This window comes from Adiantum capillus-veneris, chromosome 7 (genome assembly GCF_014529385.1).
Source record: "Adiantum capillus-veneris isolate H3 chromosome 7, ASM1452938v2, whole genome shotgun sequence".
Taxonomy (NCBI): domain Eukaryota; kingdom Viridiplantae; phylum Streptophyta; class Polypodiopsida; order Polypodiales; family Pteridaceae; genus Adiantum; species Adiantum capillus-veneris.
This window is the reverse complement of record NC_140937.1, coordinates 132818103-133106460: the sequence shown is the minus strand read 5'-3', so window position 1 is coordinate 133106460 and position 288358 is coordinate 132818103. Positions and strand designations below refer to the sequence as shown.

Sequence of the window (288358 nt, the reverse complement as noted above, 5' to 3'; positions counted from 1 at the left end):
GTTTGTGAGTTTAAGTCCTCTCTCTCTCTCTCTCTCTCTCTCTCTCTCTCTCTCTCTCTCTCTCTCTCTCTCTCTCTCTCTCTCTCTCTCTCTCTCTCTCTTCGACCGATGGAAACCAGAAAACAGGAAACCAACAATCAAGAAACCAACAACCACAAAACAAACAATTAGGAAATTAACCTTTATACTAGACAAACAAAACAAACCTTTATGCTAGACCGTTGTACTAGTTTCCCTCTTTTATGTTGTATTTTCCCTTATGGTTTGTAGGCCTCATATCTTGAGAATGTGCAGCCAAATTTTCATTTCGGGCATGTTTCGACCCCCGTTTTGGAATTAGAGTGCGTTCGCATGCAAAATCACTAAGGTTCAAAATTTTACAGATCTACATATAGATGGTGCAGAAAGCTTTGGTTTCGCTGCAGTGTGCATAGACATTGTTTAGTACAGTGAAATAGGTGTATGTACGCATGTTGTTGTTACAAGTGGTAACCGATTATTTTTAGCACGCTGCTCGAAGACTGTGTGAAAGGTTGGAAACATCTCATCCAACAATGATGGGCTTAACCAGGTTGTCAGTGAGAGGCTGCACAAGAACACCTTCCATGCTTGGAAGTTCAAAATGATCAATTTCCTTATGGGCAAAGGTTATTGGGACTACATTGGTGGAGACAATGAGGTAGCACAACTAGTGCCAGAGGAAGGTGCAAATGCTGCATAAATTAAGACATTTAAAGATTGGAACTAGGGAGCTCAAAAGGTCATGTATTGGCTTTTTGTAAGTGTCCAGGACACTATGATTGGGCATATACAATATTTTCAATCTCCTAAGGAGGCTTGGGACACTTTGCTATGATTGGATGTGTACCAACACAAAGGCAAGGAAGGTGCAATTGAAGACTGAGTTGAATACTGTTCAGAAGAAAAGTTTGTCTATCAATGACTATTCGTTGAAGATAAAGAACATATGTGAGTCACTTGCATCTATTGGTGTTATAGTCAACGATGATGATAAAGAAGAAGTCTGTCTATAAGGTTTGGTGCCTAAGTACAAACAGTTTCAAACTGACATCCAGCTCCGAGAGAATATTCCCTCGTTTATAGATTTATTGTCCTTATTGATTGTGGAAGAGAATAAACTTGAGGAAGACTCCTCTCGAAGGTTTGAAACAATTATCAACAGGTCCTTTTCAACAATAGAGGAAGAGAACGTGGTACAAGTCCTGGATGAGACCGAGGAAGAGGCAATCGCCATGCACAACTACATAACAACAATCATAGTCAGAACATAGGTGGTGGTCAACAAAACTTTAGAGGTAGGGGGAGCCCAAGAGTTTGTGGAAATACGCAGCGCAATAATGCAAGTATACATGGAAATATAGTATGTTGGGGTTGTGGAAGACATGGTCCCTTTGAACATGACTTTCCAGACATGAGGCAACAAAACGATTATGCAACTACTAGCAAGAATGCAAATGAGCCTGAGAGGCTATTTGTGGTGCAACACATGCTGCATACTATGCCTACAAATGTGGCAAAATCCAATGATAATGTCTAGTATGTGGATTATGGTGCATCAAATCACATGACCAGCCATGGTGAAGGGTTTGAGGAAATGCAAACTTTATAAATTCCTAGCTATGTAGAAATTGGTGATGATACTACACATTGTATTATGCATACACAAAATGTGTCATTGTCTATGACAAATGGTAAAGTGAAGTACCTAGTTGATGTACTACATTTACCCAATATTACAAAGAACTTGGTTTCTATTGGGAAAATGGTTGAGCAGGGTTTACAGGTCAGGTTTAACTCCAATGGTCTCTTTGTCGAAGAGCATAAGAAGGATGGAAGGCTGGTTGAATAACAAAATAAAGTGGGTAGAATATCCCCATGACTGGGTCTATGAGGTTGTCCTCCTCATCCTCTCAGTAGTGTTCCAAGGTGAGCCCTTTGATCACCCTACCCAATCTGAAGAGAAAACTATTGTCTTCTTTGAGGGTGTGTTTGAGGAGATCAACTGGCACCCACAAACCTTATTCATCTTCAAAATTGATGGAGTGCTATATGTGTCTCCATGTAGGATGTAAGCGCTTCAAATGAATTAGCATGCAATTCGATGGTAGCCTCCATGTCGATAGATACCTAGAACACGACGGTAAGCTTCTCCATCATGTGTCCTAGGTCATGCGCAAGGAGGGCTTGATTAGCAGTAGCCATTCTTACTGGCGGAGTGCAAGGGGCAATGGAACGTGCTTGGGGATGGATAGATCAAGGAAGCAGTGAAGAAAATGAGAGATGCTCAAACATAAGAAAGTGACTTTAAAATGGGCCTTGCAAGTCACTTATAAAGAAGACAATTAAAAATAGGAAACTTTTATAAAACTTAAAAATTCAAAGATGATTAGATTTTAAACGTTCTCTTCCGCAAAAAGCTCGGGCTATAATGCATAAAATTGCCATCCAACACCAAAGTTTGAAACACCATAACTTCACCACCCACCACGACTCTAAAGTCACTTAATACCTCTAAAACTAAAATTTAGACATTCTCAAATCACAAACTTATACAAAAATGTATCGTGTTAATAGGTGGTGCCAACGTCTAAATTAACGCGAATCAAAGAAGATACTTTGTTGCAAATTAGTAAGAAAAAGAAGAAGGGGGGGGGGGGGGGGAAGGTAGGTACAGCTGGCGAGCACGTGGGCATAAAGGGAGGAGATTTCTTTTTCTTTGTCTGACTGCATCGCAGATGGCGAAGAGCCGATGTTGAGTCGCTAGTGAGAGGGGGATTTTTGGGGAGCGATACGAGGCTCAGTCGATGAGAGAGAAGCAGGAGGGGCGGTTGTAGTCCAGTGCAGAGGGTTGCAACCCTTATCTTGTAGCTGGATGTAGCCTGGTGAGCGCACTGAGACGGTCCTCTTGAGGTTGAGGCTGGACACGAGAAGAGGTACAGACGGGGTGGACCGTGAATGCAGATCAGGACGACCAGCGAAACATGAGTAGCTAGAAGGCATGGATGGCGAGGAACGGCTATGCGCGAGGACCAACACTGCAAGCACTACGTGGGAACAAAAGATAGAAGTAGTTTTGCTTTAGGATCCAAGGTTGCTGGAGTATCTTGTGCGGATTCCATATAAAGAATTGAAAGTTTAGCAAATAGCAGGAGAGAATCTATAGAGTTTCACCATAATATGAGAGTGTTACATTGTAATGGCAGTTTCTTGCTTGATATGGATACATCTAGGAAAGGGGATGCTCTTACAAAGAAAGATCCTCTCCTTTCTCTTACGCAGAGGGTTGCCACCGATTCCAATCAGCATTGATGAACACATCCCACACTTCCGCCTGCTTGCACACATGCACTTCAACTTGGTCCATATCAGTGATGTCTAAATTGAGTGCTTCCCATTCACCTCGCGTCTGATTCCATCGCCGGTAAGGGAATATAATGAAGATTTGTTGCTTTGAATGTGGTATCGAATGATCATTTTTTTCTGTTACAACCCTGCACTTTAGGGTATCTCCATTGTGCTGACAAAACTTTGAGTCCCAAGCCGATGGAAGCGAGACATTCATTGTTGGTCCACCCTTAGAAATCACATGGTAGGCGTGTGATGAACATCGTCTACCTTGAACGAAAAAACAGAAAGATGCAGATGCATAAAAGATGTAAGTGTTGCTTGATGTGACCCATACATGCACTTCATTGCATTGAAGATTTCATTTTCAATCAGCCGTCTAGATTATACAATAGAGGTACTGTCAGGAGTTGGCCAATCACTGTCCATCAGAGTTGGTGGACTAAGTGTTTTCAAGGTCCCATAGTTGTTCCTCGTTGTTGGGACTACATACTCTGCATCAAAGAAGAAGATGGTCCGTTCTACAAGCTCCGACGCAATGCATCCAGAATATAGCAATGAGACAAACTCAAAGTTTTGAGCCGCAAAAGTTTTGGAGAGCGTCTCTAGAGGCTTCCATTCCATAAATTTTGATGGAAAAATATATGCACAAGCCAAGCACCATGCCCACAGAGTTTCCTCATTAGAGACTTTATGCGAAAGTATAGCGTTTGCTACAAACAACACTAGAAATACTTACAATTAGCAGGAAAGTGCTTGTGATCAACGTCATTAATTTGTAGTTGAGTGTATCTTCACTTGATTGCTTCCATCGGCTACCTGCTTCATCTTCAATACATGACCCTTCCAATGAATTGACGAGAGACTTTGTGTGCTACCTTTGTGCTTGGCCGTTATCCAATGGTCATTGTTGTCTTGCTCGCTGTTGCAACAGAATGGGCTACCCTTGAATGAGGTCTAGGACTCATGCTATCCAAGCTTCTTGCACTGTGCAAGCTGAAGCTCCTGTATCCCTAAATCTTTTCAAGTTGAAGGTTCCTAAAACCTAAAGCCTAAATCCTTTTAGCGGAAGCTCTGTAACCCTAAAGTTTTGCAAATTAAAGGTCCCTGAAACCTAATCTTGGGGCAACCGAAGCTACCAAGCTCTAAAAGATGTATGTGAGCCCCTAAGATGAGAGTGCAGAGAATGGGTGAAAGCATGAGAGGAAGACCTCCAGGAAGGGGAAAATGCATTGTATTACAAGCTCTCCATAGCAAAAAAGAAGCAAAACTCAAAACTAGGCTTGGGATAGAAGGGGAAGGTAGATTGGAGAGAGAGGAGGCCATAAAGGTACTCTTTCAATAGGAGAGAGAGAGTGAAAACCAAAATTTTTGGTTCTAGAGAGATGAGGAGTCAGATTTGGTACGTAGAGAGAGATAGAGTGAGTGAAGGGATGGAAGACTAGACTTGAATGGCAAATTAATGATGAGGAGACTTTTTTGGGGCTAGCCCACTTTTTGAGGGTGGCCCATTTACTCCAGCCAGCAGTATTTAGAGAGAGAAGGAGTGAGTGGAGGGAGGGAAGACTAGACTTGAGTGTCAAATTTATGATGAGGGGGCGTTTTTGGGGCTAGCCCACTTTTTGAGGGTGGCCCATTTACTCCAACCAGCATTATTTAGAATAAAAAGTAGCCCCCCTACACTCCAAGTTTGACCCCTAGAAATTAGGGGTTGACAAATCCAACATTTTTCTCCATATGGCTTCCTCCTATTGCTCCACTACTTAAACACTGTCATTAAGCTTAGGGTAGATTAAAGGGCCCAAGAAGACCCCAAACAAGTCCTAGATTTGAGTGCCCTTTGTCCCTCTTGACTCCCACATTCAAGCAAAGAGAGAGCTACACCAAGGAGCTCAAGTTGAAATGATGAAAGTTTTTTTATTGATTTTAAGCATTTGTTTCTCTAGCATGATTTGTTTAAATAAGGCTAATGAAGAAAAACTAGACTGGCAACTAGGTGAGCTATTGGATAGGGGGTTTTTATGTCCCAATGTAAGTCTCACATGTGACCTTCCCTAGCTCTCCTTTTTGCCAACCATTGTCTTACACAATAAGTTTACCACACTCTTGAAAATATGCTTGTCTTACACAATAAGTTTACCACACTCTTGAAAATATGCATAGGGTCAAGCAAATGATTAATGAAAATATTACCCAGTATGGCAGGTCATGGAATTGGATAGCCACTTCATGCCTAGTGTTGTTGTACCTCCATTTTTTGTTAGCATCTTCTTCTAGTCTCTTGTGTGCAGTTGTTGTTGCACATCTTTACATAATTGTCCTCTACAAAGGTCATACCCATATTGGAGGTATCTGTGATGTCCTTGGTAGAAAGCCTTTCAAAGCGCACTTAAGTAAGGTGCATCCATAGGGGATTCACTAATAGTAATAGGGGGACGCTCCAAATTTTTTTCTTCTTATGACACACGTCCAGCACATGTGAATTTTTTCAAAGAGGGTCCATAGATTCTGTACGACTGGTGCCTTCTTAACAAGGGAAATCTACACGACAAGTGAGAGCTAGTCATCATTCTCAATGCTCGATTGTGGCTAGCCCGCGGTGTTGTGTTGTTTGCGGTTTGATTCTGCAATGCAATCATACCATTAGTTACACTCATGAGCATCTGTGAGTTGACTAGAACATTGAATTGCTCTTGCAAAGTAATCATGGCACACTAGTTGAACACATTGGAAGTATGCATAGCATGGACAGGTTTGCGAGGTTTTGGAAAAATGTTTTTTTCAAGCACTGCTGCAAAGCGCTGTAGATGGCATGGCAGGGACGGGCTATGAGATTAGGGGCCAAGTCTGGAACCACCCTGACCAGTCACTCCAAATCGGAAATAATATTGTGGCGATGTTGTGAAGGTAGGGGACCTCCTCGCGCGCTCAAAGGCTTAATTTGTAGCTCAAACGTGCCCTGTGTCTGCTGTTGTGGCTCATGCGGGTAAGCTTGCCCCTCTCTTTTAATGTGTGTGTGTGTGTGTGTCCGGGCGTGGGGAGAGAGAGAGAGAGAGAGAGAGAGAGAGAGAAGGGTAACGGCAACCATTAGTATTATAAGCAGCGTGCTGAATTCATGGCTTTGTGTCTGCTGGCAAACGTGCTCTGTGCCTGCTCTTTGGGCTCTTGGCGCAGATAATGATAAGCTCCCCCATGATCTTTAATTGTGTGTCCAAGTGGGCGTGTGTGTGTGGTGAATATCTTGCACTCATGCAACGCATGCAACTAGTCAATTACGAAGCCTAATTTGCTGCAGACGCACATGTAATATTGCACCTGTGTCGAGGCAGGGGAGCAGGGAAGGGCTATTTCCCATTTCTCAAACAAGATGGAGTTGGCTAGTTCGTGCACATGTTGATCTCACAGGGGTTGCCAGCCATGCTTGTCTGCCAAAAGAGCCACCATGGCCAGCTGCACGTTGGTGATTTTACAATGGAATCCCACGTTTCCAAGTGCTCTATAACTGTCCCACCTATCCCATGAGCTCCCATAGCCAGATCTGTAACTCATTCTCCCTCTTGCAGTACTCTGCTCATGCCGCTGCCTGTCGACAACATGGTTTCCATGAGCTCCTGCAAGGTTTCCTCTCGCTTACTCTCTTATCTTTGTTGGCGTCGGCTGGGGCACCGCCATGCCCGTGTGTTTGATGCAGATATAGACTCTTTTACAACAGGGCCCTCGCCAGCTTTGCACCAGTTTCAAACAGATCTCACAGAGATGCTGGAAAAACTCACCAACACTTCTGCTGATGATTGTCGTAGCTCTTCATCAAATTCATCAGCGGATCGCCTACTGAGCCTTTCTTGGATGTGTCGGGCTTTGGATGTTGTCATTGCCACTCAAGAATCCACGAAGCAAACTCTGCACACCCACACTGCACATGCATCATGCTTGGATCGGAAGATACTTCAGTATTGCATGCACGACAGCGTGAAAATGCTAGATGTTTGCTGCCTGCTCAGAGAGACCCTAGCTGGGGCGCATGCTCATGTGAAGGCTTCTCACCAAGCTCTCAAACGCCTCCAGCGCCTCCAACTCACGAGTGAGGGGGACATTAAAAGAGCACGGTATGCTTTGCTCATGGCGACGACATGGATGCACAAAGGAGATGAGCAATCCAAAGCCGCCACCCTACAGTGTTCGACAAAGAGGCTTAAAGCTTGCAGTTCCATGCTTAGAAGGATGGGGCAGAGGCTTCCTACCCGTCCCCTGCCGGTGAATTTTGAGGATTTGAAGGCAGGTGCTTCCGTGGCTGCTCTCTACGGAGGCGAGATCTGTACCCTCTTCTTTCTCAGACTTCTCTCAACTGCCCTTTCCTCTCCAGCAGGCAGGTCATCCTCTAATTCCATGGCAACCCCTTTGCACTTATCAGGACGGCCGGTCTGGGGGTCTGCCCTTCTTGCCGTGCATGCTCGACTTCAGAAAGAGCTGAATGCATCCCAACAAGAGACATGTGGTGCTACTAGTCTCCCTGAGATGGGCACATTGGATGCCTCTTTGCATCACATCTATGAGTCTTTGCTACATGTTCCCCCCACAGAGCAAGCAAGAAAGGATGTGCAAGACCTAGTGGGCTCCACAAGCGTGCTGGTAGACCATCTGCAAAGCTCCATGGCAAGGCTTCACCATCAGCTTGACCGCATTTCGGCTTCCCTGGTGGACATACAGATGGCCCTTCTTGAGCCACCTGTGACCCGCATGTAGCTAATTGTTACGTGTATATAACTCTTGTAGTCTACTTTCAAACAATTTTGGTAGTGTAGATAATGTAGATCATTTTGATTGTCATATGAATGGATATATGCTCTTCTCTCAATCCACACAATGGTGTTTGAATTGTTGTTTGGACTGCAACCCTTCCTACATGCATTCATAATTATCACATTCCACTAATCAAACTTTCGTCATGTACTCAACGTAAAGATATCAAGAGAAGTAATCCAAATAAATACATAACATCACGTAGATCTAATTGCTTTGTAGTTTCATAACATATACAACTTTGTCGGATACAAGAGATCAAAACAATGTCCTCTTGTTAGCTGCCATTCTTGCAGTATATCCACCATGACATTAAACTAAGAAGCATCCTCTTTCACGGTATCCACGATGGCGACATCGTTGAGGAAGCAATCCTCACAGACCTTGGCTTTGCTGAAATGATTGCCCCAAGAGACAAGCTTTCCAATCCCATAGGAAACTCACTACACTAGTACCTTGAAGTTATCAGGGGCTACTACAACCAACACACCAACATTTGGACATTCGGTGTTGTTCTTCACCTCCTCCTCACATCTACTTTTCCTTTTAACATTGGACAGATGTCTTGTCATGCTCCCACCTACATCTTGTCATGCTCCCACCTCTACCATTCACCAAGGCCTCCTTTTTACATCCTTACTGAGCCCCCATGGAAGCGGTAGTCAGATAGAAAAATGTGACGAGTGAGAGAGAGAAATGAAGAGAGAGAGAGAGAGAAAGAACTTTCATTCACATTGATGATGATTGATACAAAGCATAGGTTCTCTTTATAACTTTTTCGTTACTCTTGGAATCTCTTGTAATTAGGTGACTCCTCATTCCTCCCTAGCCCTTAGCTCAAAAGCCTACTGGATAGTGCACTTAAATCATAGTTTAGCACTTGGCACACCCGATGGTGGTCCTCAAAATTTGGACTCGAAATCCAAAAATCACTTGCTCTCAAAAATTGAGTGCTCATGGAACACCATGATGCAAAGTGCAATGCCTAGAGTCTACTCCAAGGTACACAAATACACCATGATAGACCATGAGACGCCACCTTTTAACTCCCCAAGCATCCCAACAAGAGACATGTGGTTCTACTAGTCTCCCTGAGATGGGCACATTGGCTTCCTCTTTGCATCACATCTATGCGTCTTTGCTACATGTTCCCCCCACAGAGCAAGCAAGAAAGGATGTGCAACACCTGGTGGGCTCCACAAGCGTGCTGGTAGACCATCTGCAAAGCTCCATGGCAAGGCTTCGCCATCAGCTTGACCGCAATTCGGCTTCCTTGGTGTTCATATAGATGCCCCTTCTTGAGCCACGTGTGACCCGCGTGTAGCTAATTATTACGTGGACACCTTGTACCCAAAGGCATATACCAAATTTTGGCTTGTTCACTTTGAAGGCTCATTGAAGCGATAGGCCTTCAAATTTTGTGAAGGGGTCCCAATTCAGTGCTCACATATCCCTATTTTTTTGTGTAAATTTCCTTGTTTTTTTTTAAAAAACCGGTTGTAAATTGCTGGGAGCTTGAATTTCAAGGTTAAAAATTGCATATTTCTGTTGTACATCTTGGCGAGTATCCTAGATTTTGGCATAAATCCCAAATGTATGCCAAATCTCGAATGTCATACATGACCAAGAAAATGGTTTTCTTCTCTCTCTCTCTCTCTCTCTCTCTCTCTCTCTCTCTCTCTCTCTCTCTCTCTCTCTCTCTCTCTCTCTCTCTCTCTCTCTCTCTCTCTCTCTGTCTCTCTCTCTAATGCTTGCGGACGAGGCCTTGATCGCAAAACCTCAAAGCTTGTAGAAGCATTAGATCTAGTCACTTGCTTGTTTGGTGTCACATTAGCGACACCAAATGTGTCTAGTGCGGTGTGAACTGAAGAACCGGGACCTTGCGTCTGCTCATGTTATGGGTGCGTATAGTGTGAACCCGTCCTAAGGACACCCCCTCTTTATTGTGCAAGTTGTGTGTAGTCTGAACTTGCTGTCGTGCCGCTTTGCCGCGCCGGCACAAAATGAAAGACAAGCATATATATGTATTTTCAGGTTTTGCCAATCTTATGATCATGCCAGAATCTGTTTTGACATCAAGTTGGCTGAAATGTATGCTAATTGCAGGTTTTGAGGTCATCAAATGAGGTTACTGCCTATAGGCGGACATGTAGTGATTCTGTCAAAATATGATTCTATAGTCCAAAAGTGTAGTGCTTGACACGCTCTTTATGCATGTCTTTACAACTTGTCAATTAGAGTCAGGATGTCAAGGAAGACATGTCCATTGCAATCATTTTCAGGGGTCAGTTCTATTGATGTCTGGACCTGCCTCAAAATATATGCCAAGGAAGTTGAATCAAGCTTAGCAGGGTTTTGATTGCTAGTGCTTGGAAAGGGCTACAATATGTGTTTTACAGTGCTCAAAATCGGGCTTCTAGTGCTCAACTTATGGCCAGATTAGTCTTCAATGTAGTCTTAGACATCCATGAGCAGGGAAGATTAATGTTGATGCAGTTAAAGCTATGCTTGATACTACTCTAATTAGAATCTATGAATACTTGCAATGATTAATGGATATGTACGCAAAAAATTATGCTTGGCAGTGTTCAGGTTGGTATGTATGTTATACGTGATGTTTTACGAAAGCACGTAAAGTTCTTGATGGGTTTTCAACGTGGAAGGTCATTACTTGGATTGCAATGAACAAGAATATGGTCGGTGAATGCCAGAGACTGATAGGGTGCTTGGTATTGCCTTGGTTGATGGGCAGGGATTTTAAATTCACGTGATCACGTGTTTTTTTTTGTGATCACATTGTTAATCAACAAAATTTTCAATTCACAAGTCTTCACATTCACCAAAATTGACATGGTGACTTGAAGAAGACCGGGAGGCTCGATGAGATTTTGAGATAGTTTTGTATGTAGAAATACAATCCTTAACACAATAAAAAACATTGGTTATTTGAGTATTTTCAGATTCCACGGTTTGAATGCTCGTTCGAGCCCGTAGATTGAGAAAAAAGTAAGAAATGTCTATTTTACATCATTTTTTAAGAAATTGTCAACTTGCACGTTGATTTTTAAAGAATCCGAGCAAGATATGATTTTTTCGCATCACACAATGGTCGAAGAGCACGATGAGATGAACAAATTTATGTGAGACAAGCCCAGACAGATTCGGAGCCGATTGGAAGCTAGAAGCTCTTGAAAACAAGGCCATGAGGTAGAACTAGGCAGTTTAATGTGTTCATAGCAAACTCCCCCCCCCCCCCCCTTCCCTTCCCAATGGCAAATACCTAAACCTTGTATCATGCTTATCAACCATTTTTGACTTCCTTGTGTCCATCCTCTATTCTTGAAAATATCTTGATCCCTATTCATCCCTGGATGGCCATTTTACGCACCCTTGTGGCCCCTCTTGTTGAGGGTCCTTGGGGATTTAAAATGACAAATAGGGGCTTTGTTTTAATGCATGGCCATGAGATAGGAGTGTAGTGTTTGATGTTCGGAGTATTCACTATGTAAAATTTTCCTATATCATGTGTGTTCACCACAATGGATTAAAAGTACCCCTTATAGGCCTTACCTACACATGTTTCTGTAACTTTACAAGAATATATATTCCCTTATGTTGAACACATGTGCTATGTTACATATACTTTAGTGAACTCCCCAGGTCAAAGGCCTCACAAATTATGTGGTACTAAACATTTAGCACTAGAAATCAACCAAACAAGGAGCCAATTTTTACTTCCTTGTGTTCATCTCGTGTTCTTGGGAATGTTTTGGTTAAGCCATTTCTTTGGTATTTGAAACTACATGTGACCCCTACTGTTATAGTATCCAACCAAAGGTTTCTTGATTAACAGTTTACATAGGCTCGAGTGATACATATCTTTTATGTTAACAATGCATGTATCTATAATGTATGTTTACACTTTCTCTATCCAAATGAGCTACATAGTAAAAATCGAATTCGCAATTTAACAATTAATTTCACAAGGTGATAGCCATTGGTATCATCTTTAGCAATACCCAAGAAATAGCTACCAATAGCGAATGAATAGGGATATTTAAGAAGATTTGATACCAAAAACTTGTCAACACAACTCAAAAAGGTAGAAAGTCAAAGGCTTTACAATATATGTATGATGAAACATGAATCAATAATAAGTCACCCCTATACATCGACACCTCCATCTCAAGTTGTCATTTCTCTAAGTCAAGCTTGGCATAAGCATAGTATGGAAACAATAACATGTTGGAAAGCAAGAATTTAGCTTTCTCAACTTGTAAAATGTTGCTAATGATATATATTCAACATCCCCAAATGAGGACATCTTGACAAAGGTTATGATCCACTTTAATAAGAATAACCATTAATGATTAAAGTAAAATCAAAATATTGCATGAATTTCTTCATAGTGGAATGATTAAGACTTGAGACTTGATACATCTTACAGGAAAATCAAAATATCCATAAAGATCAACAATATTTCTCAAATCTGTATGAAACTCCAGTAATCTAAATTAAATACTCTCACTCAATGCGACACCATTTAACAAAACGACATATTCATATTGCATTTATAGAGAAATCCAGCCTCATAAAAATAATTACAAACGTAGACAATGTTGTTGCTGTTAAGATTCTCTTACAATTATTTGTCTTTCTCATCTAGAGATTCATATACACTTGAGTATTGGTGTGTTTATGACACTAGGGAAGACAATAGTACTATATGGATGGCTTTTCTAAGAGCTCCTCGAGAGTACCTATTGGTTCAAGATTCTACAAAAATCCTACTATTCTTATCAATACCTTTTAACATGGTAGTGAAAGGTTCCTCTCACCGAACAAAAATAGGGTGATTTCCATCTCTGCACAATGTTGCTTGGTCATTTCCTTTCAAAACAAGTTTACTCTGTAAGTAAACAACAGATTCTGTGAGCACAAAGTTATAAAGTACAAAATGATATCATTCTAATAATCTAATGACAACTATACAAAGAATAAATTATAAGAGAAATCTTTGATGACTCTCCATAGATAACACAAAAACTTACTTGCATTGTGAGACTCAATCACATGCTACACAACTATAGATGGCGTACCAAAGTCATCAACTAAATAGCACCACCCAATGTTATGAGGTGTGAAGCCTAAACATTGAAAGCCATAAAGAGGTTAATTCTCTCCAGCATGATAAACTTAAAGATGGAGATGATGTTAAGCTTTGAATGTAAGCTACAAGGGTAGTTTTCTCACTATTCTATCTTTATGTTGGAGATGAACCCTCAATGCCCACACACTATTCACACCTCCTGTTGTTGTGGTATGCAAGTCATGTGAGCTCATGCTTTTTCCACCTTCGGGAGTAGAGTTTTCCATGTGGTGCGAGTGAATGAAAGTAGGAGTAGAATCTTGTTTCATGCTGTAATAGAGGTGAGAGAAGAGAGAGGAGCTAGCTTGGTGTGAAACTATGTGGTGGGCAAGGGGAAGAGATGGGGGAGAAGCTTGCTTGGTGCTACAATGGAGATGGGAGGAAGATAGCAGAGAGATAATGCCGGACTATAGGGGGTGCATGTGGTTGTTGTAGCCATGGAGAGCTTGGAAAAGGGTTTGTAGAGAGAAAAACACTTTTTAGCTAGAATAGGTTTGGAAAGACTTTGGAAGGTGGAAAATGATGTTTTGAATTTTTTTGGAAAAAAATATTTTTCAAAAATTTTTTACTGCACGTTTTTTTACTTTTGGAGGTCAAAAATACTTTTTTACCATAAAATAGATTAGGGAACCTTTTAAGGAGGGAAAATTTGAAATTTGAAATTTTCAGTGTATATTTAAATCAAGGCCAAAAAGTGGGGGAAAATAGGTCAAAGCGCCCCCCCCCCCCCCCCCCCCCCTCCCTTTCCCCTAGCCACCTCCCTTACCTTGTCACTAGGTAAGATGTCATTAAGAGGTGTAAGGCTACCTTGTCTCCCTAGTTTTTTGAGGGTATAGAGTGTGTCCACCACGCTCTTCGTATTGGATGGCCTCTAATTAACCTTAATCCCAAAGGTCCCCTAGAGGGTTCATATTTTTCCTAATGGCTTGAGAGAGAAACTATTGCTTGGGTGCTATAGTCTTTTTTTGTGTTTACCTCAAGTCTTTATTTCACTCAGATTCACAAGGAAACATGAGAGGTGTATCATAATCATTTTGTGAAGTGATTCCACATGTTCTTGCTGGCAACTTATTGAATGAAAGAATATTTAGGGTTGTTAGGCAGAAATGCATCAATGGATTTTTGCAAAGTTCTAATTTGGACAAAGATGAAGTTCAAGGCACTTTGGACAAAGTTGGAATCAGTAGGGCAAGTTACAGAATGTTATTCAAGCTCATCAACAGAAACATGAAGCAATCAAGAGTGAAAGGGTCCTTGCTTCCAAAGCCATCAGCTGCTCAACAAGCCAAGGTCAAAATTAATTCCAAGGTTGGAGATGTTTATAGAGCCTTTCCACATCAATGATATATACCCTCGTAATAAAAAAGACCTCAACTCTCAGTAATGATTAGAGGTTCTTTACCTTCTCCTTGCTTTCTTGAAGCTGGTGTTTAAGAGAATCCTTCAAGTATAGTAGCAAATGGTTTTTCAGCTTAAGAATGTCCCTTTGTGCTCCAAGGTTTTGTGTATAGTCTAATAGCCCTATCATACCACCTCTTACAAATCTCATCAACAAAGAACCATTGAAAAATGGTGAGGTGCATTTGGTGATAGGGTCTATGAGATACAATATACCATTTGCCCATAGATCAATGTGCTTCTTTTGTTCTAATCTCAATGCTTCTATGGCAGAAGGAAGACTTTAACAAAGCCTATTTGTTTTTTGAAGAGGAGAATATTCATCTTCCAACTCGACATGGAGATGATAGATACCTCTTTTAGCAGGATATGGAGATGATGTGGGAAGATGATGAGTTGGATATGGTGCACATAAAGGTGTAGAGAAAGGGCAAAATGAGCAAAAGGAAATTTGAAATTTGGACCAAAGAGAAAAATGATGCGGCATTGGGAGTGAGAATTTTTGAGAAAGAGACACGGTCCCAAGAGATTTGAAAACAACACTATATATGGGGCCCCAAAAGTGACATCCCGTGCACCCAATAAAAATATGAAGTTTTTTCTCCAATTTTGGGTTTTAAAATTCCTTGTTCATTTTTTCAAAAATGAAAAGTATTTTCTCTCTCTACCATTTCTTACGAGGCAAATTCGAGATCTCAAACTTCCCCTAATGAATATATTATGCTCAGACGTGCTTTGGTTGATATGTATACAAAATGTGTTTCACACGAGAAGCTTTGGTTGAGCTTCTTGCCCAGAATGTGGTCTCTTAGAGTGCATTGATTGCACATATGACCAACATGGCTGTTACAAGGAAGGTCTGGGCTATTTTCACAAGATGCAAAACCGAAAGGGCCCCTCTCAATGCAATACTTTTGCATGAATCTTGAATGCATGTAGCATTGTGTGAGACATTGTCATGGTGGACGACAAAATTCATGATGGGGTTGCTAGTCAAGGGCTCATAGAGAAATACATTGTTCTTGGAGATGCTTTGGTCAATATGTATGCTAAATGTGGTGCCCTCACAAAAGCTCTAAAAGTTCTACATGACCTCCCTACGTGGATATTGTCTCTTGGAGTGTGTTGATTGTAGGATATGCCCAACATGGTTGTGGTAAGGAAGCACTTGATTGTTTTCACCAGATGCAAAGCGAAAAGGTCCCCTCTTCAAGTAAAATCACCTATGCATGCACCTTATTGGTGTGTAGCATTTTGTGTCTATTCTTATCATGTGATAATAAGAAAGGGTGTCTCTATATATACAATCACCTATGCATTTCAAGACATCACCTCGAGAAAGTTTATTCATGATGAGGTTGCTAATCTAGGGCTCTTAGTTAAACATGTTGTGCTCAAAGGTGATTTGATTGATATGCATTTTGAATCTAGCATCCTCATAAAAGCTCAAAAAAGTTTCAAATCAGATTCTTGCATTGAAAGTGGTCTCTTGGAGTGCCTCCTTTGCTCATGAATTAAAACACCACGGCACCCATCAATCAAAGCAGTAGGAGGTAAAGAATCACATGTGCTTCTTTATGGGCTCTTGGAGAAAGATGTCATGCTTGGCCGTGCTTTGATCGATATGTATATCAGATGGGGTTCCTCAAAGCATGTGAGTTTTGATATGTGTGTGTGTGTTAGCATATGGACGAACAATACGACATATTTAGCTTAAGAACATACAAGTAGTGTAGGTAATGGTAGGCATGATTGCAAAAGTGAATGCGGTACTCGATATGTTGGCAGAAATCAAAGAAGGGATGATGATGAAAAAACAAATACTAGCGACAAGATGGTAGAACAATGTGAGAACATCTACGAGCCCATCCATTCAAGATTGTGCTTTGATGCAGACGACCAATATCAAAGGTACACTTTTATTTTGTATTTTGATTTCCTCTTTGTGATCTCAAAAGTAATGAATTTACATCATTTTTATTGAAAATCTTGTAGATGAAGGTGACAAAGATTGAAGAATTTTTGTGATTGCAAACTAAGGGACACATGGACAATACACCACGGCATGGCAGCCTGAATGTTACATGTCTTTATAAAACATCGCTAATGAGTTATTCCTTGTACAATTGGAGTATTTTTATAGTAAGAAAGTTCTTCTAACACTAGAGGAGAAGCCTAAGTCCCTTTCCAACATTGGAGGGGATAAAATTGGCGGAGGAAGGGCACATTTCCTATGGTATTATTATAAATGTGGAGAACGGTGCCAACTCCACACTATACGCATGGTTTTTTCTTTTTTTTTGATGGACACAAGCATTACAATGCACAAAACAAAATGCATCCGTCTTCATCTTTATATATTATAATGTGCAAATTTCACCTCCATACACTTTTAAATGCAAACTCTCATTTGTGACGCGAGGTCGAAAGCTTCTAGGAGAGATGCTATGTAGCCATCATCACAAGCTATACAATGAATTAAAATCCACACCACTGTCACTTTTTTACTTCATACCATCTGCAGAGTGAAGTACTCAAGGCAAAACTAGTTAGCTCCAAAAATGGGAGAAATGTACACTATAAAGTTTTCTTAAAATTGGTATGTGAGTGCTAGTCATCACTTGATTGTGGCTCGCGTGTGATGTTGTGAGAGATAGATGAATCATCTGAATGAATTCAACACCATCTACAGTCATTTGTCAGCTCAAGGTGTCAAGTTTGATGAACATGCTAGAGCTATGTTCCTGTTGATCACATTGCCGGAAAGTTGGGACACTTTTCGCACAGCTTTGAGTAATTATGCACCTCCAGATGGTTTGACCATAGCAGGTGTAGAAGGCAGTCTGCTTTTTACTAAAGAAACCAACAGAAAGACAATGGACAAAGGCAAAGGAACAGCCTTAATTGTCAGGGGAAGGACCAAAGAAAAGTACAAAGGTGGAAAGAGGGATCAGTCTCGTAGCAAGTCCGGCAGTGCTAAAGGCAAGAGTGACATAGAATGCTACCATTGTGTCAAGAAGGGTCACATGAAAAGAGACTGCAAAGAATGGAAAGCAGAAAAAGGCAAAGAGAAAGCTAAAGACCATGGTGAGAAGAACAAGTCCTCAGTGAAGATTCAAGAAATAAATGTGACAAACATTGTTGCAGAGGATGACAGTCTAGTGTCAGGAGACATCTACTTCTTGAAGCATACAATGGACTCACCTCTTCTTACAGCATCTGATGGAAATGCACTAAGTGACTGGATTATAGACTCAGGGGCATCACTTCATGTGTCTCCAAACAAGGAGTGGTTTACCTCTTATGTGACCACTAAGGATCATGTTCGGCTAGGCAATGGGCAGACATGTGAAATCTTAGGTGTTGGAGATGTTCAATTGAAGTTTCGGAATGGCTCTTCTTTCACGCTGAAAAATGTGAGACATGTTCCCACAATTACAAAGAGCTTGATCAGCACAGGTTTACTTGATGATGCTGGCTACATCACCACTTTTGGACAGAACATGTGGAAGATATCCAAGGGTTCTATGACAGTAGCACATGGAGTAAAGTCTGGAGGACTTTACATGATTTATGTATCAAATGTCTCTAAAAATGTAATCAATGTAACCGAGAAGCTGAACGATTCTTTGTGGCATAGCCGGTTAGGACATATGTCCAAGAAAGGAATGGAAATCTTGTCTCGTTCTGGTTATTTGCTTGGCTTGTCATTTAATGATTTTGAATTCTGTGAACATTGTCTGTATGGTAAGCAAACACAGCCGCCACATAAGCATAGAAGCAGTAGAAGAGATACAGAGTTGGCACTTGTTCATAGTGATTTGTGTGGACCTATGCCTAACCTATCTCTAGGGGGAGCTTCTTACTTTATGACATTTATAGATGATTACTCGAGGAAAGTGTGGGTTTACTTTCTCAAGCACAAGGATGAAGCGTTTAGTGTTTTCATTACGCACTGACAATGGTGGAGAGTATGTTTCAAAGGCCTTTCAGGACTTTTGTGAGTCAAAAGGTATAAAACGTGAACTTACTGCTCCTTACAATCCTCCTCAAAATGGTGTTGCTAAGAGGATGAATAGGACCATACAAGAGAAGGTCAGAAGTATGTTGTCTAATGCACAGCTGCCAAATGGGTTTTGGGCTGAAGCTGTATCAAACAAGTGTTCATCTTATAAATAGATCTCCTAGCAAGGTTTTGCAGAAGGATTCAGTGGAAGAGATGGTATGGTCAGGCAAGGTGCCCTCATACAAGCATCTCAGAGTCTTTGGCTGTGAGGCATATACTCGCGTTCCAAAGGAATTTAGGAACAAACTTGAGCCAAAGAGTAGAAAGTGCATCTTTCTAGGCTATGGTAATTCTGGTGAGATGGGGTACAGACTTTGGGATCCCGAATCCAGAAAGGTTGTCCGCAGCAATGATGTTCACTTTAATGAAGCCAAATATCATTCTAAACCAGAGAGGGTTGAGGAGATTAGAAGAGTTGTCTTCCAAGAACATGGACCTGCACGTGCAAGACAAAATGTCAGGGCTCAAGAGGAGCAAGGACACGATAGAGTGGAACCACAGCTTGTGGTTGAGCCTGAGCCACCTATTTTGCATAGATCTGGACGTATCACGCGACCTCCTGATAGGTTTGTTCCAGCTATGAACTATGTCATGTTGACTGATTGCAATGAGCCTTCATGTTACAAGGAAGCAGTGCAAATGAAGGACTCCGGGAAATTGCAATTGGCCATGCAGTCAAAGATGACAGCTCTGCATAAAAACCAGACATGGAAGCTAGTTAAATTACCACAGGGCAAAAAGGCTCTACCTTGTAAATGGGTTTACAGGTATAAGATCACCGTTCATGATAGTCAGCCAAAGTACAAAGCAGGGCTTGTTGCCAACAAGGCATTGACTTTGATGAAGACTTCTCTCCGGTGGTCAAGATAACTACATTGAGATGCTTTCTTGCATTGGTTGCCATATTAGATTTGGTGTTGCACCAAATGGATGTCAAGACAGTGTTCTTGAATGGTGATTTAGATGTGGAAATTTACATGCAGTAGCCAGAAGGGTTTGTTGAGAAAGGCAAGGAAGATTTGGTATGCCAGTTGTTAAAGAGTCTTTATGGCTTAAAACAATCACCGAGGGCATGGTACCATAAGTTCCACAAGTTTATGCTTTCTCAAGGCTACAAACGTAGTGAGTTCGATCACTGTCTGTATACAAAGAAGGCTAAGGATGGCAGTTGGTTGATCCTTATTTTGTATGTGGATGACATGTTGATTGCTGGCAAGCACTTGGAAGAAATTTCAGCTTTGAAGTCAAAGATGGCAAAATCGTTTGACATGAAAGACATGGGTGAGGCAAGTCATATACTTGGTATGCGCATTGAGAGAGACAGATCAAAGAAGTTGATTTGGTTATCTCAAACAGAGTATATTGGCAAGGTTTTGCAACGTTTCAATATGGAGAAGGGAAAGGCATTGAGTGTTCCATTGCCACCATATGTGAAACTTAGCAAACAAGATTGTCTTGTGTCTGAGGAAGAACATGCTGAAATGGATAAGATTCCATATGCGTCTGCAGTGGGTAGTTTGATGTATGCAATGATTGCTACTCGCCCAGACATTGCATTTGCAGTGGGAGTAGTAAGTCGATACATGTCAAACCCAGGCAAGAAACATTGGGAGGCAGTGAAAGGAATATTGAGATACCTGAAAGCTACAAAGAGTATGCGTATATGCTATGGGAGCCAGGAGCTAAGTGTAAAGGGTTTTACAGACTCAGATTATGCAAGTGACTTAGATAACTGAAGGTCTACGTCAGGGTATGTCTTTACATTGGCTGGTGGAGCAGTATGATGGCGTTCTAGATTACAAGATTGTGTTACTCGGTCTACTACAGAGGCTAAATATGTTGCAGCATCAGAGGCATGCAAAGAATCAATTTTGCTTAATCGACTAGTAACAGATTTGGGAATCAAAGAAGAGATGCCTGTGTTATATTGTGATAGTCAAAGTGCTATACAATTGGCTCGCAATCCAGTTTATCACTCAAAGACAAAGCATGTGGATGTGAAGTATCATTTCATCAGGGAAATTCTCGAGGATAAGAAACTTCAGCTTGTCAAAGTTCACACCACAGAAACTCCTGTTGATCTACTTACAAAAGGACTTCCCTCAGAGAGCTTTGCACATTTTTGCAAGCAGTTAGGTGTAGGGTAGTACATCACTTCTCTACATCTCTTGTATATTAGCTTGTATAGTAGCTTCTCTCACACTTAAAGTACCACATTGGACTTTAAGTGGGAGGTTGTTGGGGTATAAAGCCCAATGTGGTCGCCCAGGTAAGTTGGCGGGCCGCCAGGTATGTACACATATTCTTTTGTTAAAACCTAATAAGAACTCACTATGCTCTACACATTACAGTAGAGCGAGTTCACCATATCGTCGTGCTCTTCTTCTCGAACTCTCTCTCGCGTCGCACTTCCGCTCGTACTCCTTCAGCCACCACTAGAGCGATGGTGCCTAGACGAGTGTGAAGATCGTCTCTTCGACATCGAAGCTTCGGAGCGTGTTGAATTCTCTAAAACAGAGGGAGACGCTAAAGGAGTAGGAACGCGCAATGGTGCGCCAAAGCGATGACGCTCCATGTACCACTGTCTCTGCTCGGGTGACAAAGAAGAAAGAAACTGCTCATCATCCATACCTGCATTAAACACACGAACAGTTAAACTTATATAAATTGAATGAATGGAGAAGAAAACATGGACAAGTAGAGAGAGAGAGAGAGAGAGGGGACTCATAAAGGGGGAGGGATTCTTGTGTAGAGAAATTTCGTTGAATTTCTGTGAATTTGTAAAAGCATTGCGCTCCGGGTGCGATGTAGACTAAAGCTGCATCACGAAGGTCTGCTCATAGAAGCTGCTTGCCCCACCACTAAATCTAATTGATCGGGTGAAAGAGATGCTGAGAATCAGTAGTAGTGCTTCTTAGTGTCTCTTTCACCAGATCAACTAGATCTAGCAGTGGGACGAGCAGCATCTATATTGAGCAGACCAGCTTCGCGATTGCAGCTTCAGTCTCCATCCCACTCGAAGCGCAGTGCTCGTCTCCCTGCTTGTGAGAACATACCTAGAGCATACGTACCTAGAGTGGACGCAAAGACCATTGAATACAATGACGCATATAGGCATAAATGGACAAAAGCCACGTGAATACAATATACATTATAAAACGGAGCTAAATTGTTCAAATACAATATTTATGTCTTTAAGAGGTCTCTCTCTCATCCTCGCAAAGCTCAGCATAACTTCCTATATCTATATAGAGCTCTCCATTTAAACAAATGTCCTCCATTTCATTTTGTAGATCCTCTGCATGCACCCCATAGAGAGTAGAAGCTTGATGCTTGTCTGGCACCACCGCACCACCTCAGCAGCTTTTGACTGAGCATCTTCTCCAATCTTCTCCATTGATGCCGCTATGATTGGCACATGGTAGCCTTCATACGTCCGTGCACTACGAGGGGCTACCTCTATGACGTACCACCAGTTTGATGCAGACTTTGTAGGATGAAATATCACGTGCCAGAGCTACATAACTTACATGAGAGCTTCCAAGCACATAACTTCTAAAATTGGATGTTAACTATTTACATACTTACTTGTTCACAATGCTCGGGTAGTACGAAAGTGTCTCTTAGGTCAGTCCATTTCTTAGTTGAATCCACCTCAAGAAAACCAGACTCTCGTCTACGCACAGTAGCATTGCATTCCTCCATGATTATCTTGAACCATTGCACGTCGAACAAGTCGACAAAAAATCCTCTATAATCGATCCTCAAAATCTCTTGTAGCGTGCCGAAGTAAATCAGTTTTGCCACCACAGGATCTTCATCAAAGGACCGTCGTCGACTAGACTATTCAAATTTTGCCATGATTCCACAATCTTGAGTAAAACGCTTTTTGTCGATTCGTTCCACCCTAAAATGTTGACCTTTACACCACGCTGCTGTGTATGACTTATACTACAACCAACAAAGATTATGAGTGGCTGTTCAAATATCTAGAAAATCACTAGTCGTAAATTGCAAACTTACCTTGGTCGCGCAACCCCGAGAGTACTCCCACTCCTCCTCAGTCACTTCTTCACCACACTATTGTGCGCTTTTCAATTGGTTGTGCAACTATCTTAAGCTCATGAATGTTGATAGGCTCTCCAGACCCGTCGGATAGTGCATCGGTGGTCGTCTTCCCCGCCTCAACTCGATTCGTGCCCTTTGTCGCTCTTGCTTTTCATCCTCGTATTGTGAAATCCACTTTTGCATCACTGGATTGTGAAGCATGAAAATTCGGTTGATTTTAGCCTCTAGATCTTCCATCATCTTCTTCTCAACACCGAGATTGCACATGACAATCCCAGATATGCGCTCATCATCTATGGTTCGCCATAGCCTGTCTCGGGATTTATCAAATCCGTCTAGCCACTCTCCAATGTACACTAGGGACTCTGATACCAGCCAACCTTCTGCCAAGCTACCCTCCGGACGTGCCTTCTGACGCACATATCCCTTGAGCGTTTTCATTAAACGTTCTAAAAAGAACATCCATCTGGATGTATTGTGCCAGCTATTTCCACCTCATCAACTATGTGAACAAGAAGATGCACCTGAATGGTTAGCATGGTAGTAGGAAAGTGTTTCTCAAACATGCACACAACCTCCGCAACGTTTAGTTTGGCGAATGGTATGGAGTCTACATTGATCTCCTTTTGTGAGATCCATTGCACCAACTTTGCAAGTTTGTAGATTGTGTTACGGACGTCAAGAGACAAACATCCCTCAATGGCCACCAGTAAAATAAACTGCAAAACACATGCAGCAATGATATTAAAGTCCACATACAAATTTGTTACACAATTCCCACTATGATATATTCCACTATGAACATACCTGACACATTTTATGCCAGTCGTGTGACTTCAACCGATAAGCTTTCCTTCTTTAGTAAAACACGTTCAGAGCGAGTACACCAGTGGGGGTGCGCAAAGATCGAATGGTCTCTTTTACTTTGCGTTCTTGGGCTCCTTTGAAAATCCATGGACGAGTGCATTACACCAGTGGGGGTCCGCAAAGATCGAATGATCTCTTTTACTTTGCGTTCTTGGGATCCTTTGAAAATCCATGGCACTTTAGGCGTTTTATCGATCCATCGGATGCTGCCTGTGGACAATATTGCTCCATACGATCCACATTTCTAAGGTCAACCCTGGCTCCTAAAGTATCTTTCTTGCCGGTAAGATGGTCCCATAGCAGATTACCCACATTCTTGAATATGTGCATTGGATCGAGCAAGTGATTAATCATGAGTTGGGTCCAATATGGTAACTCGTACCATAGAGAGAGTCTCTTCATCCCTGGGGGCCAACCATCATCACACATCTCCTTCTGCTCTAACCATGCTTGTGCAGACATCCTCGGTGGCTCTCTTCCCAAAAAGCCGTCCCGTAACACATGATTCTCTGGAAGATACGCTTGCTGACCTTTGTAGATTTGCTTCTTCAATGAGGGCGCCCAACATGCATTCAGTTTAGGTCCACATGTGACGCATGCTCTGTATCCGCTTGTTTGAAGCCCTGCATGTATACACATGATAATAGATAAGCTTGAGAAAAACCAAGATTTACAGTGTTTCAGTTTAAGTGTAAATCACCTGAGCATTCTGTTAGTCCGGGATAGTCATGCATGGTCTGCATTAGAATGCCTCTGATCAAAGCATTCCGTCGACCTGTGTGTCGGCTCATATCCACCACTTCTATGCCAATCCACAATTGTTGTAGCTCTTCCACTAGTGGACGAAGATACAAATACATATTCTTCACTTTATACCGCCCCGGCACAATCAAGCTTAGCCATAGGTGCCCCTTCTCGTAGTCAACCACGGGGGAATGTTGTAGTTGACGATGACAATGGGCAATACACTGTAAGATGTTGATCTTTGACCAAATGGATTTACGCCATCCATAGCCAGGCCTAGGTGCAAATTTTGAGCTTCCTTGGCAAAATTAGACCATGTTTCATCTATATGTTTCCAGGCTGCGCAATCTGCAGGAATCCATAGCACACCATCCGAAGATTTATTCTCCTCATGCCATGATGATAGGGCGGCCATGGACTTACATTCGAAGAAATGCTTGATGCGAGGAAGCAGAGGAAAATGTCACAAAACCTTTTGTGGAATTTTTGTTCCGTGGAGATCTACTCGATATCTCTCGGAATCACATTTCGGACACTTCTCCATGTCTATGTATTCCCCTCTAAAAAGAATGTAGTCGTTAGGACAAGCGTGGATCTAATTGTAATCCATCCCCAAGTTTCGCAAGATCTTTCTTGCTTCCTCTCTAGAATCTGGCATCGCATTATCAGCTGGTAGTATGCTCTTTGAGCAATCTACACAACGAAAAAAATACGTTACAATTGTGTAAAAATCTATCAGATCATTATACATCTAGAGTTTTTTATTAAAGTAAACACATTGTAATAGATCACCTGAAAAGTGTTGTGACACTAGTGTCACTCCATCCAAACTTTGTCTGCATGTTGAGAAGAACCAGGAGCGCCTTCAATCTAAACACACCTGCTCCATCATACAATGGTGTATCGGCTTCACTTTTCATATCATCATAGATAAGCCTTTCTGAATCCGTGATCGTCTCGATCATTTCATCGATCTCGGGCTCAAACATTGCCTTGTTGGGAATGTGGTCTGCATGATCATCCCCCAAGCTGTCAGAGGCTACATCTTGTGGCCTCACATATGCTGCTTGACCAAAGCGCCTACGAACACGTCTATTGGGTTGCAAGATTGCTGCCTGTTGGCCAACGTCAAAGTCCGACGAGTTATAATTGGCAACAACTCAATCTATAATAGATGGATCAAACTCGCCAAATTCGCGAACGTGTTGCAAAGAAACACGTCTTGTCCATCACACAGCATGCTTGCACTGATTACAAGGACATAAGATCCTCATTGAGAGATAGGTGTTTCGGTTGGACGGCCCCACATACATCCTCCTCACTACTCATAATGAGGGTAAAAACCTTATAACCCCAACAAAAAATTTAATCTTCTATTGGCATTCTCCGTCTTTTATCTCTCTCTCTCTCTCTCTCTCTCTCTCTCTCTCTCTCTCTCTCTCTCTCTCTCTCTCTCTCTCTCTTTGTTCACACTGTAAACTACCTTGCATTCTCTAGTCATATCCAATCCCCACACACCTCCGTCTAGAGGTGCACGGAGATGAGAACCACCGGGTTATAATCTCGTCTTTATTGTTCAATGCCTATATTTCTGGGTACAAAAAATCTACACGCCCACGTCTACATGATAGTGCATGTAGTGAAAAAAACTCCTTTGCCTCTTCTCTAGCTGTAGCATTTCACAGCATCTTAACATCTTTCACAGTAGATCTTTGTTCGAGGGATTACTTAACACATTACATGTTGGCCTCCAATCTGAGTATCATGCCGTTGAAAGCTTTCCAGCTTAAGGTCGCATCCGTAGAGAGGAAGAGAGGGATCACCGTTCGTCTAACTCTATTTTTTTTACCGTAATCTCGAAGGTAGACTCTAATATAAAAACTCAATCCAAAATCTAATCTTAAATCTAAGCTAATTGAACGTGTGGTGATTCGCTCCATTGAAGGGTAAAAGACATACCAATGGGGCTACTAGCTGCGTAGATGTGAACGGGCCTCACTTCATAACACGATTTTAAATTTCAAATTTGTCGTTTGCTCTCGCGCGCGTACACTCTCGCTCTCGCGCTCTCTCTCTCTCTCGGCAGCAACAATCGAACATGCAGGTGGAATTGCTGGTCCCCATGGTCCATCGAACATAAATCTAGATCTAATTTAATCTTAAACTCAAAATAAACCTAAATTTAATCTAGTCTAACGTAAATATAAATCTAACGTAAATAAACATAAATCTAACTCAAAACAAACCTAAATCTAATCTAATCTAACCTAAATAAACCTAAATCTAGTCTAACGTAAATCTAAATCTAACCTAATCTTAAACTCAACATGAACATAAATTTAAATGTAATCTAACCTAAATGTAGATCTTTAAGATCTCTTGGGATATTTTTCTACGACGTTAAAACTTTCTTCTTCTCGGGTGTGTGTGTGTGGGTGTGTGTGTGTGCCAATAAAAAGAGGAAAATGGTATAACCTTTCTATCACCCAAGTGTGGTAGATTGGTTATGCCATTTCCCTCTTGAATATCAGGTCTTGATTTCAACTCCTCGTCAGCTAGATCTTAGTCTCTTGGGATAGTTTCCTATGACGTTAAAACTCTCTTCTTCTCGTGTGTGTGTGTGTGTGTGTGTGTGTGTGTGTGTGTGTGTGTGTGTGTGTGTGGGTGTGCCAATAAAAAGAAGAAAATGGTATAATCTTTCTATCACCCAAGTGTGGTAGATTGGTTATGCCATTTCCCTCTTGAATAACAGGTCTTGAGTTCAACTCCTCGTCAGCTAGATCTTGAAGGTCTCTTGGGATAGTTTTCTACGACGTTAAAACTCTCTTCTTCTCGGGTGTGTGTGTGTGTGTGGGTGTGTGTGTGTGCCAATAAAAAGAGAAATGTATAACCTTTCTATCACCCAAGTGTGGTAGATTGGTTATGCCATTTCCCTCTTGAATAACAGGTCTTGAGTTCAACTCCTCGTCGGCTAGATCTTTAAGATCTCTTGAGATAGTTTCCTACGACGTTAAAACTCTCTTCTTCTTGGGTGTGTGTGTGTGGACTGTGTGTGTGTGCCCATAAAAAGAGGAAAATGGTATAACCTTTCTATCACCCAAGTGTGATAGGTTGGTTATGTCATTTCCCTCTTGAATACCAGGTCTTGAGTTCAACTCCTTGTCGGCTAGATCTTTAAGGTCTCTTGGGATAGTTTCCTACGACGTTAAAACTCTCTTCTTCTTCTTCTTATTCTCTCTCTCTCTCTCTCTCTCTCTCTCTCTCTCTCTCTCTCTCTCTTTTCCTCTCTCTCTCTCTCTCTCTCTCTCTCTCTCTCTCTCTCTCTTTTCCTCTCTCAATGTGTGTGTATGCATTCTTTGTTTATGCATGTGTGTGTGTGTGTGTGTGTGTGTGTGTGTGTGTGTGTGTGTGTGTGTGTGTGTGTGTGTGTGTGTGTGTGTGTGTGTTTTTGTTTATGCATGCTCTCTCTATCTCTCTCTCTCTCAAAAACACAATGTGTGTGTGTGTGTGTGTGTGTGTGTGAGAGAGAGAGAGAGGGAGAGAGAGAGAGAAAGAGGGGAAAGGAACATGAGAGAGAGGAAAGGGAAGGAGCATACCTGGCTCTCCTTCCTCTCCTTGTGTGTGTGTGTGTGTGTGGAGAAGAAAGAGAGAGAGAGAGAGAGGGAGAGCGTGGGTTACCTTTGCTTGCTTAAGAGCCAAAAACTCAGATATGAGATCTGAGTTTTCGGGCGCTCTCGGTTATTTTTTTACCCCTGTCGGCATCGCTATAGGCGTCGCTATGAGCGTCGCTAAGTTACAAGTAAACTAGCGACGCCATGGGTTTTCACTTTTGAGCGTCACATTGCGAGCGTCGCTAATGTGAAGTACCTCTTGTAGTGGAATTGCTTTCTTTGCCTATCAGCCTTCAATTTAACCATCAAAAGAGTATTCATATCTATTGTTGCAAATAAAAAATGTGCATTGAGGCTAACATCCTTTGTTCCATATTTCTTGCAATATTCCTCTGGTTCGAGATCCTTTTTCCATCTCCTTGTACTGTTTGTCTTAATTTGGATTCTCCTGCTAGACACTTGGATTATTAGTGTTTGGTTGGCATAATCATGCACCGCACCAGTATTTTTGAGCCATGGTCTACCTAAAAGCATTCCATATACTCCATGCACATCCAGAACTAAGAAGTTGGTTTTAAATTTCTCTTTCTCCACCCTGATTTGCATATTCTCAATGAGTATTGTAGCCTGGACTACCATGTGGTCATCCATTCTTACCCTAGATGGGGCTGGTTTTAAATCTTGAATCCCCAATTTTGCCTCAAATGCTCTCCAAGGATGTTAACTCCAGCTCCCCCATCTAGTATTACTCCAGATAATGGTTCCCACTGCTTCCTTAGCTTGTAATCAACTTGAATAATTGGAATCTCATCATCCCTTATGGCTGCCAGGTCCACTGGTCTTGCTTCAGCTTCAGCCTTCCTCTTTTGTCTAATGAATTTTGTATCTTTTGGTAATGTGCGTCTGCCTCTATCCTGGCTAGTACCCCCTCGGTATCTACCTCTATCGCCACCAGTACTGGTAATGGTCTCATTTTCCTAGGACCCACTTGCCCCATTTGCTTTCACTACTTTAGGATTCATCATTGCAATCATGGATACTTTCCCATTCTTAAAATGATGAATCCTTATCCCGCAATTGTTCCATACATGCTCATAAGCTTTGCAGTACGTGCATTGGGAACATCCATCTGATCTATGGTCTCTTGACCTGCACTTGGAACACCAAGTTTTGGCCTTCCCTACTGAAGTTGTGATTTTGACCATCTCATATATCTATCTCGACATTTCTTCCAACTTCCTAATCCATAATCCTTTCTTCTTGTTTTTACACTTTTCATTTGAGTCAGTATCAGATGAGCTGGAAGTTGTGCCAGAACTAACCGGTTTTGCTATCACTGGAGTCTCTTGTCTTGTGGCTCTTTTCCTTTGTGACCTATTGTTCCAGTTTAAGAGCTCATTATACAAGATCATTGAATTTTTTTGTAGGAGTTGGAACTTTTGTTCCCTTACTTTCATTGCTAGCCTTCTACCTCGTAAAACTCGTCTAGAAGGCATGGTGAATTTCAGCTAGCTCTAAAACCGAGTGGTAGATAGTTTGTCTGTTAAAGAGAAACTTAGCTCAAGCCATCATGATCGCCAAAATGTAATAAAATGATCACTTATGACAACTATTCCAAGTTGGTCAATTAGAGTTAGTTCAGATATCAGATCAGATAAAGACTAAAATGAAATACAAAGACTAGAACTGAAATGGAGACTAGAACTAGAAACAGGAATATGTACTCAGATTAGTGTAAACATAGTACAACAGTATGAGCCAAGTCTGCTCTGGGATTAATGGTTAGAGTTACTAGAGAACAAGAGCAAGAAGAGCTCCAAGACACTAGACTTTGTGATAGTGGAATAAGGTAACCCGTAAAATGAGTAGTGGGTCCTATTTATAGCCGCCAGACTAGACCTTTGACTCACTGTCCCCTACACAGTTACTACGATAGATGGTCCTGATAATTACCAGCTCAGTTGTCCATTTGAATCCTTGTCTGGAGGCTACTCCCATCGTCTCCACACCTCTCAAGGGCCAAAAGGCATCTCTCCAAAGGGTAAAGGTCAACCTCCCAATGTAGCCTCCTTGGCCCTATGATTCTTGGACATATGCTATAAAGAACGCATTAGAAAAGACTAGGCTAGGGGAAGAAATCTTCATTATTTTTCATGAGTCTTGGGCATATGCTACAAAGAATGCATTAAAAAAGACAAGGCCAGGAAAAGAAATCTTCATTACTTTTCATGATTCATGTGATATTGGTTTATAAGCATGTTGCTCCATTTCATTATTGTAACTATATTGCATTGTGAATGCTCAAAGTCAAGCCTTGCAAGCAACATCTTTCCCCATTTTGATGTCAAGCTTCACATTTTGCATGTTAAAAGGATTTACAGAAGGCTTGCATTTTCACATTTTAAAAGGACTTACAAAGGGCATTTTCACATTCTACCCCCACCCAACGTTGGACAAGGGGTATCGATTGTCCAAAATCTTGGGCACCCCTGATCTAGCGCATCCAACCTCCTTTTGCCAGTAGGCTGCCGCACAAGGTTGCATGTTCTTACTTTCTCACGGCCAAGGGTTTCAAGCATCGTCATGAAGCTTTAGAGAGCCAGAGCAGTAGGGCTGCTAAAAATTTCAACCAGTATCGAAGCTGGGATTTCGAGACTGGCTGCCCGGCTTCCATACTGCCTGACGTTTATAGCCTCTCTTAAAAGAATTGACCAATGTAAAACATGTAAAGGGTTATCGATCAAATCATCACAAAAATCTCGAGAGAGATTTTGATGTCAGTAGCATTTCAGATCTGGTAGATCTGCAACAGTATCGGAGGACAAACTTGCCATATTGCTGCCCACTCGATTGCCCAAATGCAGGTAGTCTCTTGTTTTTCATGTATGCCCACAAAGTTATTACCCGTGGCACCCCTTGCCCGGAGGTGCTTTGAAATTTTCATTGATCTGTTACTGGGGTTATATGGAGCTACCGATCAGGGAGAGTTGTTTTTCTTTCCCACGGAAGGTAACAGTTTTGGTAGTGATGAATCATGATATATCTATCATTAAAAGAAATACACTGGTAATAGTAGATAATAGCATCACGATGATCACTTTCATAGCTTTGCCAAATGGAGTGTCTGTAGCAAGTTTGCGCAGATGGAATCTTGTATTCTTCTATCTTAATGGCTTGTGTCATTACACAAGATGTTGACACGTGCAACAGCTTTTCCAACCCAGTGAATGTACTGAGGCTTTCTTTTGTGACTCACTGAAAGCCTCGTTCAAGAAGGAAGGGTTTTTATCAAGATAGTTCACGCTTATCTTTGATAGTCACGCTTATGGATTATGTTTGATATCCGCATGTATGGTGATTGATGCCAAGGAATCAGGCAGCCGAGCAAAATGAGGCTCCCTTTGTAATAGAAGTACCAAGCGTGGCAATTGCAATGGAATGTTGCAAGTTTGTCGTGTGCAGCTTGTAGACGGCCATGATTGAGCGCCGTATCTTATGATTGAGGGAATGTTGCAGTGAATCTACGGTGTGCTGTGAGCAGTCAGATTCGGGCTGCTGAGGGTCTTTACGTATTCAGTTGCTATGGAATGCACTTGGAGGATACTATCATAAATGGCATGTGATGTGAGTATGCATGACAGGTTTTTTCATCCACTTGGCTTCCAAGAAGACAGTTTAAGCTGGTGATTTGTCATTAGGCTGTTCAAGGGGAGTTTGACACCTGTCACCATTACGTCATAATGCCAGCAACAATGATCGTTTGTGAGAGACTATGAATTGGCATACATATTCACGAGAAAATTATTAGCAGAACATGATGGTCCCACAATCCCTCAGTCAAAATCTTGCAGGTCAGGACTCGATTGGAAAGATGTCTTCACATTTATCTGTTTAAAACAATGAACAGATTTTCGGCCTTGTTCCAAGAAGCACTGCATTGAAACCCAACCATGGATTTGCTCCCCCTTATCAAATACCACACATTATAAGCGACCTCCCATGCCAGCTAGACTTGTACTTGAATCTCGTTTGCAATCAACGCACTTCAAGGGATGACGATTTGACAATGGAGTTTCTCAAGTCCAGTTCAATGATGATGAAGAGCCTCACACTTCGCCTACATACCCACGAAAGTGTTACCTATATTACAAATCGACATTTCAAACGACAAGTGCATTGATTAGCAGACGTGTTATCCCTGAAACCGGTCAATCAATTTGGATGTGCTCTCTCCTATGATGGATCCAATCAGTGCAGGCGTTTAGGAACTTAGCAGTACATTGTTACAGGGGACGGCGTGGACGGGCCCTACGGTCGGGGGACGGCCGTAACTGGGTTGGGGACGGAAGAAGACGCCTTGGGACGGTCGGATTTCTGGCCGGATGGGTGGGTCGCAGGGGGACAAACCGAGTCGAACGGGGACGGTAGTTTTTTGGCGGGGTTAAATAGTCGTTTATGACCGTTTTAAACGGTTGTTTGCAACCCAACTACCATATTTTGGGGGGGCTTGGCCCTTGGGAGGCTATAAAAGCTCCCTTGGACGTCTTAATATTTATTCCAATTTCCCTCAAGGCTCAAGCTCTCGTCTCTACTCATAGCCTCATTGCCCAAGGCTCAAGCATGACTATGCGTCATGGCTCGTACGCTCTACACTCTACCCTTGAAAGTTGAGTCTCCACTCTCTCCCTCTTCTACCCACTTTGAAGCGTTCCTCTACTCTCTCTCCACACAAGCTCTCCTCTTAACTCCTCTAACTTCTAAGCTCTACTCTTTCGAGTCTCTCCACCATCATGTCATCTCAAGCCAACTCCACTTCTCAAGCTGGTTCTTCTCGAAGGAGGTCTGCCGTGCAAACCTGGTCGTGGTGGGATGAAGTCCACTTTAGCACGCGTGGCAAAGGTGGCGGTGCAAGACCATGGACATGCAAACTATGTCCATACAGAGAACGTGTGGTTCAAACAAAGTGCGAGCCTATCTTCTTCATGAACCGAGTCATGAGGTGAAGTTTTGCCCTCATGTAGCTTCCGAGAAGAGGTTGGATCTTCTTGAGAAGCTCATGGTGTATGAGATTGCGGAAGCGGTCAAGAGGGGTCATTTTGTTGTCGTTGATCCCTCCGCCACGGCGACACAAACCTTGACAATATCTCTCGAAGCTTCAAGAGCCATGTATCTACACCATCCTCTTCCGTTCCGCATCGCCAAAGCACTCTCAACGAAAAATTGGAATCCTAAATTGAAAGAAGAGGTGGATAGGGCGGTTGCCCGATTCTTCTTCCACAACCACATTGCCTTCCATACTTCGCGGTGAGTTTCCCTTGGCATATGCACCTTGCAATCTTCCATTTTGTATTCATAATGGGTTATAACTTCTCGACTCTCGACTCTTCATACTAACACAACATGCTCTATTTTGTGTGGATAGGTCTCCATACTTTTGAACCATGGTTATGAAAATAGGGGAATATGGCTCCTCTTATGTGCCACCTTCATTGGAGAGGCTTCGCATCACCCTCTTTGACAAAGAGAAGCTTGCCGTGGAGCAAGCGGCCCAAGCAACAAAGGATTTGTGGGAGATCAATGGCGTCTCTCTCCTTATAGATGGATGGAGCGACATCCGCAAGCGGTCCATCCACGGGTGGTGGCCTACTCTCGGGGGGAGATGTACTTTGTGGAGTTACATGATGCATTCGATAGTGGCATGGCCGCCGAGATTCTTGCTGCGGAGTGGACAAGCACCATAGAGATCACCGGCCCGGAGAATGTCCTTTGTATAGTTGCAGATGGAGAGGTGTCAAATAGGACAGTCGGAGCTATCATTGAAGGCATGTATCCTAGCATCCATGTCACATTTTGCATGGCGCATTGCCTCAATAACCTCCTCAAGGACATAGGAAACTTGTCATGGATTTCATCCACCATTGGTGACGCCTCTCGAATTGTCTCCTTTGTGCTCAACCATCAAAAAGTGTACCATGAATTCTCAAAGAGGAGCCACTTGTCCTTGCTCAAATATTCAAAGACAAGATTTGCATTCAATTGGCTTATGCTAGGCCGCTTGTCTACATGTGGCGAAGCCTTAAGGGGCCTCTTTCTCAGTGATGAGTTACAGGCCATGCTGGAGTCTACATCAGGATTGAAATGCCAAGAATGGGCCGACGACGTCGCTTGGTGGGAGGAGGTGAAGACTCTTGACGCCATGGTCAAGCCTATTCTACATCTACTTCGAGTGGTGGATGGCTTGCAGCCATGCATTGGCAAAGTCTACGAAGCCATGGATCGGATGATAGAGGCACTTGAGAAGCTTGTGCCTGACCTTGTTCAGTATGCGGAGAGTGTGAGCCGAGGTGGAATGGATACTACTCTCCACTTCATGCGGCAGCTTATGTGCTTGACCCTGAGTTTCAGGGAAGGCGTCAAGAGACCGACAAGGAGGTGAGCAAAGGATGGCGGCTTGCATTGGAGCGCCTTGAGCCTAGCAGTGACATTAGGCGCAAGATTAGAGACGAGCTACTCAACTACAGGCAAAAGAAGGGCTCCTATGGATGTGTAGATACACAGCTTGATTGCAACAAGATTGGCTCGGTTTTGTGGTGGGAGGACTATAGAGGAGATGGCCCACATTTGCAGCGCTTGGCTGTTCGTGTCCTTAGCCAAGCATGTACCACTAGTTTCTTGGAGCAACTATGGAGTGTGTACAACCACATTGCCTCTAAGAAGAGGAATCGCCTTGGGGTTCAGAGGGCCAATGATTTGGTGTTTGTGAGCGCTAACTTGCGCATGCTTGCCAAGAGCGTCACACATAAAGCAGATCCCTTCCCTGAATGGGAGATGGCACAAGAGAATCCATCTATGGTCGATACTCTTTTGGAGGAGCTAGAGGAGGACTTCGAACCTCAATGCGAGCCTCCCAAGCCCTCATACGTCGCTGACGACCTCGACTACGACGACGATATGGAGATTTAGCAGGCGAGCACTTCTTGAGTTTGATGATCATTGATCACTTGACTCTCGAGTCTAGACTCTTGAGTCTACGACTCTACCTACTACATAGCCCTTTGTACTTTTTGTTATCCTTGAAGCCTCAGGCTTGTCCTAAGTCCTTTAGGCTTTTTGACTCTTGAGCCCTTGTGGCATGCACTTCTCATTTTGTATCCATCGATCATCGATGTTTTATTAGCACATTTCCGCCTATATGATTTGTGTTCTTTGGTCTATTTAGTGTAAATTTATGGTCAAAGTGATGCTCTATGTGTGTGGCATGTGTGTAGGTCAAAAAATGCCAAAAAACCCCTCTTTTTTTTGCCGTTCCGACCCCTCCCCGTTTCTTGACTTTTGTTGTCCCGTCCCCGTTCCCGACCTCGTTCTCGATCCCGACCCGCCGTCCCATGTAACTATGCTATAGACAATAAAATCTTTTGATTAACTTTCATTCCCTTGCCTACAAATACCAATTGCAACACACACACATATGGTCCTGTCCTTAAGGACCTGGTTGAATAATCTTAGAACTAGCTGGCCTTGCCCATGTTGTGGCTCGGAGCCCTGTTGAGGTGATTTTTGTTGAGCGCTTGCAAGATAAAAGGTCCTTTGGAGTGGCTCGTAGCGCTTGGTATTGTCAAAGAATTTTGATTTGGGCTCAATTTGGCCTCCATTCCAGTCTTCTATGGGCTGTGCTATATATGACAAGTTAGTTTTATGTAGTTTCATCTCTACAAAGGAAACTTTTGCATCAAGTGCAGCTACGAATCATGGGTGACAACAATGATATCTTCTGTTTGTTGTCTCTTGAGGATCAAGTGGATGGAGTCAACTACCTACTTTGGGCAAATATACTGTAACATCTCCTTATTGCAAAGTGCATTTGGTGACCACGTTATGTGGATACATGTTCTGTGGTTGATGGTGTATCCTTAGAACATGTATCCACGTTCTATGGATACATGTTCTATAGTTGATGGTGTAGGTTACAACAATTTTTCAGCTAGAGTTTTTTTTGTCTACTGTTAACTAGGCCCATTGGGATGCTAAGGATATATAGGCTCATATATTGAGTGTGTTTCTATTGAGCATTTGATTGCTTCATGCATTGTTTTAGCCTAAATAACAAAAGAGCCATGGGATAGCCTAGCTTCTTTGTATGTAGGTCCTAACTTGGCAAAAATTGCTCACTTATGTAAAGAGCTATAGCCCAAGGTTATTGGAGAGGAGGATGATATGGATTTGAGTTTTTGTAAAGATTAAAGATTTTCATGAGCATTTTATTTTCATTATAGAGGTCATTCCTGACAATACTCATGTGCAAATAGTTCTTGATGCTTTTCCAAATCCTGATGAAACTGTTGCCTCCACCCTTAGGCTTGTGACAAAGAGTAGACCTGATGGTGTGAAGATTGATGGTCTTATCTCTTTATTGTTGCAAGAGTCCCAGTTCAGAAAAAACAAGACTTAAGTAGCATGATGTTGAATAGGCATTTGTGGCTACATAGCAAAATAATACTTATCCATCTAATCATGCAACAATGGTGAAATAGTCTATCTCACGCTTCCATGTTCATATTGAATGAAGACAAGCATGCACATCTGATGGAGAGATCTAAAGTGGTATGAGAAAGTGGTTCTAATGGCCATGCATGAAGTACTTGTTGGTACAAGCAGATACATTTTCTCTCATTAGCAAAAAGTATTGAAGCAAATAAACACTTTGGGGTTTTCATCAAGTGTTTACAACCATGCATGCATGGATTAATCATCGACGAAAGTCATAAAGTACAAATGGTTTCCAAAGTATACATTGTGCCATGAACACCACTATGGACAAGCTACAATGTGCAAGTAGCCCACAAAGAACCATCCTTATAAGAGCACTGGATTTTGCCCAAAGTATAGCCTTCACATACATTTTTCAATGGTGCCCCAAGAGCGGCAACAAAGCAACAATATCAATTTTTTATAAACAAAGTAAATTGGCAAAATTCAGATAACCAAAATGTGCATGCTGAAGTTTTTCATATGAAACAAGCTTTGAAAAAAAAAACTACACATGCTTCTATACATTTCTTGTAAGCATTGATTTTTACATCCCACAAAATAAAGTGTTAGACGCCACAATAATATCAACAAAACTAAGATCTTGCATAGTACATATGTCATCCACTGCAATACTTGGTCTTGTAATTGCAAATACAACCAAAATCTTTTTCTTAATCCCATGTTTATAAAAAACATGAAATAGTGTGAAAAAACTTCTATACATAGCAGTAAGTACAAATTTTCCCTTACCCTAACTAGATAAGACACGTTGTTTGCACACATGACATTATTCTTGTTATAAACAATTTTAAGAAAAGTGAACAAGTCATGATGCGATGTAATGTACTTAGTTGCAAGACTATAAAATTCACACATGATCCATAGATTTTTCAATCCATGCATCAAGAATACATAGGTCATACTAATAGTGTGCACTAAAAGCCCATTCTATATTGTGCACATCATTGTCAAACCTACATTTAACAAAGCATCTGCAATGGATGCATTTGCCACTTTCTTACGATCCTCTTTAACTTTAAGCTTAGTACATTTCTTGATGAGATGACCATTTTCCTTAGTGTAATGATATTTCATATTCTTCTTGCCTTTATTGCAAGACTTCTCAGACCTATTGCTAATCGAAGAAGCAGTAGTTGTAGGGCAGGCGTGCTACTTCCAAAAACATTGAAGTGGAAACATTGATAGGTCTTCTTTTGCTATGTAGCCACAAATGCCTATTCAACATCATGCTACTTAAGTCTTGTTTTTGCTAGACGAGGACTCTTGCAACAATAAAGAGATAAGACCATCAATCTTCAAACCATCAGGTCTACTCTTTGTCACAAGCCCAAGGGTGGAGGCAATAGTTTCATCAGGATTTGGAAAAGCATCAAGAACTATTTGCACATGAGTACTGTCAAGAATGACCTCTATAATGAAAATAAAATGCTCATGAAAATATTTAATCTTTACAAAAACTCAATCCATATCATCCTCCTCTCCATAACCTTGGGCTATAGCTCTTTACATAGGTGAGCAATTTTTGCCAAGTTAGGACCTACATACAATGAAGCTAGGCTATCCCATGCCTCTATTGTTATTTATGCTAAAATAATGCATGGATCAATGAAATGCTCAATAGAAACACAATCAATATATGAGCCTATATATCCTAAGCAACCCAATGGGCCGAGTGAACATGTAGACAAAACAACTCTAGCTGAAAAATTGTTGTAACCTACACCATCAACTATAGAACATGTATCCATAGAACGTGGATACATGTTCTAAGGATACACCATCAACCACAGAACATGTATCCACATAACGTGGTCACCAAATGCAATTTGCAATAAGGAGATGTTACAGTTTATTTACCCAAAGTAGGTAGTTGACTCCATCCACTTTATCCTCAAGAGACAACAAACAGAAGATATCATTGTTGTCACCCATGGTTCGTAACTGCAATTGATGCAAAAGTCACCTTTGTACAGGTGAAACTACATAAAACTAACTTGTCATATATAGCACAGCCCATAGAAGACTGGAATGGAGGCCAAATTGAGCCCAAATCAAAATTCCTTGACAATACCAAGCGCTACAAGCCACTCCAAAGGACCTTTTATCTTACAAGCGCCCAACAAAAATCACCTCAATTTGAGAATGTGAGCCAAAAGTGATTTGGCAATGTTGCTTGGATGCCGAAGCATACTCCACTACCAATTATTGGAAATGCAACCACAAGAATGCACACAAAGATGGAGAAGATAAAGAAGAAGCCCAAGAGCACAAGAAGTAGCATCACTAAGTGTGATAATATAAAGATGAGGCCTACCCTAAAGTGATGGGTACATGAAGCCAAGGGGAAAAACCTCCGAGCGAGGAAAAGAAGTTCCCCAGTGGTCCTAAGTGTGCTCACACATCACAACCATAATACAATAACAAAAACACAGCAACTGATGGTGAAAATGATGGCCAATACGATACTATTTGCCAAGGAGGAGAGGAGCTTGTTAGAAACTGCAAATGGGTTGCAGAGGGAGGTAGTGCTAGCAGCTCTAGAAATGTTAGGAGAGGGCTAGCCATTTGCAACAAAGGATGAGGGCATTGGATCTCAAAAACACCGGGAAGGAGAGAAAGATGAAAAATATGGGTGAGAGGAGAGGCTACATGTCCCCTTTATATTACCACATGTTACTCTTCTAATTTTTCAACCTTGGGCTGTGAAAATTTACTTATTAGAAGCTGCAAGCTTTTGGGTGAAATTTTCGCTCACAAAAATTAGACTTACACATTTCTCTAACCTAAATATATATGCTTGTATTACTAGATGCCCACCCAAGTGTAATAAACTCTATCAAAATGTGTGTACCGACCATTTATCAAATGGGTTTAAGAAAAATGAAAAACCTAAACTAATGGACTCTTATGAACATGAAGGTCCTACAAACACTCACAAAATTGCCGATACTAAATCTCCTACCCACATTGCTATGTACAGGATTGGCTTTGGAATTCAATGTAACATGTCCACGTGGCACACAGAACCAGGTGCACGTGACTCCCCCTCTTGCTTAAGGTGACGTATGGTACCGAGCTACATGGCCTCCTTGTAAAAGGCTGGCTAATTTGGATACTCAATAACTGTGCACCCAAGGAACTTCATGTGTCTCTCAATCCTTGAACTTCATAACCAAGGCTTCATCAACTATTACCATTCGCTCCTCTTTGGGAATTCTTTGTAGAGGTTCAGCTCGAAACAATTTTTGCCAAAAACCTAAGGTTGTCATGTGTGCTACATATGTACTAAACAGGTGTCCACTAGAGAATTAGAGTTTATCACTCTATGTGAAACTTGGCATGAAAAGATTCCAAATGCTCACTTACATGTGTTTGATTGCGTGGTTTATGTTTTGGTGCCCAAGAAACAATGCAAAATTTATGATAATAAGACAATGAAATGCATTTTTGTTGGTTAAAATATAGAAAGCAAAGTTACATGTTGTATCATTGCAAACAGAATTATACGAAGAAGCTATGCAGCACAAATCCAAAGACGAATGGTGAAGATAGAGAATGCAAGTGGAGATGGACTCATTACATCGCAACCAAACATGGGACTTGGTTGAGTTTCCTAAAGGTAAGCGGGCACTTCAGAACAAATGGGTGTATAAGCTGAAGGAAGAAGAAGGTACGAAGAAAAGGTACAAGTCTAGGCTTGTGGTAAAAGGGTTTTCTCAAAAGAAAGGTATTGACTTCAATGAAATATTGTCTCCTGTTGTAAAAATGAACTCAATTAGGCTTGTCTTGAGCCTTGTGGCTGCTCATGATCTAAATCTTGAGCAAATGGATGTAAATACGGCATTCCCTCACGGTGACTTAGAGGAGGAAATTTACATGCTTCAACCAAAGGGGTATGAAGTATAAGGTAAGGAGAAAATGGTTTGCAGATTTAAGAAGAGCTTGTATGGTTTAAAGCAAGCATCAAGACAATGGTACTTGAAGTTCGATCGATGGATGTTGGATCATGGATTCACAAGATGCAACTCGGATCACCGCGTCTACACGAAGAATTTGGGAGATGGAAATTTCACCATCCTAATGTTGTATGTTGATGACATGCTGATTGCAAGTGCTAACATGCAGGACATCAAAGACCCAAAAGAGGAGCTGTTGAAATCTTTTTCAATGAAAGATTTAGATGCTGTAAAGAGGATATTTGGTATGAAGATATCAAGGGACAAGATGAAGAAGACAATAAAGCTATCTCAAGAGGATTACATCAAGAAGGTGCTACAAAGGTTTGCAATGCAAAATGCAAAAACGTTTTCTACACCGTTGGCTGGTCACTTTAAACTAACCAAGGATATGTGTCCAAAGACACAAGAGGAGATAGCCTATATGTTTAAAGTTTCATATGCTGTAGCGATAGGTTCTCTTATGTATGCTATGGTCTGGACAAGACCAGACATAGCACATGTAGTGGGAGTTGTAAGTAGGTTCATGGAAAACCCAGGTAAAGAGCACTGGCAAGCTGTGAACTGGATACTTAGGTATCTAAAAGGGACAACAACAAATGCTTTGCATTTTTGACAAATTGATATTTTTCTAGAAGGGTATGCCGATGCAGATATGGCAGGTGACAAAGATACTCGAAGGAGCAATACTGGCTATGTCTTCACGGTTGGAGACACAACAGTAAGCTGGGCTTCAAAGCTGCAGAAAGTGGTCTCACTTTCTACCACAGAAGCAGAGCATGTAGCAATGACGGAGGACGGCAAAGAAACTATGTGGCTTCACAGATTCTTAGAAGAGCTTGGATTCAAACAAGACAATTGTGTCTTGTACAGTGATAGCCAAAGCGCTATCCATCTTGCAAAGAACTCGACCTTTCATTCAAGGACAAAGCACATTGAGGTGATATATCACTTCATACGCACTCTTTTGGAAGAGGGACAACTAAAGCTAGGAAAGGTGCATACAAGTGAAAATCCTGTAGACATGTTTACAAAGGTGGTCAATAAGGAGAAGTTGAGCTTTTTCTCATCTTCAATTGGCATTCAAGATAAGAAGCCAGGATAGAAAGCAGTCATAGGTTTGGTTTGGAGATCAGTATCCAAGTGGGAGATTGTTAAGTATCGAGCTTGATTTACCCCTTGTAATTTTTTTAATTAAAAACGCACACTTGTAAGGGCCCCATTATGAGGAGAAGCCATTGTGCATGAAGAAAAATCACTTGCCGGAAAACAAAATCACTCGTCGGAAACCAACATTTTCACAGCGAGTCTCGACCCAGAATATTCCTTTTCACTCGTCGAAATATTCCTTTTGATCAGAATATTATGGTCGGACGACGATCGGAAAGTGGTCGAAAAACGGCCGGTCATTTGATTGGTTGGCCGCTGGTCGATAGTCAATGGCCGGTGGTCAGAAGTCAATGGCTGATGGCCATGGCCGAATTCAATGGCCAGTGGCCGATTTGAAAGGAGGACTTGTCTTCTCAAGGGCGGCCACACATGGACAGATTGGAGAGTCTGATTTTGGACTTATCTACACAAGGGCGGCTACACATGGTTGCCTCTCATGAGAGAGGGCAGCCCTTTTGGCCTATAAAAGGAGGCCATTTCTATACACATTTCACAATGTGAAGTTGATGCAACAAGGTGGGTGTGAGGTGATGAGAGTGAAGCAAAGCGAGAGCTTTATTAAGGGTATAATCTCTTTGTAACCTACTTCTTGTTTGGAGTACTCAAGCCATTAAGTGGCTGTTTTCCCGTAGATGTAGCCCACATTGGGTGAACCACGTATAGTGTGTGTACTCTCTCTCTCTCTCTCTCTCTCTCTCTCTCTCTCTCTCTCTCTCTCTCTCTCTCTCTCTCTCTCTCTCTCTCTCTCTCTCTCTATACTCTATAATCTCTTATCTGTGAAAATTATCTCTCTCCATTAAGTAATCTACTCAATTATCTACTTAGCTACGTCATATATCCTAACAGGTAGATATAAGATATTTTCCACCTCATAGTACAAATTAGTTTCATTTTTTAATATGTTTTGGTTGAGCTCTATACGTGGGATGCATATACTGGAATTCTTTCATCCACTTTGTTCTTCAGACACATGATAAGGTCATCTAAGAGCAAAGAATTTTGAGAAAGTAATGTATCAAGAACAATTTCAGCAACATTCTACTTTCTCTCTTAACTGTTCATTATGATAACCTCAAGGATTCACTCCCTATTGAAACAGTTCTAGGCCTACGTGGTAGGGTTTCATTTGGCGCATGTTGTTAGTCATAGGGTGTCCAACATGGACTAGGAACTCATGGAGTTTGGTTTAGCCAATGTGGAGCAAGGTTTACAAGGGTCCCTCTCAATCATGTCGCTAAGTGTATTAAGATTTCTCCACACACAAGTACATCTCGTAATTGATGGATGCCCTACTTCTCGAAATCACTATACAAGACATATTCCACTGGTGGAGAATATGAGTCTCTTGGACTAACAATGGTGTTTGTTTATCTAATAATATGTCACGACAAAGTCCTTGGGTGCTGGTCAAATCTGTTTATTTGACCATTTTGACATCACTATTTCTCGACATCACTATATGAGACATATATCCACATGTGGAAAATATGAGTCTCTGGGACTAACACTGGCATTTGTTTCTCTAATAATATGTCACGACAAAGTCCCTGGGTGCTGATCAAATCCGTTTATTTGACCTTTTTGAGCACGTAGTATTAGGAACAATTTCAATGGCAAAAAATTATCGGATACCAAGTAAAATTTGTTACGGTTACAAGTACTACTAAACATCATTAATGGATGGTTTTTTATGCATATAGCAAGGCTATGTATTGTTAATGAGAATGTTTTATTGTTTGTACCTAGATGTGGTTTATTTTTCATAGTCTATTATGGTACAAACATTTTAGCAAGGCTTTCAGGTAATGAAAGTGGGAAGTATTTAGTTTCTTTTCGTAGAGCTATTTACATACTTGATTCCCTCCTCTTCTATGTACGATATGATCATAACATCCGCCTTAAACATTGGCAACTATAGTCATGAAAATCTAGGTTGTGATCATTTTTTGTCAAATACATGCACTCTAGGCGTTATGGGTCCGAGTGTTTAGCAAAGACATATTTGGAGCGGCATGCAAATTCATGAAATTGATAGCTTATGAAGCTATCAAGCACCATAGGTGTAGTATCTCTATGGGTCTACCAACCACCATACAAGGTGATAGCTCAGTATGAGTGCTTGTATATAAGCTGGTTAAACTTTGTAAAGTTTATTCCATTCACTATACAATAACACCATATTAGTGGATGTGGGAATTTTCCAATTCCAACTTTCAAAAAGCTTTTCACATACTACCTTGTTAAAGGCTTTGGCCTTAAAAGACAATTTGAGATTTGTCCATATGGCTAAATCTTCAAGACATTGGTGATTCCCAAATTGGTTCTAAAGTCTCAAACTCTCTAGTATAATGTTCAATCTCTAAAGTTAACCAAATTGGTTGTTCATAATATCTATCGATCATATAGATCATTCAGCAATATTGAGAGTAATTGTGATCCATGTTTACCAGTCTTTTCTAGAGGACTTTCTATAAAAGGTTGGGGAGAAACAACTCAATAGTAGTACTACAAGTCATCCAAAGATGGATAGGTAGATTGCAAGTATTAATCTAGTACTAATGAATATGTTGAGAGCATACATTAGCAAGAAGCAATCCAATTAGAAAGTTTACCTCTTTAGTTTGGCGTATTGCGTACATGATGCAAAGCATGTTGCGACTAGATTTAGTCCCTTCATGTTTAGGTTAGATTGTCGACCTTGATCGCCTATTATCGCGGGGTTGCCTACTGATGAGCAATGACAACAAGACAAGGACTTTATCTTTGCTGATGAGTTATGTCAGCATGTCACTTTCATGGCAAGTTGAGAAGAGGTATTCTTACATGTGCCAACACCTTTAGGAAGTCTGAAAATTGGTTATTCATTATTATATCTCTTAGTTGTGGTAACTCATTTGAAATATTCAAGTGAGTTATAAATAGAGTCTACACACTATTTTGGATATAAGAGGGTTACACAAATGGTTGCAAACCCGACTTGGAGTTGTGTATCAAAAGTTAGAGCAATTTTGGTGAACTCCACTTGAAACAACACTCAAAACAGTTTCAGGACCAAGAAATAGGAACTTCTTTTGGTTGTAGCTTGGTTTCCATAGAGTATTTTTGGCCCAAACTTGAAATATAGGATGTACTCAAGTATGCATATAGGCTTATCAAGTTGGATACCCCACTATGAATAAGGGTACATAGATCGCGATCCAACTTTTTTCAAATATGAGCATTCAACTGCATAGATTTAGTCACAATGATAAGTTATGTCTCATTGGCTAATTTTTGTTCGATTTGGATCTCTTTTGATTACCCAAAATGCCAATGTTATATATCAAATTGTTTGATTCCAAGTCAGCTTGGATGACACACTTTTACTTATCCAAATTCAATTCTAAAACCTCTAATGGACTGCCTACTATAACTAGGCCTACCTGTGGTATCAAATATGTCTTTGTCTCTGACAACACTATTAGACTGCAATCCAAATTTTGCAAGGTTTTGAGCTGATTTTTTGCTAGGGGCCTGCTCTCTGTGTACGAACACTAATGGGGTTATTAGGTTTTCAATTTGTTCAATTTGCTAGGGTACATTGATGGTGATCCATTTTCCTCCACATTTGAACTTAAACTCTTGGTAGCTTGTCACACTCTATGTCTAAAAGCTATACCTGCAACTTTGGGCTGCTTTTGATGGGTCAAATCTTAGTTCTCTGATTTGTACCATGGTTTTTGCTCATTTTCTACTTTCCTTTATTTTTCAAATTTTTTGATGACCAAACCTCCTAGGTAGGTTTCTCCTTGCTGGCTCTTTGTAGTGGCTATCTTTCTAGCCACAAATCACTCCAAGGTACACGGATCACGATCCATGTCTGACATGAGTTGGCTTCAAAATTTGTACCACTTGTAGAGGAGATTAGTTGCAGGTGATTTTCGTAATAATTTTTGGATTTTAACACCAAAAAGTCAAAATTTCCTCGTGCTTTGGTATGGTGAGTTTGACTTTATGATTTTCTCAATTTTTTGGTTTGGTAAGGTTTCAGAAATTATTTTGTACCCAAAATTTTGGAATTGGTGTTTGCATGTGATGAAGATTCAGGATTTGAGAAAACTTCAAAGGTTGTACTCTGAAGTATATGAATTGCGATTCAACAATTTTGTCCAAATGCAACCAAATTTATCAAACATGAACCTCAGGGCATATGGAAATTAACCCCATGATTTGGATTTGATTTTCCCTATTCATCTATATATTTCAGAGACTTGTGACCTTTTTTGTCTACATATGGTTTTGGTCCAAGCTCTTTGACTGGCTAATGGTGGTGGAATGCACAACACTCTAAAAGAAGTGAGAAAAACAATGACTACAATGCTTTGTTTTACCTTAAATCATAAACCTCTTTGCTTCCAAATGAAAGAACTAGCTAGTCCTCGACTCTTAGACTCTATTAAGTGACAACACCCCATTTTGTCACTATGTTTTTAGTGAAAATGGAATGGGTTTAAGTGTAGATGAACACTAGTACAGCTACAAAGCTACTCAACTATCATAAGGTCGTTTTTCCCTCAATGGCGCCAATGTTAGTGAATTGCCGTGACGGATGTTTATAGCATAGCTATTTGATACTAACATACTCTGATGTCAATACTCAAGAAAGCAACCTAAATGGGTCACATAGAGTTTGTCAGGAGTGAACCTACATAAGAAGATGCACAAGAGCAACCACAAACTAACAATCAACGACTAGTCTAGTCAAGCATACAATCAATCTTTATGCCAACATATCACTCAATGATTTCTCAACTAAATGAGCTTGAAACGCTATGAAACACTAGGAGACTATTGGCAAGGGCTAATATAACATATTTGGATCATGTAATCCCATTATTGAGAGGTATATAAATCGTGATTCATCGGTTTGCAAGTCAAAAAACATGAACCGAAGTTATATAAAAGCACCTCTTAAGGTTTAGGAACAACCTCCTATCAAAAGATTAGCATTTAACCTTTAAAAATCATCAAAATAGCAACAAATCTCACACAGCATAGATGTGACCTTCATGACAATGAATACATTCAAAAAATAGAGCAACATGAAAGAAACACAATGCATTTGATGGAACTTGACTTGGGTTATTGAATTACAAGATATGTTGATTACAAAGATAGCTCTGCTCACTTCCTTCTTCACAAGTATAGTGAGTTCTTCTAAAAGCCCGGTTTCTCACTAACATTTTGACCTTTATACCAAGGGTTTCTTAAAATTGGCATTAAGCTTAGTTCCTTTGGGTAATTTACATTTACATCAAAAGTAAGTAGGACAAATTTACTTGCACCTTGAGCTATATATATTTACAATTGTAGAATTAGAATAAAATTACAATTGAGGAATATTGCAAAAATTGGCTGGGTAGGATATTTGTAGTCGGCATTTCCAAACACAAATATCCCTCACTAGGACTTACATTCACACCCATCATTAAACAGAGGCAACAACGTATCATATACACTCTAATAGCTCATATCTATTTCCTTAGTACATGTCAACAAGGGCTAAAATCATCTTCCATAAAAAACATCTCAACTAATCAAAAAGCCACCACAAGGCTGTCCCAACTATCCGGTAGAGACGCTAGTATAAGCAGAGCTCGCACTTCGTCATCAAAATTTATTTTCACCGATCGCAATTGACTTATGTTGGTGTTAAAGTCATTTAAGTGTTCTGCAATTGAACCATTCTCTGCCATCTTTAGATTGAACAAGCGCTTCATGAGAAATACCTTATTGGATGCCGATGGTTTCTCGTAGAAGTCATCAAGTGACTTCATCAAGTCCTCCGTGGTCTTCATCTCCAAAATGTTGAAGGCCACCGTTGATGCCAATCTTAACCAAATTGTTCCCAGTGCCTTTTGATCAAGGACAATCCATGCTTCATCTGCCATCGTTGCGGGCTTCTTTGCAAGACCGCCTAGAGGCAAATAGAGGTCCTTCTGGTAGAGATGGTCTTCAATCTACATCTTCTAATGTTAATAGTTCTTGGCGTTGAAATTCTGGATCTTGAGCTTCCCTTCCTCCGCCATTACTCCCACTCAATTCAAGGAATCCTTTCCTTGAGATAATTTAGCTACGAGAAAACCTTGTTGTGATACCAGTTGCTTGTTAGGAAATATGACGTAGCTAAGTAGATAATTGAATAGATTACTTAATGGAGAGAGGTAATTTTCACACACAAGAGATTATAGAGTAGAGAGAGAGAGAGAGAGAGAGAGAGAGAATACACACAATATACGTGGTTCACCCAATGTGGGCTACATCCATGGGAAATCAGCCACTTAATAGCTTTAATACTTCAAACAAGAAGTAGGTTACAAAGAGATTATACCCTTAATAGAGCTCCCGCCTTGCTTCACTCTCACCACCTCACACCCACCTTGTTGCATCAACTTCACACTGTGAAATCTGTATAGAAATGGCCTCCTTTTATAGGCCAAAAGGGCTGCCCTCTCTCATGAGAGGCAGCCATGTGTAGCCGCCCTTGTGTAGATAAGTCCAAATAGGACCCTCCAATCCACCCATGTGAGGCTGCCCTTGAGAAGACAAGTCCTCCTTTGAAATCAGCCACCGACCATTCAATTTGGCCACCGGCCAAACGGTCGGCCCTTTTTCCACCACTTTTCGGCCGCCGTCCGGCCATAATATTTCGGCGAAAAGGAATATTCCGACGAGTGAAAAAGGAATATTTTCGCTTGGGAGTGGCCGTGAAATTTTTGGTTTTCGACGAGTGATTTTGTTTTCCGGCAAGTGATTTTTCTTCACGCACGATGGCTTCTTCTCATAATGGGGGCCTTATAACTGTTCGTTTTTAATACAAAAAATTACAAGGGTAAATTAGGCTCCATACTTAACGCTACCCGCAGGTCAAAGACAATTTTCAACCGTCAAAGATACATTACCAATACTCCTTTGGCCTACTAAACACTAAAAGTAGAGATTAGTGAAGATAAATAAATATTTAACTGATAACCCTGGGTGTTGCCTTGGCAATCCAAATCTCTTGGTTAGATTTTGCAATCCAAACCCCTTGGTTAGATTTTGTAAAGACGTTGTTACCAACGTAGTCTACCGTGTCACCAATAGTGATTGTAAGCAGCTTGCTAAGTGAACGTGATCCTACCTTTTGGCAGTTGAAAACTTATTTTTGTGAGTACAAATGTGAAGAGGTCAACCAGTGACTATCAGCACTCATGGAGTCATTTGGGATTAGTTGGGTCATATCCTTGAAAAGACCACTCATATAGCCACAATCAATGCTACAAATCCTCTCAAGTTGGAATCTTAGTCACAACTTGATCTGTAAACAATCATTAGGAGAAGTTTGAGGTCTCGAATTTGCCCTATAAGAAATGGTAGAGAGTACAAGTGTGAAGAGGTCAATCAGTGACTATCAATACCCATGGAGTCATTTGGGATAAGTTGGGTCATATCCTTGAAAAGACCACTCCTATAGCCACAATCAATGCTACAAACCCTCTCAAGTTGGAATCTTAGTCACAACTTGATCTGTAAACAATCATTAGGAGAAATTTTAAAACCCAAAATTGGGGGGAAAAACTTTATATTTTTGTTGGGTGCACAGGATGTCACTTTTTGAGGCCCCATATATAGTGTCATTTTCAAATCTCTTGGAAATGTGTCCCTTTTTGAAAAATTCTCCCTCCCGATGCACCGTTTTCCTATTTTGGTCCAAATTTCAAATTTCCCTCTGCTCATTTTTTCCTTTCTCTACATATTTCTATGCACCATATCCAGCTCATCATCTTCCCCATATCCAAGCTTTGACCATGAATCTTGTGCTAAGAGAGGTATCTATCGTCTCCATGTTGAGTTGGAAGATGAATATTTCTATCTCCAAAAAAGGAATAGGCTTTGTGAAACTCCTCCTTCTACCATAGAAGCATTGAGATTAGAACAAAAGAAGAACCTTAAGGGTGGTTGATAGCCTTTCTTGACCTAGTAACCTTGCCTTGATAGCCATAGTTAGTGGACGAGCCTAGTGGACTAGACTATAGTGTTGCCAATTGAAAAACTAGCATTGTCTTGATGGAAAAATTCTCTCACATGTGCCCCTTTTGCTCACAATAGGTGCACGTTTTTCATTCAATTGTGGCATGGTCATCCACCCTACAACGCACAAACCATTTATCACTACAAGTTGCAATATCCCTGGCACTATCCTTGTTCCTGATATTCTTGCAGTTGCTTCTTGGTATTCTTTAGCTCATCCTTCATGGTGTTTCCAATCAAACATTTTGGTGCATCCTTGGCATTTGCTTTGCTTCTAAGTTCCACATCAGATTTCTCTTAACTAGAGCTCGCTAAGTTTTCTAATAATCAGAGTCTTTCTTTTATCCTTTGCCTCCAATCTAAGGGCTCTCCATCACATCTTCAAAGGTCCTCATTGCGTTAGTGATTTTGGCCTTCTACAACCCTTTGACTGAGGTACTATTTAGGAAGAACCCCCTCATGCTATTATTGCTTGGTGGTGCGGTCATCTACCCAACCAAGTCTTTAAGGTCCTTCATTGAGTTCCTATACTGAAGTTAGAATTGTAGGAATGCACACATAGCATGGAGATGGAGAAGAAGATCAAGGCACACAATAGAGAATTTACTACTTTGTGTGCAAATACAAAATAAGATATCCCTAGAGCGATGGGCATATATACAAACCATGAGGGAATAAAACCTTCTAGTGAGGGAAAAAAATGCTTCGGTGGTCCTAAGTGTGTTCACACACATCACTACCATATACATGGTAGCAAATCCCCTCCCCCCGGGAGTGATGTGGTGAACAAGAGCTGGCAAATAAAGTATAGGGGAGTGCCATGCCCTATGGACACGATCAATCCACAAAGAAAAGCAAGCCCAAATCTTTGTACAAAAAGCTTTAAACTTCTCATGAGGCAATGCCTTTGTGAACAGACCTTCAAGATTGTCCTATGTCGCTCTTAAGCCAAGTTGATCTCTTCAAGTGAGAGTCTCTCCCTGACATAGTGATAATGCACTCAATGTGCTTTGGGTGAGCATGAAAGAGTGGGTTTCTTGAAATTGTCAATGTTTTATGACTGTCAAGGTAGTTGAGAGTGCCAACCAACTCTCAGATCATCCATATGGTGTCTAAGCCACACACACTAAATGGTAGCTATCAAAGTTGCCTTGTACTCAACTTCACAAGTAATGGTGGCTATAGTAGGTTGCTTCTTGCTCAACCATGATATGCATGAACTACTGATAACAAACAACAGTCGTGGACAATCATGTGTCATAGCAACCAACCCAATCCAAGTCAAAAAAGCATGTAAATATAGTGACAATGGTCCCTCCTTGGGATAAAACAACCCAAGATGTATAATGCCACTCAAGTAGTGAAAGATCCTCTTAACTTCCTACCAATGCTTAGACCTTGGGCTATTCATAAATATGTTCACTTGTAAGACTTCAAATTGAATAACTAGTCTTGTAATGCATACATAAATGAGGCAACCAAGAGCTATCTTGTTAAGAGTAACATCTGCAAGATCTTTAGCATCATGTAGACTTGACTTCAAAAATGTTTACATAGGAGTGACAATTGGTTTGCAATCATCAAGTCAAGATCTACATAGAAAGGTTTGCATGTAGTTTGTCTGACATAATGCAATACCCTCATAACACTACTTAAACTTAATCCCCAAATAATGATGCAAAAGCCTCAAATCTGATGTCTCAAATGTGGCATTTGAATCAACCTTAAATTCAACATTATGTTCTTATTTGGACCAGTGAGAAATAAATCATCCACATACACAACAATGATAATATATACATCATTCGCATGTTTTACATACACATGCTCTCAATTGGCCTATTTTGAAAGCCACACGTAATCAAATGATTATCCATTTTCTCATGCCAAGCATGGGAAGATTGCTTTAAACCATACAATGCTTTATTACATTTGCACACTTTCTTTTCCTATCCTTTCTTGAAAAAACCACGAGGCTGCATTGTATACACTTCTTCATACAATTCACCATTTAAGAAAGGGGTTTTAATGTTTGAATGCTGACATATATCCCATCCAAAATAAGATGCTAATGCACAAATGAAATGAATATTTATCATACAACAAATGGGAGTAAAAGTTTCTTCATATAATCAATGCCCTTTTGCCAAACATAACATTTTGCAACTAGCCTTGCCTCTTAGTGATCAATATGATCATTACATTTTAGCTTATAGACTCACTTTGTATCAATGGCCTTCTTGCTAGGAGGCAAGTTACAGAAAGACCAAGTATTGTTCTTCACAAGTGCATCATATTCCTTCATAGCCGACAAGAATTTAATATTTACGTAATTACCTAAAATTTTGTGATCAAAAGGTCTTATTAACATATTTACATAATCACACTTAACATGATCACAAACAAGCCGGTTGAGAGCAACCTGGAAACCCACAAAAAGCCTGCCACGCAAAATAGTTTTCCCTGCATGCCCCTCAGGAAAACCCAAATGCCTAACGGGCCCGCAACATAATATATATAGGGCCCCGATCGTCCCGCTGAGTGTTATTTCTTGAGCCACTCTCTCACAGAGAGAGAGAGAGAGAGAGAGAGAGAGAGAGAGAGAGAGAGAGAGAGAGAGAGAGAGAGAGAGAGAGAGAGAGAGAGAGAGAGAGAGAGAGAGAGAGAGAGAGAGAGAGACGATCGCCTTTGCCGTACCTCGAGAGGAGAGAGGGAGAAAGGGGATCGTGTGGGAGCGTGCTCTACATCGCAAAGGGTGGCAATAGCGGAGTACCTAACCACACGACTTGTGTGTGTGTGTGTGTGTGTGTGTGTGTGTGTGTGTGTGTGTGTGTGTGTGTGTGTGTTGTGTGGTAGCATGCCTTTTGTCGTATTACACGGCAGTCATAAGGTACCTTACCACACAATGTGAGTGTGTGTGTAAGCTGTTCTACAGAATAGTGCTTACCACAGGGGCATCACCTTGATGACGCGGGGAATATGGGGTCCTTGTGGTAAGTATTGGCTCACTGTCTCGGTACTATGTTGGTAATGCGGCAATTCTAGTATCCTTATGGTGAGTCAACTTCCCTTCCTCTTTTCAAAAAAACATATGGGCACCCATCGATAACATGGCTATATGATGCTCGTATGCGCTTCCATTATTGCTCTTTAGATTCTGGTGGCACTCGATCAGTAACACGGCTAATTGAGCGTCGTTTGTTAGAAGCTTTTGTTTTTACATAAATGTGGCGTTCAGATCATTAACTTGGCCATACGAATGCCATATAACTTGTATGTGCATGTGCATTTTATTTTTTTCAGTACTAAGTATATAAAATACTTGGTCGGTAGCGCGGCCGTGAAGAGTATTTCATATACAAATGTTTGAATTCTCTCAAATTGTTGTTTTTAAGTGTTCTTGTGAACATATATACTATCTAATCATATTCAAAAAAACATTTTATTAATCAATCATCGTTGCTATTTTAAATGCTACATTTACATAAGTAATATTCACACTATGTTATTTCTCTATGTCTACAAATAGCTAATATACTTTCTATTTAGAAAAGTATATGCACATATTTTGCATGTAAAACATTCATTTAATCTTTTTAAAGAGCAAGACGATGATTGATTAATAAAATGTTCTTTGTAAATTGCAATTTATGAGTGGTTCGTATACTTTCAATGTTTTAAAATGAGCTAAAATAAAATTGGCAATATGTACATCACGATGCATTTGTCTTCTATTGGCAATTTTTTTGAAGTGATAACGTGTAAAATATAAACTCGTCTTATGTTCTATCAGAATATTTTGAAATGTTTCGAGTTTTTAACATGTTATGTTGTATCTGGATGATTTTCTTAGAAGTTACTTATTTTTATTGCATTTTACACGATTAAACATAGCATTTACAAGTAAAAATGATTGTCAACCTGAATGAGTATAATCTTGCACAATTTTTTGAAGTCTTTAAGTCAGGGTATGGTTTGTTTGAACTAGTGTGAGAGTGCAACGTGCAAAATATAAACTCATGTCTTATGGTTTCCAGACAATATGCTAAAATGTTTCAGGTTTTTAATCTGTATTGTTTGATCTGAATGGTTTTCTTAAGAGTTACTTGTTTTTTTTGCATTTTACACAAGTAAACATAGCATGTTAAAGTGAAAATGGTTTTCAATTTGTATCAATATGATCGTGCATATTTCTTTTAAGTCTTCAAGTCACGGTTATGGTTTGTCTGAACTAGTGTGAGAGCGCCAGTGCACCCATGAAACTGTATTTGATATGTTGTTTTTTATTGTCCAGTGCAAAAATGACGCCAAATCAAAAGAAAATTATTATACATGCCATTCAAATAGAATGTGCTTTTTCAATATCATCATGTGCAGATGGTCGTATATAGCAGATTAGTGAAAGTGATGTCTTCATTAAAGACCTCATTAGTGCTATATGGGAGAACACAAAGCGCAAGCTACAAGGTGAAGACCAGTATGAGTTGCTGATTCCTACAGGGATCCGAGAATTCGACCCCCACCACAAGGTTAGGACAATGTTGGACAATATTAAAGTCTACTGCAGAGACTTAAAAGAAGATATCCCTCCCACCTGCGATATGGCAACAATAGATCTGTGGGACAAATTATGGGAGGAGCAGAAGGTCAAGATGAAGCTGGTTAAAGCTCGAGACCAATCTTCCTGACCCAAGAGATTGAACATGGCCCTAGATGTGCAAGCGGCTGTGGGTGGTTGATCAGATGCCAGCGGCACTGACACAATCATTTGCATGGCATTAAATGCCAAGTGCACTCATCTGATTAGCATTCCCCATGAGGCCCTGATGGAAGGTGCAAGGGTTGGAGCAATCTCTTTTGGTGTATGCATATTATACACCATTAAAGGCATCTCTTTCTTTTTAGCACATTACATATGTAGGAAAATGCTACAAGGGAGAGAGTGGGACATGATGTGCCGCCTTCCATCTGCCGATGGAGCATTCAGATGATACATGCATAGGCTACAACATGGCTGGAAGTCTCTGCCACCAGCAAATCAGGACTTACCAGAGATAAAGACTGCACGGATCAAAACAGTGATTGAGCAGATGCCAGCAATCTTACACGCTTTAATTGATGGCGTTGCGGTTGCTCACTCAGCTAGTATAGTGCACAACGATATGCAACCTTTCAACATAATGTAAGACTTTACTTGGGCAAATAAACCCCACGTCGGCATCATTGATTGGGGCATGATGCTTAGAATGCCAGCCAAGCGCGTATTAAATAATTCTCTATATCCGAGTGCTCGATCGAACTTTACAGTTTTGGAGGCATAATCAGCAAGGGAAGGAGAGATTGCAAAGCAACCGTGGATTGCTCCAAAAATATATGATCCACGGTGCCTAGATTCATACACAAAAGCAAGCGACATTTATGCTTTAGGTTTTCTATTCGACATGTTGATAGACTTTTGGAGTGCAGCTAAGAAAGTTTATTTCCCAGAAGAAGTATTTTACCACCCCGATCAAGATGCCATGAGGGCTATGCAGATAAAAGTGGACTGTTGGACAAAGTTAAGAGAGCGGGAAGTTAGAAGAAACGCTTTAGATGTTTGGATCTTTTTCAAAGATCATCTAAAGACAGACCATAATCCTGTCCAATGATCGATTGTTGAACTTGCACCGTCTAAATGCTATTTTTAGTCGTAGTCTAAATGTAATAAAAATAAGTATGTCTAATTAAAATACGTTTTAGTATAAATATGTTTTAGACCTCAGAAATATATTTTCCACTTTTAATTGCACCGGTACTATCAATCGCCTTTATAAACGTTTCTCCCCTTGGACAAACCAACATTACATTGATGAATGGTCTACTTTGAATATTAGACCAACCATTACTCACAATTGTGCATCTTGAAAGTGAAATATTCCCAAGTATTATTTTGGAATTACGCTCTTTGACTTCGATGTAACATTTGTCCGAGAGATCATTTCGTATCATGTGATACGAAGGGGCTGAAAATCCTGGGCCAAACTCACTGATTTTCTTCCAGGCGGCCTTTCAATGATTGTTGTCTACCATGACTAGAGCACTTCTAGTGAAAAAAATCGCTTTGGCCAGTGCGGTTTGTGCTTCTTCTAGACACTGCATTTGAAAGCTTTGATGCAATGAATTTTGACACATTTGCCCAAGTCCACCTTCATTGTGATGCTTAAAAGGAATGTTTCTTGACTTTTTCTTTCCATGTGCAGGCTATTCTGCAAGGTTAGTTGGTGTCACAATAGGAATAACAAAGTTAATATTTGGCTCTGACTGCTCTTGACTTGCATCCATAATAGAGCTATGTATCTGTTGTCTCTTGCCACCCTTTTTGGTGAGCTCTTCTCTCAAACACTTTGCAATTGCAAGTGCCTGAGGATGTTCACATTCCTTACAATTTTTTTTAATCCTACCCAAAAAATGGTCCCTAATACGTGATGCACCACCTGATTTTGTAGTGAAGCAAAATTTACATTGCCACTCCATATATCATTGTGAGCATAATCCCACTCTTTGCCAGGGGCTTTTTTATTCTTTGCTTTCTTCGTATCACTTGTACCGACATTTTCTCCATTGCTTTCAATTTAATACTGAAGGCATAAGAACTAGATGTTCACGTTTTTTTTAAAATCTTCTTTTCAATATATATTAGAAAAACATTCACTAATAAAGTAATCAAATCTGCACAGTATGAGATTTGCAATGCACTCTAATCAATCCACATTTCGGTCACATACGTTGTGAGAAAACATACACATTGCAATGTACTCTCTACATGGAATTATGAATACAACAATACTATAAATTTGTCAATGCAATTATAAATATGATGATTATTTATACATCCTCTTTGATTCGCAAACAATAAGAAACATTTATTTTCAAATGCTACAAAGAATAATCAGCTTCTACACTAAAACGATGATAATTATTTGCAAAACACACACGAAAGCAATAATATCTATGATTGGTCATATCATGCACTAACAATCTTTCATAATACACAATGCACTCCCTATATAAACCAATGCATAAAAGAATGCAATGCAATCTTCAATACAATCGCACAATTGAGGACTACTTGTACCCAATCAAGGATTGTAGCCCCCTTCTGCATCCAATCCAATATATAAAAGCTATTTTCACCCAATTAAGGATTATAGATCTTGTATTGTGCAATGACAATGTATATCAACTCAAATCTATGATGGTGAAAAATGCAAGACTTCAAGGATCTTTATATACCCAATACACTAGTACAAGGCATCCGACCCCTTGACAATCGACTTGTCATTTACATATGCTCATCTTCTAAAACCAACTCCATCTCTTTTATGGACCAATGGCTTCGTCGCAATGAGCATGACTCTCCAAACTCTCAATTGTTTTTGGTTTTGTATTTAAATATTACTAAAAGTGGTTACCGAATTAATAATCATGTTCGACCCAAAAAAAAGGACCTCTGACTCTATAACCTTAGGTCAATTCACAAGGAGATGATTGTACCCGGCGTTGGATACACTCTCCAGGGATTTTCCTAGTCAAAGCGCCACGATTAGAAGGGGATTTACTTTATATAATTACGCCCCTCGAGATTTTTTATTTTCTCGACAGGCCCATCGGGCAATGTCCTTTACTCGGCGGGCCAGCCGAGAAAATAGAAAAGACTGGCAAGCCCGAAGGGAAAATGTGTAAGCCCACATGCAAACCGGCTCTATTGGTTTTTGTAGGTCATTTCAGGATCACGTTAACAATTAACATGATCACATCTTTTTCTTGTGTAATTATTGGTGTTATTAACGTAATCACATAATCGTGATCACGTCAGTGAAATCCCTAATAGCAGAATTCTAATTTTTTTGAAATTTTTGCTTCATCAAATGTAAGAGGTTCATCCTCATCACACATGCTTAAAAAAGCCTAAACATAACAGTCTAATGCACAAGAAGCGTGTTGAAAACTTGAATGAGTATGAGTAGTCAAAGGTGCATCCAATTTACTCACACAAAGTATGTGCCATTTTGGCATGCCTCTAGCTTCCTCATTTTCAGCCCTATCCTCATCAAGTGCATCATTTACATCTGCATCACAAATAGGGACATCGCATGAAACCTATGTAGGGTGAATATTTGCCTCATTTTGACTTTACATTTGTATTCCCGCCATTGAAAAGAGGCAACAAGGTATAAAAAAGGTCATGTGAGCTTATGCCTGTCTCTTTAGTACATGACAACAAGTGTTGAGCTGCATCTTCCACAAAAAAAACATCTTGAGAATTCAAGATACGTTTTGAATGTGGATGATATAACCTATAACCCTTACTTTTAGCATTGTAACAAACAAAGATACATTTGTCAGACTTATCATCCAATTTCCTACGTTGTTGTTGTAGCACTAAAGCATAAGCCAAGCAAGCAAACACATGCAAGTGACCAATAGATGGCTTCTTATCATGCCATGCCTCATACAGAGTCATAGACTACAAAGCTTTGGTGGGGCACTTGTTAAGTATGTAGGCAGCACACATGAGAGCCTCTAGCTAGAAAGAATGTGGCAAAGCTTGGCTTTTGACCATACATCATGCCATTTGCATAAGTGACATGTTTTTCCTCTCCACAACACCATTTTTTAAAGGTTCATAAGGCACTATACATTGGTGTTTTATCCCATGAACAACCAGAAATGCATCAAGTTTGTTTGACATATACTCCCCCCCTTGATCAGAACAAAGGGTTTCCACAATACAATCATATACATTTTCAGTGTTTTTTCAGTCATCAATAGCAAAAAAACTATTTGAAGCACATAAAATAAACCAAAATTAGACTTATCCAAATATACCCATGCATGTTGTGAGTAATCATCATGGAAAGTCATGAATTATACAATTATTATTAAAAGAAGGATGTGCATCATGCTACAAACGTCACGTTGAACAAGCTACAACTTGTGAGTAGCCCCCATTAAACCATCTTATAGAAACCTAGAACGTTGCATTGTCCCCAAAATAGAACCATCACAAACATGATTAGATGGTGCCTCCAAAGGGGGCAATGAGGCAACCACATCACGTTTCTATAAATGCATCAAATTGGAAAAATACAGATGTTGCATGACATAGTTTAGCATATGAAACAACTTTAGAACAAGTAATTGCATCATGCAAAGTTTTCCACACACTTGTCATAAGAATTGAGCTTGTATATCCCATGAAACAAGATGTGTTCTGCCACAATAGTATCACCTGAAGTAAGATTATGAACAACACATTTGTCACCCACAATCTTTACAACAAGACCAAGTCTTGATAATGCAAAAATAGACAAGGAAACCGATGTCAAGATTGTGAAGCATTCGTCATCCACAATATTTACAACAATACTAAGTCCTGCTAATGCAAAAATAGAGAACAATCTTTACAAAAATACCAAGTCTTGTCATCCACAATCTTTACAACAATACCAAGTCTTGCGAATGCAAAAATAGAGAACATTTTCTTCTTGATCATGGGCACAAAAGGTACAACAGAAAGTGTGAAGGAACTATCGTAAACTGCATTGACTAAAATCTTTTGGACACCTTGAACTAGAGAAGAGGCATTGTTGGCACAAGGGACAATATTTCCATTAGAGAAATCGTGAAGAGCAGTGAGCAAGTCATGATGAGATGTAATGTACTTTATAGCACCCCTATCAAAATACCACACATGTGAGTTTGCAACCTCAATCATGCATGCATCATGGACAGAAGGGTCGTATTATCACTGCGCTCTAAAAACACATTTTGCATCAATAAGAGAATTTTCAAATTTTGTAATGAATTTGTTTGAAGAAGATTCACTTTCTCTCTTATGTGCCTCTTTAGCCTTTAGCTTAGGACATTGCTTTAGGATTTGATCAGCAACTCTATAATAGCTGCAACATAACTTTTTCTTTCCTCTTTCACCAGATTTACCAGATGCATTACTATTATGGGAGGCATTTGTCACAGAGGGTTTGCTACTTGAAGAAGGAACACTAGAAGTAGCATCATTGTTATTGTGCAGCAACAGAATCCTAATCAATAGCATGTTGCTTAGCCCTTTTTTTTTTTCTTGGCATAGTCTCTTGTAACATCAAAGTGACCAGCACATCAAACTTAACAGCATTACCATTGTCGTGTGCAATAAGCCTCAAAGTAGAAGCAAAAGTCCCGGTAATGCATCCAAGACAATCTGCACAAGTGAATGGTCAAGAATGACTTCACCTGTAGCAATAAGTTGCTCTTTGTTTTTTCTCATGCATAATCTGTTGGAATTAGGGTTGCAAAGAAACACACACAGCTTGGAGAAGACGAAGGAAGCTCAAGGCACACAATGGAGAGTGTGTTACTTAGTGTGCAATGGAAAGATAGATAGCCCTAGAGTGATGGGCGTATATACAATGCACGGGGGGAAAAACCTCCTAAAGAGGAAAAAAATGCACTGGCGGTCCTAGTGTGTTCACACACATCACTACCACATGTATATACGCCCATCACTCTAGGGCTATCTATCTTTCCATTGCACACTAAGTAACACACTCTCCATTGTGTTCCTTGAGCTTCCTTTGTCTTCTCCGAGCTATGTGCGTTTCTCTGCAACCCTAATTCCAACAATTGGTATCATAGCAAGTTGCGTCCTCCCGGGCTTAGTCGCCAGCTACTCCAGTACACGCCTGCTCACTTTCTTCGATTTCAGTGAGCTTTGGCGAGCGTTCGCAGGTCGACAAATACTTCGGGAAGACACGTAGAGCTGGTCTACTCAGATTTTCGATTTGGGCTCATTTCGGCCTCCGTTTCCACTACAAACAGGTCTGCACAGGCAATTTCGTCATTTCGTGCAGAATTTCTATCAGTGCCGTTTTCTACATAACAGGTGCCTTATAGTCTTCTACGGTTTGTGCTATATAGCACGTGTTGTTCTCGCTCCATTTCTCCTATTTTCGGACAGTTTTCACATCAGGTGCAGCATTTACCATGGCTGACAACAACAACACAGATGTGTTCAAGATGTTTGTTGTTGAGGACAGGTTAGATGGGGACAACTACCCTATGTGGGCTTATATGATGCAACATGTTCTTGTGTCAAAGGGCGTTGGAACATTGTGCAGGGCATTGATGTACGTCCTGGTTCTGAGGATGTAGGCGATGTTGAGGATGTTGTAGATCTTGCTGCAAGGATTGCTGCTGTTAGAGTTGTTTTGCCTATGGCAGAACAAGCTCGTTGGGATGTTAAGGATGCGCAAGCTCATGCATAGATTGCGTTGTCTGTGAAGCACACCATTCTTCCTCACATCTGTTCTAGCAAAATCTACAAAACAGGCTTGGGATATCTTGGCTGGTCTTTATGCAAGTCGCAATGAAGCTAAAATTGGTTTACTGCGTAAAGAGCTGGAGTCGAAGATTATGCATGAGGAATATGATATGGACACTTTCCTTGCTAGTGTCAAGGATATCAATGAGCAACATATTTCTACAGGTGAAGTCATTTGAGACAGTTCCCTTGTGCAGACTGTCTTGATGCCTTACCAGATTCCTACCAGACTTTTGCTAGTACTTGGAGACTGATGACCCAAGGAAGTCCATAAGTTGTCAAGTTTGATGCATTATGCACATTGCTGTTGCAAGAGTCACTTTCCAGAAAAAACAGGACTAGGCAGCATGTAGTTGAACAGGCTTTTATTGCTTCTTAAAGAAAGGGTGGTAACAGTAATGCAGCCACTTCTTATGGTTCTGCTGCGAGTGGCAAAAATTATGTTTCTAATGCTTCTGTTGGCAGCACTTCGTCTGGCAATTTTGGTGATAAGGGCAAAAAGAAGATGCGTTGCCATTATTGTAAAGCTAATGATCACTTGATCAAGTCGTGTCCTAAGTTAAAGGCCAAAGAGGCTAAGAAGAAAGAGGGTGGTTCCACTGCAAATGCTCGTTCCACTACAAATGCAGCCATTGTTGATTCTTCTGTAAAAGGAGATTTTAATGCTGATGTTGATGCAGAATGGGCTTTTAGTACAGAGTGCACTTACAATCCTGATGTCCATGATGCATGCTTGTCAGTTGCTGTAGATTCACATGTGTGGTATTTCGACAATGGTGCTACAAAGCACATTACCTCACATCGTGAATTGTTTACCTCTCTCGAGTCTGTCCCTCATGGGAATTCAGTCACTTGTGCCAACAATGCCTCTTATCCGGTTCAAGGAGTTAGAAAGATTGTGCTTACTGCTGCAAATGGCAGTTCCTTCACACTTGTTGATGCACTTTATGTACCTAGGATCAAGAAGAATCTCTTGTCTGTATCCGCACTTGCTAGACTTGGACTTGTAGTCAAATTTGTGGATGACAAATGTACAGTTCATGATCTCAGTTTTGGTGATGAAATTGTTGCATCTGGCTTTTTGTGCCGTGGGCTGTATAAGATCACTTTGTATGACACGTATGGACAAAATTTTGCAAATGCTGTTGCAGATTCAAGGGCTATTTCAGATGCAAAACTTTGGCATCCACGTTTTGGTCATTTGAATTTTGCCAGTTTGCTGTGTTTGCAGAAATCTGTTATGGTTGCTTCTTTGCCGCCTCTTGAAGCACCTGTCAAATATGTTTGTGAAGGTTGTATTTTGGGTAAGATGCAGCGTTCTAAGTTTCCAAAGGATGGTTCAGTTCGGGCCACATGCAGGTTGCAGCTTGTGCATAGTGATGTTTGTGGGCCCATGCAAACTCCGTCCTCGGGCAATTACCTGTACTTCGTGAATTTCATTGATGATTACTCCAGGCATGCATGGGTATTTCCACTTAAAGCGAAGTCCGAAGTTTTTATGTGCTTCAAACAATTTCTGGCTATGGCTGAAAATGTCTCGAAATGTACTATGGGCACCCTCCGTTCCGATCGAGGGGGGGAGTATATGTCTCATGAATTTAATGCATTTCTTGCTAGTCGTGGGATAAAACACCAATGTACAGTGCCTTATACACCTCAGCAAAATGGTGTTGCTGAGAGGAAAAAAAAGGTCACTGACAGAAATGGCATAATGTATGATCAAAAGTCAAGCTTTGCCGCATTCTTTTTGGCTTGAGGCCATCATGTGTGCCACTTTTGTACTTAACAGGTGTCCTACAAAAGCTTTGCAGTCCATTACTCCATATGAAGCATGGCATGATAGAAAGCCTTCTGTTGAGCACATGCGTGTTTTTGGCTGTTTGGCATATGCTTTGGTGCCACAAACACAGCGCAGAAAATTGGATGATAAGGCTGTCAAATGTATTTTTGTTGGTTATAGTGCTGAAAGCAAAGGTTACAGGTTGTATCATCCGCAAACAAAACATATTCTGGTTTCACGGGATGTAGTGTTTGTGGAAGATTCTGTTCAGCCCTTGCTATCATGTACTAGAGACAGTAATGTAAGCTCACAGGACATTTATGACACTTTGTTGCCTCTTTTCAGTGGTGAAAATACGAATGTAATTTCCAATGAGGCAAACGTACAACCTATGGGGGTTTTTGAAAATGTTACAGATCAGCCTATTACTGATGCAGATGTACATGATGTACTTGATGAGGAAAGGGTTGAAAATGAGCAGGCTAGAGGTAAGCCAAAATGGCTGGTGCACACTTTGCGTGACAGTAAATTGGATGCACCTTTGTCTAGTCGTACTCGTTCAGGCTCTCGCCATGCATCTTATGCATCAGATTGTTATGCTTTGGCTGTGTCTAGTTTACATGATGTTGAGGAGCCTCTGTCTTTTGATGAAGCACAGAATTCAGAAAATTGGATGGCTACCATGCAATCAGAATACGATGCACTTATAGAAAATGACACATGGACTTTATGTGATTTGCCTCCTGGCAAAAAGGCCATTGCTACGAAGTGGGTTTACAAGTTGAAACGCAAGCCGGATGGTGAGATTGATCGCCATAAGGCTCGACTTGTTGCAATGAGTTATGCACAGCAAAAAGGCATAGATTATGAAGAGACTTTTGCTCCCACTTGTCGTATGACTACTGTGCTTTTTCTATGTGCATTGGCAGCTCGTTTTGGTTGGGATGTACATCAATCAGACTTTGTTACTGCTTTCTTGAATGGTGACATATTTGAGGAAGTTTATGTAACGCAACCTCGCGGTTTTGTCATAAAAGGACAAGAGGACAAAGTGTGCAAATGTAAGAAGGATTTGTATGGGTTGAAGCAATCTCCTCGTGCTTGGTATGAGAAAGCTGACACTCATTTGGTTAAATGAGGCTTTCATAAAAGTCCAACAAAAAGCACATTGTATGTAAAGCGTGAGGGTGATGTACTTCTCATTGTGGTTCTTTATGTGGATGATTTGTTGATCACTAGACCAAATGAGAGACATATTGTTGAATTTAAGGCTGATTTGAATGCTACTTTCAAGATGAAAGATTTGGGGTTGTTGCATCATTACTTGGGTATATAGTTTAAGCAGTGTGATGGTGGTATTGCCCTGTGTCAGAAAAGTTCCATAGAGACATTGCTATGTAAGTTTGGACTTGAGGATTGCAAGCCTATTGCCACTCCCATGGAAACAGGTTTGAAGTTGAGTCTACATGATGCTGGCGATCCTACTGATGTCACTCTTTATCAAGCTGTTGTTGGCTGTCTCATTTATATATGCAACACGAGACCGGATATTCAGTTTGCAGTCTCACAGGTTAGCAGATTTATGCATAGCCCAGGGTCTAAGCATTGGCAGGCTGTCAAGAGGATTTTCCGCTACCTTAGTGGCACTTTACATCTTGGCTTGTTTTATCCCAAGGGGGGATCATTGCCGCCAGACTTACATGCTTTTTCGGACTCAGATTTGGCTGGTTGTTTTGACACGCGAGTGTCCACAAGTGGTTTTTGTTTCATGCTTGGCAGTTCATGTATATCATGGTTGAGCAAGAAGCAACCTACTGTGGCCACTTCGAGTTGTGAGGCTGAGTACAGGGCAGTCTTCACAGCTACGGTTGAGTGTGTATGGCTCAGACGCCTTATGGCTGATTTGGGTGTTGGACAGAACACTGCCAACACTATCTACACTGACAGTCAGAGCGCATTGGAAGTTGCGAGTAACCCAGTTTTTCATGCTCGCACAAAGCACATTGAGGTGCATTACCATTATGTCAGGGAGAGGCTCTCAGCAGGAGAGATCAGCTTGGCTTATGTGCCAACACAGGACAACCTTGCAGATCTTTTCACAAAGGCATTGTCTCGTGAGAAGCTTGAAGCTTTCCGCAAAGCTTTGGGCTTACTCCCCTTTGTGGATTGATCATGTCCTCAGGGCATGGCACTTCCCTTTACTCATGTGCCAGCTCTCGTTCACCGCATCACTCCAGGGGGGATTTGTTACCATATACATGTGGTAGTGATGTGTGTGAACACACTAGGACCTCCGGGGCATTTTTTCCCTCTTTAGGAGGTTTTTCCCCCCGTGCATTGTATATACGCCCATCACTCTAGGGCTATCTATCTTTCCATTGCACACTAAGTAACACACTCTCCATTGTGTGCCTTGAGCTCCCTTCGTCTTCTCCAAGCTGTGTGTGTTTGTCTGCAACCCTAATTCCAACATAATCTTTGATTCTAATTGTTTGTACAAAAATGATATTTTTCTCATTTTGACCTACATACAATCTAGCTAAAATATCCCAAGTCTGTTTTGTTGTTTTGTAATGGTCTGCTTGATAGACAATGCAATCAATGCATGTGCCTATGCATTTTCCTATCTGAATGGGCCTGTTTAGCTGTGGGTAAAATGGCACTAGCAATAGGGACAGAATTGCTATAACTTGCAATATCCTCCATAGAACCTAGGCATACATCACAACCTTTGATACCATACACCCTTGGATACAAGTACATGCTACATCACTTCAACCCACAATGGATGATCGTCTCCATCCAATATTTCATAAGTAGACAACATCTTGAAACCATCATTGTTATATGCCATAGTGAAAGATTGAACCTGATGTAGAAAATGCTCAAATTGAGTAGAATTGAAGGGAAATTGTATGTGCTACATAGCACAAGCCACCGCAGATTGTCAAAGACCTGTTATGCAAAAATTATAGTGAACAAAATTCTACACAAAAGGATGAAATTGCCTACTAGTACCTATAGTAGTGGAAATAAAGGCCAAAGTGAGCCTGAATCAAAATTTTGAGCACACTGAGATCTATGAGCATTCCCAAAATATTTTTCGATATGCTAATGTTTGCTAAAGTTACCAAAATTGGATAAAGTGAGCAAGGGGTGTTGGCAACACTAGCGACTATGCTCAAGAGGATACAACTTGCTTTGATACCAATTGACATGGAGTTAGGGTTGTAAGAATGCACACACACCTTGAAGATGGAGAGGAAGCTCAAGGCACATAGTAGAGAATGTATTACTCTGTGTGTGAATACAAGATAAGATAGTCCCAAAATGGCGCGTGTATATACAAAGCACAGGGGAAAAAACCCTCCTAGTGATGGAAAAAAGTGCCCTGGTAGTCATGAGTGTAGTCACATAAGTCACTACCATATACGTGGTAACAAAAGTAAGGTTGCTTCTCTTTGGAAAGAAACTCTTTGTTAGCTTGTAATTGGGTTTTTAAAGAAAATATTTTCACCCTTTAGTGATTGTAGATTCAAAAATCCCAATCTGCAAACAACACTCATGTCTTAATTTACGAATAAGCTAGAAAAAGCACAAAATTAAGTATACCAAACAATTAAATTAGTATTTCACAAGGCAATCACTATTTTTCATGGCAGTATAATGGATAATATACAAAATGAGTCACCCTCACTATGGTTCTCACCCATTCAAACTTCAATTACAATGCCATGTAATAGTCAGAAACAAAAGATGGCATCAATCTCACCTACAGAAGCATAATGTCTACATCATCAAAAATAAGTATCTTCAATTGCATCATATTCATTATCTTACCTCAAGGGTATCTCAACTATGATATTGGCTAATCTGCTTCAAGTCTTCAATGTCACTAGCAAATTCTCCATTGCTCCTCCATCTACTTTCACTCCTGCAACATGGTGCATGTAGAGATCAAAAATCGAAACTAAAGGTATGTAGCCTTATTAATGGAAGGTCATAACTTTTAACCACGGTAGCCTACAAGAACAAGAAATGGAAGAGCTTGTTAAATCTAGGCAATTGCAATTGAAATCAAAACGAGCTAACAATCATGACTACCACCTGAACAAAATATATGACACACAGTGTTGTTATTATAAGTTTTGCATGTCCACAATAGAATTCATGAACCATCCTCTATTTTCTCCTATCTTGTGTTTCGTCTTTGATAAGGAATTGTCTAAAACCTCTTGCATGTATCTTTAGGCATAGATTTTTGGCAATACACAAGTATTGTCACCCAAAGTATTTAGCGACTTGCTGACGCTCACAAAAGCTCAGCAAAATTGAAGAAAGCAAGGGGGTGCTTGCAATGCTAGCAACTATGCTTGTGAGGACGCAACCTACTGTTGACTCCAGAGTCTATAAGGCTTCTTTTGAGTCTATCCCTTACCTTGGCCCGCTCTACCAAGCCTTACCAAGACCAGGTTTTGAGCTCATTAAGTGATAGTCACGTTTGACCCCGAGCCTGCTTGCCTTCTTCACAAGGCGCTTGATGGCGCCTATTGAGCCTGACTGATGAGAAGGTGCATATGTGGAGGACAATCCAAATGGTGCCCTCTAATGATGGGAAAAATGGGGAGTTACTTTTCCTTGTGCCCTCATGGCTGCACACTAGCTAGCTACTTGCTTTTCTTGCTTTCTTTGCATGCAGGGACTCCTCACCTAGAGCTTGTGCTGATGATGAAGAGAACCAACTGTGCCTATTGACTTGGTTCACCCTCATTGGAAACAATTTTGCTTGCATTTTGAAATCCATGTGCCTTCCATGCCTCTACATTAGAGCATCCCTGTTGCCTTGGAGCTGCTTCACTTTGCAACCCCGATATGTGACACGGTGCGTTTGCATCGCTTTCTTGGACCCATGGTGACATATCTTGGTAGTAGGTTTTGGTGACATTGTCAAAATGTGTCCCCGATGTCAGATGGTGAAAATTGACTCTGATACCAATTTTTGGAGTTAGGGTTGTAAGAATGCACACACAACTTGGAGATGGTGGAGAAGAAGCTCAAGGCACATAATAGAGAATGCATCTTTGTGTGAAAATACAAGATAAGCTAGCCCTAGAGTGATGGGTATATATACAATACACGAGGAAAAAAACTTGTGTGTTCACACACCACTACCATATAACATCCTAACCTTTAGTTTCTTTTTAATATTTTCCAACTGAGTTAAGGTTTCTTTATCAGTTTTTCCATCTTTGAACCTAAGTAGTTAAGGATTCACTAGACTTTTGTATAACTACAATTTTTGAGGCGAGTCTAATAGTACCACCTCGGAGCCTTACAATCTGTTGGAGGTAGTCATGATAATCCACCAGTGTTATATTCCTCGGTTTGGCCTCAGTTTATAGCCCATTGTTCAAAAGGTTGAACATAGACCTTAACATCATTACTCCATGAATGTTAAACTTGTGATAACTACAACTTTAGGTGAGGCCTTCGCTCTTGTCTCTTGGTTTACCTGGCCTCATTTTGTACATCCTAAAATTTGGACTTTGATGAACCAACTTTCACACTCTCTTCATCTATTGTTTCTAGGCGCTTGCCCTCCACCTATGTTTCAAATTGTTGAGCTTGACACTTCTCCCGGACTCCTTGAGCTTGCTCTCATTCCTGCTTTTCAAGCCTTCTTAGATCTTGCTCATTAGCTTGGTCTACCATCCCAAGTGTTGGCCAAATGGATTCACCAGCTTTTTGCAATCTTTACTTCACGCTGCTCCAAACTTCCTTGCTAATGAAGCTTTTATGCATTCTGTACTTCACACTACTTTGAACTTACTTCTTTGATGAAGCTTTTATGCAATCTTTACCTCACACTGCTCTGAACTTCCTTGTTAATGAAGCTTTTTTAATGGTTCTCCCACATGATTGCCAAAGGTGAAATGTGTACTTGAGATAAGGTGTCAACCGAAGGGGAGTTTGTGGTTGACATCAACCTTGGCAGTGGCTAGTTGTGAAGTCTTAGTGATGGCATGACTTGGACTAAATACAATTGACAAGAAAAAAAATAAAAGGTTAATCATTGAGCAATAGACAAGAATTCTCAAAAGAAGGAGGCAAAGACAATGAGATAGAAGACTTAGAGCTTGGTTGATATAGCATGAATAGTAAAATAGCCCAAAGGCTCTAAGAATAATAAGTATCACAAAATACAGATTCTACCAAGACTAAAGGCTGGCTCAAGCTCCGCTATTGCCAACCCCTCAGAATGAAGAGGTCCTTTGCTTTTGTAATCCCTTTTGGCATGCACCTACATAATTGGCTTTTATTCTATGGTTAGATTCTTGTTGTAACATTGGTTGGTTACCTTCAAGTCGCTTTAGCCGGGGCTCACACATACTTGACTCCAAGCCGCCCAAACACTTACCTTCAACACATGCCCAAAGAGTAAGGCCATAGCATTGCTTGACCTTTTTAGGCTAACTAAAATTCCAAATTTATTTTATGAATTTGTTTTGTTAAGGGAAAAAAACATATCTGTTGGTTGAAAAATCCTCACATGCTTACCGAATAGCCTTGCAATCAATTTTCCATGTTTTGAAGAGAGAGTCTCAGAAGGTAAAGATATGAAAGTGTACACTTCTTTTTACTACAAAATAAGATATGGAAAGCTCTCTCTTTCTACAAAGGGGTAGAGTTTATAATTTTAGTTTTAGTTATAAATCAAGAAAAATTAGGCAAGCCTCACATTTTTTATGCTTTTTCATTGGTGATCCTTTCCTTTCCCTTTTCACCCACTATGGAGAATCTCATGAAATTTTGTTTCCTTTCGCTTCCCTTTTCTAAAACTGAAAAGCTCATTTCAACTTTCTAGAGTGGCTTGAAGTAGAGCTCTCGACTTTGCGCTCAGAGGAAGTCCTTTGGGCTGAGCAACCCACCCTCCCCTTTAAATGCCACGGGTCCTCAACCATGGGATCAATGGTCCCTGGTGAAAGATCAATCTGGACCATTGATGTGCTAAAACTAAACTCGGGATTTCGAGTTTAGATTTTTCAAAACTAATCTCGAGATCTCGAGTTTAGTTTTTACCGATCACGAGGGGCCTAATCTCGGGATGCCCACGCTTCCCCAGCCGAGATTTGAACCCTCACTACTAGCTTCAAAGTCCGATGCCTTAACCATCACGCCTGCGTGCACTTTGTTGAGGTAGATGTGTTTTTTCATAAACTTAAACTCAAAACAATAGGTTTCGACATAAAAACTAAACTCGGGATCCTGAGTTTAGTTTTTGTGGACCTCACCATAAAAACTAAACTCGAGATCCCGAGTGTAGTTTTTACGCATCGATGGCCGAGATCTGCGAACGCCCTTGATTTTGCACAAGAGCCATTGATCCCAGGTTGGGACCCCGTGGCACTTAAAGTTGAGGGCAACCCACCACGTTGAGTTTGCTGCCATTTATGCAGTGGGTTACATGTAAAATAATAATAATTTGCTAGTGCCTATGCTCTCGTTCGACATGCCTTGCCTTTGTTTCGCACCAGCTGGGTCATCTACCTGTCTCGTGCATGCTACGGCTCCTATGCTAGTTGGTCCACTCTTCGCACTACACATGTCGTGTCCATTCCCTTTCCCTCCTTAAGCTCAAGGCATCCATGAAGATTCCCCCTAAAAACTCCAAGCCCAGAATCAAATCGTTACCCAATTTTAAACAATGTTTGCCACACCTACTAAATTTTGCGATTGGGAAGGGAAAAGGCGTGCAGCTATCGTCATCGCTCCCATTGATGATCGGCTCTGGACAATGTCGCCCTCACCATTAACAGCTCCGTAGAGCCCCCACCCTTGCCATGGCCACCTATGACCTTTGCCTTGTGACTTGCTCTTGCCCTAGCTGCGTTGCCGCATTGACCCTTTGCTTCACACACGCTCCACCTCATGCCCTTCTTGTGCAGTCGTCCGTGCTTTTTTCTCCAGCTATGTAAGTCCAGGAACACTGTGATCGCAATTGGGAATAGCGCAACGCAGTGACGTAGACCACACAACAATAAAAAAATTAAGTTTATCCTGATGCATTGCTGCACAAACAATCTCTGCCCCTCTTCCAACTCCTCCTAATGCATGCTCTCTCTCTCTCTCTCTCTCTCTCTCTCTCTCTCTCTCTCTCTCTCTCTCTCTCTCTCTACGTGCCACCTCCTAGATTTTTCCTTAGAAGCCAAATGGAGCATCTCACTTAGATTCTCAAATTATCGGATTCCCAAAATCTTCATGGCAAATTAATCCCTCTCTCTGAGTCTGCGTCTCGGGTTCCCTCGGGACTAAGTGGCACGGGCATGGGAGGGTGGGATCTACGGCAGGGGCATTGTGGGCTGTAGATCCCAGTGGCGGCGCCAAAAGTAAATAGGGTACCCTAGATTACTTTTAATTATAAAAAGTAATCTAGGGTATCCTAATTTACTTTCGACGCTCGCCCCTAACTTACATGTTTTAAGTAAATTAGGGCCCCCACGTTTCACAACGCACGCATGGCGTAGTGGTTAGGATAAGCACCTCTCATGCGTGAGGTCCTGGGTTCAAACTCGACACCGCAAAATGGGGGTACCCTAGATTACTTCCGAAATGCGGGTACCCTAGATTTCTTTTTACCCTAGATTACAAAAGTAATCTAGGGTACCCGCATTTGGGATCTACGGCCCACAATGCCCCCGCCGTAGATCCCATGCCCGTGCCACTTAGTCTTGAGGTCTCGAGTTCCCTGCTTTGCGCACAAATTAATCCCTCTCTTTTCTCTCTATCTACGTCTTAGATTCGGTGCCTTACGTGCAGTCTCGCAAACTGCTATGGCGGCTATGTGAAGGCTACCCATGACACCGCCTTTGCCCCTCGCATGCTCAGCCTTTGCATCGCCTACTACTCGATGCTCGCTAGCATCCCTGTAGGAAACCTTAGGACGAGCCTTGGTGTGTGCATTACGACATGGGAATCTACTAAAGATTCTAGCTTAAAAGTTGAAAATAAGTAAGTAGAGTTATATGTATGTGTTTAGAAGTTAAAGGTAATGCAATGGTGGTAGATTTCATCCTCAACTTGTGTTAAAACAAGTGATAAAATCACAACGCCTACCTTGAGAAGAATAGGGGAAGGCTAATACCACCGTTCAATCTTTAACAACTGACAAATCACAAGGCTTGCACATATGTTAATATGCTCACATCTTTCAGTGACATACATAAATATCGTCACATCTATGCTTCATTATTCATGCTTTTCAAATGTTTTTTTAACACCTTGCTTATCGCCTTGCCTTTTCGAATAAAAAATAGCAAAAAATAAAAAATGGCAAAGTAGAAAATAGAAGGGTTGATCAAGGATTAAGAATATCATTTCTTCTTCTTTGATATGAAACCAAAGCCAACATTGAAGATTTTCTCTTTGGCAATATATGTAACTTTAGGGATACTGCCTCGAAGGGACGGAGCAGTAAATCACAACCCTATTTTAAACCACTTCGATCAAAGAAACTTGCAATTGCAACTAGCTTTGGACTTGTAGTCACACGACCAATGCCAAAGAAAAGAAAAACAGGGAGCCTAACCAGACTTCACGTAAGAGCAACACCTCCACAAGGAGCAATCCCTATCTTCTTGAGAGAGCCAACAATCCCCTTGTTTATCACCACCATTGTGCAACCCTTCCAGCATCATCGTGCAACCCACCAACCCTTTTTCTACAATGATGACTCATGCAAGGGTGTTTCCTTAGCATGGATGGCATCTCAGCACAAGGAGAGAGGAAGGGACGTTGATAATTCCTCACAGCTCACTCTTTTTCTACAATGATGACTCATGTAAGGGTGTATTCTTAGCATGGATGACATCTTAAGCACAAGGAGAGAGAAAGGGACGTTGATAATTCCTCACAGCTCAGTAGTCTCTACCAACTTTCTAGATCATGCAAAATGTTATATATCACAACTCGCACGCACACACAGCTCTTTGTGTGCAAATCTGTAGAGACTAGTCAGGTGCATGTGTGATGGGGTATGAAGGTGGAGGGCGTCAGCTGCTTCTTGATACTTCCTCTGGCAAAGATGGTGTGGATGCAAGCGAGTACCATGAAGCTGGAGCATGTCAATGGGCCAAAAAAGTTAAGAGAGGACGGAGATAGCATTGTGGGAAACCAACTATTTTCCCCCCTGTAGCCAAACAACAGCTCCAACAACAACACAATCATCAACAACATCATCAATAGCACAAATTGCAACGCTATATTGAAGGGCAATAAAATGCAGCATGCCTACAAATGAGGCATACAAGGCAATTGAAAGGGCCACTATTTAGAGAGTCCAGATTCTCAATATTCAAAAGGATTTATGACTTGAAGCCCATCTTCTCCTTTGTTCGAGCAAGAACCATTTCCACTTTGATCCCATGACCGCTATATTATGCGCTAAGAAGATTACAACGCATGTCGTAGCCACTCAGCCTGTTAACTCAGGCCTAACCCTCACAAGGGCAAGTAGTAAATGTTGGTCAACCTGCTCACTCAAGCCTAACCTTCACAAGCATTTTAGAGGGTGACCATATGCTCTTTTGTCGGCAAGCCATGGATATCATTCCCTGGAGTAGGAATTGCCTAGCAGCATACTAAGAAACCAAAAGGGTGATAGGGAGAGAAACCGAAAGGGAAACACGGCATGCATCGCACTACGGGCCACCTCTATGAAGGTGCCATCGAGACCATCCTCTAGACTCGTAACATTGAATTCCATAAGCTGGGGTAACAGTTTTCCACACAGCAAAGAGGCGGCACAAATTGGCATGGTGGGAGAAGAGGAAGGGGTCAAAGGTCAAGATGTGCTAGCTGACCTCCATTTCCACCTGTGGTACTGTGCACCAACTCTACGGAGGAGAAGTGCCCGGGCTGCTTGCGGGACTTCTCCCCTTTGACCGACTAGTAACGGTAAGAGAAAGAGAACCAATCTATATGGATGAAAACAGCACATACAATATTGTCGATTATGGTGGTTTTTGCATCGCATAAGAAGGTGAGATTGAGCTTGTTGTTCTGGGTGGTGTAGGTTGGGTTGACATGGCTGACGGTCGAGTAGCCAAGAGGGGTGAAGGAAATTCCATAGAGGACTTGGTAGTGAGGCTTGGCCGCAGGGTTGAATAGGTTGGAGGAGGCTATGGGGTTTCCCAGGTCCTCAGGAAGGACGAATGACTTGCAGAGCGGGTTGGGATGGAGGGGCAGGCCAAAAACTTCCAAGGGTAACCCAGAGCAATCTTGATGGTGGTGAAGACGTCAGACACACCGAGGATGCGGCTACTGCTATCTGCCTAGTCTCAATAGGGGAAACGTAGTTGGTTAGCTAGCTTGGCAACCTCCTCCTTCTCAATGGAATGGAGAGCAACACCGTCACAACCAGCTTGGCCACACTTCACAATTGGCACACAAGACCACCCCGAATCCTGTTGCACCGGCATTGTTTCCTGGTTGACTCCTCGCACACACAAATACGGAGCTTCCATACGCCGTGAGCTGGTCGTCAGCACACTTACGTCGACTACATCGAGTAGATCCAACTAAGACGTGAATTGAAAAAGGCCCACTGGAAGGGTTCAAAGCTGCAGTGTGCTAGTCCTACTGGTCATGCCTAGCGTTTTGATAGGCTCCCACCATGGCTGTAGTCGCTGAAAAGTTTCTCTTGTGGCGTTTTGAAGCACTTCAATGGCATGCGCCGTGCAACTTCACACACACACACACACACACACACACACACACACACACAGAAGAGAGATATATGTTTAGAGAGTTTATCAAGAGGTTCAACAACCCTCGGGAGTCGGGACTCTGTAGTCTGTGTCCTTCTAATTTTTCAAGCCTTCTAACCTTCAAGGCGAAGAGAGACACTGGTCAGCCCGTCAATTAGCAATGCCCAACAAAGTTGGAAGTTGGAAGGGAGATGAGAGAGTGAGCACTGAGCGTTGAGATTCTAAGAACAAAGCAACATTGGTTGCTAGCCTGTAAGCCATCATCCATGAAAACACGAAGTCTGGGTAGTGGGAGTCGGGGCCTGAGCTTTGGAGAAGACTGCAATGCAAGCTGTCTATTGTGCCCTCTGCAACCTGGGTCGGGACTAAAGAATCTCTTTATGTCTTCAGCAGAAGCTCTTGCATTGTTTTCAATATAGAGGACAAGGTCTACACAAACATCAAACTTCAACTGCGAGTCGAATTTTTTCCTTCTTCAGCTTCTCTGTTTCATCTAGAGGGGAAGGGCCCCGTGCACTCCTCTCAGATGATGATATGAGAGAGAGAGAGAGAGAGAGAGAGAGAGAGAGAGAGAGAGAGAGAGAGAGAGAGAGAGAGAGAGAGAAATCTCATTGTAATGCCGTATGCTTGCAGGATGGTGCAAGCTGCAGCGCTCTCTCTCTCTCTCTCTCTCTCTCTCTCTCTCTCTCTCTCTCTCTCTCTCTCTCTCTCTCTCTCTCTCTCTCTCTCTCTCTCTCTCTCTCTCTCTCAACGCCCTGCAGCTTCAAATTTAAATTCCCTGGCTACGCACCATCCGATGCAGAAGGTGGTGACGGCTTGGAGAGAGAGAGAGCGATAGGACGTGCAGATTTCGATGCAGAAGGTGGCGACGGCCATAACTCCATTGTCCCTAGCGGACCAGCGGCGGACTCTCTCTCTCTCTCTCTCTCACACACACACACACACACACACACACACACACACACACACACACACACACACACAGAAAGAGAGAACATGATAGGTGCTTGGGACACTCGGAGAGAGTCCAACATTGATTTATGGCCAGCTCATATTCCCAGGCGCTTAGGAGTTTAGCCTTAATCTCTCTCTCTCTCTCTCTCTCTCTCTCTCTCTCTCTCTCTCTCTCTCTCTCTCCCCCCAAGCTCAAGCTAGGATATGTCGACATCTAGGCCACCACACCCACCACTCATTCTTTGAGTCAAGAATCTTGAAAAAAATCTTTTACAAATTTTGATGAGTGTTTTATTTATTGAGAGTATCAACCAATTCCACCCAACCATAAAAACATCATTATCTTATCTCGGAGGAGTCTTCCTAATGAGAATATTTTATTTCTTTCATCTAAAAATAATTTGTACAAATTTTTAAAAATAATCTTCCCTTTTTCATTAACAAAAAGGGAAACCATCACTAAGGCCTTCCCACTTTGGGGTAGGCCAAAAAAGCCAATCCACTAATGAAGATTGTCCTAGGTGCTTCCCATGTAATGAAATGTCATAAAATCTAATATCTAACCAGCCCAAATGATTTTCTCATATTAAATTGATCACTTAATGTGGGAGAATAAACGGGAACAAGAGTTAAGATATAGATATGTGCTTATAGATCTATCTCAACACGGGGCCAATAGTAAAGGGGCCCAAATGGGAGATGGTCTATCAAGAGCAAGGCTAACCAATGGAGCATAAGACCTTAGGGTTAGCTTCATTGAAGATCTCCAATAATGTGTGTAAAAGTCCTTTGACCTTAGGTAAGCTAGGGCTGAGCTTGAGGTGGGAACCCGGCCCAAGCTCGAGGTGTTTGTCCTGCTTGAGGTGCTTGTCGTGCTTGAGGTGTTTGTCCTGCTTGAGGTGCTTGTCGTGCTTGAGGTGTTTGTTCTGCTTGAGGTGCTTGATTAAGGTGCTTGAGGTGCTTGACTTACTCCATGCTTGAGGTGCTTGACTTGCCGCTTGATTAAGGTGCTTGAGGTGCCTTGACATGCTTGCCTGAGATGCTTGTGGGAATACCCCCTAGTCCAAGTGCTTTGTCATGCTTGATGACTAAGGTGCTTGAGCTCCTAAAGTCAAAAGCATCCCTACAAGAGGGGGGCCGAGCCCTTTTCCTAGGGATTAGAGAGAGAACACACACTCACACTCACAAGGGAATCCCCAGCTTGAAGAGGCAGCAAGGACACATGTCAGGTCCCTACCCATGTTACCTTCATGTGTTGCTTGAAGCCTATTGGCTAGGCTTCAAAGGGGTCCAATGATAAATTACTTGAATTATCTAATTGTTTTTGCATTTATCAAGTCCTCTCTCTCAAAGGGGAAAGGGGGACACTTGTCCCAAGGCTATCCCTGTTGCTTGTAATGGCTTCTGCTTGTGATTGGCTAGGCCTGGAGGGGTCCAATGAGCTTCAAGCATGAGCTACAAGGGGGGGTCGACCCAAGCAAGCTAGGGGGGTGCTTAGGGGGTATACTCACCCACACACACTCACAAGCACTCTCATTGTGTACTATGCAAAGTGCAAGAGCTCCCTCTCCTTCTCAAAGCAAGTGGAGGTTGAGAGCCTACACCAACACTCTTGGCTACGGAGTGCAAATCCAACCAAGAGCCATGCTTCAATGCTTAAGCTTGCCATCTCCTTCTTCTTCATTACTATGCTATTATGTAAGCTAGCAACAAGAGTATGATAAGTGAGGAACTAATTCTTTCTCCTACGAAATGTTTCTTCTTCCTCTTCCCTACCCTCATTCCTTGCTAGCTCTCTCCACCTTCGAACGTGTTTGAGGTCTTGGGACTGAGGCTTGGGATAGTTAAAGCTTTCTTCAAGTTTATGTTATGTTTTTGATGCATGAAGCCTTCCATCTTCATGGCATCACCTAGGTCACAAGGAACACAAAGACTATATTGTAACAAGTCTCTCTTTATGGGAGAAATCATAATACAAATGCCTATTGGAGGGGGGACCGGCTCCACATAAATCCGGTCCTCAACTGTTGTCATGTTCTCTAAATTCTCTCTCTTGCAAAAGTATTGTCTATGCCAAGTTAACTAATTGCTATGATTATGTTGCTATCTTCAATTATGTCTACCCGCTATGCTCACCAAATCATTTCTTGAAAGTACTCTCATTAAATTCCGCTACTCTCAAATTGAATAGGCAAATTCCATTACATGAAAAAAGAAAACATTTTCAAGTAGAAAGTATCAAAGACAAGAGGACTACATCTAAGATGCTCAGTATTAAACCGAGCAAATTATGTAATTCTGTTTGGTCATCCACATCTCTCGCTCTGAAAATGGTGTGCTTGTTAGGTCCATCTTATCTAATACCATATTTCACTCTCTCTTTCCGAGAGAGTTTTGAAAAAAAAATATTGTTGAGTATTGTACATAATATCTTGATGTATTGGAGAGTATCTTGTAGATTCTATGTAATATAAGAGGATGTGCATCTAGGATGTCTTGCAAATGTATTGCATAGTATCTTGTAGATTCTATGCAGTATAAGAGGATCTGCATAGCATGTTTGAAGTCACACATCAAAATAATTTCGTCTATAATCTTCTCAATTATTTTGATTATATGAGTAGGTTCCTTTTTTGATTGAAAACCTCAAAATTAGAGAATTTATCTAAGGTTCAAGATGGAGGTTGCTATACATACACAAGTGGGTCCAACATCACATTAGGAGGGCCTTATTTCCTTAACCAGCCTGCTCCTCAAAATAGCCAAATGTAACTGGAAGGAGTTTTTAAAACCATTTACAAAATTCTTATGGAGGAACAACACTAAAGCCTCAATGTCGTGGCAATGGGCAAAGTGGGAGGTTATTGCTCGATCGTTGGTCCAAGGGCCTTGGAATCCTCAACCATATGGTTCATGTGGAGGCCCTGTGTGCCAAGTTTGTGGTCTCAATTGCAAATCAAGACTAGTCTTGGGCTATCATAACCAAGGATACGATTGACAAGACAAGATTTTACTCTGAAGGTGGTCAGTGGAAAGGGATCGAGATGCACGACAAACTTCTAGCCCCAGGGTGGGCTAGCATAAGACTGAGTGGCATCATGGGAGAGTTGGTGCAAAAATGTAACAGAACAACAGGAGCACTAGAATGGGGTGAATTAATCAGATACTTCCAGAACTCCATCTCCCGATGGTCCCCATGGCTATCTAAAGGTTGTTGGGGCTGACTTGAACCCTTATTGGAGGGAAATTGCAAGAAGGATGAACAATAAAGGACTTTGACGGCTAAGCCAATTATGGGATAGGAATAGAAAGTGTTGGAAATCCTCTGACCAGGTGGATGCCTAGTTTCAACTCAATGGCATTAATCAACGGGGTTGTAGAAGGCCTAGACCGTGTTCTCATGCCGATATGTAAATCTAATTTTGAGTGGAAAGCTTGGAAATGGCCCATGAGTAGTTGTTTCTCCAAACCCAATACCAAGGGCATCTACCAATTGTTAGTTCATGAGGCTGATTGGTTCGCCCCTTTAAACAAGCAGTGGAAGAAGCAATGGTCTTAGGCTCGATGGGTAGAGGTCCAAAGAACATCTAAAAGCCATAATGGCCTCGGTGTATGAAGATATTTATGTTGGGTTCAAGCCCTCATCTAGTTTTTAGGCGTCAGCCCATGGGAAACGCCTCTTAAAGGCATGCAGATCACTTGTAGTTTTCATGGCAATCTTTTACTTTATATGTAAGGCTTTACAAGCAAGAAATATAGTGCTGCTTTTGTTTTTCCCTTGCAAAGTCGACTCTCTCTCTCTCTCTCTCTCTCTCTCTCTCTCTCTCTCTCTCTCTCTCTCTCTCTCTCTCTCTCTCTCTCTCTCTCTCTCTCTCACGTGTTCTGCTCCTCTCCTCGCCATGGCACCTCACCGGCTTCACCCACCATAGCCGCTCCATAGCCTAACAAGGGTATCAGAGCCTTAGGGTCTACAGGAGGCGCATTTCAACACGCTACACTACAGGCGGGGAGTAGGCAAGCACCGGCATCATATCAAGATGCTCAGCGGCATATCCTAGGCGGGCAAGAGAAGTTAGCATATTGAAATGCTTCCCTTGAAAAGGTGAAGGTCTTCGTAGGCAAAGGGTAGAGCATCTCAAGACACAGTTTCTATAGGCACCTCAGGAAAATCAGTGTTGCAAAGCTAGCGCATGTGTTACTGGTGGACTGCGTTTTAGAACGTTGCTAATCAAAGGTTGCAGGTGCAAGCTTTTCACACCATATCAAACGCCTTGTGTCCACCTACAAGCGATGAAGCAACGGTGCAGTGAAACAAAAAGCTTGCATATCAAAAAGCACTGCAAGGGTGATACATGTCCCACATTTCTTATGGCATTTCAAAATGCCTTCAATATTGGGTTTCCACTAAAACAAAGGAGATTTTCTAGCGATTTAAAAGGCTCAACATGTTTTCCTGATGAAGATGTTTTGGATCCAATGAGGAGTAATCTTATTGAGGACACTTCATATGTGTTCCACATGCAAGATGACCAGTTATCCAATATGGCTTGCAAGCTAGATGCTGCCACAACAAAGGCTTTTAGAGAAAAGACAGAAGATGATTATCAAATAAACATGAGAGTAGATGTGGTTCAAGTAAGGCAGAGACATGAGGGCCCATAAATGGTAATCGACGTGGTTATCCAATCAGTGTTAAGCGACCAATTCTTGAGGAAGTCAAAGACCGCACAAATCATCAGGTTTGCTACAACGAGTTGGTTACTCAACACATGCAAAACATGAAGATTTGCTTTAAGATTGTCCTAGAGAATTTCACAAATTATTTTATTTACTTGCTCAGTATCATAGATTTGTTTTCGAAACCATCATATGTTTTTTAGTCACAGCCTCTTTTACTGTTGTCAGTCATGCCATGATAAAAACTTGTACGGGTTAGACACTGTCACACATACATAAGTGGTAAGACCTCCCAAAAACTTTTGTTCTTAGCCCATTTTTATCCCGCTTTTCATGAGGTTACTGGGTACACCTTAAACGTTTTTACGGGTTAGACACTGTCACACATACATAAGTGGTAAGACCTCCCAAAAACTTTTGTTCTTAGCCTATTTTTATCCCGCTTTTCATGAGGTTACTGGGTACACCTTAAACCCAAGGTTTGACAAGACCTCCCACATACATAAGTGGTAAGACCTCCCAAAAAATTTTGTTCTCAACCCATTTTTATCCCGCTTTTCATGAGGTTACTAGGTACACCTTAAACCCAAGGTTTGGCAGTGAACCAAAAACTCCATTTTTGGTAGCTAATTTTTTGACCTACACCCTATCTGTTCAAAGGGAGGTTTAACTATCATAGCACCAGGTTATGGATACACCAGAAATCCTTGGTTGTGAGAGAACCTAAAACTCACGGTTGACGAGTACACCAAAAACTCGAGGTATCATGAGAGTGGTCTATCTAGTTCGGGCTTGAGAAGGGGATTGTTGGGTTCAAGCCCTCGTCTAGTTTTTAGGTGTCAGCCTGTTGGAAACGCCTCTTAAAGGCGTAAAGATCACTTGTAGTTTTCATGGCAATCTTTTACTTTATATGTAAGGCTTTACAAGCAAGAAATATAGCGCTGCTTTTGTTTTTCCCTTGCAGAGTCGACTCTCTCTCTCTCTCTCTCTCTCTCTCTCTCTCTTGTTCTGCTCTTCTCCTCGCCATGGCACCTCATCGGCTTCACCCACCATAGCCGCTCCGCAGCCTAACAATTTCTGTGGAAGTTACTTTGGGGGGCCTTGCCAACATGGTTTAAGATTCAAGTGCGTGGTATCAGACCTGATAGATGTTCATGGTGGAGATTGGCTAGCGAAGACCTCGGCCATCTTTTCATGGTATGCCCAATTACTAGAGGCCTTGTAGGAAAGATGTGCAAATGGATACAGAGGAAGTGGAAGATAGGGTTTTTCAAGAGGGATTTGTGTCTTAGTGGCAAGCAGTTTCGCAGTTCTACACTGCTAATTTGTACTCAAATTGTCAGATAATGTTTCTTCAGTGATATTTGGAAGGCCAAAAACTATCGTGTCTTCAACAAAGACGTCTCTATGGCTAGCTTCTCAAAGATTGTGCAAGAAAGCAAGGAGATAATCTATGTGGTGAGCAAAAGGTATAGCTCGGATGATTGGCTTAGAGCAACCCTCGCTATTCAGTCGTGCCCTACGCAATAACTCGATACTTGTAACTTCAAGGCTCGGCATGAGCATGAGGCTGACTTGTATATCTGTTGGTGACCTTTTAATACATTCACTCACAATTGTGAGTTTTGAAAAAAAAAAGGAGGGCTTTATTTCACATTTTAAGAGAATCAAAGTCTTAGATAGTAAGAAAGTGATCAAAGGACAACTTTTGAATTCAAACAAGTGAAATGGCTAGCTTATCTTTTTCTCAAATAAAATTTAAAATCTAATGTGTAAAACCATATTCCATATCATTTAGCATATCTACAAAAGAACTCGACGTGTAGATTACAAATCTGTAATCTTAAAAGTGCAGGGATGATGTCAACTTTCAAGTATTATATTTGAAGGCAAGCATTAAACTTATTGTGTGCTTTGGTCTTCCTCAACCCTTTTCATGATGTAAGGAGTAGGTCCCTATGCTAACTATCTTAGTTTCTAAATTCATAGACATTCAATAATTTAAAGTGGTATTACATTTTTTGAAAACATAGGTTATCAAAATTAATAGACATGATAAATATTTATCAACATTAGAAGTTACAACATGGCCTTTGTATATAAACAAGTTGTGCATTTTTACTTCTTTTTGGATTACATAAGTAGTCCTTAGTAAAGGCTGGATTTTTGGGTGCAAATCTAGACCATTGGAAAAAGCCTCTCAATTAATGCCACATGGCAAGTTAATGATAATAAACTTTATTTTAAATTCTATTTTAAGCACTTGTGAGAGGGTGTTGACGGGTGTTACCTCTTTTTAAAGAGGAGCATTGAGTATTATATCAAACATTATTTTCTATGCTTTTGTAATATATTGTAAACTAAATAGTTGATTGTTGTCACACTTTTATATAAAAATAATAATATTTTATTGTGATACCACATGTTTTCAAATACTAGTGTCACTTTCTATTCTTTTCTTCACAAAGAAGCCTTTATTATGAAGCTCTTCTCAATAGCCTTACGTAGGCCATAGTGAATTTTCGACTTGTTTTACCTGCAATCTTGCTATGTTTACTTTGTTGGCTTGCATTAAGACTAGTCGAACAGATCTTTGAGGTCTCTTGGGATTAATTCACTGATGTTTGAAATTCTCTTCTCTTCTTTAGCTTCTCTCTCTCTCACACACATTTGTACATCTAAATGTCCCATGCAAAGATTAAGGTTCTTATCTTGTGTTAGGTCTAACAGTGACATCTTTCATTGTCTTGAAACTATCTTTTCATGTGCTTCTCAACACAAGAAACATGGTTTACATGTATGTAGGTATCTTAGTGCAATAATTTGAACTCCACTAACCTCTTACTGTGTTACATAGTTCTCACACAGTTAATTCAAACTCAACCTTCAATTCTTATTTTTTTTGTGTTCCATTAACTTAAAACATGAGTTGGCCAATTTTTCTATCTTAATTGAACCCCATCCAAGAAAATTTAATCAACAAGGAAAAAAATTTAGATTTGCACAAAAACTTTGCATCCCTAGTGGTATGAAAATAATCATTTCATGTTGAGCTCATTGGAGTCCCTCTCATGACTAACACATAGCATTAAAAGAAGAAAAGGGGGGGGGCGGGGGGGGGGGGGGGGGGGGGGGGGGGGGGGGGGGGGGGGGGGGGTGTTGTGTGTGTGTGTGTGTGTTAAAAGGGATCAAAGGTCGACAACTCCAAAACTTCAAGCACGACGATCAAGGAGATCGCAACTGTGAGATGGCTGTTTAAAACTAAACTCGGCCACAAATTAAACATTTTAAATCCAATTAGTGCATGTTTGCTTTCAATAAGAAGTAATAAAAACGGACAAGGGTACCTTATGTGCACGCGGATTAGATGGCTAGCCCATGTGTGACAAAACCTGGACTGCAAGGTCTGGGGTCAAATCAGATGACGGGGGGCCATTAATTGCACTGCTTGGGTTTAATTTTGCCCCCATTTTTGTGCTTCTCGGGTTTGATCTGCCTCGACCTTTGTGCGTGGACTTCCGAGCCATCAATCCCCTTCCCCCCCCCCCCCCCCCCCCCCCTTTTAATGTTATGTGTCACTTAGTGTCATGGATTGGAGTCAAACCAAGGAACCCAGCATGCACATATATTATAGTGCAACATGGTTCTCTCTTAGAAGCTTGGAAAATAAGTCAAGCATGTAAAAGTATTTGCTATATTTTTTTGGTAGCACCTCCTCTCCTTTGTCCACCACATTGTAGCATGTGTGTGCACATGCACTCCCCACACATGGAATACCTCAAATGTAATGCCATCCTTCCTTCATAGCTCTCCTCTCATTTGTTGCTTTAATTGGCAACGTAAACCACAAAAAATTCCTGAAGTCCACTACGCTAGGTTTGAAAGGAAAAGCAATGTCTTGATACATGTGGGATATGAATGCGCACATCCCTCTCTCTCTCTCTCTCTCTCACACACACACACACACACACTCTCTCTCTCTCTCTCTCTCTCTCTCTCTCTCTCTTGTACTTACTCTATCAAAACTCATACACACTAAGGTAAAGGGGCCAATAAGGGTACGGGTACCTGTACAAGGACCCGTCTACCCCCAATGCTAAGTACTAAAATAGACCAAAGGAGGAGCACTAAGGGACATTTGGTGGAGTGGATAGCTCGTGTGAGGACGCATTTGGATCATGAGATGTTGTGATCAAGCGTTGCTGGCGAAAAGGCCCTCTTACCCCGTCACGTAATCCGTCCTCGTTTTTGTTACACTTCAAAACAATATTGCCGTTGCTCGCACTGTATATGCCGTCTTTTGCATCGAGTTTTTTATTGTGTATAGCGATGATGGAGATCTTTTGATTGCACCTCTTCATGCAAGAAATGGTGCAGTACATGTGCAAAATTTTATTGCACTCTGTAGGTGGCACTCTCCTGGCCCCTTTACCCTAAATGTGAATAAAAGCCTTCTTCTAGGTGTTAAAAAGAGACCTATTTCATAACATCAAAAGAAACGGTATGGCCACAGCATATAACTTCAATACACCACTCCTTTTGAAGAAAGAAAGTGTGGCCTTTTCTATAACCAACCTTTCAAAGAAAAAAAAACCACTCCCTCTTCAAGGTTTCAAGGTGGAACCTACCACTCATCATTTTTTGCCCTTTTTAGTGTGCATGCTTCTAGCTTTATAAAGAGTCCAAGAAAGTGACACAAGAATGCAAACCAGCTACAAGGATTGCTAGTAGAATTACTTCATACACACCAACTCTACTGGCATTCTCCATGGATTTTTCTTTCTAGTTTGGGTAAATCTAAGTATTTGTATTAAGTTGACATCTATAATATGCAAGAGTCTTTTTTGACACCTGTCTTCCACGACAAAGCGCTAGTTTTTTTATGTTTTGGTTTTTTGTGATGGTGGCAGGTAACAGGAGTCTCCTTTATCTAATGCATCTACTCAACATAACTACCATTGTAAAATCTTGGCTAACTAGCAATAATTAAAGGCTTCTTTTGGGTTTTTTACGAGTCATCTAGTTACTGGCGTGTGTCAACCTCTCTGCTTTTTTTGAAAAATACTAGTTATCTTATCTTTAAAAGGTACAATCACCTACACCCCCCCCCCCCCCTCTCTCTCTCTCTCCATCTCCTTCTCTTGCCACCATGTGTGCATCACCTCTCAATCTCTACCAGTGTGCATGAGTAGATGGGTTCCAGCTAATTAAAGGGCAGTCAATTGGATGATGTCAATTGTAAGCACCCATGAAAGGGGTGATTGATGAAAAAGAACCTCTTATTTAGAAAATTTAGAGCTTTCAAATTTATGTGTTGCTATTAGATGGAGGAAGGTTTGCTTTGCTCCTTAGCATTTCAGCTTAATGAGGCTTTGTAGACAACTCCAACAAAACTTTTGGTGAAATTGTTATTATGTTTGTTGACTCTAAATGCCATCTCAACAATTGGTAAGACTCACAAGGAGTCTGTTCAATCTTGTATAATACACTCTTACACCTTGACAGTTGATCATGGGGACCTTTTATTCTATTAATAATAAAGTAAACTCTTCAAGAGAACATTAGAGGCTGATTGCACTTAGAAAACACATCACATCAGAAAGATCTTAGTCATTGCTTCTTGCTATAAAGCAAGGAAAGATATTTGTTTTTTTAATGGTTTCCTATAAAATTTGCACTTATTCCCAAAGTTTACTACCCTTTATTTATGTTCAGGGGACACTCCTTGTGCATGACCATGCTCCAAGCACAAGGATCTAGTGGACGTGGTGCTCACATGTTATAACCAACGGGCATGTCATTTGTATCTCTAGTACCTAGGACAAGACCTTAGAAGGTCTCTAGTTAACATGAAGGCCCATTGGCTACTAGCCTTCAACGAGTCTTGAGGTCAAGCATATACACTAGCCAACTAGAGAGCTTGGTGCAACATAGATTGACAAAAGTTGGTGGGAAGAGTAACCAAATTTGAGACCATAGAGGGAAGGAGTTGATAAAGTTGAGGGTTGAGCTCCTCCGACCCATTTGCGAGCAGGAGCTGGCACTTGATATGTGGATGCATGCCCATGTACTTTGAAAGCCCTACAGCTAGAGACGCCTCTTGTGTTCTCTCGCTCTCTCTCTTATATATATATATATATATATATATATATATATGTATACATGTATGTATATATAGATCATGTGTGTGGTGGATTGGGATAAACTTTGATCACCTAAGTGAGGTAGATTGGTTATCCTAGTTCTCTCTTGCCTAAGAGGTCTTGAGTTCAAGTATTTTCCTCTCTCTCTCTCTCTCTCTCTCTCTCTCTCGTGCGTCCCCCCATTGATTGTTCACGAGTAGATCTTCGAGGTCTGCTGGGATTGTTCCTACGTCACTAAAAGCTTCTCTCCTTCCTCTCCGCTCTCTCTCTCTCTCTCTCTCTCTCTCACACACACACACACACACACACACACACACATTTAAGTACTGATACAGTTATAGTTCTACACCTGACCAAATCAGCTTACAAACAATCTCTCATCACCTGATAGAGTCAGGGATTTTTTTCCCCACCAAAAGAGTTAGTCACCACCTCTTAAACTGGTTCCCTTCATAGGAGTGGACCCTTGAATGGGCGCACGATATAAATCCAACAAATACTATGTATACATAGCAATCCATAGAATTCAACACCCTTTCTGACAAAAATAAAATTCTCCTCTTAGGGAATTCACAAGATCTCCGTGGGATAAGTCCCTTCACTAGAGAGCTTGACCTCCTCTGGTAAAAACTACCTGTAGGTTTTTTACCAACCCCCAAATGGGGCGCATGGCGTATTCATATTACATCTTTAAACGTTTGTTGGCGATTGTGCACTTTATACCCCACTCCTTGCCTCACACTCACAAGCTTCTCTCTGCTATACATACAAGCATCGGGCTACATAGTCCTCTCCCGCTGAAGCTCTCTTGGCAACTACTGCCTGGAACATAAACCTCGGGATTCTAACCTACTAATGACCAAGTGTGGAGTAGATCCTCCCTGCCGACGCTACTAAATTCATCAACCAGATGTGCTTCACTATTTAAATGAGGTGAGGGTTGCTCTATGCTCCTCACTTAGCCTTATCCTTTGCGTATTGTGTGTGTATGTGAAAGATAGTTTTTTTGAGGGCATCCTCTGCTCGACTGTCTGCTGTGTAGCTATGGAATTGGTGGAACATGGGGATACTTCTTAGGTCGGTACCTTACCGAAAATATCTCATTTTTTGGTTTTTCAAGCATAGGATCTTCTGTTGCTTGGGTGGTGATGTGATGTATACACTGAGTTGGGCTCTGTTTTTTTCATTACGCTGCACTGTCTGGTTTTATAGGTTGGATGTTAATCATGTGTGTGGTGGATTGGGATAAACTTTGATAACCTAAGTGTGGTAGATTGGTTATCCTAGTTTCCTCTTGCCTAAGAGGTCTTGAGTTCAAGTATTTTCCCCTCTCTCTCTCTCTCTCTCTCTCTCTCTCTCTCTCTTTGGATAGATCTTTAAGGTCTCTTGGGATAACTTCCTGTGACATTAAAATCCTCTTCTTCTTCTCTCTCTCTCTCTCTCTCTCGCTCGCGCGTGTCGCCCCATTGGTTGTTCACGGGTAGATCTTTGAGGTCTAGTGGGATTGTTCCTAAAAGCTTCTCTCCTTCCTCTCTCTCTCTCTCTCTCTCTCTCTCTCTCACACACACACACACACACACACACACACACACACACACACACACACTCACTCATGCGGGCCCCCTTTGTTGTTGCTTTTGCATTGGAGAAATGGACATCGGCAATGCTCATGCATATAGCTACAAAAATTTAGGAGAATCCTCGTCAGAATACTCTCGTGTACGCAAGGCGCATCCAGCGTACACTGTCTCGCTAGTGTCGCTATAGGAGCTTCGCGCCTTCTGCATGAGCGAGTTCCTCATTTGGGCGATCCCTTCCTTCGATGAGCATGTGCTCCCATGGTTTCCCTTCATCAGAGATCAGATGGGCACCTTGGGACTTTCCCTTTAAGCCTCTCAAAAGAGTTCGTTTCAATCCCCAGAAGCTCCTCACTGCAGCAGATAGGAGGATAAACCAGGTTCCATGGCTGGCATGCCTGGTTGGGTAGGATCAATACAACAGAAGTTAGATAACTGGGCGCGCCAGCAGCGGGATCTCGTGTCGCATATTGCATCTCCTCTTCCTCAGGTGCTTCAACTTCCTAGGTGGCAGTGGGGCTGGAAATGGCACTGGCAATGGCCTTGGCAGAGTGGCCGGCTGCGAAAGGAGCAGTTGGAAGAGGAGTACAAGCGCCGGAAGGAGCAAATTCAGAGCCTTTGCAATGCCCTCAAAGCGGAAGATGTAACAGACCTCAAGGACATCCTTAGTGCCATGATACTTTCTGAGTGCGTGTACAAGGTCGGTTAATGTATCCTTTCCAGTGCCATCACAAGGTTTTGTAGCTCATATTGTCACAGCTATGGAAACATTGGTGTGTAAGCTTAAGAGAAGCCTATATTGTTTAAAGCATGCACCAAGGAACAGTATCATAAGTCTGATGCCTTCATGAAGTCTCTTGGATATAGGAGGAGTAAAATTGATTGTTGTCTTTATACGAAAAAGGTTGTGGATGGTAGTCTTCTGATCTTGATCCTTTTTGTGAATGTTATGCTTATAGCTGAAAAGAATAATTTTGAGGTTGTTGTTGAAAACTTTGAGATGAAGAATTTGGGAGAAGCAATTCATAATCTTGGCATGCGGATTGTGCATAACAGGACTAAGAGATTCTTTACTTGTCTCAAAAAGGGAACATTTGTAGAGTGCCTAAGCATTTCAATATGGAGGGGAGGGGGCAACTGATTACTACTTCATTGCCTTCATATGTGAAACTTAGTAAAGGCGGTTGTCCCAAATTTGAAGAGGAAAGGATTGAGAGGCCAAGGTTTTTTATGCATCTGTAGCTGGCTCTTTGATGTACACCATGATTGGGACTTGTCTAGCCACTAGACATTGCATTTCATTGGGAGTCATAGATTTATGGGAAATGTCAGTAGACATTGCATTTGCTTAGGAGTCATATTTTTATGGGAAATGTTGACAAGAAGCAACAGGAAGCAGTGAAAGTGAGGTACTTGAATGGTATGCAAGAGTTGTGCATTTTCTTTGGAGGTAAAGGCACATGTGATTTGTTATATGGATGCAGATTTTGTAGGGGATATAGACAACAAAAGGTCCATGACAAGCTATGTCTTTACATTCACCGAAGGTGCAGTTGCATGAAGATCTTGTTTGCAACATTGTATGTCTTATTCTTCGAGAGAATCAGAATCTTGTTTCTGTGTCACAGGCAAGCAAGCAAGCTATATGGCTTACTCGTTTATTGGGAGATTTAGGTAGAATTATTGAGGTTCTAGTTTTGCATTGTGATAGTTAAGAGTGCTATTTAGCTAGCATGGAATCCAATGTTTCATACATAGACTAAGCACAATGGTTTGGAGTATCATTTCATTCATGAGGTGCTTGAGGGCAAGCAGATCAAAGCTTGTCAACTTTTGCATAGATGACAACCCTATAGATGTAAGGTGTTACAAACTGCTGATGTGGCAAACCCTGAAGATTTGACTAACTTGCTGAAGATGATCGAGGAGTCTAAACCCTAATAGAAGAAGAAGAAGACCAACTTATAGATCCTGGCTGAGGGGCCTAAACCCTAAAAGATTTAAAGCAGAGTTTAGCTTTTGGGCCTAATTCTCTCCATATACCACTGATTTCTGCCATACACCTGATGTTTTTCCTTTGTTTTCAGCCCACATGGGGTTGTTACGTTGATTTCCCGCCCTCCCTACACCCTCTTCACCGCTCTGGACCATGCTGAGAGCGTACGAGCACGCTGAAAATCGCTGGACAGCAGCGTTCTCATCACCTCGCAATTGCGTTTTCGGTCGACAGCAGCCTCTTGGCTTGTGTTTTTCACAGAGGATGAAGTTACCTCCTGCCAGGACACCATCCAATAGTGGTCCATGTGGTCTCTCAGTGACTACTGCAGGAGATCCATTCATTCCAGCCATCATTCGGCGATTGCGCACTCCAGAGGGGGTGGTTACTTGTGGTTGCTATGGACACACCTATACACTCATCAGAGGAGTTCACACGAGATATGGCCATGCTCATGGCATATGGGATTTCGACATTCCTAGAGAAGACCACCATCTTGGGTGGACAGACGCTTACCACTTGACCTCGACACGTCAGATCACTTGCTTACATAGGAGCATCTACATGAACTCAGGGAGAGGATCTTAGATCTCTTCTTAGACAGGTTGATTGCTTGGATCTACAAATTGGAGTGGGACTTCAATGTTTTGGACTCTCTTGGAGAGTTTACCTGCGAGATGTGGGAGATAAGGCATCCCGCGACTACTTCCAGAGTCACTCGGAGCTTGGCTTGGATGGTAGTGCAGTTTCTCATCTACAGTCCTGATCATTTAGATTGCTACCTTCAGAGTTGCTTACACTCACCCTCGATAACCTTGCATTAGACTTATCCCACGACCTGGGTAGATGGCCACTCCCAGCTCATTCACATTGAGAGCCACACCGAGATGCGGTTTGGTGGTGTTGTTGGCGTGGATTTTGTTTTGGTAGACACCAGAGGTTGGAGGTAGGAGATACAGGCAAGACGGCGTAGACAAATTGGTCTGGCCTTTCCTCTTCTTAGAGGATCTTCACAGCGCAGACTGCTCAGTCTGGCTTCCCTTTATACAGGATGATTACGATGCAGACAGCTTGGTCTGATCACACCTCTTCTTAGAGGCCCTTCACAACGTAGACTGTTGAGTCTGGCTTTCCCCTTATCTTGGACCACTGTACCTACTGACAGGACACCATCCGGTGGTGGTGTGTGCGGTCTATCAATGACTGTTGCAGCTTATGGTAGCTTCTATAGTGTAGACTGTTTAGTCTGGCTTTCCTTGTTTCGGAGGATGTTTACAGTGCAGATTGCTACATCTGGTCTTCCTGGAAGTTTTCACAGCTTAGCCACTTGGCCACACTGGGTTATAGGTTCATGCATTGACAGGCTTCCGGTCATTCTCATGACGGTTCGTGGGCTTCCCCATTTTCTCTAGACAGTTTGTTTACAAACACCACGGATCCTTTTGGCCAGGACACTATTGACACTTCTTTTTACGACAAGGAGTTGTTTTCACAGTCAGTTTGGGACCTTCACGCAGTATCTTCACCCTGTATCGGTAAAGTACAACAGTTTGCTACACCGCTATTGACGCCATCTTTCCATGGAGATTTCTTGGCGATTGGGACACCCCAGACTGCTGCTACACTCATGGAGTATCCTTCAGTGGACATCGCAGGGGACATCTTCATCATTTGCCTCACATCTTCGGCTTCACGCGATTTGTTCAGCATCAGGTGCTAAGAGGGGGTGTTAGATTTCCATCACTCTGCTGCCTCAGGTCTAGGGCATACATGTACGGCTAGTATGTCTCCGGCCTGGCCACCCATTGTCTAGGTTGCTCCTGGTATGGCCGCCTGAGTTTGGGGCCGGCCACCCACCTTTGTTCGGGCGTCCTCATATATTTTCATATATCATTTTCTTGTTGGGTCGTGGGGGATTTTATCTGGCATTGCCCTACCTCCCCTTGGGCACCTATTTATGGGGCCAAGGGGGTACCCACTTCCATCATATCTAATCATTGTACGGGTCTTAATGGTTTGGGCGCTTCACCATCCGCGTCAGGTACTCCTCCCAAGGGACCAGATCAGCCAACGATCTCTCTTCTGGAAGCTAGCGCTAGCATCTTTGCAACTTTTCGTCGCGGGAACATCACCAAGTTGCCTAGCGTTTTTCACATGACCTTGCTGGCATTTTTGCAATTGCAAGCAAAGATCTGCATCTCCTACCCTAGGCACCCCTCCCTGCAACAAGATTGCACCAAACCAGCACCAGATCTGCTCTGCGTTATTCTGCCCATATCTGCGTTTTGGGGACAACTTGCGTTTTTGGACCTTGCTGCGTTTTTGAGTAGCTGCTGCATTTTAAGCAAAAGGCTGAGCTTTTGCACCTAATGGGAGAGGCCTACACCGCCTGGCACTTGCAGATCTACACTCTTGGTTAAGTATCTACATTCGGCACTTTTTTGGCATTATTTACTTGCTGTTTTCTCTTTGTTTTCATGAGAAGTGCGAGGATCCCTCACCCGCAACCTCTGCGACGCTCCCATACCGATTGGTGGCGCACTGGCACCCTGAATTCTCTGTTACAGCAACATTTTAAGCCCCGTTTGCAGCGTTTTTTGGGTGGACAGCAGGCTGATTTTTTTATCTTCTGTGCGGTTGATCACTCCCTTGCTTGTTAGGACACAATCAGGTGGTTGTCTAAGCAATTATCTTGTATTGCTACAACTTTGGAGACAGTACCTTCTTTGGCGACTTGAGATCTTTTCCATCGATCCTTAGGAGATCCATTTATTCCAGCCATCACTTGGCGGTTGCGCACTTTAAAGGGGGTGGTGACTTTAAAGGTTTGCTATGGACACACCTATGCACTCATCGGAGGAGTTCACACGAGATATGGTGTCACAAGACGGGCACCACGCGCCAATAGAAAAGAACAAACCAAATAGACTTTTAGCACTTCAATAACAACTGAATTGAGAGAGAGAGAGACGACACGCGACACGGAGTGGCGGAATTCCACCTCAGAGAGTATTAGCCCCAAACGTTGGCGCCCCTATCGGTATTTCTTTACACTGCATCAGCACAATACAAGCCGGAACTCCACCCTTTGCACCTTCTCCAGGAAGCATGCCAGAGAATGAGACCTAACCTCATATTTAAAGGCCCTTGGCCTAAAAAGCAGTTTATAGTTAAAAGCCTTCAAACTTAAAAGCATCTTGTCCAAAAGAAAAGCCAAAAAGCTGCCAACGTAAATCATGAAAATCCGTACAGCCTGCCACGTCACGAGCCAACGCAAAACGCGACTTTGCGCTAATCCGTACAGCCTGCCACGTCATCATGTCAACGCAATTTTTGGAATTCTGCCACGTCATCAGTTTTTGTGTGTGTGCGCAGGGCCTGCTTTATTTTAATCCTTTGTCACTCGGGGCCCCATCGAACGGGGTCCCCATAAGTTGGTAGGACTTCTTCTGATACTTGTTCTTCTTAGGGTTTAGGCCCCTCGGTCGACATCTGCAAGTTGATTCCATTCTTCAGGGCTTTGACACGTCAGCAGTTTGTTACATCTTTCCTTCTTGAAAGAGAGTAATCGTCCGCGATTACAACATATCTGCAAAACAACTCAAGTTAGCTAAAAAAATTTTCCGTGGGACATTCCGAGGGACAATCAATTTGCTCTTTTTATTAAGGAGTTAGCTTCTCCTTTCTGCTCTTTTGATTAAGGAGTTAGCTTCTCCTTTCGGCTGTTTTGATCAAGGAGTTAGCTTCTCCTTTCTGCTCTTTTGATCAAGGAGTTAGCTTCTCCTTTCGTCCAGATCGGAACTCTTGATATTCTGGCGTAGTAAAATTAGCCATCACACCCAGACCGTACTGATCTTCCACGGGTGTCTTGATGCACTAAAAAATTACATACCCAGGCAATCTCATCCAATTAGGTATATTCAATAATTGGCACATCACAATGCAACACAAATGCTCACATATGCATGTTACAAGACATAGAAACATAAAGCCGCCGATGAACACCCCCCCTACAAATAACCATCCAGGTCCGGGCCATAAGCTGTTCAACGACTCCCTTATCACTCCTCCCGTAAATAACCTAAAAAGGTCCGGGCCATGAGATATAGAGGCCTTTTACAACCAAACGCCCCCCAAACCGCAGCCTGCGTCGTTTGGAGGTGCTGAGAGTAACCACTGCGCAGACTTCTTAATACTCTCCCCGTAAATAACCATGCAGATCTGGGTCATGAGTAACAACAACAATACTCCCCCCGTAAATAACCACAAGGGTCCGGGCCATGAGTAAAAGCAACACTTTTCAATCATTCAATACTCCCCCCGCAAATAACCACAAGGGTCTGGGCCATGAGTATGAACAAGCATTCCCAAACATCTTTTCTCACTATTCCACCCGGGAGTAAAATCACCAATCATTGAAACCAGTATTAAAACCAGAGTCAAACAATTCAAATTGGCACCAAGACAGGTTCAAAACAGATACCATCCATTTCAAACAAAGCTTCAAACAATACTTTCTCAAACAAAGTTCAAAAGTATCTAACTATAGAACAACTAGAGAGTTCATCAGGGTTTTGTTCGGACAACCGAACTTTGAGGACGACTGGCTTGCCCTTCTGCATCACGGTGATGGTTCGGTTCCGAACTTGGAGAGTCGCATCATTCTTGTCATGCCAAGGCATGACTAATAGAACGTCACAATTGCCCAACTTCATAACGTGGAAATCGGCTTTTCCATGATAATCTTGGATAGTCACCGGACGAGCACCAATGAGTGGTACCACTTTCTGAGTTTGCCCTGTGGCTAGCTCAACTTCAATTTCTCCACCCTCTGCATCATAATCAAAGTCCATCTGCTTCAAGAATTGTGTATGGATGAAGTTCTCTGTAGCTCTTGGGTCAAAGAAAATTAGGGCTTTCAAACCGTTGACTTTGCCATATGCTCGAAACAATTCATTTGTACTTTCAAGGCGTATGCTATAGATGTCAGGTACTAATCCAATGGCCGGTTTAGCTCGTTTGGCTGGAGATGGTCCTGTGTTTTTGTCGACCGTCGACGCGGGAGTCGGCTCCGCAGGTCTGTCAGTGCGTTGGGGACAACCAAAATAGTTATGTCTTGTTTGAAAGCATCCAAAACATCCGCCTTCTTGAGTAAGGTGTCTCGTTGTTGAGGTGTCAAACGAGGCCTTTGTGGTTGACTTTCACGAGACTCGAGAATTTGTTCATTGTTGCCAAGAGTTGTGGTTAGTGGCCGGAGATTCTTCTGTGGTAAACTCTAGCTTTCCCTTAATCAGTTTGTAGCCGACTGCGGCATGGTCCATAAGCTCTTGCATGGTGGAGACTTGCTTGGATAGACAATATCCTGCAATGGTGATGGAAGTCCAATGGTGTATCGCTCGCATTGGGTCTCCAAGGGAACAATTCTAAAGCAAGACACTGGAAGGTACATGTCGAGAAACCTTTGGTTATATTCGTCCATGGTTTCTGTGGCAAGCATTTTCAAGTTGCCCCACTCTGCCAAAATCTGTAGAAGAGGTGGTTGATGCACGAATTGCTTAGCTTTTTGACGCGCAGAACAAAGCTAAAAAGCACGACAAAAAGCAGAAGAAAGGCACGGACTTCCCGGGCTATTTGGGTCGTCAGTCTACTTTTGAAAAGGCAAAGAAATAGAAGAAGCGTGTTCGATTTGAAGGAGTACCCAGTTCTGCTTCTTCTTCTTCTACTGACAATTCTTCTAGCTCATTTGACTTGAGCGAAGAAGACAGAAAGGGAAAAAAGCGAAGCAAAAAGCAACGCTTCGGAAAGGGCAAGAAAAAGGCAAAGAAGTCTAAATCTTGCCCCGTGGTTGACAGTATCGAGGACTCGTCTACAGATAGTTCGGACTCTGACGACAACAGCTTTTATGCAAAGAAGAAGAATTTTTACAAAGCCAGTATGACTTTCTGGAAGACAAAAGCAAGAAAGTCTGAGAGTTTAAGGAAGGTGGACAGTCAATCAAGTTTGACACATTTTCTGGATATAGAGATGCTCTGAAGGCTTTGTCTTTTGTATAGCAGTTTGACATCGCTTTGGCGGGAGGGCGTTACTCAATGCACTCTAAGATTAGGAGAGCTGCCTCTTACTTAAAGGGGAATGCTCGAACTTGGTGGTCCACGCTTCTATTAAACAAGACTGATCCATTTAAATGGCTGAAATTCAAGAGGCTTTTTATTTCTTCTTGGCTGATGCGAGAGTATGAACGCGATATATGAACTCCTTGGAACTATCTTCGGATGACCAAGAAGGATATAGTGGATGCTTATTGCGAAAGATTCTAGAGCTCTTTTCTACCTGTCTCTTCATTTAAGAAGATCTCATTCAAGGAACAGATTGAGCAGTTTACCTTGGGTCTACCTACAGAGATCCGAGATCACTGCTTGGAACAAAAGTCAGCTTTCATTCAGGAGTTGATGAGTCATGCGAAATGCGGCTTTGCCATTCACTTTGGCAGTTTGACCTACCCCACAGATGAGATCATGACGCAAACAGCCGAACAGACTTCGACAAATGAAAGTAGAAAGAGGAAGAGCAACCCAGAAAAGAAAGATGCACGACCCAAGCTTACTCCTCAGGAGAGAGCTCGCTTTATCAGGGAAGGGAAGTGCTTTGGATGCAAGGAAATTGGGCATATCTCCGCGAAGTGCTCTAAAAAGGCACAGAAAGAACAGAATGACAAGGACAACGAGAGGCATGAGAGTTCGAGAGCAGTTGAGGAACGTGGAAGAAAAGGCAAGATGAAAACATGACTGGTTCCAGATTGCGTGGGTACCGTTCCCAGCACGTTGGACGAGAGTACATAACTTTTCCGAGCTTGGGGCAAAGTGAGAGACCAAGAAGCCTTGATCTTCTTTGATGGAGGAGCCAAGGCCAACTTCATTTCACCGGAATTGGCGGCGCGGCTTGAGATCACTCCCGATCGCATGGGACCACTTGCAGAGGTAGTTCTAGCGGCACTCGGCAGGGACGTAGCCATTACACCTGTCATTGGCAAACTTCGATTGCATTGTCAGGGGTATTTGGGGCATGAGGACTTTTACGTAATGCCTTTGGAAGGTTGTGATGTTCTCTCGGGAATTCCCTTGTACCACGAGCAATGCCGTGGTCGACTATTGGGTGAGGAAAGCGACATTGACCACAGAGACGGGCGGAACCATTGTACTTGATATTAAACTTAAGGGCGAGTGTGTCCCTATTGTATCGGCTTCGGCCATTTCAAAGTTAATGAAATCCAGTCTGTTTGTATACTCGATCTTTATGAAAGAATTGAGTGATGAGGATAAGACAAATATGTCTGAACTTGATAAAGAACGCCAAGATTTTCTCCACTCGACAACAAGGAACAGATGAGCCCTAGCGTTAGTGGTTGGTACAGCAGATCAGCCCCGGCAACCCCAGAAGACAGCAAATCCCCTGGCGTTAGCAAGATTCCACCGCAGATTCAGCCTAGCGTTTTTGGAGCAGCATAGACACTCAGCACTTTTGCAGTTCTGGCGCGACAAGACCATCAGGGACCCCAGCGTTTTCAGTTTTCAGCATTCCGTACCCGCAGTAGAACCCCCAAACCTCGCAGATCTCACCTTCCCGCAGCAGTTCCTTGCCGCACGGGGGAATCCATCGAAGTTTGCAGTTTCAGTCCGGAGAACGCAGATTTCAGCATCTGCGTTTTCATCGCATCGTCGTCACCGACATCGTCACCGACATAGAGTCAGAATTCAACAGATAAAGATTTGCAGATTTCAGCCCTTAGCATTTTCAGATTTCAGCCCGTCTCGTCGTCGTCCTCATCGTTGGCAAGTCCAAGCATTGTAGAGATTTGTGCAATCAATAGTAGACCACTCTCGCCATCGAGAGTGGGGCCCTTGGAGGACAACGTCTCTGGTGTCGTATTCTCCTCTCTATCTGTCAGTCTCATGCATCTTCACGCAGTGTCCATTCACTTTGTTTGTGTCCATTGCACTCTCTCACTAAGGGAACGGAAGGCTCTCCCTTCCATAAGTAAAAGGAACCTTGAGCACAGTTCGGAGCACTCATCTTGAGCAAAGTTCAACATTCACTTCCGCTGCACCTTACATTGGTATCAGAGCTTTGGCAGTGTTCTGTATCACTCCAGGAAAGAACCACAAGAACTACATAGCTTGTTGAGGTCGCACGAACCCAAGTTCACTTGGACCTGTCGATTCCTAATCGTGTTTTTGAAGAGTGACAGGAAACCCAAGAAAGAAGGGCTTGTCCAGCCTCCCATTGTGCCTCTTTTCACTCATTGAGAGTGGACCGTGCACTTAGCGGCCGGCCAGTCGACGTGAGGTGGGAAAAAGCAACCTTGGTGTGAGCGCAAGGCCGCCAAGGGGTGCGCCTGCGGAAAAGAGTAGAACTCGGGTGAAGAGAAGATCCTTCTCAAACACAGATTGCAAGCGAAAGAAGAACCCAAGACCCCCAAGAACCCAAGAACCTACGACCCACAAGAACCCAAGTTCCTCGTGAACTTAAGAACCAAAGATCACAGTGGATGGTCATCACCCGAAGCAGAATGGATACTTCGCATGGAGGTGCTGGCATGAAAGTAGTGAAGAAGAATTTTCTCACCATGGAGGTTTTCCTAACCCTCCCCCTTCACCATCTACGCCAACGATTGTACCAAACCCATGGAGGCTTTGGTGAAATCAATGATGGACATGATGGCACAACAACAAGAAGCGAATCGCGTTGCGTTGGCACAACAACAAGAAGCGAATCCCGTTGCGCTAGCATAACAAGAAACGACTCGCATTACTTCGGAACAGTGCGATGTATGAAAAGAAAGAAAAGCACAAAGGAAGGAGGATGCCGAAGCAAGACGAGCGGCCTTTGAGGCCGATCGTGAGGCTCAGAGAGACCTACGCACGAAAGAATTGGTTCGACAGGTTTTTGCCTCAAAGTTTGAACCAGCCAAAGATGTTGGTAGTTCCTCAAGTGGCGTAAGCCGTGATTCGGACTCCAACAACCCAGTCACAAAGAAGTTGACTTTCAGTAAGTATGATGGTAAGATGGATGCTACGGTTATTCATTCTTGGTTGCATCAATTTAATGCTTATTTTGCGACAACTAAGAAGACAGTAAATAGCAAGGTTTTGACGGCAGCTATGTACCTTGCCGGTGATGCCATCAATTGGTACCACGCATGGCAAGAGACACAATTAGCTGCGCACCTTGAGGAAGCCGACGAATTCACGCCCCTTTCCTTCAATTGGGCTGATTTCCAAGACAAGCTCAAGGCGTGGTTTATGCCACCTCAGTACCTCGCACGATTGAAGGACGATTGGCGCGCTCTCAAGCAAAATGGTATGCCAGTTATGTCTTTCTCTAATCGTGTTTTGCAGCTAGGTACCCAATTACGCAAGGCGGATGATGAGCGCAAAGAGGCATTCCTTTATGGATTGGACGAGTATATCAAGTATGATGTCGAGGTGCTCGATCCAATTGATCTCAACAAGGCGGTAGCGATTGCTCTCGCACAAGAGATGAAGCACAACAAGGGAAAGTCCAAGGAGAACAAGACTTCCACAAGTACCTCTCAGACCTCTCAGAACTCTCAAAACGGTAAGAATGGTAAGAACGGCAACTCTTCTAACCAATCTTCCAATAGTCTCTCAAAAAAGAACTCTCAAAATGAACCTAAGGGTAAAGCTAACACAATTGCTAAACCTAAGCTCACTCCAGATGAAAAGGTAGCACAAGGAATTCTAGGAGGATACATCACGTCGGAAGAGCAAAGCACTTATTCTAAGAAAGGTCGTTGTTTTCATTGTCACATTAAGGGTCACATAAAAAGAACATGTCTTAGGCTTGACTCTAATGAATTTAAAGACTCCATAGAACCCACTTCCTCTGTCAATGCAATCAATGATAACACGAGTGTGTCCCAAGTTTCTCCTGACTCTCCCATTGATGAGTCTCTCATTAAATGTTATGGTCATATGACGGGCCAGTGTTTTGTCATATTGGTTGACCCAGGCAGTATGCTTGATGTGATCAGTCCCTCTCTTGTTGAGAGAGCCCGCCTAGAGGTTAGTCAGAAATCTCTTCTCAAGGTCTCTGGCTTCGCTCTCGGTATGGACTCTCTCATCACGAAAGAGTGCCTTGATGTGTTGTTTACAGTTCAACAAGCTGCTTTTCGTAGAATTTTTTTTGTCTCTCCTCTCTCAGGATGTGATATGATTTTGGGCATTCGATGGTTTTGTGAGCATAACCTTCTCATTGATTGGGTGGATACGTTCACTTTCAATGCCAAAAGTGACTCTCCCATTGTCATTCGTGGAGAGCAAGTTGTTCTTTCTCCATCTCTCATTTTAATGTGCAGGCGAAGATTGAACGGATTCAAGAAAAGGAGACTCTCTCGGTCTCGTCTTCTCCAAATCATGATACACAGGATTTGCATGATGATAAGCATGATGATTTGAATGATAATGATGAGTATGATGATTTGGATGACAATGACAAGCATGATGATTTGCATGAAGAAGATGTGTTTGTTAACAAGAAGGATGAGTTAGTGGATACTTTTTCTAGCGAAGCTAACCTCATTGCAGATTTGATTAATCACGAAGAACCGATCTTGGCTCTCGAGCCTAGGTCCAAAGAACCCCCACAAGAAGTACTATGTGTTCGAATGATTTGTCCGCACGCATTGTTCGAGTGTTTCATTTGTGATCGTTTCTTGTATTTTAGTCAACGTCTGTCACAAGACTGGCACCATGTGCCAATAGAAAAGAACAGATTGAACTAACTTTTAGCACTTCAATAACAACTGAATTGAAAGAGAGAGAGAGAGACGACACGCGACACGGAGTGGCGGAATTCCACCCCAGAGAGTATTGGCCCCAAACCTTGGCGCCTCTTTCGGTATTTCTTTATATTATTTCCGATTCACAAAGTACAACAGCCGAAGAGCACCTGCTTTGCAATCTGCACGCTAAAAAGTGCCAGAGAGGGTCCCCGAGCCTCATATTTAAAGACCCAAAGCCTAAAAGCATCAAATATGAAAAGCTGACCCCAAAAAATCACTTTCCTAAAATTTCGGGATTTCCCTAAAAATCCGCCGCGAATTCCGGGACGTCCGTTGTAACTAAGTCAGACTTTGTAAATAATTAATTTATTTACGAGAAAAGAATTATCTAATCAGTTGTGTGCACATCAGAATAGATCTAACAATTTCTGGGGCCTCAAGTGCGCCCAAGTTTGGGCCAGAGCACCTCAGGGAGACCCTAGCAGAAAAATACCCTGAAGCCCTAGTGATTGGGAAATCGGGTCTTCAATGAAGGTAGATAGTAGCCTCAGATTGCAGGCTCAGAAAAAAAATTACGCGCGCTAGTGCAAGCACAGGAATGAGATGGGGTCCTTAGAACAACAATAATCCTAAGGCCTGAATTATTTTACGGCCTTAGGATAAGTCAATTAAATTATTTTAAATTGTCTACGCTGGACCAAATGGCCGGACAAGTGCGAACAGGTAATGCCAGAGCATTGCTGGTACGGCAATGCGCTAGGGAGCAGATAAAGTTTTCATTTGTTGCATCTATGTGTGTAGTTGTGCACTTAATTGCACATTTCATTAACTAGCATAGGATTTTTAAAGTCAAAAGTTGAATGGTTTAAAAGTTTTAAAGTAAGTGTGCCACTTGGCACACTTTCCCATGCAATCTCTCTCTCCCTTGACTCTCTCTCTTCATGCTAGCGCCCCCTCTTCTGGGAGGCTATAAGAGAGTAGCCCCTCCCCCTCTTGCCAGGTTGGTAGTGCACTACCCCCTCCCAAGTTGACCATCCTCTACGCAGTGAAGCTCTCTATTGAAGCTTGAGAGAAGCACCTTGTGGTGTATGTGGCATAGTTACCGGGGAACGCCCCCTAGCCCCCGTTCCGGCGTTCCGGGGGGACAGTTTCCTTCCCGAACGTTCCGAAACGTCCCGAAACGTTTGACGTTCCGGGTGGCTAGTGCAAACCGGAACGGCCGTTCCGGAACGTTCCGAACGTCCCCAGAACGTTCCGGAATGCCCCTGGAACGGCCAACGGCTACAAACAAATATGGCAAAAATTGAAAAAATTGAAGTAAATGTTTGGGCTTCTTTTTGAAGTGTGCAAGGCCTCAAGGACTCATAAAATGCACCCCCCTCCCCCTTTCTCTCCACAAGCTAATCCTCAAGGCTCAAGCTCTCTCCCTCTCACACTCTCAAGATCTCTCTCTCTCAAGAGTCACTCTCTCAAGGCTCAAGGCTTTAAGCCTTCAAGCTCTCTTCCTCTCCCTCCCACTCTCTCAAATCTCTCCCTCTCCCTCTCACTCTCTCGAGTCTCTCTCTCTCTCTCTCTCTCTCTCTTTCACATCATCTAGTCATAGCAAGATTGAATGGTCTTCAAAACGAGTTTTTTGTGAGTATTAGAGTCAAAGCACTCTAATACTCCTTGTATTTAAACACAAGGAGCTAAAAAATGCACTATTTGGGTGTTTTTTATACCTCCCGTTCCGCGCCGTTCTCGTTCCGAACCCCTAGCCGTTCCCCCGTTCCGCGGGGATCCCGTCGCTGTTCCCGTTCCGCGTTCCGGGTAACTATGGTATGTGGAGCCTCTGAGCACCCATCACCTAGAACAAGGCCTCTCATGGTTGCTTGCAGCTTTGGGAGAAGTTTCATCGTGTAAAGTAGTAGAAAACTCTCTTTCTCCCTTGTCTAGCTGCTGCAAATTCCCTGTTTTCAGCCCCTAATCACTTGTATTAGGGTGAATTTCAGCAAAGTCTTAATAGAATCTCATTCCCCACTACCTACTCTACACATACACCAGGTTTGGAGCATTTCCATCGCGAAAAGGACCTCCAACTTGGCATTGGAACACGCTCAGGTAACAATTTCTGGTTATATGCAGAAAATTACACCAAGGGTGTGTGTGCGTTTTGCATGTTTCTGTGGTTGGTTAATTGTAGGAATGATTACGTCCAAAGTGGCACAGTTAGTGGAAGATAGACCCTCATTGGTGAGAGCTTCCGATGAGTTTTGTGGAAGGTAGACTCTCCCCTACGAGAGCTTCCCAAAATCTCGCAGAAGAGGATAGATCCTCTCAGTAGCTAGAGAGCAGTTCTTCTACTCTCTCAGTCAGAAGCAGAAAAAGGACAAGAAAGAATAGAGGACGGGCTTTCGCCCTGTTCCTGTGCTTGTAAAGATTCTCCCTTAGTAATAAAGATATTCTCTTTATGGGGGGGGACCAGCCCATCTTCTGGCCCCCAATGAAGTGTCAAGCTTTCTCTCTCTCTCTCTAATTCTCTTGAGTATTTGAAGTGCAATTAAACGTCAGTTCACGCTTCCGTATTTTTTTTGTGGCAGTGGTATCAGAGCAAGGTCATCTCTCTCTTCCTTAAGGGATTGACGACTCTTGGCAGACTGCAGAAATGGGAGGACGCGAGATAGAGTTCTCTCTCCTTCAACAGCAGGTGGAAGAGTTGCAAAAAGCTCTCTCCCATCCAGAAGTCCAAAAGATTCTCCATACTCTTGAGAAAGGGAAGGAGAAAAGCCGATGGGGTCGGGAGAAATCCCGCAGAACCCAAAGGCGCCAGAACCAAGGAAAGATCCTTTGATTGGAACCTCCCGCATGCACGAGAGGCACAGGAAACTTCTAGAACGTCATGTGCGGTTTAACCCAAAGGTTCGAGAGCAGGATCCCCCTGATTCCCCTCAGTTCTCTCATGAAGGATCTGGATGACATAGTTGCTCCGAAAGACATGTTCGTGGAAGATCCATCGCAACAAGAAGTGCATTCAAGGGAAAAGACTCCTGTCCATAAGGAGTCTTAAGCATAGAAAGAAGGAGCACCACAGGCAGAAAACATTCAAGTCAGGAGACAAAGATGTGAAATTCGACACCTACAATGGACGGCATGATAATGACAAAGCTTTGGCTTTCATCCGCGCCAATTTGAAGTTGCATTTGGTGAAGGGAATTTTAAAGAAAGATCCAAGCTTCGCCATGTCAGTATGTACCTGAAAGGCACCGCCAGCAGTTGGTGGTTAACCCTTATCCTGGAAGATCGCAAACCCCAAGATTGGACTGCTTTCAAGAAGGAGTTCTACGCACAGTTCCTTCCTCTAGACTATGAGGAAGAGGTAAAGAAAGAATGGGATCGACTTTCACAGTCAGAGAACGAAACTGTTCCACGCTATGTGGATAGGTTTTGGGACGTTCTCTTGAAAGTCACTCCATTCAAGAAGATTGACGATTCGGAGAAGATGCGCAAGTTTGAAGCAGGTTTGCATGAAGCCTTGCAAAAGGCTATAAAGCTTTACCCTCGAGGTAACTTGCAGATACTTATGGAATCAGCCCGCATAGCTGATGGAATACATGACAAGGGCACTCCCAGGAAGATGGAGCAAAGCACTTACCATGCCAAGCAGAAGGCTCTCCATGAGCAGCCTACCTCTACTTCTTCTTCTCAAAAGAAAAAAAGAACCGCCTCCGAAGTAGAAGCAAAGCTAAACCAACCCAAGAAAGGGAGATATCTCTCTCCTGTTGAGTTACGAACTTACATTAGTAAAGGAAGATGCTTCAAGTGTGGACAAGTTGGTCATATGAAGGGTGACTGTCCTACCAAACCTCCACAACCACCCTCTTCCAATGCAGTCCCAGATGTACAGGGAAATACAGCCAAGGATGGAAAAGAAAGAGCTCTTCTTAAAGCATGGGGTAGTATCAACAACCAACGGGCTCTCATTTTGTTTGACCCTGGCAGTACAGACAACTTCATCTCTACAAAGCTAGTTGATGACCTGAACTTGCAGCCCAATCGTTTTGGAGTTTCTATTCAAGCACAGTCTGCTTTCAAAGGGCAGAACTCAAACTCTACTCCAATCATTGGGAAGTTGAATCTAAAGGTCGACAACTACAAGGATCAAGAGTCTTTCTTACTAGCTTCACTTGAAGGATGCGATGTTATCTTGGGAATGCCTTGGCACTACAAGATGCATCCCATTCCTAACTATGTTCAGAAAACCTTATCCTTTGCTCATAAAGGAAAGGAGTATCTTGTACTTGCAGATGCAGGTGATTGGCGTATCCCTATCGCCAATCACATTGCCATTAAGAAAGAAATGAAAAAGTGTGTTTCAACGTACTTGATTTTTGCAAGAGAGAGAGATGTGTCTGTTTCACAACTTTCTTCCTCTTTAGAGCAAAAAAGACTTAAGTTATTAGAAAGTTATAAAGATTGTTTTGCAGATGAACTTCCAAATGAACTCCCACCTCCTCGACCTGAGGATCACACAATTGATTTGATCCCAGGAAGTTCTCCTCCAAATCAGCCCCCTTATCGAGTTAGTCTAATGCAGCAAGAGGAAATTCTTAAGCAGGTTAACGAACTTTTGGAGAAGGGCTTAATAAGGCCTAGTACTTCTCCATATTGTTCACCTGTCTTGCTAGTACAGAAAAAGGATGGCACATTCCGCATGTGCATAGATTATAGATCTCTAAACAAGATCACAATCAAGAATCGATTTCCAATCCCTCGGATTGACGACATTCTTGACAAGTTACAAGGAGCAAGTGTTTTTAGTCGTATAGACTTGAAGAGCGGTTATCATCATATCCGCATAGCTCCTCAGGATGTGCATAAGACTTCATTTAGAACAACCTTCGGGTTGTATGAATTCTTAGTGATGCCTTTTGGACTCACTAATGCACCAGCCACATTCAACAGAATGATGGATAGAATCTTCCACTCATATAGAAGCTTCACAGGCGTTTTCTTTGATGACGTCTTAATCTTCTCAGAGACGGAAGACGAACACTATAAGCATCTCGCCTTAGTGTTTGAAGAATTACGCAAACACAAATTATTTGTGAATGCTAAGAAGAGTGAGTTCTTTCTAAAAGAAATCCACTATTTGGGCCATATAGTATCTCACAATCAGGTGAGAATGGACCATGGTGACCAAAGAAAATATCTTCGCCGCAGATGAATTTGTACGCAATATTGATATTGCCCATCAACAAGTAAAGCAAGCGATTCTTCGTACTCAAGAGCAACAGAAGAGAAAAGCAGACAAGCACAGAAGGAATCTCAATCTTGAAAATGAACAATATGTCCTGCTTCGGTTTGAGAAAGCTAGATTGAAAAAGCGGGTCGGCAAAGGGAAAGTTGTCAAACTTTCCCATAGATTTTACGGCCCTTTCAAAATTACAGATGAAGTCAATGACGTGACTTTCAGATTGGATTTGCCTTCTCACTGGCGCATCCATAATGCTTTTCATGTCAATCTCCTTCGACCATATATTGGACCTCCTCTGGTGGCGCCAGTACAAGAAGATCCTCCATAGGTCGAAGAGACTGAGGAAATCCTTCAACCTGAACAGATAATACACCACTCGGAGAGACAACTCGAGTCGAGGAGTCTACATCGAAAGTATTTAGTCAAGTTCAAGAATTACACTCCTTTAGATGCAAAGTGGATGACTGAGTCCGATCTTAAGGACTACCCAGACATCTTGCACAGTTATGTTGACGCTCTACAGTTGAGGTCAACTGTTTAGAACCAAGAGGGATGTAACTAAGTCAGACTTTGTAAATAATTAATTTATTTACGAGAAAAGAATTATCTAATCAGTTGTGTGCACATCAGAATAGATCTAACAGTTTCTGGGGCCTCAAGTGCGCCCAAGTTTGGGCCAGAGCACCTCAGGGAGACCCTAGCAGAAAAATACCCTGAAGCCCTAGTGATTGGGAAATCGGGTCTTCAATGAAGGGGTAGATAGTAGCCTCATATTTCAGGCTCAGAAAAAAAATTACGCGCGCTAGTGCAAGCACAGGAATGAGATGGGGTCCTTAGAACAACAATAATCCTAAGGCCTGAATTATTTTACGGCCTTAGGATAAGTCAATTAAATTATTTTAAATTGTCTACGCTGGACCAAATGGCCGGACAAGTGCGAACAGGTAATGCCAGAGCATTGCTGGTACGGCAATGCGCTAGGGAGCAGATAAAGTTTTCATTTGTTGCATCTATGTGTGTAGTTGTGCACTTAAGTGCACATTTCATTAACTAGCATAGGATTTTTAAAGTCAAAAGTTGAATGGTTTAAAAGTTTAAAAGTAAGTGTGCCACTTGGCACACTTTCCCATGCAATCTCTCTCTCTCCCTTGACTCCCTCTCTTCATGCTAGCGCCCCCTCTTCTGGGAGGCTATAAGAGAGTAGCCCCTCCCCCTCTTGCCAGGTTGGCAGTGCACTACCCCCTCCCAAGTTGACCATCCTCTACGCAGTGAAGCTCTCTATTGAAGCTTGAGAGCAGCACCTTGTGGTGTATGTGGAGCCTCTGAGCACCCATCACCTAGAACAAGGCCTCTCATGGTTGCTTGCAGCTTTGGGAGAAGTTTCATCGCGTAAAGTAGTAGAAAACTCTCTTTCTCCCTTGTCTAGCTGCTGCAAATTTCTTCTTTTCAGCCCCTAATCACTTGTATTAGGGTGAATTTCAGCAAAGTCTTAATAGAATCTCATTCCCCACTACCTACTCTACACATACACCAAGTTTGGAGCATTTCCATCACGAAAAGGACCTCCAACTTGGCATTGGAACACACTCAGGTAACAATTTCTGGTTATGTGCAGAAAATTACAGCAAGCGTGTGTGTGTGTGTTTTGCATGTTTCTGTGGTTGGTTAATTGCAGGAATGATTATGTCCAAAGTGGCACAGTTAGCGGAAGATAGACCCTCATTCGTGAGAGCTTCCGATGAGTTTTGTGGAAGGTAGACTCTCCCCTACGAGAGCTTCCCAAAATCTCGCAGAAGAGGATAGATCCTCTCAGTAGTTAGAGAGCAGTTCTTCTACTCTCTCAGTCAGAAGCAGAAAAGGAACAAGAAAGAATAGAGGACGGGTTTCGCCCCGTTCTTGTGATTGTAAAGATTCTCCCTTAGAATAAAGATATTCTCTTTATGGGGGGGGACCAGCCCATCTTCTGGTCCCCAATGAAGTGTCAAGCTTTCTCTCTCTCTCTCTCTCTCTCTCTCTCTCTCTCTCTCTCTCTCTCTCTCTCTCTAATTCTCTTGAGTATTTGAAGTGCAATTAAATGTCAGTTCACGCTTCCGTATTTTTTGTGACATCCGTACAGGTGCCACATCATCATATTTTGATGTGCAAAGTCTTTTTAGCGTGTTCTGCTTTATTTTTAATGCCTTTATGTCACTTGGGGCCCCATCGGACCGGGTCCCCATAAGTTGGTAGGACTTCTTCTTCTGTTGCTTGTTCTTCTTAGGGTTTCTAGAATTAGGGTTTGTAGGTTTTAGGGTTAGGGTTTTCAGAATTAGGGTTTTAGCGTTTAGGGTTTCTGGCAGAAATTAGGGTTAGGGTTTCTGCTCTCGGGCAGCCACATCATCGGTAATTTGGCTCCATTCTTTAGGCTTTGAAACGTCAGCAGTTTGTTACATCTACCCTTCTTGAAAGAGAGTAATCGTCCATGATTACAACATTTCTGCAAAACAACTCAAGTTAGCTTAAAAATTTCCGAGGGTCATTCCGAGGGACAATCAGTTTGCTCTTTTTATTAAGGAGTTAGCTTCTCCTTTCTGCTCTTTTGATCAAGGAGTTAGCTGCTCCTATCGGGCTGTTTTGATCAAGGAGTTAGCTTCTCCTTTCGTCCATATCGGAACTCTTGATAGTCCGGCGTAGTAAAATTAGCCATCACACCTAGACCGTACTGATCTTCCACGGGTGTCTTGATGCACTAAAATTACATACCCAGGCAATCTCATCCAATTAGGAATATTCAGTGGTTGGCACATCACAATGCAACACAAATGCTCACATATGCATGTTACAAGACATAGAAACATAAAGCCGCCGATGAACACTCCTCCCGCATAACCTAAGAAGGTCCGGGCCGGGAGATATTCAACGACTCCCTCATCACTCCTCCCGCACAACCTAAAAAGGTCCGAGCCGGCAGATATAGAGGCCTTTTACAACCAAACGTCCCCCCAGACCGCAGCCTGCGTCGTTTGGAGGTGCTGAGAGCAACCACTGCTCAGACTTCTTAATACTCCTCCCGCATAACCATCTAGGTCCGGGCCGAGAGTCACGACAACAATCCCCCAGGCATCGGCCTGCGTCGTTCGGAGGTTTTCAAACATACAACGAAACGCTTCCCAGGCATCAGCCTGCGTCGTTCCGAGGTTCAAACAATACCAAAACAGTATTTCTCACTTCTCCACCCGGGAGTAAAAATCACCAATCATTGAAACCAGTATCAAACCAGAGTCAAACAATTCAAATCGGCACCAAAACAGGTTCAAAACAGATACCATCCATTTCAAACAAATTCCAAACAGGATCACCAAACAAGATGAAACAAAACTCAAACTTAAAAAGCAATCTCGACATTAGTCGAGCTCGAAAAGTCGACTGACTTTCCATCTTGAAACCTGCACCGAAAATTAGGATTAGGTGCCTTCCATGAGGTCGTAGCCGAGCACGGCATGGTCCATCAACTCTTGGACAGACAATGTTTCTTTGGCGGCGATGGTAGTCCCAAGAGATAGCAATCACACTAAACCTCCAAGGTCATCTGCTCGTGAAGAGATATCTACTGGGAGATGTCGAGAAACTTCAAGTTATAATCTGCTAGGGTTTCCATGGTAAGCATTTCAGGATACCCCACTCTGCCAGAAGTTGTACTCTGAAGGAAGATGTCAGAAACCATATAACTTCGGGCAAAAATTTTCTTGAAAGCTTGCCAAGTACTTGGAGTATGCCGCTTGGTAGCTGTAGACATCAACATCTGCATGGCACTGCTTCTGAGAAAACAGCGACTTGAAACAAATCTGGATCCTTCTCTTGCAAGGGATCTTAATTGGCTTATGCCCTGTAAGACATGAGCGGTGAAGACGGGAGCGCGCCCGATGCGCGATGAAGTAAGGGTGAGAGTGGCTGATACCTCAAATATAATTCAATTGCAATAGCTCTGTCTGCTCTTTTGTAGGACCGGTATGCTTTCAGAAAAGCACACGCCTGATGCTCTGATACCACTGTCACAAGACGGGCACCACGTGCCAATAGAAAAGAACAGATTGAACAAACTTTTAGCACTTCGATAACAACTGAACTGAAAGAGAGAGAGAGACGACACGTGACATGGAGTGGCAGAATTCCACCCCAGAGAGTATTGGCCCCAAACCTTGGCGCCCCTTTCGGTACTTATTTATATTACTGTCGATTCACAAAGTACAACAGCCGAGGAGCACCCGCTCTGCAATCTGTACGCTAAAAAGTGCCAGAGAGGGCTCCCAAGGCTCATATTTAAAGGCCCAAAGCCTAAAAGCATCAAATATGAAAAGCTGACCCCAAAAAATCACTTTCCTAAAATTTCGGGATTTCCCTAAAAATCCGCCGCGAATTCCGGGACGTCCGTACAGGTGCCACATCATCATATTTTGATGTGCAAAGTCTTTTGAGTGTGTTGTGCTTTATTATAATGCCTTTATGTCACTTGGGGCCCCATCGGACGGGGTCCCCATAAGTTGGTAGGACTTCTTCTTCTGTTGCTTGTTCTTCTTAGGGTTTGCAGGTTTTAGGGTTAGGGTTTCCAGAATTAGGGTTTCAGCAGTTAGGGTTTCTGTCAGAAATTAGGGTTAGGGTTTCTTCTCTTGGGCAGCCGCATCATCTGTAAGTTGGCTCCATTCTTTAGGCTTTGACACGTCAGCAGTTTGTTACAGCGTCTTTATGTAATCACTTTTCCTAGGCATGACGTTCCACTCATGAATGAGCACGGATGTAATGCATTCACGGAAGTCACATTCCATGTCTCTTCCTTGGCACGACACAGTTGTAGAAAGAGCACAAGAAAGTATGAGTACCAAGCATGGGCATTTCAGTTGTGAATTGCCACAGTTGATTGATTTAGGTCAGCAAGATAAGATTAGATCTCATTGTTTGCGTGTGTGTGGTGAACAGTTTGGCACTCCGCCTCTATGTTCATCTACATTGCATGCACAGTTTGTTCGACAAACGAGATTTTTTCCAATCACTTTACATGGAATAGGTATGTTCTTGGTTTTGTGTTGGAAATGGTTTCAAGAATTTTTGGAGATTCTTGAAGAAGAAAGAAGCACGACTCTAGATGAAGTTGAAGCCTCGAAGGAGCCACATAAGACTTTGTGTTGCTTTCGCGCGGCCCAAAGAAGCAAGCGTTGCAGACCTTTATGAAGTTCAAGTACCGCACGACCCACACATCAGAGTGGGCCGGCGAAGAGTCCCTTCCAGGATTCCGGATGCTATTGGCGATCTTACTCGACGCCATACAGTTCGGTACCAGTACCTCACTTTGAAAAGGAGGGGATGTCACGTGACACATCCAACCCTATGTGTCCGTGGACAAGCTACAGCACAACCATGGTTCAGTCAGTCAAGTCAGTTTGGAATAGGAAGTGATCTGACACTTTTGTGAGTCTGTTTGCAGACCGTGCATGTCCAGACACTTAGATTAGATGCATATCCTTTGGTTGCACACAACATGATCATCAGATTCCAGTCAAATCCCATCACTAGCATTTTTACAGTGCATAGACCTATTTTCCCTATTTTTGACATTTTTCACTTATTTATCAAGTGACTTTTGTTGGAAACTGAGTAGGGCAAATTCCATAAGTTTGCATAAACAGAAACCTAGCGCTAGCACTTTCTGACAGAAGAGGCAGCAGGAGCACCTTGCTCAACAAGCAACTTCTCAGCAGGACACCCCCAGATGGCCTAGCGTTTTTGCAGCCCCCGCAATGACCAAGCGTTTTGGACAAGATCAGCCTAGCGTTTTGCTTTGGCAGGACTACTGGCGACAACAAGGAACATATCAGCCCTAGCGTTAGTGGTTGGTACAAGAGATCAGCCCCGACAACCCCAGAAGACAGCAGATCACCTAGCGTTAGCAAGATTCTACGCAGAAGACAGTTTTCAGCCTAGCGTTTTTGGAGCAGCATAGACACTCAGCGTTTTTGCAGTTCCGGTGCGACAAGACCATCGGGAACCTCAGCGTTTTCAGTTTTCGCATTTTGTACCCGCAGTAGAACCCCCAAACCTCGCAGATCTCACCTTCCCACAACAGTTCCTCGCCGCACGGTGGAATCCATCGAAGTTTGCAGTTTCAGCCCGGAGAACGCAGATTTCAGCATCTGTGTTTTCAGCGTGTCGTCATCGCATCGTCGTCATCGACATCGTCATCGACATAGAGTCAGAATTCAGCAGATAACGATTTGCAGATTTCAGCCCTTGGCATTTTCAAATTTCAGCCCGTCTCGTCGTCGTCCTCATCGTCTTCGACATCGTCGGCAAGTCCAAGCATTGTAGAGATTTGTGCAATCAATAGTAGACCACTCTCGCCATCAAGAGTGGGGCCCTTGGAGGAGGGTTTTACAACGTCTCTGGTGTCGTATTCTCTTCTCTATCTCTCAGTCGCATGAATCTACACGCACAGTGTCCATTCACTTTGTTTGTGTCCATTGTACTCTCTCACTAAGGGAACGGAAGGCTCTCCCTTCCGTAAGTAAAAGGAACCTTGAGCACAGTTCGGAGCACTCATCTTAAGCAAAGTTCAACATTCACTTCCGCTGCACCTTACAATAGAACATAGAGATCATCTGCTTCAGGTCTTTCAGGCATTACAAGATCACAAGTTAGTGATTAATGCAAAGAAGAGTGATTTTTTCCTACCAGAGATACACTTTTTGGGATACATTGTGTCAGCGCAAGAGTGCAAATGGATCCGGCCAAGATAGAGACTATCCGTGATTGGCCCGATTTGAAGAATGTCCATGAAGTTAGAAGCTTCTTGGGATTGTGTTCGTACTATAGGCGGTTCATTCGAAAGTTTGCAGAGGTTGCTTCCCCCTTTGCATATTTTGACACAGAAAGGAGTCCCTTTCTCGTGGGGACCCACAGAGGTGATTGCCTTTCAGACTTTGAAAGAGAAATTGACTACGGGACCAGTTTTGACTTTGCCGAACTTGCAGAAGTCATTTGAAGTATATTGTGATGCTTGTGGTCGTAGTATGGGTGCGGTCTTAATGCAAGAAGGCCATGTCATTGCTTACGAGAGCCAATTGTTCTCAAGGCCGGAATTGACAGCACAGATTTATGAGAAAGAGCTTTTGGCGGTTATCCATGCTCTTACTCAGTGGCGGCACTACCTACTCGGAGCGGATTTTACTGTCTTTACAGACCATCAGAGTTTACGCTACTTCTTGTCACAGAAGCAGCTATCGGAAAAGTAGATGCGGTGGGCGATCATCTTGTCACAGTTTCACTTCCAGATTGTCCATGTGCAGGGACAAAAGAATTTGGTGGCAGATGCTTTGTCTCGAAGCCGTTGGTTCTAGCTATTTCCGCTATACATCATAGGAGCTTTGAGGATATGGTCGATTAGTATGTCACGGATACAAATTTTGCAGACGTTTTCACACAGATATGAGATGGGGAGACAGTAGTGGGATATTCCATTCGGGATGGCCACTTGATGAGGAAAACCACGTTGTGTGTTACACAGCCGTTGAGGGAAAAGGTTATGACTGAATGCCACTGTTCGCCTTTTACAAGTCACCGCGGCATTGCTTCTACCATGAAAGGGGTAGAGAGATACTTCTTTTGGCCGAGACTCAAGAAGGATGTGGACGAGTTTGTGCGTAGTTGCTTGGTATGCCAGAAGGTCAAGTTTGACAGGCATAAAGCACAGGGATTGTTACAGCCTTTGCCCATACCCACCCGCCCCTGGGAAAGTATTGCGATGGATTTCATTTTTGATCTCCCGAGAACACAAAGTGGTCACGATGGTATCTGGATTGTTATTGACAGATTTAGTAAGCATGCTCATTTCATTCCAGTGAAGAAAATAGTCAAGCCGGGTCACTTAGCGAGACTGTTTGTGGCCCAGATTTTCAAATTACATGGCATGCCTGAGACGATTGTCTCTGACAGGGACCCCAGATTTACGAGTTTGTTTTGGAAGGCAATTTGGGAGAACATTGGCACGCAGTTGCAGTTCTCGTCATCTTTCCGCCCGTAGACTGACGGGCAATCTGAGATTGCCAATTCAGTGGTTCTAGATTTATTGAAGTCTTATATCTCGGATCAGAAGACTCAATGGGAAAATTACTAACCTTTGGTGGAATTTTCCTACAATAACACGATACACTCTTCAATAGGGAAGGCGCCATTTGAGATTATTGAAGGTGCTGTGAAGGTTCTACCCTTCCTAAGCACGAAAGATAAGAGTTTTGAAGCTGATGAGTATATGCGCGACCTAGACACGGCTTTTGCCAAGGTCCGCGAGGCTTTGCAGAAATCTCAGGAAAGACAGAAAAAGGCAGCGGATCGCCATCGTCGCGATATGAAATTAAAGGAGGATGATTGGGTGCTCTTATGTTTTGAGAAGGCACGCCTGAGAAAGAAAAAGGAAAGGAGAGGCTTTTTCCAAAGCTTAGTTTGCGATACTACGGACCTTTCCAGATCTCTAAAAAGATCAATGATGTCTCCTTCTGACTGAAACTGCCTGACACTTGGAGGATTCACAATGCATTTCATGTGAGTCTCTTGAAACCTTTCAAAGGTGATGTGCCTGATGATGGGGAGCCCGATGAGCAACCCGAAGTGGAGGAAAACGAGGAGATCCTTGTTCCTGAACAAATTTTGGCACATAAGGACACAAAGAATAAGGGTAAAGTAAGAAGGCGGTTCTTGGTTAAATTCAAGAACTATCCTGCATTGGATGCGAAGTGGATGGAGGAGGAGGACTTGGCAGATACTCCTCAGATTGTGAAACTTTACCTTGAAGCTTTTGGTTTAGCATAGTCTATTCCAAATGGAACCCAAAATTCAGCTTGGCCGCGGATTTGGTGCAGTGGGATGCACAAGAGGGGAGTTACTCCGCTCCTTTGTCAACAGATGCCTCCATTTTAGAATACTAGAGTCAATGATGTCTCTTTGAGCTTCAGGGATACTGAGAGCTGACAGTATTCTGCTGTATGACTTTATGAAATGGAGCTGATAGACGAAATGACTGCAGCATTTTGGTCTGAATGATCTCGAATAGACATGGTTGCAATAGTGGTTAGTCAATCGGGCATCTATGAGGTCCTGAGTGGATCTAGATGCGATTGCTAACTGCATTGCCGATAAATCATGGTCTAAGATCCGAATGAATGTTGAATGTCATGTGATGTCAAGTGATGTCCTGTGATGTGACTGTCGATTGGTACATATGCTACATGTGTTCCTAGTGCGTCGGTACTATTAGTCATTGTCTGCTAAGGCAGTTTATGGCCTCTGTCTGTTTTGCAGGCGTAATTGAGGGCGATTACAATGCTTCAGGAGGGGGGTATGTCACAAACAGGGTGACGTGGCATATCCAGACCGGACACATATACACACATTCTCTCTTGCAGTGGCGGAAGCCCTTGGAAATCACGCTGAAAGCTGATGTGGCACTGCTGTACGGACTCCCGTAGTTTGTGCCGCGATTCACGGAAAGCAGTACGGACAGGTGACGTGGCAGCAACGTACGGATTTCAGCTTTCTGGGCGTGCTTTATTCTACGCACTGCAGCAGGAGAGAGAGAGAGAGAACCTTTTGCTTTTTCTATGCAAATTGGAAAGAGAGAGAGAGAGGAAGCTCTTTGCTTTATTTTTGTGGCCAAGTATGGCCAGTAAGAGAGAGAACCTGCTTTATTTTTCGAAAGCTTTTGATTTTCAGCTTTTGGGACAGTTTTTTGGGCTCTTCTTTTAGCACCCCTTGTAGTCTTTAAATATGTGAGTAGGCCTCACACAACTTAGAGCATCTGGATGTATAGTCTGAGTGTGAGCGCCTGCCCGCACTCTTGTACTTTGAACACAGATTAAAACAAAAAGAAATACCGAAAGGGGTGCCAGTCTTTGGGGCCAATATCTCTAGGCACGGAACTCCGCCGGGCCAGTGTCGAATCAATTGTGAACTGTTTTGAAGTGGTTATTTGTGCTGTCGTGGTTGATTCTCGACTTGGAGTGTCCAAGTCTGTTACATACTCCCTTGCTTGTCAGAACACAATCAGGTGGTTGTCTAAGTAGTTATCTTGGACTGCTACAACATTGGAGACGGTACCTTCTTCGATGACTTGAGAACTTATCCATCGATCCTTGGGAGATCCATTCAGTTTAGCCATCATTCCGCGGTTGCGCACTTCATAGGGGGTGGTGACTTGTGGTTTGCTATGGACACACCTATGCACTCATCAGAGGAGTACACACGAGATATGGCCATGCTCATGGCATATGGGATTTCGTCATTCCTAGAGAAGACACCACCATTTTGGTGGACAGACACTTACCACTTGACCTCGACACGTCAGATCACTTGCTTACACAGGAGCATCTACATGAACTTAGGGAGAGGATCTTGGATCTCTTCTTGGACAGGTTCATTGCTTGGATCTAGAAACTCGAGTGGGACTTCAGTGCTTTGGGCTCTCTTGGAGAGCTTACCTGCAAGATGCGAAAGATCCGGCATCCCGCGACTACATTCGGAGTCACCCGGAGCTTGGCTTGGATGGTAGTGCAGTTGCTCTTCTACACTCCTGATCATTTAGATTGCCTACCTTCAGAGTTGCTTATACTCACCCTCGATAACCTTACAACAGACTTATCCCGTGACCTGGGCAATAGGCCACTCCCAACTCATTCACATTGAGAGCCACACCGAGATGTGGTTTGGTGGTGATGCTGGCACAGATTTTTGTTGTGGTTGACACCGGAGCATTGGAGGCAGGAGATACAGGCAAGTCGGTGTAGACAGATTGGTAGCTCAAGCCTATCTTGCGAAGGGTTTTATTTAACGTTTTATTGAAGCTAGTAATTCTTCGAGAGGCACTCCGGTTATTTTTGCCAAAAAGGAGGATGGAGGGATGCGCTACTGCGTAGATTACAAAGGTCTCAATAAGGTCACTGTCAAGAATAAGTTCCATTGCCTCGCATGGACGACCTTATGGATCGACTCTTGGTTGGTTGTTTTTTCACCAAGATTGATCTATGGTCCGAGTACCATTAGATACGGTTACATCCGCGTGATGTCCCGAAGATTGCGTTTCGTACACGGTATGGACATTACCAGTTCTTGATTTTGTCCTTTGGATTACCAACACTCTTGCAACTTTAAAGCAGATGATGAATGACCTCTTTCGTCCGTATCTGGGAAAGTAGGTTGTCGTGTTTCTTGACGATATCTTGATCCATAGTAAGACACTCGAGGAAAACAAATTAAGTGTGAAGTTTTTGGCACTGAGTTGCTGTATCTCGGTCATGTCATCTCAGCCAATGGCATTCGCATTGACCCCGAAAAGATACTTTCTGTGCTGGATTGACCCATTCTTCGCACGATTAGGCAAGTGAAATCCTTTTGGGGTTTTTTTGGCTTTTTTTGCAAATTTATCAAGGACTATGCTCGTATTGCTGAACACTTTATTCGATTGTTAAAGGGTCTCTAAAGCAAAAAGCGTAGTGTTAGTCCGTCTATTCAATGGACTGACGAGTTTGATCAATGTTTCCAAACATTGAAGCGACTTGTTACTACCGCACTAATGTTGTAGATTGTGGATCCAAATAGACCCTTTGTGGTGGAAAGGATGCCAATGATTATGCGATAGGCACTGCTCTATATCAGGATCGGCATCTTGTAGCATTTTTGAGTCATAAGCTCACAGATGTGCAAACACATTATTTCACATAGGAGAAGGCATTGTTGGCGGTCGTCCATGCTTCGAAGGTTTGGTGCCATTACCTCTTTGGTGGCCACTTCGTGGTATGGACGGACCACCAGTCTTTGAAATATCTTTGTGATCAGCCAGACCTTCGCAGTCAGAAGGCAAGGTGGACAAAACTCATGTAGGAGTTCGATTTCAAGATATGCTACCGTAAGGGTGCTACCAATATGATATCCTATGCCCTTAGTAGGATCTTTGAGGTAAATACTCTTTCATTCGTTGAAATTTTGACCGACTTCTATCTTTCTCTGAAAGGGCGCTGCCAAAACGATCGTCACTTTGGTGAAGTTTGGCAACGAATCCAAGAGGGAATGCGTAACCCGGAAAGTTATATTGGTCCAGACGCCCATGGACTGGTTATAGAGAGAAAGGTAGTGGAGAAGAATTCCATTCACAACGGATTACTCAGTCCACATTATGCTATACGCTGATGATATTGTAGTGATTTCAGAGTCACCGGAGGGCCTAAGGAGCCATTTGAGAGCTTTGGATGAGTTTTGTACAGACAGGGGACTCATAGTGAATCTTGGGAAAACCAAGACCATGATCTTCCACACCTCCAGAGCAGTTTGACGAGCAACCACATTTACAGCAGTAGGAGGCATAGTTACCCGGAACGGGAACTGGAAACGGCAATGGAAGGGTCCGGAACGGGACGGAAACGGGGAGGAGGAGGGGGGGCTGGAACGGTCGACTAAAGTAAGGCTTGAACTACCTCCATTCAGCTTAGTCCCAAATAAACTTCTAAACAACCCACAAACTGCCCCCAAACTACCCCCGAACCTGCCCTCAAACTCCACCAAATATGTTCCCCAAACAGCCCCAAATATGCCCCCAAAAGCCTACTTTTTTGCCCCCAGATGCCTACTTTTGCCCGTTCCGCCCCGCGTTCTACCGTTCCGGTTACACCCTATTTGGAACGGCGTTCCGTTCCCAACTCCGTTTTGAGAACGGTACTCGTCCGGAACGCTGTTTCGGAACGTTTGGGTTGTGTTCTGCCCGTTCCCTGTTACACTGGTAGGAGGATCAACCGAGGTGGTCACCTCCTACATCTACCTGGGAGTCACATTCACCAGCAGACAAGGGCCCTTCTCTATGGCACAGGCCGCCACTGTCAGGAGCCCCGCCTGAAGGGGTGGCTATTCGACACATTAGTCAGTCCAGGCCTAATGTATGCAGCAGCAGTGTGGGCACCTGGATTGACAGATAGCCATTGGGCACGGATTGAGAGACCACATATCTATATGATTTCTTGCCTATTTCGAGGCAAGCACACAGTGCTGCCGGACATCATCAAGGTAGAGCTTCCCCCCCCTCCCCTCACTCCCCCAAGGTAGTGGAGGCATTCTTTTAGACGGTCTGCTTCATCCAGAGTGAGAGAGCTCCCGACCGACAAACGCAGACGACGAGCATTTGAGTCAGCTATATAGATATCAGAGGCTGGATACGACAGAGAATGCTACACAGATTAGAGCATGGTTCGGAGCACACGGCCTTGACCTAGAGAGTTTGCCTCCTTTCCAGAACGACCCCGACTCCCCCTAGCTTCATCTCTCACGTTGTGAGAGAAACATAGTGATCGACAGAACCTCTGGTAGCTCTTTATCAGACAGACTTGGATCACATCTCCCCTCTGGCGAAAGATGTCACACTACAGAGACCATTTCTTACCATACTGGAGGACGGGTTCATACAATGACCACGCTATATGGACACCTCATGCCACACGGCTCACATGTGGTGATTGGTCAGCTTAGAGTGTCATCACACAGACTAGAGATCGAGGTGGGGCGAGTTCATGACATCACCATGGAGGAGAGAGTGTGTAGAGTATGCATAGAGGAAGTGGAGAGTGGGGAGCATTTTGTTTGTAGATGCAGAGCTTATGGGATATCAGAGGTCGATACGAGCCCCTATTCAGGGATATCATGTACTCTCGAGACCAGAGACAACTGGGATGCTACTTGCCAGCGATATAGAGGCACAGGGACACACTTCGGCAGCCACCTACAGAGACCCGGGGGGGGGGGGGGACAGTCACTGCTTACATATTTCTTTCAGAGAGCTACACCCCTTCCACTCCCTGACCCACCGAGGGGAGTGGCCCTTCAGCAGGCTGAGGCGAGCCGGGCTCGACGACGCACGCAGGCTTTCAGAGGCCAGGCCTCACGACTCCACCACAGACAGATCGAGGAGATCCGAACTTGAGCACATCGAGCTGTTGAGGAGAGACGAGCCCTGATGATGGCTCACCTAGAGGTGTTCATCAGGGCAGCGCTTGTTCCCAACCCTCCCATGTACTACATTTTACACCCCTCCATTAGCATAGGATGGAGCTAGCTAGATTGATGCATTTGCATGGTTGTACTACCCTAAGCATATAGACATGCACATATCCCTAGTACTAGAGCTCCACCCATCCCCATAGATCTCATCACCCAGCAGATGTCCTTCTCTCTTTTATTTTGTACCGGTCTTGAACTATTTTGTCTTGTCCGATAGAGAAAGGACATACACACGTGTATACTTGATTTGTCTCATAGACTGACTTCGGCCTCACATAGACGTTAAAATGGCCTCACATAGACGTTAAAATGTTTTCTTTCTTTCTTTCTTTTTCCTCTCTCTCTCTCAGCGTGCCCACCGCCTATTTCTTTTTCACTTCACACTCTATGCATGGCTCTGAAATTTCATAGGGTTTCGCTGATTTAGGGTTTCGCTGATTTAGGGTTTCGCTGCTGCAGATTAGGGTTTTGCTGATCTGCTGCAGATTAGGGTTTCGCCTGGTTTTTTAGGGTTTCGCTGCTGCAGTAGTTCAGGGTTTTTGCTGCTCCTGCTCTCTCTCTCTCTCTCTCTCTCTCTCTCTCTCTCTCTCTCTCTCTCTCTCTCAGCATGCCCACCAGCTTGCTGCCACGAGCTCCCTCTCAGCCCACGCCACAACTCTGCCCATCGCCATCTACAGCCCATGGCCCAGCGCTGCTATACCTCCATTCAGCTCCTGCATTACACATGGCTGCAAATCGCTGAATAGTGGTAAAACAGCCCACTGTGTAGCAAACCAGCCAGCCCCCCGCCACTGTATGGCCACATAGCTCTCTCTCTTTCTCCCCCATCCACCATGGCAACCCCCCCTCCATCCGCAACAAAAGTTGGCAGGGGGCTTATGACAACCCCCCTTGCCCGGTACCGCCGCCGTAACAAAGTCTCAGAGGAGCTACTTGCCTCAATCCGCCGGGAAATGGAAGGGATGCTCCAAGCGGAGATCCTGCAGGCCACCGGAGTGATGCACCAATACATCACCGATTTGCGAAAGGAGAATGAAGCTCTTAGGATTGAGCTTGGGGAGACCAAGAAGGAGATAGAGCTTCTACGAGCCTCGATCATTGTGGCCCGGGAAGATGGAGAGATCTCACACGTGGAGACTATTAAAGAAGACTTGAAGAAGGAGCTGCACACCGAGATGGAGGCTACCCAGGGGAAATGGGTGGAGGTGGTCCGCAAGACCATCAAGCAGGAGGTCAAGGAGGACGCCGTACGTGAGGAGCACATCAGAGTCCAGGACACCCTGGACGAGGAGAGGTTGAGGCAGACTCGACGCCTCAACATCCGTGTGACCGGCCTGGCAGAGGGACCTTTACCAGAGAGAGATGACGAGGAGCTGTGCAAACGGCTCGGCTTTGGAGAGACTATGCCCTTCACCCGTGCATGGAGAGCAGGACGGGACTCCTCGAGAGCACGGGCTTTGGTGCTGCAGATGCGGTCCCTGCAAGAGAGAGTCGCTTTCTTTCGAAAGCGAGTCCTGATCCGCACGTTTCCAGGCAGCCCCATCTACATCGACGAGGATCTGACGAGGATGCAAGTCAAGCACCGCCGTACCTGCATGCCTCAGATATTACAGGCGAGGAGAGAGGGCCGAAAGGCCTTCTACAGAGATGGTCGTATTTTTGTGGATGGGCGCCCCATGAAATAGGGGCATGCGGCCTATGGGACGCCGTTGCGACCGGAGATACTTCTCAGAGGAGCAGTGTGGAACTGCAATGGGTCATTGTGGACTCGCCCCGACAGACTGGAGGAGCTTATAGAGGACCACGACTTCATTTGCATCACTGAGACCCATGAGAGCCCTGAAAGGGGGCTACCAGCCATTGCAGGCTTCAGATGGGAGTCAGTCTTTCGAGCTACCACTCGTCGCGGCACTTCACGAGGATCCGGTGGGGTGGCCATATTATTTCGCCGTTCCATCAGCAGTCATATGCAGATTGTGAGCCGAGATGAGGAGGCACGTTTTCTATGGGTACGCTTGGAGATAGACCACGAGCATTGGGTCTATATCGCCATTTGCTACTTTCCACCATGAGGTTCCTCATATGCGAGCACCGATGGGCATGCACGGGAGGGGGATTCCCCTTATACACCACTCTCAGATGACATACTCCGCTACTCAGCACTCGGAGAGGTCTTCCTTATGGGAGACTTCAACGGGCGCACCCAGACCAGGCAGTGCGAGCTCTATGATATGGACCACCCAGAGATTATGAGCAGTTTAGACCCAGAGGAGATGGAGATTAGCAGACTGTCAGCAGACTCAGGGCAAGATACCACCTGGTACGACAGTCACCTATTGGAGCTTGGTAGCTGACATCATCTCGTTATTTATAACGGGATGCAGAGGTGGCCAGATTCGAGCGGGCTCACTTGCTTCCCTCACGGGGGGGGGGAGAGAGTACTGTCGACTACATTCTTGGGAGTCTTTTGGGGGCCAAGCTTCTCCGATCTTTCAGTGTTGGGAGACGTCCTATCGGCACAGACCACACTTTCCTCACTTTCACACTCACCTCCCATTTGTCACACACACCCACCCCACTCACACAGCCACATACCACTATTCATTTTACATACGAGCTCTCTCATGTCTATGCTCACCATCTCCGCACACATCTCCTATCTCTCGACCCACATGACCTCCTAGAATCACTCACATCAGATCTTACCTCCATGATTCACACATCTGCCATTCAGAGCTTCCCTCACCACACACGCACACATGCACCCCGCACAGGTTCCATGCCACGGAACAGCTGGTATGACGATGATTGCAGAGCATTACGACGTCAACTCAGAGAGGATGAGGCCCGCGGGGTACTCACACACCGCCAGGCTCAGCGCCAAATGTAGTCTCTCACCCGCCTTAAAAGCGGGAATGGGAGGAGCAGCAATAGTGGGACTTATATCACTTGCTCATGAGCCGATAGTGCAGAGGCATGGCGCCGCATCCGCGAGCGCAGGCCACCGACATCGATCGAGGACCCGGACACATGGTACCGCTATGCAAAGGACCTTTACCAGATACGAGGACAACCACCGATACCCTTGCCACAGGGACCACGGCCCACCACTTCGTCCTTCTTCACATCAGAGATGGTAGCTCGAGCCATCTGGCATCTACAACATGGTAGAGCTCGAGACCAGACCGAGCTACAGGCCGAGCATCTGATTTATGGGAGAGAGACCTTGGCACCTTTCATAGCTCATCTCTTTAACCGCGCACTTGTGGAGGGATTTCCAGACTCGTGGACATAGCACATCATTGTACCTATACACAAGTCTGGAGACACCATGGATCCCAACACATACAGGACTATTATGATTGGCCACATGTTGGCCAAGCTCTATGGCGCGGTTTTAGAGGAGGAGCTTAGCACCAGAGTAGAGGCAGCAGGCATCCGAGTTGCAGGACATGCTGGGTTCCGCCGCACATACTCTACCATCGATCATATCTTCACGCTACGCTGCTTGATCGACCAGGCACGAGTGAGGAAGAGGAGGCTTTACTGTTGCTTTGTGGACTTTCGCAAAGCATTTGATACAGTGCCACGTGAGCGACTCTTCAGGCGACTACTCTCCCTTGGGCTTGAGGAGGACATGATATGGGGCATATATACACTTTATGAGTAGGTATGTGGGCGAGTACGATGTCCAAGAGGCACTACAGAGACCTTGTTTAGCACCATTGGTGTGAAACAAGGATGTCCACTCTCCCCTACACTCTTTGGGCTCTACATTGATGAGATAGTGGATTTTATTCAGCATAGAGGAGGTGATGGGGTGGAGATGGGTGGCACCACAGTCCATATACTATTATATGCCGATGATATTGTACTCATATCAGAGTCAACAGAGGGGTTGTGTCAGCATCTACTTGGGCTTGATGACTTTTGTGCGCAGCGAGGGCTCTCAGTGAACCTTGGGAAAACCAAGGTTCTCATCTTTCATACATCAGCACGGATCAGACGAGAGAGCTCTTTCACAGCAGCAGGGGGCAGTATCGAGGTTGTAGGCTCATATGTCTACTTGGGGGTGACTTTTACCGCGGCATCAGGGGCCTTTTCCATGACACAGGCAGCCAGAGACAGACTGACCAGGGGGTACTCCGCACTCGCACAGATGGAGAGACAGTGCCACCAGGCACACTTTCAGGAGCCCCGTACGAAGGGGTGGTTTTTTGACACTTTGGTTACACCGGCTCTTATGTATGGGGCAGCCATATGGGGACTTGGTTTGGCAGACTCGATCTGGCCTTTGATAGAGCGCCCACAAGTACTGATGATCTCCAGGATGATCCACAGCAAGCCGTTCGTTCCACATGATATAGTCAGAGCAGAGCTAGCAGTCCCACCTATGCTAGTAGAGGCACTGTTTCAGACTGACCAGGGGGTACTCCGCACTCGCACAGATGGAGAGACAGTGCCACTAGGCACACTTTCAGGAGCCCCGTACGAAGGGGTGGTTTTTTGACACTTTGGTTACACCGGCTCTTATGTATGGGGCATCCATATGGGGACCTGGTTTGGCAGACTCGATCTGGCCTTTGATAGAGCGCCCACAAGTATTGATGATCTCCAGGATGATCCGCAGCAAGCCGTCCGTTCCACATGATATAGTCAGAGCAGAGCTAGCAGTCCCACCTATGCTAGTAGAGGCACTGTTTCAGACGGTTTGCTTGCTACATAGATTACAGAGTATGGATAGGGACCGCATTGCCTATCGAGCACTACAGGCATCACAGTCTATGGCACTGGCGGGAGATGCCTCTTCTTGGTATGCACAGACTAGCGAGTGGTTCACTAGACATGGGCTTGATATAGATCGACTACCACCCCTCTAGTATGACATCCATGCACCTACTTATATTCTCACTCATCAGGAGAGGAATAGGATCATCAGGCAAGAGATTTCGCATATTTACATTGAGAGGACATGGATCAGCCCCAGGCAGCCACTACCGACGAAAATGCTCCACTACCATGAGCATTTTCTCCAGATATCAGATCAGGGCTTCATAGACACCCCTCAGTATATGCAGCAGTACATGCCACATCACCTACGGGTAGCCATCGGCCAGCTCCGAGTCTCATCACACTAGCTTGAGATTGAGCGGGGCAGAGCCAGAGGCATACCACGAGAGAACCGGACTTGCCCAGTGTGTCAGACAGAGGTGGAGACGAAGGAGCACTTCATGGTACGATGCCCAGCTTACTCAGAGCTTAGACAGAGATTTGGGATTGAGGGCACTCTCCAGACATGCATGAGGAGGAGAGACCAGACTCATGTGGGCCATTTCATCACAGGAGCACTCCACATACGTGAGGAGTCTACACGACCACGACCACGACCACATGACACTGGAGGTGTTCAGCAGACGATCACTCAGTTTTTCCAGAGAATGACTTCAGGGGATCCCACACCGCCGACGACGACTGGGCTGACACTCGAGCAGGCAGAGGCACAACGAGCACGATGCCGACCCCGGGAGTCAGGATACCGACGGCCCCGTCTATACCAGCAGGATATACTGAGGATCCGTACACTTCATGAGCAGCAGCTGGAGAGGGCCCGCTCCACCACACATTGGAGCACCCACTTACATCGGGTTTTTCAGCCCCTCCCCCCCATGTACCACTTTTTATACCCATCACCCATTACACACTACTAGCCAGCTCTGATACGGGTATGCCCTCACACTTTTACTTTCACTCAGCACGAGGTAGTCATTTTCTGCTGTGACAGAGCTACATCCACAGCCATATATTCATATGGTTAGTATCTGCGGTGCCAGAGCCATATATACCCATACCACCACACATTACCATCATACCACCACACTGCACATCCCGGTTCTAGATTAGCTTTCATTTCAGCATTTTATTTTCAGTATTTTCTTTTCCGGACACCGGACTACCACTAGACGTACATTGATTTGTCTCATGGGCCGACTTCGGCCTTTAGAAGAGGTAAATAAAGCTTTCTTTCTTTCTCTCTCTCTCTCTCTCTCTATCTCTATATATATATATATATATATATATATATATATATACATATATATATATATATATATATATATAGAGAGAGAGAGAGAGAGAGAGAGAGAGAGAGAGATTGTCTGTTACCACGAGTGTGTCGCATCTATGGTTTTGCGTTGTGCTATTCTGACTCTTTATCACTTTAATACTCACAAATTGTTGCACATAACAATGTGAAACAACAAAGAGGCTTTGTGAGGATAAATGCTGAGATCGGGGAGAAATTTGCATCAAATCAATGCGTTGGAGTAAGTCATTACCAACCAATCTAGAGGCAATGTGTGAGCTGAGGACGTTCCAAATGTATGATAGGAAGAAGGGGAGGCTCCTTTGTAGGACGCTTAACTCTCTCTTAGTTAAAAGCTAAAATATCATTCTTAAAATCTTTTGTTACATTGATCTTTATACCTAGGGTTTATAAACACATTGTCTGGCACTCGTAATTGAGTGTTTTTGTAATCTACTACCCTCAAGCTCATCTTGTGCAAGTGTTACAAATTGGAACTTGACTAAGCTCGACTAGTTCCTGCATCATGGAAAGTACAGTGGGAGCTTTCTAAATAAATGGGGAAATGTAATGTGCACCGTAGTGAGCGCCTTGGACAAACATGTATAATTGATTTGATTTTGCAACCATCGTTGCATCTCATCTCCAGTCCGACGCTTGTCCATCAAATATAGATGTTACTGTTACGGGGTTATCCCATGCATTTGTATTAGGTGACTTTGCTTTGGATTGATATGTACTTTAACATCATGCTTATTCAAGTCTCCTTTGATGCATGCATATTGTGTCTGTAAGAAAGATCTTTTATGAAACCTTGGTGAAATCAAGATTCTGGTGTTGACTAACTATTTTGTTGGATCAATGCTTGGGTTTGTTATTTACTTTGACATCATGCTCTCCCTAAATGGAGCATGGCAATACTTAAGTGCATACCTTTTCTGTTTGTGAATAAGATGGATTCACGAACCTTGGTGATCCAAGGTTGTGGTGTTCATTAACACTATCAGATCAATGATCATGGCACAAAGCTGCAATTTTAAAGCATGAGCAAAATTGAAAAAAAGAAAAACTCCTCCACTCATGCGATTATGTTTCCCATTGTTACCGTGTTAGCAGGTGGTGCTATCTCATATTGTTGATGTCTGTCTTCATTGCAGAGACCTGAGTCTGAGGTGATAAGGTGTGTAAATAAATTTTCAGCTGACTTTGGTGGACAACTGGTACAGCTTGAACGCTTACAGGCTTCTCTTGACCATGTGTCCCATAGGTTTGTCTTGTTAAAATTACAGAGGCAGCCTTGTTAGAATAATTGTAGGTACAATATCATCTCTATTAGAGATGCAAGGCTCTTAATTAATAGTTGTTCTCTTATCAGGTATCTTTTGGCGGAGTCTGGTGATACTCTTTTTGCATCTTTCATTGGGACAAAGCATTATAAGTAAGCGATGCTAGCAGACAACATATGTTTTAGTTGATTCTCAACAAGGTAATGGTCTGATCAACCGTCATTTTGGAAAACTTACAGGGACATGATTACAGATGCCAATATACTTCAAGGACCACTTTTTCGTGAGGATGTTGGTGCAGTTGATCAGCAGAGTGACATTGAGATTGAAGCAAGTGGCGATACACAACCAAATCCTGCAATGGACTCTGTTGTGCTGAAGCTAGATAAGCAGTCTACAAATTTGAAAGGGAAGAGGAAACCAGCTGCTCATCGGGTATTTTCTTTGTGGTTTAAGCATATGCCTGTACGCGTCATAATATGTAACACTGCATGTATTTTTTGAGCGGTCAATCATTTGTACATGTGATTGTATTATAGAAAGGTCTGTGCATGGGATAAAAGAGGTTTGTGGAACTTATAGTGGAGCATGTGCACTCACTCTTTCCAGACACATTGGATTTGATAGAATACAGCACATAACCTGAAGACCACTCTTAATTCTGATTGTTGTACATTTACCTGCTTTCATTGGTTATGCACATTATTAGTGTACATGTTCGTGTATACAACTAGGGCATACTTATCAAAACAGCTTCTGCAAGTGATTTTAATTGCATGAAATTTTCAAGTGAAGGCTTAGTGATGTGTAGTATCTATGTGTAGCATTTCAAATGGGACAATTAGCACGTGTGAGGATCTAAGATCAGTTAATTGTGAACAATTGCATTGAAACCACATTATTATTTTTTTCAACAGGGATTCCTTGCTCGTGCGAAAGGTATACCAGCCGTTGAATTGTACAGACTCGCAAAGAAAAAGGATCACAGGCTGGTCTTGTGTGGTCATTCACTAGGGGGTGCTGTAAGTTTATTCAAAATGGACTCATAAGGATCATGTTTCATGTGTTGCTAGCCTGGTTGCTACTCCTAAATAAGGATTCTTTCCTCCAGGTTGCAGTATTGGCAACCTTGGCGATCCTCAAGGTGCTTGGCCATTTTTCATCTTCATCCTCCAGCAGCTCCAAGAAAGAGAAGCATGTTGTTGTCAAGTGCATTACATTTTCTCAACCGCCGGTCGGTAATGCAGCACTAAGAGAGTGAGTATTAACAGCACCACTTTTCAGCAAAGTTTCCATATTAAGTTTTCAATGGGGGAAAATCTGCTCACTGTTTGTTTGATGGTCCCTAGCTATGTTTATGAAAAAGGTTGGCATGGCCATTTTCGGACATATTGTATCCCGGAAGACATTATACCTAGAATTCTCTCGCCAGCGTATTTTCAGCATTTTCGTTCACAAGCACAGCCTCAGGGAGAATTATCTGATACCTTTAGTGGATCTCAAGGCAGTCAACTTGCTTATAATGATGGCCTAAAACTCGAGCAGGGCCTGGCTGCTGCTTCAGCTGAAGGAAAGGCGGACATTTTAGATTCAGGTCCACTTCAGAGCTCCTTGCAAAGGATTTCTGCCCTTATCCCTTTAATAGGTGGACCAAAACCGTTTCACCCATTGAAAAGCAGAAACCCTTTTGCGAAAACAGATGTTGAGAAAAAACTTGAGAAAGATGTGAAAGAGGTAGCAGGATCAGCTTCGCTGGCATCAGTTTCTCAAACTGTAGCTATTGATAGAATTGCTTCGGCTGAGCTTGCAAAGTCAATGACTGCCGATTGGCGGAATCGTGTTCCATCTCTACCATCATATGTTCCATTTGGCCAGGTGTGTATGATAAACCCTTTTTGGAATTTGGTAATGTCTTTGAGTTTGAACATGGTGATGTCCTTTTTTTGTGGGACGCGGGAGGGTCCGGTGGGAGAGTTTCATTTTGTATGAAAGCTGAATTGAAGGGGGTGTCTGCATCACAAGACACCTTACTAAATGGTTCTCTTTTCTTTCCTTCTATAGTTATTCTTACTGGAGAAGTCATCTGTAGAGCCTCTCTCTGCCTCGGAATACACATTGCTAACATCTGTACGCCAGTTCTTCTACAACTATTTTTGCTTTGATTGGCGATTCTTGTAGGCTAGAGAGCTAACCTTTGTGTATGCACTCTCAGATGCAGTCTGTGCTTCTGGAGCTTAGAGAGCGGTTTCAGTCACACACGATGCGTTCTTATCGAGCACGCTTTCAGAGGTAAGATGAAAATGGTCGTTGAATAAATCTCCTCTAATATGACAGTTTCTGCAAAGGACCTTCAGTACACGAGGTTTTAATAGTGGTAAAAAAGGCTGGCCTATTAAACCTGTGATAATTCTGTGGAACTTGCAACAGAGGCTTGATCTTTTTGCAATTGCAGCTTTGTTGGGAAGTGTAATCCTGCAAGTTGCTGGTGGAATCAGCAATTGTGCTGCTGATCCCCACGCTAGTTCCTACTTTCCATCTTACACAAAATCTCAACTCTATATTTCTCAGGATTGTGAGTGCGAGAAGAGAGTTTTTAGGCAAATATCTTGTGAAATCATTTGTTGACCGTTTAGGAACATTCGATGCTAAAGAAGAACGTTCTATCCAAATAACATATTGTAATCTCTTCTTAACAGTCTCTAACCAATTTTGTATTCTAATCTTGGCTATAGAAACCAAAGATTCCTATGTAAGAACAGATTTGAAATTGCTTTTCTGGGTCCTCTTTTCAACAGTTCCCATGGTGAACTTTAGCAAAGAGGGAAATGGAAGCTGTTTAGTTGTCTATCACCTACATTTGCACAAAGGCTCATACTCCCCTGCACAGTGTCTTCCAATCGATTCAACTAAAGTGAGCTCGCTCTTTGCATTATGCAGCACTTCACTTCAAGCACTAATACAGCATGCTGGATAATCTCTATTGCTGTTTGGCTTTCACTTCAGAAACGACAGACACTGCCGCTTTTCACTCAAATTTCATCATTGAACCTCTCTTAATGGTAGTTTTCAGTGTTCACCAAGTGGCACATTCAAAAGCTACACCAAACTACTGACAATGCGTGATCCTTTTGCAAAAACACACATGAATTCTATCTCTCAAATAAGTTTGATTACAATTATCCCAGAAGCATAGCCTTATGAGGCATGCATGGAGCAAGTGATCTCATTTTTACAAGATTCACTATGGAGTTAGGAATCCCTCTTTTTTGTTGATCATATAGTATAATGATTAGGATCTCCTCTTGATTACTGCATTACTTCAAATAGATCTGTGGATACCTTTCTGACATGTTCTGATTTTGGCAGGATATATGAGTCATGTATGAGTGATAGTGTACCTCCAAATTTTTCAATGGAGCGCGTTCCTTACTTGCCACACTTGCAGCAATGGCTAGGTTTGCCAGGAGTCACTGTAACAGAGTCAGGGAAAATAGCTGAACCTCTAACTTTACTTGCTGCAACATCTCTAGTTCCAATTGGCTGGGCCGGAGTTCTGGGAGATAAGAAAGGTAGCCCATTTAGAGTGGATGTATGCGGTTATGGATTGCACTTGTGTACGCTTGTCAAAGCCCAGATAAATGGACAATGGTAAGAACTTCTCAAAGAGGTTTCAGTTTCTGTGCAGGTTAGGTGTTTGCATCGTGTATGAATTGGTTTTAATATGGCATGCTGTATTGCAATTTTTAAAGGTACCATGCTATGAGGGCTCCCCCATAGGCCCTCGAAATCAAACTTTAAGAAAAGGGCCCTCTTAAATGCGGAGGGCCCTATAAAAATCCCTTTGTGTGCTCATAAGCCCTTCAACAGAAAGTTTCCAGCCGATTGCACCAAGGAATTGGGAGTACTCTCTTTTTGACTTGTTGACCTCCTATACCAATTCATAAAAGCATTCCTCAAGTGTAGATGGTGGTTGAAGGACCCCCTACATTTTTTGTGAGACATTTTAGGTGAAGGCCCTTCACTTTTGTGGAGGCCTATGAGGCACAGATTAATTTTTTCAAGGGCCCCTTAATAGCACCTGTAGAGGGTCTATGGGGGAGCCCTCTATTTTATTTGATTTGCAGTTTTATGTGCAAAAATGGGACCCACTTTATAGTTTTACCTATACGGATTCATTTACATATATGGTGCAAATGACCTTTGCTTACACAATGGCTGATCTTAGACCATGTCATTAGTAGTAAAACCATCACCATCAAAGTTCTAAGAAAATGTCTTTATCTTAGTGTCTAACCCATCTGAAGGCACCTGCCAGAGGAAAATTCTTATTTCAAACAGGACTATCTGATCCTTCGTGAAATATAAGTAGAGCTGGGAGCACCATGTGGAGTTTTGAAAGGAGTGGCTGAAAAACAATTTACCCTGTCAATTACCTCCTGGCTTAAAGTCCCTGGTCCTGACGATGAAAGGTCAAAATGCGTTATGTTTTGAAAGACCACTGCTGTGGTGGTATGAATCAATAGCTTAGGGAGCCAAGAAGAGTCCATTTCACAAGGCAGGCTTGCTGCCCTTTGATGTGTTAGTATCAGCGGCACTGATATGAAAGTGTGCAAGGGAAGTGGAGGAGATAGATATAGAAGCTGAAAGGAGATAAAAAGGCAACGGATCTAACACTAATGTTGATCATAAACCCAAGATCATGCACAGATGCGGGCATAGTTGGTGGGTATGAAAGGTACAGTAGGGTATGATACATAAACATACAGTACTATTAAATATGTTGAGATTTATACAGGTACAGTATGATAAGATTACCTAATACTGACTATTAAAAGGTGGAGCATGTGGAAGTCCAAAAAGGGCATGGCCAGCGCTAGGCTTTGGGCATACATGCCAATACAAACAAGAGAAGTGTAGAGGGCAACGTAGTACTGGCTTAGGGATCGTTAGAGAGGCTTGATAGAGAAGGGGCTGTGGAGTTAGACTTCTCTTGAGGTCACCCATTCAAGCTGTGTTACTGCACGTGCACTTAACTGAAAGATTTCTCAAATTTTTCTAGCCCTAGATCCTAAAACCTTATAGTAATAGGTGCCTCCAATCTAGCCAATTTTTGTAATCTTACATGTTTACAACACTTGTCCTAACATCTCTCCTTGGTTCCACGTTGCTATCTTGCCTTGGAAACTGTCAATCAGACCGCATGCTTTTGACAGCTACTCTTATTTTTTCAAAGCTCCAAATCCTTCAAGGCTGCCTCAAGGCACACCGGTGAGGTACACCAGAAAACAAGCCTTTCAACAGATTGGCACCATAGGACTTGAGTTCCTATTTGAAGCAACAGGTTCAATGAGCACGACCAATGCTGCAACATCAACAAAGGTAGCATCAAGGAGGAGGACAAGAATTCGCTCTCATACAATATGTGGGGACTAGGGCTGCAAGAACCCACAGATACAGCTCGGAGGAGGAGAATCTTGGTGGTAGTTATAGAATGTGCATGATCAATAATGTCATCAGGTTGGTGACAATGGACATACCTGGTCGCTAGTTGCTGTTCCCGCTACACCTGACACATCCCCCCCCCCCCCCCCCCCCCCCTTCCTCCACTGCTTGTGGGTTGTTCTCAGCCTGCCAGCAATCACTCCAACACCAACACCATCTTCCATAGCCGTAGACACAAATGGAGGCTCATGCTGCACCTCTAACGAAGCCCCCCTCGACCGACCCCGCAGAGCTAGATCCCTTGCATGGATCAGATGTTCTGCTACTAGACCCTCATGATGATATGCTCTTCTTGTCTTCATCTTATCAATGGCTTTTTCCACCATTTCCGCAGTAAAGAAAGTACTAGTAGCAGGGCATGGCTCTAGCGGATCTGGTAATGGAGGCTGTCCAGATACCATATATAATGATGTTACATATTGACCCCAAATCTCAGGAGAAGTAATTGTCGGAGGCGATGAGTGCTCATGAAATAAACGCCAGGCCTCATGTGAGTCCGGACTCAAGAAGAGCTGATATAAATCCTTCTCCAGTTTGGCTAAAAATGCCCTTTTCTTGTGACGTACTATACGCCGAAGAGCAATCCGAGATTGCTTATATGTGATGATCCCAAGTGTAGGCTCTTTCTGGACCTGGGTTCTCATCTCTTTGCATTCCTCGTCGTACCAACTGTTTTGAGGCATGTTCCGAGATCCTCTCTTCTGATCAGGCTGAGTATGTGGGTATGCCTCTTGTGCTGCTCCATGTAGTATCTCTGTTAGCTGAGAAGTAATCTCCTCTAGAGTATATACTGGCTCGGCTGCCCACATCCTATTATAGATCTGTTCCACATAGAGTGAATCAGTCTCTGGTGTGAAAGTATATCTTGTGTGCGTCTTCTTCCTTTGTACTTGAGAGGCATTGTATTGGAAGGAGATTGATAAGGTCAAGAGAGCATGATCCACGGCAATCCCAACCGGTCTGGGTCCCACCTTAAAGTCCTCGATACTAGAAATAAAGCTTGGTGAAGTCATGACATAATCCACTGTACGAGCCCCATGCATGTGCAGGAAGCATGTGAATCCCCCAGATAAAGGGAAATTCTCTAGACCATTAAGGATGGCCAAACCATGTGTAGTTGCCATCTCCATGAGATGTCTCCCATATTCAGTGTGTTCTTTATCCTGTGAGTTTCTAGTAAGCCCCTCCTGTGATAAATCCACTTCTCTGAGCATTTCCTCAAAAGTATCATAGAATATTGCTTGAGAGTTGGCCGTTCTGGCATTAAAGTCTCCTAAGAGAACGATGTCTCCATCTCTAGAGAACTCCCATATGTCATTATTCAATATGGAGAAAGGGGACTGTCCTTTAGGTGAGGAGTAGACTGATGTACTAGGAGGGAAGTAGCATATAGCGATATATAGAAATCTACCTGTCTCGGCTCTCATTCTCACCCACATATACCTTGCTTGTTCATCTTTCGTGATAATCTGTAGTAGTGGTTTCAGCTCCTCTTTAAATAAGACTGCTACTCCTCCTAAACCCCGGCTACCTCGTAGAGATCTCTTGTCTGGTCGACCAGCTGTTTCCCATAAATACCCCTTCACATGTGGCATAAGCTGTCCCGGTATCTGGTGTGTCTCTGAGTAGAAAACTATGTCTCTGTCCCTAAAGCTGTCTTCAAAGGCACCTACATCTAGCCTATATGATCCATAATCCATTACAATTCCATGCCGCTATCCGGAGGGTCGCCCCATAGGTCTCGCACCGTCATGAGAGCGCTTTTCCAGAACCACTACTTTCCCTCCTCTATAAAAGGCGATTTTCCCCTTTTCTCTTGCTGCCATGATCTCTGGCATCAACTCTTGCATGTGTGCCACTTGTGCCAATGTAAGGTCATCTCCTAGGAAAATACCGGTTTTCTTAAGAGTTGGCCTCTTCTTTAGAAATTCTTTCCTTATTTGTATATTCGGGAAGCGGAGAATAAGTGCCCTATCCTTTACGTTTCCCTTCTCATCGATTCCTTTCTTGCCCACTCTCCATGCACTTGTGTGAGTAGGCTCTGTGATGCCTATGCGTTGTAGCAGTTCCCTCACTTCTTCATCTACATTCTCTGTCTTTGACTCCTGTGACCCGCACATGCAGAGCCAGATTCTTCCTTTTTAGCTCTTCCTCAATGGTCATATTAATAATGGTGGACGTAGGTGTGGTCTCAGGCATCTGGGCCTTCCCTTTCTTCGCATCCTCAATCCATTTCTCTGCTTCATCAACCTTTTCTTGTGTCTTAACAAGACGTTCCGCCCATGAAGATGCTGTTTTCGATTTTTGTTCATCTCCTTCCCGTAGAGCTTTCATTGGATCCTTCATGTCCTCGAGCTCCTTCAGCACTGAAGGTTGGTCGTCTCCCTTCTCCTTAGTTGCAGATTTGCAAGCCGCAAGTTCTCCTTTTAGCTCCTCGATTATTGCATCTTTTTCCCCCATGTGCTTTTCCATATTTGTTCTCCATGCCTCAAAACTTGCTACTGCCTCATCGAGTTTCTTTTGCATAACGCATTCTGTTACATTTACTTCGGCCTTGATTAGGTTTCGTAATTCCGTTTTCACGATCTGAATTTCCTCATTTTGTATCCCCCAGATCTCTCTCCTTAGTTCTCTCGTCATGTCTCCATACGTAGAAATCCTGTAGCTCTTAGCGTTCGCGTGCATTTCCTTCCTGATGTCATCCCTTATATAGTTTAGCTCTGATTTGAGCATCACCTAGACCTTCTCCATCAGTAGCTCATCATGTATCCTGGAGGTTTTCCCAACTCGTAGTGATCTTGGTGATAGTACAGTATCTCTGTTTCTCCGTTTGAAAGTAGCCGTTGTTTTTTTTGGGGTGGTGTAGCTATCTATACCCGGCCCTTCCCCTTCGGTAGGCGGATCCATCGAACCCGGGCCACAAATGTGGGGTAGGGTGCTAGGGTACTAGGATGAGGGACTGAGAATATTGCAAACTTAACCAGTTTACCTTAAGGCTTAAAATCTCTATAAACTTGAACGCAAAGAGAATCGTCTTAAGGCTTAAAATCTCTTTAAACTTAAACTTTACCTTAAGGCTTAAAATGAAATAAACTTGAACGTATGAGGTATTGACTTCCTACGCGTAGAAGGACTGCTTGACTTGCTACGCGTAGAACAGCTGGAAGTGCTACGCGTAGGATTGCGCGGGACTGCTGAGCATATGACTGCGTAGGACTGCGCGGGACTGCTGAGAGAGAGTGGAGAGAAGCGATTATGCTCCTGCGCTCTGTCCAAGAGCCCAGCGCTCTGTGCGTTCCTGTGCCCTGCACGAGGCTGCGCGTTTCTCTGCCCTACGCAAGGGCCTGTTCAGACTTTGAGCGAGGGCGGCACCTGCTGCATCCCTAGTCACCCTAGTTAGCGAGTTGGACAGTGTGTGTATGTGGGGTAGCGATTCTGCTCCTGCGTCCCTACTTCTCTCTGTTTAAGCGCCGGACTGCACACACAGAGAGAGAGAGAGAGAGAGAGAGAGAGAGAGAGAGAGAGAGAGAGAGAGAGAGAGAGAGAGAGAGAGAGAGAGAGAGAGAGAGAGAGAGAGAAATGAAATGAAGTGAAATGTTATATTAACGTCTTCAAAAGGCCAAAATGACCTATGAGACCAATCAATTACAAAATAGTGAATCTAATACCATGTCTGGGTACAAAAGAACTAGAAAAGAACTAGAAGTGGAACAAAATACTACTACTACTACTACAATCTAAAACTACGTGGGTGTAGCAGCTGATACTATAGGTACCCGGTAAACTGGATGTAACAGTGTGTGAAACAAAGATGGAAGAAATGGTGAGGATCCATCCTCATCTGCACTCTGGATGTCGAGAGAGTATGGCTCGAATCTTCTGTTATAGTCTCCGTCGATGCTGTGTAGCTCCTCTCCTCAGTCGCGGTCGTCTGTATCTTTGTAGCTCCAATGCTCGGTCGATGAGAGTGCCAGTAGTGGTCGAATGAGTGTGGGACGAGCTCTGCAGTGGTGGCTGCTCCTCTGGCTGTCCCATATCTAGTGAAAAGAAATCTGTAATGTGTCTCTGGGACTGCCTCTCTCTAGCTCTCCCCAGTAAAGTGTCTCTATACCTGTGTAACTCAAGTAGATATAGTCCAAGACATCTCTGATCCTCATAACTCATGACCCTAGATAGAGGACCAAAACCCTCTCTGAATAAGCAGTGGAAACGCCCCCGTATCTCATAGAACACTGTGCAATGACATATGTAGTGCAACTCTGTCTCTGGCTCTCTCTGGCATAATCCGCATATCCTGCTGTCTGCTGGTATCCCTCTGAATCTACCAGTCTCAATCTCGAGCTGATGTGAGGATGTGCGTATCTGACCAATGGCACAACGCAAACCATGAGACATATGTGTGTCCATGTAGCTGGGTCGAATCACAAACCCATCTCCTGTGAGGTGGAGAAGATGCTCTCTATAGAAAGCCATCTTCGTGCTCAACTCCTGAGGCGGCTCTATCCATGTCCTCCTGGTGTCGAGCTGGATCAGGTCCTGACGAATGAGTCTAGTGATCTCCACCCGTGTAAGAGACAGCGAGGGTGCCTGAAGAGAATACTGGAAAGGGGGCAACCTGTCCATGGTGAAGCCATGCGTCTGAAACCATGAAGTCATCTGTGCATACCAACATGAAGTGTCCCCCTGTAGAGCTAACTGTCTGGAAGACTCAAGGGCCAGTCTAGCATATCTGTCTCTAGTAGTATCCCATAGGCTGTGCACAAAGGACACTGATCTGGTAAGCGCCTCAATCTCCATGGGGGGGGCAGCTAGCTCTGCTCGAATGATCGCGTGAGGTACGGAGGCCTTGGCTCTAATCAATCGGGAGATCATAGATACCAAGGGCCTCTCCATACGTCTCCAACCATCCTGGCCTACAGAAGGTCCCCAAACCTGTACCCCATACATCATAGCTGAGGCTACTAAAGTATCAAAGAGCCATAACTTTGTCCGAGGTTCCTGGAACTGAACCTGCGAACACATCCTCTCCAAGCCTCCCAAGGCCGCATAAGCTCTGGCCAGTCTAGTCTGCGCTGCTCTCCCCAAAGAAAACCTCGGCCCAGTGAAGACTATCCCAAGGTAAGTATATGCATCTGTATACTCCACAATCTCTTGACCATACGTGAAGGTCGGTGCCGATCTCCTGATCCACTGCGGTGTGGTGTTAAACACCATGACCTTGGTTTTACCAAGGTTTACAGACAATCCACTATCCTCTGCAAAACTGTGTAATGCATCCAACTGTCGCTGCATACCCTCTGGTGAGTCAGAGATCAAGACAATATCATCAGCATATAACAACAATGGGATCCACGTCCCTGCCAGCTGGGCACCTCTATCACCCTCTCTGTCAATGTAATCAGACACCTCATCAACATACATACCAAATAGAGTAGGAGACAATGGGCAACCCTGTTTCACCCCGATAGTGGAGTGAACTAAGTCAGATATCCCCTCTGGGGTGCGTACATGTCCCATCACTGATCTGTATAAAGCCATAATCCCCCAAATCAACACTGTGGGCACCCCAGAGCGGAGTTCCACTTTCAGATGTATTGGCCCTATAGATTGGTGCTGCTTTCGATATTTCTTTCTTATTGATGCGTCACAAGGTACAATGTCCGAGGGTCCTCTCTCTGCAGTGCCCTGGCACAATTTAATGGCCCTTGGCCTAAAAGCATACAGATGAAAAGCTGTGCTCTCCCAAAAGCTCCCAGCGCCAAAAACCAATGCCAGGGGTAGCTTCCGCGTTTTGTGGGTTGTCCATACAGTTGCCACGCTAGCAAGATTTCCGTGTTTTGTAGGCTCTGTCTGTACGGTAGCCACGCCAACACTTTTACGCCTTTGCTTTATTTTGAGTATTGTCAGCCTATCTGTTGCTAAATTGACTATTTATTATTTTTTGAGTAATTTATATCTAATGAAATTAGGATATTTAAGTGTGTGCACTTGAATTGTTAAGTTGGGAACTCTAGATCTACAAGGACTGATAAAATCCATCATGAACGGACATCTCTGATGTGTCATATGATGGGTGATATTCAACATCGCAAAGGAATTGTTCCGTACTTTCAGTGGGAGAGATTGGGTAACGTATATTTCTGATGCATCACAGGATGGGTGATGGGAGCATTAGATAAGGAATATTCTGTTGGTATGAGAAGGAAATTCAACCCAGGTAAGAATTACGTGTAAAGATGCAAGCACATGAATAAAGATGGGTTTTGAGAAGCTTTGAATAAAAGTAGGATGTTTTTTCCCTCGAGGACGTCTATGTCTGCTTTGCATGTGTGCAGGAGTGTAAGCATTAGTTTCATCTCACAAGTTTTTATAGAGTTTTTAAACAGATTTACACTTATTTTAATAAGTGGGCAGCCCACTGTAAAAAACAGCAACTCAAAGAGGCCCCCCCCAATCTGGCTAGAAACAGTAGATGATCAGCGATGTCTCTCTCTGTCTCTCTCCTCTCTCTATAATGTGGCTGCCAGCCCTTCTTTACTCTCCTCTCTCTATTTTAGCCGCCCCCCATCTACTATTGATGGCTGAAAAAGCACCACCCCCCTCTACTATTCCTGCCACCCCCCACGGGGCTATAAAAGCGACAGGGGTGCCCCCACTCATGTCAGTTGTGCTAGTGCCAGTGAGAGGAGACTTTACCGCAAAGGAATTGCAAGTGCTCGTGACATGTTTGCATATTGAGGTTGTTTCCGTGCCAGGAGCAAAAGGTGATGGTTGTGCATAAGATCGATAATCTTTTGCTACTATGATTGTGTTTTTGCAGGTACTCCATCTTGGAGAAGGAGCAAGGAGTCGAGGATTTCGGAAACAGAATCCGGGACCATTTGTAGAGCTTCTACGCTCTGATCACAGACTGGAAGGTATTTGAGTAGAAAGCTAGTCTCTTAGGTTTCCGAACAGGAAGGAAACATCCATCGAGTCTAAGATCTAGAACGGAGGTGTTTTCTCCAGTTCTTGTGCTTGTAAATTATTCTTCCCATAATAAAGATTCCTCCCTTAAGGGGGTGGAGGTGCGACCAGCCCATCTTCTGGTCCCCAATAGTGTATCGATGTTCTCCTCTCTCTCTCTCTCTCTCTCTCTCTCTCTCTCTCTCTCTCAAGTTCTCTCAAGTTCTTTTTACTTACAGCTTATTAATTGCTTGTGTGCACTCCTGTTTGTGACACTATCAATATTACTAAATTTCAAAGAGAAATTAGTGCCTTTATTTCCATCGAGGCCCACCACACGAGTGCGTACAAACTCATCCTCGTCTCTCTTGAGCTGAGGCCAATAGAAATACTTTTCCATCCCCTCCAAGGTACTCTCGATGCCTCTATGCCTAACAACACTTTTTTTCTCAAATCTTGTGTTACACACAACATGGCCTTTCTCATCAAATAACCTTCTTTGATAGTATAACGTGCAATTGTCTTCTCATTTCGTATCGTGTAAAAGATATCTGCAAAATCGGGATCCGTAGCACATTGATCAAGCATTTCTTCAAAGTTCTGATGATGTATCGCTGAGATGGCCAATACCTGTGGCTCTTGAGACAACGCGTCTGCCACCAATTCTTCTTTCTCGTAACATAAACAATGTGGAAATGGAAGTGAGACAAAATGTTCGCCCTTCTCATTTGCTTATCCAAAAGCTGCTTCTGGGCAAGAAGTATCTCAAACTCTGATGATTTGTAAACACTATAAAATCTGCTCCAAGCAATAAATGTCTCCACTGAGTGAGAGCATGCATCATTGCTAACACTCGTAGATTTGTGCAACCCTAGAGAACATTCTACTCTTGTAAGCTATGACATGGCCCTCCTGCATTGAGACCGCTCCCAAACTGCTACCACAAGCATCACAAAACCTCAAAATGTTTCAGCGGTAAAACAACACAAGACTGGTTGCCTACTTTTCCTTGATTGTATTGAACGTTGCAATTTCTGAGGGTCCCCAAGAGAAGGAAACACATTTCTGAGTTAGGGTATGCAACGGCGAAGCAATCTCCGTAAACTTTCTATTGAACCGCCGGTAGTAAGAGCATAAACCCAAAAAGCTTCAAACTTCATGCAAATTCTTTGGTTCTGGCCAATCTTGAATCCATCTGTACACCCTATGTTGGGACGATGTGACCTAGATAGTGTGTTTATGATTCTTGTAGACTATGATGATGTCGTCAAAGAAGGTGCCTACAAATGGTTTGTGCTCCCGCTCCCTGAAAGTCTGGTCTATCATCCTGCTGAATGTTGCAGGAGCATTTGTGGCACCGAAAGGCATCACCAAATACTCGTACAATTCGAAGGATGTCCTCAACGTAGTCTTGTATACATTTGTAGGAGCGATCTTGATATAATGATAACCACTTTTCAGGTCGATTTTGTTGAAACATGTAGAACCCTGTAGTCCGTGAAGTATATCATCCATCCTAGGTATTGGAAACCTGTTCTTGATGGTGATTTTATTGAGAGATCTGTAGTCAATGCACATTCTCCAATATCCATCTTCCTTCAGAACTAGAAGAAGCGGTGAACAAAAAGGTGATGTACTGGGTTGAATTAGCCCCTTTTTGCCCCTTTTTGAGAAGTTCCTTTACTTGGTTCATGATTTCCTCTCTCTGAGCTGTGCTTACATTGTAAGGTGGCCGGTTTGGTGGCGAACTTCCGCGTATCAAATCAATCGTATGCTTGAGGTCTCTTAGGAGGTAGCTCTCCAAGGAAACCCCTAGAGAAACCGTAGACTTGAGCTCCGAATTTTTTTGTCGTTCTTGTTTAATTTGGACAGATTTGATTTGCTATGTTCGTCTAATGCTTTCAAATAAATCGAGTAAACAAAGAAATTGGATTTCATTAATTTGGAAATGGCCGAAGCCGTTACAAGTGGGACAAAACCTGATCGGTTTTAGCTAGGCAATATAACATTAACTGATAGCTCTATTAATATTCAGACACAAACAGGATTTTTGATGGCCAAGTACTTATGCCAAGAGCTAGTCCTCCTTGCATGGAGGGCATTATGAGGCATTGCTATTAGAATTGACAACCGCATGTCTATCATCATTCAGGCACAGCTACACACACCAATTTAATTTGCAGCAATGTAGGAATTTTGTAGAACAAAATCAGCCTATCATAGTTTTTCCATCAAGTGGACTCCGACTCTGGTCACTCAAGGCAGTGCACATCAGGCTTGCTGACGACCAGGAAATGGCAAAGCTGTAAGCAACTACTCACACTATCCACAGGTTGTGAGCTATGATGGCTGTGGGTTCAAAAAGCTGAGACTTGCCAATTTGCTCTTCAACAAGTCGATTTGAAGCCACCATTTGATGGGTTTCCTATCGGCTTGTCACAAAGTGATGACGTGGCATGGCCACCGAGACAACGAGATGATGTGGCAGGATTGTACGGCAGGTTGACGTGGCATACTGTACGGAAGCCCGGATTTTGCGCTGGCTGATGACGTGCCAACCTGTACGGAAATTCCGCTTTTTGTGCTGACTGTTGACATGGCAGAATTGTACGGAAATTGTGCTTTTTGCGCTGCTGATTTTTATGGCAGAGTTTTGACCAACTGCTTTTGGGATTAATGCTTTTGAGTTTATGGCTTTTGGGGCTTTGCTTTTGGCATCCCTTATAAGTTTATAAGGAACCCAAGGGCCTCACTTCTCAGAGCATATGGACGCAGAGTCGTCTGAGAGCTGAGGACCCGTGGGAGTTGTACTTTGCTCAAAGATTAATACAAAAAGAAATACCGAAAGGGGTTGTAATCTTTGGGGCCAATCTCTCTTGGCACGGAACTAAGCCCGGCCGTGTCGACTCATTAATTGTGAAGTGTTTTAAGTGAATCTCTATTGTGTCGCGACAGAAACCTAGACTTGGGGTGCCCAAGTTTGTTACGATGGTATCAGCCAGATGACGTGGCAGGACCATACAAGAGGCTGATGTGGCAGATGACATGGTAGGACGGTACGATAGGCTGATGTGGCACACTGTACGGAAGCCCGGATTTTGCGCTGGCTAATGACATGGCAGTCTGTATGGAAATTTCGCTTTTTGCGCTGACTGCCGACGTGGCAAAACTGTACGGAAATTCCGCTTTTTGCGCTGTTGATTTTTATGGCAGATTTTTGATCAACTGCTTTTGGGATTAATGCTTTTGAGTTTATGGCTTTTGGGGCTCTGCTATTGGCATCCCTTGTAAGTTTATGAGGATTAGTTAATTCGACATCAGTGAGATCCGGGATGGATCTAGATGTGGTTACTAGATATGTTGCTGGCAGTCATGGTCTGAGATTTTGAATGAATTTTTTTGTGATTAATTTGTCATGTGATGTCCTGCGATGTCATGTGCATTGATGTGACTGTCATCTTTGTACAAGTGCTAGATGTGTCGTGTCTAGTTTGTTGGTACTTAGAGTTAGCGTCTGCTTAAATGGTTTATGGCCTCTGTTTGTTTTACAAGCGTAATCGAGGGCGATTACAATTCTTTCAAGAGGGGCGTATGTCACAAAGTGATGATGTGGCATGACCACCCGATACAGCCAAATGACGTGGTAGGACCGTACGAGAGGCTCATGTGGCAGATGACGTGGTAGGACCGTATGTCAGGCTGACGTGGCACATTGTACAAAATCCTGGATTTTGCGCTGACTGATGACGTGGTAGCCTGTACGGAAATTCCGCTTTTTGTGTTGATTACTGACGTGGCAGAACTGAACGGAAATTGTGCTTTTTGCGTTGCTGATTTTTATGGCAGATTTTTGACCAACTGCTTTTGGGATTAATGCTTTTGAGCTTATGGCTTTTGGGGCTCTGCTTTTGGCATCCCTTGTAAGTTTATAAGGAGCCCAAGGGCCTCACTCCTCAAAGCATATGGATGCAGAGTGTGAGAGCTGAGGACCCCCGGGAGTTGTACTTTGCCCAAAGATTAATACAAAAAGAAACACCGAAAGGGGCGCCAGTCTTTGGGGCCAATCTCTCTTGGCACTGAACTACGCCTGGCCATGTCGACTCATTAATTGTGAAGTGTTTTAAGTGAATCTCTATTGTGTCGCGACAGAACGTAGACTTAAGGTGCCCAAGTTTGTTACATAGCCTTAATCATGAATGCTGATTAATCCATTTCACTAATCATTGAGCAAGGGGAGATTTTCCAGGCAACACTTTCAAGGAGATCTAACCGTGCAGATTCTCCATCGGGTCACTCACACACAATGAGCTTGTGCTGAGACAGAGAATCGAAGGTTTTCATAATGAACACAATCTGCTACTCAGAGCTCCACAACATAGATATAAATCTTTCGTTTTTGATTTGTTTTAAAGCTTGTATCTCAAGGCTCTGTTCACAGAGTAGAGAAGAAAAGTTTCAAGGCTTTGCTCACATGAGCATAGAAGAAAGAAACATCATCTTGTGTGAAAGCTACATTAAAAAGGAGATATTTTGCTCTTCTCATGACTTCAAAAGTGTTTTTAAATCCTTTCAGTTTTCAAACCCTAGTCACAAACTTATGTCTGTAAAGGGTGGACACTGCAAAGGAGTAGTATTCTTGCATAAGACGCCCTCTCACTTGACAAGATGGGCACTAAAGATGACAAGAAGAAATTTTGCGGGAATCAACTCCATACTGGTAGACGCAACTACGATTCCACCTAATGGAAAAAGGTCTATGGGACATAATAACTACGACGGAAGATGAGAGAGTAAGTACACGAGGGTCTAGCTTTCAAAATGAGCTGAAAAATAATAAAGCACTTGGAATCATAGGTTAAAGGCTACTTGATACATACATTCACCACATAGGAGGGTGCACAACTGCCAAAGACACTTGGGATTCATTGGAGAATTTTTTTGGGTTAAATAGTAAAATATCCAAACTTGGCCTTTTTATTCAATTCTTTGGTATGGAGAAAGAGCAAGCATGAACATCTCAATAAATTTAAAATTCTTCGCACTCAACTAGCAGGCATCAAGGAGAAAATTAATGAGGAATTGAAAATCGCTAGCCTCATAGAGTATATCTACCCTTGATGAGTACTATAGTCTGGTCACCACATTGACCGATATTTATTCTCCTTCTTTACTAGAAGTGGAGGGTTTACTTCTTGAAGAAGAAAAGAGGCTCTCAAAGAAACCTGAACTCTATGAGTATCAAGGAACCTTGCTGATTAGAAACAGAGGGCCACCACCCGAGTCTTTACAACAACAAGGATTCATAAACCAAAAAAAGCCAAACTTCAAAAGCAATAGAATTGCAAAGTGTCGTTTTTGTAAGTGTAGCAATCACATTGAGGAAATTGTTATTTAAATAAAAAGCCAAAGCTTTATTTAGTGGAGATGCTGAAGAAGCTAAAGAACTTGAAGGAACTCGAGATTCATGTGATGTCTCTACCGAAGAGGCAAACCTCGTTTTGATAGAGGAAGAATGGGCTTTCTAAGCTCTAAAAACTCCATTAAATCCTATGTCCTTTCATGTATGTTATTCTTCATCACTTTTCATCTTATGATTGGCATATTGAGCTCTTCACAAAATGATGACGTGGGTATACTGCCCGGACACACACACACACACACACACACACACACACACACACACACACACACCGTACGGACGCTGACGTGGCAGGGACTATATGGACTGCCCGCTAATTGCGATGACAGGCTGATGACGTGGCAGCTCCGCAAATTGCACTGATAGCATGTACGGAATTTCGCAATTCACGTTGATGCTTTTTGGGCCAGCTTTTGGGGATTATTGCTTTTGGAACACTTTGCTTTTGGTTTAATTGCTTTTGGGGCTCTACTTTGGCATCCCTTGTAAGAATAAAAAGACCCTTAGGGGCCTCACTCTTCAGAGCATTTGGACGTAGAGTTTGAGAGCAGAGGACCCTTCGGATTTGTACTTTGCTTAAGCATTAATTAATATAATAAAGAAATACCCAAAGAGGCGCCATGTTTAGGGGCCAATACCTCTAGGCACGGAACTACGCCGGGCCGTGTTGACTAAATTGAATTGTGATTTAAAGTTGTGAAGTGTTTTAAGTGATTCTCTTGTGTGTTGTTCCCGATTTCGGACTTGGGGTGCCCAAGCTTGTGACAGTGGTATCAGAGCATCAGGCGCGTGCTTTTCTCAAAGCATACCGGTCCTATCAAAGAGCAGACAGGGCACTTGGGCACTTTGGAAATTGTTATTGAAGAATCTTCGTGTCCCAATCCCGAACTTATTAACCACTCCCACCCTTACTTCATCGCGCATTAGGCGCGCTCCCGTCTTCATGGCTCTGTCTTACAAGGCATAAGCCAAAAAGAATCCCAGATTACACATGGGCTCTCGTGGAGAATCTGACAGAGATAACATCTCTCAGCGGAAAGGCAAAGAGAAGTTGAAATCCGGTGCGAGAACTGAAGAAAAGAATGAAGATTTGGGCAAATTTTTTGTCAGAGAAGTTTGCCAGAGCGAAGTACAAGTGTCAAGTGCAGGTTGACATGTGTGAAAGAATTGATCAAGTACCCCAGAAACCTGAGATTTGCGAAACACCTGAAGAACTACGCGATTGATGAGATTCACTCGAGATGGCGTGAGGCCATTGAGTCTCCTCTCAGGACGGGGTGGAAAACTGAAAGGATAGACGAGTGGAGAAAAGCGGAAGCTTTACTCGCTGGACTAGCTGGAACAGCACTGTTGACCAGAAGATTAACCAAATATTGGAAAGGACACTGATGTACTGACAATTCGGTTGTTTGTGATAGATAATCGGAAATAAGAGCGAGGAACTCGCATCTGTATGGATTGGGAAGCATGGAGCTGGACACATATTATCTGGAACGGGAGTGGAAAACGGGAATGGGAGGGTCCGGAACGGGACGGAAACGGGGAGGAGGAGAGGGGCCGGAACGGTCGACTAAAGTAAGTCTTGAACTACCTCCATTCAGCTTAGTCCCAAATAAACTCCTAAACAATTCAAAGACTGCCCCCAAATCTGCCCCCAAACCTGCTCTCAAACTGCACCAAATATGTTCCCCAAACAGCCCCAAATATGTCCTTAAAAGCCTACTTTTTTGCCCCAAATGCCTACTTTTGCCCGTTCCGCCCCGCGTTTCACCGTTCCGCCTCATGTTCCCCCCGTTTCGGAACACTGTTCCGGTTACACCCCGTTCCGGAACGGCGTTCCGTTCCCAACTCCGTTTCAAGAACGGGACTCGTCCGGAACGCCGTTTCGAAACGTTTGGGCTGTGTTCTGCCCGTTCCCTGTTACATTGGCTAGACATCCACTCTTTTGCAACAAGGTGAGCCATCTCCTTGCCTGTTTTGCAGGTGAAATTGAGGATGAGATGGTGAGATTGAGAGCGACGGAAGTTCAAGAATGGATTTGTCGATTTAAGATAGAAATTATGAATTTGAATGAATAGACGATGATGTATGTTGAATGATTCTAGTGCATTAAGATTCCCATATGAATGAGAGGACTGGATTTTGTGATGAGCGTATCAAGAGTTCCTGCAGGATGAGATGGCTACACAGGGATCTAGGTACATCAAGACTTCGAGACGGATGAGATGACTAGATGATTGAAACAATGTTCAGTATGCACTAAGTGTGTAAATGAAGAACTTTGAAATAGGAATTTCGAAGATGATTTATGTATGAGATTAATGTTCTCTTGAAGAACTTTTGTGATGTGTGCAGATAACAAGTGAAATCGATGATAATGGATGACGAATTCTGAGCAATAACATCTTAAGTATCTTGAATTTTGAATGAAACTAATGGAAGAACCTGCTATTTGTGAACAGATAACAGGATTGAGAATGAGATGATGATGATTTTGGAGCAGTGACAGCTTCCGAATGAACCTGATAACAAATCATGAATACGGTTGATTCAATGGAATTGTTGTGAGCGCATGAAGAGTTCCTGCGGGATGAGATGGCCACACTGAGAAATACCTTATTGGATGCCGATGATTTCTTGTAGAGGCCGTCAAGTGTCTTTGTCACAAGACGGGCACCACCGACCAATAGAAAAGAACAGACTGAGCAGACTTTTAGCACTTCAATAACAACTGAACTGAAAGAGAGAGATGATACGCGACACGGAGTGGCGGAATTCCACTCCAGAGAGTATTGGCCCCAAACCTTGGCGCCCCTTTCGGTATTTCTTTAAATTGTATCAACACTGTACAAGCCGGTACTCCAGACTCTGCACCTTCTCCAGGAAGCATGCCAGAGAATGAGCCCTAATCTCATATTTAAAGGCCCTTGGCCTAAAAAGCAATTACAGTGAAAAGCCTTCAAACTCAAAAAGCATCTGGTCCAAAAAGCAATGCTCGAAATCTGCCAGTGTAAAATCAAGAATTCTGTACAGCTGGCGTGGCAGCAGTGCAAAACGCGGAAATCCGTACAGCATGCCGCGTCATCAGCCAGCGTGATTTTCAAAGATCTGCCACGTCATCAGCAACTACGCAATTTTTGGAAATCTTTTGTTGCTTCTGCTTCTGCTTCTTCTAGGGTTTAGGCCCCTCGATCGGTAGCTCCGTTCTTCAGCAGGTCGACACGTTAGTAGTTTGTTACAGTCTTCATCAAGTCCTCCGTGGTCTTCATCAGCTAGAACTGAATGATTGGACCACTCTATTTAGTATGAACTTAGTGATTGATTGGGATCCCCAGAAATGATTACTCGCACACGACAATGCTGGAGTATAGATGGAATGATCACTCGCACACAACAATGCTGGAGTGCAGAAATCTATGGACATGATCGTAATATGGGATTAGTCAATCCGACATAAGTGAGATCTGGGATAGATCTAGATGCGGTTGCTAAATACTTTGCTAGGAATCATGCTCCTAGATCATAATGGAATCCATGGACGTGATCGCGATATGAGATTAGTTGAATCGACATCAGTGAGGTCCGATGCAGGTCTAGATGCGATTGCTAAATACGTCCCTAGGAATCACGGTCCTAGATTCTATGTGATGTGATCTGAATGTGATTTGAATGTGATGTGATGTGACTGTCATCTTTGTACAAGTGTTGGATTTGTGTCGTCTAGTGCATCGGTACTTAGAGTCAGTGTCTACCGAACTGGTTCATGGCTTATGTCTGATTTTGCATGCGTAATCGAGGGCGATTACAGTTCTTTCAAGAGGGGGGGATGCCTCAAAATGATGACGTGGCTATACTTCTTGGACACACACACACACACACACACACACACTGTACGAATGTTGACGTGGCAGGGTCTGTACGGACTGCCCGCAAATTGCGCTGACAGGTTGATGACGTAGCAGCTCCACGCCGGCAGCATGTACAGAATTTTGCAATTCATGCTGATGCTTTTTGGGCCAGCTTTTGGGGATTATTGCTTTTGGAACACTTTGCTTTTGAGTTTAATTGCTTTTGGGGCTCTGCTTTTGGCATCCCTTGTAAGAATAAAGGACCCTTAGGGGCCTTACTCTTCGGAGCATCTAGACGCAGAGTCTGAGAGCAGAGGACCCTTTGGGAGTTGTACTTTGCTCAAGCATTAATATAATAAAGAAATACCGAAAGGGGCGTCAGTTTTTGGGGCCAATACCACTGGGCACGGAACTATGCCGGGCCATGTCGACTAAATTGAAATGTGATTTAAAGTTGTGAAGTGCTTTAAGTGATTCTCTCATGTGTCGTGCCCGATTCCCGACTGGGGGTGCCCAAGCCTGTGACAAGGTCTATCTCCCATGAGAGTGACAATCACGTAGAACCTATCACGTCATATCCTTTTGAGAACCATAGCGTGTTGTATCCTACTGCGAATTATGCATAATGTATCCATAGAATGTGACCCTTGCTAGATGTATCAAATATATATTTAACTCTCAGCAGGAGCATACTCATAAAAGCCCAATTCATAAGCTTGAAGGAGGGATTTTCGGGAATCAAGCATATGTTCTTGACCTTAGGATGATGATGGAGGGCTAGTTATTCTTTAGTCACGCACAACCCCTTAGCATAAATAGTTTGAGGGGTTCTTTTCCTCTAGTTGGCTTTTTACCCTTGACTTTTGTATATACAAACGTCACCTTCTATCCACTTCATGAGCAACCTCTTGGAGCCACCTCACTTGCCACTTGCCCTTGGAAAGTGTGCCCACTTGTACCCTGTTCTTCTCTCTACCTTTTCATATAAAAGCTACATCCAATTATGCCTTTGGACTTACTCCTAACACTCATCACCCATCCGGTCATTGTATATCCCACTACGTACTTACAGTATCATTAAGCTATTGTCATCCTTCTCTATTGTGTACATTGAGTTGCAATTATGTTGTGTTCTCATCGTTGGTGATTAATCACGTCTTAAATCACAATCTATAATACTAAGTTCCTGCTCAGTGGTGGCTACGGTGAGGCATTGGATGTCTTGAGATACTTGGTGAAGAAAGGCTGTGATTGAGAGGCATGAGCCTCGAATGGCTCAAGGGAGAAAAGTCACTTCCCGAAGAGGGTTTTAAGAGGACGAGCCTCTTAAAACCCTCAAATTTGAAAAGGGGATTGCTAATGAAAGAAGCTAGGCAGAACGGTCCAAAGCTGGCCAAAATTGTTTAAAGGTTTATAGCTGCCCAACAGCCATATGACAAACAAGGGCAAACGAGTACAAGTATGCACTTCATAATGTGGTATGAAAATGTTCATGCAGGATACGCATGCAACTATGAAAATGTTCATACACGGTATCGGTACAAGTATGCACTTTATAGTGTGGTATGAAAATGTTCATACACGGTACGCGTGCAACTATGGATATGATATAGAATGGTGAGAGCAGGCGCCCAAGGAGCTATGGAGCTCTGGGATGCTCTCGGGCTGGTCGAGAGAAGAGAGACAAATAGATTAGTTGCTAACTCTGCAAGATAAGAACAAGTCCCAAGACTCGACAAAAATATAGCCACAAAATAAAACAAAATAGAGGCTCATAATAATGGCGAGTGTGGACAATCTAGAGCGCAGGGTGTGTGCATATGATATTACCACTTCTCATAGATAATTAGGTGGCCAATTTGCAATCAAGAGCAGTGCCTATTAAAAGCGAGCAAAAAAGAAAACAGGAGTACAGGGGTTTGGAAGTTATCTATATTCTCACAACAAATGCTCAAGCGGTTGGAGAATTGCCACACTTTGACAAAGATGGATAAGAAAACAAGGAGCTAGTGAGTATCAAAACGGCAAGTTGAGTCTAATAAATGTAAGATGTGGGGAGCACAATGGCCAAACCAGCACCCAACCATGGCCAAACTTCAAAGTGGACTAGGATGCTTAGGACACATTATGCATTAAGGGACAAGCCAGAGACAGATTATCCTTGTTTAGTAATTGTCGTAGAAGTATTATTGGAGGGGTCAAAGTGGTAAAGCTATGGAAGCTCGCATGTAATACAGCTATGTAACAGCTTGCTGGAAACAGTATTAGAAATTTTTTTCATCATCAAAGCCACAAGTTGCAAAGATGGATCAAAGTCTTATCTAAATTGTCCCAAAATGGTCCAAGTGCGAACACTGTCAATTGACACGAGAACAGGATGAGAATTCACAGGAGCATAGAGGATTATCGAGGAAGTTCAAAAGGAATTTAAATTTGCAATGTTTAGCTTGTTAATGGCTGTTCGACTTGTTGAACCTATACCTGACTACTGTTTGTGAGTTGTATTTAGTCGGACAACCATTTTAATCTAGGTGTAAATAATAATGCTCAAGGTGAAAAAAAGGGGATCCCAACGGGCAATATGCAGCATCATGTGTGAAGAGGAGCTCTATCCTCTATTGAAGCATCCTACGCATGCCTCACAACACTACTGTAAAACCTGTCTCTTTTTTCATTCTCTGTATTCCATTCTTGTCGTAGTGAATGTTTATTGATTTGCGTTCACTTTGTGCATGCAAACGATATTTTTTTTAGTGATTGTAGCCTTGTTAGTGTTTTTGCACAATTTTATTCCATTCTGGGCACATATATACTAGAGATAGATGCAATTTTTTTTCTCGTTTGAGAGTCACAGTGCGTTGGTAAGCCACTTGTGTTTGTTTACTATCAATTTAGTGTTCCTTGTGAGAGTTTGACTTACATAGTAAGTAACTTGGTAACTGAATGTTGTTCCAGAGAGAAGAGAGTAAGTAGGATATATATTTTTACTGTGAAATACTTTTTTGTTTGATGATTCTACACTTTCTTGCTGTCTAGTCTTTTTGCTCTCTCTTTCTCGAATATTTTGCATAGTGTGGGTTTTGACTTTGCAGGTGTTCAGCTAGCGTGGAGTTGTTACCTTCAAAAAATCACCTTGTTGATGGGGAAGTGCAGAAAATACATGAAAAACTACAAAGGATGCGTATTAGAATAGGACACCCTATTCAAGAACCTTCGTGGCCACACACAGCGTCAGCAGCAAATGCCACAGAGAATTCCGCTGAGGATTGCAGATCAGATGCCAAAAATTCTCTCTCTCCAGAGGATATTGGCACAGCATTTGGGGCAAGAAACTCTGATGTAGAAGGTCTTACAGAGGTTATTATACATTGTAGCAGTGATTTTATGGCTGCATCGAAGAAAGTGGTATTGCGGTTAAGACGAGTGCGGCTTCTTGGCTTAGAGGTAGGAATCTTCCCATGCCACCTTTTTCACGCATGGTCTCATTTTAATTGGGAAAACTAAATGGGCAAGTGCTTTGCATGTTGTTACTTATACGACAACCTTGGACATCTTTATTCTTTTCTTATCACAGGGTGCTGGAAAGACCTCTTTGTATTATGCCCTCCTGGGGCAAGGACGAGGCACCATGTTCAGTACTAGTGATGGATTATTTCCAGATGTTGATCGAAGAGAGGGAGTTGCTGAGGGAATAGCTTTTATAGATCCTGCAGGTGTCAATCTTCAGGTATTGCATTTAGATTAATGAGTCATCAGGCATTTCTTCACATAGATTTCAGTAACATCTTCGCAAAAAAGTAGAGAAAAAGTGCCAGACAGTCTGCTTTCAGACAGCCTTGTCTGCAATCCAAGAATCTGGAATTTGCAATGTATGCCTTAACAAATGGTCAGAATAATTTCAAGTAGAGGGCGTACTTATCTTCTGTCTGTGTCTGGATATGGTTTGGGAATTGGTGTAGACAGCGATTGGACTTTGTAAAGGTCAAGCATTCAAACCCAAATGGTTTGTTAGGTCATTCTCAGCTCCATTGAAGGTGGGCTCCATCAAGATCCGAAGATGTGTTCTATCTCCGGAGTTATTTTTAGGAGTGTAGGTATCACCAAGATGATGATGATACGACTGTTATTGTTCGGTTTTTAAGAGGTTTTAAGTTAGGGGCATTGATGGTTTGTCGTTGGTCTGAATGATCTACTTAGGCATATGAAGGCTGTTTACTCTGAAGCTTGTTCTGAGTATCTTTGACGGTCATGCTATGCCAGGATCTAACAGGTGAAGTCGAGCAGCTCAAGCAGGAGCTTGCATTTTCAAGCACTCCTGATGGGACCAAGAAGGTGGATCTTGTAATTCTTGTACATAACCTGGCACACAAGATTCCACGGCTGCATCATTCTGTAAAGCCAGCATTGTCCATACTAACAGATGAAGTGGCTGCAGCTAAAATTCCCAGCATACTTGCAATAACAAACAAGTTTGCAGTTAGTGCAGATCGTAGACAGTCAGCAGCTGCCACGGTAATAAAAACCTATCAAGTGCCTGATAATCACTCAGTTGTGGTGAACTCAAGCCCTTATGCTGTGCATGAGTTCGAAGGGGTAAACAATGTGGACAAGACTGTGCTTGTGGCTGGAAGAAGATTAGCTAACCTCAACAGCATAATGCAGGGGGCAACACAGAGGATCATGTCTGCCCCAATGAACCTTATTCAACTTCCTTTTCGAAGGAAAGAAGTTGTTCTACCTGTTGAAGGTGTAAGGAATTTACGAGAACTTGTGAATGGCGTTCTGTTAGATCATGAAGATGCTGCTCTCATGGTTAGTTACAGCAAATATTAAATGTATCATTTTGTGGTGCTGTTAATATTTTCTCACCTTTTTTCATCAATCAGGAGCTCTCCAAGGAACAGCTACTTCTAGAATTGAAATTTAAATTATCACAAGTCGGAGATCAAGCACAAAGGCAGGAAAAGGGCCTTACTTCAGCAACTGCTGCCTCTGCCGTTGGTGCAAGTTTAGGCATTGTTTTGGCACTTGTTGCAACAGCAGCTTCTGGCCTGCGTAAGCCGTAATGGTAGTTAAAAGGATTCCCTTTTCTGTGGAACATGGTGGCAGACTGAAGGATCTTTTTGCTTTCCAGACTAGCAGGGCTAAAAGGTAGAAACTCTGCTCTTGGTTTGCTTGGCCTCCTGGGTCTGTATGATTGCTGAATGGAGGGTGGGCCTATGTACATTGTGAAAGGAACGCTGCCAAAGCAAGAAAGATGCTGCCTTATCCATTGCTGAAAAATTGAAAATTTAGTCCTAGTTTTACTCACGTTAGACTAGATGTTATGTCCAACAAGTGCCATTTGTGATATTGCTTTGTGATGAGAAGAGGGTCAAAAGTGGCTGGTACACTTGTGTGACAGGCGGCCACTCGCTTAATCTGCAAGCCACAGCACATTCAAGATGAATAAGACTGGAAAAGACAATGTTACCACTTGCACACCAATATAGCGAGACATAACATGGCAGGGCAAGAAAAAACCCTGAAACCGGGCCCCTTGTGGTATTTTATTTATTACTTGGAACCACAACTTCTGCTTGTACCACATGAGATTGTGAGGGGAGAGAAGGTGGCCGCTCCATTGGTCATTGAGGCACTGTTCCAAGCAGTTACATTTTATCATTCTCTAAGCAACTCGCTACCCGGTGTTGGTATGCCCAGATATGCACCTGGCTTGATGGATGCACGCCCTACTTTTGATTACGGCCTTGAATGCCCATTGCCAGACACTTTCTACACCCCTCTCCAGACATATGTATTATACACACTCCTACATAGACTTACACCTCTTACATGATAGCAAGGGTGCTATTCGCAAATGTGTACTTCCTAACACATTCAAAGATTGGAGAGCTCTATATATGATACTATCAACTCAAAAATGATTTCAAAGAAGACATATTATAATTCTTTTTTGGTGGACACTGTGCAGACTCGTGTCCAAAGCTCACCACACTGTAAACACCTTCCCTCATAGTTTTCTCCATACTTGTATGGTTGAAACTTGAAATACCATACTTTGCAAAACATAGCAAAGAAATGGAGTATGATATGGATACCATACTTGACCCACGCAAATCGGAAGCCAAGAACTATACGAGCTGGATGAGAAGCCCCCCATCGTGGTTAATACAAGATGAGATACAAGCATGAGCTCAAGTGCTCAAATATAAAAACGGAGATGTCGCTATCAGTTCAGGATGATGATGTGCCTTCATGCTCCTCAGTAGACGAGGAAGAGGGAAAAGAGGAGGAAGAGACCGTACATGAAGACCTTTGGATGCTTAGAAGTTATATATTGAATTTTCATTCTATTGCTATACTTGGAATGCTGAATATGAAATTTTCGTATGTTTGGAATGTTTAAAACTAGGACATGGTGCTAAACTTATCGATATCTTATTGCTAGACAGCTACAAGTAAATTAAGGTTACATATGGTTCAACGCAAGGGAGCCAATAACACTTTTTCCATACTTCATATGGGTATGGAAGATGTATGGATGAAACAATGCTTTCTTTATTGAACCACTCTCTCTTCCACCTAGCCAAAGACTCTTTCTTCCTTTTTGTCTGAAACCTTTTCCTTCTCCTAATTTTTAGGTCGATCCTTGGAATTGCCGAATGTTAAAGTTCCTTTGAGCATTGCATATCCATTCAAAGCATGTGCTATTATCCCCTGAAATATATGTTTTTGCCTGAGGCAATCATGCTCAAGTTTTGTAGGAAGTCTGCAATAGTATTTCTTTTATATTAATAAGTCTAAAAGAAGCAAAAAGTAGATAAGCATCCCGTAACTTCTGATTGTAGCTGTATGGAGTGTCTTCCTCGCCAAACCATTATTGATTGCATGCTGTTAAAACATCTCCTTCAAAAGCCTGTGTAAGGCCTGAACTCGAACTAAGTCTTAGGAGCGTGTGGACTACCATTGCAAAGCATTCTTTCCTAAGTTTGGAGCCTTTTTTGAAGTGTCCTCTCAATAAAGTAGCATCAAACTGTTGGAGAAAAAGCCAAAGCCTTTAGTTCATCTTGCACCATGGAAAGTGTTAAACTTTATTCTCCTTCATTGTAGGCCTGTTTTCCAAGTGGATTCAACTAATATAGGGAGTGGACCACACTTTTAGGCCCTCCCAGACGTGATCCTTGTCTTAGCCCCTGTATACATACAAGGCATCGTACCATACCTAGGATCTTGTGGGTATCCTTGAAACCTTGGCATCATACAGTTCCCTCGCATGCTGGTGTCATGCATTATCTTTCAAAGAATTCATGTCTATAACCCGGCATAGTTGCTCCAAGATCCACCATATCACTCTCGATTTAGGCCAAGAGCATCTGTTAGTGCCAACCCAATATAGGTGGGTATACCACCTATAAACCCAGGAAGCCGTGCCCACTGTTGGTGATGCGGCTGATTCCTCTGGCGCTGTTGCTGACCCCCAATTATGCTGCCTTTGTCATCGCTGTGGTTTGTGGGCTTTTGCTCTGATAACTTTCTTTGTTTGCTTGGCCTTTTGTTATGTGTTGATTGACTTTGTTTTGTTTTTGTTGCTTTTCTCTCTTGTTTGTTTTTGTGTGGTGGGTCGAGAGGTTTTTTCCCCTGGCCTTTTTAGTTTATCCAGTTTTTTAATTTTTGCCCATGTGGCTAGTTTGTATATAGTCTGTAAGATGTTGCCTATGGGCATGCTTTGTATTTATTCATGTACTTGCCCTTTTTATAGAATACAAAGCCAGCCTGAAGGCAACGGTCATGTATTCGCCCTCAGAATCAACACCATATTCAGCCTCTTTCGTTTATATCACAAATCCATCTTCAGATAGTTGTAGGAAGTTTTCTTTGTAGTCGGCCATCTTCGTGCCCAATTCTTGTGTAGGGTCTACCCATGTCCTCTTAGTATCCAACTGTATAAGATCTTGACGGATGATTTTATTAATCTCCGTTTGTGTAATTGCCAGTGATGGAGCCTCAAGAGAGTATTGGAAGGGGGGGTAATCTTTCCATACTGAACCCGTGTTTCTGAAACCACGAGGACAGTTGCGCATACCAGCATGATGTATCCCCTTTCATTGCTAATTGTCGAGAGGATTTGAGGGTCAATCTAGTATATCGGCAATTATTTGTATCCCACAAACCATGTATAAAGGACACTGATCTGGTAAGAGCTTCAATTTCTATCGGAGGGGCAACTAGTTCTGCTCGGGTAATCGCGTATGGTACGGAGGCCTTGGCTCTAATCATTCGGGAAATCATAGATACCAAAGGTCTCTCCATTGACTTCCAATTATCCTGATCCACGGATGGTCCCCAAATCTGGACCCCATAAAGCATAGCCGAAGCCACCACAGTATCAAAGAGCCAAAGTTTTGTTTGTGGTTCGTGAAACTGCACTTGTGAACACATCCTCTCCAACCCTCCCAAGGCCGTAGAGGCTCTGGACAATCTAGCATCCGCTGCTTTCTTAAGAGTAAACTTCGGTCCTGCAAATACCACACCAAGGTATGTGTATGCATCTATGTACTCTACTGTATCCTAGCCATATGCAAATGTAGGTGCCGATCTCCTTACCCATTGCGGTGTGTGGAGAGAGAGAGAGAGAGAGAGAGAGAGAGAGAGAGAGAGAGAGAGAGAGAGAGAGAGAGAGAGAGAGAGAGAGAGAGAGAGAGAGAGAGAAATGAAATGAAATGAAATGTTATATTAACGTCTTCAAAAGGCCAAAATGACCTATGAGACCAGTCAGTTACAAAATAGTGAATCTAATACCATGTCTGGGTACAAAAGAACTAGAAAAGAGCTAGAAGTGGAACAAAATACTACTACTACTACTACAATCTAAAACTACGTGGGTGTAGCAGCTGATACAATAGGTACCCGGTAAACTGGATGTAACAGTGTGTGAAACAAAGATGGAAGAAATGGTGAGGATCCATCCTCATCTGCACTCTGGATGTCGAGAGAGTATGGCTCGAATCTTCTGTTGTAGTCTCCGTCGATGCTGTGTAGGTCCCCTCCTCAGTCGCGGTCGTCTGTATCTCTGTAGCTCCAATGCTCGGTCGATGAGAGTGCCAGTAGTGGTCGAATGAGTGTGGGACGAGCTCTGCAGTGGTGGCTGCTCCTCTGGCTGTCCCATATCTAGTGAAAAGAAATCTGTAATGTGTCTCTGGGACTGCCTCTCTCTAGCTCTCCCCAGTAAAGTGTCTCTATACCTGTGTAACTCAAGTAGATATAGTCCAAGACATCTCTGATCCTCATAACTCATGACCCTAGATAGAGGACCAAAACCCTCTCTGAATAAGCAGTGGAAACGCCCCCGTATCTCATAGAACACTGTGCAATGACATATGTAGTGCAACTCTGTCTCTGGCTCTCTCTGGCATAATCGGCATATCCTGCTGTCTGCTGGTATCCCTCTGAATCTACCAGTCTCAATCTCGAGCTGATGTGAGGATGTGCGTATCTGACCAATGGCACAACGCAAACCATGAGACATATGTGTGTCCATGTAGCTGGGTCGAATCACAAACCCATCTCCTGTGAGGTGGAGAAGATGCTCTCTATAGAAAGCCATCTTCGTGCTCAACTCCTGAGGCGGCTCTATCCATGTCCTCCTGGTGTCGAGCTGGATCAGGTCCTGACGAATGAGTCTAGTGATCTCCACCCGTGTAAGAGAGAGAGAGAGAGAGAGAGAGAGAGAGAGAGAGAGAGAGAGAGAGAGAGAGAGAGAGAGAGAGAGAGAGAGAGAGAGAGAGAGAGAGAGAGAGAGAGAGAGAGAGAGAGAGAGAGAGAGAGAATTATCGTCCACGGAGGTCATATATGACCTATGGGATCAGAAACAAAACAGTACAAAGGATTTCGTCTGATACATATCAGTTAAGGACTGAGGGTCCATTGAGGGGTGGAAATATAAGGTAGGATGAACAAAACCTAAGCTGAGGTAGGTGAGGAGGAGGGAGCCGATTTGGGAGTTCTGAACTCTTGGATGATGGATTTACCTCCTCGATAAATTGCCCATTTCCTTGCTGTGTGCGCTTCTCGCATCTTTTGGAGTTCGTGGAACTTGAGGTCCTCCGTTCCTTGCCAATCACTCGGGAGCCCACCAATGCGAACATTGAGAGCAATAGCATCTTGTCGCTGTCGTTCGCATAGCGTAGATGCCGCACGATCTTCAACTTTGCGGAAGATGGCATCCTGCACTTGAGTCTTGACCTTCTCTGTGAGGTTGATTTCTACCTCCGTATTGAGCTTGATTTCCTTCTGTTCCATCTCTCCCTTGTTGGAGTTCTCCACTGTGGTGAGTCGAGACTCGATGGCTGCGAGTCTTTCCTTCAAAGCTTCGTTTTCCTTGCGAAGTCTTTCGACTTCGTTTTGCATTCGGGCCATGCTGTCCACCTTTGGGGGTGTTGCCACGACGCCAACAAACTTGAGCTTCCCTCGAGTGGCCATAGGTACTCGGACAAGAAAACAAGACTTAGTTTAATTTAAATTAGGGGCTTAGGCTTAATTTAATTAAGAATAAACTCTCTTTGTAGTGGGTCGGCAACTTGACTGCTTGACTGTGTGTAATCGGGTCGAGAGCAGGAATGTAGGTCGTTGGCAAAGGCGTGTGTCGATAGAAGCGACAGTAGCAGCACGAAGCTCGGGCCTTGGGCGGGTCGGGAGGAGCGACAACGGTAGCAGATTTGAGACTCGGGCCTTGGGCGGTGTTGGTGCAATGATGCCTCCCCACAGGGCCGCCCTCCCCTAGCGGGGAGATGCGCATAGGTTGCCTTAGGGTCTCGACGCGATGAAGGCCTTAGGGTTTCGACGCTAGAGAGAGAGAAATGAAATGAAATGAAATGTTATATTAACGTCTTCAAAAGGCCAATGTGACCTATGAGACCAGAAAGTTACAATGTGGTGGATGTGATACAAAGTCAGAGTAACAAAAATGACAAAATAAAATACTATGGAATCCTAAACTGCTAGATGTGAGCTAATCGGCTAGGTGGGATAGCTAAATCACAAAAGATCCAGCATCGGTCGCTGGCGGATCTCATCAATCTCGTCCATGGTCAATAGCCTGACGGGGCGTCGTGCATGTCGGGCCAAAGTGATCCGAATCTTCTTATGCAGCCTCCGTTGATGCTGTGCAGTCCTCTGCAGTCATGGGCGTCTGGATCTCCCTAGCTCGGTCGCTCGGTGGATTAGTGTGCGTCTGGTGTGAGGCGACGAGCTCTCTTGTGGTAGTAGCTCCTCCGGGTGTCCGATGTCTGCTCTAAAGAAGTCTGTGATCTGTCTGTGAGACTGGCTAGCCTCTCCCCTCATCAGTCTCTCTCTGTCTGCGCAACTCGAGAAAAAATAGACCCAAGCATCTCTGATCCTCGTACCGCATGACTCTGGAGAGTGGTCCGAAGCCCTCTCTGAACAAGCAGTGGAAGCGGCCTCTGCCGGTACTCCACTGTATCTCCCAGTCTCGATCTGCAGCTGGTTGAAGATGTGCGTATCTGGCCAATAGCACATTGTATCCCATGAGACAAGTGGGTGTCCATGTATCTGGGCCTCGTCACAAAACTGTCCTCCGTAAGCTAGAGAAGATGCTCTCTGTAGAAAGCCATCTTCGTGTCCAACTCCTGTGCTGGTTGTGTGCATGTCCTCCTGGTGTCTAGTCGAGTCAGGTCCTGGTGGATAAGCCTTGTGATCTCAGACTGTGTAAGAGTCAGAGAGGGTGCATCCAGTGAGTACTGAAAGGGGGGCAATTTGTCTATGCTGAACCCATGCGCCTGAAACCATGATGTCATCTCCCCATACCAGCATGCTGTATCTCCCTGCATGGCTAATTGTCGAGAGGACTCAAGTGCAAGGCGAGCATATTTGTCTCTGGGAAGTTTCCACATGCGGTGTATGAAGGAGACAGATCTGGTGAGCGCCTCAACCACTAGTGGGGGGGCAGCTAGCTCTGATCGGATAATGGCACGTGGTACTGAAGCCTCGGCTCTAATGAGCTGTGAGATCATAGAGACTAGTGGCTTCTCCATGTCCCCCCAACCATCAGTGCGACCTATCCTCCCGTGATGGTCCAATGAAGGTCCCCAATTCTCAGCTCCATAGAGCAATGCAGAAGCCACCAGAGTGTCAAAGAGCCAGAGCTTCGTCCGAGGCTCCTGAAACTGAACATGTGAACACATCCTCTCCAATCTACCCAATGCTGCATGGGCTCTGGTCAATCTAGTCTCTGCTGCTCTCCTCAATGAAAATGCTGGTCCACTGAAAACCACTCCAAGGTAAGTGTAAGCATCTGTATACTCCACTGTCTCCTGGCCGTATGTGAATCCGTGCGCTGACCTCCTGATCCACTGTGGGGTGGTATTAAATACCATATGACCTTGGTTTAACCAAGGTTGACAGACAAACCACTTTCATGGGCGAACCTATGCAAAGCATCTAAGTGACGTTGCATCCCCTCCGGAGAGTTGGAGATCAACACAATATCATCAGCATATAACAATAGTGGAATCCATGTCCCTGCCAGCCTGTCTCTCTCAATGTAGTCAGAAACCTCATCCACATACATACCAAATAGAGTAGGAGAGAGCGGGCAACCATACTTCACTCCAATAGTGCAGTGAACCGCTGTAGATAGGCCCTCTGAGATGCGTACATGCCCCACTACTGACCTATATAATGCCATGACCCCCCAAATGAGCTATGTGGGTACTCCTATCTCTTGTAATCTGCGCATCAATCTAGCTCTGGGTACTGTGTCAAATGCTTTGCGGGGGGGAAGAGTGCTAATGAAAGAGCTGCCATGTCTCACGTGAGTCCTGACTCAAGAATAGTTGGTATAGGTCCTGCTCCAGGCGAGCCAAAAATGCCCTCTTCTTCTACCGCACTAGGCGTCGGAAGTCAATCTGTGACTGTCTGTGAGTGGTGTCCCCCAAAAGCACCTCCCTTTGAACTTTGAAGTCTAGCTCTAGTCTCGCGGCATTCCTCATCATACCAGCTGTTCTGGGCATGCTCCCAAAACGGCGTCTCTGCTTAGGCTGGGTGTGTGGGTATGCCTCTGCTGCTGCATCATGTAATGTCTGTGTCAGTATAGTAATAAGCTCCTCTAGAGGTCGCCCTGGCTTTTCTGTACACAGGCGTTTGTAGATCCCATCTATGTATACACAGTCCGTCTCCTGTGTGAAGGTTTAGTTACCATGCGGTGAATCTGATACAATGTCTGAGTACCGAAAATAAAAAGAAAGATACTAAAAAAGAAACTGCGTATGATACGAACAGGGGAGGGGTGAGAGTAGTGAATGAGGGCTAATATGACGCAATGTGGGTATGTGTGTTGTATAAGATGAGCAGGGTGATTATAGCTAAATCACAGGAGATCATCATCGGTCGTGGCGGATCTTGTCAATCTCCTCCATGGTCAGCAGTTTGACCGGGCGGTGTGCATGTCGGCCAAAGTGATTCGGATCTTCTGCTACAATCTTCGACGGTATTGTGTAGTCCGGCGTCTGGATCTCCCAAGCCCGGTCACTCGATCGATTAGTGTGCCTCTAGTATAAGGAGAATGTGAGCTCTGCTATGGTAGCTGCTCCTCTTGTCGCCCAATGTTCGCTCTAAAGAAGTTTGTGATTCGTCTCTGAGACTGGCTAGCCTCTCCTCTCATCAAGCTCTCTCTGTGTCCGCGCAGCTCAAGCCAAAACAGTCCCAGACATCTCTGATCCTCATATCCCATGACTCTAGCAAGTAGTCCAAAGCCCTCCCTGAACAGGTAGTGAAAGGGGTCTCCTATCTCATAGTAAACTGGGAGGTGGCATGTGTAGTGCAACTTTGTCTCCGGCTCCATGTGACATAGGGGACATGTCCTGGTCTGTGCTGGTATTTCGCTATCTACCAGTCTCGATCCGAAGCTAGTGTGAAGATGTGCATATCTGGCCAATAGCGCATGGCATCCCAATAGATAAGTGGGTGTCCATGTATCTGGGCCTCGTCACAAAACCATCCTCAGTGAGCTGGAGCAGATGCTCTCTATAGAAAGCCATCTTCGTGCCCAGTTCGTGCGTCGGCTGTATCCAAGTCCTCCTGGTATCAAGCTGAGTCAGGTCTTGGTGGATGAGCCTGGTGATCTCGGACTGTGTAAGAGTCAGAGAGCATGCATCCAATGAGTACTGGAAAGGAGGCAATCTGTCCATGCTGAACCCATGTCCCTGAAATTCTGATGTCATCTCCCCATACCAGCATGCATCCAATGAGTACTGGAAAGGGGGCAATCTGTCCATGCTGAATCCATGTCCCTGAAATCCTGATGTCATCTCCCCATACCAGCATGTTGTATCTCCCTGCATAGCTAACTGTCAAGAGGACTCAAGTGCTAGGCGGGCATATCTATCTCTGGGGAGGTCCCATAAGCAGTGTATAAAGGAGACTGATCTGTTGAGCGCCTCAACCACTAGTGGGGGGGCAGCTAGCTTTGTTGGAATAATGTCATGTGATACTAAAGCCTTGGCTCTAACGAGTCGCGAGATCATAGAGACCAGCGGCTTCTCCATGTTTCTCCATCATCAATGCGACCAGACCTCCATGATGGTCCAAAGAGGGCCCCCGTATCTGAACTCCATAGAGCAATGCGGAAGCCACCAGGGTGTCAAAAAGCCAGAGCTTCGTCCGAGTCTCCTGCAATTGGATCTGTGAACACACCCTCTCCAATCCCCCCAATGCTGCATAGTCTCCAGTCAGTCTTGTCTCTGTTGCTCTCCTCAATGAGAGTGCTGGTCCACTAAAGACCACCCCAAGGTAGGTGTAAGCATATGTATACTCCACTGTCTCATGGCCATAGGTGAATGTGGTTGCTGCTCTCCTGATCTACTATGGGGTGGTGTTAAACCATAGTAACAGGGAATGGTCATTTTCAGGTCTCCGTTCCCCGTTCCCATTCCAACTTCCCATTCCGAATCCTCGTTCCGTGTTTCAAGCATGAGCGTTTGTAACATGGAATGGCGTTTCATGCCCGTTGCCGTTCCCCGTTCCGAAATCCCGTTCCAGGTAACTATGTGTTAAACACCATAACATTGGTTTTACCAAGGTTGATAGAGAAACCAATGTCGTGGGCAAACCTATGCAACGTGTCCAAGTGACGCTGCATCCCCTTTGGAGAGTCGGAGATCAACTCAATATCATCAGCATATAATAATAGTGGAATCCATGTCCCAGCCAGCTGTGCCCCTCTATCACCATCTCTGTCAATATAGTCAGAAATCCCATCCACATACATACCAAATAGAGTAGGAGAGAGCGGGCAGCCCTGCTTCACCGCGATAGTGGAGTGAACCAATGTAGATAGCCCTTTTGGAGTGCATACATGCCCCACTATTGACCTGTATTATGCCATGATTCCATAAACCAGCTCTGTGGGTACTCCCATCTCTTGTAACCTGCGCATCAATCTAGCTCTGGGCACTGTGTCAAAAGCTTTGTGGAAATCCACAAAGCTACAATAGATCCGTCTCCCATGTGATCTGCCCTCCTCAATAATGGCTCTTAGTGTCAGAATGTGGTCAATATAGTCAGAAACCCCATCCACATACATATCAAATAGAGTAGGAGAGAGCGGGCAGCCCTGCTTCACCGCGATAGTGGAGTGAACCAATGTAGATAGCCCTTTTGGAGTGCGTACATGCCCCACTATTGACCTGTATTATGCCATGATTCCATAAACCAGCTCTGTGGGTACTCCCATCTCTTGTAACTTGTGCATCAATCTAGCTCTGGGCACTATGTCAAAAGCTTTGTGAAATCCACAAAGCTACAATAGATCCGTCTCCCATGTGATCTGCCCTCCTCAATAATGGCTCTTAGTGTCAGAATGTGGTCAACAGTAGAGAAACGTCTCCTGAACCCCGCTTGCCCGGTTGCGTGTATGCCCTCCCTCTCTGCCCAGTGGGGATCGAGAAGAGGTGGCTGTCCAGGAGCTCTATACAGAGCTGATGCATACTGGCCCCAAGCCTTTGTAGAAGTAATGGAATCATGATAGTGCGATAGTTCCCAGGCTCCATCGGGTCTTCTGACTTGAAGATGGGTACAATAGTTGATAGACTCCAAGTATTAGGCAGACCCTTACACGTAGCACGGTTGAACATTACTGCTAGAAGCTCTGCGAGCAGGTCCGTGGCATGTATAAAATGCTTAGTCACTAAGCCATCATCGTCATATGCTCTCCCAGTTCTCATCCTATCAATGGCCTTTGTCACCATCTCAGCGGTGAAAAAAGCACACGCGTTTGGGCATGGCTCGTGGGGATCGGGAAGAGGTGGCTGTCTAGGAGCTCTGTACAGAGCTGATGCATACTGGCCCCAAGCCTTTGTAGAAGTAATGGCAGGAGGGGGGGAATGCTCATGTTTCGCCATGCCTCACGTGAGGCCTGACTCAAGAATAGCTGATATAGATTCTGCTCTAGCCGAGCCAAACAAGCCCTCTTCTTTTGCCGCACTAGGCGTCGGAAGGCAATCCGAGACTATCTGTGAGTAAGGTCCCCTAAAAACACCTCCCTCCAAAGTCTGGCTCTCTTCTCGTGGCACTCCTCATCATACCAAGTGTTCTGGGGCATGCTCCCAAAGCATTGTCTCTGCTGAGGTTGGGTGTGTGGGTATGCCTCTGCTGCTGCATCATGTAGAGTCTGTGTCACGAGGACGTGGCAACTACTAACCTTAGTTGTTGGTTTCTTTCCGATGATTTGTATTTAATTTTTTGGGACCCTTTTTTTGAAGTCACAAATGGCTGGACATTGTTTGGTCAGTGTGAAACGGCCGACGGCCTAGAGTTTCACCCTTAGACTGCAAGACCTTGTCGTGCCACGAGTTGGTCGGGCCGACCGACACTGGAATCCGAGTAGTAAAAGGGTGTCTAGGCTCAATTCAAAGTCATTTAGGTCCCCTCGCTACACTTATAAGTCGGTGGGTACTGGAAAATTAACTCAAAGAGGCATAGTGGACACTTGGCAGCACCAGAGTCTCGAGAGGGTCAAACTCTGCCACCTCAGCTGAAAATTGGCGCAAAATCCACTTGAGAGCTACCTTTCTCTCACATTGTGACTTACAGTGTGTGTATGAGTTGTTGGTGTAGGTGATGAAGCTTTAATGGAAAGCTTGCCTTCTCCCTTGCACTATGTAGCGTGATGATTCCGCTCTCGCGCACCTCTCTCCCCTTCAGCGTCACCATGAAATGCGTTTCGACGGGTCAGGACAGGTGAAACGTTTCGGGCCTTGAAACGTTTCGCTCACCAAGTGAAACACAAGCCGTTTCACTAACAGCAAGTTACCATAGTTTTGGTTTTAAAGTCGCTAAACGCACGTTTCGGTTTCACGTTTCACTGTGCTCTCGTTTTAGACTGAAACGTTTCGTGGTGAAACGCTACGTTTCAAGGTGAAACGTTTCGGCCTTGAAACGTTTCGCGGTTACGTTGCTCCCCTTCCGAATACAGAATCGTGATGCCCCGCTCGAGGGCTACTCATTTGTATGTACAATTATGTGGGTTCATGCGCGACTACTGAGGCAAGAGCCTCTTGTCTAGGTATTGAATTAGCTAATTGCTAATCCCCTGCAGGTACAAGTGAATTCAGAAAGATTTCACGCAAGAAATCTCGTCCGGTTCGAAGGGCAAGTAGCCCAACAGGCTTGCTACGAATGCGTTCGGCTCGCGAGACGGACTTCAAAACAGGAAATTACAGCCTGCTGTGTATTTTTGCAGGTTTAGTGTCTAATATCCCTAGGAAGTCCGGGGACGTGAGGGGACCGCGGTACAGGTGATCTGGTGCATTTTTAGGGCAAAAAACAAAGAATTCAGCGTGTTGTAGATTCTTGCCAGGTTTTGTAAAGTGTTTGTATGCGCCGGGAAAGTCACTTATTGCGTGGGGATATTGTCTGTGAAGCGTCTTGGTAATGTTATGTTGCCAAAATTGGGCTAGAACAGGTCGTTTTCAGCCCAGATTATGCGGGACAGCTCATAGGAAGTCGCAAGTTTTATTCCCTTTTTGAAAAGAATAAAGAAATAGTCTTTGGGGTCTACAGGTTGTCGGTGTTTGTTTGGTAGCACTAGCTTCCAAGCGCCCTGTGTTTGAAGTGTTAATTCCAATAACATGTTTTTATTTGCAAAGTTTCGGGTGAAAGCCAAAGTCTACCGAGCCCTACAGGCCGGTTTCATGATTCCGTTGCCGCGACATAATAACTTTTTCCTTAGAGAGCGAGCCTTGGTTGGTTTGCGGTGAAGACACAGAGTATAGGAACACGGGATCACACTATGGCCCAAAAAGGGAAAGGCATTTTGGAAGAGGGTTCCTCTTCGCAGGACAAGTAGGCAATACCTACGGTGTTTGGTGATAGTTCACGGCCACCCCTGTCTGAACCCCTTGTTGATGTGAATGCTCCTCCAGTGCAGGGCTTTATGACTGGGCAACTTGAAGATGATGCCTTCAAGACTCAATTGGTTGCCATTGTGAATGTTTTCACTTGACTGAAGCAGAACCCAAGCTTTATGGAGTTTTAGAAAACGCCACCAGTGCCACAGCAGACAAGGCAACTCACACAGCCAGTAGAGGCCGTTGAGGCTCAAGCCCAGGTCCTTCATGCATCCCAACAGGATAGGGAGCACTCGCACGTTGCGGAGTTTGTTGGGGCTCCAAGACAGGCTCGTTCCGTCCATGAACAGGTGGTTAGGACACCAATTCCACAGGTTTTGCCAGTTCAGCCCGCCTTTCAGAGCCCACATGTTGCATTAAATGGACAGAGAACCAGTTTCCAAGCAATGCATCAGGTTTTTCCACCACCCACGGTACATCCTGAGTATTTTGGGGGTGGATCTGTGTTCCAAAGTATGGCTGGTTATGCATTCTGAAACCAGCAGTATATGCCAGGAACAGTGTTTGGAGGTATGCAAGGCATGATGCCAAACCCCATGTATGGTAATTTCAGCATGCAAGAAGGCTTTCAGAGCAATCGGGGCCAGTTGGGGGTGCCACACGGCAATTTTGGCATGGCTGGTTTTTCCGGACAGCAGCCAGATATGGCACTTATGACGCAAAATGTCAATGGCCAAGGAATGCCGATGATCCCTACTACAGTGCCCATGTTGGAGACAATTCCCTATGGCAATTTGGCGGCATTGGAAAAGCCAAAAGCTTGCAAAGAAGGTGGTGCAACTGTAAAGTTTAGCACTTTCAGCGGCTTTGAGGATAAGGCAAAGGCTCTTACTTTCCAGTTTGATAGAGCTTATGCAGGAGGGAATTCTACAGGCTTCATCCTTGTCGTTCTGTTCTTTCTGTGCCTTTTTAGGGTACTTCGCGGAGATATGCTCAGTTTCCCCGCATCCGAAGCACTTCCCCTCTTTGATGTTAAGAGCTCTCTGTGAAAGAGTAAGCTTGGGTCGTGCATCCTTTTCTCTCTTTTCTGGGTTACTCTTCTTCTTTCTACTCTCATTGTTCGAAGTCTGTTCATTCCTTTGTGTCATGATTTCATCTGTGGGGTAGGTCAAACTGCCAGAGTGAATGGCAAACCCCTGTTTCGCATGACTCATCGATTCCTGAATGGAATCTGACTTTTGTTCTAAGCAGTGATCTCGCATCTCTATAGGAAGACCCAAGGTAAATCGGTTAATCTGCTCTTTGAGCAAGATCTTCTTAAATGAAGGGGCTGGTAAAAAAGAGCTCCAGAATCTCTCGCAATATGCGTCCAAAGTATCCTTCTTGGTCATCCGAAGATGGTTCCAAGCACTTCGTATGTCGCGTTCGTACTCTCGAGTTAGCCAAGAAGAAATAAAAAGCCTTTTAAATTTCAGCCATTTAACTGGCGCTTTCCTGGTCAATAGAAGCGTGGACCACCAAGTTTGAGGATTCCCTGTGAAATAGGAAGTAGCCCTCCGAATCTTGGAGTGCTCTGAGTAACGCCCTCCAGAGAAAGCTATGTCAAACTGCTGTATGAAGGCCAAAGCCTTCGAAGCATCTCGAAAACGAGAAAGTGTTAAATTTAACTGAATGTCCACCTTCTTTGAACTCTCAGACTTTCTTGCTTTTATCTTCCGGTTGGCTTTGTAAAAAAATTTCTTCTTTGAATAGAATCTGCGATCGTTGGAGTCCGAACTATCTGAAGACGAGTCCTCTGTAAAACTGTCCGAAACTGGGCGAGATTTAGACTTCTTTGCCTTTTTCTTGCCCTTCTGCTTTTTACTTCGCTTTTTGCCTTTTTTGTCTTCTTCGCTCGAATCGGAAGAGCTAGAAGAACTCGAAGAAGAAGAAGAAGAAGAACTAGGTAATCCTTCAAACCGTACACGCTTCTTCTGCTTTTTGGCCGAGGCAAAAGTAGATTGACGACCCAAGTAACCCGGGAAATCAGTTCCTTTCTTCTGCTTTTTGTCGTGCGTTTTGCTTTGTTTTGCGCGTGAAAAAGCTGAGAAATCCGTGCATCAACCACCTCTTCTAATTCCTGCTCGGTAAACATCCTTGGGGTAGGAGGTTTCTTGAGTACTGGTTTGGGGGGTGGTTCAGTGGTCTGCTGCCACTGTGCATACACCTCGTCGAAGGAGGTTTGGCTCATAAATTTTGCAAATTTCGGGTCCTTCGCAAAATTTAGCATCATCTTTGTTGCATCACGGATCAATCGTCGACACTCCATCTCTTCAAGCTCTGTCCGAGTAGGCCGAGGCGGGCTGTACTTCTCGCATGAATCTTCTTCGTGCTCTCCTCCCGCATCTCTGGATGCAGAGGGAGTTGGCTGATCTTTGCCTAAAGCCATAAGTGCCGCGTAAAAAGGATCGGATTTCCCGGTAGAAGAGAAATCAGCCGCCTTCTGATACCAGTGTAACAGATTTGGACACTCCAAGGCGAGAATCTACCTTGACACCACAGAAATTCACTTCAACAGTTCACAGTTCACAATTGATTCGACATTGGCCCGGCGGAGTTCCATGCCTAGAGATGTTGGCCCCAAAGACTGGTGCCCCTTTTGGTATTTCTTTTTATATTAATATGTAACTCAACGTTCATAGGAGTGGTCGGGACTCACTCTCAGAGTCTGCGTCCAGATGCTTTGAGAAGTGAGAGCCCAACAACTCTTATAAAGAAGTTACAAGGGATGCCAAAAGCAGAGCCCCAAAAGCTGAAAATCAAAAGCTTTGTTCTTTCTCTCTCAAGCTCTCTTGAGCCAAAATAAAGCAAAAGCAAAAGAAGTCTCTCTCTCTCAACTTTACGTAGCCTAAAACTGCCCCAAAAGCTGTTGTAAAACTGTCCGCCAAAAACGCCGCAAAAAGCAAGTGTCCGTACAGCCTGCCACGTGTCAGCAGCGTGTTTTTTGAGGGCTGTCGTACAGCCTTGCCACATCAGCATTCCAGCGTGCAGCCGTGATTTCTGGACAGGCATGCCACGTCACTGCCTGCAAGGGTTTCGCCCGCGTGGATTATCCATGCCTGGGTAGTGTGTGTGTGTGTGTGTACTCCACGTCACCAGTTTGTGACACAAAGACAGGCACCTGCCACATGGGTATACTCCTAGCAAATGTTTGTATCTACGTGGTTGTCAAATGAATTTGAAGCGTTTGTCATGACTGATTGGCACCAACTCACTGCGGCTACTTGCGAGAGCCTATAGGAGTACAATCGGAGGTTTTGTAAAGGGTTGCTCTCAGTAACCTCTTACAGATTTGTGCCATTGACAGAGCAGATTGAGAAGTATTATTGTGGGCTGCCTAAAGGGCTTTGAGATTACTGTACAAAGAACAAAGTGGCTACTCTCACTCAGCTTATGGAAGTTGCCAACATTGGTCTTGCCTTGTTGAAGGGAGAGCACGGTGGGTTTCCGGGCAACGTGAAAGGGGTGCAGCAAAAGAAAAATTCAGCAAAGAAGCCCTTTGTGAAAACAGCTCTTGAAGCGTCACAATGGTGAGAAAAGGTCAACAAGGACAAGGACTTAGCCGAGACTTGTGGGACGCAGGCAAAGAAACAGAAAAGGAAGCCTTTTGTGCGTAAGTTGCTCTCAAGGAAAAGAAGGTCTTCATGGCTAAGAATAAATGCTTTATATGCGAGCAGCCTGGTCACTTTGATACATATTGTCGACAAAGGAAAAGACCAGTTGACTCAAATGATAAAGAGGACAAGAAAGGAAAGAAGCCCAAACCCACGGCAGGTTTAGTGCCAGACATGGTGGGTAATAGGCCAAGCATGGATGCCAACGAGTTATGCAGGGCATCGGGTAAAGTCAGAGACTAGAGGACACTTATTTTCTTTGATAAGAGTGCCAAAGCGAACTTTATCTCCCCAGAGCTAGCTATGAAGTTGGGCATCAAAGCTGAAGAGATGGGGTACACCATAGAGGCAAGGCTAGCATGTCCTTGCTACTCAGAGTGTGTTACTCCCATCATTGGAAAGCTGCGTCTGCATATTCAGTCATATGTGGACACAGAAGAGTTCTATATTATGCCATTGGAAGGTGCGATGCGTTGTTGGGAGTTCCGTGGATGTTGCGAACACATGGCCTGCTGGATGTCTTCGACAAAATGATCATCCTTCAACATAGGGGCAAAACTCATGTTTTGGATGTAAAGTTCAAAGGGGAGTCTTTCCGTATTGTATCTGCTTCGGCTATCACTTCTGTAATTAAGAATTATCTTTTTGCGTACTTGATTTTTGCACGTGATGTTTCAGATAATTGTCAGTCAAATTTAGTTGTGTTAGATAAAGAAAGGTCAACATTTTTGCAAGAGTTCAATGATTGTTTTTCTGACTCAGTACCGTCACAATTGCCACCGGAGAGGCATGAGAACCATACGATAGATTTGGTGCCAAGGTGTAGCCCACCAAACAGACCTCCCTATTGGGTTAGTGCGGCTCAACAGAAAGAGATTATGGGCCAGGTTGAGGAGCTTTTAGAGAAGGGGCTGATTCAGCCTAGTTCTTCTCCCCCGTGCTCCTAGTGCAAAGAAGGATGGCTCTTGGCGCATGTGTATTGACTACCGTGCATTGAATAAGAATACCATCAAGAACAGGTTTCCTATCCCAAGGATTGATGATATTCTTGACCGTTTCGAGGGCGCTGCAATTTTCAGCAGGATAGACCTTAAGAGTGGGTACCATCAGATTTGTAGAAGGCCAGAAGATGTGCACAGGACTACGTTTAGAACGATGTTTGGTCTTTATGAGTTCCTTGTGATGCCATTTGGTCTTACAAATGCTCTTGCTACGTTCAATAGGATGATGGACCGGATTTTCCACTCGCATCAAAAGTTTTGCAATCTGTGTTAGAGAAGGATCTTCTCTTCACCCGAGTTCTGCTCTTTTCTGCGGGCGCACCCCTTGGCGGCCTTGTGCTCACACCAAGGTTTTCCCACCTCACGTTGATTGGCTGGCCGCTAAGTGCACGGTCCGCTCTCAATGAGTGAAAAGAGGCACAAGGGGAGGTAGGACAAGCCCTTCTTTCCTGGGATTCCTGTCACTCTTCAAAAACATGATTAGGAATCGACACGCCCAAGCAAACTTGGGTTCGTGCGATTGCAACAAGCAAAAAAATTTATGTGGTTCTTGTGGTTCTTTCCTTGAGTGATACAGAACAGTGCCAAAGCTCTGATACCAATGTTAGCTGGAACGGAAGGAATGTTTGAACTTTGCTCAAGATGAGTGCTCCGAACTGTGCTCAATGTTCCTTTTGTTCTTATGGAAGGGAGAGCCTTCCGTTCTTAATGAGAGAGTGCAATGGTCAGAAACAAAGTGAATGGACACTGTGAATGGAAGTGCATGAGACTGAGAGATAGAGAGAGAAGAGAAATACGACACCAGAGACGTAAAACCCTCGTCCGAAGGCCCCACTCTCGTCGGTGAGAGTGGTCTACTATTGATTGCACAAATTGGTACAAAGGGGATGCATGTGACTGATGCAAGTCTAGGCTAGGTCGATGTCGACGACGGGGATGACGAGACCGACTCAAAGGCTGAAAACTGATGCAATCTATCCGCTGTCCAAAAACGCTACTGGCTGAAATCTGTCGCAGATGTGCCGCTGTCCCAAAAACACTAATGGCTGAAATCTGTCGCAGATTTGCTGCTGTCCCAAAAACGCTAATGGCTGAAATTATCTGGCACCAAAAACGCTGATATGGGCTGGTCTTTGCGGCTGAAATCTGCTGGTCTTTAGGGGGGTCAAAGGCTGAGATCTGATGATGCTTATTTGTTGAAAAACGCCATGGGAAAGGGGGTGATTTGGGGTTCTAGAAAATGCCAGGGGCTGAGATGGTATGGCGAGGTACTTCTTGTTGATGTAAACGCTAGCAATGGGGGATCATGGCGATGATGCTTGATAAGGAAAACGCCAAGGCTGAGGTTATGCTGGCGATGCTTGATGAAAAACGCTACGGGATCTGAGTTCTTGCTTGGAGGAAAAACGCCACCAAGTGAGGTTCTTGCTGAGAAGTTGCCTGTTGAGCGATGGTGCTCCTGTTGCCTCTTCTGCCAATTAGTGCTAGCCTAGGTTTGCTTATATACAAACTTACTCAATTTGCTCTACCTACTTTCCAACAAAAGTGACTTAAAAATAATAAGTGAAAAATGTCAAAAATAGAGAAAATAGGCTAAATGCATTGGAAAATTCCCTTGAAGGATTCTGATGGAAATGCTTATGATCATGCTGTGTGCAACTAGAGGATATGCATCTGCACTAAGTGCCTGGGTATGCATGGTCTGCGAACAGACTCACAAAAGTGCCAGAACACTTCTAAATCTAGACTGACTAGACTGACTGAACCCTTGTCGTGCTGTAGCTTGTCCACGGACACATAGGGTTGGATGTGTCACGTGACATCACTCGACTGTTGTGTTCAAAGAGCTGCGCATTCATCACAGGTTACTTGTCAATCCTAAGAAAAGTGAATTCTTCTTGGAAGAGATCCACTTTCTTGGGCACATAGTGTCAAAGGATGGTGTCCGAATGGATCCCGCAAAGGTTGAAGCTAGTAAGACATGGCCAGACTTGAAGACTGTGCACGATGTCCGAAGCTTCTTAAGATTGTGTTCATACTATAGAAGGTTTATCAGGAATTTTGCAGAGATAGCTTCACCTCTTCACACTTTGCAAAAGAAAGAGGTCACTTTCAAATGGACCCAAAGAGAGATTTCAGCTTTCAGTCTCTTAAAGGAAAAGTTGACTTCAGATCCCGTGATTGTTTTACCAGATCTCAGGAAGTCATTTGTGGTCCAATGTGAGGCATGTGGCAATAGCATCGGAGCAGTGCTAATGCAAGATGGTCGGTCAGAAGCTTATGAGAGTAGATTCTTGCAAGGGCCAGAAAAAACTATGCAAATCTATGAGAGAAAGAGTTATTGGCCGTGATTCATGCGCTTTCTAGCTTGAAGCACTACCTGTTAGTCCCCATGTCTATCAAGTACTGTCCATACTTAGTATGCTCCACATCTTGTGATAGTCTAGATAGGCCCATCTCTGTAGTATCCAGCTCCCTCAGCATCTCCTCTGAAGTATCATAAAATACTGCATGGTGCTGGGCAGTCCTAGCATTGAAGTCCCACAAGATGCGAATTTCACCATTCCGCGAGAAATCCGATATGTCATCATCCAAAATAGAAAAGGGGGATTGTCCTCTAGGTGCTGCATATATTGATGTACTTGGAGGAAGTAGCAAATAGCAATGATATCTACCTGTCTCTGCCCTCAGTCTTACCCACATGTACCTAGCTTGCTCATCCTTGCGAGCTATATGTACCAATGGCTGTAACTCCTCTTTGAATAGAACTGCCACTCCCCTCGAGCCTCGTCCTCTATGCTTTGATCGAGTCTCCTACCTGCAGGCTGTCTCCCAATCTATATTTACTGACATGTGGCATAGACTGCCGAGGGGCCTGATGTGTCTCAGAGTAGAAGATGATGTCCGTCCCAGTGAAACTATCCTCGAAGGCACCCACATCAAGGCGTAGGGATCCATTACAGTTTCAAGTAGCAACTTTGAGTGTGGTCCCATAGGTCTCGCACAGTCATGCGGAGCGTCGCTCCAATATAACCACTCTTCCGTCCCGATACAAGCAATCTTTCCCTTTTCTCTTGCCGCTCTAATATCCGGCATTACCTCCTTCATATGGGCAATTTGCGAGAGGGTGAGTCATCTCCGAGGAAGATGCCCGTCCGGCGTCTACTTAAGAGTCGGTCTCTTCTTCAGAAAGTCCTTCGTTTCCATGGAGGGGAAACAAAGGATAAGTCCCCTTTCTTTCAAGGTTTCCCCATTGCTGCCATTTTTCTTATTGCCCACTCTCCAAGTTCTTGTATGCGTCGGCTCGTTAACCCCCATCATAGTCATAAGTTTTTTTACTTCCTCCTCCACATTATCTTTGTCCTTAAGGCGATAGATTCTTACATATAAGGCACACACACATCTTCTTTGCTCCTCTTCTAGTGTCAAGTTTATAATGGTAGGTGTGGACGTTGTTTCTTTGCCTTTCCCTTTCTTGGCAGCCTCGATCTATTTCTCGGCCTCGCCCACTTTCTGTTGGGTCTTTGTGATAACATTCACCAAGAAGTTGTCACTTCTTTGTGTTGTTCCTCCCCCTCTTTGATGCCCCGCACTTGCTCTTTGATCGTGTGGAGTTCTTCAATTACTGAGGATTGAAGCTCTCCCTCTTCAAGTGTGTTTCATGATTGCACCTCTGCCAGCTCCTTGAGTAATGCAATCTCTGCCTCTTGGGCAGTCATACGAATTTCAAGTCTATTTATCTTGCTTTCCTGGGTTGACATGCGCTCTTCGAGCGCCTTTATTGTGCCTAGGAGACTGCGATTAATTTTGTTGATGACCTCGCCCATTTCTTCTTTGCATTTTTGAACGGTCTGCTCAAGGGGTCGTGCTTGTCAGCAAGCTTCTTCATGTTTGAGAAGCACGGTGAGGGATAGAGAGGAGAAAAGAGTATTTTTTTTTGGGGGGGGGGGGGGCTGAGGGGACTGTACTATGCAGATACGAGTTTCCACATTATGTATACATTCATATTGCGCTCCCACATCGTGCATACATGCTTATGCCACACCCAACTCCATTCTCTGCCAATCTGAATCTACGGCAAATCTGAAAATCTGAAAAATCTCTGCCCTCGTGAATTTCTGAAATTCTGAACAGCTGGCTGAAGTTCTGAATTCCTGCAGAAATTTGCAAAATTTGCAAAAATTGCAAAACGTTTAACACACTGTAAAACTGCCCCTTTGCCCTAGCGAAACAGAACAAACGAAGCGAGGGTTGAGGGCGCGAGGGAGCGCTCCTGCAGGAGGGGCACGAGGGGGTGGAGCTGCAGGGGCGAGCGCGAGGGGGGCGGGAAGGGCTGCATAGAGCGCGAGGGGGGACGGGGCAGGAGGGAGCGCTCGTGCGCGCGAGAGAGAGAAATGATATGAAATGTTATATGAAACGCTTTCAAAAGGCCAAAATGACCTATGAGACCAAACTGATATAATCTTGGTGGATCTAATTCAAAGTCTGGGTACAAAAATAAAAATGAAGTAAAACCGAATAACAAAAATCATCATCATCATCATCACTGCCCGAGGCTGCCCGCCATCGGGCATTGTCCAAGAAAGTATTGCATCGATCGCTGGAAAGCTTTGCCAATGTCTACCTCTGTAAATAGTCGTACTCGGCGTCTCCCATGTCATGCTAGAATAGTCGTGATCCTCTAATGGGGCCTCTGTTGATGTCTTGGTCGCCCTCATAGACGTGGGCGTCTAGCTCTTCCAAGTTCAATGGCTGTCTCAACTAATATACCTCTGGTGGTATAAGTGGGCTCTGAAGTCTGCAGTGAAGCATGCTCATCTGGCTGCTGAGTCCTTGCTCTAAGGAAGTCGAGTGATCTCCCTCTGTGGATGTCTCCCACTCTCTAATCTCCTCAAGAGACTCTCCGTGTGTTTGCGCAGCTCTAGCAAAAATGACCCCAGACATCCCTGATCCTGATATCTCATGAATCTAGCCAACGGTCCAAATCCCTCTCTGAATAGACAATGAAAGCGGCCTCGTATCTCATAGTATACTAGACAATGACAAATGTGAATTAACTCTGTCTTTGGCTCTATATGACACAACTGGCATATCTTGACCTCTATTGGTACTCTCCTAAATCTGCCAGTCTCAATCTCTCGCTGATGCGATGATGTGCACATTTGACCAATAGCACATAGTATCCCACAGGATAAATCAGTGTCCATATAGGCCGGTCTGATCACATATCCATCCTCTGTTAGGTGGAGAAGATGCTCTCTATAGAAAGCGATCTTTGTGCCCAATTCTTGTATTAGCTGTATCCATGTGCTCCCGGTGTCTAGCTGAATCAAATCCTAACGTATGAGTCTAATGATCTCTGTTCGTGTGAGAGATAGGGAGGGTGCATCCAAGGAGTACTGGAATGGAGGCAGTCTGTCCATGCTGAAGCCATGTGATTGAAACCATGATGTCATCTGCCCATACCAGCATGCTATGTCCCCCTGTAGCGCTAGCTGTCGGGATGACTCAAGGGCTAGCTGAGCATATCTGTCTTTGGGGAGGTCCCATAAATTATGCATGAAGGATACTGATCTAGTAAGGGCCTCGACCACGAGAGGGGGGGCAGCTAGCTCGGCTCGAATAATCTCATGTGGCATTGAGGCCTTAGCCCGAATCATCCAAGAGATCATAGAGACTAGAGGCCTCTCTATAACAATAGTGGGATCCATGTCCCTGCCAACTGTGCTCCTCTATCACCATCCCTCTCAATGTAGTCAGCAACGTCATCCACATACATACCAAATAATGTAGGAGATAGCTGGCAGCCCCGTTTCACCCCGATAATGGAGTGAGCCAAATGAGAAATCCCCTCTAAAGTGCGTACATGCCCCACTGTTGATCTTTATAAAGCCATGATCCTGCAAATCAACTCTATGGGTACCCCATCTCCTATAGTCTGTGCATCAATCTAGCCCTAAGCACTGTATCGAAGGCTTTGCGGAAATCCACAAAGCAACAATAGAGCCGTCTTAACAGGTATTCTAGGGTATGCTCCCAGAACGTGGTTGCTGCCCAGGCTCAATGTGTGAGTGTGTGTGTGTGTGTGTGACAAAGTGATGACGTGGTGGACAACAGAAACCCTAATTTTTGCCAAACCCTAAAATTCCCGCAAACCCTAATTTCTGCCAAAAACCCTAATTTCCGAAAATCGCGGCGGCTTAAAATAAAATAAAATGATGAGCGACGCAAATCTTGCTTTTTCTCTACGCAATGAGAAAGAGAGAGAGAATGCTTTTGCTTTCAAGTTTTGACTCTCTGTGTGTGAGAGAGAGCAGTTGCTTTTGATTTGAAAGCTTTTGGGGCTCTGCTTTTGGGCATCCCTTGTAACCTTTGAATTAGTGGTGAGGGCCTCACTTCTCAGAGCATCTGGACGCAGAGTCTGAGAGTGAATCCCGAGCCACTCTCTTGTACTTTGAATTGATTAATACAAAAAGAAATACCGAAAGGGGCGCTAGTCTTTGGGGCCAATATCTCTAGGCACGGAACTCCGCCGGGCCAGTGCAAATCTATTGTGATCTATGAATTGTTTTGAAGTGGTTATTTGGTGTTGTCGCGATTGATTCTTGACTTGGAGTGTCCAAGTCTGTTAGAGAGAGAGAGAGAGAGAGAGAGAGAGAGAGAGAGAGAGAGAGAGAGAGAGAGAGAGAGAGAGAGAGAGAGAGAGATGAAATGATATGTTATATTGAATGTCTTTAAAAGGCCAAAATGACCTATGAGACGAAACTTATACAATCTTGGTGTAACAGACTTGGACACTCCAAGTCAAGAATCAATCACCACAGCACCAAATAACCACTTCAAAACAATTCACAGATCACAATCGATTTGCACTGGCTCGGTGGAGTTCCGTGCCTAGAGATATTGGCCCCAAAGACTGGCACCCCTTTCGGTATTTCTTTATGTATTAAATCAATGTCAAAGTACAAAGAGCGGTTAGGGTTTCACTCTCAGACTCTACGTCCAGATGCTCTGCAGAGTGAGCCCCAAACCACTAATTTAAAGGTTACAAGGGATGCCCAAAAACAGAGCCCCAAAAGCTTCCAGTTCAAAAGCACAATACTCTCACAAGCCCTCTTGAGGCTTTACATTCAAAATAAAGCAAATCTTTCTCTCTCATGCTCCCTCTCACACACTTGGCGTGGAAAAAAGCATCAAGGATTGCGTCGCCCAGAAAAACAACCCACAAATTTCGGAAATCCGTAAACTGTTGCCATGTGGCATTTGCCACCTGCTTTTAGGGCCACTTTAGGGTTTCAGCCAGCAGTTAGGGTTAGGCTTTCCAAAAATTAGGGTTTTTGCAAATGAGGGTTTCTGGCAGAAATTAGGGTTTTTGCTGTCGGTAGCCACGTCATCACTTTGTGACATACCCCCCTCTTGAAAGCATTGTAATCGCCCGCGATTACGCCTGCAAAACAGACAGAAGCCATAAACCGTCTTAGCAAACACTGACTGTTAGTACCTACGTAATAGGAACACACATCTAGCATATGTACCAAATTGACAGTCACATCACACGACATCACAGGACATCACATGCCATTCAACATTCATTCGGATCTTAGACCATGATTTATTGACAGTGTAGCTAGCAATCGCATCTAGGTCCAATCAAGACCTCATCGATGTTCGATTGACTAACCCCTATTGCAACCATGTCTTTTCGAGATCAATCAGACCAAAATGTTGCAGTCATTTCGTCTATCAGTTGCTGCACTTAAACGAAGTCAAGAACAAATCGGTTTCATAATCAGGAATTCTATTTCATTAAAGTCATACAGCAGAATACTGTCAGCTTTCAGTATCCCTGAAGCTCAAAGAGACATCAGTGGCTCTAGTATCTAAATCAAGGCATCTATTGACAAAGAAGCGGAGTGACTCCCGTCTTGTGCATCCCACTGCACCAGATCTCCGGCCAAGCTGAATTCTGGGTTCCGTTTGGAATAGACTATGCTAAACCAAAAGCATTGAGGTAAAGTTTCACAATCTGAGGAGTATCTGCTAGGTCCTCCTCCTCCATCCACTTCGCATCCAATGCAGGATAGTTCTTGAACTTAACCAAGAACCGCCTTTGGACTTTACCTTTATTCTTTGTATCTTTATGTGCCAAAATCTGTTCTGGAACAAGGATCTCCTCGTTTTCTTCCACTTTGGGTTGCTCATCAGGCTCCCCATCATCAGGCACATCACCCTTAAAAGGTTTCAAGAGACTCACATGGAATGCATTGTGAATCCTCCAAGTATGTGGCAGTTTCAATCAGAAGAGACATCATTTATCTTTTCAGTGATCTGGAAAGGTTTGTAGTATCGCATACTAAGCTTTGGAAAAAGCCTCTCCTTTCCCTTTTTCTTTCTTAGGCGTGCCTTCTCAAAACGTAAGAGCACCCAATCATCCTCCTTCAATTTCAAGTCGTGACGATGGCGATCTGCTGCCTTTTTGCAAGAAGGATGGTGATGCGTATGTTGCTAGTGATAGACAGAGGGGTCGCACTCAAAGTCGTGCCAAAAGCAAGGAACGTTATGCAGTAAGTCTCAGGGTTCTATGCATAATGTCAAGTGCTATCACTGCCATAAGAAAGGGCATGTGAAGAAGGATTGCAGAAAACGTCAGCAAAGCAAGAAGGACAAACAATCGGGTGAAACTTCTAAGTCTGATGATTCAAACAAGGGCAAAGCAAAGTTAGAGGAGATGAATGTGCTAGAGTCTTCAAATGCTCCTATTGTAGAGACTCTTCCAATGGTTGTTATGTCACTTACCTCTGACATATTGGTCTTCACAGCAGATCTACCTGTCGAGGCTCTTGTTACCAAAGATGGCTGGCTGCAAAAATGTAGATCTGGCTGCAAAAACACAGCCGATCCGACGTGCAAAGCAGGGCTGAAAACGCAATTGATGATGATGCCTATGATGGACAGCAATGGGAGCACTTGATGCGGCAAGAGAATGGTCGAAGAGGCTCAACGGGCTGTTAAAGTATTGAGCTGCATTGGAGAGGCTACCGTTTGCAGATCCGGGCCTCGACCCATGAGGGGAAGGGCTGCAAACTGAAAACACTGGCTAAATTTGCTGCTGATTGAAAACACTGGGCTGATCTGTGTGGATGGAGCAAAACGCCAAGGCAAAATGCTGGCTGAATTCTAGTGCTCCCAAATTATGCAAAACGCTTGGTAAGCTGCTCCTTCTATAGGACTTTTTGAGGTACCAGGCCGGGAAAATTGTTCAGGTCGGGAAAATGTGCAAATGTGCCCAGATCTGAGTTTTTGACAATAACTCACTATTCTGGACCCATTTTATGAATAGACTAGACCGCACGTTTCTCTAACCTAGACCTAGGTCCTACATGCTCGTCATGTCAAATGCCCACTGAAGTAATAGCATCTGTCAAAACGCTTGTACGCTCCATTTATGCAAGAGGGTTCCAAAAATGGAAAACCTAATCTAATGGACTCGCCTGGACATGGAGGTCCTGCGAACACGCTCCTGTTAGAACCCGTATACATATCCTTATTGTCCACCATTTGTAACTGCAGTGATCTATATACTTGGTAATTCCACTAATGTAATCCAAAATTTCTTGAGCAGCCACTTCCCTTAAAATAATGCTATGCAATGGTGAAGTTCTTTATCCGCAAAGCGTTACGCTCCAAGGACTTGGCAAGCTTTCAATAATATTGTTGCTCGAAGCTACCTGATTGCCTCATTTGAAGTACAACTTCTTACAGAATGGGGAACTTGAAAATGCTAGCCTCTGGGACCATGGAGATTACAACCAAAAACTTTTCGATATCTATCTTCCTGTTTCCTCCTTTATCCGCAAAGAGTTACGCTCCAAGGACTTGGCAATCTTTCAATAATATTTTTGCTCAAAGCTACCTGATTGCCTCATTTGAAGTACAACTTCTTACAGAATGGGGAAGGGGAACTTGAAAATGCTAGCCACTGGGACCATGGAAGCCCATGCCAGCTTTTGTTATTTGATGGTTTTTAGCCAGCGGCCTTTAACAGAGAGTCTTGGAGGATTTCTTTTGAGTCTTGGAGTTGCAGAACTGAGAGTGCTTCTCCCAACCATAAGAGCCCCTCTCATTGCCGTCTTCGAAACTTGAGTACCCTTAGGGCCATTTGAGAGCATGCAAGTACAATGAATGATAAAACAAAACACAAGAATTGGTTATAAACTAGCACAACACCATTTCTTGGTTCGTTGTTTATTTTCCTTGGTTCTTAGTTGGAGAATGTTCCTTGAGCCTTATGGGGAAGATACAGATAAATAGAGAGATGAAGATTGTCTTAGCGAAAGAAAGGAAGAAGGAGAGAGATCAAGACCACAATGGGGTTCCAACCATCTCTCTCAAAGCCCCCCCCAACCCCGTTACTGGAGTGATGATTGTTTCTTGAAAGTACAAGCGATTGTACAAGAGATTATTCTGAATCCTCATGCAATTAAAGTACATTCAATGACAATCCAACCAATGGATAAATTGGCAGTCGGCAGTCCACCTTCATAAAAGTTGAACTCTTATCCAAAAGCTCCTAGTAACTCCTTCGGGGCTCATGTGAAGAAGAGGATCAATGGCTATTACTAATTGCTACTAGACTAGAAATATTCTCTATAGGGACAACTCAATAGATCTCATGGAAAAATCTTTCCTTGGGCGGACTCGGTGGATGTCATGGCCTCACGTGCGCATGGTTCTATGCACCACGTGGACATGCTACAAGCCTACAACCATATCCATTTCACAAGACCTGCATGGCCGGACAAGTCCAGTAGATTAGGTTTTCCAATTTTGGAACCAATCATTTGTACACACGTTTTGTCTAAATGTTATTACACTTCGGTGGGAGCCTGTCGATTTAGGTTAGAGCAACTTATCGTTCCAATTTCCGCGACAATCGGACTCCTAGTTTGGAGATGTGTGGCAATTTCACCCAGAAACTCCCCCTCAGGCAAATTATTAATATTATACTTAAAATGATCTCTTTTATAGATCTTCACATAGTTACTTGCCTGAACTAGAATTTGAGTACTTAAGATGTACCCTAGGGGTATAAAGGCACATCTTCCCTCAGCACCCTAATCCTCTTGTTTTTTTTGAGATTGCTCTCCACTTGCCTGGCGTTTCCTCTGCCACAATCGCCCTCCCCATTGCAGCCTTTGGAAGCCCATCATTGGCCTCTACTCCCACGCCCCATGGCCCCAATTTCAGTCTCCATCTGCTGCCCATTACCTGCTCCATCTGCTGCATTTCTGCTCCATCTGCTGCATTTCAAGCTTGGTTTTCCACAACAGATTTGCTGCATTTTGCGTCTCAACTCTGCATTTTGCAGCCAGCATTCATTCCTTGTTTCTTCTTACATTGTGTGAAAATCAGCCCCAGATCTACCCCATGGTGGCCATCCACAACCCACATCAAGACGGATCCAGAAGGTACATCACATCAGCCATTTTAAAGAGTTGCTGCGGCTACATCATTCATTCAAGTTGAGTCAAGTCTTGCATTGAGGTATTGCATCATGTACATTCCATTTACGCAATCTAAAGCAAATAGGACACTGTAACAGTATGGGGGGCCCTTGAGAGGGTTGGCTGGTGTAAACGACTTCGAACTAACAAGGCAGTAATCTTATCGCAACGCATGAACAGAATTTTAACACTTTTAACTGGAAATCAGGCAGTTGTCGCAACATGAAGTGGCAGAGTTTCACTTCTAGAAGCATTGGCCCCAAATTCTAGCGTCCTGTTTGGTACTTCTTTTTATATTGATGAATCATAGAGTACAACTACCGAGGAGTCACTCTACAGTCTTGCTTCCAAGATTATCTCTCGAGAGTCGAAAGTGACCCCTTGGGCTCAGTTATAAAGGCTAGTGGACTAAAAGCAACAGATACAAAAACCTTAGCACTGTCCAAAAGCATCTACTAATGACAACTGGCCCTTCAAAAATCTTTGTAGTCGAAAAGCACTGCCACGTCACTATCGTATAGTGCCACCTCAGCGGTGTAAATCGAGCCACGAGTTACGGGATTGTATGGACAGCCACATCATCATCACTGCTTCTTCCCACCATTCGAAGATTGAGACTAGCCGATTGTACGCACATCTTCACACCAGTTGGAGATTGAGACTCACTGCCAGGTTGTGCTAGTAGTGTTACAGAGAGCCAGAGACAGAGGTCCACTATATATGCCGCTGTATAATACCGCTCAATCTGGTCTTTCAAAATAATCATCCAAAACGAAGACACTGGCGAACAAGTATCCCAAAACCTCTAGTAGTGGTCACCCAATGTATCTTTCTCAGTCATTTTCAAGTGATGCCAAGTCGTGATGACATCTCTCGCATATTTATCTAATATCAAAAATTTTAAACTTGTCGCATGGGCCTCTCTCTGCGTAACAACAGAGTAGATCACCATGCCTGCAGAGTTCCTTTCAAGTAAGATGCCGCCGTTCTCTCCTTGGAATAGTTGTAAAAACCGCTCTCAAGAGAAGGCGACGTCAAACTGTTGTACAAGCTCAAGGGCTCGATGGGTGTCCTGATAGCTTGAAAATGTCTGAAACCTGACGGTCTGACTCCCTTCCTTGAGCTCCTTGGTTTTTTTGTTGATCTGGTCATTGTCAAAAGAGGACGAGCTCTCCTCCTCTGAACTGCTAGATGGCCTTCCATGCCCTCTAGACTTTTTTGGTTGTCTTTGGTGCTTAAAAATTTAGGAACCTTCTTAGCACCTTCGAATACTTCAAATGGCGCCTTCCGCGTGTGTTGTTGTAGGCAAACTCTACCACGGACAAATACTTTTCCCATTAAGTCTTTTGATCCGAAATATAAGATTTAAGCCAATCCAAAACCATTTAATTGGCTATCTCACATTGCCCATCTGTCTGTGGGTGGAAAGAGGATGAGCACTACCACCACGTACCAATGTTCTCCTTGATTGCCCTCCAAAACAACCTAGTAAACCGGGGATCTCTGTCCAAAGCAATGGACTGAGGCATGCCATATATTCGGAGTATCTGTGAGACGAACAATTTCACCAAACTATCGGGCTTAAGTGTCTTCTTTACCGGGCTAAAGTGGACTTGTTTACTGAATCTGTCGATGACTGTCCAAATGCCATCATGCCCACTTTGAGTCTTGGGGAGATCAAAGATGAAATCCATCGCAATGCATTCCTAGGGGCAGGTGGGAATGGGTGAAGGCTGTAGTAATCCTTGTGCCTTATGCCTGTCAAACTTGGCCTTCTGGCATACTAAACAACTGCGAACAAAGTCGTCCACATCCTTCTTGAGTCTCGGCCAAAAGAAATACCACTCCACCGCCTTCAAGGTGGTGTCGATGCCGCGGTGACGCGTAAATGGTGGACGTTAGCACTCTATCAAAAACATACAACATTGTTTTCTTCATCAAGTAGACATCCCGTATGGAATATCCTGGCACTATCTCCCCATTCTATATCCGAGTAAAAACATCGGAAAAATCGAGATCGGTGGCGTAGTGATCAACCATATCCTCGAAGCTTCTATGATGGGTCGCGAAAATAGCCAAGACGAGGGGCTTCCTAGACAATGCATCTGCCACTAAGTTTTTCTGTCCTTGAACATGGACAATCTAGAAGTGAAACTGTGACAAGATGTTAGCCCACCGCGTTCGCTTTCTGAAAGCTACTTCTGTGACAGGAAGTAGCTTAGACTTTGATGATCAGTAAAGAGCATGAAATCGGCTCTGAGTAGATAATGTTGCCACTGTGTAAGAGCATGGATCATTGCCAATAGCTCTTTCTCATAAATATGTGCTACCAATTCTGGCCTTGAAAACATTCTGCTTTCATAAGCAATCACATGGCCTTCTTGCATCAAGACCGCTCCCAGACTACGACCATAAGCATCACAATAAACTTCAAATGGCTTTTGCAAGTCTGGCAAAGCCAACATTGGTCCAGTAGTTTAGTTTTTCCTTCAGTGTCTGAAAGGCAGTCACCTCTACCATCCAGGAGGACTCCTTTTTGAGTCAAAAAGTGCAAAGGCAAAGTTATCTCCGCAAACTTTCCGAATGAACCTCCGGTAGTAAGAACACAAGCCCAAAAAGCTTCTAACTTTAGGAACATTCTTCAAGTCAGGCCAATCGCGTATAGTCTTAATTTTGGCAGGGTCCATTTGTACTCCTGTCGTAAAACTCTCTGAAAATCCCAAAAGTCATCCTGAAAGCTGTCTTGTAGACGTCTCTAGGAGCAATTCAGATTTGATGATAACCACTCTTCATGTCGATTTGGCAAGTAAAATTCGGAAGTCTGTCAATATATCATTGATCCTAAATCTGTTTTGGTTCATTGTTTCTTTATTTTGGCCTCAAGAATCAATCATGTGATCTTTTGGACGTGGAGGAGGCAACTCGCTTTGTACGCCTTCAGAGAAACAGTTAGCCTCTATTGCAGAAAATCTTGTCGCTCCTTTTCAAGGTCAAACATATTCGACCTTCAATCATCATTCAGCTCTTTCAAGAAAATCGAGTAAAGAAAATTGGATTTCATCAAGTACAATCTCTTTGCCCTTCATATTTGTCAAAGTCGCTTTCTTAGCCCTATAGTCAACCACTGCCTTGTTCTTGTGGTACCGAGGGATTCCTCGGAGGACATTAAACCCTTCCAAAGGCATGATATAAAAGTCCTTGTGCCCTAAACACCCCTGACATTGCAAACGGAGTTTGCCAAGGATCAGTGTAATGGCAACATCCCGTCCGGGTACCGTTAGAATTGCCTCCGCTTGTGGCCTCACCTTGTCGGGCGTAATTCCAAGTCGAGTCGCCAATTCAAGTGAAAAGAAGATGGCCTTGGCTCCTCCATCAAAGAAAATGAGGGCTTCCTGATCTTTCACTTTGCCCCATGTGCGGTAAGGTTTTGTGCTTTCGTTCATGTGCTTCGGGTTGGTCCCCCACGCAATGTGGTACCAGTTCTGCTTTCGTCTTTCCTTTTCTTCCGCACTCGGCTGCTGCTCTGTAAGTGTCAAATTTATCTTCAGGTGGTCCTTTGGTTCATCTTCTTTTCAAGAGTTCTTGTCCATCTCTTTCTGCGAGTACAGGTTCTGCTTTTTTGCACTCGTCTGTCCTTTCGGCTTTCCTCTCGACCTGAGAGAAGAAGCAATGGCCATACGCCATCTCGAGTAAATCTTATCAATGGGGTAATTCTTCGAGTGTTTCGCAACACTCGGGTCTATGGAGCATTCGATCAATCTTTTCACAAATGTGTCAACTTGCAGTTGACATTTATACTTCGTTGTGGCAAAATCTTCCACCAAGAATCTGTCCAAATCTTCATTCTTTTCTTCAGTTCCCGCACCGGATTACAACTTTTCTTTGCCTTTCCACTGAGAGGTGTTATCTTTGTCAGATCCTCCATGAGAACCCATGTGTAATCTGGGATTCTTTATGGTTTTATGCCCTGTAAGACAGAGCGATGAAGAAGGGAGCACGCTTGATGCGCGATGTACGAAGGGTGGGAGTGCCTAATAAGTCCGGGGTCGGGGCACGAAGATTCTTTCACAAAAACCTGCATGTCTTGCAAAAAGGATCGGATCCTGTGTAGAAGAAGAATCTTTATGTGCTCTGATACCACTGCAACCGCCTTGGACACTCCAAGCGAGAAATCAATAGCAACACACGAATAAAAACTTTATAATCACTGAACTTTATATATATATATATATATATATATAGAGAGAGAGAGAGAGAGAGAGAGAGAGAGAGAGAGAGAGAGAGAGAGAGAGAGAGAGAGAGAGAGAGAGAGAGAGAGAGAGAGAGAGAGAGAGAGAGCCGACATGGCCTGGCGGAGTTTCGTGCCCATAGGTATTGGCCCCAAAGATTTGCTCCCGTTTTGGTATTTCTCTTTATATTAATCTTTAAGCAAATTACAACTCCCGCAGGTGCTTGCTCTCAGACTCTGCATCCAGATGCTCTGAGAAGTGAGCCCCCTTGGGTCAATTATAAACATTACAAGGGATACCAAAAGCAGAGCCCCAAAAGCTTCAAACTCAAAAGCAATAATCCGCAAAATCAACTGGTTCAAAATGTGCCAATTAAAGCAGTCAGCGTGATTTGCAGAAATGTGTACAGCCTGCCACGTCAGCAGTTGTCAGCTCAAAACTACCATGTGGCACACTGCCACGTTAGTTTGTCCGTACAGTTTGTGCCATGTCATCCCAAGTGCTCGCGGGTGGTCATGCCACGTCATCAATTTGTGACGCTAGGAAGGTTTATTTCCTTGCAAAAAAGGGTGTCTACTCAAACAAAGATGTGCAGGGTGATAGATATCTTTTGTAGATGTTCATGCCAAATTTGGCTTGGGCTAGCATTATCATTGTTTATGAAGAAAGGCTTAGAATTTGTTGGCTCCTTTTGAGCCTAGTCCTCCTATAGACGAGCTCGAAAGATTGGCGAATTGGAGCCTATATCGTGCCACCCCCGGACATGGTCCTTTGTCCCTGCCTCAACTCTGTGTGTGTTCAGTTCACACTTTCCTTCTTCGTGGATTATTGTTTCATGGTTATGCAAATAGCATTTGGAGAATGGACAAGTCTTTGTCTTTGTGGAGAGAACGATTCAAAATTATATGAAGCATTAAGATACCTTTAAAATGCCGGCACTGCTTGCTTGCAGTTTTTCCAGTTGGATCTTTTCTGGCTAGGCACCATGTGACATCATCTCTTTGTTACGTCTGTGGTGCGTCCGTTGAAATGGTTCTTTATCTATTATGGAATTGTACTACCTCTCACAATATGCAGGATCATATAGTAAGCCTTCTTCGTGCTCGTTTTCCTTCGGTCTCTTAGGAAACATATTTGGATGTTTGTCATTCTTGCTCTTGCTCTTAGACAATATATACAGTTTATGATTGGCTCCGGTACTAAGCCCATTGGACAATTTGGTAGTTGAGAAATCGGTCCTTTTTTGCGTGAGTTGGTGATTCAAACCTTTTTCTTTTTCAAAGAATCTCTGCGTCAGTCACTTTATGATTGTCTGTCTCTACAAGAGATTGACCCATCATTGTATGCTCTTATCTCATATGTGTTTTGACTATGCCTTTGTTCACTATGAACTTCGGGCATTTCTCATATATTAAATATTCTGTGGGTTTTCTTCATTTTGAGGTTTCCCACCAGTAATTCAAAAGAGATTTATGGAAAAAAAGTGTGTGTGTATGTTTTAATGTTTTAATTTGTTAACAAATATCACACTTCACATCTTAGGTGTATGGAGGAATCCAATGAATGCCCTTTATGGATGCTTCTTTATCTTTCTACCTTTCAATATCCAATTTTTCTTATAATGAGCTTCGTCGTCAGCCTTGATTCCTTCAATAACCTTGTGCAATGGCTGAAGAGGGTAGCAACCTTGAATTTGGCAGTACTTGGCAGATCACATGGTTCACATAGGAATTGTAGCTCAATCTTGGGAGGAAAATAGTGCTCTGACATGGGCTCTATATGCTTAGACATAGTAGCCATGAAATTTTGAAACAGAAAGGTTTGAAGTAGGTTTTATATGTTTTGAGAGGCTTGGGTCCATCTTTGGATTGCAATTGGAGAGGTTTCGTAAAACACTTAAGAATAGATCTTGATACCAATACATGGACACAAAATGATAATGCATAAAGCACATAATGGCAAATTACGGCATTGAACTAGGTGTATCTTGTACCAGAGAACTCATGGCTGACTTAAACTTGAAATTTCAAATAGGATAAATGGCCACCTGGGTCACTAGAAAATTTTGACCTTCATAGAAACATGAGGTCTTGTGCAATAAACGTGTTTCTGAGCTACCATTTTCCTCATCCATTATCCATTTATCCCTATAAGCGAGGGTTATACCTTTTATGTAACATTTGTATAGAAGATGTGATCAGCAAATGTTAATAATAATTTTTTTGTTTCTCACACAAGCCTTCAAAATACGTTAGTAAACTCTCTCTTTTTCTTTTACTTACCACATTTTCGCTTCTTTTTACAGGTTGACTATTATCGTCAAGGTGGATGGATAGCTTGTGGAGTTGATGCAAGTGGTCAACTTTTCCTCTCTTTAAGATCACGCAATTGTTTCTCCTCTTTCAATCAAGGTGTGCAATACATCTCAAATTCTTTGTACATTGGAGGGATGGCAAGGAATTGCCATAGTTTGGTATATCTTATTTTCTTTCATGGAAGATATTGTAATAGCATATATGTAAGGGTGAGAGTTAAGAGCATTGGTTGCCCATGTACATACAAAATTTGCTAGTAGTGCACATGATGATGAACAAAAATAGACTTTTATACGGGCCACCATGCTTCTTTGGGGTCCAGGGCTTTGTAAGATGCCCATGTTGTAGACCAGAAATTCATAAATCCAATGTGGTATATCTGTGACCACTTGAACCATTGAAAAGAGTGGTTAATCATGTTTATGCATGCAAGACCAAAACTATGAAAGTGATCAAAGTTGTATTTGTGCTATTTGAATCTTTATTAAGTAGAAAATGAACAGAATTGAAGCTTTGGAATCTAAAATATGCAAGTTTCACCAATTTGGGTCTAATCACTTTCAACAATTTCAGTCTAATTGCTTTTATGGAAGAATGAATGGCATGTATATGCTTGTAGTCACTTGCCAAGTCTTCAATATCTAATGTGAATTTTTTTTTTTCCGAGAAAAAGATCCTTCTATTAGTTAATGAAACTACCCATAGGGCTACAACCACCTCTACTAGAGAGGGCTACAACAATCATAAAGGGAGACTCTCCCAATGAAACAAGTGATAAAATCACAAGGCCTGCCAAATTAAGGAAACTAATAAAGAACATGAAAGTGAAACAAAAAACTACTAGGATGGTAATCATATTGATTCATAGAGAAAGTGATTTACACATAACATCATAAATGTTGACCGCGATGAAGGATTGAAGAGTATTAAAGTGGTGTTTTGATAGGATAAACACAAACATAATGTATGGAATCATGCCAAGCCTGATAAAATTTTCTTCTTGAGATGCAATTTTTCAAGTACCCTTTCATATGCTTTGTGCAATGCAATCAATTTATATAATTTTCCATATATATCGTTAACTTAAAGATATAAACACAAAAAATGATATGCAATTTTGAGATTCTAGCTCAAATGACATGAGTTTTTTTTAAAGCACATGTTTTGATAGGCAAAATAGCCCTTGACAAAAAAAAGCGCCAATTTTAGGCCTTGATCTAAGGCTAGATCCCACTTTAAAATCTCTACGACTCTAAGCTTTAATAAAAAACATAAGCATAGTGAATTGAATTAAAAAAGCACCCTTAAGCTCTACACCCTAAGCTTTAGATCCCTATGCTCTACACCCACTTTAAAAATTCTACATTTTTAAGCTCTAGAGCGCCTTTTACAAATTAAAACTGTAGATCCCTAAGTTGTAAATTCCACTTTAAAAGCTTTAAAGTTCTAAGTTAGTAAACCCTAAAACTCTAATGTCCCGGGGTGACCCTCCCCCTAATTGTGGATCCATGTAACATTTTCACTTTCTTTAATTTAAATTTTTACCTTCTAATAAAAAATTTTTTTAGTTCCTCATTGGATTACATTTAAAATCTCAAAAAAGAAAATCTTTAAAGATTAAAGCTCTAAAGGATAAATTCCTTCCAGAAAGTTTTAACCAACAAAAATGACAACTTTAGTTATTACCTCAAGTTTCAACCGTGAATGAAATTCTCAAAATGAAAAGATGGGTAAAAGAACTTCTCAAATTTCAAAATGAAAAAGTAACTCTTGGGATTTGTGGAGCCTCTAAGCTTTATCATTTAACATATAAGGCTACATATAAGGCTGCCAACGTTTCATGCTTTCTAAGGCATTGGACAACACAAAATCTTTTCTTTGATATACGAGCGTTCATTTCATTTTTCAAAACTCAAGACATGTCCATCATTAGATTTACACACTCTTCATTTCAATGAGTGCCCACTATCTTATTTCAACTAATCAACATTTTAAGTCTATCAAAAAATACTTGAAAATACAACTCAATTTTATTCCTATTTTAGTCAGCAAAAAGAGAAGTGATCACTATAGTCTTTGCCCTTTGGGCAGGCCAAAAATAGCATATATACAATGAGGGCTAAATCAGAAGATGGAGGGAAAAGCCACACTGGTGGACGGTAGTGCCATCTAAGCACACCCTGGGCCATGGTGAAGAAAGGTCTAGGGCGCCAGAGTCGAAGGAACGCCTCTCTACACTCCCGCATGCGGTCGGAGCTGCCCTGAAGTCTTTCGAACTGTCCCCTGAGAGTATGGATTAGCTCCAACCAAAAATCTCGAACAGTCTCCACTGGTGGCACGAGGCGAGCCTCAAAGATGCGAAAACAGCGAGCCCGCCATATGAACCAGAGTGTCAGGCCATAGACGAGCTCCCAACACACACCTCTCTCACTGCACCTCTCCTGTGGGGTAAGCTCTGTAGCAGGCTGGAGTGTAGGTTGACCCCCCTTATCACTATCATCCTGCTGGTGGAGGATAGCTCAAACGGTAGTGTAGGGCCCGTGAGAGTGGACCAAGCTGCTGCCCCCCCCAGTGTACTGCCGTGCTGTGGAAAGAGCAGGCATCAGTCGAAGGACCCGAAGCCAAACCTGTTGTGCCATAGGACAGTCCCATAGATAGTGACGTTGACTCTTCAAAGGATGGTCACAAGCTGCGAATGCTGCCGGAAGGCCACTGTGTACTAGCCAACTGCCCATTGATGTAGCTCTGTGTGCAACTAGCCACTGGAACAACGTGACTCGCTGTCTAGCGTCCCACAGCCTCACCCAAAATCTGACAAGAACTCAGCTGTGAGACCCTCCTCTTGCCAATGAGGTGCTGCAGCAAGAAGAGCCTCTCTCTGTGCTGCCAGTATGTGACGTCCCAGTTGAACAGTGTATTGAAAGAAAGGGACGCTTGGATGGTCGACTGAGGAGAAAGGGTCCCTCCAAAACCACTCTCCAGGATCCCACTGCACTCATGCCGATGGAGAGCACTCCCAAGCCCACAGCCTCCAGCGGCCTGTCCCAAGAGCTGTTGGGTCAGGATCTATGACATGTCCTCCCACAGTTGCCCCCAACTCGGATCCTTTGAAAACAACCCTCTGCAACCTGTGGGGCCTCTACTGAGACTGTGGAGTCGACCCTTGCCTTGTAGCTCTGCGATGGGGACCTCCAGTTGCGTGAAGGCCCCATTTATCTAGGCGTTGTTGATCAAGAGGCGTAAGACACTCAGCTGGTACTACCTCTGTGATGTCCTAACACATGCTCTGCACTCCTCTCATTCCCTGTAGCTGGATGCTTTGGAGCTCCTCTGACAAACCTAAGAACTGTAGCCAGTCACGCAAAGTGCGTGCTGGACCCTCTGCCATGGGACCCCAAGGAACATGAGGCCTATTGCCAACCGAGTGGCCTCTCAGAGTGTTGACCATGGGGTTCCAAACAAGGGGCTATCTCAAGCGCTCCTCCGTGCAAGTGGGTTGGTGCTGCTCCAGGCCTCTCCGTAGCCGCTCCCAGGAGCGAAGAAGGCTCACAGCAAAACCATCCTCTACTCTCTTGCTCAGGCCAACTCTGCGCATCTCTGTGAAAATCCATCCGATGGAAGGTCTCCAAGGGCCTCTTGCTTGAGGCACTCTATCTCTAAGCCGCTAAACCAGAAACTCCTTCCAGGGCTCCTCTTGTGAAAGAAGTCCTCTGACAACAAACTTCCCAAGAAGGGCTCTGCTCTGTTGTGCAGGGTCTATGATCCCCAACCCCCCCTGACAACAAGGTAGGTGATGATCTGCGAGGCCACTTTAGCCCGGGCTATTTCAGTGGCGTGCCCTGAACAAAGGAAGTTCCTGATCAGCCTCTCTACTTGGCTGATGGAGGAGCTCGAAAAGATCCAACAAGATGTAATGTACCACATAGTAGCCAACATCACCTGGTTGGCCACTACAACTCTGCCTGCCAAAGAAAGTCGTGCCGAGCTCCAATGTAACAACCTATGGACAGGAGGAGGGGAGCAATATGCTACTCATGAGACAAGTCTAAGCCAATCTAATTGCCCAAGTACCGAACTGTAGTCCTTGGGGGATCCATCTGAAACCCTCACCTTGGTAGCCAATCAGGCGCAGGAGCATTGCCAACCGAGAAAGCCACTGTCTTCCTCCAGTTGATCAGTGTGCCTGATGCACAACAAAACGTCTCAAGAGCCTGCTCACACCTGTGTAGCTTGGCCTCCTGGACCTCCAAGTACAAAGCTGAGCCGTTTGCAAACTCAGCGTCCAGTAGCTCATCGCCCTGAATAGGGAGCGCTAAGCCACGTAGACCAACCTGCTGTGAAACCAAAAACCTGCTCATCACCTCAGCATTGAATAGATAGAGGAAGGGGGCAAGAGGGCAGCCCTGTCTGACCGAACGTGTAAGCATAAAACGGTCTCCTCTCCCTCTTGCCAAAAGTACCTGACTGTGTGTAGTTGACACACCTATGATCCAAGCATTAGAAGAAGCCCATCTTGCATAGAGTGCCCTCCAAAAAGTCCCAATCAACTCTATCGTAGGCCTTCTCAAAATCGAGAAGCAAAATCACCGAATCCTCACCACAGAGGCGCGCGAGGGCTGAAGCCTTCCAAAAAGTAAAGATGTTGTCAAGGATACTGCGCTCCTTGACAAATCCTGTGTGGGTCCCGTGTATAATGCACTTTAGAAGTGGTTGAATCCTCAAACTCAGAGCCTTGGCCATAATTTTGTAGGCTGAGCTGAGGATGGTGATGGGTCGCCACTGCCGAATCTCATCCAGGGAGCCACCCCCCTTGGGAATGAGGTAGATCAAGCCCTCACTCATGCTGTCAGGCATCTCTCTTGTGTGTAAGATGTATTGAAAAGCGTTGCATAGGTCCGAGCCAAGCAAGTCCCAGTACTTTAAGAAAAAACTGGGAGTCAAACCATCCTCGCCGAGACTAAGCTGAGCAAGTCCAGAGGCCACTCTGTCAGCAGGAGAGTAGCCTCTCTGTCAGCAAGAAAGAACCGACTAAGCTGAGCAAGTCCAGAGGCCACTCTGTCAGCAGGAGAGTCCTGCATGTCAAAACCCTCTGTTCAAAGAGCCACGACTCTCTCTCTCAGCTCAGAGTCTAACAAGACTCTTCCAGGGATGCGTAGCATCGTGCTCCCCCTCCTCTCTCTCTGCCACTATGAGGATCACTGGTGCATGGTCCGGAAAAGATGTTCCACCGAGAATGCAAACTGTCCCACCTAAGTCACCAAAGTGGTCACTAGTGTAGAGCGATCTATTCGAGATAGATTCACTCCTCCCACTCTGCAGTCCGAACGAGAAAAGGCCAGGCTGTCTAGGGGCCTCACAAAGCCAGAGTGCTGCCAAGCATCTGAAACCCTCAAAGTCATACATAGCCTCTCCCAAGCTGCCAACTCAGCTCCATGCACAATAGCATGGCTACCTCCAATCCTGTCAGAGGGGTCCCTTCAGCATGTTGAAGTCACCCCCAATGCACCATTGTTTTGCTTGCGACAGAGAATCTACAATGTGAGACCAAAACTCTGCACGTGCACTCGCCACATTGGGCGCATAGATGTTCAGGAAGCCAAAGAGTCAACACTGAACCTGCATGGTAATTTACTGAGCCCTGCTAGGAACAATAATACCTTTGTCCACAATGGCCTGTTGCCAAGAGTCTGCAATAGTCATACATACCCCTCCGTGGATACCACCAGGTCCAAATGCAGCTGACTAAAATGTCTCGTATCGCCCACGCAAAAGTTGACCACATCGTGTAATGCGGCTCTCACACAAATGATGCTCCTGTAGCATAAGGAGATCAATCTCTCCTCCCACAAGGCATCGCTGAAGCTCTTGTTGTAATCGGCCCGTCTGGCGTTGAAGCTGGGGCCCACCTAATCCCTGCACGTTCCATGAGACGATCCTCATGGAGAGCAAGAGAGAACTGAAGCTGCAGCTAACCGTGCTATCTTCGAGGTTGGCTTGGATGGGGAATAATCCGCATCTGAGCGTCCCCGAGATAGGCGTGACTGCAAAGAGTGTCTAGCCAGGCCCAAGAAGAACGAGCCGTCCGTAAGGCAACCTCCTCTATCCAGGAGTCCTCATGTATGTCTACATAGCATGGCGGGCTCTGCGTGTCAGTGAAGAAGTGTACCACAATGTGTCTACACCTTGCCGAGTCTGAACCAAGTCTGTAACCCCTAGGTCTCCTATGTGGTGAGAGAACTCGAGGGCCTGTGCCTGCAGCCACTCCAAAACAGAGTCCAAGGTCCACGGTGGCTGGTCCGTGCCACATAGGGGAAAAGAGAAGCCAACTGTTGAGTCCAAGGCCTCTATCCCTCTAGCTGCAAGGAATAGAACATGAACTCTGAAGCAAGCTGCCTCAAAGTCTAGTGAAGGGTCGCGGAGAAAACGTGTGAAGTCGTAGGCAAAAAAGTCTCACCGATGACGAATGTCGAAGCTCGTCAGTCCCACAAGGAATTGCTGCAAAGGCAGACGTTTGCATCGGAAGGAGAGGCCGCAACAAAGGCTGTCTCTCTCTCGCCACGCGACTCGTGGCAAAAGCGCTACCAAGAGATCTTCTGGCAGTCGAGGATGGTCCTGCCCCGTGGGTCGGCTGTGGGGTAGGATTGGGAGGAGAAGTGGAAGTAGGGGGGCTAGCGAGAGGAGGAGAAGTGGGGGGGGGGGGGCAGGAGCGGCAGAGGGAGAAGGGCGGGAGGAGGAATGAGGCGGGGGGGAACTCATGGGGTGGGGAGGGGCTGTCGGAGGAGAGGCTGAGGAGGAAGGTGGAACTGGGACGTCTTCTTGCTGAAGAGGGTCAAAACGGTTCCCTGTGGGAACCCACTGCTGTTGGCCTGAAGCCTGGGGACCACTCTGAGTGCCAGGCTAACTTGGTGGCCCGTGTCGACGCGGACCACGAACCTGCTGCCAACCCTCCTCCGCCCGAGCCCCAGGCTCGGAGGGTGGCTCTGCCTGCGTACCCTGTGACTCTGTTTGTTGTTGCTGGCCAGCCCTTGGAGGCTGGGGCTGAGCTTGAGGTGAAGGTCGAGCTCTCCTTCGTGGACAGGCCTTCGCAAGCCCATCTGACGACAAATAAAACACTGATTCGGGAGGCCCGAATACTCCACGCTCTGACGGAACCAATCACCACTCGCCCTAGGTAGTAGGATGATCTTCAAGGGAGTGTGGGTGTCCCAAACAAGAACACGTAGTTTGGGAATGTGGGCCGCCTTGGCAGCTACAGAGACTGCCGTGCGAGGAGTCTCCAGGACAGTCCCAATCTCTGAGCCTATCGTAGAAAGGAGCTGAAGGTACTCCCTTCTCAGGCCGGGGAAGCAGATTGAGATGGGCAGGTCTGCCTCCTCGACAAGAACGTCCGTAGCTGAGTCAAAACCATGGTGCCACTGTCAAAAGTGTGCCCGAACTTCTCGGATGGCCAGGGGGCTCATCGCAATGACCTTGGATTCCATCTCAGGAGTCTCAAACTCTATCTGGTAGTAGCCACGCCCGAGAAACTGAACATCGAGGATCTTGCCGACCTCTGCTAAAAGGCGGGCCTGGAGGAGATCTTGCACCTCTCCTTTGCTAGGTCGGGTGCCGATGATCTTGCAGATGATGGAGGTCGCTTGGACGCGCTCCACCTTTGCGGCTAGGCTTGCTTGCTCTATCGGCGAGAGAGCAAGTCGGATGGTGGGCTCTGCATGGTCGCGCGAGGGGGCTTCTGGAGAGTTCCTATGGGTGGAGCATGAGCCTCCATCTATGTCTATTGCTGTGAATGCGGTGGATGACAAGACCAGATGACTTCCGACGAGCTCTGATGTTGAAGGACAATCCAGGCGTAAGAGAGAACCGACGGCAAAGAGGGGGGGGGGGGGGGGGGGGGGGGGGGGGGGGGGGGGGGGGGATCGGGAGGGGGGAGCTGGAGGCAGCGAGCGGCAGCATCAGCGCGCAGGGCAGGGCAGCGAGTGGCGAAACAGGGGGAGCGTGTAGCAATGGCCCGGGGGGGGGGGGGGGGGGGGGGGGGGTAGGCTGCAACGTACAGCAGCAGCGAGCCAGGGTCCTCGTTGCGCTATAATATCAGTTTAATATCTAATTTGAATTGCTGAATTGAAAATGGAATTGTAAGGTATAAACGTATTTGAGGCCCATTAAGTATTGATTAAATTGGATTGAGCATATGAAAGATCTAGACGTTTACTAATGGTCCAAGATCTCGGAGTGTGGATGGGTTTTAGGGAGAGGGGGGGGGGGGGGGGGGGGGGGGGGGGGGGGGAAGGGGGGGGGGGGGAGTTTTCCAAGAAGATAGGACCATCCTCAAGGCTCTTATGCACGCAACAATACACTCTTGCTTTGTGTGTGTGTGTGTGTGAGAGAGAGAAATGAAATGAAATGAAATGTTATATTAAACGTCTTCAAAAGGCCAGAATGACCTATGAGACCAAACTGATACAAAAGTGGTGAATCTGTTACAATGTCTGGGTACCTTAGTACTAAAGTACTAAGTGTGAAAAGTGTGAAAGAGTGAAAATAAATGTGAAAAACTAAATACAAAGTAGTAAATAGACTTCTTAGGAGCATTCTAGGTGTCTGGCTAGAATGCTTCTAATCCTTTGTTGTAGTCTCCTCCGATGGAGTGTGCTTCTGCATCTTGGTTGTGGTCGTCTCGATTTCCTAAGCTCAGTCGCTCTGTCAATTAGGGTGCCTTTGGTATGAGTATTGGTACTCCTTTGTGCTGGCTGTTGGCCTCTTGTTTCTCCGTCCACTCCTGCTTCTCTCGATCCGAAGAAATCTGTGATCTGCCTCTGAGGCTGTAGTGCTCTTTGTCTTCTCATTAGATTATCCCTATGCCGATGTAGTTCCAGTAGGTACAAGCCTAAGCATCTTTGATCTTGGTATTGCATGATAACTGTACAAGATCCTGTCGGATGATTTTATTAATCTCTGTTCGTGTAATTGCCAGTGATGGAGCCTCAAGAGAGTATTGGAAGGGGGGTAATCTGTCCATACTGAACCCATGTCTCTGAAACCACGAGGACAGTTGCGCATACCAACATGATGTATCCCCTTTCATTGCTAATTGTCAAGAGGATTCGAGGGCCAGTTTAGTATATCGGCAATTATTTGTATCCCACAAACCATGTATAAAGGACAGTGATCTGGTAAGAGCTTCAATTTCTAACGGAGGGGCCGCTAGTCCCGCTCGGGTAATCGCGTGTGGTACGGAGGCCTTGGCTCTAATCATTCGGGAAATCATAGATACCAGAGGTCTCTCCATTGACTTCCAATTATTTTGATCCACAGATGGTCCCCAAATTTGGACCCCATAGAGCATAGCCGAAGCCACCACAGTATCAAAAAGCCAAAGTTTTGTTCGTGGTTCCTGAAACTGCACTTGTGAACACATCCTCTCCAACCCTCCCAAGGCCGCAGAGGCTCTGGACAATCTAGCATCCGCTGCTTTCTTAAGAGTAAACTTCGGTCCTGCAAATACCACCACAAGGTATGTGTATGCATCTGTGTACTCTAATGTATCCTGGCCATATGTAAATGTAGGTGCCGATCTCCTAACCCACTGCGGTGTGGTGTTAAACACCATAACTTTGGTTTTACCCAAGTTTACCGACAGTCCACTGTCCTCCGCGAATTTATGTAATGCATTTAGTTGCCTATGCATTCCATCTGGTGATTCTGCTATCATTACAATATCATCTGCATACAACAACAAAGGGATCCATGACCCTGCAAGTTGAGCCCCTTTTTCACCCTCTCTATCAATGTAATCTGATACCTCATCTATGTACATACCAAATAAAGTAGGGGACAGTGGGCATCCCTGCTTTACTCCAACGGTGGAATGAACAATGTCGGAATCCGCTTCCGGAGTATGTACATAGCCCATTACTGACCCGTATAAGGCCATGATCCCCCATATAATCTCTTTGGGGACTCCCAACTCTTGCATCCTGCGCATCAATCTGGCCCTTGGTACTGTATCAAAAGCTTTCCGAAAATCCACAAAGCAACAATACATCCTTCTCCCGTTTGCTCTTTCCTTCCTCAATAATGGCTCTGAGCGTAAGAATATGATCTAAAGTGGAATAACCCCTTCTGAATCCAGCTTGTCTTGTTGCTCTTATGCCCTCATTCTCCGCCCATCTACTCAATTTTTGTTCAAGAATGGATGCGTACAATCGGGTCAAAGTGTGACCTACCATAATGGTAAGGTAGTTCCCGGGTATCATAGGATCCCCTGACTTGAAAATAGGTACGATAGTAGATAATTTCCAAGATTCAGGTAATCCTTCACACATGACCCGATTAAACAGACGAGCAAGGACTTCTGAAAGTAGATCCCTGGCATGGATCAGATGTTCTGCTACTAAACCATCATGATCATATGCTCTTCTTGTCTTCATCTTATCAATGGCTTTTTCCACCATTTCCGTAGTAAAGAAAGTACTAGTAGTAGGGCATGGCTCTAGCGGATCTGGTAATGGAGGCTATCCAAATACCATATATAATGACGTTACATATTGACCCCAGATCTCAGGAGAAGTAATCATCGGGGGCGGTGAGTGCTCTCGAAATAAGCGCCATGCTTCATGTGAGTCCTGACTCAAGAAGAGCTGATATAAATCCTTCTCCAGTTTTGCTAAAAATGCCCTTTTCTTGCGACGTACTATACACCGAAGAGCAATCCGAGACTGCTTATATGTGATGATCCCAAGTGTAAGCTCTTTTTGAACCTAGGTTCTCGTCTCTCTGCATTCCTCGTCATACCAGCTGTTTTGAGGCATGTTCCCAGCTCCTCTCTTCTGAGCAGGTTGAGTATGTGGGTATGCCTCTTGTGCTGCTCCATGTAGTATCTCTGTTAACTGAGAAGTAATCTCCTCTAGAGTATATACTGGCTTGGCTGCCCACATCCTATTATAGATCTTTTCCACATAGATTGAGTCAGTTTCTGGCGTGAAAGTATATCTTGTGTGTGTCTTCTTCCTTTGTACTTGAGAGGCAATGTATTGGAAGGAGATTGATAAGGTCAAGAGAGCATGATCCACTGCAATCCCAACCGGTGGAGAGAGAGAGAGAGAGAGAGAGAGAGAGAGAGAGAGAGAGAGAGAGAGAGAGAGAGAAGAAGAAGAAGAAGAAGAAGAAGAGAATTTTTAATGTCATGGGAAACTATCCCAAGAGACCTCAAAGATCTATCCGACAAGAGACTTGTTATTCAAGAGGGAAATGGCATAATCAATCTACCACACTTGGGTGATAGAAAGGTTATACCATTTTCCTCTTTTTATTCACACACACACACACCCGAGAAGAAGAGAATTTTTAACGTCGTGGGAAACTATCCCAAGGGACGTCAAAGATCTATCCGATGAGAGTTGAACTCAAGACTTGTTATTCAAGAGGGAAATGGCATAACCAATCTACCAAACTTGGGTGATAGAAAGGTTATACCATTTTCCTCTTTTTATTTACACACCCACCCACACACACACACACACACACACACACACACACACACACACACGAGAAGAAGAGAATTTTTAATGTCGTGGGAAACTATCCCAAGAGACCTCAAAGATCTATCCAATGAGAGTTGAACTCAAGACTTGTTATTCAAGAGGGAAATGGCATAACCAATCTACCACACTTGGGTGATAGAAAGGTTATACCATTTTCCTCTTTTTATTAACACACACACACAATGTGCACATACACACCTGAGAAGAAGAGAATTTTTAGAGAGAGAGAGAGAGAGAGAGAGAGAGAGAGAGAGAGAGAGAGAGAGAGAGAGAGAGAGAGAGAGAGAGAGAGAGAGGTGTGCTAACCCTACCTACCGACCACCCTCAGCATTTCAGCCTTGGCGCACGTTGCTCAACCTTTTTTGCACTGCTTGCGCGGTCCTGCCAGCGCCTACATGGCGCTTCCACCCTGTGCGTTATGCCTTGTTGCATTGCTTGCGTGGCACTGTGCACTTGTGCAGCCTGTTGAATTGACATCTGCTCGAACGAGCCTGAGCTACCGTGAATGAATCTGCCCACCTGCATGACATAGCTACGTGACCTGTTTGCACCCGAGGCAGGCCACGTATAGCAGGACAACTTCTACCTGTGAGTTTTAGCATTATTTACCTGCACGGCACTCCTGGAGTTAGCTAAAGCTGTCTCCTGTGACATCGGTGAAGACTCGCTATTGATTTGTTACATGATTGGAAGCTCAAACTCATTCCCTACCATGTCCTAATTGGTGTATGGTAAAGGAATTCCCCATTGTGACATCTCTCATACTATAGACCTTTGCCTTTTTCCAGAGGTTTAGCTACAGCTGCCCAATTGCCGTTGTGGATGATACGAATATACAGAATAGACAACATTTCTAGTGATATTGGCTAACTCTCAGACTCTGCGTCTAGATGTTCTGCAAAGTGAGCCCCCTTGGGTCATTTATAAACATTACAAGGGATGCTAAAAGCAGAGCCCCAAAAGCTTTTAAACTCAAAAGCAAACTGTCCCAAAATCAACTAGGTCAAAATCTGCTAGAGCAGCCATCGCTAAAAGCAAAATTCCGTACAATTGCCACGTCAGCATGTCAACGTAAAATCAGGAAATCCATACGCACTACCACGTCAGCAGGCAAGCGTAAATTACGGGATTTCGTACAGTTGCCACGTCTGCCAACTTCCGCACTTTGCGGAGATCTGTACTGTCAGCCACGTCATCACGTGTGTGTCCGGGCACTGCCATGTCATCAGTTTGTGACATACCCCCCTCTTGAAAGAATTGTAATCGCCCTCGATTACGCCTGCGAAACAGACAGAGGCCATAAACTGTCTTAGTATACACTGACTGTTAGTACCGACACACTAGACACGACACATTTAGCACTTGTACAAATCGATAGTCACATCACTCGACATCACAAGACATCACATGACAAATCATAGAAAAATTCATTCCAAATCTCAGACCATGACCATCAACAACGTATTTAGTAATCGCATGTAGATCCATTCCGGACCTCACTGATTTGTGATTAACTAATCCTTATTGCGATCATGTCTATAGAGATTCATGAGACTGAAATGTTGCAGTCATTTCGTCTTTCAGTTCTTGCACTCAAAGAAGTCAAGTACAAATCAATCATATTCTTTTTTGGGAATTCCGTGTCATAAGTCATTCAACAGAATACTGTCATCCCTTTAGTATCCGTGAAACCCAAAGGGAACATCAGTGACCTTATTCAAAATCAGGGTAATCCGTTGACAATGGAGCGGAGTGACTCCCCTCTTGTGCAAACCCGTTGCACTAGATTCACCCTTGCTGAATTTGGGGTACTATCGGAGTAGACTATGCCTTACCGAATGCTTCAAAGTAAAGTTCCAAAATCTGAGGAGTATCTGCTAGGTCCTCCTCCTCCATCCACTTCGCATCCAATGCAGGATAGCTCTTGAATTTAACCAAGAACCACCGAATCACTTTACCTTTCATCTTTCTTTCCTTGTGTGCCAAAATTTGTTATGGAACAAGTATCTCCTCGCTTTCCTCCACTTCGGGTTGCTCATCAGGCTCCCCATCAACTGACAGATCACCTTTAAAAGGTTTCAAGAGATTCACATGGAATACATTGTGAATCTTCCAAGTATCGGGCAGCTTGAGTCTAAAGGAGACATCATTTATCTTTTCTTTAATCTGGAAAGGGCCATAATACCTCATGCTAAGCTTTGGAAAAAGCCGCTCCTTTCCCTTTCGTTTGCCTAGGCGTGCCTTCTCAAAACGTAAGAGCACCCAATTGTCTTCCTTTAATTTCAAATCGCGACGATGTCGATCTACTGTCTTTTTATGTCGTTCTTGAGATTTTTCTAAAGCCTCCCGGACCTTGTCTCCTTTCCCTTTCGTTTGCCTAGGCGTGCCTTCTCGAAACGTAAGAGCACCCAATCGTCTTCCTTTAATTTCAAATCGCGACGATGTCGATCTACTGTCTTCTTATGTCGTTCTTGAGATTTTTCTAAAGCCTCTCGGACCTTGGCAAAAGCAGTGTCCAAGTCCCTCGTGTACTGGTCCGCTTCAAAAATCTTATCCCGAGTCTGGAGAATGTTCGATCTACCAGCTGATTCCCTTTTTCCTTTCTTTCCTTGTGCCCTGGGACGTGCGGGTAGCATCTTTCGCTTCCCCTGTCCATTGGCACGTCAGAGTCAATCATCGAAACCCTAAGACGCACTATCATCTGGTTTTCTTAGTTCGTCTGAATGCTCTGAGTCTCCAGAATCCTGTGATGAGCTATCATCTGGTTCCCTGGATTCATTCTCTTCACTGGCAGACTCTTGCCTTTTTGAGGTGGATACTATCCTGCCCGTCACATAAGTCAATGAGCCGGCATGCATTCCAAATCGTTTCTTAGTGGTGTCCCATAAGTCTCTGAATAGAGTCAGACTTCTAGTTTAAAGCATAGTCTTGGATCTGTTCAGCAAATCATAGCAAAACCGCTCAATCTGGTCTTTCAAAATAATCTTTGACAAGTATCCCAAAACCTCTGGCAGTAGTCATCCAATGTATCTTTCTGAGTCATTTTCAAGTGATGCCAAGTCGTGATGACATCTCTTGCATATCCATCTAATATCCAAGTTGACGTGAAAAAAAGAATTCTAGCCACGTCGCATGTGTTTCTCTGCGTAACAATAGAGTAGATCACCATGCCTGCACCGTTCTTTTCAAGTAAGATGCCGTCTGTTTCTCTCTGGAATGTTCTAAGAACCGCCCCTAGAGAAGACGACGCCAAACTATTGTACAAGCTCAAGGGCTCGATGGGTGTCCTGGTAGACTGAAAAAAATGTGTGAAACTTGACAGCCTGACTCCTTCCTTGAACTCCTTGGTTTTGGTGTGGATATGGTCATTGTCAATAGAGGACAAGCTCTCGTCCTCTGAATTGCTAGATGGCCTTCCATGCCTTCTAGACTTTTTCAAAAATCTGCTTCAAACAAATCTTGTCTTAGGTGCTTGAAGAAGCTTCTTAGCACCCTCGAACACTTCAAATGGCGCCTTCCCCGTGTGTTGCGGTAGGCAAACTCCACGAAGGGCAAATACTTTTCCCATTTAGTCTTCTGATCCGAAAAGAAGACTTGAATAAATCCAAAAACCATTGAATCGTCTATCTCATATTGCCCATCTGTCTGTGTGTGGAACGAGGACGAGAACTGCAACCACGTGCCAATGTTCTCCCAGATTGTCTTCTAAAACAACTAGTAGACCGGGGATCTTTGTCCAAAACAATGGACTCAAGCATGCCATATATTCGAACAATTACGCCAAATAATCAGGCTTAACTGTCTTCTTTATCGCGGAGCAGTGGGCCTGCATACCGAATCTGTTGACGACTGTCCAAATGCCATCGTGCCCACTCTGTGTTTTCGAGAGATCAAAAATGAAATCCATTGCAATATTTTCCCAGGGACGGGTGGGAATGGGTAAAGGTTATAGTGATCGTTCTGCCTTATGCGTGTCAAACTTGACTTGCTTGCATATTGAACAACTGCGAACAAAGTCGTCCACATCCTTTCTGAGTCTCGGCCAAAAGAAGTAACTCTCCACACCTTTCAAGGTGGTGTCGATGCCGCGGTGACCCGTAAAAGGTGGACAATGGCACTCATTCAAAACCTTTTCCCTCAACAGCTGTGTGACGCACAACATCGTTTTTTCATCAAGTAGCCATCCCGTATGGAATATCCCTCTACTACCTCCCTATTCTGTATTCGAGTGAATACATTGAAAAAATCCAGAGCAGTGGCGTTTCGATCAACCATATCCTCGAAACTTATATGATGAATCACGGAAATAGCCAAGACTAGGGGCTTTCGAGACAAAGCATTTTCCACCAAGTTTTTTCTGTCCCTGAACATGGACAATCTGGAAGTGAAACTGTGACAAGATGTTAGCCCACCGCGCCTGCTTTTCTGAAAGCTACTTCTGTGACAAGAGGTAGTGTAAACTCCAATGATCAGTAAAGATCGTGAAATCGGCTCCAGGTAGGTAATGTCGCCATTGAATAAGAGCATGGATCACTGCCAGTAGCTCTTTCGCATAAATGTGTGCTGTCAATTTTGGCCTTGAAAACAATCGGCTTTCATAGGCAATCACATGGCCTTGTTGCATTAAGACCGCTCCCAGACTACGACCACAAGCATCACAATATACTTTGAATGGCTTTTACAAGTCCAGCAAAGCCAACACTGGTCCAGTAGTCAGTTTTTCTTGAAGTGTTTTAAAGGCAGTCACCTTTGTGGATCCCCATGAGAAAGGGACTCCTTTCTGAGTCAATGTGCAAAGGGAGGCTACCTCTGCAAAGTTTCGAATAAACCTCTGGTAGTGAGAACACAAGCCCAAAAAGCTTCTAACTTCATGAACATTCTTCAAGTCAGGCCAATCGCGGATAGTGTCACTTTTGGCCAAATCCATTTGTACCCTTTTTGTTGAGACGATGTGTCCCAAGAAATGTATCTCAGGCAAGAAAAACTCGCTCTTTTTCACATTTATAAGCAACTTATGCTTCCTCAGTGTCTGGAAAACCCACAAATGATCTGTATTCTCTGAAAATCAAAAAAGTCGTGCTGAAAGCTGTCTTGTAGACGTCTCCACCAAGAGCAATACAGATCTGATGATAATCCACTCTTTGGCAAGTAGAATTCTGAAGTTTGTCGAGTATATCATCGATCCTCGTAATGTGGAAATCTGTTCTGGTTCATTGCTTCTTTATTTTGACCTCGGCTAACTCTGTAAGGTGGCAAGTTTGGTGGTGTATTACCGTGAATCAATCATGTGATCTTCACGATGTAAAGGAGGCAACTCGCTTTGTACTCGTTCAGAGAAACAGTTAGCCTCTATTGCAGAGTTTCTTTTCGAGGTCATCAATCATCATTTAGTTCTCTCAAGAAAAATCGATTAAAGAAACTGAATTTCATCAAGTACAATCTCTTTGCCCTTCATTTGTCAAAGTCGCTTTCTTAGCCCCATAATCAACCACGGCGTTGTTTTTGTGGTAACAAGGGATTCCTCGGAGGACATCACACCCTTGCAAAGGCATGATATAACAGTCCTCATGCCCTAAACACCCCTGGCATTGCAAACGAAGTTTGCCAATGATCGGGTGTAATGGCAACATCCTGCCCGAGTGCCGTAGAACTGCCTCCGCCTGTGACGTCAGCCTACTAGGCATAATTTCAAGTCGAGCCGCCAATTCAAGTGAAAAGAAGTTGGCCTTGGCTCCTCTATCAAAGAAAATGAGGGCTTCCCCAAGTGCAGCAAAGTTTTGGACTTACATTTATTTGATTCGGATCGGGCCCCACGCAATGTGGTACCAATTCTATTTTCATCTTTTCTTTTCTTCCGCACTCGGCTCTTGCTTTGTAACTCTCAAATTTATCTTCCGGTGGTCCTTTGGTTCATCTTCTTTTCAAGAGTTCTTGTCCATCTCTTTCTGCAAGTACAGGTTCTGCTTTTCTGCACTCGTTTGTCCTTTTGGCTTTCCTCCTAACCTAAGAGGAGAAGCAATGGCCACACGCCATCTCAAGTAAATCTTATCAATCGGGTAACTCTTCAGGTGTTTTGCAAGTCTCAGGTCTATGGAGTATTTGATCAATCTTTTCCCAGATGTGTCAACCTGCAGTTGACATTTGTACTCCGTTTTGGGAAAATTTTCCACCAAGAATCTGTCCAAATCTTCATTCTTTTCTTCAGTTTCCGCCTCGGATTTCAACTTTTCTTTGCCTGCCCACTAAAAGGTGTTATCTTTGTCAGATTCTCCACGAGAACCCATGTGAAATCTGGGATTCTTTATGGCTTTATGCCCTGTAAGACAGATTGATGAAGACGGGAGCGCGCTTGATGCGCAGATTGGATCCTCCGTAGAAGAAGAATCTTTTTGTGCTCTGATACCACTAAAACCGGCTTGGACAATCCAAGCGAGAAATCAATAGCAACACACGAACAGAAACTTCATAATCACTGAACTTTAATGGAGAGAGAGAGAGGTATTGGCCCCAAAGACTTGGCGCCCCTTTCGGTATTTCTTTTTATATTAATCTTTGAGCAAAGTACAACTCCCCGCGGGTGCTCGTTCTCAGACTCTACGTCCAAATGCTCTGCAGAGTGAGTCCCCTTGGGTCAATTATAAACATTATAAGGGATGCTAAAAGCAGATCCCCAAAAGCTTTCAAACTCAAAAGCAAATTGTCCCAAAATAAATTGGCTCAAAATCTGCCAGTAAAAGCAGCCAGCACTAAAAGCAGAGTTCCGTACAACTGCCACGTGAGCATGTTAGCGTAAAATCAAGAAATCGGTACACACAGCCACGTAGCATAGGCCAGCGTAAATTACGGTATTCCGTACAGTTGCCACGTCAGCCAGTCATCGCAATTTGCGGAGATCCGTACTGTCAGCCACGTCATCACGTGTGTGTGTGCTCGGGCACTGTCACGTCATCAGTTTGTGACAGGCTCTGTATGACACAACTTGCAAATCTTGGCCTCTGCTGGTACTCTCCTAAATCTGTCTGTCTCAATCTCTAGCTGATGTGATGTGTGCTAGAGAGAGAGAGAGAGAGAGAGAGAGAGAGAGAGGCCTTTTGGAGTTCTTGGTTACACATCTTAGACATCATCCACTACTACCTTTGGTCATTTCTTACTCCAGGACGGCTACCATACCTGCACCGGGCGTCACGGTGATTGCCCATGCACCTCACTTGGACATATGATCTTATTGTGGTGGACCCGACTAGCATTGCGACGGCCATTCGACATTATTTGGGCCGTACTCAGGGCGCCTCAGAACACTCTGGTCAAGTTTTATACTTTTGACGGAGGGGGAAGATGTCTCGAAAGCTACCGCTTTCATTCGACGGTTTGAATTTGCGGGTCGAAGGTGAGGCATGTGACCAAATACCTCAAGGGGATTGCAAGTACTTGGTGGTATACCAAAGCTTTGCAAGATCCAAAAAGATTGGGATCGGTTTGCCCAATAGGAACACGAGCGAGTCAAAGCAAGTAGTGGTTCACTCTTGCCAAGGTAGCTCCACTCTTGACCCTCTCTGAGGAAGAAAGAAGAAGAAATTCAACGAAGGACTTTTGCCCAAATTTTGTAGACACATCCGAAAGATACTTTGCAGCAGATGGAGTCAACAATTTGAGCTGAAAGTGTACACCTCAGTGTACACAGAATCTATTCCCCGCAGTGGACGGGAATCATTGAACACAGAAACATCAAATTTTTTTTATCCCTCCTCGACGGATATGTGGCTATCCGAAGAAAGTTTGGAGTAAGGGAATTCAAACTAACTCTTGAGATTTTTGAACAGAAGACCCTCAACTTCAAGTGAGAGGGTAGGTTTTTGATCAAAGTTACATGTTTGAGGACATCATAAAGTGCATTGTGCTTGTTTGCTCTTTTGCACAAGGTATGGTTATGTCTAACCGAGACTACTCACTCTCGAGTGTTTATGAGAGTAGGCTCAATTTGAAACATTGTTTTCTGAGATGAATTGGTTTGCTCAACTAGCCGGAAGGTCAACTATTGATCTGGTATCCTGTAGTTCTCCAACAAATTACCTGCTATTGCGGGTAGGACGGCAAAAAGGGAGGAACCATTCCGAGATTTCAAGCAGAGTAAAAGCTTTCGCTAAGCTTGAAGCCTAAACCAATTAATGGAAGCTATGGTAGTGCTTTTTGCACAAGTGAATGAACACTCTCTTTACGAGGAGAAGGAACAAGCAACGGCTACGGCCCGTGCTCGAGGAATCCAAGGATTGAAATCCTAGTTTATTTGATGAGCGGGTTTTGCTCTAAGATCGAGCCAAGGGATCGTTAGGTTGAGCGTCTTCGCTCTAAGGATCTTACGAACGGAAGGTAATTTCCCAGGTTCATCGAAACTACGAGTTTTTTTTTTTTTTTTTTGTTGAATGTAATGAGATGAACCAATTTCCTTTTCAGGAACTGGATGGGAGTTTGTTATACTCTTTTGAGCACCTTTTTGCGAGCAAGGATATTCCGACACGAGAATCTTTATTTGAGATGTGTTCGGTAGAAGGAATTTGAGTTTCTCTACGGAGAAGAGGTTTTGTGATGGTCGTTGATCATCGACAACACTACCACTAAAGTAGCAAGTATGGTAGTACAATCCGCTCGCATACTGCGAATACTGGCACTTGGGGTGCTGGCTGTTGGGCATGAATTGCTGGCTATCGAGGTTGCATTGCTGGTGCATAAATGGCAATTTATTGGATTGAGGCTAGGTGAGTTGGTTGGCAATCTTGGATCCTTCTCTTGTAAGTGATCTTTATGGCTTATGCCCTGTAAGACAGAGCGATGACGACGGGAGCACGCCAGATGCGCGATGAAGTAGGGTGGGAGTCGTTGATAAGTCCTGGATCGTGGAAGCGCCATCTTGCTTTTTTTGCTCTTTGGTAGGACCGGTATGCTTTCAGAAAAGCACACACCTTAAGCTCTAATACCACTGTAACGGGACAGGCACCACATGTCAATGGAAAAGAACAAACTGAATAGACTTTTAGCACTTCAATTACAATTGAATTGAAACAGATAGACAACACAGGGAGTGGCGGAGTTCCACCCCAAGAGAGCACTGGCCCCAAACCTTGGCGCCCCTTTCGGTATTTCTTTATATTACTTGAACTCGGTACAATGCCGGTACTCTTGCTCTGCACCTTCACCCAAAAGAGTGCCAGAGACTGAGCCCTCTGCACATATTTGAAGGCCCTTGGCCTTGAAAAGCAGTCAAACTCAAAAGCTGGTGCTGAAAACTGCCCAGCGTAAATCACGGAAATCCGTATAGGTTGCCATGTCAGCAGGTCAGCGTGAAACGAAAAAATCTGTAGAGGCTGCCACATCAGCAGGTCAACGCAAAGTGCAGGCGTCCGTTTAGCTTCCACGTCATCAGGTCTCAGCATGTGTGTGGGTGGGCTTGCTTTATTTAAATGCCTTTGTGTCACTTGGGCCCCATCGGACAGGGTCCCCTAAGTTGGTAGGAACTCTTCGTTGAATAGGCCACTCGGTAAGGCTTTGCAAGTTTGTAAAACTTCTTCTGTTGCTTCTGCTTCTTCAATGGGGGTTTAGGCTTCTCGGCCGGGATCTGCAGGTTGGCTCTGTTCTTCAGTAGCTTGACACGTGAGCAATTTGTGACAATTAGCCATCACACCCAGACCGCACTGATTTGTAACGGGTGTCTTGATGTAATAAAATTGCATACCCAGGTAATCCATCCAATTAGGAATATTTTCATTGGTTGGGATATCGCAATGCAACATAAATGCTCACATATGCATGTTACAAGACATAGAAACATATAGCCGCCGATGAACACCCCCCGCAAATAACCATTTCGGTCCGGGCCATGAGCTGTTCAACAACTCCCTCATCACTCTTCCGACAATTAACCTTAAAGGTTCGGGCCATGGGATATAGAGGCCTTTTACAACCAAACGCCCCCAAGACCGTAGCCTACGTCATTTAGACGTGTTGAGAGTAACCACTACTCGAACTTCTTAATACTCCCCTCGTAAATGTCCGGGCCATGAGTAAAAACAACACTTTTCAAACATTTAATACTCCTCCCGCAAATAACCACAAGGGTCCGGGCCATGAGTATGTGCAAGCATTCTCAAACATTAATTTTCTTCAGTACTCCTCTCGGGAGTAAATCACGAATCATTGAAATCAGTATCAAAACTAGACTCAAACAATTCAAATCTGCACCAAGACAGGTTTAAAACAGATACTGTGTATTTCAAACAATATCCAAGCTCAAAATAATCTAAATACAAAAGAAAAATCATTCGGGGTTTTGTTCGGACAGTCAAACTTTGAGGATGACTGGCTTGCCTTTCTGCATCAAGGTAATTGTAAGGTTCCGGGCGGCCTGGAGTGTCGCGTCATTCTTGTCATGCCAAGTCATGCCAAAGAGAACGTCATAGTTGCCCAACTTCATAATGTGAAATCAGCTTTTCCGTGATATCCTTGAATGATCAGTGGCAGAGCACCAATCCGAGGTACCACTTTTTGGGTGTGACTGGTGGCTAACTCGGCTTCAATTTTGCCACCCTATGGATCATAATCGAAGTCCATATGCTTCAAGAATTCTAGATGAATGAAGTTTTCAATCGCTTGTGGGTCAAAGAAAAAAAGGGCTTTGAAGCCGTTGACTTTGCCATATGCTTGACACAATTCATTTGTACTTTGAAGGCGTCTGCCATAGATGTCAGGTAAAAGTCCATTGGCTGGTTCAGCTCGTTTGGTTGGAGATGGTCCTCGGGTTCTGTCGACCGTTGGCATGGGCATCGGCTCCGCTGGTCTATCAGTGCGATGGGGACAACCAAAATAGTTATGCCCTGTTTGAAAGCATCCAAAGCATCAGCCTTCTTGTGATAAGGTTTGTGATAAGGTGTCTTGTTGTTGAGGCATCAAACGAGGCCTTTCTGGTTCACTTTCACAAGGATCTCGAGAATTTGTTCGTTGTTGCTGGGAGTTCTGGTCATTGGCAGGAGTTGCTTCTATAGTAAACTCTAGCTTGCTTTTCATCAATTTGTAGCTGACAGGGGCATGGTCCATAAGCTCTTGCATGTTGAGGCTTGCTTGGACAGACAATATTCCTGCAATGGTGATGGTAGTCCAATGGTGTATCGTTCGCACTGGTCCTTCAAGGGAAAAAACTTAAAGAAGGACACCGGAAGGTAGACGTCGAGAAACCTTTGGTTATAGTCGTCCATGGTCTCTTGAGCAGCAACACCATTACGTAGTAGATGGGTAGCTATTCGGTTCTCTCTTTTAGCTTCCCTAGTTGCTTTCTATTCATTTGCAGAAATGCCCTATTGTGTGGATACAATAGCTTTGATAGATATGATTTGCGAAGGCCCAAGATTCACAAATCGCACCCTCTTATTTCAAGTTTGCATCAACCGAAGAAATCCACACTTTCAAAGGCATATGTTACATCCAGGAAGTAGTCTTGCGGAGAGCAAGTGAGATTAGATTTGGAGGCCAAGCCCGTACTTTTCTAGTACTCGGCTCAAGAAGAAGCCGTTTTTGCCTGCAAAAGCACCTTTCGTTTCACTATTTTCATAGAGTTGTATATAACTGACTGGCACATTCCTTTTGAGGTAAAGGGCCTAGTGTGGGTGGGTGTTTCACATAGTTTGAGGTGTTGAACACACTCAAGAGTGCGTACAGACGTGGGTGAGTGCTCTTTCTTTGAGTGTGTACAGACGTGGGTGAGTGTTCTTTCTTTCTTTGAGTGTGTACAGACGTGGGTGAGTGCTCTTTCTTTGAGTGTGTACACACTTAAGAGTGTACAGACGTGGGTGAGTGCTCTTTCTTTGAGTGTGTACACACTTAAGAGTGTACAGACGTGGATCCTTAATCCTACTCCAAAGGCAGACTGGAGGTTGGGAGCCTCTAGCTCAGTTTCAGTGGGACCCTGGAGAGTGGTAGGGGAGGGATGCTTATGCCTTTCCCAGCCAACCTGGCGTTCCTTGCTTTCAGTACACTCACGGCTTGAACGGCATATCTTGATGGGTAGACGGGAGGCATATCAACATCAGCAACTCAACCTTTACGCTTGTAGGGGCTCTCCAATGAGTTTCTCTTGGATTTTTGGCTAATTTCTGGACTTGACCGTGGGCTATCCCCAGTCTCGCAGATTATGTTTTCTGTGCGACAGTTATCTGTGCAACTTTCCATTGAGAGAACAGATTTGGCTCAAGATCATATTATGGCCTCCATGTTGGTTCATATAATCTTCACATGGGGGTGTGTAGTATGGGCAGCTAATTCAGGGAGAGTAGTTGGCTATGAAACAGAGCATCCGAAGTTATTGGGTTCAGGTAGGACGATCTTAGTGGTGTCGAATGCTTGATTCTTGGCAGGAGTATGAGTCAGGTCAGAGACCCCAGATGGAAGGCTGAAGCTGATCAGCACCCTTGGCCTATGGTGGCAGGCGCGATGCTTCAGAGTTTTCAAGGATTGACCCAAGCTTGCATAGTGGCAATGCCAGCCTTCTGGTTAGAGATGGTGAGAATGGAAGATGACCTCCTATAGTCAATGAATAAGATCAATTTGGGGTTTTGCCATGATACAAGTTTGGTGACATTGCTTTGCCCTTATATCATAGTTGCCCTCTAGTATAAGCCACCTTGACGAAAATAAATACTTTGTGATCGTGGATCCTCATTTGAGCAGCAACACCATTACATAGTAGATGGGTAATCTACTCGGTGCTTGAGGGAAAGTGTTCGCCACAAGCATGTTTGATCATTTTGCCTGTACACCGTTTTGCATCAAATGGCGCGTTGATGCGGTGCTCGGGGCCAATCGAGCACACAAAGTATGTCTTCCTAGAAATGTAAAGTTTGATTGAGACATAGCAGGAATTCAATATCTTGATACTGGTTCTTTATTCCATGGAAATTATTACGCGGTAGGTGGGTAGTCTACTCCATGCTTGAAGGAAATATCCATTGTGAGTTTCCATCCTTTAGCCTTCACACCTTGCCGTGATAGATGATGATTCTATGTAGTGCTTGGGGACATTGGCCATAGCAGGAAAGAAAAAAACAATTCTTCCTCGTTACATCGATGTCTTCAACTTGTTATATATTCCATGGACACTAAGGATTCTTAAGGAAGATTCTATCTACATTATTGGTGCTCATTGGGTTCTTTGTAAGAATCTGAAAAAGAATTTAAGTAGATTGGATACTTTGAAGAATGATTTACCCTTGTAAGCTATATAGTCATTCTACAATTCAATTAAAGAGACCATTTTGAGTCATTATAGGTAGTGATGTCAAAGTATCACTTTACATGCCGTTGAGCGGATGAAATTGAAGTATATTTCTCCATAAAGGAGAGGAATTTGAATCATGATATAAATATTCTTTCTCAGGATTGTACCTTGGAAATTTATTACTTTGTAACATTTCCAAATAGCATATCCTTCGTTGCTCGTATGGATATACATGAAATAGTGCTAAAGAAGGATTTAAAGTAGAACATATTCCACTTGTGGATTTGAAAATTATCTCCAAACTTTTCCCTTCCGTTGATGTTGTGGAGAAGAAAATTTCTTATCCATATCAAGCCTTGCCTCAAAGTAAACGGCGGTATTAAGTGAAACTATTAGATGCATTAGTGGTGGAAAGCATTAGTGCTATGCATGGATCCTAACATTAGTGCAACATAAAAGAAGCATGATTTTTTGTATCACAACGTTGCTACCTTCAAGAAAAATTACCCTTGGTCTAGACTACCTTATATAGAGCCTGTGTTGTATTCTTGTATGGCTCTAGAAGAGCCAAATACCTCCACGTCAGCATGCCTCTCCTTGTAAAAGACCCCATTCAGGATTCTAGGTTACCTAAGCATTGGCATGCAGTTGGGAACACAATTTCCTTTGATTACATGTTTTTGTGGACTTATGTCCAGCCTTCTTGTCTCAAGAGATCCTAGTGGATGCTAACTTCATAGGACCTTATAGCATCTTAGCTCTTAAAGTTGATTAAGAGAAATCTAAAATAGAACAGATCCAAGAAAGTTTAACTTGTGACAATCTCTGCTTTTAAAAAGAAAAGATTTTCCTTCTATTGTCTTTATGCCCGTGTGAACCCCTTTGGACTCCATGCTTGAAGACAATATAAATTGAACATTGAGTGTGTAACTAGGAGTTTGTCTTGTGGAGAGATAATGTTGTATGTTGTTATGGTTCATTAAAGAGCCAAATATAACCACGCTTCGTTTCCATGGGAGAAGAGCTTACCTTAGGGAAAAGGGGTTTTCCTAGTGGAGATTGTGTCCTTTAGTCACCGTATGACAACACACCTTGCCTTGTCTTAACTTCCTTATCTAAATGTGGTATAAGGTTCTGCTAACCTTAGTGAGAGGTATGAACCTCAAGCTCATGTGCTTTGAGTATAGGAATACTTGCATTGGTGGTTTTGTGAGTCAAGTGTTGCACATATTAAGTTCTCTTAGCATAGAGAAATACCTCCAGACTCCTTAAATGGATGAATAGTTGAAAAGCTCAAGTTTGTATTTGAATTTGTGTCTGTTAGATTGAAAATGGTTTCAATAGCATATCTATATGCATATAGGTTCCACTCCTTGAAGAAAATATGGTCTTTGGATTACTATATGATCCCAAGGAACTAGTATATAAACTCGTGCTTCACATCTAAACGTACATTAGGAAGAGAATGGGATCTAGGAGGGCGTCTTTATTTGGTAGCTTAAGGGAGCCAAACCTTTAGGATTAAGGAAGCAATCAATGGACATCTTTTGCATTCAAACATGCATAACAATTAGTTTATTTGAATTCAAATTTTCCTTAAAATGAAATCTAAAATCTAGCAAGGAAAACCACATCATGTAGCATGTCTACGGAAAGAGCTTGGCATGTAGATCATAGGTCTATGAAAACATATTTGAAGACTATGTTGAGTATAGAACTTTGAGAGACTACGTTTTTATTAATATCATTTTGGCCATACAAGTAGCTTGTGGTGATTGTGCGCTTCTCGATGATTATTATTGAATTCTTCCCTCCATAGTTGAGAATTGTTGAGAATTCAGATAACATATCGTAAACTTTTGATATACGTAACATAGTCCATGTAGTGAGAGCTAGACTTTGTTACTATATCTAGTCCATGCAGTGAGAGAACTAGCCTTTGCTACTATATTTGATTACGATCTATGGAATCCTCATCTATATAGGAACATAAGGCCAATCCTTTTATTCTTACATATTGCAAAGAGAGATAAACTAAATTATTAAATTTTTTTATTTGGGCTTATTTTGACCTTCGTTTTCATGAGCGGCAATACGAGCCAAGCAATTTTGTCGTTTTTTCTGCATTTGTGATAGTGTAGATTGCTACGAAACATGCAACTCTATTGAAAATTCCAAATATGATTGCAACAATGCATGCAAAAATAGAGGAGACAGAAGAAGTTGAAGAGCATAGAACACGAGAAGCATTATTACAAAGTATGCTAATACAATAATAAGGCTTGCCCTAGAATGATTGGCATAGATACTAGGTCGTGGAAAATAGCCTCCTAGTGAGGGAAAAAAGGGACCCAACGTTCCAAAGTGTGCACACATATCACTACCATCGAATGCCCTTGGGAGTGATGCAATGTACATGAGTGTCGCACTCATGTATAGGGAAGTGCTAGACCTTGTGTGATCAATCCACAAAAGGGAGTAAGCTCAAAGCTTTGCAAAAAGCAACTTCTCTTGAGCCACATCCTTTATAAGAAGACTAACAAGGCTATCATGCATAGGCACATAAGCTAAGCTGACCTCTTTTGTTGTTGAGTCTCTCCTTAACATAATCATAATGCATTGTGATGTGCTTTGTGCGGGCATGGAACATTGGGTTTCTCGTAATTTCCGTAGCACTCTACTTGTCAATGAAGATCGTGGTGGCACATTGCTGTCCCAACCCAAGTCAACCAAAAGGCATCTCAACCATACACACTCAATAGTGGCTGTGAAAGCTATCCTATAGGCAACCTCATAACTAGAAGTAGCCGCTATAGGTTGTTTTTGCTCAACCAAGATCTGCATGAGTTGTAGGGCATGAAACAAAAACCACTAGTGGATATTAACATGTCATAGAAACTAGTGCAAAATATATAGTCACTCAAGTAGTGAAAGATCCACTTAATTGCCTTCCAATGTGTAGACTTTGGATATGCATAAACCTAGTTACCTTCAAGAATGCATATTAAACCTCTAGCCTTGAATGCACACATATATCGAGCAACTAATAGCTTGTTGTTGAAGAGTGACATTAAATTAGTTTCCAAAATTATGAAGACTAAGCTTCAAACCTATTTTCACAGGAGTAGTAATAGGCTTGCAATCTTCAATGTTGAATCTACATAGCGACGCTTCAATGTACTGTCTTAACGCAAAATAACTACCTCCATCAACATACTTAAAATGTACGTCCAAATAATCCCCAAATGTAACATGTCAAAAGTGGCATTCAATGCAAACTTAAAATCAACAAGAAGTTATTCATTTGTGCCAATAAGCAACATGTCATCAACATAGAGCACAATGATTAGAAATACACCATGTGTACACGTGATATACAAAGTGCTCTCGCTTGAACCATTCTAAAACTAATGTGCAAAACAAGCACTAATGTTTTTATAACAAGCCTGTGGAGCTTGGTCTAATCATACAAAGACTTCTTAAGCCTTCTTTTTGAACAAAATGTGAGGTTGCACTAAGTTTCCAATGCACAAATGCTATGAATGGTACGTCATACAACAAGTGGAAGTAAAAGTCTAAGCATAATCAATGCCCTTTACTTGAGCCATTAGAGGAAGCTGGAGGTCATTTTTTGCCTTTTAATGCTTAGAGAGAAAGTACTCTGAAAAGGGTTCTTATTAAGCACATTCATGTATGGATGAACAATGAACACCTAGCCACTTTGAAGATAAGACTCATGTGCACATTGCACCAAGGCAGAATCTACACAATGAAGAAAATCATTTTTTAGCTTTTTCATCTCAAATGGATACAAAGAGGGTGTGTGTCATTGTTTGCTTATGTGAGTCATAGTTTTGTGATTCCTTTTTTTATAATATAGCGTGTAGATCTTAAATAGGATTGGAAAAATGTAGATCTCGAATAGGATAGGGAAAAAAATTATATACCAAAAGGTGCAAAGACAGATTGTGCATCTTTTCCCAAGCTAAGTGTGCCCTATTATTAGAGTCCTATGCTCTTGCAAGTATTGATGGCAATTTGTATCAATTGTTACTTATAATCTGCATTTTGTATAAAATTATTATTATATCAATGACAAATACTTGTTTGGTGCAAATGTCTCATTCTGTTGGTTTCCATTTTGTAAGGCTTTTTTGTGGTTAACTGTGAAAAGGTGTACCCTCAATATTGTATGGTTTTTGTATGTTCAAAAAAACCAAGTGTTATCATGCCAAGTTTTCTCATCCCCTTGCTTCACAACACTAAAAAAGTTCAACCCAGTTTTCCAAATTCACCCATCCACACAATTCTTTGCTCTTCTTTCTCCTTTTTCTTCCCATAGTCTCTTCTTCCTACTTCTTCGGCTCTTTCTCTTTTGGTTTTTTTGAACCTCTTTTTAGGGACAACAGGCTAGCTCCTTTGTCTTCTTCTTTTGCGTTTGGAGCCACAAGAACCTCCTCTGCCTTGGGCTTCTCCTTCTTTTCTTCCTTTTTCTTCCTCCCTTTCTATGGGTTTGCATTTGTGGTGCTTGGCCTTTTCCTTTGGCTTCTTTGGCCCTTTTGACTTCCATTTGGTAGGTTTGATGCTTGTCTAGGTGGCTTTGATATTGTTGTAGATAAAGGTATTTATACATTGACCATATATTTAATTAGGTTGACCTTAAACCACCAAACATGGTTGTGAGTGTAGCAATGTCCATGGATCTGGCAAAAATTGATAAATGTTAACTCTCAACAAGAGAATTTTGAGTAATAAGTACATAAATATGATCATAATTTTGTTGTACTATTCTTTTTTGGGTTGTAATAGGTGTTGTCACCCACTAGCTTTGTATTTGTGACCACTCTCCATCCACATGAGAAAGACTTCTCTTGCAAGGGGGGCTAACACAAACCCAAGGGGGGGAATTACAAACCGGTATTTACTTTACAACTTAGTAACACCATACATTCACATTTAGAATTTGCATGTCATCCATGAGCTTTTGATGGGAGGTTATTGCTCAATTTCCTCTATTAGCCTTGAGACATCCATATTTACAAAGATCCAAAGCATACATAGCATTCGCTTACCTATAGTACAAAAATACAGAAAGTGGAAGCATAGTTACATTTGCACATTCCATGGTTTCCCTCAAGGGACAAGAGCAAAGAACTTTGTGAAAATCCTCAAAGATTAAACTCTTATATCTAACTAAGCTTTGTAAAAATTAGATACCTCTCGTGCAAGGCAAACATCAAAGGTGTCTGGACAACAGAATCATTGATCTCTTTTGTCTAGGACTACATAGAGTCATTCCTTTGTAGAAGATCATCATCTAAAAATGCAGCCACCTAAGCCTTTGGAATTGACACTTTTCAATAATGAAGGAAGTTTAACTTTAATCTCCCTAAATTGCCTTGTTTCTAACTCCTCCCTATCAACATCCATCTCCTCCCGCTCCCCTTCTTTCACACCCTCCTTATCCTCTATGATCTCCTCAATTATCATTTTAGGCTCTTTTGGTTTTCATGATAGAGTTATGTTAAGGATGTTGAAGGTTTTCTCATCCTATAAAAGTACTGATTCAAGAATTTTGTTGAATCTGTATCTTAATCTCCTCAAGATAATCATATATTTGTCTATTGGTGTAACCCTGTGAGAGTGGACAACACAATTGTATACATCTTGGAAGAGCTCAGTTAAGAATTCTTAACAGTCTCTTGCAGATTATACAGCAAATTGGCGATGCCAAAAGCTACGATTAATCATGATATGTTTACGTCAATGCGTAGAGCTCTTACCTATTGTTGCAACGCAACAGATTGCACTGCAATGTGACAACCGATAGGGGAGATAGAAGCACAAGAAGGAGAGAAGTGAGCGTCGTGAGCTCATGCTATGTATTTCTTATCCAAAAACTTAGAATTAACTTTACAAAATTGGCTTTTATACCTTATCCAAGGTTTCTTTGGTCAAAAAATAATCATCTGGGATCTCTAACTAAGGATAAATTGATACAATCTGGAAGCTTATAGCTCTGGCTCATAGATTAAACCTTTGGAACTAGACATCTAACAAATAAAGTTTCAAACTTGGCAAAAAGGATATTAAGCGGCGTAAAGAACCAAGGGGAAGAAGTAGGTGAAAGCCAACAAGACCAAGTCAAGGTAGCAAAGATGGGACCTTCTACCAATAGGTGGAATCAACCTAACAAGGGAAAAATGGAGAATATTATGAGTTTTGCAAACACAAATTATGGTGTGAAAGGACCAATATGGTACTAAAAGCCTATGGTTTCCATTGAAAGTTCAAAAACTATATTTGGGCACCAAGAGGCACCAAAAAATTGAGCACTTTTTGGCCAAAAAATAAGAAAACCTATAAGTGGAGACAACACTTTTTGGACAAAAAAATAGGAAAAAAACCAATACAAGCACATCATTATTCTCCTAAGCACTTATCCTATAGGAATTGCAATTGTAAGGACCTTTTGTGCTCTTAAACATTTCACCTTTTGAGAAATTCTCCTCCTCTTTGCAGTCGGGGGTTTGATACCAACTTTCTTTTTGGCTGGTTGCTTCTTAGGTGCATCACTTTTCCCTTTCTTTGAGCTCTCTCCTTGCTTTGACCTCTCTCATTTCTTTGGCTCATCAAGTGGTCCTTCTTTTTTGACACCTTCTCTATGGACCTTCTTTGTAGTTTGTTTAGTCCTAGTCACCATAACTAAATGTCAATATTACAATATAAACCAAAGAGAAAAATACAAAGCTCCAATGTTGTCCTCCTTATACGAAAAAGGAGTACTCGGAGGTTTGTTTAGTGACACTAAACTCCCATAGGAGAGACACTTGGTAAAAATTGTTGGTGAGTGTCTTCCTTATGCAAAAACAACCCTTTAGGAAGCTTGCTCGATTGCACTAAACTCACGAGGAGGAGACACACTTCATAAAAACTCTAAAGTGTTAGTGAGTGTCACCCTTATGCAAAAACTAAGTTATTGATTACACTATATTTGCATGGGGGGGGGGGGGGGGGACAATTTTGAAAAGCTCAAAATAATATATACAAGAATGAATTTCCTTACACAAAAACAGTGTATGTGAATGCTTGTTCAAGTACTTTGGGTTTGCGTAAGGGAGACACGTGTATAAAAAACCATAATGTTAATAACAATAGTACTACATATGCTTACCAAATTCTATATTGACAATAATACTAATCCAAAGCTTTTGAGATGGTAATGGAGAATAGATAAGCACCACTATCAAAAATCCGATTCAATTCCAATCTATAAGAGAGGGTGAATAATTGAGGAGAAATTAAAACGTTCAAAAAATGTAGAAGAAATGAGAGGGAGGGAAAGAAATAAGTGTCCGAAGGAAATCGAGGCAAAAATAAGTAAAAAAACTTGTTTAAGAGCGCTCTCCCCCTTCCATAGGTGTGAACAAATACCTAGGCAAGATTTGAATGTAGAAAAATTTCGAAGCTAAACATAATCGTGCAAGGATTTGATTGTTTAGCATAAACCTTGAGGCTCATGATTTAGATGCTATATATATACCCCAAAACTCCTCTAAACCTCATTTTTATTGAGTCCACTTTATGTCCTCCAAAATTTTGAGTGTGACCTTTTATTCAATATGATGCTCAAAGGACATGAAAGCGTTTTTTTTCCCTCAATTATTTCTTAGTGTTTATAGAGGAAAAATTAGTCAAAGTGTACTTCTCCCATTGAAAGTGTGTCCTTCATACACGAATTCAATGTCATTAGAGGCCCATCCGAGTATGCTAAAATTGTGTACGGAGGACATAGTTTTTAAAGTATAAGATTTTGATCAAATTTTCTCCAGGATAAAGTATGTCCTCCTTACACAAAAATGATATAAGCGGATGGCCCTTTGTACATTGTATTTTTGTGTAAGGAGAACACACTTCTCAAATACAAGTTAGACATTGTGATACTTTCATGTGAACACTGACCTCAAGAGTGTCCTCTTAGTGTGAAGTTAGTATAATCAAATAGTCCTTTGCTCTCCGTGAATTTGCATATGGAGGATACACTTCTTTAAGTATGAGATTTTGATCGATATTTCTTCAACATAGAGTGTATCCTCTATACACAAAAATAATGTAGATGGAAAAACTTCCCTGCAAAGGTATTTTAGCATAAGGAGGGCACACTTCTCAAATACAAAGTAAATAGTGTGATGCTTTCATTTGTACTCCTCCGACCTCAAGAGTGTCCTTGCTACGTGAATTTAGTATACTCGGATAGTCCTTCGCTTATACTAAAATTATGTAAGGGGGACATCTTTCACAAAAGCATATGTTTCAAGTTATCAAATATGGTGTGATGTATATGGTTGAGTTTGGTGAATATTGGGATGGGTTGGGTGACTTTCGTTTCTTTTTTTTCCAAAAAAGTATTCTAAGAGGAAGAGTTTGGAAGGCATATACATTGAAGAGGTTGAAGAGACAACTAATGATAGATTTATGAACCTACTCTACCAAGTCAAGCAATTGTCAAAGTTTGCCTATGTCAGAAAAATTTCAATGTTCCCTTCCAATTGGAGCTTTCTTAAAGGGTTCAACAATAAGATTTAAGACTTTTAGAAGGTATTTACTAACTTTACAAAGGAGCAAAAGGTTGGAAACTATGTTTTACAATATCAATCTGTGTGGATCTAGGCTTTTGGATCTGAAGAGGAACCACAGTTTGGGCCATTACATTGGGAAGCTCAACAAGGAGACAATTAGCCACTCTCCCCTTACTTGAAGTACTAGCTCTGTTAAGGGTGACAAGTTCACACCCAATATGCTCCGGAGTGGATAAAATCATTGTAATCAAGAATCTATTAGAGTTTGTGGGCTTGCTTCAGGATTTATGGGCTCAAAAAGTAGTGTATACTATGGCGTATACTATAGTAGTGTATACAATGGCACTATGGCTAGTTATGTCCTTATTTGTTCTGGTGAAATAGACAAGCAATTGCAGAGTTAAAAGAAGTAGGAGTACTTGAAGTGGCAAGGAAAAATGAAAAGCATGATATTAGCTCAAGCAACCACAATTGATCCTTGCATTATTCCCTATTTTCTTTCTTCTCTCTCTTTGATGGAAAGCCATTGTAAAACCTTTCACTTGAAGATGACTTACCGTATGCATCTTTCCTTTTTTATATACTCCTTTGTATATTTGTAGCAATATCATAATTTTTTAATTACTTTTTGCTTCTTGTGATCTTGTCTTGTGCCACAGTTGTTTGTAAAACCATTGGAATACTTCAAGAAAGCTATAAGATTGTTGTGAAGTGCTCTTACCTCCAAACATTTGTTATAGCTTTCTTCTTGTTCACTTTTTATGGTGGATAAGGGGAGCGGCCGGGCTTGCCCCGCCCGACTCTGAAAACAAAGTAAGAGAATATTGCATCCAAGGCTTCTACCTTCTGACTTCTTGCTCTTCCATCAACTCCATGGTCTTTCACAGCATGGTGTAGAGCCTTCCATTGGTTGTACTGGATTTTAGATGCACCCCTACTCAGCTTCCCATGGAATCCTAGGAAGCTCCTAGCCTTCACCCCACCAATAGAAGCTTTCCTAGGAATATTATTCCCACCAAATGACCTATTTGGAATGTGACTCAATCACCACATTATCCCATGAAGTCCAATACCAGACAATACATTTTCAATACTTTCTATGGTGATTTATTTGGTTGATAAAGGTTGTAGTTTTCATACACACTTTATGAAAAGGTCCACAAACTTATCAATGATTCTACATAGTGCATGCAATGTGCACAGGTGGGCATTTGAAAGGGGAATACCTAAAACAATTTGAGAGTTTAGATCTTTAGAGTGTCTATTTGGGGCTTTGTTTCAATTAGAAGGATTCAGGTCGTTTATACCCGCATAGTAGATGTCATGAAAATTAATTTATAACCTTCTAAATGTATTTTCCATCTTAATTTGTTCACTTAAGTCCAAAGAAAATAAAAAGAAACCAAGTGAAACTGATTAAGTGTTAATGAACCAACCCTGTCAAGGCCTGGAACCAAAAGGAAAAAAGTCCATAAATGAGCAAGGATAATTGCTAACTAATTACCTCAATCATAGGTACAGATTAAGGAAGGATAAATGTATCTGGGCAACCTTAATCAAAGGTACAAGACAAAGGAGATAACCGAGAGCAATTATAGGAGCCTAAAAAAATAAAAAGTGAGTGTGTTAAGATCAAGTCCTTACAATTAGTCTTTGACTCCAAGTATGAAGTTTGGGAAGCCTTAAGGTGAAATTCTAACTTGCCACAAATTGTCTAAATTTAGCATGTTTTGGGAGCAACTTGATGGCACCTCCAAAGCATTGTGCTAAGGTTTTGGACAGGAGGTGAAAGTTTTAAAGCCTAAAGGACGAGTTTTATTTTCACCAAAGATTATCCTAATTTAGTAGGTCCTAAATTAGCAGGTAGGTTGTAGCCTTGAGTCAGCTTCATAAGCCTCCAAGGTTTGTGCAAAGGTCTTGCATCCAAGATAATTAATAAAAAGATAAGCTTATGGTTTTTATTAAATGAAAGAGAAAATCTAAAGACTAAGGCTAGATCAACCCTTCCTCATTTAGTAAGTTGACTTTCGTCTTTGTTTACTAAGCTTGACTAGGGTACATGTCCAAGGTAGCACATGTTTGCTTTGTGTGAACTTAACAATTGTGTGTGAGTGTGTGTGGTGTCTGGGGGGGGGGGTCCTAACATGCAAGGCAAGAGTGGACAAGTGTGTGGCATGCTTGAGTTGCATTATGACGTGTTCCCACCTCATTAGTCAAGTGTAAAGCATTCCAATTCAAGTCTAGTTGCACAAGCATATAAGGAGGGGCTCCTGGGATTTTTGGCTCTTCTTTCTCCTCTCACACACTCTCTCAAGTGACCAAGTTGGAAAAGCAAGCTCTCTCTCTCTCTCTCTCTCTCTCTCTCTCTCTCTCTCTCTCTCATGTGAGCTCTAGAGACGGACTCTATGCTCAAGCTCGTGGCTATGGATGCAAATCCAAGCCAATGATAGTTTCTTCTTATCCATCTCTATTACTCTATTACTAAACTATGCTAAGAGCTTGCCCATGAGCAAGCATATACAAAGAATCCATTATCTTGCTTGAAAAATACTTCTTTTCGTCCTCATCTTCCTCTTTTCTTGCAGTTACTTTCTCCCTCTGCTGGGGTGTTTAGGGTTTGGGAAGGAGGGTTATACCATGGAATCTTGAAGAACACCATCTTCTTAATTCGAGCAAGGCTCCACAAGATCTACCCTGCTACCAGACTTAGTGAGTTGCTCTTGCAAAACAGAATACTAGTGGTTGGTTGCAACTGCTAGTGATTTCTGCAGACAGCCAATAGACAATTAGTTTTTATCAGAGATTTCATTAGCAGACATAAGGAGTCCTTGGTGATGAACATCTCCCTAATTCCTTATTCCTTTCTTGAATCATTTGTGTGCTTTGATGTTGAGAGCAGTCCCTTCCTTAACTGGTAGGTGCCCATACTATATTGAGTCTTGCATATAGACAACAGGGTTAGCCATAAGATTAGTAGGGATTGTGCACAATGTTCCAAACGCTGCAAACGCTGCAAATTGTGCTTACTGCTGCAAATGGCAGTTCTTTGACAGTTGTTGATGCACTTTATGTACGTGGGATCAAGAAGAATCTTTTGTCTGTATATGCACTTGCTAGACTTGGTCTTGTAGTCAAATTTATGGATGACAGATGTATAGTACATGATCTCAGTTTTGGTGAGATGAAATTGTTCCATCTGGCATTTTATGATATGGGTTGTATAAGCTCAATTTGTATGACAAGTGTGGATAGAATTTTGCAAATGCAGTTGTAAATTCAAAGACTATTTCAGATTCAAAACTTTGGCATGCACGTTTTGGTCATCTGAATTTTACTAGTTTGCTACGTTTGTAGAAATCTGATATGGTTGCTTCTTTGACGCCTCTTGAAGCACCTGTCAAACATGTCTGTGAAGGCTATATTTTGGGTAAGATACAATGTTCTAAGTTTCCAAAGGATGGTTCAGTTAGGGCCACATGCAGATTGTAGCTTGTGCAGAGTGATATCTGTGGGCCCATGCAAACTCCGGCCTTGGGCAATTACCTTTACTTTATGACTTTCATTGATGATTACTCCAGGCATGCATGGGTATTTCCGCTTCAAGCGAAGTCCGAAGTATTTATGTGCGTCAATCAATTTTTGGCTATGGTTGAACATGTCTCGAAATGTACTGGACACCCTCCGTTTCGATCGAGGGGGGGAGTACATGTCTCATGAATTTAATTCATTTCTGGTTGATCGTGGGATAAAACACCAATGTACAGTGCCTTATATACCTCAACAAAATGGTGTTTTTGAGAGGAAAAATAGGTCATGTATGAAAATGGCACGATGTATGGTCAAAAGTCAAGCTTTGCCACATTCGTTTTGTCTTGAGACCATCATGTGTGCCACTTATGTACTTAACAGGTGTCCTATGAAATCTTTGCAGTCTATGACTCTATATGAAGCATGGCATGATAGAAAGCCTTCTATTGAGCACATGCGTGTTTTTGGTTGTTTGGCATATGCTTTGGTGTCACAAACACAGCACAAAAAATTGGATGATAAGGCTGTCAAATGTATTTTTGTTGGTTATAGTGCTGAAAGCAAAGGTTACAGGTTGTATTGTCCACAAACAAAGCATATTCTGGTTTCACGAGATGTTGTGTTTGTGGAAGATTTTGGTCAGTCCTAACTGTCATGTCCTAGAGATAGTAATGTAAGCTCACAGGACATTTATGACACTTTGCTGCCTCTTTTCAGTGGTGTAAGTTCGAATGCAAATTTCAATGAAGCGAATGTACAGCCTATGGGGGTTTCTGAAAATGTTACAGATCAGCCATTTATTGATGCAAATGTACATGGTGTACTTGATGAGGAAAGGGCTAAATATAGAGGTATGCCAAAATGGTTGGTGCATACTTTGTGTGACAATAAATTGGATGCACCTTTGTTTAGTAGTACTCGTTCAGGTTCTCGTCATGTATCTTATGCATCAAATTGTTATGCTTTGGCTGTGTTTAGCTTATATGATGTTGAGGAACCTCTGTCTTTTGATGAAGCACAAAATTCAAAAAGTTGGATGACTGCCATGCAATGAGAATATGATGCACTTATAGAAAATGACACACGGACTTTATGTGATTTGCCTCCTTGCAAAAAGGCCATTGGTACAAAGTGGATTTACGAGTTGAAACGCAAGCAGGATAGTGAGATTAATCGCTATAAGGCTCGACTTGTTGCAAAGGGTTATGAACAGCAAAAGGCATAGATTATGAAGAGACTTTTTCTCCCACTTGTTGTATGACTACTGTGCGTTTTCTATGTGCATTGGCAGCTCATTTTGGCTGGAATGTACATCAATCAGACATTGTTGTTGTTTTCTTGAGTGGTGACATATTTGAGGAAGTTTATGTAACGCAGCCTCGCGGTTTTGTCAAGAAAGGACAGGAAGATAAAGTGTGCAAATGTAAGAAAGCTTTGTGTTGGGGGTCCCATCGTTACAATAGCTCCAATGACCAAGAAAATTATCAATCCGGAGGGATGAGCTACACGGCTAGGGCATGGAAACACTCACACGGTTAGTGAGCTAATCATGGCAACACTAATGGTTAACTTTATGAGGTGAGCTTCTCCTATGGAGAAGCTAAGCCACAATGAAGGGCAATCTCCACATCCACTTATCTTCACCTCTAATCAACCCAATCACACACATTAACAATTGCAAGACGCACACAACACTAATCCTATCATGCAACACACTAATCGCAAGCACACACACATAGATCTATCAAGCACCACACTCCAATCAAACCTACATGCACACACAAGCAAGAGAGGGCAATCACACAAGATTAAAGAGAGATTAACCACTAATTACTTAAGATCTAGTTAATCCAAGCATCATAGGCAATCATAAGAAGCATGAGAGAGGCATAACGAAAGAGAATGAATCATTGATTAGTGTTAATCAAGTCTTATGAGCAAGGAGAAGCTCAAGGACTCCATAGCCACACACCTTAAGAGCTCTCACCAAAGAGTGCTCTCAACAAATGAGCTTGAGAACCCTAATTTCTTTTACACACTGTCTTATATACCTAGGATAAAAATATGCAATGTTCGGGCTCCCAAGGCCTTTAGGGCTCCACCACTTATTGAATCTTCTACCAAGACATAACAACTAACCTGTTCTTTACAGCTTGGGACTCCCATTGAGCTCATAATACATTAACAATATTAAAATGGCTTGAAATAAATCGGGAATTTACAATACGTGACCATTTTGGGAATACGTGAAAAATATGTAACTCCAATCTTTACTGCTTCTTATGTTGATCTTCGTTGTGCATCCGTACATCTTCCGTCTTTAGTAGCTTTTGTTAATTAACGTTGACTCAGTTAACATTCCCCCCTTTTGATTTTAGTGCTCGTCCTCGGGCACTGTTGAAAAGTGTTCGTGGAGGCTGTGGTGGAAGGTTTTTGATTGATTGTTGATGGACTGATTGTCTTCATTTGTCGTTGAATTTGTTGATGAGGTTCAATTTTTTGTAGTCTTCATTGGTCCAAATATGTATAATGTGAGAGATGATGTTGCATTTGTCCGTTGTAATAGCATAATGATGAAATTGCTGTTTATTTATGAAAAGTATGTACAAGGGAAGTAGAATGATGAGGTTCCAAATTAGGGTCTAATACCTAGATGACCAAAGGAAAAAATTGAGTGGGAAAAAAGTGCCTTTGGGATACGCGTATTTTTGGAGTACTTATTAGTATGGAAAATATTAATACAGAACTCAAGGGATTATTTGCTGATAGATATGGAATTAAAAAGGCAGCAAATATGAAAGGGTAGCATGATGGAACATTGGTTTGCCTATTGTAGTCCACTCAAGGTGCATATGTGGAAGCAAAAAAGAGTGTCTAATGCATATGTCCGATGATGGATATCCTATTTATGCATACACAAAAATGCATGGGAAACTAAATGCTGTGCAAGAAATATTTTGAGGGGTTCTTCAAAAAGATGGTCTAGCTATAAAAGCATATGACATGGCTTTGCAAGCTGGCACCCCTTTAAGAATGGTTTTCGTTGACGAGGTTATGTGCTCTCATCCTACTGTGCACTGTGCGTGAGTGTTGGACTCTATGACACTCCACCAATTGCCAGTTAATAGACTTCGACTCTTATGCTCATCTCATCCAGCATGAGCGACATTACTTAGATATGCTCAACTCTTCCATATTGAGTGTAAGCCTAATAACTATTGACTCTTAGCACAGAGTTGAATATGACTTGAATCTTTGGGATTAATGCTTTGCTCATTTTATGGATCAGCAATCCGACTCTGACTATGCCAAAGAGTGTTTTTTGCACCCTAGCGACTTGATTTTTTACATTCTTGTGCTTACTACAAACATTTCTTCAGGTAAAAGTAAGCTTGAATTTTTTGCATTCACGTTGGTTGGGTTATCCTTCTTTGACTGTGAAGACTGCATTATTTGTTTGATTGTCCAATTGGGCCTGTTGATAGGAGTCTTTGATGTTGTTGTAGGCCTCTGTTCACCGTCGTCATCTGGATTTTGACCCGGTTCATTGAAAAACTTAGGAATCCAAATCTCTTGATGACCTTTGTATCTTCTTTGTTGACTTTGTTTCGCTCTAGATCTTGTTGAGTTCTTGAGATCTTCATGCAGGTTTGGTGTAGTTGCAGTTGGTTTGTGGTTGATTGGTAGCCAAATATTTGTATAACCTATGTAGAATCCTTGTCGAAGAGGAACATTCTTTGAGATCCATCTCTGTTCTATATCTTCTTGAGAGTTGTGGTAGAATCCAACATCTTTCGATGTTGTTCTATTGTATACCTGCTTCTTAGGTATCCTAGGATATTATCGAGGTTGATACCTGGTGGGCCTTCTTTCTTGGGAGGGACTTGATGTTACTTCATATGATCTAACCTGCGGTTTTGGCACCCATATCTGTCTATTACCTGCATAATACACCTGTTCTTTTAAGCTCCTTTGTGATGCTATCCATCCCATGTGTTTGTCTTTCTGTGTTGATTTCCTATCTTTAATCCAAACCGGATCATTGAATTTAACTAAACTGCTCGGAACAAACACTTGCTTGACTTTCCTTTGCTTTCTTGAGTACTTTGGCTGATATATTTTTTCTTTGTTGGGTGGCTCCTTAGAGGTTTTAGTTGGGCCAGCAATTGACTTCAAGTTTTGAAAGCCTTTCTTGCTTGAAGAAGCTGATCCATGAGGGTTCTTTGATGAAGAGGCATATGCTATCACACCTTCTTTGCTAATCGGTGGAAGTTCAACTTTAGCTTTACCTTTGTCTACAAGATTTGTCTTTGATTCTTGTGACTTCTGCAACTTTGAATCTAGCATTAACGGCATCTCTAATTGTTGCTTTCTACCTCTTGGAAAAGAGAGTATTAGCATTTTATCTTCTTTGTAGGCCTTGTGTTGGTCTAACCACTTATATCCAAGGATGACATCTGCAAGCATTTCCTTTGAAGGCTTCACCTGAAATTTTACTTGCTCTTGATGTTGTCGGATGCTAAGGGTACCAACCATTTCTTTTTGACTTGTAGCCTTACCCATGATTTCTCTGTTATCTTGCTTGTCTTGAGTAATCTCTAGAATGCTCTGGATGTTGTCTGAAACCATATTGTACTTTGCTTCGTGATCCAGTAGAGCATTACATCTGACACTTGCTCCTTTTGTATTGCTGATAACTACAGCTATCCTTGTTGTTGGTTCTATTGAAGATCTTTGTCCAGCTTTTTCCATGGTCTCATTTTGATCTAATTGTGTTTCTATGGAAGGTGACTTGAGACTCTATTTTTCAATTTGACTTGCATCCGCTGATTTGACTGGCAATGAGTGATTGATCTTTGAACTTCCTATGGCTTCTTGGTTTTTTGCAACCCCGTTCTTCTTTACTTCTAGCTTTGGTGGCATTCTCTGCTCAATAGCTATTGTGGTTTCCCTTTGCTCTGTTTAATTTGCACTTGCTATTGCCTGATTTGCTTTAAGCTCTTCTGAAGTTCTGATTGATGGAGATGAATCATCTTCAATAAGATCTTCTTTGATATCAGTCTCCATTTTAATGTGCTTGAGGATCTTGTGCTATCATTCGCGAGTGACCAGTCTTGGTCTTCATTTTTTGTTTTCTCTGAAGACTACATTTTGTTTGCATTCTGTATCTCTAACATCTTCTGGGCCATTGGCACTCCCATTATGATGTCATCTAGCATATCTGTGAACTTACTTCAATTGTAGTGGAGATGATTCTCTAGCATTCTGCTCGTTTGTCTCCTGATATGCTCACAAATTCAAGAGCATCTTCCAGCTGTGGTTGGCCACATCTTTTCCAAGTGCGAAAAGACGTGAGGTTCTTGTCTAATTGAAAATTTAGCTTTACTTCTCTTGACAACTTTTCTTTGTTTTCACTGGTGATGTTGCACTTGATCGTCTCAAGATTTGTGACTGAATTGATTGCTTTTGTTGTGGCAATGTCCTTTGGTTGAACTTTATCTGTAGTTTCTTTGCTTTCTTTTGATGATGTCGGCTCGTATGACTGTGAGACTGCACTTTTTGTTTGCAATTGTTGAGCATTGTCCACCTGCATCTGAGTAACCTTTGATCTTAATAGATTTACTATACTTTCTGACATAATCTATCTCTTTGGAGGAGATTTTGGTGATGACCTTTGTGTAGCTTTTTGGACTTTAGCTTCTATTGACTTTGACTTTTTTGTCACCTGTTTTGGCAGCTTGAAGCTTTGCATCATATTTAGATAGTCTTTGACTTCAGTTGAGCCATCCGTGTGGGCTTGTACAAGGTCATGATCTTGCTGATATTCGTTACCATGTGCATCTTGATATGCATATGTGAGCTTGATCACATGTAGCTGTTTGAACACTATTGGATTTGTCGGCTTTTGACTCTGACTTATGGAGATCAGCTAAAACGTTTGTCCTTGATGATCTTCATATCAGCATTTGTTTGCAGATTCTGAGGGAACCTGGGTAAATTGGAAACTTCCAACAACCATATGATCTTTCAATGGTTTTTGCCTTGAAGGAGTTTGTTGGTTAAGGACTCTAGGGCTTCTAACTTGTGTAGCATTTCTTGGTACATAAGCTGAGCTTGATGGATTTATAGCTCCCCCCTTTCCTACGGTGATCACTATAGCCTGCTTCATTGTAAGAGTTCAAAATTGTTTGGCTCTGGTTAAGTCTCAACTTTTGGGACTGTGAAGGTACACTCTAGATAGCACTCTTGATATTTGGCATTTGTGAACCTTCTGGATAGTTTTCTATGTATCTCCTTGAAACATGACAAATTATTCCCCAAGTCAAGTTGTAGATAGCATTATCTTTGCCCTAATATTGTCTATCCCATGGGTCTCCTATGATATGAGATTCTGTCGTTTTAGGACCCAATGCATCATAGATGCTAGACTCTCGTCTATATCTACGACTGTTTTGGTCAATGTATATGCTCATTTGATCACAACATCGAAGCTTGATTTTCGATGGAGGAGAGTTTGGCTCTGAACAGATTTCTGGGTTCACTCGGGTAATATCCTTCAGCTCTAAAGAGGATGGACTATAATAGATTCTTTCCTCTGAAATGAACCATCCTTTTCTATCTATCATTGGACGCACTTCTATGAGTTGGTATGTGGGCCGTTCAAACACTGGTTGATCCTTTTTGTACAGTTTTCCTTTTTTCTACATAGTATGCATAGGAATTATGGGAGACATACAAAGCTAACATCATTTTGTTTGATGTGTCGCTTAGACTCGTGATTGATTGCACACTTGTGGCATTGGATGCAGAATCCTTTGCAAACCTAACAATCTTTTCAACAGTCGCGGTGATATATCGAGATTCGCATTTCCAATTTTCTATGTGCCTTGCTTGGTGGTTGATGTGTCCTTGTTGTCTGGATTTCTTGAACAATCTTCAGAAAAATATCCACCTTTTCGTCCACAATCTGAGCAATACGCCATGACTGGTGGGATTTCAAATGGCTTTGTCATGTCAAGCTCTAGCTGAGAAGATTCTGTTTCTATGCTTGCCAAGTTATCGGTATCTTTTTTCAAAACACTCAGCATCAAGCTGTAGACTGCTCCATCTTGACCTTTGTACCGTCTTTAGCTTGGTTCTCCAATTAGACTTGCTTCTGTTGGTTGATTTGTTGGATCTTGCAATTCTAGTTCTCGATTATAGATCTGACCACTGCAATCCATGTACAATTACCCTGATTGCATATGCACCAACTGTATGTTTTGCTCGCTCGTGCAGATTTTTGGATAAACACTTGGGTTGACTTTTTGAACTTCTATCTGCACTTCATCTTTGAGCTTGCAATACCTGGCTCCACTGAAGTCTGTGAACATCTGGAAGTTTTCTAAATCTGGCTTTACTCTGATCAATAGGATCTTGGCTTTTGTGCTTCTTTTACTTGCTTACAAGATACGTTTGACCTTTTGTATCTGTGTACAAAAATATATCCCCATTGTAGCCATATAGCTGAAAATTTTGCTCTGTTGCAATTGTGCGTGTGCTGCCACTGCTACTAGCTTTCTCTGGTGTACTTGAACTCTCGGCTCGATTTGAGTCCATCTTGGCTGGTTCTGTAAAAATTGTTTCTAACAGTTTTTGGTATCAATTAGCAGGATTTCTCCTGCTTCACCTTGATAAAAATGCTTGTGTCAAAGCACTTTTGCAGTTGACTACTCTTAGACTCAAAAGAGTTGATTAACTCTAGCTTGACAGTTTCAAAATTAATTGCAACTTTTTGAAACAATGAAAAACTGGGCCTTGAACAATTTAATCTGTAATCCACTGTGATTGGTCAATTTTCGGCTTGATTTTGAAAAATTTAGAAATTTGTATGCCGCTCACGGCTTCAAGTCGATTGTTTTCTCGCTTCTTTCGGCTGTTTTTCTGCTTCATTTTGTGCGGTACACTTCTCGGCTTTGCTTTTTGGCTCTTGATTTGCTCGTGTGTGATTTTTTTGGTGTTGAGTTTTTTTTTGCTTTTTTGGCTCTGTCAGGCTTTTTCCAGCTTTTTCTGGCACTTCCGACGACTTTCTTTTTATTTTTCATATTTTTTAATGAATTTTGAATTTTTCTAATTTTTTAAGTATTTTTATGATTTTTTGGAAAAGTTTTGATTTTTTCTAATTTTTTGTGAATTTGTGAATTTTTTGGTAAATTTTTTTATTTTTGTGAATTTTTCGAAGATTTTATGAATTTTAAATTATTTATTTTATTTTTTTGGACAATTTTTTGGATTTTCTATGAATTTTTCGTGACTTTTTATGAAATTTTTAGAGTTTTGGTAATTTATTTGTGGAATTTTTGAATTTTTTATGATTTTCTATGTGATTTTTATTTTTTTGTGAATTTTCTATGTTTTTTTGTGACTTTTTTATTTTTTTAGAATTTTCTAAGAGGTATTTTTTAAAATGAATTTTTTATGAGGTTTCTTCTATTTTTAATGATTTTTAAAACTCTTTTTTGCTCTTTTTGGTTTTTTTTTGTAATTTTCTAATCTCTTTTTTTATTTTTTAATGAGTTTTTAAATTCTTTTTTGTGATTTTTTATTGAACTTTTGATTTTTTAATCGTTTTTATTATTAAAAAATTAATTCCTTTTTTATTGTTTTTAAAACCTATCCTAACCAAGCTAACTAAAGCTAAATCTAACCTCACCAACTAAGGCTAACTGCTTACCTATCGTGACCACTTGCCGGCATTGACCCCAGTGCTGACAGCTGGCGATGATTGCGTGGAGGAGAAGAGAGAGAGAGATTGAGAGAGGGGCCAGGGCTTGGCGGCTTGGTGACATGGTGCCTGTTGCGCATGCAGGAGAGAGTTGAAGGCCGGTGCGGTGCTCACTTGAAGACAAAAGTGTGTGTGAGTATGTGTGTGTGTGTGTGTGTGTGTGTGTGTGTGTGTGTGTGTGTGTGTGTGTGGTGTTGGCGTTCACACGCATTGAGCCTCAGAGGAGAGAGAGTTATGGGCTGCGGGTTGGTGACGTGGCAGAGCTGGAGAGAGAGAGAGAGAGAGAGAGAGAGAGAGAGAATAAGTTAGAGGGGTGTGTGTGTGTGTGTGTGTGTGTGTGTGTTAATCGGACAAAGTGAGAGAGAGGGTGGGAGTAGGTGTGATGGGTGGTGTTCACCTGGAGAGCGATGAAGAAAAAGAGAATTTTAACGTCAAAGAAAATTATCCGAGCAGATCGTAAAGATCTATCCGCCGCAAAATTTTATGTGCCGCAAGGCTCAGCGTCGAGCTCGAAACCGGCCTTTTTCATTATTATTATCATTATATTATTTTTTATTTCCAAACGTCCAAAAAATGCCAAAATTAGGTCGAAAATTAGTCGAAACTTCAAAAATCACAAAAAAATTCAAAAAATTCCGGAAAACTCTAGGAATCTTAACAAAACACTGACAATCACAATCGAACAATTCCGACACCCAAAAGCACACCAAAAAATTTACCGAAAATGTAGTTTGTGACACAATTGTCAACCCGGTCTCTGGAAATAGTAAAACGCTCAATATTTGACCACGGAGGACACAAATGCGAACAAAATGATGTCGTAAATACGCATACACAAAATAGGTCGTAAAGATGGCAAAATATTAAATTTTTATGAAATTAACCAAAAATTAATGAAAAAATAGCCAAAAAATGCCACAAATTTACAAACATTATCCGAAAAATACCCAATTTTTTTTTACAATTCTTCACATATTGGGGATTAGTGCAGCCAAATAAAGTCACAAAAACCTCATCAATTCAATTGCCAAACAATTTCATCAATAAAATCAAGACGATGCAATTAAACCGGTAAAATTACCGACAAAATTATGTCAAAATTTGACGCGATTGAAGTGTGTGAATCCCAGTTTTGAGCTCAAAAATGTAGCAATTAACCATTACACACATCAAATATGCAATCAAAAATTTAAATCAATCATGCAAATTAACACTTTTAAAGCACACACACACTAATAAAATTGACAGTTTTTTACTAATGTTTAGGTGCGCACACAAAAGGGAAAATTTTGTCGAAATTGAAATATGATTTCACAAATCATTAGTTGGACATGAGCACAACACAAATCAATCATCACAATTGAAAAATCATTAAGCACACATTGATTTTTAGGTGCACAAACATGGGCAAAATAGTGCACATACCTAAAATTAGGCATACACACACTCAATTAGAATACACACACACTTGATTTTAGTGCATACACACTTGCAATTGACCATCCAAGCATGCAATTAACTCAATTAAGCACCCAATTAGCAAGGCACATTCACCAATTAGCAATTGAAACTTGTCAAATTCATACGCCACCAAATTTTAAAAATTTCGGCATTACGACGACATGAAAACGAACAATCGAAAAATTTTCAATCCATTGCATTTCATCAACACAGCATCAACATTACATTGCATCATGGTGGGATCTCTACACAATTCTACACATCTTTAGATTCTAGGGAGGTTGAGAATACCACCTTGATTACCTTTCCATTGAAGATGAATTGAATGGTCAAATGCTCCAATTCTTCATAGCAAATTAGTAAGTTAGCAAAAATTAGTGAAATTAGCAAGGGGTTTGTGTGAAATTAGAGTGTGTAAACACACAATTGGCAAGATACGGTGACACATTAGGAAATTATGAACACATTGCTTCATGCACAAACAATCCACATAAACATAGACACACAAGTGAAATTAGTAGTGAAATTAGTGAGGAAACATATCCGATTATGCCACAATTACACTAGTGCAGGTTTGATCCCCCACAACGGCGTCAAATGTTGGGGGTCCCATCGTTGCAATAGCTCCAATGACCAAAAAAATTATCAATCCGGAGGGATGAGCTACACGGCTAGGGCATGGAAACACTCACACGGTTAGTGAGCTAATCACGGCAACACGAATGGTTAACTCTATAATCAACCCAATCACACACAGTAACGGTTGCAAGATGCACACAACACTAATCCTATCATGCAACACACTAATCGCAAGCACACACACATAGATCTATCGAGCACCACACTCCAATCAAGCCTACATGCACACACAAGCAAGAGAGGATAATCCCACAAGATTAGAGAGGGGTTAACTACTAATTACTTAAGATCTAGTTAATCTAAGTATCATAGGCAAACATAAGAAGCATGAGAAAGGCATAGTGAAAGAGAACGAATCATTGATTAGTGTTAATCAAGTCTCATGAGCAAGGAGAAGCTCAAGGACTCCATAGCTACACACCTCAAGAGCTCTCACCAAAAAGTGCTCTCAATAAATGAGCTTGAGAACCCTAATTTGTTTTACACACTTCCTTATATACCTAGGATAAAAATATGCAATGTCCGGGCATCCAAGGCCTTTAGGGCTCCACCACTTACTAAATCTGCTACCTAGGCACACTAATTGACATGTTCTTTATAGCTTGGAACTCCCATTGAGCTCGTAACACATTAACAATATTACAATGGCTTGAAATAAATCGAGAATTTATAATACTTGACCATTTTGGGAAAACGTTAAAAATGTGTAACTCCTATCTTTATTGCTTCTTCATGTTGATCTTCGATGTGCATCTGTACGTCTTCCGTTTTTAGCAGCTTTTGTTAACTAACGTAGCTATGGCTGGATCACAGGACACTGCTCTTTACAATATCAAGAAGCTGGATGGAACCAATTTCCCATTGTGGAAGAAGCAGATTTGGCATGTGTTGGTACAAAAGAAGCATATAAAACCTATAAAGCTCAAAGAGATAAAACCACAAGATATGGACGAAGATGAATGGAGCGAAATGGATGAATTGGCACTTTCTACCATTATGCTGACTTTGGCAGAAAGCGTTTACTTCAATGTAGCAGACGAGATGTCGGCTTATCAAGCATGGACAAAGCTGAGTGATCTTTATGAGAAGCAGAGTGGAGCTTCACAGGTATACTGGCTTTAAGAAGCTTGTTGACTTGTTCACTGAGGACTTGTTCTTCTCACCATGGTCTTCAGATTTCTCTTTGCCTTTTTCTGCTTTCCATTCTCTGCAGTCTCTTTTCATGTGACCCTTCTTGCCACAATGGTAGCATTCTATGTCACTCTTGCCTTTAGCACTGCGGGACTTGCTACGAGACTGATTCCTCTTTCCACCTTTGTACTTTTCTTTGGTCCTTCCCCTGACAACTAAGGCTGTTCCTTTGCCTTTGTCCATTGTCTTTCTATTGGTTTCTTCAGTAAGTAGACTTCCTTCTACACCTGCTATGTTCAAACCATCTGGAGGTACAGAATTACTCAAAGCTGTGCGAAAAGTGTCCCAACTTTCCGGCAATGTGATCAACAGGAACATAGCTCTAACAGGTTCATCAAACTTGACACCTTGAGCTGACAACTGACTATAGATTGTGTTGAATTCATTCAGATGATTGGACATAGGTGTCCCTTCTTTCATCTTCAAGTCAACAAGCTTCTTAAGCCAGTATACCTGTGAAGCTGCACTCTGCTTCTCATAAAGATCACTCAGCTTTAACCATGCTTGATAAGCCGACATCTCGTCTGCTACATTGAAGTAAACGCTTTCTGCCAAAGTCAGCATAATGGTAGAAAGTGCCAACTCATCCATTTCGCTCCATTCATCTTCGTCCATATCTTATGGTTTTATCCCCTTGAGCTTTATAGGTTTTATCTGCTTCTTTTGTACCAACACGTGCCAAATCTGCTTCTTCCACAATGGGAAATTGGTTCCATCCAGCTTCTTGATATTGTAAAGAGCAGTGTCCTGTGATCCAGCCATAGCTACGCTTCACAGTAGTTTACTTTTCTGGGAAAAATTCGGCAGAGTTTCCCCTGTAAACTGACCTCTGAACCAATATCAACCTGTCAAATGAACCAAGAAAGCTTCAGATTCTGCATAAATTTCAGCAGAGTCTCCTTTGTAAAATGGCTCTGGTGTACTCAAAAAACAGACCAAAAAACAGCTCAAAAACACTGTCTCTCTGACACTGTAAGCTGAGGGTAAACCTGTCCTGCACCTGTACTGTCTCTCACTGTCCTGTCACTGTCCTGTAAGCATAGACTGTGACAATGCCTCAACGGCAGTAAAGCAAAGATGCAATCCCAACTCTCTAACTCACAGTCAATACATCCTAGTTGCCTATCTAAGGGTGCTCTAGGGATCGCTCCAAGACCTGTATCACCGAAAGGATCTCAACATTCGAGAATCCCCCAGCTCAATAAAACCTCACTCGACCCTCAACAAAGGCTGCAGTAAATCTGACAGTACATAGACTTCCCACAAAGTCATACATCTACAAATTTCCCATTGTATGCTGTAACCGCTGCGGCGGTTGTTTGCTGCGTGACTCACAGCCAGCAAACCCTCAACAGACATACATAATCTCTGACAATACATCCCATGTGGAAGTACCTGCAATGTCAGGATGAAATCTGGAATATCAAGCAGCAAACACAAGCTACCTGATGAACTAGTGGATGTCGCCTACAGTCTGTGTATAGGTGCGCCCGTGTCGTATGTGACACGCCTCCAAGAACTGTAAGCCGTCCTTCGTTGTGTAGATAGCCACAAATCAGCACTTTGGAAGTGTAGATATCCTTAGCACTTGTAGTCGTAGGCCAAAACCCCAAAATTGCAGAGTCGGATCTGCACCCGTCGAGACCACGTAGTCGAAAATGGCCTGCGCAGATCTTTGTCGAAGCCGAACGGTGGCCGAGATGACCTCAGAATGAAATTCTGAGTACACCAAGCCCTTCGGGTTATCCCACAAGAATTGGAGCCGTGTCTTCGTCGAATCTTACTCCAATCTGAGCAGGTGACTCTGGCTACCTGCAAATGCTGTCCCAAGCCTCGATCTGAGCTCTGATACCAGTTGAAGGAGTACGAGCAGAAGTGCGACACGAGAGAGAGTGCGAGAAGAAGAGCACGACGATATGGTGAAATCGCTCTATTGTAATGTGTAGAGCATAGTGAGTTCTTATTAGGTCTTTACAAAATAATATGGGCCGCCCACTTACCTGGGCGACCACATTGGGCTTTATACCCCAACATATTCCAAGTAGCGCAATTTTCCTAATGAGAGAGAGAGGGGGGGGGGGGGGGGGGGGGGAGAGAGACGACACATCATTGAGGGTTGGAAATGGTCAACCCCCCCTCCAATAGGGATTTTTGTATTAAAAAAACTTACAATGAAGCTAAATAAAATCATGATACCTCAACTTTTCCATAAGGTGGCCTCTCTATTGTGCCAACATAATAGCCTTCTCTGATCAGAAACATAGACTCATAGAGTCATCTCATTGAAGAAGCATCATCTTCTTCCCCCTTCTTCAATATCTCGTCTTCATCCTGTAGAAGCATCACAAAATCCATACAAAGGTCTTGAAATCATGTGCATGCTTCTCTTTGGAAGAGGTTTATCTATAGAGTTCCATGCACATTTCATGCATGGGAAATAGCTTCTCCATTTTGAGACTAGTGAGAGTAATTGGCAAGCAAAGATGAAACTGCAAAAACTAGTACACATTATTAACTAGTAGAAATTTTTCAAACATGAAATTGATATTAAAGATTCATGGAGCTTGAATAGAATTTTCTTTTGAGTCCTTGGTTACATGATTTTGGTAACCAAGGTCAAGTTATGGTTGTTTTTGTGAAGGGATTTCTCTTTGATCCAGAGTGCTTGCATGAAAAAAACCCCTTGTCTCCTCTTTTTAGAGCTTTTGACTTCTTTTTATATTCTCCTCTCATATGTTTCAACCAAACTTAGCCTACATGCTATAATTGGCTAAAAGGCATGTAAAGTAGCGAGCACTTAACCTCCACAAAGTTCACATTCAATGATAAAATTTTGATCATGATATTCTCCTCTTTATGAAAATGTCAAAAAGCACACTTGCTTATTGGAAAACAATTTATTTCATTTTGAAAAACACTTTTGCTTTTTTTTAATACAAAAAATCAAAAGTGTGTTCTAACCATAAATCTCACAAAAGTAATCACAAATCATACAAAGTATATTATAAAGAGCATAATGGGTGATATTAACTCTCTTGAAATCATAGAGGTTCTTGACTTTGAGTACTTATCTCTTGAAGGTATTTAAGTCCCTTGTGAATGCTCCAAATGTTCATACTATAAAATTTGGCATGACCATTCTCGTTGATTCCGTAGATTGATAAAACACTTTTATGGATATTATCTCTGTAAATCAAAGAGAGAAAGTAAAATTCAAGTTAGCTTTAAATCACATAGATATATCCTTAATTACTTTTGAATGTTTCAAAAATATATAGCTCATCTAAGATTTGCCATAACCATTCCCATTACATTTGCATAATTGCATGATCTCCAAATCATGCATTATGGAGTATGTTCTCCCTCTAGCTTAGAAACAAAAAATCATGTTTTAAGTCTCAAACTTTATTCTAACTTTCTTGAACATGGGAGAATGTTAGAAAAGAAATTACAATAATAAAAAAATGATGGGGCTCCTACTAAGATAAAATTTTGGTGACATTCTCCTACCCTTACCTTATAGTTGTCCTCGACTAATGAGCCATCTTAAGGAAAACAAAAGAGTGGTGGTTGTGGATCCTCATTAAGCAACAACATTATTCTACAGTAGGTGGCTATTCTATTGGGATCTTGAGATACATAACCTACATAAGTGTGTTTCCATACATTAGGCCACACACATTTTCGTAGTTGATGGCTAGTTTACACGGTGCTTGAGGAACATAGTTCGTCGCAAATGTGTCATCTTGCTTGCAAATCTTGAAAATGTTAGAACTTTAATACATAAGAGAGATAAAGTGTTGCGTCATTAAAATCATTTTCATAGATGTCGTGTTTAGTGTTCATCTCATATGGATATTTCAAGTCATTTACATTGTTTATTGGTGGATCATCTAGTTGAAAATCATTACCTAGCAAAAGATATCAATTCTTTTTCCTTTTGAACCAATATATATACATACAGAATTCCTTACCTTCAAGTGGCACCCTATTTGCATACTTGAGGAACCTTGGTAGTTAGAAATATCCTCAAGCTACTCAAATTCATGCTATGAATAGTAAATGTCTCCATAAGAGGTGGTCATGGGCTTACTTGAGAGGCATAAGTTTCAACCAAGTAGGTGGCAACTTGAGCCTATAAGCTTATCATTTATCCTTTTCATAAAATGGAAAAAAAAAATGTGACCATTTGAATAACTTTTCATGAGGTTGGTGATGTATTCATTTCTCACCTTTGCAATCCTTGCTCGTGTTTACTCAACTACAAGCCTCATTGGTTGTGGCACAACAACCATTTTTTGAATGCACCTTAAAAGAACTTTGATGCACTAGCAAAAGGTTATATCATTGGCATAATGCAGGATGGTGTGCTTTTATCTTTAGAGTAATATTTAGAAGATCACACACATATTGTTTTGTAAAGAATCATTGTCTTGAACTCGAGAGAGTTACAATGAGCTAGTCGAGAGTTGTCTCTTTTACTATTGTTAACATTTATCTCCAGAAAACATCTTGAAACTATACGTATGCATTTTCCAAAAGTAGTAGCCAATTATCATCTAAACCTTTGAAGCGTCTCGAGCGTATAAGCTTGTTACTTACTCTCTTCTTTCCATATAACTCTCAAGAACATGTTTTACCTTTTTGAAACTTCAAATAATGAGAAACATATTTAAAGATATGTCTTGCTCTCAAGTATTGCAATTTAAAATCTTGTCACCAAAATTATATTTTGGTAAGATCCCCATCAAAGTTTAATTAATGGAATTCATTTTCTAACATTATAAAATTTTGCAAGGAAGCTAAAATAGAGTTTGAGGCTTAAATCATGATTTATGCTTTCTAAGCTAGAGGGAGAAAATACTCCATAAATCATCTAAGATCATGCAAATATAATGGGAATAGTCATGCCAGATTATAGATAAGATATATGCTTTTGGAACATTAAAAAGCCATTAAAAATATATCCATGGCATTTAAAGCTAATTTGAATTTGATTTTTTCTCTTTATTTTGTGGAATAGTATCTATAAAAGTTTTTCTATCAATCCTATAGTTAGTGAGAATGGTCGTGCTAAAGTCTATGGGCATGAACCTCTGGAGCATTCACAAAGGACTCAAATACCTCCAAGAGGTAAGTTGAAGACAACTATGATTTCAAGAGAGAGGTAATGTCACCAATCATGCTTTTTACAATATGCTTTGTATGATTTATGAATACTTTTATGAAAATTATAGTTAGATTATACTTTAGAAGTCAATTTTCTCTAAAAGCAAAAGTACTTTTTAAAAAGAAAAATTTTCTTTTAAAAAGAAAAGTGTTTTTTTGACATTTTCTTGAAGACAAGAAAATGTTTTTCAAAAAGCAAGTGTTTTTTTTACATCTTCTTGAAGACAAGAACTTCACGATCAAGAATTCATCATTATATGTGAAATTTGTGAAGGTTAAGTGCTTTTTTTCAAAGCTACATGCTTTACCCACTTATAAAAAGTATGTATGTTAAGTTTGGTTGAGAAAGATAAGGGGAAATATTTAAAGAAGTCAAAAGAAGGGAGATAAGGGTGTTTTTGCACGCAAGGACTCTGGATCAGGGAAGCAAGTTGGCGCACATATAGGACAACCCTTCACAAAAATAGCCATAACTTTTTGAGGTTCGATTGTCAAAATTGTAGAAACCAAGACTCAAAAGAAAACTCTCTTCAAGATGTATGCATTTATGGTATCACTTTGATGTTTTAATAATTTCTACTTTTTTTTGCAGCAACGTCTTTGTTCGCCAATTACTCTCACTATTTGGAGAAAAAAATGAAGAAGTTATTTTCCATGCATGAAACATGCATGGAATTATGTAAACAAACCTTTTCCAAAGAGAAGCATGCACATGTTTTTAAGAGATTTGTATGGTTTTTGTGATGCTTCTACAAGATGAATAAGAGATGTTGACGGAGGAAGAAGATGATGCTCCTTCAATGAGATGACTTTGTGAGTTTATGTTTTTTATCAAAGAAGGCAAAAATTGTTGTCCTAATAGAAAAAAGTCCATTACATTGGCACAATGAAAAGGCCACCTTATGGGCAAGTTGATGTATCATGATTGTATTTAGCTTCATTATAAGCTTCCAGAATACAACATCCCCTTTGGGATGGTCGTCCATTTTGACCCTCAATACTATGTTGTCTCTCTTTCCCTTTCTCTCTAATCTTTTGCTTGTGGTTATGTGATTTATCTGCATGTTTAGATATAATTATGCTTAAATCCTGATCTTAATAATCTCTTATTTTTATTATTTTCAAGTGATGGTGACAATTAATTCCTCCCAAATTTCATCACAATATTTTTTGAGGGAAAAGTTCTAGATTTGCAGGTTTCCACTTATCCCGTAGGAACCTGCAAACTAATCATTATGTTAGTGGATCATTATGCACAAAATTCCATACATGAAGGGAGAAGGGAGAGAGGGACTTTATAAGCATGCAAATGGTACACATTGTATGAGTGAAGAGCCAAGCTAGAGTGAAGAGATCAATATGATGTGTCAATAGCTTAAGAAGTTGGATGCATTGAGGAGTCAACTAGCACAGTTGGAGGCCAACCTCTTGGGTGAGGATATGTTGGTGTAGAGACACAGAAGTTCACCACACTTAGCAACTACTTGTGCAATGGTTCAAATCGGCCGATTGGAAATGAATGAAGACCCTAATGTGTGCAGCAGGAATTAGACTTATGAAATAGTCAAAATCAAGAGTTAAAGCTAATAGGATTATGGGAATTTTCTAATTTTCTATGGGATTATCATGGAGTGTCAACTCGAATGCTACTATGTATGGAAGATATTCAAAAAAAGAAGTGGATAATAAATGACCAAAAAATCTTAGAAGCTTTGGTTGAGCACTCACGAAGTGAAAAGGGTTTCAAAAAAAAAAAAAATCGCGAGTGTGCTTATTTCCAAAGGGCTCAATTGAAGTAGTACATGGAGAAAATGTGCTTGATGATCAAGTTTGATTACATGTCAAATGAGGTTTATGCTCCTTTAAGGGTTGTAGAATAGGAATTATATACATATTATGTACTTCTTTTGTCTATCAAGTTAAGGTGTATAATGTATCCCAGATTATTTGTCCATTATGTTGATTGCAAGTGTTGAAATTAGTGTTGCAAGGACACACACACACAGCTTGAAGAAAATGAAGGAGCTCAAGGCACAATAGAGAGTGTATTTCTTAGAGTGCACATAGAAAGATAAGTTAGCCGTAGAGTGATGGGAGTATATACAATGCACGGGGGAGAAACCCTTCCAACGAGGGAAAAAGTGTCCCAGTAGTCCTAAGTATGTTCACACACAGCACTGCTACATATATGGTAACAAATCCCCCTGGGAGTGATGTGGTGAATGAGATTTGGTACATGGTGTATAGGAACATGCCATGGCCTAAGGACATGATCAATACACAAAGGAAAGAAAGCTCAAAGCTTGAACTTCTCACAAGAAAATTCCTTTATGAACAGACATGCAAGGTTGTCATGTGTCGGCACACAAGCCAAGTTGATCTCTCCTGCTAAGAATCTCTCTCTGACACTGTGATAATTCACCTCAATGTTCTTTGTACGAGCATGAAAATTTGGGTTCCTTGCAAGTGCCAATGCGCTCTGTCATTTTAGATGATGTTGGCAGTGTCCTATCCACCAACACTCAAATCAGCGATAAGGCATCTGAGCCATACAACGATGTGGTGCAGGTCACACAAATGTGGATCTTTGGGTGCATGGTTGCCTCTACCCTAATGATATAGCCATCAATGTGTATCCAAAATTCAATAGCCTTGCTTCATTCTTACAATATGTAGGTAGAGGGGAGCAAGGTCTTCTTCGATACTGCAAGCAATTATCGACTATTGGAGCTGATAGCGCACAATGGTCTTTGCATCAATGTCAACTTCTTTCCCATACACTAGTGGATTGCACGAAAGGATCGTTCATGTAGAGGAGGAAGTGGAAACTCTTAAGCTACAGGTGGAAGAGAAGGATGCTAAGATTGCAAAGCTTGAAGATAAGATCCTGCATCTTAAAAAGATGCCCTAAGCCATAAATCTTGAACATCCTTTACATTTGTAGGTCTAGACATTTCAGCAATGACTATTACTTTCTCCATATCCATAGCAATCCTAGTTTTTGAAACTATATGTCCGAGAATTTTTTCTTGCCTAATCGTGAATACACATTTTTTGGGATCTAGACAAACCCTATATAGGCGGCATTTCTCAAAGACATTATTGAGGTGTCTAACATGGTCTAATCTTTTGGATGAGTGCATGCACAGGTCATCCATGTAAACTTCTAGGAAGCTCCATGGATATTCCTTGAAGGCATGACTCATAAGTCTTTGGAAGGTAGTTGGAGCATTTGTTAACCCAAAAGGCATGACTCTATATGTGAATATATCCCACTCCATAGAAAAATCCATCTAAGAAGCTATAGGCTTCTTTTCCAAGCACCCTTTCTAAAACATGGATAGTGATAGGAAGAGGATAGTTGTCTCTAATGGTTGTTGCATTCACCTTCTTGAGGTTGAAGCACACCCTTAGTTTCAAAATACTATTGTTGACCCTTGTCAAAATACACATGAAATGGTTTTTTCCATTGTTAACCCAATGATTCCCATTTTGTCCAATGTGCTTTGGAAATCTTCTCATAGTGTGGTCTAATCTTCAGTAGTTCACCCAAAGTGATGGTACAATGGATGGGTGTTGACATTATTGACTGAACATTTTCCACTTCTAAGGTTTGCTTTGCTCGACTCAACTTTGTCGTCTTACACATTAAAGATTTTTCTCTGTTCTCACCTAGGTATCAGGGCAGAGTTTTGAATGTTTGGGATTTGGAGAGGCTTGACCATTCTTATCCTCAATCTCCATACAAAAGATTCTTCATCACATTCCATTGGTGGTTGGTCTAGCCACACTTATTCAATTGAAGCTGCTTTCAAGGTCAAACTTTCATTGTTAGCCTCTCTCACTTTCTCCCATAGGTTTTCAGTCCAATCTTCCTCCACTAGAGAATTTCCCTCTAACCCTTCTTCTCTATCGGGTACTATGATTTTTGGTTCCTCTTTTTTAACTAAAGACTCTCGTGGTTCTTTGGTGTCTCATCTCAAATGGTCCTAATTTTGTTTTTCTTTTTGTAGGATTTCCAATCATTTCAACTTTTGGTTTTTGTGCTTCAAGCATTGTTTGTGTGATTCTCGCTAGTTCCTAGTAGGCTTCTAATTTTGATAATTCCATGTCAGGGGCTAGATAATTCTTCTATTTGGTTTCCATGGCTTGACTCACTTTTAATTCTACTTGGAAGACTTCCAAGGCCGCGTTGATGGGTTTACTAACTTGCCTGATTTCGATTTCGGTCCTTTGAACTTTATTAAAGTTGACTTTGTTCTTTCCAAAAACAACCTTTGAGCCTTTTTTCCAATTTGCTTTCTCAATTTTTGTTTTTAAGCTCATAATGTTGAAGTCTCCTTCCCTTGGAATCTTGAGAGGATTTTGTACTACTCTCTGACTCATTTGTAGTGTTTTGTTTATGTTCAAACTAATTGCTTCAACTGCAAACTTTATGCAACCTTGTGTTCCAAAGCCATTGTTTTTTACTTTTCCCTAGAATCATGTGTTTCATTCAGGAAATTGTTGATTTCATCCGTTGTACAAGTTTTGGCTTTTTTATCAAAGGATAATTTGAAGATGTGGGAGATCACTGCAGCAATTACTTGATTTATCTTCCAACAATAGTGACTGTAGCACTGTCAAAACTGAAGATTTCAACTACCTGCTCTATTATAACAGTCACTGTGATAGGAATTTTTGTTTCCTCCATCACAAGTTCCAAGCCCTAGTTCTGTAGCAACTTCTTTTGAGCATCCTTTAATGCATATTTGCCAATGTCCTTGTAGTATATAGTTGCTTTCTTCCCCTCTTTAGCTATGCTCTGCAAAATGGCATCTAACTCCTATTGTTTCGCTTCTAGAATTGCCTACATAGCTTTGGCAGACCTTTTACATCATTGGTGAAGAAGAGGTGCCCTGTGTTGCAAAGGAAGACTCGCTAATGAGCTTGGTGATGGAAACCAAGCATGGATAGGGATACGTGCACATTGGTTGCAAGAAAATTCTCTTGTGCAAAGGGCTTTATGTGCATAGAAGCAGGTGGTGGAATGACATTAGGGTCGCATACTTATTGCATGGTCACTCTAATTTAGGACATGGTCACTTCACTGGTGCCTCGGGTAAATAACAGTTGTTATTGATGTGTCATGCATGCATTCATCGGTCCTTGTAATTATTATCAGTTTGATTCTCAAAAGGATTTGGTCTTTAATACTCTATCAATTACCATTAGGTACTTCAAATTTTGGTGCTTTATTTACTTCAAATATTGGACTCTTTTCTAGATGACTTTTTTGAGTCGAATGATTGATGAGTTCTTGATCAGCACCATTCTAAAGATCCATGTTGTGGTTTTACCAAGATGAGATCCCATAAAGAATAAATTCATAACTTTAGTCTTTGAATTTGATATGTCTGATAATTGAATCAACTGGGTTGGGGATTTTGGTGTTAAATAGTAAAGTTTTATCTTGGCCCCATAATATACACCAGGTAGCATTAGAATCTTTCAGTCTCAATGTTTTATTGGAGAACACCCAATCAACTTGACCATGCTAATTTCAGGTTGTGGTCCTGATTTAGATTGATATAACAAAAATAGAACTCCGTCATGCCAGTATTTTCTTTTTTGTTGGACTACCTCCTATTTCAACATCCCTCTCTACCTGATTTCATCCAACTACATCAATTCATCCAATATCTTCTTCAGATTCAAATTATAATATAATCCAAATCATGTTGTATCGCAAGTTTGAGACCGGGGGCAATAAATTCCATTAGTACGACAGCCTCTATTCCATACACCTTTTTGAACGATGTCATATGAGTGGCAATCTTGTATTTGTTCATGTAGTGACGTCTAGAGCTTTTTATCCCAATTGCGGGTTTCCTTTTGCACAATCTTAGTCAAGATTGTCTTTATGGTCTTGTTGCTACTCTCAATGTGGGATAATAAGGCTTGGACTTCTGATGCTTGATGGAAAATATTTCAATCAGGATCTGCATAGTATCATTTATGAAATGAATTCCCTGAGTCTAAAAATATCTCTAGAGGATAGCCATATTGACATATGATATGCTCATATATGAACCGGGCTATCTACTTGGTTGTATTATTAGGTAGTGCCTTTCATTCCACCCATTTACTGACATAGCATGTTGCCATGACTATGTACTTATTATTTCTAGATGTGACTTTCTTAAAGGGCCCCATGGAATCCAAACCCCACTTCATAAAGAGGTATCATGTCTGCCGCTCCTGGCCTCCCCATTCTCTGGAAAATATCATGTCTTGCAAAAGGCTCTCACATTTGATAACATTCTCTGCAACCATAAACAGTCTCTTGAGGTCCCAATGTGAACTTCAGTAATTACTTGCATCCTAACTTGCATTGGTGCACATCTTTTCAACACTCCATCAATACCCATTCTATATAAAGAGCATGCTATGATAGTAAACATTAGACTTCTAAGAATGAGGGCCTTCTTGTTCTTGTAATCATCTGTGGTATTCCACCATATTGCAAGAAATTGTACACATCCTGCCATTCTAGATTTGGCTCCTCCATAGTCATTGTCTAAACGTCATCCATCAGTTCATCTCTTCAGGACATCGATAAGATATTGTCAATGCTTTTGGATAAGAAGTCTGCACCACAATGAGAGTATTGTCTAATTTATGAAATATCTTAAAATAAAATTCAAGAAGGGACATCATCCATCTGATTAATCTCCCTTGGATGACAACCTTATTGATCTGATAAAGTAGCCCAATAATCAACATAGAAGTGATGTTTGAACTTTCCCTAGAAATGATGTATGCACTTTGTGCCGTTGAACACCATTCCCAGTGCCTCTCTTTTGTAGTTGAATACCCTTGTTCTGCCTTAGTGAATCTCTAAGTGGAAAATACACAGGGTAAACAGTTCTTCCATCCGGTTGAGCCAAAATAGTCCCCCGTCACCATGCTACAAGAATCCACATGCACATGGAAAATAATATCACAGTTTGGCTGGTGAAGAATCGACTTCATTCTAATGGCTCCTTAGAGGCTGGAAACAAGCTTCACATTCAGGAGTCTAGATAAAATTAACTCCTTTCTGGGTAGATTCTAAGTGTAGAATAGTTGTCAAAGTGATCCATGTTGGGGTATAAAGCCCAATGTGGTCGCCCAGGTAAGTGGGCGGGCCGCCAGGTATGTACACATATTCTTTTGTTAAAACCTAATAAGAACTCACTATGCTCTACACATTACAGTAGAACGAGTTCACCATATCGTCATGCTCTTCTTCTCGCACTCTCTCTCGCGTCGCACTTCCGCTCGTACTCCTTCAACTGGTATCAGAGCTCAAATCGAGGCTCGGGGCAGCACTGCAAGAGGCTAGAGTCACCAACTCAGATTGGAGTGAAATTCGACAGGCGAAGACACGGCCCCAAATCTCGTGGGTAAGCCCGAAGGGCTTGGTGTTGTCAGAATTTCATTCTGAGGTCATCTCGACCACCGTTCGGCTTCGACAAAGGTCTGCGCAGGCCATTTTCGACTACGTGGTCTCGACGAGTGCAGATCCGACTCTGCAAATTTGGGGTTTTCGGCCTACGACTGCAGGTGCTGAGGATATCGACACTCCCAGAGTGTTGATTTGTGGTTGTCTACACATCGAAGGACGGCTCACAGTTCTTGGAGGCGTGTCACATACGACACGGGCGCATCTACACACAGACTGTAGGCGACATCCACTAGTTCATCAGGTAGCTTGTGTTTGCTGCTTGATATTCCAGATTTCATCCTGACATTGCAGGTACTTCCACATGGGATGTATTGTCAGAGATGATGTATGTATGTTGAGGGTTTGCTGGCTGTGAGTCACGCAGCAAACAACCGCCGCAGCGGTTACAGCATACAATGGGAAATTTGTAGATGTATGACTTTGTGGGAAGTCTATGTACTGTCAGATTTACTGCAGCCTTTGTTGAGGGTCGAGTGAGGTTTTATTGAGCTGGGGGATTCTCGAATGTTGAGATCCTTTCGGTGATACAAGTCTTGGAGCGATCCCTAGAGCACCCTTAGATAGGCAACTAGGATGTATTGACTGTGAGTTAGAGAGTTGGGATTGCATCTTTGCTTTACTGCCGTTGAGGCATTGTCACAGTCTATGCTTACAGGACAGTGACAGGACAGTGAGAGACAGTACAGGTGCAGGACAGGTTTACCCTCAGCTTACAGTGTCAGAGAGACAGTGTTTTTGAGCTGTTTTTTGGTCTGTTTTTTGAGTACACCAGAGCCATTTTACAAAGGAGACTCTGCTGAAATTTATGCAGAATCTGAAGCTTTCTTGGTTCATTTGACAGGTTGATATTGGTTCAGAGGTCAGTTTACAGGGGAAACTCTGCCGAATTTTTCCCAGAAAAGTAAACTACTGTGAAGCGTAGCTATGGCTGGATCACAGGACACTGCTCTTTACAATATCAAGAAGCTGGATGGAACCAATTTCCCATTGTGGAAGAAGCAGATTTGGCACGTGTTGGTACAAAAGAAGCAGATAAAACCTATAAAGCTCAAGGGGATAAAACCATAAGATATGGACGAAGATGAATGGAGCGAAATGGATGAGTTGGCACTTTCTACCATTATGCTGACTTTGGCAGAAAGCGTTTACTTCAATGTAGCAGACGAGATGTCGGCTTATCAAGCATGGTTAAAGCTGAGTGATCTTTATGAGAAGCAGAGTGCAGCTTCACAGGTATACTGGCTTAAGAAGCTTGTTGACTTGAAGATGAAAGAAGGGACACCTATGTCCAATCATCTGAATGAATTCAACACAATCTATAGTCAGTTGTCAGCTCAAGGTGTCAAGTTTGATGAACCTGTTAGAGCTATGTTCCTGTTGATCACATTGCCGGAAAGTTGGGACACTTTTCGCACAGCTTTGAGTAATTCTGCACCTCCAGATGGTTTGAACATAGCAGGTGTAGAAGGAAGTCTACTTACTGAAGAAACCAATAGAAAGACAATGGACAAAGGCAAAGGAACAGCCTTAGTTGTCAGGGGAAGGACCAAAGAAAAGTACAAAGGTGGAAAGAGGAATCAGTCTCGTAGCAAGTCCCGCAGTGCTAAAGGCAAGAGTGACATAGAATGCTACCATTGTGGCAAGAAGGGTCACATGAAAAGAGACTGCAGAGAATGGAAAGCAGAAAAAGGCAAAGAGAAATCTGAGGACCATGGTGAGAAGAACAAGTCCTCAGTGAAGATTCAAGAAATAAATGTGACAAACACTGTTGCAGAGGATGACAGTCTAGTGTCAAGAGACATCTACTTCTTGAAGAATACAATGGACTCAGCTCTTCTTACAGCATCTGATGGATATGCACTGAGTGATTGGATTATAGACTCAGGGGCATCACTTCATGTGTCTCCAAACAAGGAGTGGTTTACCTCTTATGTGACCACTAAAGATCATGTTCGGCTAGGCAATGGGCAGACATGTGAGATCTTAGGTGTTGGAGATGTTCAATTGAAGTTTCAGAATGGCTCTTCTTTCACGATGAAGAATGTGAGGCATGTTCCCGCAATTACAAAGAGCTTGATCAGCACAGGTTTACTTGATGATGCTGGCTACGTCACCACTTTTGGACAGAACATGTGAAAGATATCCAAGGGTTCTATGACAGTAGCACATGGAGTAAAGTCTGGAGGACTTTACATGATTTATGTATCAAATGTCTCTAAAAATGTAATCAATGTAACCGAGCAGCCGAACGTTTCTTTGTGGCATAGCCGGTTAGGACATATGTCCAAGAAGGGAATGGAAATCTTGTCTCGTTCTGGTTATTTGCCTGGCTTTTCATTTAATGATTTTGAATTCTGTGAACATTGTGTGTATGGTAAGCAAACACAGCAGCCACATAAGCATAGAAATAGTAGAAGAGATACACAGTTGGCACTTGTTCATAGTGATTTGTGTGGACCTATGCCTAACCTATCTCCAGGGGGAGCTTCTTACTTTATGACATTTATAGATGATTACTCGAGAAAAGTATGGGTTTACTTTCTCAAGCACAAGGATGAAGCGTTTAGTGTTTTCAAAACGTTTGTGACACTTGTGGAGAATCAGAGTGGCAAGAAGCTTAAATGCTTACGCACTGACAATGGTGGAGAGTATGTTTCAAAGGCCTTTCAGGACTTTTGTGAGTCAAAAGGTATAAAACGTGAACTTACTGCTCCTTACAATACTCCTCAAAATGGTGTTGCTGAGAGGATGAATAGGACCATACAAGAGAAGGTCAGAAGTATGTTGTCTAATGCACAGCTGCCAAATAGGTTTTGGGCTGAAGCTGTATCAACAGCTGTTCAGCTTGTAAATAGATCTCCTAGCAAGGTTTTGCAGAAGGATTCAGTGCCAGAGATGGTATCGTCAGGGAAAATGCCCTCATACAAGCATCTGAGAGTCTTTGGCCGTGAGGCATATACTCACGTTCCAAAGGAATTTAGGAACAAACTTGAGCCAAAGAGAAGAAAGTGCATCTTTCTAGGCTATGGTAATTCTGGTGAGATGGGGTACAGACTTTGGGATCCCGAACCCAAAAAGGTTATCCGGAACAATGATGTTCACTTTAATGAATCCAAATATCATTCTAAACCAGAGAGGTTTGAGGAGATTAGAAGAGTTGTCTTCCAAGAAGATGGACCTGCACGTGCAAGACATAATGTTGGGGCTCAAGAGGAGCAAGGACAGGATAGAGTGGAACCACAAGTTGTGGCTGAGCCTGAGCCACCTACTGTGCGTAGATCTAGACGTATCACGCGATCTCCTGATAGGTTTGTTCCATCTATGAACTATGTCATGTTGACTGATTGCAATGAGCCTTCATGTTACAAGGAAGCAGTGCAAATGAAGGACTCCGAGAATTGGCAATTGGCCATGCAGTCAGAGATGACAGCTCTGCATAAAAACCAGACATGGAAGCTAGTTAAATTACCACAGGGCAAAAAGGCTCTACCTTGTAAATGGGTTTACAAGTATAAGATCACCGCTCATGATAGTCAGCCAAAGTACAAAGCAAGGCTTGTTGCCAAGGGCTTTAAGCAAGAACAAGGCATTGACTTTGATGAAGTCTTCTCTCCGGTGGTCAAGGTGACTACATTGAGATGCTTTCTTGCATTGGTTCCCATATTAGATTTGGTGTTGCACCAAATGGATGTCAAGACAGCGTTCTTGCATGGTGATTTAGATGTGGAAATTTACATGCAGCAGCCAGAAGGGTTTGTTGAGAAAGGAAAGGAAGATTGGGTATGCCAGTTGTTAAAGAGTCTTTATGGCTTAAAACAATCACCGAGGGCATGGTACCATAAATTCCACAAGTTTATGCTTTCTCAAGGCTACAAACGTAGTGAGTTCGATCACTGTCTATATACAAAGAAGGCTAAGGATGGCAGTTGGCTGATCCTTATTTTGTATGTGGATGACATGTTGATTGCTGGCAAGCACTTGGAAGAAATTTCAGCTTTGAAGTCAAAGATGGCAAAATCGTTTGACATGAAAGACATGGGTGAGGCAAGTCATATACTTGGTATGCGCATTGAGAGAGACAGATCAAAGAAGTTGATTTGGTTATCTCAAATAGAGTATATTGATAAGGTTTTGCAACGTTTCAATATGGAGAAGGGAAAGACATTGAGTGTTCCATTGCCACCATATGTGAAACTTAGCAAACAAGATTGTCCTGTGTCTGAGGAAGAACAGGCTGAAATGGATAAGATTCCATATGCGTCTGCAGTGGGTAGTTTGATGTATGCAATGATTGCTACTCGCCCAGACATTGCATTTGCAGTGGGAGTAGTAAGTCGATACATGTCAAACCCAGGCAAGAAACATTGGGAGGCAGTGAAAGGAATATTGAGATACCTGAAAGCTACAAAGAGTATGCGTATATGCTATGGGAGTCAGGAGCTAAGTGTAAAGGGTTTTACAGACTCAGATTATGCAGGTGACTTAGACAACCGAAGGTCTACGTCAGGGTATGTCTTTACATTGGCTGGTGGAGCAGTATCATGGTGTTCTAGATTACAAGATTGTGTTACTCAGTCTACTACAGAGGCTGAATATGTTGCAGCATCAGAGGCATGCAAAGAATCAATTTTGCTTAATCGACTAGTAACAAATTTGGGAATCAAAGAAGAGATGCCTGTGTTATATTGTGATAGTCAAAGTGCTATACAATTGGCTCGCAATCCAGTTTATCACTCAAAGACAAAGCATGTGGATGTGAAGTATCATTTCATCAGGGAAATGCTCGAGGATAAGCAACTTCAGCTTGTCAAAGTTCACACCACAGAAAATCCTGCTGATCTACTTACAAAAGGACTTCCCTCAGAGAGCTTTGCGCATTTTCGCAAGCAGTTAGGTGTAGGGTAGTACATCACTTCCCTACATCTCTTGTATATCAGCTTGTATAGTAGCTTCTCTCACACTTAAAGTACCACATTGGACTTTAAGTGGGAGGTTGTTGGGGTATAAAGCCCAATGTGGTCGCCCAGGTAAGTGGGCGGGCCGCCACGTATGTACACATATTCCTTTTTTAAAACCTAATAAGAACTCACTATGCTCTACACATTACAGTAGAGCGAGTTCACCATATCGTCGTGCTCTTCTTCTCGCACTCTCTCTTGCGTCGCACTTCCGCTCGTACTCCTTCAATCCAACTCGTTCCATTTTGGCAATTACGATGGTGAGCTAAAGCTCTTGAAAGGAATGAATATCCCAATTAGAGCTTAGAGTTAGCCAATCATTCACAATTCTTGTACAACACTCAACACAAACATGGAGACATACTACTATGTTTACCAAAAGTTAGGACCACATTAGCATTGGCAAAGGAGTCAGAACATAGCTACGATGATAAGCAGTTTCGCTCTCAGAACGAGAAAACTAAAGGGAATCCAAGTATCAGAGGTGGTGAGGAATGAAGAACATTTAAACACTTTTGCTACATTCATGCAAACAACTTCAGCTCTCAATCACATGGTTTCTATCATTCAGTAGGAAAGGGTAAGGACAAAGATCAGTTTGACACCAACGATGCAGCTAGACGCAGGCATAGGCGGTCAAATTCTTAGATAAAACCTAGTCAAGAAAAAGAAGCTGACACAATTAGAGATTGATGGTGATTGATTACAATAAGAGATGGGAAACAAACATTGACCAACATGACAAGCACAAACATCGAGAGAGAAAACCACATCACAATGATAAACCCAAATGTTGAAAAATGGAGTCACACCATCATGTCAAATCCACACATGGGGAGAGGTCCACTGATTTGAAAATAAGATTTCCCACTTTCAAAGGTACTCATAGAGATAACCCAGACGTTCATATTCACGCATTTTTGTAGTATGCTGATTTGAAGGATATAGATGGAGATGATTTGCGGGAGTATTTTCCACAAACTCTAAAAACTGCTACACAAAAATGGTACCATCATTATCAAGCCTGCAAGCAGAGTACAGCAAGCTGAAGAAAGCCTTTTTGCTAGGAAATAGTTAACCAGACTTCAGACTTTAGAATCTAGATATCTAGATGATGTATTCAAACTCAGAAGACTAGATGATAGATACAGACTTAAGATAGACTTTAGAAAACAGAACAGACTTCAGATAATACACGAGGAATTGAAAATAATAGATTCAGATGATAAACAATTTCATTGAACAACTAGATGTCATAATATCTAATATCCAACCAACCCAAATGATTATCTCATATTAAACGGATCATTTAATGTGGGAGAATAAACGGGAACAAGGGTTAGAATATAGACATGTGCTTACAGATCTATCTCAACACGGGGCCAATGGTAAAGGGGTCCAAATGAGAGATAGTCTGTCAAAGAGAAAGGCTAACCAATGGAGCTTAAAAGACCTTAGGGTTGGCTTCATTGAAGACCTCCAAAGGTTAGTGTTAAAAGTCCTTTGACCTTAGGTAAGCTAGGTTGTGCTTGAGGTGGGAACCTGACCCAAGCTTGAGGTGCTTGTCGTGCCTGATGACTGAGATGCTTGAAGTGCTTGATGATTGAGATTCTTGAGGTTATTGTCATGCTTGAGATGCTAGGGTTGTACTTGAGGTGGGAACCCAGCCCAAGCTTGAGGGGCTTAAGGGCCGAGCTTGCTGGTGAGAATTGGGCCCAATGTTGAGGGGCTTGAGGTGTCGCAAAAGTCAATGCATATCCCTACAAGGAGGGGGCAAGCCATGCAAGTAGGGGGGATGGTTGCTTGACCACTCTCTCTCCCAAAGGGCACCCCCCCCCCCCCCCCCCCCCCCCCCCCCCCCCCACGAGGAAAGTAGGACACATGTCAAGCCCCTAGCTAGATTACCCTCAAGGAGTTTCCAAAGTCTATTCATTGGCCTCCCAAGGGGTTCAATGATAATTAAGTAGATTTAATTAACTGTTTTTGCATTTATCAAGTCCTCTCTCTCAAAGGGGAAAGGGAGACACTTGTCCCAAGGCTAGCATGCTTGCTAGATATGCATCCTGCATGTGATTGGCTAGGCTTGCAGGGGTCCGATGAGCTTCAAGGTTCTGCTAGAAGAGGGGGTCGACCAAAGAAAGTAGGGGGCATTCTTGAGCGGTATACTCTCCCACACACACTCTCATTGTATGAAGTGCAAAGTGCAAGAACTCCATCTCCTTCTCCAAGCAAGTAGAGAAGTTGAGAGCCTACACCAACACTCTTGGCTAAAAAATGCAAATCCAACCAAGATCCATGCTTCAATGCTTAAGCTTTCCATTTTATCCATCTTCATTACTATGCTATTATGTATGCTAGCAAGAAGAGTGATGATAAGTGAGGAACTAATTCTTTCTCCTATGGAATGTTTCTTCTTCCTCTTCCCTACCCTCATTCCCCACTAGCTCCTCCACCTTCGAAGGTGTTTGAGGCCTTGGGACTGAGGCTTGGGATAGTTAATCCTTTCCACAAAGTTTATGTTATACTCGTGATGCATAAAGCTTTTCATCTTCATTGCATCACCTAGGTCACAAGGAACACAAATATTGTATTGTACCAAGTCTCTCTTGATGGGAGAAACTATAATACAAATGCCTATCGGAGGGGGGGACCGGCTCCACATAAATCTGGTCCTCAGCTGTTGTCATGTTCTCTAAACTCTCTCTCTTGCAAAAGTAGTTTTCTTGCCAAGTTAACTAAATGCTATGTTTAACTTGCTACCATCAATTAAGTTCACCCTCTATGCTCACAAAGTAATTCCACAAAAGTGCTTCTTCTAATTTCCGCTACTCTCAAAGTTCATAGGCCATTTCCATTACGTTGGTATCATAGCATTTGGTTTCTTTTTTCTTCCTTAAGTAGAGAGCTCCTTAAGTAGCCTATAAATGGCTGATTTTGTTAATTGTATTAGGGTAAGTGGGATTGGGATCTATTATTGGTCTTGTTGAGCCCACTATGTGGAATATGGTGCACACCTTGAGAGCTTTGAACGTAATAATGGGGTCTTTTTAGAATTGTCTACGGCTTTACCATTATTGATCCATAAGAAGTCCGAAAAGAGCTACCCCTTGGCAATTCTGCAATATTAGACCCACTCCACTACTCTTTATAATTTACCACTTCTATCCATGGGTGTAGATACTTAAGTGCCAATTTTCAAAGGCTAAGAGGAGTGGCAACTAAGGTTTTGAAGTGCCAAAGCATACACTAAGTAAGTACACAAAGTTTGTTAACATGGCTGGCAATAACCAAGAGAGTAGAATGAACATTGATAACAATGAACATTGATAACTTTGATTTTGCACATGAAGGTGCTAATGATGATGCGCCCATGTTTGTCAATTATCTTGTTACTAGGTTGCAGCAGCTATAGGCAACCCTGCTTTGCAAGCCGAAATTAACAACTTTGCGCTTATGGGATTTTCCTTCCTCTCCAAGAGGAGAGAGAGCTTCGGAGGCCTCTTGAAGAGTCCCCCAGAAAAAGACTCTCTCCCATACAAGAGGAGGAATCCAAAGAGCAAGAAAGTAATGAAACTTTAAGTTCCTCTAAAGATGTGGCTCCACGAAGACGGCGGTCTAGACGATCGCCAACTCCTCCCGAGAGGAAACGTTCAACCCACAATCCTTCTCCTTGTCACTCCAAAATGGAAGAGAGGAAACAAAGGAAGAAAAAGGCAAGAAAGAGGTCACCCTCTTCACCTTCCTCCTCTTCCAATGAAATCTATGGCTATTCTCCTAGAGAATAAAGAGGGGAGGACATTGCAAATCATACCCTGCATGGCAAAGGTCACAAAAACTCAAAAAATTCAAAGAGGGAGGAAAGAGTATCTCTTTTCTCACCTATGATGGCACCTTTGGTGCCATCGACAAAGTATTGGCCTTCATCCAACAATTTGATGCGGCCTTTGGAGATGAGGGCTTCATGAAGTCCTCCAAGCTACCCCATGTAGCTATGCACTTCTAGAAATCGGCTCGTCAATGATGGGCTAGCCTTCGTGGCAACGGTGAAGCCCCAAAGACATGGAAAACTCTACGAGTTTCCATCATGAAGCAATTTCTTGCAGGCGATGCAAAGGACAAAGTGCTCACCGAATGGCACAGTTTAAAGCTTCTCTCCCATGAGTCTTCACAAATATGTGGACAAGTTTTGGGACTTACATCTCAAAGCTACTGTCTTCCAAAAGATAGACTTTGCTGAGAAAAAGCAACAATCTTGTGCGGGATTACCTGAAGAGATGGCCGAGTATGTCAACTACGGCCTGGTTCTATTACTAAAGTAATCCATCACACCAGGGTTGCTTCGTGCATCAATTTCCAACAAGGGACTAGACCGAATATCAAGGCCATTGAAAACAAAGACAAAAATGATGCAAAGGGGAAAACCAATGCCCAAAATTCTTTCCAAGGAAATTCCAACAATAACAACAATCGGTCCAAGGAGAAGGGAATTCACAAAGTTAAACACAAACCCTCTCTCCTGAAGAGCTTGAAGCTTTTCGCAAGGACATGGCTATCGTTCTTGTCCCAAGAGAAATGCTTGCAATGAGACTCCTAGAGCTTCCACAATCGAAGATCCAAAGAGAATGCTCATTGCAAAGGTGCACCCCTCTCCTATGCTTGGGTAAAGGTAAGGGAGCATGATGCCTTCATCTTGTTTAACCTTGGCTCTACTCACAACTTCATATCAACGGAGTTGACCACCAAGTTGGACATTCAAAGCTTTTGAGGTGGGAGATGCTGTAATGGCCGATATTGCTTTCAAGGGACAGTGAGCCTCCGTTACTCCCTTGATTGGGAAGTTGAGGCTTCATATCCAAAGCTATGTTGACAAAGAAGACTTTTTCATCTCTCCTCTTTAACATGAGGATGTTATCTTAGGGGCACCATGGTTCAACCGCATGGCTACCAGCATGAAGTTCCTTAAAAGAAGAATCTACTTCACCTACTACAGGGAAAACAACATGTATATAGATAGATGCTAGTGAGTCCGGTCGTACTATACCACTTGTAATCCTTCAAGATTTGATAAATCAATGAAGAGCTCAGTTTCTGCGGACATGATTTTTGTTAAAGAGTCCCTAAAAGGTCCTAATGTTTTATCAAATGTAAATGGTAGGAATCAAGAAGAGTTAGACTTGTCTAATTTTCTAAAAGGATTCCAAGATGCGGTCATCGATGATATCCCTATGGACTTACCTCCAAAACGAGTGGATGATGACCATCGAATTGAGCTCCTACCAGGAAGCTCACCGCTTAACAAACCTCCTTATTGAGTTTCTAAATCTCAACCAAGAGGAGATATGAGGCAAGTACAAGAATTGGTTGACAAAGGGATGGTAAGGCCTAGCTCCTCTGTTTTGTTCTCCAGTCCTTTTAATGCAAAAGAAAGATGGTACATATCGTATGTGTGTGGACTATCAAGCACTAAATCATATCACTATCAAAAACAGTTTTCTCGTGTCTCGGATAAAATATCAATTTAATAAGCTACAAGACTCTACCTACTTCAATAGGATTGACCTTAAAAGTGGCTATCATCAAATAAGGATAGTGGATGAAGACATCCTAAAGACCGTATTTCACACAAGTTCAGTCTTTATGAATATTTAGTCATGTCTTTTGGTTTGACTAATGCACCGGCCACGTTCAATCGATTAATGGAGAAAATCTTTAGACCCTACCGCAAATTCACTGGAGTGTTCTTTGATGATCATCTACTCCAAGTCCTTGGAGAAACACAAGTAACATCTCCAAGTGATTTTTCAAGCATTGAGGGAGAACAAGCTTTTTCTCAACCAAAAGAAAACCGAATTTTTCCTCAAGAGATTCAATACTTTGGTCATATTATCTCTATAGATGGTATTTAGATGGATCCATCGAAGTTAGAGGTAATAAAAACATGGCCTAATCCAAGGAATCTACATGAGCTAAGAAGCTTTATTGGTATGTGTGCATACTATAGATGCTTAATAGCTAAATTTTCTCAAATAGCAAGAGCATTACATGACTTAACAAAGAAGAATGTTAAGTATTCATGAACTGCTAAAGAGAAAAATTCTTTTAACATGCTCATAGAGAACCTTACCTCCCAACCAGTCCTCATACTTCTGGATCTCTTAAAGCCATTTAAGGTCCAATGTGATGCTTGTGGTGATTGCCTTGGAGTAGTCTTGCTTCAAGAAGGGCATGCCATAGCATATGAGAGCCGAAGGCTCAATACAGATGAACGTGTCTTAGGCATTTATGAGAAAGAGCTTTTAGCTATTCTACATGCCCTTAACACATGGAAGTACTATTTATTGGGAACTCCATTTATTCTACGAACCGACCACCAAAGTCTCAAGTACTTCATGAAGCAAATCAAGCTTTCCGACAAACAAATGAGGTGGGCAACTTTTCTTTCGCAATTTAATTTCCATATTTCTCAGATTAATGGTAAGCACAATCAAGTGGTCGATGCACTCTCACGACGACCAAAAGTTTATGCGATGTCTATAGCTTCTTGCTATGATCTATCTTCTATGATAGATGAGTATGATATCGCCCCTGACTATAGAGACATAATGTCAGCCCTTGCTTTGGGGAAGAAAGAGGAACCATTCACCTTGCAGGATGGTTATCTTCTCCATGGCAATAAGATGTGTTACCCACTCGCTTCATGAGAAAGTCATATATGAATCCCATGCTCCTCCTTATGTGGGAAATAGAGGCATTCAACCTACTCTCCGAGGAGTAGAGACGTATTCCTATTGCCCTACCATGAAAGTGGACATACAAGAGTATGTTTCAAAATGTATGGTATGCCAAAAGACCAAGTATGATAGAGGAAAGAAACCTGAATTACTCCAGCCATTGCCCATCCCAAATTCGCCATGGGAGAGTATATCCATGGGTTTTATCTTTAAATTACCCAAGTCTATCCATGGAAATACGATAATATGAACAATAGATTGACAGGTTTAGCAAGCAAACATACTTTATTCCTGTCAAAAAGACTATCAATACACACCAAATGGCAACTCTCTTCATATCATAGATTTTTAAACACCATGGATTGCCAACATCCATCGTGTCAGAGAGAGATCCTAGAATGATTAGTAATTTCTGAAAAGGTCTCTTTGAAAATCTAGAAACAAAATTGAATTTCTCTTTGGCCTATCACCCACAAATGGATTGCCAAAGTGAGATAGTCAATCTTACGATACTCGATCTACTAAAGACTTATGCTATCAAAGTAGATCAACGCTCACAATGGGAAAAGTACTTACCTCTTGTAGAGTATGCGTACAATAATAATGTACATGCTTCTACGAAAAAGCATCTTTTTAAATAATTGAAGAGACCTAAAAGTCTCTTGCTACCTATAGTACTTGGGAAGATCTTCGTTGCCGATGAGTATAGTCATGACCTACAAGAATCTTTTCAAAAGATTAAAATGGCACATCTCTCAACAAGGCAAAAAGTTGCTGCGAACGAACACAAAAAGGCCTTAACATTCAAAGAAAATTATTGGGGCTTACTTAAGTTTCCTACAGTTTGATTGAGACAAACGACGAGCAAAAATCTTACGGGTCATCAAAAATATTATATTAAGCTAGCAAAAAGATACTATGATCCTTTCCAAATCTTGAAGCCTATCGATGAGATGGCTTATCAACTCATGTTGCTCAACCATTGACTCATACACAATGTTTTTTATGTGAGCTTACTTAAGCCCTACAAAGGAGAGCCACCAAGTGAACCAATTATTGAAGACCATCCCGAAACTGAAGACCAAGAAGAAGTGCTACAACTCAAAGCTATCCTTCGGCATGAAGACAAAATACTACGACATGGTAAGATTATTCGACGATATCTTATTAAGTTCAAAAATTATCCTTTTGAAGATGCTAGATGGATGCAAAAAATTCAGCTTAAGGATAGTATGAACCTTGTCATTGATTACAATGCCACATTAAAGTAAGCAAATGTACAAATTTCTTTTAAATGACCAATATTTTTGTCTTATAAGACTAGTTCTCTTTTTATTGTGCACAAATTTAATTAGTATGCATGTGCTTAAAATCATGTTTGTGATGCCATCGTCTCTCAAACACCAAGTAAAATTTGTCACTCTACTTGGGAGAATGAAATGGCCTAAAGAACAAACATGCCTGCGGAATCTATGTCTCCCAAGCACCAAATGATTTAGTCAATCATCTTGGAAAGGTAAAAAAGGATCATCTACCCGCCAAGCAACATTGACTAATGACCAAGTTTTATTGGAGTGTGAGCTTCACATATAAGCTAGCACCTTGCAATGATGACTAAAGCAAAAAATTAACAAGAAAAATTTGAGAGCAGAGAAATATCACTTGTTCCTAAAATACTATTAAAGAGGCCCCTGGCAATCTTGGATGAGATCTCTGGCAATGAGTAGGTAATGCCTCTAACAAGAAATAAGGGGCACCCATTATATAATTGCCATGTGGCTCTAATCGACAAGCTTTATCCAACAGTTCACACATCCTTCCAAGAGTTCAATGTTTCATCAAGGATTTAGGGGCCAAAGAGAGTACCTACTACAAGCTTATAGATCGCACATTTTTAATAGCCGACTTTCTTTGAAAACAGTCCCATACATAAAACATGAACCACCAACACGAAGAAAACCATGCAAGTCCACCCACTTCCACTCCACAAGAGTCCCCTGCTAACTTTTTCAGAAACAGAAGTAAAGATTCCTCAACAGTTTCCTTTAATTAACTCCTCCAAGATGTAAGAAATTCACCACAATAACAAAGCATGAAGACACATCCCAAACCTTGCTTTGGTAAATAAATTCACATTACAATTTAGACAATTTTTATAAATGGATAATGCCTTCCTAACTTATAAAAACACAGGCCTCAACCCCATAGGTTTCAAAGCTATATCTGCAGCAGCCAGTATTTAAAGCCTTCACACATGATCTCTTACATCTGTAGCAAGCATAGCATATCTTCCACAAAATGCAAGGCAGCTACCACATTGATGGTGTCATGAGGCAAAACATCCATGCACAGCCAATCTGAGGAACAAAGGCTTCTTTTTATGTCCCCCGATGTAAGTGAGGCCTCTTATTCCCATCCTTTACAAATATGCAAGATAATAACAGTACATCCTGTATGCTGCAAAAGAAAATTGCCACTCAAATACTTGAAACAATTCGCCCGTTTCTTTCATTCTTTTTGTATACTCACCGACCAAACCCTTCATAGACATGTGTCTCCCTCCATGACAAAATTACACGTAGGGTGCAAGAAGGATTGGAAGGCAAAGTGCCACTTTTTCAACATGACAAATAACAAAATCATGCTTGAACACACCCAATGTGCTGACAATGTCAGCTCAGAACTGGAAGGGCAAGATAAGGTAAGAGCACCTAAATGCTCGAACAGGGCCAATCCACGGAACTAGAAAACCTTCTCCCACACCTGGAAACACAGCCTCTAAATAAACAATTAAAAACAGGCTTGACTTTCAAAATACAGACACTAACTCCACAAACTAAATGTCCTCCTAATACAGTTGCTGGTATTTCTTCTGAAAGGAGAACCAAGCCTTCAGCAACTCTGGTTAGTTACAACGAGTCATCAACAGAAATTAGTGCCCATGTGTCAATTAAAGGCAGCTCTCATTCACTGCAGACCATGCCCTGCCAAAAGGGCCAATTGTCCCCATGAAACTTCACAGCATATGCCCAGCAGGCCCCACCAAATCGATTAAGTAAAGCCCAGGCTTCTCAGGGATTCTCTTCATCCTGCTCAGAGCATGACTATTGTACAACCTCAGAGCTACAAATAAAGCAGTGGATAATGCCATAGCAAATGAAGTTCCACAGAACTAGGTCAGTTTCTCCAAGCCTACTAATCCATCAAGTTAGCACAAAGCTACTTCTTCCACACATTAGGCTCTGGACCTCACTCTTCTGCCATTGGCATCTGCTCCGTCTAAAGCGGGTACCTCTATGATTGCCTTCTTGTTCACAACAACTGGAATCTCCACCTCGGCATCAACCTCGACACCAGCAACAGCTTTCAAAAGTTCACATTGCAATGAAGGGCAGCTCTCTTTCAAATGCTCATAGCCATCAGATCGTATGACAGCTGCACAAAGTAGTAGGGTGAGTCTTTGGAGGATAATATGATATGCCTGTCAAAAAGAGGAAATGCCGACTCTTGAAGCCTACTAACCTGCAAGGTTTGCCGCAACAAACTTCAAGCAAACTGCCTTGAGCTGTGCTGAATGATGCTGCTCTGCTAGGGCAAGGGTGGTAGCCACAGTTTCTACATTTACTTCCTGGCACAATTTTGCTTCACATATAATCCTAAGACGATCCAATCCATATCTATCCGCTGCAGCAAGCAGGTGCTGCGCCATCACAGTACATGTAGCTGGGGATGCTGATCCAGAAAGTTCACAATCTTCAGGAAGACAATCCCTGTACATGAAATACAACATTGCCTGAAAGCCACAAAGAAAATCCAAGTTAATATACAAGCTCCGATCGTCTTAAACCATAAATTGAAGAACAGATACCGACCTTGAACACAGGGGCCTCAATGTCTTTGACTTGAATAACGCTAGACTCCTTTTCACGCATAACACCAAAAAGTTGAGCCTTGAAAACAGGGGACCTAGCAGCAAGAACAAGTTTATGTGCATTAAATATATCACCATCTACTTCGAATGTAATGTCACTGTTAATGCCGCTGTCTAGTAGCTCTCCCAAGTGAAGCCCTATGTCAGGATCAGGCACTGGGATCGAATAAAGCTTTGGTCCAGTAGATGAAACCACAACTCCCACAGTGCAAGTCAGGGCAAGGGTGTCGTCCTTGATGTAGTCAGAAGTCTCTAGCACAGCTCTTTTAAAGAAGCGTTTGTAGCCCCTGAAGCATCAAAATTAGATTAGATGATTTTCCAAACAAAGTTTACAAAGACAACTTGAGAGTAAAGATAAAACCACAACAAGCCAAGCATGCATATTTAGCACCACATGAGTACAGAGATCTTCTAAACTGCCTCCTATACACAGGATGCGGTAAAAGCACCAGTATAACATATCATACACCGTATAATCAACCTTGAAAGCACGGCATGTAGTGAGATCTGTATTGGACACTGACACAAGAATCCCTTTATATGTGAGTATCAGCCCACAGAACAAAGGCACTCTATAGGGTTGAAAAGATAGATAGCATTATAGACAAGACAGTGATCAACATATGTACTGCACAAATTGCAAATGATCCAGAAGAGCAGCAAAAGCATGCTAAGCTCAAATGCATTACTCATAAACCATTATTCCGAACCATATGGTTAAAAAATTCATACTGCACTATATCTTAATTGAAGATCAGAACAGGTATTAGTTTTTGGGGTAATGCACCTAAAACAACAAAAGCTAAATTTTAGCACCAAACAGTAAGAAGCATACCACATGCTGCCTCGATACTTCAAAGTGTAAGGCCCACTCTCCAGTGCTCTATCGAAATGACTGTGCACTTTGTGTTTTCCTTTGCCGCTCTGATCAAGAAGAGTGAGCTCAAACAAGGCACGAACATCTGTCCCCTCGCTGGCCAGAGCAATGAAGACAGAGACATACAAGGAATTGTCCTCAAGATTCTTGCCATCAGGATAAAAGTACACGGCCCACTCATAGCCTCCAACTTTAAATGTTTCACTTGTAATGTATTTCCCTATTCCCATGCCTTTAGCAAGAGAGTAGCCACCAATTTTGAAATCATGAGATCCATTTACAGTTTCGGTGACAGATCTGGAAGAGGAACTAGGAATTAAACCAGGCGGTACACGTGATGTTGCTGCAGCAGAACCTGGACCTGCACTAGCACCAGCTTGCAAAGCCAAGGGGACGCCCTCCATGGTAAAACCTTGTTGCTTTAGATAGTTTTGTTAGAGTGCAGCCTCAATACATATTTCCACTCTTGCCACAAGCATATGCCTCGCTGAAAGGAATGCTACAACTAGTCCCACTGGCAACAATTGATTAATGGCTCAAAAGATCACCCCAATCACTTGCTAAGCAAGAAAACCTGAAACAAGAGGAGAAACGAACACGCAAATGAAGACGTGTGCCATTTTGAAAAGAAGAACATCACGATAAAGAAAACGCAACCAGCATGAAGGACATTGGCATGAAGAAAAACCTTACCAAATTTAGGGTACAGAATGAGCTAAAAGGCACGTTTTGCCATGGAAAGAGGAGCAGAAAGGCAGGGAAATCTACCTGTAGACAATCACAGGATTGGCAATTTGTCGCGACAGAAAGAGAAGATCTGCGTTGGACGCTCCACACCGGGAAAAGAGACGCACGCAGAGAGCGCGAAGGCAGGCTTGCCCCTCTACACACGGAGTTCACAGAAATAATTGTCGAGGTCCCGTTGCCCCGTCTTTATACCCCCCTCCAATTGACCGGTTGGATTCACACCAAACCCTTACTGAAGAGTCCCTTTACACTACTCCAACCGACCCCAATGTCAAAACAAGGTTATACAATGTAAAATTTCCATAGCAGATTCAGGGCCAGTTCACGTTCAGGGCAAGTTGCAAAAATGTTCGCAACCTGCAAACGAGAGGTGTTATCAAAACGAGGGGTGTTATCCTTACACTCCTGATCAAAATGTTGTCGTGGAAGAGAGGTTTTCCTTTGAATGCCCTTAAAAGAGAGAAATGAATCAAACCGTATTAATTCACCTCCATTGTTAGTTCTGAAGATGGAGATATGAGAGTTAGATTGGTTCTCAACTTGACTTATCCAACTTTAAGAGTTAGAGAGAGCATCAGACTTCTAGGCAAGAAGATATACATATGTCCTTGGAGAGAAGTGTCACACAACTAGGAAGTAATACCTTGATCCACCAAGTGAATCAACCTCCATATGACTTGCAAGATTAGCATGAATTGACTCCAAAATACGAGAGGCACAAAAGGTGGCCTCCTCTAGAAATAAATTCTTGTGTTGTTTGCCTTTTGCATATGAAGAGAAAACCTAACGAGACTTTTGGATCATGGCCTTGTAGATATGTCTACTTTAAGACTTTGTAAATCGCCAAAGTGTACTTGAACACAACCTCTCTGCCCTCAATGTAAATGTTATCAATCTTACGGAGTTACTTGTTAAATTTATGAATTCATAGACGGCTCAAGGAGCCACAAGTGGCATGGTTCAAGGGAACCAAGCTTGCATGACTCAAGGAGTCCAAGACAGAAGATGCAGAAGGTAGCAATGCATTACTTAAGAATATCACCATTCCTGAGTTTCACGGGGAAGAGCGTGATCGCAACAACAAGGATGTGGTCAATACATTCTTATATAAATGGAGTGATATTCATAGATTGAGACACACCCTGGATATAAAGACGGCTATGGAAACAAGTCTATCTCTTAAAGGCAAGGCCTATAAGTGGTGGGTGACATTTCCAATAGATGCTCGTCCTCCGTCTTGGGCTACGTTTCAAGCTTCTTTCTCCAAGGAGTGTTTGGACTCCAATGAAGAAGATAATAATTGGTTAGCATGGACTGCATACCGCATGTCTGGCCTCTCTCTCACAAAGTACCTTTCAAAGTATCAGAAAATCATATTAAAACTAGAAGGTCTAGATGAATTCCAAAAGATACGGGGTTTTAATAGGGGTCTTGAGAAAGACTATCATCTTCATGTCAAGACCCAACATCCAAAAACTTTGGAAGAAGCCATAAGTCATGCCCAAAGATATGATGATGACCAAGAGAGGAAAGGAGATGTTGCCTACTCTAAGAATAATTTTGCTAAGAGCAATGTGGCTAAGAGCCAATGGCAAGGTAGATCTCCCACACGTTCCAAGAGGAATAAGAGACAATCCACCTCTCCACGCCCACAAGAGGCTAAGAAGCCTAAGCAATCCTGAGATACTCCACATGAGTCTCTCAACACTGCTGATTTTGAGCGTGCCAAGAAACACAATTTATGTTTTAGATGTTGTTCGGACCAACATAACAAGAAAGATTGTCCTCTTTTGCAAGGCAAAGAAAAGTTCATGCACACGGTGCATCGCCTCACATTAGATTCATCTCCTAAATATTGTGTTGTAGTAGAGGTTCTTCATATGGAAGAAAAGCATGCTTCAATGTGGCAGCCCACCTTTGGCCCCCATGATTTGATTCGCATGCATGGCACTATTAAGGGACAACTTGAAGCTTACACAGACTCTTTGCTCTCACAAGTATGTGGTGGAGCAGATGTATGGGAATGATAAAGAAGTATGGGACATGGTAGTTCAAGGGGTTGAGCTTATTGTTCAAGATCATACGAGGACCCTTGACTTCCAAGTTATGAACATGGATCGTGCTGATGTAGTTTTAAGACGATAGTGGATTCATGGTTTAGGAAACACATTGCACACTAGTTATGAACACAACTCCTTATCCTTTATGGCCAATGGTAAACATGTGCTTTTGCTTGGTGAGAAAAATAAACCATCTGCACCTCTTATATGTACAGCCGAGATTTCTATTTTACAAAAAGCAGATTTAATAGATGAAGTCTTTTTGTGTTACGGCTTGTCTTCAAGTCTTGTGAATTGTCAAGAGCAAAGTGCAGTGAATTCTAATAATGGTATGCAAAGTGCAATGAATTCTAATGATAAACAAAGTGTTAACAAATCTATCGAGCAAAGTGCTCTCAATTTCAATTCTATAGAGCAACGTGCAACTGTTGTAAAAAAAACATTACAGGAATTACAAGATTCTCCATCCCAGCATAAGTATAGTTTACTTTCTCCTTTTGCACGGCAAAAGCTGACTCACTTACTCATGGAGTATAGTGATGTGTTTTCAAGTGATTTACCACCGGGTTTTACCCCCTGCACGTGATGTGCAGCATGGCATAGATGTCTTGCCAGGCACTAAATTGATGAGTAAACCACCTTATCCTATGAGCGCTAAAGAAGCCAAGGAGGTTGAAAGTCATTTGGCTGACTACCTCGCCCATGGTCTCATTATACCTAGAACTTCGCCTTGGGCATCACCACTTCTATTGGTAAAAAAGAAAGATGGTACTATGCGCATGTGCATAGATTATTGCGGATTAAACGCCATAACCATCAAGAACAAGTATCCTCTACCAAGAGTAGTGTTGGGTTTTCAAGCCCTTGTGGTCCATGCAATCCATGCACTTACACTTCAGTTGTTTGGAGTTTGCATGGGAAAGATCCAATTCAATATATATGTAATAAAAAGTTAATCTAAAGATAGCGTATGATTTTTTTTCCTACTGATGTGTCGAACACTCTCTCTCTCTCCTCCCTCGTTCATTCTCGTTATGCTGCATCTCCTCCACGCCATGGCTCCCCACCGCCTGCATCCTCCATAGCTTCTCTCTCAATATATGGTATCAGAGCATGTATGCGTTGCTGGGACCACCTCTCAAGACGCTGTGGGTAGGGGCATCGACACAAGCAGACAAGCAGCAATTTTACGTACATCTCAAAAAGCCCACACTGTGGTGGTTGTGCCTAGGCGGGCAGAGGCCATAGGTGCAGCCGGCGCATCTCAAAATGCTATCCATTCAGTAGGGAAAATCTGCAGGCAAGGCAGTCACAACATCATAACAAAACGCTGCAAGGTGGTAGCATCTCAGGACGTTGGCTTCAGCTGCTACAAACGGGAGCGCGGAGAGCCCTGCAAAATACCAGAACTAGATACTACAGACGATGAGACACACAAATCTGCATACCTGGCAACCATCCTTGGACATAATCAAGCTGCACACAAGCAGAGAGAGACAGAGAGGGAGATAGAGCGAGAGAGAGCATGTGCAGGCGCACCTCCTAGAGCGGAGTGCTACGCTAGCACGGCGAGAGAGAAGAGAGGAGAGAAGAAGAAGACGACGCTGGGTGCAATCTCCCCCCGTGCAAGAGTGACCATTTCCCTCTTGCACGTATTTTATTTATAGATTTCTGGAATGGTCAAATTGAATACAGACTGGCCGGCCGGACATAATTGGCCAAAGCTCACAAAGCGCACTTGAATAATCAAATATACATAAAATGTAACATCCTTCTACATAATCCATTATCTGCTGATGCTCTTGCCACCTGTCAGCTGCAATAGATAATAAAATATCAATTCTATAACATACCTCTCGGTTGGAAAGCAACTGTCCTCAGTTGCGAAGATAAAAATCTGCAAACAGTACTTGTAAAAAACAATGATTAGAAATCTGTATCAAATAGTAACAAGATTCATAAAATTAGACAATATTGCTTATGCCTGCCGTCATCCACATACATCAATCTCATAATGTCAAGCCTCATCACATAAACACTGCTAAATAATCACCAGATACCAAATCCCAATCCAATTCCAATTCCACAATATAAGTCCAAATCGAAATCACTTTCATTATGTACCCGGGTAACAAAATCATACCACTTACAGTGGTGGCCAGCCACTGCAGCATGATTTTGTGATTGGTGTTGACTCAACCGTCGAGTCTACACCAAGAAGTCGTGCTGCCTAAATCGGCGAATCTGCACTAATGCTGCCTAAACCGGCAAATCTGCATTTAGCATTGTTAAAAATTGTGAATCTACAGTTTGTTGGTTGTGCTGCCTAAATCGACGAATCTGCACTAGATGAGCATTGACACACTACCTAAATCGGCGAATCTGTGTGCACGTGACCAATGGACGAGACAAGACATTTAAAAAAAAAAAACAAAACAAAACATTTACTAGTTGGTGGTGCCAAATTGGAGTATGTTGCAGTCCCATAGTGCTGCACAAAACTGTTTCTCAATATCCATATTAGATCTTGTGTGTAGTTGTATATCAGCTAGATGATAAAGTTGCTCAATTTAAATTTACATTCAAGGGAAGCAGTAAGCAACAATGTGAGGATGGATAATTTCACATATTGTGATAAAGAAGCAAAAGATCTCGTTCCTTTGAAATTATCCATTTGGATTATGCTAGTTGCAAACTACTAACTGTGTGCTATGAAATAAATGCACGAAATAAGAACAACTTAGAAGGAAGTAGAGAGGGTGAGTTGTATCATAGGAGTATGTGAAGTCAATGTATGACAATGTAGTCACATGAGAGAGATGAATCATAATCATGAGAGGTTAAGGCAAATTATAGCAATAGATATATTGAAGAACTTACTCATTAAAGAGGATTAAAATGCTTTAGCGAAACATTACAAAATTACGTACCTGGGGTGGTTCGAAGAAAGGACTTGGAGTTAAATTGTCAAATGCAAAACAAGTAGTTAAAAAGGAAGGTCAATAGCAAAATAATCAGTTGGTTAATGTTAATGAAGATAGGCAATTGGATTATCTAATAACAATTCGAGTGCTTCAAGAACGCGTTATATACATGTTGAAAATAATTACAGTTCTAGGTCACTAATGAAAACATACAAGTGAGATATTGATCTGGCCATATCTAGGTGTTAGTCGTGCTTAGTAAGTGGAGGAATTGTGTTTGTCAAGGAGAAAAAAAAGAAAGAGAGTAGTGGGACTGTGAATATTGCCTTGTGAGAGTTAAGAATGTGAAGTGACTTGTTGGTGGATCCCAGTAGGATAGAAGAAGAGACTCGACATGGAGAGGAGAAAGTTATACAACAGACGTCAGAAGCCCTCTATACTAGAGGTATATTGATCAATAGAGTCATTATACTTGGGAGCATAAGACGCCTATGTCTATGAGGGCCACCCCATCAGTGATGGAGGCTCGAACAGAGGATTTGGACTATTTTAGCAAGGCATGGGAGACATCCAATATGACTATATCAATGTGGAGTTGATGGTCTTCAGTGATCGATGCAATACATCCCGGGATAGTGCCCGATGCAAGCCAGTCGCATAAGACACTGATGTTCAGTGTAGCCGTTATGTTACTGCCTTTTATTTCGTACCCAGACATGGTAGGAGATCCAACAAGATTGTAGCACATTGATTTCATAGGTCATTTGGGCCTTTGGAAGACAATTAATATAACCAACTTACCATACATGGTTAATTTAGCAGCATTGGAACAATCTTTGGAGACCTTAAGAAATCACCGAATGTGTGGAGAATCATGTGGGATAACTTCAAAGGGAAGACAATCTTAGGAGACCTTAAGAAATCACTGAATGAGTGGGGAATCATGTGGGATAACTTCGAAGGTGAAGGATGGTCTGCAAATATATATCTATATGTATTATCAAAAAGAAATTCACAGTGATGCAGCAATCGAGAACACTATCTCAGCTCAGCACAACAACTGCTGATATGGACCACGACCGACGATAGTGACTGGGATTGTACATGATGGCGCGATTAAAAAAAAGAAAAAAAAATAGTCCACTAAAAACTCCCTGAGTCTTGTTCATCGTGCATGCAAGCTGCACAGATTTTAATATTGGAGTGCATTATACAAGCATTACTGCAACACCAGCTTTGAACATTGAGAAATACTAAACACTTGAGAAAGGAGAACTAGGTTGCGAGCTTGGGCTCCACCTGCAAACCGGCAACAAACTAGGTCCGTGGCGATGTGTTGCAAGCTTTTCTCATGCTTCTTATATGGCCGCCCCACAGTGGTAGTCGCGGAGGGAGAGAGAGAGACTGGACAATTCAAGGAACTCGCAAGGTCGTCAAAGATAGCACAAATATGCCTCTTTTGATTCCTATTCTTCCTGTGTTAACCCTGTTTTCCCATTGTCACTTTCATGTCTACTGTGACCTCAGATGCCAAAGGATTCTGCACACGCACTTTTCTTCGATTTTTGTGTTGAAAGTTTCTCTGCATGTACTCCAAATGCAGGGCTGTAGTAAATCTTACGGTATTTCTCCATGCAGATTACCTCGAAAAGTGTGTCTCCAGCTGATGGTCTCCATCCATGTATGAGCTGATGTCTCTTATCCAGCATTTGCTACTCCAAATACTATATTCAGGAAAAAAATAAAAATAAAAATGGCAGTCAACAGGGTCTGCATGGTTTGAGCGCGGACTAGTGGGTGCTCGCTGCTGCAGCTCCTAGTACCAACCCCTGGTAGCAACTCGAGCATTGTAAACTGGGCTGAAGACGTGTGATGCACCCTTGCATGGCCATCAAAATGATGGTGGGCGCGACTGCGAGTGAGTGGGATTGCGGAGGTAGGCACGACTGTAGAGAGCCGTCTGTGATCGTACGAAAGAGAGAGAGAGAGACAGAGAGAGCTGTTCGTTGGAGAGTGTGCATGCAACTGAACTTGTGGGTGTGGAGCTAGTAGTTGAAGCCGGAGAGTGTGGTGGAGTCTTGGTAAGAAAGAGAGAGAGAGAACTAGGCTGTGTGTGGGTGTGCCGCCATTCGGCCAGAGAGAGAGAGAGAGAGAGAGAGAGAGAGAGAGAGAGAGAGAGAGAGAGAGAGAGAGAGAGAGAGAGAGAGAGAGAGAGAGAGAGAGAGAGAGAGAGAGAGAGAGAGAGAGAGAGAGAGAGAGAGAGCGTCGCTCTTTGGTTGCATGGAAAAGGTGGCAATTCTGGATATGTGGACGCCCGTTACTTACCAACAAGGGCAAGAGAGCTGGATGGATGCATGAGAACGAGTGGGAGAGAGAGAGAAAATTTCGAGGGCTCTACATGCGCTAGGTGAACGAGAGAGAGAGAAAAAAAAGTTGTGGCTGTGGTGTACTCCACAAAGACCCAGTGATCAACCTCCCCTAAAAGAATGGCATGACGGCGCTAATGGTGCTTGTGGCAGATATTCGGTTGTAGTAGGTGAGAGAGGGAGTTTAGCAAGCGATAATTTGTGAGTATGACTGGAAGCCTTTGCCTCGCTTGTGTTGTTGTGAGCTCGCTGTGGGTGGTGAAGACTGGTGTAAGTGCTGATAAAATAGGTGGTGTCGTCGACCTTTGCTACGTTGGGCCTGGCGTTGTCGGCTGCCAGCGCTCAGTAATACAGACGACCCTGGCTGATGCTACGTTTTGACGATTACGGCCCGGGTTACTTCTTGAGTGCTACATTCAATGATCACCCTCTCGATTTACAGAATGTAGCTTCTAATTATATTATTGGACTTCTTTCGCGTGCAAAGTAATTTGTTGAGCTCTATTCCCTATCTATAACTTGATCGTGTGATCGAGACACTTCCCACACTGCCTTGAGTCTCTTAGGATTGTTTGTCAAAATCTATATCACCAAGATGAGGTCTAAAAAGAAAAAACTAGTCAGATCTCCTCTATGTAAAATTATTGCTAGATATAATTTATATAAGTAATATGATAGCCTAATCTCTTTCTCTCCATGTGTGAGTTCAATTGCATGCATTAGATTTACTACTATTATTATGCTCTAAATTGTACTAATTAACATAGGACCAATGATCTATACCTACATTGATTTTTATTTAATCACAAAAACCTAAAATCCCTATACAATCTTAAATACTTATGATCCGAGGAGGTTCATAACAATCGTATTCACTAAAAAAATTAGACACGAAAAAATAAAGTACAAGTGAGCATGACTTATCTTAAAAGGTTCACAGTAATCTCCATAACTATCATCGCTGCAAGTCCAAGAGCATAGCCATAGCTCTGATACCACTACTACAAACGGGAGTGCGGAGAGCCCTGCAAAATACCAGAACTAGATACTACAGATGATGAAACACACAAATCTGCATACCTAGCAACCATCCTTGCACATAATCAAGCTGCACACAAGCAGAGAGAGACAGAGAGGGAGATAGAGCGAGAGAGAGCACATGCAGGCGCACCTCCTAGAGCGGAGTGCTACGCCAGCACGGCGAGAGAGAAGAGAGGAGAGAAGAAGAAGACGATGCTGGGTGCAATCTCCCCCTGTGCAAGAGTGACCATTTCCCTCTTGCACGTATTTCATTTATAGATTTCTTGAATGGTCAAATTGAATACAAACTGGCCGGCTGGACATAATTGGCCAAAGCTCACAAAGCGCACTTGAATAATCAAATATACATAAAATGTAACATCCTTCTACACAATCCATTATCTGCTGATACTCTTGCCACCTGTCAGCTGCAATAGATAATAAAATATCAATTCTATAACATCAGCAGCATATCAAAACACACACTGCCGGTTTCGTAGGGTTAGTGAATTGCAGTCTTGACAAGCATCTCAAAACGCTATAGTTTTGATCCTCTTGTGCTTCTCAACAAGCTTCAAATTGAACCATCTTGTAATCAGTGACATGCCTAATAATCTGTTTCAAAATACACCAGGAGGCAAGAATGAGCAAACATCTGCAAATTGAGAAAGTGCTTTGCATAAGTATTGGCATCCTAGTCTTGTACTACACAAGCTCTGTTAGGGGCCAACTTTCTTCGAGCTTCTATGGAAGAACATGTCCCAACTTGATCTCTATTGTGAGCTCAACATATCAACCCTTGGCAACCAAAGACAATGTGGTCTCTCTTGCCACTCTCCGATTGAGCATGCATGACTGCTTTGTTCAGGGATGTGATGGGTCCATTTTTCTTTCCTCAACTTTGGATAACAGTGGAGAAAGAGACTATGTGGATAATGACATACCCCAACAAGCGTTCAACGCCATTGATGAAATTAAAAAAGCTGTTGAAGCATCTTGCCCAGGAGTTGTTTCGTTGTTTCTTGTGCTGATATAGTGGCTTTGGCAAGCCTTGGTCTTGTCGGTGAGGACAAGGTAATAGGCAAAGATATTCAAGGTCACAGCTCGCATTTGCAATCGAGGCAATGCATGGACATGTTCAAAATGCCAAGAAGGATTTACAACACGCTCAAACACATAGACAACCACTCAATCACAAAAGTCAAAGGTTTGATAGAAGGAGTTGGTCCATCAACATCAATTTTCTCAAAGAAAAAAAATTATCTTTCATTTTCAGTGTCGTAGATCAGTTACGCTATTAACACTATATATTTTGAGTCAAAGTCTTAGCCTATAAATTGTTAGTAACTGCCATGTCCAAAGCAAAAAAGGTTGTACGGGTTATAGATATTGCCACACATGAGTGGTAAGACCTCCCAAATTATCAGTTTTTGTTCTCAAGTCCTATTTTGTTCCCGCTTCTCATGAGGTTACTGGGTACACCTTAAACCCAAGGTTTGGCAGTGAACCAAAAACTCCTTTTGTTGGTAGCTAATTTATTTTGACCTACACCCTATCTGTTCAAGGGGGGGTTACTGACATAGCACCAGGTTATGTATACACCAGAAATCCTTGGTTGTGAGAGAAAAAACTCACGGTTGACGAGTATACCAAAAACTCGAGGTATCATGAGATTAGAGTGGTCTGTCTTGTTCGGGCTTGAGGGGGGGATTGTTGGGTTTTCAAGCCCTTGGGGTCTAACCCATGGGAATTAGTCTTTGAAATCCATGCACTTATATTTTAGTTGTTTGGAGTTTTCATGGGAAAGCTCCAATTTAATATATAAGTAATAAAAAGTTAATCTAAAGATAGCTGTGTCGAACTCTCTCTCTCTCTCCTCTCTTGTTTGTTCTCATTCTGTTGCATCTCCTCCACGCCATGGCTCCCCACCACCTGCATAGCTTCTCTCTCAACAAGTAGATGAGTTGTTTGATCAACCTCATGGGGCAAGATACTATACAAAGATAGATCTTCGTTCAGGATACCATCGGGTGCGTATCCTTTTACAAGATATCTCCAAAACTGCCTTCAGAACACAGTTCAAGCATTTTGAATTTTTGGTTATGCCTTTTGGTCTAACCAATGCTCCAGCTACATTTATGACGCTACATTTATGACACTCATGGATAATGTCTTATGTCCCTATCTTGGAAAATTTGTTGTGGTTCTCCTTGATGACATTCTCATTTACAGTAAGACTGAAGATGAACACATAGAACACTTACGATTAGTGTTTAAACAGCTACAAGCTCACGCGTTGTATGCTAAGCAAAGCACGTGCGATTTCTTTAAAATAGAGATACATTACCTCGATCATGTGATCTCTTATTCTGGCATCAAGATAGACACTGACAAGGTCGCTGCCATTCTGCAATGGCCACATCTCAACACGGTTGAGGAGCTTCAAATATTTTTAGACATGGCTGGATTTTATTGACAGTATATATGTGACTATGACAAAATCGTTGTTCCTATGATGGATCAACTTAAATCAAAAGGTAAGACCTTTTCTTGGGGAGAAGCCCAGAAACGAAGTCTCCAATAGCTCAAGGTAGCTATCGCCACTGCCCCCATCCTAGAAATCGTTGACCCACTTAAGCTGTTTGTGGTAGAGACTGATGTTAGTGATAAAGAAATTGGTGCGGTACTTCTCCAGGAGGAAAAAACTATAGCCTTTGAAAGTAAAAAGTTAGATAGAGCTCAACAGAATTATTCTGTCTGTATGAGAGAGAGCTCTATGTCATAATTCACGCTTTACAAAAGTGGCGACACTATTTATATGGTGCCGAGTTTGAAGTAGTTTTTAACCATGAAAGTATCAAATGGTTTACTACTCCAACAGACTTGAAGGGCCGTAAAGCTAGATGGGCAGAAATCCTTCAAGATTATGATTGTAAGCTACGACATCGCAAGGGGTGATATAATGTAGTAGCAAATGCACTAAGTCGGATGCCTTAGATTAATTCACTTGCTTTCACGGAACGAAAGAGTGGATTTTTGGAGTCATTACGTGGCAAGTGTGTACAAGATCAATCATATGCTAAAGTGTGGAGTGCAGTTTTAAAAAGGGATCCCTCACACTCACATGTCTCTGAACAACCAAATCAACAGGTCTCTGCATGCGCAGATAAAAACTCCAACACACAGAGCTCCACCCCTACTCAGGAAGAGCTTAAGCGATGGAAGAAATTTTCCATTGATGACGGCTATGGTAGAGTATGTGTGCCAAAGGACTCAGAGACTAGGCGCCAAATCTTATTTGAGTGTCACAATAGTCGAAGTGCTGGTCATCCAGGTATTGGTAAGACGTATGCCTTAGTTCGATAGCAATTTTATTGGTCGGGTTTACATCATGATGTTCAAGAGTATGTACTAAATTGCCAACAGTGCCAAGTTAATAAGGCAGAGCGCCTCAAGGTAGGTGGCCTTTTACATCCTTTAGAGATTCCACAAGGTAAGTGGGAGAGTATCTCTATGGATTTTGTAGTAGGACTACCTACTACAAATCCTAGCCATGATGCCATATGGGTAATTGTAGACCGTCTCACAAAGATGGGTCGATTCATTCCCACTATGACTACGGTTAAGACATCGGAATTCGCACGGCTATTTGTAGAGGATATATATAAACTCTACGGTCTTCCACAGAGATTGAAAGTTTGATAATCACTTCTGGAGAGCTGTGTTCCAAAAGTTGGAAACTAAACTTAATCTAAGTACAACTGATCATCCAAAAACGGATGGTCAAACTTAAAGATTTAATCAAGTGCTAGAGGATATGCTATGAGTGTACGTTAGCAAGAAGCAAACCAATTGGGAAGACTACTCACCTATATTGGAATTTGCTTATAATAGTTCAAAGCATGTGACTACAGGGTTTAGTCCATTTATGCTTTTGTATGGATTTCAACCTAGATCACCCATTATGGTGGGTTGACTAAGGAGAAGATACAACAAGCGAAGGATTTTCTCCAAGACCATTTTGACATGCTTCGAGTTGCTTGACAGAATGCTAAGCAAGCTCAAGATCGATATAAGAAGTACGCAGATGAACATCGTCGTCTTGATACTTTCAAAGAAGGAAACAAGGTTTTCCTCAAAGTTTTGGAGCATTCAAAAAGTCTGAAGACGGAAAAAGTTGCTAAACTTTCACCATGCTATTGTGGACTATTTACCATTCTCAAACATATAGGTCAAGTGGCCTATAAGTTAGCTCTTCCAGAGCACTCACGAGTTCATCCTGTTTGTCATATTAGCACTTTATAAAAACAGCTAGGATGGAATGATAATGTCATTGACACAGGTGTGTTATTTGACCTTATCAAACCGCCAAGCATCCCTTATGAGCCCATAAAGATTTTGGATTCTCATGAGCTTCGCATCAGACATCATGTCAGACGACAAGTGTTGGTAAAATGGCTAGATAGACCTGAAGAAGGTTCTACATGAGAGAATGTCTCCGCAGTTAAGAAATGTTTTCCTACGTTTGTTTTTGAGGACGAAAATGATTCTCCAAGGGGGGGGTAATGTGAGGACATGGGTCCTACGGGCAAGGCCACCGGCATGGCTAGGCAATGTGTATGCTAGGGGGAGGCTATACGATAGCACGGTTGGGTGGAGACTAGCACACGCATTACCACCTCCCTTTCACTGAGCCTCAATCCCAAGGCTTCAAACACCTTCAAAGGTGGAGAGAGCTAGCGGGGAATGAGGGTAGGGAAGAGGAAGAAGAAACATTCATAGGAGAAAGGAATAGTTCCTCACTTATTATTACTCTTCTTGCTTAGCATAGCATAATAGCATAGTAATGAAGATGGAGAAGATGGCAAGCTTAAGCATTGAAGCATGGCTCTTGGTTGAATTTACATTTCATAGCCAAGAGTGTTGGTGTAGGCTCTCAACTTCTCAAAAATCTTGGAGAAGGAGATGGAGCTCTTGCACTTTGCACCTCACACAATGAGAGTGTATGTGTATGTGTGTGTTATGTGTGTGTGTGTGTGCATGTGTGTGTGTATGTGTGTGTGTGTGGGGGGGGAGGGAGAGTATACCCCCCAAGATATCCCTCTACTTGCATGGTCGACCCCCTCTTATAGCTAATGCTTGTGGCTCATTGGCTCTCTTAAGCCTAGCCAATCACAAGCCCTAGTCACAACTAGCAATAGAGGTAGCCATTGGACAAGTGTCCTCCTTTCCTCTTTGAGAGAGAGGAATTGATAAATGCTTAAAAATTAATTTAATTAGCTAAATTATCATTGTACCCCTTTAGAGGCCAACCAATAGGCTTTATGCACACTATGAGGGAAACCTAGCGAGGGGCTTGACATGTGTCCCATTTGCCTCTTTGAGCAAGGGGTGTCCTTTGGGTGAAGAAGGAGTTAGTCAACACACCCCCCTACTCTTGGGTCTTGCCCCTCCTTTTTAGTCTCATGCTTGACTTTTTGAAATACTTTAATCCCCTCTAGCACCTTAGTCATGAAGCACCTCAAGTACCTTAGTCAGCAAGCACGACAAGGACCTCAAGCTTGGGTCGCGGGCTCCCACCTTAAGCACAGCCCTAGCTTCCCTAATTTCTAAGGACTTTTAACACTAACCTTTGGAGGTCTTTAATAAAGCTAACCCTAAATGCCTTTAAGCTCCATTAGCTAGCCTTGCTCTTTGACATACCATCTCTCATTTGGACCCCTTTAACCTTGGCCCTGTGTTGAGATAGATCCATAAGCACATGTCTATATTCCAACCCTTGTTCCCATTTATTCTCCCACATTAAATGATCAATTTAATATGAGAAAATAATTTGGGTTGGTTAGATATTAGATTTTATGACATTAACTCTCTCTTGAAATCATAGTCGTCCTCAACTATGCGGTAGAAGAGATAAAGCCTTAGTCATTAGTTGATGTTTCATTTGGGCCCCAGGAGACTTAGCTTCTGCAAGCATGTCTGCTCTTTAATCCATATCATAGTTCCAAAGTAGAGTGACAATTTCTACTTGGTGTTTGAGAGATGCCGTCAACACAAACATGATTCTAAGTCATGTATACTACTTAAATTTTTGCACAAGAAAAAGAGAATTATTCTTATAAGACAAAAACATTGATCATTTAAAAGAAACATTTACATTTTCTTACTCTAATGTAGCATTATAAGCGTTGACAAGGTTCATACTATCCTTAAGTTGTATCCCTTGCATCCATCTAGCATCTTCAAAATGATTATTTTTTAAATTAATAAGATATGGCCGGATAATCTTACCATGCCGTAGCATCTTGTCTTCATGCCGAAGGATAGCTTCGGGTTGTAGCATCTTGTCTTGGTCTTCGATTCTAGGGGAGTCTCCAATAATTGGTTCTCTTGGTGGATCTCCTTTGTAGGGCTTAAGTAGGCTCACATGAAAAGAATTGTGTATGAGCCAATGGTTGGGAAACTTGAGTTGATAAGCCATGTCATTCATTGGCTTTAAGATTTGAAAAGGACCATAGTATCTTTTTGCTAGTTTAGCATAATACTTTTGATGGCCCGTAGGATTTTTTCCTGTTGTTTGCCTCAATCGAGCCTTGGGAAACTTAAGTGGGACCCAATCATTTTCTTTGAATGTTAAGGCCCTTCTGTGCTTATCAATAGGAGCCTTTTTCCTTTGTTGAGAAATGGATATAGCCTCCTTAATCTTTTGGAAAGATTCTTGTAAGTCACGGCTATACTCATCAGCAGCCAGTGAATATTTTCCCATGTACTTTAAGTATCAAGGGGCTTTTAGGTCTTCGCTGTATGATCTCAAAAGGTGCCTTTCCTGTAGTAGTATGGACAGGATTGTTGTACGCATACTCTACAATGGGTAAGGACTTTTCCCATTGTGAGCGTTGATTTACTTTTGTAACATAAGTCTTTAGCAAATCGAGTATTGTAAGATTGGATGTCTCAATTTGGCCATCTGTTTGTGGGTGATAGGCCGAAGAGAAATTCAATCTTGTACCTAGAGTTTCAAAGAGACCTTTCTAGAAATTATTGGTCATTCTAGGATCTCTATTTGATAGGATGGATGTTGGAAATCCATGGTGTTTGAAAATATGGGGTATGAAGAGGTTGCCATTTGGTGTGCCTTAATAGTCTTTTTGACAGGAATAAAGTGTGCTTGCCTGCTAAACATGTTGACTATTATCCATATTCCCGTATTCTCATGGATAGACTTGGGTAATCCAAAGATAAAATCCATGGATATAGTCTCCCATGGTAAATTAGGGATTGGCAATGGCAAGAGTAATCCAGGTTGCTTCCCTCTATCATACTTGGTCTTTTGGCATACCACACATTTTGAAACATACTCTTGTATGTCTACTTTCATGGTGGGCCAATAGAATTACGTCTCTACTCCTCAAAGAGTAGGTTGAATGTGTGCATCTGTCGCACGTGTCAATGCAAGGAATTTTCCAATACACTGTGTGCGAGCCACAAATGGCTCCAAGCATGCAACTAGCCTAAACTAGTGAGCTCAAAGATGATGATGGTGTGTCACTCACCGCTCTACACTTGCTGCCGTGGAGGATTCCTCGCCGCAAAGAAGACGGAGATGTTGCTACACCGCGCTCAACCACTTTGCCGTCGTCGTGCCACCGTCGCAATGCTCTCTCTCTCTCTCTCTCTCTCTCTCTCTCTCTCTCTCTCTCATACACATGCACACAAGGAGATGATGAAGAAGAAGAATGGAGATGGAGCAAGAGAACTCTTGAATTGCAAGATTTGATCAATATTACCGATTATCGTAATGTGTGAAAGCTTTAAGCTTGCACTTTAGAAAAATCGATTTAGTGCAATGCATTAAAATTATCAATTATTGTAATGTGTGAAAGACAAAAGCTTGCACTTTAGATGAATCGATATAGTGCAATGTGATTAAATCGTTTTGTTTGAAGTGATGAAAGACAAAATCTTGCACTTTAGATGAATTGATATAGTGCAATGTGATTAAATCGTTTTGTTTGAAGTGATGAAGTTATTTAGTGCATCAAAACATGATTTGATTGACATGAGTTTACTAAAGAATGCAAAGACTATTATTGTCTATTGTTAATTGATAATGTAGCACGAGATTAATTAATAATGTGGATAGATTTGATCACTATATTGATTAATAGAGCATTGCTTGTGTAGTTTGTTGCTTTGAAGTAATTTTGACCGCAAAATTAACAAGTGGATTTGTTGATCTGGCAACTTAAATTTATATGTCAGCATGGTGAAAGGACATGAGTGGAGTTACGTCCACGAGTTGCGTTATAGAAAGAATACATCTCGATTGAAATGCAAGACATTGAGCCATGAGTTCAGTGGTAATGCAACCAGAATCAAAGAGCATTTTTTAAAGTCCCTGGTAATGTGTCCGAGTGTACGACGCAGCCAAGACATATTCATGCTAGATTGCCAAAGTATGCTCGCATTGCAGAGAAAATTCTTGCAGCTAAAAAGAAAAGTGTTAATGCCAAACAAGCTACAATGGATGTTGAAATGTATTTTGTCAATGAGAGGATAGATCATGTGTTTACGGAAGCAAATGATCACACTCCCCAGTCAACTCCTTTTCATGGACATGCTTCAACGTCAGTAGTAGAATATCCTAGCTCAACTAAAGTTAGTAAAGCATCATCCAATGGCCAAACGCTATATAAAGTGATAGATAAGTAGTGGTTTCTTTAGTTGCACTTGAAATGGACGCAAGATTTTGTGGCATGTGGTATACCATTCAATGCTATGCGTAACCCCATATTTCAAGATGCTTTAACAAGCACGGAAAAAAAGGGTTTGTGCTTCCTGATTATAATAAGATGCACACAGAGTATCTAGATAAATTGAAAGATAGTACTAAAGCCATTCTCAAGCGCATGATGGTGGACTTTGTTCCTGTATATGGTTGCACCATAGCGTTGGATGGATGGACCAACTGTCAAAAGAAGGTGCTCATCAATGTGATGCTTATCAATCCTACAGGGTCTATGTTTGTAGAAGCCATTGACACCTCTTTCAAAGACAAGACCAATGATTATCTAGCAAGGGTATATGAGCGTGCCATAGAAAAGGCAGGTGGACCAAAGAATGTGATTGCAATTGTCACAGATAATGCATCCAATACAAGGTTGTAGGAAGGGCTATCCAAGTTAAGTACCCAAAAATTACTTGGGTGCCATGTGCCACGCATACTCTTAATTTGTTATTAAAATACATTGGACAAATGGCCGTCATAAAACAAACGTTGTTGGATACTAATCATGTGGTGAAATTTATTAGAGAGCATCAATTTTTGCATGCTCTTTTTTTTAAAAAATCACCCAACAAAACTTTGCAGATATTTTGTGCGACAAGGTTTGCAACCGCATATTATGTTCTTGCCACCTTGCAAGAAGTAAAGCCTGCATTGATTGAAATAGTAGTTAATACAGTGGGATGCATGGCTCAACAAGTATCCTAGCTACAAGGTGTGTACAGCTTGTGAACTCACAAGTTTTTTGGTGCTTGATGTAGATAGAATTGTCACCTTGGCCAAACCATTTGTAGATCATTTGCGAATAGTCAACAAAGACTCTTTTGTTTGTGGTCGAGTCTATTGGTATATGTCAAAGGCATTGCACAAAGTAAGAGAGCATGTTGCTTTGGTGCAAAGCACAAAGCTTCCATAATCACAGCTTCCAATAAGCGATGGGTGCAATTGCATACGCCATTGCATGGTTCTGCATTTGTATTAGATCCTAAATTTCAAACGCACCAACAATTGTCCAATAAAGAAGTCATGAGTGACTTCAAAATAGTGTGCTCGCAACTATTAGGACAAGAGGATGGGAAGACTGCTTTTCATCAGTGAGTTGATTATGCTAATAGAACTGGCATGTACCAATATCCATGGCATATAGATATCATTGCACACACAAGTGCGCCTCTATGGTGGAAGGAGTATGGTGGGGAGAAAGTGGAGCTACAACACATTGCTGTTAGGGTTCTATCTATTGCAGCATCAAGTGAAAGCTATGAGAGGAACTGCTCGACTTTTGACTTTATGCATACTAAGAAACAAAACCGGCTTCATCCTCAACGTGCTGCTGATTTGGTTTATGTTTTCTGCAACATGAGACTCATTCATAAGCCAGTGAACATTGCGACAAGAGCAACACAAAATCACTATGGTGTTTTTCAAACCCATGAATCTATAGCTACGGAAGTAGATGATGACAATGATATGGAATGGGATATAGCTTCAGAATGCTTTGATATAGATGAAATAGATGATATGATTGTCAATTCCTTCCCAGATACTTGATAATGTGCTGCTCTCCAAGCTAGATTTTTGCAAATCAAAGTGGGACAATTAGGGCTTTTATCTAGTCCTACTATGTACCAATTTTTTGAAAGTTTTTGAAATTCAAGAGCCAGTTGTGGTGTAATCCAAGAGCCATCTTGTAGACAACTATTTACCAGGTACGTGTGAGATTTTTTGGAAGAAACATTTTTCCACCAATTTTGCTAACTCTAGTAGTACTGTCTTCTCCAATTGAAGAGAGCTGACAAGGTCAGTTAAGCAGCTAAGTAAAGCTGATAAAGTGTGATATGGGTTTTTGGGAAAGTTAGGTATGTGATTAAGCCCTTTAGCGAGGATTTTCCAAACTATGGAATTTTCGATGATGCTAAGATCACAAGTACAAACATGCATACCATATGTATCAAAGTCTTTGCAAAATGTGATAAACTTGTTACAGACACATTCAGGAATGGATTTGTGTTGAAGAAAATCATTACTGTAGATCAAATTTTTAATAGGTTG

At 42.6% G+C, this 288358-nt stretch overlaps 2 protein-coding genes and 1 pseudogene across 2 annotated transcripts; 2 read left to right on the top strand and 1 right to left on the bottom strand.

Moving 5' to 3' along the window:
• Positions 1-88142: 88142 nt before the first annotated feature.
• Positions 88143-190802, top strand: LOC147454650 (lipase class 3 family protein). The gene is made up of 15 exons (XM_086516532.1): positions 88143-88752; positions 127380-127489; positions 127598-127660; positions 127748-127943; positions 128426-128530; positions 128620-128765; positions 128858-129383; positions 129570-129635; positions 129721-129797; positions 130875-131156; positions 152315-152666; positions 152797-152949; positions 153483-154034; positions 154109-154373; positions 190280-190802. The coding sequence occupies exons 1-14, from the start codon at positions 88438-88440 to the stop codon at positions 154286-154288; spliced, it is 3123 nt and encodes a 1040-aa protein (XP_086372658.1). The 5' UTR covers positions 88143-88437; the 3' UTR covers positions 154289-154373; positions 190280-190802.
• Positions 125147-125848, top strand: LOC147454651 (uncharacterized; annotated as a pseudogene).
• A 75387-nt stretch (positions 190803-266189) lies between the features above and the next one.
• LOC147454649 (BTB/POZ and MATH domain-containing protein 1-like) lies at positions 266190-269329 on the bottom strand. Its single transcript, XM_086516531.1, has 5 exons — positions 269173-269329; positions 268363-268978; positions 267469-267814; positions 267119-267389; positions 266190-267031 (listed from the first exon to the last, which is right to left on the bottom strand). Exons 2-5 carry the CDS (start codon positions 268806-268808, stop codon positions 266832-266834), a joined length of 1263 nt encoding a protein of 420 aa, XP_086372657.1. The 5' UTR covers positions 268809-268978; positions 269173-269329; the 3' UTR covers positions 266190-266831.
• Positions 269330-288358: the final 19029 nt, after the last annotated feature.

What these genes read in the sequence shown, in the direction of transcription:
- LOC147454650 (XM_086516532.1), top strand. Translation starts at nt 88,438, where the DNA reads ATGGCTGGCATGCCTGGTTGGGTAGGATCAATACAACAGAAGTTAGAT. An exon ending in CATATGTTCCATTTGGCCAG is followed by an intron (nt 129,384 to 129,569) that starts GTGTGTATGATA and finishes TTCCTTCTATAG; the next exon opens with TTATTCTTACTGGAGAAGTC. An exon ending in CTGCAGGTGTCAATCTTCAG is followed by an intron (nt 152,950 to 153,482) that starts GTATTGCATTTA and finishes ATGCTATGCCAG; the next exon opens with GATCTAACAGGTGAAGTCGA.
- LOC147454649 (XM_086516531.1), bottom strand. Translation starts at nt 268,808, where the DNA reads ATGGAGGGCGTCCCCTTGGCTTTGCAAGCTGGTGCTAGTGCAGGTCCA. An exon ending in AAGTATCGAGGCAGCATGTG is followed by an intron (nt 267,815 to 268,362) that starts GTATGCTTCTTA and finishes TTGATGCTTCAG; the next exon opens with GGGCTACAAACGCTTCTTTA. An exon ending in TGTTGCGGCAAACCTTGCAG is followed by an intron (nt 267,032 to 267,118) that starts GTTAGTAGGCTT and finishes TACTTTGTGCAG; the next exon opens with CTGTCATACGATCTGATGGC.